The sequence below is a fragment of the Artibeus jamaicensis genome, unplaced genomic scaffold (genome assembly GCF_021234435.1).
Source record: "Artibeus jamaicensis isolate MK-2021 breed Jamaican fruit bat unplaced genomic scaffold, CSHL_Jam_final contig_1132, whole genome shotgun sequence".
Classification (NCBI taxonomy): Eukaryota; Metazoa; Chordata; class Mammalia; order Chiroptera; family Phyllostomidae; genus Artibeus; species Artibeus jamaicensis.
The window spans coordinates 6,453,073-6,741,430 of record NW_026521221.1 but is presented as its reverse complement, the minus strand read 5'-3'; the positions used below and the strand labels follow the sequence as shown (position 1 = coordinate 6,741,430).

Genomic DNA, 288,358 nt, shown 5'->3' with positions numbered 1-288,358 from the left:
AGGGTGTGCGACAGGATGACCAAGAAATAAGAGGGAAAGTTTGCCGGGAGGGTTTTGGTAAAGTTTTCTTGTGCTGCTCCGAGTCGCTGAGCTGGGACCTGTGGGAGCCCTTCTGCGTTGCCCGGGAGACCAGCCGGAGGACAAAGCCAGCGGCCGAGGACGGCAGAGCAGAAAGCTGGGACTGCGGCATCCTGTGAGACGACAGACCTTCTCGCCCCTCACAGTATTTTTAATTATTTCGTGATTACTTTTGCAGGTGAAAACTACCTAATACAAACCAGCTCCAATCCCTGCCATACAATGATGGCTTCCAGGACACCCCAACCCAGGGTGGCCCTCACGTCCGCCCAGTGTCCTTCGGTCCGCCAAAACACACTTTGGCTTCTGGTCACAGCTTACTTTGAGATGTTCCTTGACTGATTGCCCTGTATGTTGTCTTGGGTTTTAACCCATAACATCCTGTTTCTTGAGCTAAGTTATAAACTCCCTGAAGGGAGCCAGCATGCCTTATGTCTCTCTATCCTACTGGAGCCCCCATAGAACTCGGTATTTGTGAGCTAATCTTCTTTAACACATTTCAAGAGATTATTTCCTGTCCTGGGGAGGGTAAAAGAACACGTTTAAAGTAAAACAGGAGGCCCTGGCTGGTGCGGCTCAATGGAGTGAGTGCCAGCCTGAGAACCAAAGGGCTGCTGGTTAGATTTTCCCGCTCAGGGCACATGCCTGGGTGGCAGGCCAGGTCCCCAGTGAAAGGCATGTTGAGAGGCAATCACGCATTGATGTTTCTCTCTCTCCCTTCCCCTCTGTCCAGAAATAAATCATCTTAAAAACAAGGAAAATAAAAATAAAGTAAAACAGGAGGCTGCAGGTTGCAACCAGAGGCCTTGAGTGAACGCGGTGGACAAGCCCGCTCCACCGGTCTCTCTTGTGCCCGTCTGAGCCGGCTGCTGCAGAGACAGGCCTCTACCGCTTACTACGAGCCAAGAAAGGTTCACGCTTGGCAACCACACCGTGTTTTTAGTCCTCAGAATGCCCTGTGGGGTAGGAACTGTCAGCACTAGTTTCCATATTGGCAGACGACCTGCCCTGATCAAGCAGCTGGTAAGGAGCAGACACGGGGTATGAGCCCGGTTTTCCAGTTTTTAAATCAAGTTCTTAGGGCTTCCTGTGCTTCCCCTTCCCTTTTTCCTATTAAGCAGTGGTTACCTTCTATCTGTTGGCTCAGGACAGGGATGTAGCAAAGCATAAAACAGAACTAGCTCCAAAAGCCTCTACAAAGAAGTCTCAGGAAGACACAAAATGTCTAGGATTTAAATGGGTTGAGTAGGCCCTGCTCCCCAAGGCAGAAACATCTCTGGTAAGGGAGAGGGAGAGGAAGAGAAAGGAGAGAGGAGTGAGATGCGAGTGTAGGTGGCAGAGCAGGGACGTGCCCCTTGCTTCCCACTGATGTGAGAAGACCCGGCCTGACCCGTCACAGCGCACGGGACCGGGACTGGGCCCGTCCTTTAGATGTCTGTGCTCTGACCACGCATGCCAGCTGCGGCTGGAAGCCAGAGGACGCCCTTTGCGTTTAAATGACCTTGAGACTTTGTCTTCTCTAAGTACAAATACTTTGTTGCCTGAAGGTCACTCCCAACAGAAACACGTGTTCTGCCTCACCCTTTAGGTTACAGAACACCACACTTCTTTCCCTCACCTTCATTGTGTTACGGACTTAGCTCTACTCTGTATTGCAAATTAGTCCAAGTCTGACACTCCAGTCGAGTAGCTGGCATCCCAATGTACTTGAGAAGTTTCCAGAGAAATTTAGACATTCAAATGACATTTAGAACTAAATCAGTACAAGCGTCTACAAGTGTCTGTACTAAAAGCTTTAGTTCTCAGTACTCTGCAAAGTAGGCACCCAGAGTGTCCTCATTTTGTAGAGGAAGGCTCTGGCTTAGAGCAACGTGTTCAGTGCCACACAGCCAGGAGTCAAGGCCAGGCATTCTGGTTCCTAGAGAGGGCATTTCTAATGACCATGCTAGTGTCTGCTGTGGTGCCACAGGCAGGGAGCCTGCTCAGTACTGAGGAGGTTCTTGGCCTGTGAGGCTGATGCCCTGTAGTATGAGCACTGCATGCAAATTATATCTAGGGTATAAGAGACACAGATCTTGTCCCAAAGAAGAGTTCACCTGAGTTAAGGTAAGGCATGTACATGTGCACCTGTCCTAGGCAACTAACAATGTAGCAGGGGACCGGTGCAGGCAGGAGCGCTGGGCTGCCCCAGTGGTCTGTCCGTATAGCACAGAATCTTGACCGCTGGTCCGCAAGGCTGCATCCTGGACGTGCCTGACTGGGTGAGTCCTGGGCAAAAGGCTTCTCTGTCCATCTAACGACGGGGTCCAGCTGACCAGTGAAGTCCCTCCCAGCAACAATGGTTAACTTCTGTCCGCTCTGCCCACCCGACCCGCTGGGTTCTCACGGAATCCCTGACTTACTGTCTGTCACACACACGCACCCTCCACTGTCCCATTTCCTAAATGGTCCAACTTCACTAACGCTTCACGTGGCATCATTTTCATTATTTTATTACTTTATTCTAGTGTTACTACATTTCTTTTTCAATTTTGTTTATAAAATGCAAAATCAAGCAAGTAAATGGATACTCATACTTTTGTGCACGGATTTTAATGGGTATTTGTTTTTATGAAATTCCATCCTCACTTTGCTAATTGCAGGACTGAAATAATTAAATAAAATGCATCACATGACCAGGCCAGTAAGATTAAACTACTTTGAAATTGTAGCACACACTGATTCACATAACTGTTTCAGATGAATGTGAGGCTGAATTAAACACATGTGGGAAATCAAGTGCACATTCTGATGGAATAAACAAACCTGTAAAAATAACATTTAATGTTGAAAAGAATAAACAGAATAATGAAGTGTAGCACGACACAAGGTCAGCAGCCAGTTCCAACATAAGGCTAAAGAACCACGCACGGAGCGACTCAGGGGATGGGAGTGGGATTTCGGCGCCGGGCACGCGCAGCACAGCACGCGGACAGGTTCTTTCCCCTCACCACGGCCCTCATGTGATGCGGGTTTTAGAACTGATTGCTGCTCTTTTCCAACATTTTAATTCCTGTATTTTCAAGAACTATGTGCTAATTTCTGGGAGTATATAAATAAACAGACACATAGTCCTTTGCCCATATAAGGCTTGAAAAGTAGCAGTTTGATTGGGCAACCACTGTTCCCCACGGAGAGAGATCTGAACTTATGGGACATTAACCCTCAGCAGCGGAAAGTCTGCCCCCGGAGCCTCCAACAGAGCAAGAGTGTCAGAGCACTTGCTCCGGTGGGAGAAAGTGGGTGTTTATAGAGGTTTAGCCTAAGTTCGTTACCGTTTGTTCCTTTCTCAATCGTACAATGTCGGTTTGTGGAAACTCAAGTTTTCAATATGAAAGCTGTAAAATATATTTATTTTGAACAAGTTGAGTTTTATATAATTCAGTCCCTGTTCACAGACATAGGAAGTTGCAAGAGGAGGAAGATGGTAATTTTAGAAAGCATATCTTGAATAGAAACATTACAAAACATTTGAACACATGAATTTTTAGCATACTAAAAACAGAAGTTTAGATATATTATCCTCAAAGATTTAAAATTATTTTCAGGCTCACATTTTAATTCCAAATTAACCTACATTTCGCATTAGAAAAATAACTAACATGTATTAAGCCTTTATTTTTTTAAATGTAGATAAGGGAGGAGATGACGAACCATGGCCCGTAATTTCTTAGCCTAGGTTACCCTGGGGACATAAGGAAGGACACACCTGCACACGTGCAGGAACGTACGGACCGAAAAGTAAAAGCCTTCATTCTTCCCTCTCTCCACCATTACACCCTCCCCCACAGGCAATCACTTTTTCCTCTTTAACATAAGCTGAATTGAGGAACAAGTATGAAAGACACAGGGATGAGGACCGGGGCGGGGGGGGGGAATGGGAGAAATAGACAAAAAAATGTACTTGAAAAATAACTAAATAAAAATTAAAAATGAATAAATAGATAAATACAAATTTAAACAACAATTAAAAATATATATATAAGCTGAAAATGTGGGGAACTCGTCTTTCAAAGCCTAACTCAGGTTCTGCCATCTCGACGGCTCCTGCCGAATTGGGAGACCGGCCCTCAGCAGCAGCGCCAAGGCGTCCCTGCCCACAGCAGCGGTCTGCTGCCACCTCTGCTCAGTGCCAGGCCCCTGCTTTCCCAGGGGCTGACCGTCCTTTGGGACATAATGAGCCTTGGAAGCAGGGAGAACGATTATAAACAGTGCTTTATCTCTGACCACCAGTATCAATATTTCTTTAAGGTAAATATTAGGAGACTTGATCAATGGAAAGAAATGAATATTTAAATTTAATAAAAATCGCCAAATCACCTAATAATGCACTAAAGTTGCATTCCAGCCAATAATGAGTGCTTGCCTCCCCTTATCCTCTAACACAACTTTCAACTACCACGTGAATAATGAAAATTTCAGGTTTATGTTGCATTTTTACAGGAAACAAAGCAAATCCTTGCCCTTAGGAGCTTAAATTGTGGTAGTAGGACACACACACACACACACTTTCAAATGAATGTGAGGCTGAATTAAACACATGTGGGAAATAAAGTACACATTTTGATTAAATAAACTTGGAAAAAATTTAATTTTGAAAAGTGAACAGGACAATGCTCTCTCTCTCTCTCTCTCTCACACACACACACACACACACACACACACACACACGTGAGGGGGTTAATAGGTGCTACAGAGAAAATGAGCAGGGTAAAGAGGAGAGAAAGTAACAGCAGTGTGTGGGCAATGCTGTTTTGTACACAGTGGCCAGGGAAGGCCTCTCTGATAAGACGGGTATTTGAGAAGACACCTGAAGTCAGAGAAGTAAGGGAGTAATTAATCCACGTGGAACCCAGGAAAGGGCATTCCAGGCAGGAGAAATGGCGGAGCAAACAGGCTGTAGGGAGAGAAACTAGTTGGCATGTTTGAGGGGCAGCAAGGAGGTGGGCAGATGAGAGAGCCAGAGCAGGGCGAGCAAGTAAAAGAGGAGTCAGAAAGGAGGTCAGGAAACAGTGGGGCGGGGCTGGCAGGGTCTTCGACTCTGTGCTGTGTGAGACGGGAGCTGCTGGAGGTGGGAGAGGGACAGGGAAGCAGAGACGGTTCCGAAAACTTGAGGGAATCCAAGTGAAAGATGATGCAAATATGAGGGGGACCCTCCCCAGACTGGAATCGTCTTCTGGAGGGCGGGCCTCTTGCGGTACAGGCTTCCCCCACTGGATGACTGTTCTAGAAACCCATAAGCATTAAAACAGGCAGAGACCACTGCATGTGGCTACGACTCTTGTTCATCGCGCAAGAGCACCAGGCTGAGTGGGGCGGAAACCCAGCCAAGCCGCAGAGCGGCACCAAGCACAGCGAGGAAGGGCCGCTCTCCAGCACATGTGAATGTGCAGTACAGACCAGTGGTGCCACTGGCGGTAGAGATCAAACTCTAACTCACCATCTCCATGGCAGTGGTTGAATAATCCATCTTTCCCCACATGAACTTGAAATGCCACCTTTAGCATATTCTATTCATGGCTTCATGGGTCTTTGGTGGAACCATGAACCTCATTAAGGTTGAAGTTTGTCATATTAAAAAAATTTTTCTTTAATGTACCTTCCTTACAAAGGGAACTTTTACTTTTAGGAGCCAGATTGGAAGCACATTTTAACATATTAGAAAGAGTTGGTGCAGTTGGACAAATAATTTCTCATTTTCTGATGCAACAGACAAGAGTCACTTCTTTGCTGTCTTTGCTTAAACACTTTACCCTAAACGCAGCAGGATTCCTCTCAGAGTCCTGGCTACGCCTCTGAAAGGCTTCCTCATCTACCCTGAGGTAACGGCTCCACTCACAGTCTGAAGCCCTGCTGTTACAGGAAAACTGGACAGGAAGGCTCGGCACAGTTAGAGCGCTCCTCCCCTGGGGAGCTTCTCGCACGGCCGCCTCGGGAGGGTGAAGCTTTAGAGCCACAGCACATCGGGGAGGCACGTTTTGTGGGTGTGAGGCACTCTATGCTCCACGATGTCTTTCAAACAGAAGTGAAAATGCTGCCTTTTCAGCTCTGTTTCCCCTCCCTTCTAGGTCCATCATCATGCTACTCTGCCTCAGAGAGAAAAGAATTAAAACTCATTTGAAACCTCTGTAAAAAATCAGAGGCTTCTTTCTCCCAAGACAAATAAGCATAAGATATAAGAGAAATACAAACGTGCCAGCGTTGTGGTTTTATGCTTAGGCAAAGAGGAGACTCAGACATCACAGGTCCTGACTGGTCAGGCACTGCTCCGCCCCTGACAAAGGCCTGGAGTGGGAGGGGAGGGGAGATGCGGGGAGAGTCAGCACCACAGCCGCAAGTTCTCCAATAAGTAGCTTCCTCAGCTTCTGCTCCCTTTCCTCAGAGCGGACCCTCAGAAATTAATCTTTCCCCATGCCCACTGGTTTGTCAGCCTTGCCGTCAAGACTGCTGAAGAATTCACTAGATGGTAGCTAAACTTATGTAAGAAAGAATCTAAATGCATTGTCCAGCCTCAGAGTCATGCCTTTGTGTTAAAGCGATAGATGGAAAAATGAGGAGAGCAGAGGGATTGAAGGGCTCGATTACTGGAAGATACAAATACATAACTTCACATCTTCAGTTATATGAGAAGCAAACATGAAAATGTTTGAGGAGTCATATTTTAGTTAAGAGCAGGAATTTCTAACTTGGTGCTTCAATTATATATGCATAAATATTTTTAGTTGAGATATATTTAGGATTTTCTGCTTTCCAGAGATCTTAGAAGTAACAGTGACAACTAGAGCTTAAAAAAATCAGGCACTGGAATAGAGATATAGATGATAAATTTTTAAAAATTACTTACTTATTTTGAGAGAGAGGGAGTAAAACATCAATGTGTGGTTGCCTCTTGAGCACCCCCTACTGGGGACCCAGCCAGCAGCCCAGGCACGTGCCTTGACTGGGAATGGAACCAGTGACCCTACGGTTCACAGATCTGTGCTCAATCCACTGAGCCACAACAGCCAGGGCCATATATGATAATTCTGATATTTAGATACGAAGTAGATAATTTCAGTGCCCTTTTATAGCAATTTCCTTCCCTATCCCCAAGGCCAGGTGTAGTTCATGCTCCCATGTCGGGGCCCAGACACTTCATCTAGACCTACTCTTTCAAGTTATTCCACACTTCAAAGTTGCGTCTTTATTCTGACCTTCCGCGTCTCCAAATAACAAAACCCCTTTCTATTCCTTCACACCCCCACCGGGTCATTCTGTGTATTTCTAAATACACATGGAGGTCATCAGTCTATTTCTAAAGGGCTGCTAAACCCCATTCAAACCTTTTCGTTTCCTTTCTAACAGACACTGACATAATCAGAGACTCAGCAGCAGCAGAACCACTACATTACAGAAACAGACCAAGGAACTTGGTGGATAAAAAATAAAAAACATTAAAATACATTGAGAACATAAACAACCTTGCCACTTGAAATTTAAGAAAATTTGGCCTTGTGTAAATCATTTTATCTACTTCTCAACCTAGACCACTTAGCTGAAAGTCAGGAACACCTGAAGGAATGATTAGCTGTCCCGTCTTGTCACGACCCCATCTAGTTCCAAATCTAGAATGTGTATACTTGCATGGGACATTAGTTCCTGTCTACAAAAGTCAGGCTATTTATCATCTTAGTTGGCAAAAAGTAGATGAGATGGTAGAAGCATAAATTTAACAAATGCTATTTTATTACTTACTTAAATATATAGTGATTACAAATTATAAAAAGGAAAAGTACGGGGAAAAGTAGAGACAAATGCATTAAACAACGAGGTACCCACTCACGTGGAGAGCATTTGGAATCAAACAGTTCTTTGTTAGAGTTGGACGAGAACAAGAGCAGGTACATTGCTGTGTAAGAAAATGCCAGTTATCTAGAAGCATACCACTACCGAAAAGTAGGAAAGCGTTGGCGGTGCATCTAAACGTGCCCTAACGTAGATCACAGCACACAGGTCAGTGTTCTACAACAGAACCAGTGGTTTCAGGCAGGGATCTGCGAGAGACGTGGCTGCCTGTCTTGCTGGAAGAGCAAAGCCCCAGGACCAATCAGCTTCCCTACCTTCCATAAAGCTTTGTTCAGGTGACTTTGGAATGTGGTGTCAAACACCTCATTCATTTCTGCTGCAAGTTCCCTCAGAACAGACACTGTGGACTCATCACTGGCATTCAGAATCCGCACAAAGAATTTATTCCACAATTCACCATCTTTTAGCCTAAAAACATATAAAACCATTTCCATCAAGATGAGGCATATAAAAGTTAAAATTCTTTCTGTGTTTAACTCAAGAAGTACATTCATGCATCAAGATGATTTAAGGGAATGCCCAGAACTCTAGGGTTAGAGATCACTCAAGTAGTCCTTTGAAAGTCCAAGGTGAGACTTAAAAAAAAAAAAAAAAAAAAAAAGACTGACCATGTGGGAAAAGCCACAACACAATGCACAGAAAGGGGGAAACTCTCTCGTCTGCATCTACACATCTCCTTTGTCCTAAGATGCAGCACTTCTCTTCCACAAACAGAAGGAAAATGAGCGCTGTCTCCTCTGCTCTGATTTCCTTAAAGTCCAGGTCACTAGAGAGACCACAGCACCTCGCTACCTGCCTGGTGGTTTGTTATCTCCACAATCCTCTGAGAACGCAAAGCTTGACTGAAGGAACTACCACTGAAGTCTATGATGTTCGTACTTTTTTAAAAATCAAAAATGCTTCACTTGTTGTATAAAGCAGAGCGATCTGGACACCCCAGATGACCCCACCGGCTTCTGTCTGTGTCAGACCCACCGAGGGTCGGAAATGACTGGAGACACCGGACCCTGGCCTATGTGTCTTACATTATATTTCAAACCTACTTTTAAAGTACGTGTTAGAGACAAACAAGACTGACCAAATTCTGAATCAAATAAAGAAAAAAAGTGCTACTCAGTTGTTGGGAGGGGGAAATGGAGGAGGAGGGTTGTTAAATCTTCAACACTGAATTTTATTTTAACTTTTACTTATTTATTTTTAGAGAGATAGAGGAAGGGAGGGAGAAAGGGAGAGAAACATCAATGTGTGGTTGCCTCTCACGTGGCCCCCACTGGGGGACTTGGCCTGCAACCCAGGCATGTGCCCTGACTGGGAATCGAACTGGCAACCCTTTGGTTTGCAGCCTGTGCTCAACCCACTGAGCAACACCAGCCAGGGCTGAATTTTTTTTAAAACCAAAGAACAGCCCTGGCTCAGTGGACTGAGTGCTGGCCTGAAAACCAAAGGGTCACTGGTTCAATTCCCAGTTAGGGCACATGCTTGGATTTCAGGCCAGGTCCCTAATGGGGGGCACACGAGAGGCAACCACACATTGATGTTTCTCTCCCTCTCTTTCTCTCTCCATAAAATAAATAAATAACATCTTAAAAAAACAAACACTCAAATATCAGCCCTGCTTGGTGTGGCTCAGTAGATTAAGAACTGGCCTGTGAACCAAAAGGTTGTGGGTTTGATTCCCAGTCAGGGCACATATCTGGGTTGCAGGCCAGGTCCCTACTTGGGGGTGTGCAAAAGGCAACCAATTAGTGTTTCTCTCACACTTCGATGTTTTCCTCCCTCTTTTTCTCCCTCCCTTTCCACTTCTAGAAAATAAATAAATCTTAGCTCTGGCTGGTGCGGTTCAGTGGATTGAGTGCTGGCCTGTGAACCAAAGGGTCACTGGTTCAAATCCCAGTCTAGGGCACATGCCTGGGTTGCAGCCAGGTCAGGTGGGTCCCTGGTAGGGCACGTGAGAGGCAACTACACATTGGTGTTTCTTGCCCTTTCTCCTTCCCTTTTCCTCTGTCTAAAAATAAATAAATAAAATCTCTAAAAAATTTTTTAAATAAAGAAAATAAATAAATCTTAAAAGAAACATCAATAAGTGTTAGATTGGTAGATTTGTTGTGAGAAGTTATTAGCTCTGATAAACGAATGAAGAATATGGGATATTTAATAAGTTCAATGAGCAGGCTTAAGGGAGCACTAAAGTTCTGAGACCAAGCAGCTCTTATTAAGAGACCATTTACTTCTTCACCAAGAAGATTCAGTTCTCTGTTTTGGTTCTACCCATTCATTAAATAAGTAATAGCCTACAATTAGTATATAATTTAGAAATTTAACTCTCCTCAAGAGATGCTTAGCCTTTGGTAACAACACCTATGAAAAAGGGGATAAGACTTAAGACCAGCCTTGGCAGTCCAGATAATAAAATCTGAAAAAACAACAAAAAAAGGCTGTGACCAATTGGTTAGAAAATTATTCTCATGAACTGTTTCTACTAACACTCCTAAGTGGAGAGGCTTTAATACTACACCTGCAGTCTGTATGATAAACCTAGGTCCAGAATGATGTCCTGAAGTCTGAACTGTTTCTTATTTTTAATCACCAACTCCTCTGTCCTGCACTAGGTGCTCCGCTAACACTAAGAAACACTGGTTGAAATGAATGGAATCGTGACATTGGGACTAAGAGAACCAAGGCAGCCAAAGCAGAGAGAGCACCCGAGAGAAACACAAGATTATCTGAGCAGGCAGACACCCTGAAATCACTAATACTTACTCAGAAATATTTTGGCTAAGTTTCCAGAGGGACCCATCCCAGAAGACCTGTAGGTGCTCCTTGAACAACAGTAAATGTGCTAAATCTGCTATACCAATCAGATCTACCTGAAATCACAAAAAGCACCATCAGCTAAGGTAATTCTCTGCTACTGTCATGGCAATTTATTTATGTAGGAAGTTGAGAGATACCACAGTGATTAACTTTATGTTATGACATATTATTTTAGTAGACCATTCCTTACCCTTACAGTAAAGGAAAAGCTCCTTAAGAAGTGATCAGTGGAGCCAACTCTAGGAATCATCCTCAAGTACAAAAGGTAACAAAAAGATCTGGACTGTTGAATTCAAATTTGTGGACCTACTGCATTTGCGTGGACTCCAGTTGTGATCTAAATGTGTCCAACATGATTAATTCAGGTTCATGCTACACATTCAGTCAGCAAATGCCGCATGCCCAGAACTGAGTCAGAAAGCATTTGTGCATGTAACATATAAAACACTCTATATTTGTCCTGATGCTATTTTCATATTACATTATTTGATTTAATAGTCAACAATTCTGATGTATATAGAGCAGACTGTTATCCTTATTTTACAGAGGAGATCACAGAAAATGCCTTAAAAGGACTGCCTGGATAAGTGGTGGGACTGGCCCCGACACCCAGGCTACTGAGTTAGTCGTGGGTCTGCACGTGTGTGTCTATTCTTTAGTGTTGAGACAAAAAAATGGTACATTTTGCTTGAGTTGATGATATTTGAAAACTAGGTCATCTATTCCAGGAGAGAAAATATCAGTAAACAGTAGCTCCCTTAGCTCATCTAGAAAAGAAAGAGATCAGGAAACCCCCGCACATGCTCAGGCTTGCTCACACTCACCTGGCAAGGAGAAGAGCAGCTGGCCAGGATCTTTTGTCCTTCCAGGGTCTGCACGGTCCGAAAGCCGCTGAGGGTGAAAACGCCCAGCTGTGCTCTCAGGTCAACGCTGTATGAAAAGTCCACTATGCTCAAAGCTTGATTGTTCTTTTCACAATCATAGAGATCATAGATTCTAAACCAAGATTAAAGAGAAAGAGATAATAAAAATAGGCCATGAAAGAAGCTGCATAGATGGTCTTAAAAAAAAAATGAAGAAAAAAGAGGTTCTGTAGGTGTCTTAGCTATGACAACAGCTCCCTCCAGTGGTTAGTTTTTAAAATGCACCTGTAAGAGCAGTGGCAATGTCCATCCATCCAAGAAAGGAATGTCAACATTATGGTTTAGTGACACAAAGTACTTACTGGATACCTAAACCACAGTCTATGGTCACCACAGAACATTTATCAAGTTTCCATATTATATAAAGTAAGTACTGGAAGTAGAGTGCATGTCCCTGCCTTGCACTGTACATATAAAAGCAATGACCGTACACACTGGTAAGAATCATGATAGAGGAAATTAGGCTTTCGTAGGTGTCATAGTCATTCTTGTTTACTGTTATAAATTAGACTCTCCAGGCTTCCATTTCCATTCAGATTCCTCCCTCCCAGAGTTTAACTGAAAACAACATAAAGCTGTTTTTTGTTAAAGTGCTACCTACGTTGAAATGTAAACTATACTGTTTCTATTAAACTAATACAAAATTCTACCTTGCTCTTATTTCAACTTATTTCCTAAAAACAAAAACAAAACAAACAAACAAACAAAAACACAACTATGCAACACTAATTCACTATTTATTGATTTTATTTTCCTTGGGCTTACTCCATGCAATAAAGCTCTTATACTCACAGAGACACAGGAACTGTTTATGCGAGAGAAAACAACGGGCTAGTTTTGTGTTTCTTTGTCCCTGCTTTTCCCAGTTACTCCCCTCAGAGGCCCGACCAAGACTGCTTGGCAGGCCGTCTATTCCTAAACACAGGCTTTGACTAAGCCCATCATACATGGCACCGAGTGATCTATTTCACTTTAAAATTTATATTTGCTCCCATTTTTCCTTGGTACAAGATGCAACCGCTCTTTTGGCCATCAAAAAACTGTAATTCTCAGATATTTTTAAACTTGAAAGAGGCAGGAAAATGTTTCTTAGGTTAATGAAAAGAAGCAGGTAGTATCTTCGCTGTTGCCATGGGCAAGGCATTCCACTTTTTTAAAATCTTATTTTCCTCACAAAAAGTATATAGAAACTGCATTAAATGACTTTGAAAAATTCTTTTAATTCCTTTTGAATCTATATGAAATTTCCTACTAAATTTGCTATGCGGGGACAAAAAGGCAATACCTTCTTAATACAATGTGCTTTTCTGGAGTCACTGGGGACTGAGAGAAGGGATATTTAAAGACACAGCACACAAATGCTCAGCCCTTAAAAAGGCTGAGAACATCCCTTTGCTTAAAATTTCCGTCAACCTCAGAACTCGAGCACCATCCTCTAAACTTTCAGTGGTGTGAAACAGTGAAAACAAAAACGATACCCAGGTTCTCACATTTGGAAACACATGGGAGGATTTCTGGTGGTCACAATGGCGGGGGAATCCCTTTAACTGGGAGCAACAGCGATACAAACCATCCCGAAACGCTTGGAACAGACCTGCACAAAGAACTGTCTCATCTACAACACCTCTGGTGCCCGGATGAGAAGTGCTGCTACCTAATGCCTGGGGAAGGCGGAAGGATCCTGCTTTCTCAGGAAAGAACGTGGGATGCTCCAGGTCTTTTGGTTATAATTGCAGAAATACATTGAGGGTTCCTTCGATTTCCACACCAACTATAACTCAGCCTTCTCTCACAGATTAAGTAATCAGGGGAAACAAAGAATGACAGAAGCTTTTCGTATACATCAGCGACCTCAGAGAGAGCTGACTGGTCACCCGAAGCTGCGGCAGACACGGGGCTGGGGCAGACAGACTCTACAGCGGACTGCTGTACTCGAACACCACGAGACCAGCAGTCACTACAAGGGCGTGCTGGTCCTCTACTCCCTTTCATGAAACAAAAACTGTGGGCTATGCCTTCTTCATCCATGCTTTAATTTGTTCTTTTTTAAAATAATTTATTTTACTGGTTCTTATTAAATTTATTGGGGTGACACTGATTCACAAATCCATCCAGGTCTCAAGTGTACAAGTCAATAAAGCACCACACCGCACTGTGCATCCATCACCCCAAGCAAAGTCTCTTTCCACCCCCGTTTTCCCCACTTTGCTCAGCTTCACCCACCCCATTCCTCAACCCCCTTTCCCTCTGGCTATCACCACACTCTTGTCTTTTGTCTGTGTGTTATATATATGTTGGGTTTTTTCCCCTTAACCCCTTCACCTTCTTTCATCCAGCCCCTCCACCCCCTCCTCTCTGATACTGTCAGTCTATTCCATGTGTCCATGCCTCTGCTTCTATTTTGTTCATCAGTTTATTTTGTTCATTAGATTCCACATGTGAGTGAGATCATATGGTATTTGTTCTAATTGGCTTCTTTGACCTAGCATAATAATCTCTAGGTCTATCCATGCTGTTGCAAAAGGTAAAATTTCCTTCTTTTTTGGAGCTGAGTAGTATTCCATTGTGTAAATGTACATGCCTTAATGTGTTCTATATTTTCTCAGTTCTTAAGTATTTGGGCTTTCTCATTTCCTGCTCTGTGCTTACCCCTTGAACCTGATGGCTAAGCTGGGTTTAATTTGAACACTAAGCCCCTTTTCTTGGCATAGTTTGCATTTGCACTTTGGTTTTACCCATTCCTCCCACAACTACCTCAATCTGACCTGACTTAAGCTTTGGCCGGCGAACCTAAGCAGTGCCTCCGAGTCGTCAGAGCTGTGCCGGCCTGCTCAGAGACAGACCAGACTGTCTGCCTTTCCCCGACGGTCTGACTTCACATTGCTTCTTGATGGGAGTCATCGCAACACTGAGTAGGTGATTCTTTTTTCTGAATTAATAATATATTTCCAAAATGTTTTTTCTTTGAATTCTTTTAAACTATTCCCAGTGATTATTGCCTTTTAGGTAGCAAATATTCTCTTAACACACTAGTTGGTCAATGTGGCATTTGTCAAAAGGCAGAAGAAAACGGCAACTACCCGTGTTTTAAGAGAAAGCTAAGAAACATTAAAAGAATGAAAAGGACCAACCTGTTTCGAAAAATCAGACTCCTTGGACTCAAGTCACCATGGACTATCTCTGCTTTGTGTAGTTTCTCCACTATTGTCAAAAGGTTATAAACAATCAGCACTGTTATTTCACGGGTAATAAATTCACTGTGTTGAAAAAGATCCTACAGATAGAAGGACAAACAAACTCACTATTTCTTAAGTTAGAGTGACTGTACTTATCTCAGTACCTTGCTTACTGCTGCTTATACTCTTCCTTGTTGTTCTCTAGTACAATGTAGGCTCCTTTGTAGGCTGGGCCTTCGTCCTAGGTTTAACAACACTGCTCTTCTATAAGATTCTTTTATTTAAAAAAAGATTTTACTTATTTATCTTTAGAGGGGAAGGGAAGGAGAGAGGGAGAGAAATATCAGTGTATGGTTGCCTCTCATGACTCCCCTGCTGGGAACTGGTCTGCAACCCAGGCATGTGCCCTGACTGGGAATCGAACCGCGATACTCTGGTTCACAGGCCCACACTCAATCCACTGAGCTACGCCAGCCAGGGCTGTTCTGTAAGATTCTGTGTGAGGATTTCATGAAATAATGGATGATGAGCACCAAGGATGGACCTGGCCCATAAAAGGTGCTCTATAAATGGTAGTTTTTAAATACCTTCATTCCAACCATTTTACAGAATTCATACTACAATCAAAATATTCAGCAAAACCTTCTTAAGGACATTCCAAATAATAAAATGTTGTATCGTGTTTGGGTTCTAAAACTAATCCAGTAGGGGATAGTATAGCTAAAACAAGAGTGGCAGAAATAGACCTTTTAACCTCTGGTTCCCATTCCTTACAGAATAAGTTTGGAAGCTGCCATCCTGTCTTATCAAGTAAAAAACTTAGTAACTCTTCTAGGACCTGGAAGCATAGATACACACTTTTGTGATTTTTTTTTTAACCTTTAAGAGCTATATACCAGGTTCTCACAGTAAATATTGGAAAAAAATTCCTCTCATGCTTCTGGTAGGAGGGGGAGAAAAGAAACCATTTTGAAATAATCTAGGGTGCTCAGTTCTTTTCTTTCTTTTTTTGGAAAGATTTCATTTGTTTGTTTGTTTATTTACTAGAGAGAGGGGAAGAGAGTGAAAGAGAGGGAGAGAAACATCAATGTGTGTTTGCCTCTCATGCGCCCCCTACTGGGAACCTGGCCCACAACCCAGGCATGTGCCCTGACTGGGAATCAAACCGGCTACCCTTTGGTTTGAAGGCTGGCACTCAGCCCACTGAGCCACACCAGCCAGGGCCTGTGCGCTGTTCTTCACAGGGTCCACCTTCAGGGTAAACTAGTTCAACATGGCCTACCTAACCTGGGAAAAGAAACCCCCAACTCCAGCTGGTTATAGCTACCCTGTTCCACCTGAGGGGGGCTGGAGGAGTGGCCTGAGAAACACTTAGGAAGTTCACAGTCCAGAGGCATAGGTTCACTAAAAAAGAACATAAATGACAGGACTATATAATGCTTCCTCTCCCCTCACACCTTATCACTACATTACTAAGGGTCTATGTATAGCAGTTCCTTTTACTAAGTACATCAAGTCCAGCTACCAAGAAAAAAATTATAAGGAATACTAAAAGGCAAAAACAAAATTTGAAGAGCTAGACCAAGCATCAAAACCAGACATGGCAGGGAAGTTGGGATTTTAAAACCAGAGGGACCATGAGCTGATGACGATCACAGACGGCCAGGTCACTGTGCTGTTATCGATTTTGTGTGTGTCTGAACACAGACATCATAAAAGTTAAGAGATTCTTGGTAAAAATTACTTGGGAAAAGAAAATGATCAGTGCTTTTCATTTATAATGAATTGGTCTACTTATAGAAGATTAACAAGAATTTTGTTCTAAATCCTTTTGCTAAATGAAGCACAAATCTCTCTACCTGAGGACTAGAAATTATGTTTTTAGATTATTGCAAACCTGAAGGGTGAAGCAGTCTGTATACTGGTGCCAAACAATACAGCCGTCTTGGTACTGATAATAGCTGCACAAATGATCGCACTCTTCATTCAAACGTTCTTTTAACTTAAGGTTGATGTAAAAGTCCCATGGGACAGTTTGAGAAGATACCTATAAGAAATTATGTTTTAAAAATAAGAGCAGTTAGAATCTATGGTTATGGTTGGCAGATTAAAAACATTCTGCAAGCCTTTCCAATACCCTGACAGAAATCATAGTAAAGCGATATTTTTAAAAGCATAAGTGTATAATAAAGGACACAGCAGTAACAAACTCTGGAAGCTAAAAAGAGAACAATAAGAGATAACAATCCACTTGGCAGACCCAAGGAAAGCTGATTCTAGCAACAGAGCAAGCTGAGAGCAACCAAATTTATGCTAAAAGACAGCCTCCCTATGGTGTAAAACTGGTGGCAACATTAGCTACGGCAGGCAGGGTGAAGGCAGAGCGGCACCAGGAGAGGCTGAACTGTTAAAGAGGAAGTTAGATCCCAGGTTCTCCCTCCTCCTCTTGTAACCTAAACTAGCAACTGCTTCTCCCCCACAACAGCAGAAGTTCATTTCTAGAGAGGACAAAACAAAAGGCATCTGGATTAGAGGATACCAGGCACTGGAGGGTGGGAATACCACATGGAAAAGAGAAATAAGTTTATATATCAAACATTAAGATTACTTCCGTCTCTTCTACTCTCCAGACTGATTTGCCCATTCAGCTTTCCAGAAATTAACAGCCAGGATTATATGCTCCAGGCAGGAAATCAGAGAAGTTTTCTCTGAGAGATCTGATCAGATCAATAGAAAAGATCTATAGATACTGAAAATAAAATTGACAAAACATTCCAGAAAGTAAAAAAGACAGAGATAAAAAAAATAGGAGAAAAAAGATAAGATTTTTAAAGCTCTGTCCAGATCTCATATCCTAATAAATAGAGTTCTGAAATGAGAGAACAGAGAAGACTGAGAGGAAGAAAAATTTTATTCTTTGAAAAAAATTTCTCAGAACGAAGGAGTGCAGCTTGAAATGGCTATCGGGTGTCTAGCATATGGGTAAAAAAAGACTTGTACCAATGCTTGTAATTGTGAGATTCTGAAAGACTAGGGACAAAAGGTCCTACAAGAACTCAGAGAGGGGAAAAGCAATCTCTCACAAAGAACGGCAAGACTTTAAGAGCAAGATTAGAAGTCAAAAGATAACAGCACTCATCTTCAAAAGTCTAAGGAAAAAGCATTTTAAACCTCGAATTCTAACATTCTATCCTACTACTAATCAAGTAAAAATGTAGAATAAAAAATTTTCTGAATGAAAAGATGTAAAAAAATGACATTTCCTGCATCCCTTCTTACGAAGTTACTAAAACATGAGGGCTTAAACCAAGAAAGAAGAAAAAAAAAAGGAATCCAATATAACTAGGCATCCAATATATGAAAGAGGTAACGTGAATCTCTAGGATGGGGGTGAATGAAATTTTCCAAATAATACTCTTGTGTGTATGTGTGTGTGTGCAATTAAAGGCTAGAACGTAACTGGTCCATACTGGTGCAAGCCAGAAAATTTCAGATTTCCTCAAAAAGGTAAAATTATAGGAATAGTTAGTATGTATTGACACATTAAGAGACCTATACAATAGCTTCTTATTTCTGATATCTGATCCTGGCACATAATGATGAGTGATTTCTTGAAGCATCAGTGACTTTCCATAAGAAGCTTATAGACTATTGAAGGACTTCCTGGTACAGTGGAGCCAGTTATCGCTTCAACCCACATTACTGGCAAGGTCATTGTAATGACAAGGAATCAGTCCCACCTTTATTAAGGTTAATTCTGCAGAGTTTCTTGGTGTCACCCAGAATAATTTGTAATCTTCACATATTAGGTATTCTTGTTTAACGCAATAATCTTCATTACCTGTTGGGAAGGTTTGATTGCATTTATAAACCACTGGAATAGGTATAGGCCCCTTGCTTTCCTGGTTTAAGGGCTAATAGCACTATATATCTGCCAGTTAATAGCAGCTAGAATACTTTTCAAAACCACTTGTGAAATACTGAAAGAACACATAATTCCTATTGTTACTGGAACTAGAACTTATCAATGTGTCAACTTCTATGACTCTGTTTCTCACAATCTAGAAATATTTATTGGCCAAAAGCATTAAGCTTAAGTACAAATAATCACTTTGTACCCTGTCATTCACAAAAAGACATACATTTAATGGTACTTACCTAACTCAATCTCCTTCTCTATTTCCAACTCAGGCATTGATCTGTCTTCTACAAAAAACTCTGCAGACGCACTCAGCTCTGGCTGGGATTTTAGCAGTTGTCCACGATACTGTGAACACCAGGGTGATTGAATGGGGTTTTCTGGAGGGGGAGGGGCAGTTGTAAAAAAAACCAAACAGACAAAACATCATCCAGAAAACCTAAAATAAGTATTATAACAGGGGCTAAAAACAAGATTACATGATTAATACCAATAACCTAACAACAGTTATCTATCTCAGGCCTCTATGATATCATGCTCAGTTAGTACTAATACATTTTAGAAATTTCACAGTTTATGGGAACTTTTCTAGAAAAGAAAAACATAGTTCGGTTTGCTGAGATATATAAGTGTTCACTAGACATGGATGTGGATGTTTGCTTACAAGTCAGTGGTATATATGCACTTACCTGTAGCCTCAGTAGTAAGCTCCAGTTTCTCGGGAATCTGAAGACACTTGATGGAGGAGGTGCTTATAACTGAGGCAGAAGATCCAGACAACCCAGAGGAGTGTGTGGCCTCACCGCTGTCTTCAATAATTGGGCTAGAAGAGTAACAAATGAGTCAGTCCTGTCAATTTACTTGTTGTAGTTTTATTTGATATTTAATAGTCTCATTTTCAAAGGCCATTATTTTCCTGTAACAGAAATAGATCCATAATCAGAATCTAGGTAACTTTATTTACCCTGGTTGACAAGCAATACCTAAATTAAATTTCTCAACTTATGACTTATTTACCTAATCTATAGTAAATGCCTATTCTACATCTATTCTGAACTATTAAGAAGGCTGACTAAGACACTAACCTTCTTCCTGTTTATCCCTTCTCTGAACTTCTTACTGTACAGTAAGGAAGGGTGTCAAGAAAGAAAGGGGGACACCAACATCACGCAAACTGAGTGCATGCTAACAAATGTGATAAAAAGTTTGTTGAAAAAAGTTTGAAACTGCATTTTAAAAGCACAAATTGACAAACTTAAGAATATTCCTCAAGTTGTAATAAGTTTGTTTCAATTAGCTGACTTTTAAATATGGCTTGATCATAAGATTTAGTCTCTGGGTCTCTATGCAATTCCTTCATACCTATTTTTTGTTCGTTTCCAACTCTTTATCAAAAAATACTTAAAAAAATACATCTCTAGTTGCCTAATTGAAAATAGTATTATTTTACCATTATTTAGAATTTATATTAAAGGAAAAATGCCTTCTCTCTCCCAATCAGGTATACACCATAATCCTCCTGGGCCTCTTAATCTCATAACCATTAAAACATACTTTTTTAACCCTCATATTCAAATCAATTACTAAATTCCATTGACATGTTATATGGGGCAGCCCTACAGTCACATAAAGTACTTAGCACAGTACCTGGCAGGTAGTAAGAGCTTCATAATTAATTGCTACAACTCAGAAGCACACAGAGTAACAGCATTTAAACAATGCGGTCTGTGCAACCATCATGGCCACTCACCTCAGCTTCTTGGTGCTGAGAGCCGGGCTGTAGACAGTGCCACAGGCACTCGGCTGGTCCTCAGCGGTCTTCTCGTCGAGATCCTCTTCCTGCAACAGTCTCCCTGGATCAGAAGGATCCTTCAAGGGTATTATCTCATGAAAAGGAGTTGATACAAAACGAGCAGCTCGAGCAAAGTCACAAGTGTCTTCTGGGTTAGGACAAATAGTTACATTCCTGAAATCTGTGATAATAGCATCCTCACTCAAGGGTTCAATTTCTGTAAATTCATCCTGAAATTAAAACCATGTAAAGTTTAGCTGAAATATTTCAATAAGCATATGGATGCCCTATCTTTTTTACTTAGAGACATATGTTAGCTAAGTGACTTTTAAAACAGGGTACAGAAGAAGCATATCAGAATCTCTAAGGAGACACAATTTTTAAAAGCATATCATAATATTTGAGGAACGTTTTGTATCATGAGAGCAGCAAACTACATTTCATCAAAATTACATTGCGATGATTCTCTACACAAAGGAAAAATACCAAACAATGTCTTTTTCACAACAATTTCACTTAAGATCTAGAGGACTAATATCATTTTTTGTCTTATTTTGGCCTAGAAAATGTTCTGATAATCTGCTATCCTCCTACCTTTTAAGTCATCTTCTAGACCAAATATTTAATTTTTATTTCCTTTTTTAAAAAGATTTTATTTATTTATTTTTAGAGAAAAGGTAGGAGAAAGAGAGGGAGAAACATTAATGTGTGGTTTCCTCTCATGCACCCCCAGCTGGGGACCTGGTTTGCAACCAGGCATGTGCCCTGACTGGGAATCGAACTGGCAACCCTTTGGTTCCCAGGCCAGCACTCAATCCACTGAGCCGTACCAGTCTGGGCTTTATTTCATTTTCATTTCTTAAAGGTAATTCACAATCATGGTAGAAAATATGTAAAACAAAATATGAAGTATAAAAAAAACTTAAAATATGCCCTTGTCTTAAAAAGTAATACATACAGCCCTGACCAGGTAGCTCACTTGGTTAGAGCATCGTCCTGATACACCACTGTTGCAGGGTTGACCCCGGTCAGAGCACATGTGAGGGTCAGCCGACGAGTGTGTGAGTAAGTGCATGGAAACAACAAATCCATGTTTTTTCTCTCTCCCTCCCTTCTTCCCTCTTTAAAATCGATGAATGAAAATTAAAAAAATAAATAAAAGTTTTAAAACAAGTGAAATATATGCTAGTACAGTTGACCTTTGAACAACTCGGGGTTTAGGGAGCCAACTCCCTCACCCTGCACAGTTGAAAATCCTTGGATAAGTTTTGACTCCCCCCAAAACTTAACTTACAAGTTGTCCTTTAGTATTGTGTGGGATTTGATCCAGGAGTCCCCTGCCGGAAGCACAAGTCCCTTATGTAAAATGGCACAGAACAATGCACACTTGGCCCTCCCAATCCACAGATTCCCAACCATAGATGAAAATTACTGTTTGGTTGGTTGAATGATGGATGTGCAACTTGGGGAAGTGGAGGAGCCACAGTGCACTGAAAAGAAGTCCAAGTCTAAGTGAACCCATGCAGTTCACACCCATGCTGTTCTAGGGTCAACTGTGTATTTTTACGTGCTATTAAAAATTATTTAAAAACAATATGGTCACACTGTGGATCTATCAGAAGTCAACTAACTTTTTTAGGTCATTTCATTTTTTATTTTAAATATCCTTGTACATTTACATCTTTGGGAATATTTTAGGAATCCTGAGGAATTAAGGAGATTAAGAAATTAAGGAAACTATCCCTTCATTTCTTAAGAATAATTCCTAAAAGTAAAATTATCAGGTAAAAAGGTTATGAATGCTGCCCTGGATGGTGTGGCTAAGTGGTTGAATGCCAGCCTGCAAATAAAGGGTCACTGGTTCCATTCCCAGTCAGGACACATGCCTGGGTTATGAGCCAGGTCACCAGTAGGGGGCGTGCAAGAGGCAACCACACAATTGATGGTTCTCTCCCTCTCTCCCTCCCTACCCTTCTCTAAAAAATGAATAAAATCTTAAAAAAAAAAAAAGTTGTGAATGCTAAGGTTCTTTATATATACTGCCTGGTTGCCCTCAGGGACATTGTACCTCTTTAAACATTTACCTGTTGTATACAAAAGTGCTTATTTCATTTAACTCTTGTGCATACTAGACATTAATTTTCTAATAATTAATTTGACATATACTTTAAATCTGACACCATTAGTAAGTAGAGGTAAGAGGTAAAGCTAGAAGAAATAATAAGTGTGGCTAAAAATGATAAAATTAAAGTAAAATAGGTATTTATAGTCTAGGAATACATTTTATGCTAATACTGCTTATGGCACTTTAGCTATTTGAAATATAATTTTTAGGGGGAAAATTCTGTTAAGTACCTATTAACAAAATTTAAGTAAAAGGTTTAAAACCAAAAAACTAAATTAAGATAGACTCCTTTGATAATTCGGCCCATTTTTGAACACCTGAACATAGAACTACTACCTCAAAATCTAGATTATCATTATGTTCTCTGGGAATATTCTTGGGAACACAGTATATAATTAATTACCCTTCAGCGTTGTTATCTTCTCAAAGCAGTCAGTGGGCTATCAGAATTATCCGGTAATGTATGTAAAACAACAGTACATGCTTGTATTGTCACCCCAATAAATTCAATAAAAATTATTTTTAAAAAATAAATGCTTGGATATCAGCCCTGGAAATTACAATATAATATAGCTAGAATGTGGCCTGAACACCTATAGTTGGCTCCCTAGGTTCTTCTGGGTTGCTGGAAATTTTCTAATCTTGATCTAGGTGGAGATTGCATGGATATTCACACATGTAAAATCTCATGTAGTTGGACAATTAAATTTGTAGTTTACTAGATGTAAAATACAAGGTGTCTGGAAAAAGTCCCGCTATTGTTAATATGAGAATGGTATGTGCAACATTGATGTAACCTAGCAGCCAAGGAGAATGGACTGGAATGTGCATATCTGAACAATGACAACTTCACTGTACTGGTCTGTGGGGGAGGTAGACACCATTGAGTGAGCATGTGTACTGTGTGGCCAACACATTCAAAATGACTAAGCAAGTGTAATGAATCTGCATCAAATTTTGCACTAAGTTTGAACATTCCTCCAAGGAAACTATTCTGATGATTCAGAAGGCCACAGCTATAGGCAATTGGTGATTAGCAGCTTTATCAAAATAACATGCCCACTTATACATCATGTCTCCTTCAGAGCTTTTTGGTCAAACATCAAATTACCAACATGACACAATGCCACTACAGCCCAGATTTGGTGCCCTGAGACTTCTGACTTTTCCCCAGATTAAAATCACCGGTGAAAGGGAAGTTATTTCAGACCATTGATGAAATTCAGGAAAATATGACAGGGCAGGTGATGGCAATTGGGAGAACTGTGTGAGGTCCCAAGGTGCCTACTCTGAAGGGGACAGAGGTGTCATTGTCCTATGTACAATGTTTCTTGTATCTTCTTTAATAAATGTCTCTATTTTTTATATTACATGACTGGATACCCTCCGGACAGACCTTGTATTCCATGTTCTTCAACCTCACAACAAATTTCCAGATGCTTGAAGAGAATAATGACTTCTTCCTTAAAACTTCAAGACTTGAATTTTTATGTGAGGCTTTTTTACCCTAAGTATTATCATGTCATTTGTCCAGAGTGGTTAAAATAGAAGATTGCCCTGGCTAGTGTGGCTCAATGGATTGACGAGTGGACTTAGAACCAAAGGGTTGCTGGTTTGATTCCCAGTCATGGCACATGCCTGGGTTGTGGGCCAGGTCCCTGGTTGGGCACCTGCAAGAGGCAACTGATTGATGTTTCTCTCACATATTAGTGTTTCTCTCCCTCTTTCTCCCTCCCTTCCCCTTTCTTTAAAAATAAATAAGTAAAATCTTAAAAAAAAAAATTTAAAACAACTTCCAGCCAAGATGGAGGCATAGGTGGAAACACTGTACCGCCTTGCACAACCAAGTTTAAAGACAACAAAGTTTTAGTAATGAAAACGCAGCCCAAACACAGAAAATTGAACTATACAGAAGTCCGACAACAATGAAACATTCAGCCAGACCGGTAAGAGGGGCGGGGTCAGTGGTGGAGCAGGAAAGATCGGTGAACCCATCCGGGAGCGCAAGCGGCGGCTGGCGGATCCCAGGTGTGGGGTGGCAGTGGGTGGACCCAGTGAGGGCGCAAGGCAGCGGCTGGCTGACCCCAGTCACACATTCGCACGCAGATAAACCAAACAAAGGAGTGAGCAGTGAGACACACTGCTCAGGCTAGAGCCCCAGCGACGGGAATTAGAGCCTGGAAGCACCAATTGGAAAGACTTTTGGGGTCGAGGTGCCAGGAGAAGCTCCCAGGCTCACAGAGAGTTCATTGGAAAGACTCACAGGATCCTGGAGGGTATACAGGCCCACATACCCAGGAACCAGCACCAGAAGTGCCCAATTTGCTTGTGGGAAGCTATAGAGAGGACATAAATCTGAGAGAGAGCAGAACAAACACCATTGCCCCTCTCTGACCCCACCCCCGCATACAGCATCACAACCCAACAACTGGGTCGCCCAGCACTGGTGAACACCTAAGGCTCTGCCCCTCATATCTAACAGGTGCGAACAGGCCAAAACATTATGGCTCAAGAACAGCTCAAAGCCCCAGAGCCAATAAAAGCAACCAAGAGATAGCCAAACTTTCAGATGCACAGTTCAGAACACTGATGATCAGGATGCTCACAGAATTGGTTGATTTTAGTCACATATTAGAGGAACAAATGAAGGTTAACTAAGTGAAATGAAGGAAAATTCACAGAGAACCAATAGTGATGAAAAGGAAACTGGGACTCAGATCAAGGGAATGGACCAGAAGGAAGAAAAAAACGACCAAACAGAAAAGAATGAAGAAACAAGAATTCAGAAAAATGAGGAGAGGCTTAGGAACTTTTAGGACATCTTTAAACGTTCCAACATCCAAATTATAGGGGTACCAGAAGGGGAAGAGGAACAGCCACAAGCGGAAAACTTATTTGAACAAATAATGAAGGAGAACTTCCCCAATCTGGCAAAGGAAATAAACTTCTAGGAAATCTAGGAAGCTCAGAGAGTCCCAAAGAAATTGGACCTAAGAAGGAACACACCAAGGCACATCATCATTACATTAGCCAAGATTAAAATGAAGGAGAGAATCCTTGAAGCAGCAAGAGATAAGGGGACAGTCATCTACAAAGGACTTCCCATCAGACTGTCAGCTGATTTCTCAAAAGAGACCTTACAGGCAAGAAGGGGCTGGAAAGAAGTATTCCAAGCCATGAAATCCAAAGACCTACATCCAAGATTGCTCTATCCAGCAAAGCTTTCATTTAAAATGGAAGGACAGTTAAAGTGCTTCTCAGATAAGATCAAATTCAAGGAGTTCATCATCACCAAGCCCTGGGTTGCTCCATTATATGAAATGTTAAAGGGACTTATCTAAGAAAAAGGAGTTAAAAAATACGAACAGTAAAAGGACAGCAAAGTCAGTTACTAACAACCACACCTAAAACAAAAGCAAATAAGAGGACAGCTAGATCAGGAGCAGAACCATAGAAATGAAGATCACATGGAGGGTTAGCAACAGGGGAGTGGGAGGAGGAGAAGGGGGGAGAAGGTACAGAGAATAAGTAGCATTGATGGTAGGTAGAAAATAGACAGGGGGGAGGGCAAGAATAGTATGGGAAATATAGAATCTAAAGAACTTGTGACACATGGACATAAACTAAAGGGGGCAATGGTGGGAAAAGGGGTGTGCAGGGTGGAGGGGAATGAAGGGGGAATAGGACAACTGTAGTGGCATAATCAATAAAATACATTAAAAAAATTTAAAACAGAACATTACTAAAGTCACATGGTTGGTCCACGTAACTCTTCCATTGCCACAAAAAGCATTTTATATATAAAAAAAAAAACAAAGATTCTTTGCTATGTTAGTTTAAAAAGAGAAAGTGCTAAAGGCTTTTAAGATGATTTTTTTCCCCACTTAAAAAAACTGATAGCACTGGCTGGTGGTGCTCAGTGGATTGAGTGCTGGCCTGCAAACCAAAGGGTCACCAGTTGGATTCCCAAGTCAGGGCACAGGCCTGGGTTTTGGGCCAGGTTCCTGGTTGGGGGTTCGCAGGAGGCAACCCATTGATGTATCTCTCACATATTGGTGTTTCTCCCTCCCTTCCCCTCACTCTGAAAAGAAATAAAACCTTTTTAAAAAATTAGATATAATTATATAATTCAATTTTTAAAAAAAATTCACCTTCTGAAAGTGAACATTTCAGTGGTTTTTAGCACACTCACAAGGTTGTACAATCATCACCACTATCTAACTCCAGAACATAGCCACTACCCGCCCCCCCAAATCCATACCCATTAGCAGTTAGTCTCTCACTCCTATAATCTCTAACCCCCTAAAAATCCCTAATCTATCTTCCATTTCTATGGATTTGCCCTTTCTGGACATTTCATGAAAATGGAACCATATAATATGTGGTCTTTGGTGGTTAGCTTCATTCGCTTAGCAAAGTGTTTTCAAGGTTCATCCATGTTGTAAGGTGTATCAGTACCTCTTTCAATTTTATGCCTGAATAATATTTTACTGTATGGATATATAACATTTTACTTAACCGTGTACCAGTTGATGGAGATTGGGTTCTTCCCACTCTTCGATTATTACAAATAATGCTAAGAATATTCATGTACAAGTTTTTTTGTGTGAATGTATGTTTTGCTTTGTTTTTTAAGATTTTATTCATCCATCTTTACAGGGGAAGGGAAGGAGAGAAGGAAAGAAATGTCAATGTATGGTTGACTCTTGTGTGTCCCCCGCTGGGAACTTGCCTGCAACCCAGGCATGTGCCCTGACTGGGAATCGACCCCCGATACTCTGGTTCACAGGCCCGAGCTCAACCACTGAGCTACACCAGCCAGGTGTTTTTAATTCTCTTGGATATAAACCTAGGAGGGATTTTCTGGTTATGTGGTTACTCTATGTTTAACATTTTGAAAAACTGCCAAACTGTTCTCCAAAGTGGCTGCACCATTTTATATTCCTACCAGCAGTACATAAGGGTACTAATTTCTCAACATCCTCACCAACCCTTGTTATTTTCTGTCTTTTTGATTACAGCCCTTCCAGTGTCTATGAAGTAGTATCTCACTGTAGTTTTGCTTTGCATTAGTCTGATGACTAATGGTGTTGAGCATCTTTTCATGTGCTTATTTCAAGTCAATAATGTTCATTTGAACCCTAAACTATTCTGAGAATTGAATGAAACAACCCACTAGTCCATTGTATTAACTTAGGAATACTGCTCCTCCTTACGCAAACATCTGGAGATACATCCTCACTCGAGGTGATGCTGTCTGAAGTTTTGAGAACTGCAAGGGGTCTTCGCTGGACTAAAACCCGTGAGGGATCTGCAGGAGGACTGGAAAAAGACACATTCCATTTAGCGATTTTTTTCTATTGACATAGATAACAGTAATCTCTCATTTACAAAAATAGAAAACTTTCAAGTTCAAAACAAAACAAAAAATTCAAACCTGATATTCTTTTTTTCTGTAAGAAACTCATCAAAAATGGAGAAAGGTATATTGGAACCTATAAGAAAAAAACACTGGATTTATACTCTTGAGAGTAAATGCTCTATTCTTTAAGAAAACTAGGTCAATTAATATTTTTCATTGTTTGAAAGCAGAAAGGCAATCTGTTTGCTTTTTATAATGATTAATTACAAATATATAAAGGTAAAGATCATTTAAGAATAATTATCTAAACACCTTGCTCATCTTTATTCCCCATCACCTCTACCCTCCAAACCCAGCACAGCTCCAGATTATTTTGATGCAAATCCAAGACATTACAATTTCATCTATAAATACTTCAGTATGTACTGTTAAAGAGAGGTTCTTTTAAAAAACATAATCTCAAAATGTGATCATACCTATAGGATTAACAATTTCTGAATATCAAATATCCAGACAGCCAAGTTTCCCAGTTTTTTCCCAAGTTTACCACAATTTTTTAGAAAGTTTGAACTGGGAATGGAGAGTAAAATTCATGTACTGTGACTGGTAAAAATGCCTCTGAAATAGCTTTTATTCCACTGAATTCTTTTAAAGTAATTTTTTGTTGAAGAAACTGAGTTGTTTGCCCCATAATGCTGAAATTTTTTTGCCAATCACACCCCTCTGTGCTGTTTAACCTGTTCCTCCATGATTTTGTTCCCTACAATTTGGTGGTTGGAATTAGAGTTTTACTCAGATTCAATTTAATGTGTGTTTTTTTTTAAACTACTTATGGTGAATATTCATATGTTTATCACTTTAACATATTACTAAATGGAAAAGAAAACAAATTCAAATATAAAATAACCTTAGTTTTAAGCATTTTTTCTTTGTTCCAAAAACCACTTTCTAGTATTGGCTGTTGGATACTATAGATATGCTTAGCTTAGTGTACACTAACTGAAGTGGGAGATTATTTGGTAGTCAGTATAAATTTAAATTTACATTTAAACCAAATATTTCAAAACCCCCGAGGAATCTTACAAAAAGTCTTTCAAATGCCTATCTTATCTTGAATCACATGCTTATAACTGAATTCCATAATTCAAAGATACAGTAATAACCTTAGTCCCCTCACTGCCTTCTTTCAACTCCCTTCACAGTAATCAAGACATGTGTTCACCACTTGTCACATAATGCATGGGTTATCGGCAAGCTCTTCATGACAGTGTAAAATACAACTCACCTTTAGCACGAGGTTGTTCTTGCCAAACATTTTCTGCAAGTGAAGTTTCCCTGTAAAGAGACTTGTTTTAAAATATATGCTTAATATCCACAAAATTATTTAATTCTTAAAAGTCCAAGAGGCTTTTTATTAAATACAATCTTCACTCTAAGATAAAGAAAATATTCTAGTATTATAAATCCAAATTCTTTAATAAGATGGAACCTTTAGTCATTAAAATTGCTGTAGAAGTATGTTAGATAACAGATGTTAAATTACATTAACAGTGTAAGTAGATTAAAGTAGATTACAAACTGGTAAACTCTCATTTTTATATAACAAAACAAAAAAAGAACACATAAGGAGAGATATACCTTGTTAACAGCACTCATCTCTTGGTGGTAGACATAAATGGTTTTGCCTTTTTAAATTTATTTAACTTATTTTTTTAAAGATTTTATTTATTTATTTTTAGAGAGAGGGGGAGGGAGGGAGAAAGAGAGGGAGAGAAACACCAGTGTGTGGTTGCCTCTCATGTGACCATCACTGGGGACCTGGCCTGCAATCCAGGCATGCGCCCTAACTGGGAATCGAACCAGTGACCCTTTAGTTCACAGCCCACACTCAATCTACTGAGCCACACCAGCCAGGGCATAACTTATTTTATTTATTTACTTTTAGAGAGGGGAAGAGAGACAGAAAGAAAGGAGAGAAACATCAACATGTGGTTGCCTCTCGCACATCCCCTACTGGTGACCTGACCCACGACCCAGGCATGTGCCCTGACTGGGAATCCAACAGGCAGCCTTGGTTCCCAGGCTGGCACTCAATCCACTGAGCCACACCACCCAGAGCTTGGTTTTGCCTTTAAAAAATATATTATTTATTTATTTATTTATTTTTGGAGAGGAGGGAGGGAGGGAGAAACAGAGGGAGAGAAACACTGATATGTGAGAGAAACACTGATCGGTTGTCTCTTGCATGTGCCCAACAAGGAAGCTGGCCTGCAACCCAGGCATGAACTATGACTGGGAATTGAACCTGTGACCCCTTGGCTTGCAGGAAGACACCAACCCACTGAACCACCCCATCCAGGGCTGGTTTTGCCTTTTAAAGAATTATTTATTTGTGATTGCTTCTGTTTTTTAATGGAAGAAAGTCAGTACTTTAGCCTGCCTCATCAACATCAAAGTTTATGTTGTGACAGAGACATTGCAAAAATCATGTCTCTAATACTATAGAAGTTAAGAAGACTTCAAGCCACTAGCGAGTCAAAGGTTGGTTCTAAACGCTCTCCCATAAGCATCATTCTTTCCAATCATGTGGTCCTACCTGGCACAAGAATTTACTGGACAAACAGAATTGGACAGAGTCATTCCTGGTATTTCCCGAGACTCAGAAGCAATCCGCAGGTCGGCTGTCTCCTTTATAGGCATCTTTTCTTCTTGCTATGTGCAATAAATAAACAAAATCGATTTATCCCCATCTAGAAAATGTTACCTATTTTCAATCTTTACTTCCAAAATTAGCTTTCTCATACTTTCTCCCGGATACCTACTAACAAGATGAAATGTCTGTTCCCCACAAGTTCTTTCCAACAATTTACGTCCTTCGTATAAACTGGAACTGTTGTAATCAACTGAGCAGTGCCAACCACACACTGAATTTCCTCGGTTAACCCCAGTGTAATGGGAATGACTAAAGAGCCAAAGTTAGAGGTAACAAAACTATGGCTTAGAATATAACTAAGAACTCAATAAATTATATCACATACCATAAAGTCCATTTGAAGTCACCTGCTAAATTACTTTCTTGCTCAATTTTGCTGCTATTAATAGATAAGAAACTACAGAAAACTCAAAATGGTGGATGAGAAGACTTTTTCTATGCCTTTACATTTCTTAAATTTGTTTCAGTAGGCTTTAGTTTTATGTATTAAAAAAAAGAGGAATAACCTGATCACCCGTTCTTTCTTGCTGAGTAGTTTGAATTTGTTTTAGTTTCCTCTCCATCTCTTCAATTTGCTTCTGCATTTCTGCTCTCTTCTCTGCACTGGTCAGCAGCTCAGCTAGAAACAATAAAGTTGGCTGAGGCATTTACTTCTGATAGCAATTTATTCTGCCAAAAACCATCTTTGGGGCTCCCGTCTTCAGCATATATTACATATTAGGATGATATAAGTGATACAGAATCCTCAAACTGAGGTCTCTTATTTATTCAGTCAATAAAAAACAGAGTATGTACCACATGCCGAGGACGACTCTGAGCATTTAAGTTTCAGTGGTGCATAACACAAAGCCCTTGGTCATGTGATGTTAACATTCAATTTGGGGGGGGGACATACACACATATACATTAACAAGAAAAATCAATGTTAAAAATAAAGTAAAATAGGTGATATGAGAATGTATGACTGGGTTGGGAGATGGGGGTCAGGGGCTATTTAAGGCCAGTGGTAAGAGAAGATCATTCTAAGAAAGAGACTTTATAACGCTAGAACCTGAATGACTAGAGGCCAGTCCCATACGGATCCAGGGAAAGATAATTGGTCAAGGGATGAACTGACACACAGGCCCTAATTCAGGAACAAGATCACTGTGTTCAAGGATCACACTGTGTTCCAATAAAGGCCTGCATGGTGCAATGAAGCATAGTAAGAGGAAAGTAAGAGATGAGTTTGGAAAAGTAGGCAGAGGCCAAGTCATGTGGGAGTAAAGAGATTATATTACAATTCTAAGACAATGAAAAATATTGGAGAATTTTAAGTAAAGAAGTAACGTGATCTGACTTTTTAAAAAGATTATTTACTGTGAGCAAAACAGATTGTGGTAAGAAAGAGTGTTGAAAGTCCAGATGCAGTTATCTAGATAAAAGATTGTGCTTTGATTAAGGTAATAATGGGAATGGGATAAATGAAAGATTTGGAGAATCTGGGGGTGGTAAAGTTGATGGGCTTATTCACTAGTTGTGGGAGATAGTAAGAAAATAGTGATATAAAATCTGGATCCCTGAATTTTTTGGTTTAAATAACCCGGGTGCACAGTGATACCTCTTACTGAAACGGAGGACTGCTGGTACGTGTGTGTGCTGGGGTGTGGTTTGTGACAGAAATCAGTAATTCAGTCTTGGCTACGCTGAGTTTAAAATTTTTATTAGTATCAACAAAGATACGAGTCTGGAGTTCAGTTGAAATGACAGGGGTGGGTAGATAAATTTGGGAGTCTATAGCTTATACCAGTATTTAGTTTGTTACCTAGAGATAGCTGTAGAAAGAAAAGATAATTGGAATATTCCAGAACTTTATCCTGGGCCTCAGGAAGAGGTCCTGTATGAGAACAGCAATAAAGGAAAAGGAGAAGTAATATACATCAACAAAGAAGCCAAGAGAAGGATTTCATAAAGAAGTTTTCATCAACTGCCTAATGAAGCCAAGATCAGGACAGAAAAAGCCAGCGGATTTGGCTGAAAGGAGTTTTCTGGCAGCCATGATCAGACTACTTCACTGGAACAGAGGGGGGCTTGAGGAAGCAATAGGCAGTGAAGATGATTACAATTCCCAAGAAATTTTGCTGTGAAGGGAGAAAAATGGGTAGTAGTAGCTGGAGAAGCTATGAGGATACTTGAGGAAATTAAAAAATAAAAAGAACTGGAGATATTAAAAATATTTTGTTTTAATGATAAGAATGATTTAGAAAAAAAATGCCAGAAGGGGAGGAAAAAAGAGCTACTCCTTTGATAGGAACAGAAGAATGTTAATTTTAACAGAAAGAATGTTAAGATGCATAGGTATGAATTATAGGATATGGTAGCTGTGGTAGAAGAAAACAGAGCTACCATTACATTCCTTTCACTTTCTCAGTGAAGTATGACGTGAGATCATAGCTAAGGAGGATCAGCGGTACAGAAGATTTGAAAAGATGAAAAATATTAAATTAGTTGTTAGCAGAAATTCACCTACCAGGAAACTGCAGTAAGACTGCTAAGCACTGGTGAATACCAATTTGAGACCTGTGGTCATGAATTTAAAGTGAGACCTGTACACATAGTTGCATTTTTCTCCAGATATTTTTAAACTAGTTGGATGCAGACAGAAACCATGAGCAGATATGTTAATTTAACCAGGGTTGAGGTTTTGCCAGGCGAATACAATATAGAGATAGAAGATTGAACAGGTAAAGAGTATTTACAAGGGAGTGATCATAATGATGAATCACTGACTCTGAGCTGGGAGGAAAGGAAATCAGGACATAAGGATGATAATAAACAAACAGTAAAAAATACAATTGGTAGGGATGGATTAATGATCTCAATAAGGATAAAGAATTCCAGAAGCAGAGTCCTAAAACAAGTAAGCTAGAGGAGAAGGTAGTAGTCAAAGAAAAGAAACTTCAGAAGAGTTCCTGAGTGATAAGGTCAACAGTAAGACCAGGGAGGAGGCAGTGAGCAGAGCTGAGGAGGAGATCACAGGAGAGATGGTGGCCACAAAATTGAGAAGCCACAGCACCGGGAGGAGTAGGGGCAGAGGGAAGATACAGAGCTAGGTGCTTGGTCAATTAATGAATAATGGGGAGTGACCAAAAAGGCTGAGGTGAGAACACTAAGAAGGCTCAGGAGGTAGGTAAAAAAAAAAGGACACATGCGAAAGAAACCAGAGGTTTTGAAGGAGAAAAAGATGATTTGGAAGTAGCAATGGAAAGAAAGAACAACAGTCTTGTTTCTCTCCAGGCCCCGCCCATGGCTCCCTCACTTCTAGTATTCTTACCTGACAGTGAGCAATCAGCAATAGTCTTCGATGCCAGTTTTTAACAGTGACCAGAAACCACTTTATTATTGGCATGAGGATTTGTAAGAATGCAAACTATACACAGCAGGGAAATTACATGTTCATGAACTAGATGCAGAGACCAGCTTAGGAAGTAGAATTAAAAGTTTGAAAGAGGCTTTATCTATTCAAATCCCATCCCCACTAGATCTTTCCCTTAAGAAAACAGAAGTTTTCTTTTTTTAAATGCTGTTTTATTTATTTAAAATTTTGAAGTATAACTGCCACACAATGTTAGTTTCAGGAGTACAACATAATTATTCTATATTTGTATATATTGCAAAATGATCACCACAATAAGTCTAGGTACTTATTTGTCTAGGTATCTGTCACCATATACAGTTGCAAAAAATTTGATAAGAACTTTTAAGATTTATTCTTTCAGCAACTTTCAAATATGCAACACAGCATTAACTATAGTTGCCGTGCTGTTCGTTACATCCCCATGACTTATTGTAGAAATGGAAGTGTGTACCTTCTGACTCCTTTCAACTCATTCTGCCCACCTTCTTTCATCCCCCACTTCTGACAACCAAACTGTTCTCTGTATCTAAGTTTGCTTGTCTTAAGATTCCACATGTGAGATCATACAGAATTTGTCTTTCTCTGTCTTATTTCACTTAGCATAATGCTCTCAAGGTCCATTCATGTTATTGCAAATGGCATGATTTCATTCTTTTTTGTTCCTTTTCTTTATCCATTCATCTATCGATAGACAGGTTGAAGGAAACACTAGTTCTTCATCTAAGCACCTAGTTCCTTTCCCAGCTCCTATTTGCCTACCCTCCCAGCCTACTTCTTTGTTATGGTGGTTCCCATTTTTAGTTGTTTTTTTTTAATTTATTGAATTTAGAGAAAGAAAGACAAAGGGATGGGAGGGAGAGGGAAGGAGAGAGACAGATAGAAAGAAAGAGAAAGACATTGACATGCTGTTCCCACTTATTTATGTGTTCATTGGCTGATTCTTATATGGGCCTTGACTAGGGGTTGAACCTGCAACCTTGGCACAGGGGGATGACACTTGAACCTACTGAGCAACCTGGCCAGGGCCTTGGGTAGTTCCTAGTTTTTAAAAGCCTTGCTGAACTATTTCCTTGCTTCCTAACCATTATTCCTCTCCTACCTAGATACATAGGTTCCATTTTTCAATACATTATTTGAGCCTAGAGCACCTTTGTCAGTCTTGGAAGGCACTAGTTGATACAATGAATGAAGGCAATGCCAAACTTACTAATAACAGTCTGCTTTATAAAAGCTTGCTTCTAACCTATCACCTGGAATTCAGAAATGATTTTTCCTTAAGTAAATTGTAAGTAACGGTTAAGTTTCCTAGCTTGCCTTACATATGAGGTCTGTCAGGAAAAAGTCCAGCCATTGTTAATACAACTAGAGTTTGCATGACATCGATGTAACCTGGCAGCCGAGGAGAGTGGACTGGAATGCTCATGCATGAACAGTGACGACTTCACTGTACTAGTCAGTGGGGGTGGTAGATGCCGTTGAGTGAGCATGTATACTGTGTGGCTGTTACATTCAAAATGACTGAGCGAGTAGAGCAACAAACCTATGTCAAATTTTGTGTTAAACTTGAACTTTTCTTCTGAGCAAATTATTCATATGATTCAGAAGGCTGCAGCTATGGGCAACGGGTGATTGGCAGCTTCATCACAGCAATGCACCTGCTCCTGCATCATATCTTGTGCAGAGTTTTGTGGTGAAACATCAAATCACCCAGGTGACTCAGCCCCCTACAGCTCAGATCTGGTGCCCTGAGACTTCTGGCTTTTCCTAAAACTAAAATCACCTTTTAAAGGGAAGATATTTCAGACCATTGATGAGATTCAAGAAAATATGATAGGGCAGCTGATGGCAATTGGGAGAACTGTGTGAGGTCCCAAAGTGTCTACTTTGAAGGGGAAAGAGGTGTCATTGTCCTATATACAGTGTTTCTTGTATCTTCTTTAATAAATGTCTCTATTTTTCATATTACATAGCTGGGCATCTTCTGGACAGATTCTGTATGCCATATCCTGTTAAGTGAGCTGAGTTATGTTAGTAAGTTATTCTTGATATATGTGTAGAAATATTTCTTTCTTCTTTCTTGGTATAGATTATAGTAAAAATATCTAAATGGATTAAACTTATTTTTGGACTCTGCTCCACCTCCTTTCCTGTCCTGTCCTGTCCCTCATCTTCTAATGCCTTAAGCTCCAAAACTATACTTCAGTAGTTTTCGGCCCATTCTGTACTACCTCACCCCAAGTATGCCAGGCTCCAGAACAAAACTGCTTCTCATTTCCCCAAAATTCTAAATTTCTCAATTTACAGTGAAATTAGAAAGAAGATAATGTCTTTAAAAAACACAATACAATTAAGTATCATCTAAGTGACTGGAGTGTAAATGGGTATGTTAACCTAAATAAGCCCTGGGAGAAATTCCAGGTAGAGTATCAAAAGCTGAGTGAGGTATTTCAGGCAGTATGAGGAAAGTACTTAATGGGGAGGCATGGCACGTGCATGTATGCATGTCAGGGGTCACCGCTGTCTGCCGACTGCATCAGTGAATGTGAATTCTTCCTGTAGTTCAGAGCTTCTCCTTTTTGAACACAGGCTTAGTTGCTTAGTTTTTCCACCCTAGGGTCTCAATGAAAAGCAGCAATGGGAATTCAGCTTAAATAGAGAGAAAAAATAGTAGAAACCATAGAAGCATAACATAAACAAACAATGGGGCAATTTCCTCAGACTTTATATTAACTCAGCCTTCCTACAACTAAGTTATTTCAACAAATTTGAACTAGATCATACCTTCCCTTTTCTCTTTCAATTTCTTCCGGAAAACTTCAGCCCGGATCTCTTCAAAGGAGAACTCGCCCACTCCTGCATAAATCTTCTCCTTGCAGTACATCATCTTCTCTTTCTTCTCCTCAGATACTTGCTGATGGCTTTGGACTCTTTGCAGGAGATCACCCTCCTCCTTTCCAGGCTTCCTTGTGCTTAGAATGTGGTTTATGCTGGGTTCGATTTTACATGGTGTCCTAAAAGAAGCAAAATAGTTATTATTCACCATACAGGCCAAATGAACTGTTTTTTACATGTTTTGATAACACACAGGGACAATGTTATCAGCAAGACGATACTGATTGATTAAAAAAACAAAAACAAATAAGGTTGAGAAAAGAAACTAAAAATAATTTACATGATTCATTGACAATTATGTTCTAAGTACTACTTTGTTATGATGAGGACGGAAATTAACCGTAAGTTAGGGTCATCAAATAACATATTCCTTACAGGAGAAAAATCAAACCCATATGCACTACAGCCCATTTCCCACATTGTAGCAATCAAAAGAATTAGCGTTAGGAATACAGCATTTAGGGAACTGATGGTGTGAAGTTCAATGTTCTCAGCTGAAGAAGAAAGAGAGAGATAATATAGGTTGAAAAGAATGAAGCATAAATAAAGTACCTCAATCAGGATAGGGCAGGTGTTAGCTGAATCCTGGCTATTCAGAATGACTTATATACCTTTTATTTTCTTATATACCTTCTTACAACTAAAGATACTCAGTCCTTACCCCAGGTCCACTAACTCAGAGCCTTCGATGGTAGGGTCCAAGCATCTACGTGCTTAAAAGGCTTACTCAACTTACTTAACCTGATAAAGAACATCTATGAAAACCTACATGAACATCATATTTAATGATAAAAGATGGAATGCTTCCCCAGTTAAGATCAGGAACAATATAAAAATGCCCATTCTTGCTACACATTGTACTGGAAGTTCTACCCAAGGCAATGAGGCAAGAAAAATAAATAAAAGGCAACCAGATGGGAAAGGAAAAAAGTAAAGTGATCTCTATTTGCAAATTATTTAATCTTATATATATAAAATCCTAAGAATCCACTTAAAAACTACTAGAATAAATAAGTTCATCAAATGAGTAATATGTAAAAATCAATAGTATTTCATATACCTTCAATGAACAATCTGAAAACAACATTAAGGAAATAATTTTATTTACTAATAGCATTAAAAAGAATAAAATACTTCAGAATAACTTTTTAAAAGGCAAAACTATAAAGACGACATAAAGATTAGTGGTTGCTAGGAATTCAGTAGAGGGATGGATAAATAAATAAGGTAAAGGGAATTTTTAGGTCAATGAAAATATTCTGTATGATACTGTAATAATGGATGCATGACATTCATTTGTCAAAACCCAGAGAAATGTAAAATACATTAGAGTGAACCCTGGTGTAAACTATGAACTTTAATAATTTATCAATAATGGATTGTTAATTCATAACAAATACACCACACTAATGCAAGATTTTAATAATAGGGACAATTGCCCTGGCTGGTGTGGTGGCTCAGTGGATTGAGTGCCAGCCTGTGAACCAAATGTTGTTGGATCAATTCCCAGTCAGAGTACATGCCAGGGCAGGCCAGGTCCCCAGATGGGGGCATGCAAGAGCAGCTGATTGATGTATCTCTCATACATCAATCTTCAAAATGCTCTACTGAATAGCAAAATAAAATAGCAAGTTAAAAAAAAATAGAGACAATTGAATGTGGGGTGGAGGGAGTATAAGGGAACTCTTTGTGCTTTCTGCACATTTTTTCTGTAAGCCTAAAACTGCTCTAAAAAATAAAGTCTACTGATTTATAAAAAGAGTGCATAACTTGTACCTTCAAATCTATAAAACATTGTTGGAAGAAATGAGAGAAGGTATAACTAGGCCCTAGACAGGTAGCTCAGTTGGTTAGAACATCATCCCCATTTACCAAGATTGTGGGTGGACTCTTGGTCAGGACACAAACAAGAATCAACCAATAAGCCCTGGCTGGAGTGACTCAGTGGACTGAGTGCTGGCCTGCGAACTGAAAGGTCACTGGTTCGATTTTCATTCCGGGCACATGCCTGGGTTGCGGGTCAGGTCCTCAGCTGGGGGAGTGTGAGAGGCAACCAACTGATGCTTCTCTCACACACTAATGTCTCTCTCCCTCTCTTCCCCTCTCTCTAAAAGTAAATAAATAAAACCTTAAAAAATAAAAAGAGGCAGCATAATGTCTAGCACACATTAAAAAAAAAAATCAACCAATGAATGCATAAATAAATAGAACAAAACTGATGTGTCTCTATCTCTCTTCCTCTCCCTTTAAAATCAATAACTTTTAAAATTTTAATTAAAACATAAAGAAGATATAACTAGATGGAAAGACAACTCATGTTCATGGATCAGAAGATCTGATACTGATAAGACAGCAATATTCATTAAATTGATCTACAGATTCAACATAATCTGTATCAAAATCCCAGCTGGCTATTTTGTAGATATTGACAAGCTAATGGTAAAATTCATATGGAATTTCAAGGGGACTACATGGTTAAAACAATCTTTAAAAAGAACAAAGTTGGACCCACCTTCTAGATTTCAAGTTATCATAAACCTACAGTAATCAAGACTGCTTGGTACTAGCATAAGGATAGACACATACATCAATGGAATAGAATTAAGTGTCCAGAAATAAATCCATATGTTACAGTCAACTGATTTTCAACAGGATACCAAGACTATTCAATGGGGAAAGAAGTTTTTCAACAAACAGTGTTGGGGCAACCAGTATCTACATGTGGAAGAATGAAGTTGGACTCCTTCCTTATATCATACACAAACACTAGCTAAAAATGTATCACAGACATGTAAGAGCTGAAACTATAATATTCTTGGAAGAAAACATAGGAGTAAATCTTCATGACTTTGGGTTAGGCAGAGCCTTCTTGAATACAATACCAAAGCACAAGAAACAAAAGGAGGGACTTTAAAATTTTTTTTATTTATTTAGTTGTTGTCCAAGTACAGTTTTCTGTCTAGAAGGGACTTTTATCCAAAATATATGAACTCAGTTTACGACCATAACCACCCTGAACGTACCCAATCTTATGAGAATATATGAACTCTTACAACTCAACAATAAGACAAATAATCCAACTGAAAAATAGACACAGGATTTGGCCCTGGCTGGTATGGCTCAGTTGGTCAGAGCAGTCATCCTGTAAACTGAAAGGATGCAGGTTTGATCCCCAGTCAGGACACATCCGACAGGCAACTGATTGATGTTTCTATCTCATGTTGACATTTCTCCCTCTCTCTTCCTCTCCCTTCTCCTCTCTCTAAAGTCAATAAACATATCCTCTGGTAAGGATAAAAAGAAAAAAAAAGTCACATTGTTAAAAGAAATAAAAAAGAAAAACAGACGTACAAATGGCCAATAAGCCCATGAAAAGATGCTCAGCATCACTAATGATTAGGAAAATGCAAATCAAAAACCCTAATGGCAATAACAAAACAAAACAAAAACACAATAACAAGTGTTGGCTAGAATGTGGAGAAATCAAAATCATCATTGAGGTATTGTAGAAATATAAAATGGAGCAGCCTCTTTGGAAAACAGTTTAACAGTTCCTCAAAATGTTAAACATGGAGTTACTATACAACTCTGCAACTCCCTTCTAGCTATACTCGTATACTCAAAAGAATCGAAAACATATGTCTACACAAAAATGTATACACACAGAAGCATTATCCATAATAGCCAAAATGTAGAAAGAAACAACCCAAATGTCCAAAGAGTGGCTACTCTTGCAAACAGTATAGTGTATGAAAACTGAAGATATTAGTGGAGGCAAAATCATAAATGGTTTTATAATTTATGTTAAGGAGTTTGGGTTTTATCCCACAGGTTATGGAGAACTAGCAAGGGACTCTGATCAGGAAAACACATGATCAGATTGGCATTGCAGCTGTGACAGCATGAAGAATGCACGGGCTGAGTAAAGTAGAGCTAGGGAGATTAGTTAGGCCGCAGCAATCCCAGCAAAAAATGGCAGAGACACAGAAGTCATAAAGAGGAATTTGATCCATGCTACTCTGGGGGTGGCAAGTGTGGGGGTGGCTGGCATATACCTTCTTCTACCTCCTGCCCTGGGATGAAAAGGCTGCAAGCACCAGCCTGGCCACATTGGGAAGGTGGGAGGAGAGGTAAAGCTGTCCACCTCCTACAAAAATAACAAACTCTTCATCATAGTGATGCATATTCGGGCCGTGCAACTGCTCCAGGATGGGAATGACCCTGACCCTTATGTGAAGATTTATCTACTTCCTGACTTTCAGAAAGCCACCAAGAAGAAAACCAAAGCAGCCCGGGAAACAATCCCACCTACAATGTAATGCATATGATGGGATCCTCAAGGGCGACCTGCAGCAGTGAGAGCTGCAGCTTAGTGTTGAGTGAGCAAGGTTGCAGGGAATATTCTCCTTGACTAGGTGCACATCTGCCTGTGACAGCTGGTACAAACTAGAATCTTGAAGTCGTGAGTCCTCCTGAGCCCAGCAGAGCCCGGGCCCAGGGCCCCAGTCTGATGGTGGAGCAGGAGGAGAAAATCCTGTTCTTGATTTGTCTTTTCCTTTTCCTTGTGAAGGGGCAGGGCCCTTGGCAGGCCCCCCTGCCTTCTGCTATCCCCTCCTCCGCAGACTGAGTTTGAGTTGGTTGTAATGAGCGGCCCCTTAGAGGCTGTAAGGTTGCAGCAAAGTTTTAAGTTTACCTTGTGTCAAAGGGCAATGCCTGGTTTGGGGTGTGTGGGATGGGCTGTATAAAGTAGTTTTGGGGGAGGGAGAGTGGGTATCTTTAAGAAATGAAATAATGTCTGAACTGGATAGGAAATCTTGTCAGAAGGCAAAATTAGACTATTTGGACTTTTTGTATGATTAAGGTTCTTATTCCTAGGTGTGTTTGTTTTTTATTTTTCTCTCCATAGGAATTATTTGGGGAGGGGCCCAGTGGATCCTCATTTGGTCCCCTTCTAAGGGTAGGTCGGGGAGGGGCAAGGAGAGCTGCAGGTGACAGACTGAGGCTGGTGCTGCCAGGCCTTTCTGATTTTGCCTCCAAAGGAGAGCAGTGTGATACCCATATGTGTAACCCCTTTCTTACAGGGGTCTTATAGTGTTCCTCTCATCTTCCCCTACTTTGCTAGGACTTGCCTTGAAAATGTCTTCTACCCCTCCACTCTCTCACCCTTCTGGGGGCCATCTGGTCCCTGTGAATACGCTGCATGCAGATGCTCCCTTACAGGTCTGCCCCTTCATTTTTCTCTGTGAGATACAATGCTGCTTCAGCCCTTGATTTTGTTCATCCAAGGGCATCTGAGCCCTGAAATATTATGCTTTACTTTTTTTAGAAAGTTAAAATTGCAACTGAAACACAAAAAAAGATTTGTGCAGTGTATGGAGAAGGTGCTGTGACTGATGGAACATGTCAAAATTGGTTTGCGAAGTTTCATAGTGGAGACTCACTGGACGATGCTCCACAGTCAGTTGGACCAGATGAAGTTGACAGCGATCAAATCGAGACACTGAGAACAATGAATGTTATACCATGCAGAAGATAGCTGACATACTCTAAGTATCCAAATCAATAAAGTTATTGGTGAACATGAAAATGTGCCTTTTGCCGTGGCTGGTGTAACTCAGTGGATTGAGCGCAGGCTGAGAACAAAGGGCTGCCAGTTTGATTCCCAGTCAGGGCACATGGCTGGGGTGCAGGCCAGGTCCTCAGTGGGGGCACATGAGAGGCAACCACAAATTGATGTTTCTCTCCCTCTCTTTCTCCCTCCCTTACTCTCTCTCTAAAAAAAGTAATACAATTTTTTTTTTTAAAGATTGTGGAAAAAATCACATGGACTTTTGGGCCAAACCAATATAATGGTTGCTGCTACATGATATCAAAAGATAGGGGGCAAACTAGGGAAAAATGTTTGCAACTCCTATTACAGATCTTAGCTGGTTTTCTTAATCTATGAAAAGTCCCTGGGATACGTTAGGAGAAACACAAACTAGTGAAAAATGTTACAGAGAGGTCAAATAAGACAGCTATAGAAAAGAGCAAAAACAAATATAAAGTTGAACATTTTCTATACCATACTTATTCTTACAAAATTGTGTCTACAAAGTGATTTGAAACATTAAGAAAATTAAACGTCCATAAGTGTGTACTATCAATTTCTTCAGGTAATCCTTTGTAAGGGCTCATATGATTTTCTTAAGATTAATCTCCCTTGTGTTTGGTTCTTATTAGACAGAAGTTCTGCTCTAAATCCTATCTATTTTCACATTGCCGTACCACCCAGCATACAGTGCGGGGTTACAGGTTAGTTATGAGGAAACTTGCACTGGGAGACAGAATCTGATCTAGTATCAGAATTCCACAATGCCATGTACCAGACTAAATCTCAGGCTGCCTGATTATCTAGTCATCACCTGTCATTCTCTCATAAACAGAAATGCTAAGGACTAGGAAGAAAAGGCAAAAGACATATGAAGGAGCAGGATCAGAGAAAAAGTTATCATAATTTCTAATTCCTGCCAATAACAAAGGTAGAACATCTCACTTAAATCACAGTGATTAACTTTGACTTACAATTAAACTTACTCTTCAATTAGAATATTACCAAATAGTTTTTGAGCCCTAACATACTCAAAGGAACACAGACCTAAAAAAATACAAAACTTGGTCTGATTACTTTCATACCTCCCTAAAGAAGAAAATGCCTTAGGGAACTAGGACAAGAGCCTCTACCCACACTTAATAATTCCCGCCTCAGAAAATGTGGGAACCAAACTCACATAACAGGCTGTTGTGCAGTCTCTTCCACATACGGAGTAAAACTGGGAAGCGCAGAGGGTACAGCTGTCACAGAAGCGGTACTGCCATGATGCTGGTGATGAAGAAGACAACTGAAATTACCATAGTTTTTCATTCTGACACGAAATATGCAGACCATGCCTACGTATTCAAGAGAATTTTTTTAAAGGTGCTAAAAATATTCCTCTTACCCTAAACCTGAGGTTTTGTTACATTGTCAAATACACGGGATCTGAGTCCTTACCCTGTGTTCCAAAGGCCTGCCTGTGTTCCAAGGGCCTGCCTGCAGCTCGTTTTCTTTGGCCCTGGGCACAGGCGGTGCTGTCCACGGCTGCGCTGTAGGCTTAGACAGCTCTGCAATAGAAGCCTCATCAGCATTTTCATCAAAAACACTAATTCTAGAATTACTTTGCACTGGTTGAGGAAATGGATTTTGAAGTCCTCTGTTCTGGTTTGGAGCTAGGAGAAAAACATTAAAACCATGTAAAATCTTTAATTATCCAACTTAGATGCCAGAGAAGGTTACTTCTACTACCATGGAATCATGGAGATTTTTTTAATCTCTTAAAAAAAGATTTTTTAAAATAATTAGTTAACTTTTTAGTCCATTGTATATTATTATTTATAGTCTCCCTTTCCTTCTACAATCCTCTATTCACAGATATAAAAAACCCAAATACTACATCTTCCTTCAGTCATCATTGTAACAATGTCTACTTTTATCAAGACTAACCTAAATCTTCATTTTTCAGTTCAAGTTTTTCTGTCACTGGAAATCAGTTGAGACATACTGAATCTACAGAAGACAAACTACAATTAGCCCATTTACTAGGGCTGTCCTTTGTCGTAGGGCTGCTTGTTACAATCAAGCTTCATCGTTCACTGAATGAAATGCTCTTTAGGACGATCACTCCCTCATACTCTAATTCTAGGATCTCCAAGAAACAGTCTAAATATTGGTGAGTTGATACCAAGGAAGAGATAAGAGATTTTTAAAAAATATTCTCATTTACATGCATAATGCTACAAATTTTGTTAATAAAAGCTTATTGTTCTCTTATTGTTCAATGTTGTTGTGAACCTAAAATTTCCCTAAAAAATAGTGAAATAAAAATAGCTTACTGTTCATCTTTAGCTGTATAAAGATAGACCAATTTCTAGCCCCAAAAGACTGAAGACTATGTTAATACATTCTCTGAGGTTTTGGTAGGTGTAAACTTTAATTATATAAACTTTGACAATACATCTTTTTTCAACTAACAACACTTAAATAGAAACCCTTCATGCTTCCTATATTAGGTTTTTCTTAATTAAGACACAAAATTGCTGGCACATTTTGTTTTTTGTGCACACTGTGATCTCAGCTCTTCTTCTTTTTGCTACCTAGTACTCAGAAAACTAGGACAATGTCTACATATACATTATCTCTTTACATAATCTGCCTACCACTTGAGACACGAGAGTCCCATAACGTGGAACAAACTTACCCTTCAGAGCACCTCCTATCCGGCTGATTGGAGCTCTTGCTGTCTTTTTCCCTTTGCTTTTAAGTTCCGCCAGTGTACTTCGTTGTGGTACAGAGGATTCAAAAACTTCCTCGTCTTCTTCTTTCTCAAGTGCCAACAGAGTTTGCCGGGTCACTCGAGCTTGGAATTGTCTAAAGGAAAAGAATGAGCAATTAACTTTTGGTGAGATAAACACTACTCACCAGATTCAAATTTCTAATTTGTTAAAACAAGAGAGAAGGGTGGGATGAGGGAAGAAATATATAGAAATAGCCCAAATAAAGTGTTTATTTTCTCAGGCATAAAGAAGCCACCCTGGGATAAGAGGTTTGAGCTAGAATGCTTAAGCTTCCCCCTTTAAATGTCTAAGTGTGACCAAAAATACTCTGAAGATCCCCATTAGGATGTTTGAGGGTAAGATCAAAGTGACTAAGATTACAGAATTTACTAATGTCAGAGTTTTATTATAAAATTTTTAGACTTATAATATAGTTGATAAAGGTAAATAATAAGCACCCAAATACCTTCTGTGTAGACTTATCATTTGCTAACTTCTTGTCACATTATTTCATCACTGTCCTTTATGTGTCTCCCTCTCCACAGAGTGCCCCCACAACTCACTCTTTCCGGAATCACGTGAAATAAAGTTGTATACAGCATAACATTTCACTTTAGCAAAACTGGCAGAAGTTTGAAGATTAAACTTGTGCTGCTGCCAAAGTTTTAAGGAATAATGAAAGGGTAAAGACAAACAAAAACAAAAAATAAACTTCAAGTGCTGGCCAACATGGAGTAAGCCCATGATAGCACCCCCTCACTGGTTAGAATTAAAATCTCTAGAGATAACACAAAAAAGCAACTCTGAAAAGTAAACAAAAGCAAGTGGACTGTGGAGACAGTCAAACTTGATGAAACAACCCACACAGAGTTGTTTCCTCTTTCTTCCCCCTTCTATTTTTTTCCCTTCTTCTATTTTTTTCTTGTGGTTTTTTGTGGGTTTTTTGTTTTTGTTTTTGATCCTCATCCGAGGACATTTTTTTCATTGGTTTTAGAAAGAGGAAGGGATAGAGAAGCATTGATTGGTTGTCTCCCAAACACACCAGGACTGGGGATCATCCTAGGTATGTGCTAAACCAGGAATTGAACCTGCAACCTTCTGGTTACTAGATGGATGCTCCAGCCAACCGAGCCATACCAGCCAGGGCTCTCTTGTGGTTTTGAATTGTTGCAGTGGTGGTGTGGAAAGCTAAGACCCCTAGAGAAATCTCATCTTTCTGGCCCAAGACCTGCGAAAGGGAGACTCTGAGAGCCAATGGGTATGGGACAAATATGGGAGAGGGTCAGCTGAAGAAGACCTCCTAATCCTGTGCCTGAACTGGCACAAACCCTGGACTCACTCACTCCTCAGCTATGCACACACAGGGCAGAACCAAGGCTGCACAAAAAAGGCTGTGAGAACTGAGCTATAATGTAAACCACTGCCCACGTCCCAGAATATCCCCTGAGCAACACACACAGCACAAACCCAAAGGTCATGAAAACTGAACTGACACAAAGCACTACCAAATAAAACGAGAAAGAACTTGTAACATATGAATGTTGGTTACCTGCTGAAACGAAATCATCAACATTCTCCACAGAACACCAACCAACAGGACCCAGAGTATAATAATATGTTATCAGTATAAATGGCCAGGATATAATCCAAAATTACTGACATACAAAGAACCAGGAGAATGTGACTAAATTCTCAAAGGAAAAGATAACCAAGAGATACCAACATCAAGATGGCCCAGGTATGAAAGTTTTCAGAGATTTTTAAAGCAACTATTATAATTATACTCCAGGAGATAAAAGTAGAAACATAAAATGAATAGAAAGATAAAAATTCTTAGCAGAGATACAGAATATATAAAAAGAATCAAATGGAAACTTTAGACCTGAAAAACACAATATCTAAAATAAAACATTTACTGGATGGACTCAGTATCGAAATGAAAAGGGCTGAGGAAAGAATAAACAAACCTGAAGACAAACAATAACAACCGGCTGTTCTGAAGAATAGAAAGAAGTTTAAAATTTTTTAAAACAGGAACTGAGGTTAAGGGACCTGTAAGACAATATCAAAAGATCTAATACATGTGTAACTGAAGTCCCAGAAGAAGAAAGAGATAGAGGTACAGGAGAATATTTTTAAATCAAGGCTGAAACTTTTCAAATTTTGTGAATGATATACATTTATAAATTCAAAAAGTCCATTAAACTCCAAATGTGTTAAACGCAAAGTTAATCACATCTAGACACATCACAATCAAACTGCTAAAAACCAATGTTAAAGAAAAAAATCCTAAATAAACCCAGAGAAAAATCAAGACATTATAGTCAAAGGAATTAGAAGAGATAAAAAGAACAAAGTTAGAGAAGTCATGTTGCCTGATTTCCAGACTTTCTATAAAGCTACAGTAATCTAGATAACATGGTATACACCAATGAATACACATATCAATAGAACAAAATAGAATAAAAGAAATACACCTACACAAAAACGATCGAACTGAAACTGATTTCTGATAAATGTACAAAGGCAATTTAATGGAGAAAGTCTTTTCAACAAGTGGCACAAGAACAAATAGAGGCTCATCTACAAAAAAGAACCTTGGCCCAAACCCTCTACAACAATTAACTCAAAATGGATGAAAGATCTAAATGTACAAAGTAAAACGATAAAACTTCAAGATGAGAACAGTGGAAAAAATCTTTGTGACCTTTGCTGAGACAAAATTCTCAGATATACCAAAATCATCCATAAGAAATATTTGATGTTAGACTTCTTCAGATTAAAAACTTTTATTCCATAAAAGATACTGTTTTTTGTTTTTTAAATATTTATTTATTTATCTTTAGAGGGGAAGGCGAGAGGGAGAGAAACATCAACGTATGGTTGCCTCTAGTGCGTCCCCTGCTGGGAACTGGCCTGCAGGAAATTGGCTTGCAACCCACGCATGTGCCCTGACTGGGAATTGAACCGCGATCCTCTGGTTCGCAGGCCTGTGCTCAATCCACTGAGCTACACCAGCCAGGGCCCATAAAAGATATTGTTAAAAAAATGAATAGCCCAGACTTAAGCTGAGAGAAGTTTACAAATCACTTATTTGACAAAAAACCTGTATCAGAATACATAAAGAACACTTAAACCTCAAATGCATGATGCTAAATGAAAAAAGCCAGACTCAAAAGGCTACACATTGTATCACTCCACTTACAGCATTATGGAAAGACAAAACCATGGGGCTAGAGAATATATCAGTTGATGCCAGAGGCTGGGAGTGAGAGTCGGTGTTGACCGCAAAGGGGACAGCATTCTGGAATTCCACGGAGTGATGGAACTAGTCTCCATCGTGATCACTGTAATTGTTATGTGTGTCCTCATTTGTGAAAACTTGTAAACTGTACACCATAGAATAAATTTTACTGTATGTTAAATTAAAAAGTTAAATATGCCTCTTAAAAAACTGAGTAGTAACTGAGTAAACCTGCCAATCCATAGAGAGCACTTTATTAGATGTAAAAACGACCATTTATAGCCACTAGTTTTAAAGTGTTTAAACAAGCTCCAGAGAAGCAGCTTACCGGTGCTGGGACTGCAGTCTTTCCAGTGGTTCAGCCTTCTGTTGAATCCCTTCCTGAAATATCATATCTGCTTTCTTAAAGTTTTCCCTGGCTTCATATTCTTCAGCCCATGAAATGTAGAACTGAGCAAGTGAAATGCCAATCCCTTGGTTGTGTAAATAACTGTACATATCCAAAGGCTCATTGCATAAACTCCCCTGTAACAAATTAAAAGCACTGACAGTTAACCAATTTCTATTTACTTACTGTCTATTGCATGTCAAACAATCACTGGTGACATACTATCCGTAGTTTCCATGTGGAAAAATACATGTATCTATTATAATACAATGTTGTAAGGACTACACTGAGAGGACCTAAGAAACGGACAAAAATAAGAGATTAATTTGTAAGAAAAAGGGATGGGGAAGAAAGACTTCCAGAAAGTGTGATACTTACGTGTGGCCCTGAAGGAGGAGTAGACTTATATGAGACAGAGAATGGGAAAGGAAGGGCAGGACAAAGAGAATAGTTTGCTGAGGTATAGGGAAGATAGGACTTTGAAAAAAAAGGTATGATGGGTCTGGAATGTTAAGGTAACACATTTTGAATTTACCTCATAGTCAATGTAAGTGTGATGAGGTGGGAGAGCTATAAGCAGCAACAACAGCAGCAAAAAAGACATAGTCAAATCTGTATTTTAGAAGGGACCTTGTAAGACCAGATACAATGTAGATGACTCTAGTAGCTAGAAAGGGTAGGGGGGGAATGCAGGTGGAAATCACTACAATCCCACACTATTAACAGTCTGATGTGCTTTCTTTCATCTTATACAGGATAAGATGATTTTTATAATTTTATAAAGTTTTAATGATAAAAATTATTCATATTCCACTAGTGTATTATTCAGTTTACCATGCTGCTGCTTACTCTTCACTATTATTTTTTTAAAGATTTTATTTATTTATCTTTATAGGGGAAGGGAAGGAGAGAGGGAGAGAAATATCAATGTATGGTTGCCTCTTGTGTGTCCCCTGCTGGGAACTGGCCTGCAACCCAGGCGTGTGCCCTGACTGGGCATCGAATAGCAATCCTCTGGTTCACAGCAGGCCCACCCTCAATCCACTGAGCTACACCAGCCAGTACGCTTCACTATTATTTTTAAATAGATCAATGTTCCATGTGTAGATCTTACATCAATTAAGAATATTTTTGGATATTCCCATTTTGCATTACTGCCTTAAGAAAAATTCCTTAATTCCTTAAAAAGTCCATAGGAGGGCTATGTTAGAAACTTAAAAATTGCTTTTTAAAAGTTATTTGAATTTAAAATGCTAGTAATAATTCCAAAATACTAATTCATAGAAAATACTTAATTTTAAAACTCCTTAATTTCATATAAAAATGGCATTTCAGTATTCTAATTAGTTATTTTACCACCGGGTAGGCTAACATTTTCTCCTACTTATTTATTAGATGTATTTTCTTGCATACCTACCTTTTCCTAATTGTCTAGCCTAAGATAAGTCCTCCTTGTATGTATACCCACACAAGTCAATACTTTCCCTCTTTCTTTCTTTTTACAATTAATTGCTTAACATCTGTCTTCCCCAATAAAGTAAGCTCTGCAAATGCAGAAAACATTGCAATTTACTATATCCCAGTCCCTAGCCAGGGTCTGGTAGAAAAGGGTTGAATAAATGAAATGCTCCATTTATATCTCTGACAAAGCAGTTAGTATTTTATACTTTAATTTTGCAGTAATTCAGTAAACGGTTGTTTTCTGCTTACCCACATTAGTGATGTTTTCCAATATATTAGAGTATGTCAAGAAAAGTTATAACTCTGTTGTCAGTATAAGACCCAGTCCTAACATTAATTGCACTTTAACAACTTTGTGAATCGCTCTAGTGCACAATGGAACAGCCAATAAAGGGTGGCTGTCCTATGGTTACTCCAGAGTGCTAAATGAGATCACTTCAGAAAACGTAAATAAAGGGACAACGTGGTCAGAGTAATAGATCCAAAAGTTAAACAAGTCTTTTTGGTAACGCCTAAAAAGCCAAACTAAAACAATATTACCCTTTTAACTAAAAATACTGGGTATTTCTAAGAACAAACATTTCCTTAGCTAGACAGTAATTATCCCTTACAAAAATAACTGACTGGAGACATCTTTGTGCACATGAAAACAGTGAGAAAGCCATCTGTTACTCCTCCTGACTATTTTATTTTTTTTAAATAGCAAAATAGTTTAATATGCACCTTGTTACCCATGTACAAAGTTAAGATTATGAGGCAGAGGACTTACAGCCAAGACAGAGGAGTAGGTAGACATGCTTTACTTCCTCACACAATCAAAAAGAAGGATAACAACCAATTTAAAAACATAAAACCAGAACTGCCAGAAAATCAAACCGTATGAAAGTCCGACAATCAAGGAACTAAAGAAACACTCATCCAGACTGGTAGGAGGGGTGGAGACGAGAAACCAGGGCAGAGAGGACTTGCAACAAGGCAGCAGTGGCTGGCTGACTGGAGCAGGAACGGTGGCAGCTAACGGAGTGGGCAGTCCCACATTCCTATGCGGATAAACCAGGAGGAACAACTGGGGAACAACCCAGGGTTACAGAGCAGGGAAATTAAAGCCTCAAAACCTATGGCTGCAAAATCTGTGGGGGTTGTGGTGGCAGGAGAAACTCCCAGTCTCACAGGAGAGTTGGTTAGAGAGACCCACAGATCCTAGAATGTACACAAGCTCACCCACCCAGGAATCAGCACCTGGAAGAGCACAATCTGCTTGTGGGAAGCGAGAGAAGTGATGTAAAGTGGGGTGAGCACCAAGCAAACAGCATTGTTCCCTCTCTGACCTCTCCCCTACATACAGCGCCACAACTTAATGAAGCAGGCTGCCCAGCCTTGGCAAATACCTGAGGCTACACTCCTTACAATATAACAGGTGAGCCAAGACTAAGAAATATGGCCCAAACAAAAGAACAGATAAAAACTCCAGAAAAAGAACTTAGTGATGAAGAGATAGCCAACATATCAGATGCAGAGTTCAAAACACTGGTAATCAAGATGCTCACAGAAATGACTGAGTAAGTTTGCAAAATAAAGAATGAAGTGAAGGCTATAAAAAGTAAAATAAAGAAAAATATACAGGGAACCAACAGTGAAGGGAAGGAAACCAGGACTTGAATCAATAATTTGGAACAAAAGGAAGAAAAAACATCCAAATGGAACAGAATGAAGAAATAAGAATTTGAAAAAAATGAGTAGAGGCTGAGGAACCTTTGGGACAACTTTAAACATTCCAACATCTGAATCGTGGGGGGTGGGGGGAAGGGGAGGGGAGAGAGAGGGGGAGGAGGAGGCGGAGGAAGAAGAAGAGCAACAGCAAGAAACTGAAAACTTATTTGAACAAACAATGAAGGAAAACTTCTTCAATCTGGCCAAGGAACTAGACATAGAAATCCAGGAAGCCCAGAGAGTCCCGAAGAAGTTGGATCCAAGAAGAAACACACGAAGAAATGTCATAATTAAATTACCTAAGATTAAAGGTAAGGAAAGAATCTTAAAAGCAGCAAGAGAAAAGGAGACAGTTACCTACGAAGGCGTTCCCATAAGACTATCAGCTGATTTTTTCAAAAGAAACCTTACAGACAAGAAGGGGCAGGAAAGAAATATTCAAAGTCTTGAAAGGCAAGGACCTTTATCCAAGATTACTTTTCCCAGCAAAGCTATCGTTTAGAATGGAAGGACAGATAAAGTGCCTCCCAGATAAGGAAAAGTTAAAGGGGTTCATCATCCCCAAGTCCTTATTATATGAAATGTTAAAGGGACTTATCTAACAAAAGAAGATAAAAAATATGAACAGTAAAATGACAACAAACTCAAACTATCAACAACTGAACCTAAAAAACAAACACTAAGCAAACAACTGGAACAGGAACAGAATTGATGGGGGACTTAGTTTAAACAATAGCTAATAAGCTTAGTAATCAATGCATATAAAAGCCACTGTTTTCAGGAACCAAAGGTATGACCCACCCTGACTCCAGGAGATGATAAGCTGTTCCACCTCTGTTCCTCAGGACTGCAAGCAACCCAGGGCAAGAATGCTGCAGTTTTTTAATCCAATTACCTTTTCCCTGAATTCTAACCCCCTTACCTACACTTTGTTCTCCTTACAAAAGGTCATTTCAAAATGAAATTTAAGATGGTCTATTAGAGTACAAACCACTGTCTTCTCAGATTGAAGACCATCTGAATAAAGCCCCTGCAAAGATTTAATCCCTGCCTCTGTTCACTGGATCTGGTAGGTAACTGGCAGTATGAACACCAGGTTTTCCTGTTTCAGAATCAGAGAAATGGAGATCACACAGAGGGTTATCAGTGGGGAGGAGAAAGAGGGAGAATAGGGGGAAAAGGTACACGGAATAAGAAGCATAATTGGTAGGCACAAAATAGACAGGGGGAGGTTAAGAACAGTATAGGAAATGGAGAAGCCAAAAAACTTAAATGTACAACCCACGGACATGAACCAAGGCGGGGTAATGCTGAAGGAAGGGGGTTAGGAACAGGGCGGAGGGGGATATGGAGGACAAAAAAATGGGACAACTGTATTAGCAGAATCAATACAATATACTTTAAGAAAAAAAAAAACAAAGTTAAGATTATTGCTGATCTTTTGAATTTGAGGATTGTCTAGATCAGTGCTTCTCAGATTACCTCAGGGGCCAGCTTTGGGGGGTGTGTGAGTTGTATTAAAATTTCCACTCCATTGTGGACAGATACTTTTAAAAATACAGTAGAAACAGCCCTGGCTGGTGCAGCTCAGTGGATTGAGCACATGACTGTGAACCAAGGATTGCCAGTTCGATTCCCAGTTTGGGTAACGCCTTGGTTGTGGGCCAGGTCCCCAGTAGTGGGCACTCAAGAAGCAACTACATATTGATGTTTCTCTCCCTCTCTTTCTCCCTCCCATTGCCTCTCTAAAAATAAATAAATAAAATCTTTAAAAAAAAATACGACACAATAAAAACGGAAGTTACTAGATAAATGATAATGCAGTTGGATGCTGTGCCAATGTTGAATGGTTAACAAGACTTCTAAGTCATTATTCTAAATTTTTATACTTATCTTGAACAGTCTGCAGACCATTCTTTCAGTAACACTAGACTAGATTGACTTTTTACTTTACAAAAATGTCATTGCTGTTCAGTAGCAATGCCAAGTTAACATAAATGAACAGAAAAATTATTCCAATTAACTGTTTCTCTTAATAGTGCCAACAAAATATAACCACAGAATCCTGGGATTAAGTCATTTTAGATGTTTGCCTAGTGTACCTTTTAATAAATCACATAGGTAAATATGGTATTCACTTCCTTCAACAACCACATGAAAATTACAACTACAGAACCACCATCAGAACCACCTGAAATCTGGCTGAATGGAAGTCTTACAAGTAGGGAATTAGAGAAGAAGCCACATGGAGACTGGTAGAAGGGCCAAAGACATGAATTGGCTGGTCCCACACTCATGTGTGGAAGACAAAAATTGGGAGGGATAGTGACATTAGAGGAAAGGCAGTGTGCAAGATCCTTTTGGTCTCTCCCCTTGAAATGTCCACAATTTGAACAGCTATAACTCAACAATGAGTTCCTGTTCAATGCACAAATATACCTGAAACTTCTCAAGGTGGGCTAGTGGAGCAAAAGAGAGAAAAGGAAGAGAAGCTGATAGGACCCACGGATTCAGCTTGGCATCTGAGAGCCCACAGTAGGGCTCTGCTTAGAGAAGGGAGGAAGCTGGTTGTAGTTGACATGCCCTTTAGCCAGGAGGGGCAAAAAGATTCAGTGGGCACTCCTACAGGAGTGTGCAGTAAGAACTGCAGCAGGGCTGACGGACCTGGGATAGGACACAGCACAGGAGCGTGGCTGTGGTTATTGGGTGGTTAGCAATTCGGACAGAGAAACAAAGCCACAGAGACTGGTAACCTCACCTTAACTTCCCAGGACTTGACGCCCTTTGCCCTTGGTGTTGGGTTGTAGAATACATTATCTGCAAACCTGAAAACTAGTACTACAGCATCACCTTTTCCCCTAAACAAAGCGTGTATGTGCTCTCTGACCAATCCCAGAGTCCGGTCATAGGGGGAACAAAACAGCAAAGAAGCTGGCAGGTTCTCCCAGCCCTCCCGAACTCTATACGCTGCAGCTACACTGACCCCAGCGTCTGGCTTTGATGGAGAACACTGGACTTCACAGAGCTAAAAACAAAAACAAAACAAACAAGAAACCCTTGTGATTCAGTACCACCTACTGAAAGAATGGAAAGACCTCTTCTTATTAACTTGCTAGAGATATGATACTCTCACACTGATGCCTAGACAGAAAAGGAATCTATCAAATATGAATAACCAAGGTAGACAAATATCATGAATAACCACGGTATAGAGGCAGGTTAGAAAGAAAATGAAAAATCTTCAGAAAAAAACCCTTAAAGACATGGAAATATGTGACATAAATGACAGACAGTTCAAGACTGTAGTTCTTGCCCTGGCTGGTGTGGCTCAGTAGATTGAGTGCCAGCCTGTGAACAGAAAGCCACCACTTAGATTCCCACTCAGGGCACATGCCTGGGGTACAAGTCAGGTCCTCACTTGGGGGCGTGAGAAAGGCAACCAATAATTGTATCTCTTGTACACTGATGTTTCTTTCTCTTTCTTCCTCTCTTTCCCTCTCTCTAAAGGTAAATTTAAAAAATCTTAGAAAAACAAAATACTACAGTTCTAGAAATACTCAACAAGATGTAAGAAAATACAGACAGGTAATTTAGCAAGCTCAAAAAATAACAAACAACACAAGTCCTTCAAAGAGATTGAAACTTTAACAAAGAACAAAACGGAAATTCTGGAGAACAACTCAACCAAAGAGACCAAGAATGAACTAGCAACACAGGAAATAGAGCAAACCAAATGGAGGAAGAGATCAGTGATTATAAAAAAAAAAAATCCAGAAATGACACGGAGGGAAAAAGAAAGAAACTTCAACACTAAAAAAAAGTCAAAGAACTCTACAAGAGCTATCTGACTCCATCAGAAAGAATAATATAAGAATAACAAGCATACCAGTACAAAGAGAGGGAGAATGGGAAAAAAGAGCATAGTCAAACAAATAGTTGACAAGAACTTTCCAAACTTACAGAAAGAGCTAGATCCTTCAATTCAAAAAGCAAACAGAACACCTACTTACCTCAATCTAAAGAGGCCTTTTCCAAGGCACATTGTATTAAAACTGTCAAAAAAGAATGACAAAGGAAGAATTCTCAAGGCAGCCAGGGAAAATAAGAAAGTAACCTATAAAGGAAAGCCCATTATCACCTTCTCAGGAGGAACTCTACATACCAGAAGACAGTGGAAACAAACACTCGAACTACTGCCCTGGCCAGGTGGCTCAGTAGGTTGGAGCGTCGACCTGTGCACCCAAAGGTTGCGGGTTCGATTCCCAGTCAGAGCACATACCTAGGTTGCAGGTTCTACCCCCAGTCAGGGCATGCACAGGAGGCACTGATGTTTCTCTCTCCTTCTTTCTCCCTCCCTCTCACTCTAAAATCAATTAAACAACAACATATCCTTGGGTGAACATACCCTCGGGTGAGAGTTAAAATGAAAAAAACAATTCAAACTACCGAAAGAAAGAAATGATCAGCCAAAAGTAAAATATCCAGCAGAATTACCCTCTAAAGATGCAGGAGAAATGAAGACTCTCCCAGACATAGAGAAGCTGAGGAAATTTATTAAGGGATTATTCTACCTAAAACAAAGAACAAAAGGTCACAAATCTACAAGTAAGATCACCAACAAACTTACAGCATAAACAGGGATAATTTGTGACAACAAAACATAAAAGGAGAGGGAGAAAAGGTCTAAAATTGCAAAGGAGAATGGAAGTCAGATGCATTCAAAAGGAAAAGAACTACTCTATATACGAAACTTTCTTTTTCATAAATCTAATGGTAACCACACACACACAAAACTGAGACACACAGACAGAAAAAGAGGAAACAAGTATGGAACAGCACCAAACAAAAACAATAGACAGAAACACAAAGGAAAAGAACCAATGGAAGTCTCCTGGTATGCACCTGACAGGGGACTGATGTTTCCCCCTCAGCCTCCCTTCCCCTCTTTCTAAAATCAGTAAAGCATGTCCTCTGGTGAAGATTAAAAAAAAAATCACTATACATTAAGGCTGAGGGAGAAAGAGAGTTTCTGGAGACACAGGTAGTTCCTCTTAAAGTACCCATGCACAGACTTACTCACCACCTCTAAGCTCCAGCACTGAAGCAGTAGCATGAAAGTCACTAGAAACATACAAGGAGGAATTGAATTGCATGGCATCAAGGCCAGAGCTGGGGGTGCAGCTTTCTCCCAGACAGAGATGCTGCCAGAGGCCATTATTCCTTTGATAAGCCCATCCCATACAGAACAGGCAGGCTGGCACCACATCTAAATCTCCATCAGCTTGGCTCACACTATTTGCTCTACCCTGGTGATTCCCTGAGATACTACCTCACCAAATTTTGGGCCCACCTAAGCTGTTTCCAGTGGCTTTTCCATAAGATTTGTCTGTGTTGGCTCATACCTCAGATTTTCCTAAAAGCTCTCAAACAAGCAGCATCTGGCCTCAACCTGCCCTGTACCTCTTGCTAAGTGGCCCCAGGCCCAGCACTAGCAGCAGGCCACCTAGGGTTGACAGTTTGGCCTCACCTGGGCACCCCTAAGCCCAGCATAAGTAGCATCATCTGCAGATGGTTTTGAAGCTACCATTGGCAACCCCAGGCAGAACACAGGTGGCAGCTGACCTTGGCCTGCACCTCCCAGAAGGACAGCTTCAGACCATGTCAAAGTACCACAACCCAATCACCTCCACAACCAATACACTCAAAGGAAGACTCAGTGAGCACCAGCTATGCTGGAGTAAGTCCTGCTCTGTGGGGTGGGTCCCTAGCTAATCTTCCATGTTGGTTAGAGGTCGACAAAGAGAATCCTAAAAGAAGCAAGAGAAAAGCAGTGCTTTATCTACCAGGGAGCTCCCATGAGACTGTCAGCTGATTTCTCAACAGAAACTTTGCAGGATAGAAGGGATTGGCATGAAATATTCAAGGTGATGAAAACCAAGGATCTACATCCAAGATTACGACACCCAGCAAAACTACTATTTAGAATTGAAGGACAGATAAAGAGCTTCCCAGACAAAGAAATGTTAATGGGACTTCTTTATGAAGAAGACCAAAGATAAAAAATATGAATACTATAATGGGTATAAATACATAGCTATCAATAACTATTTTAAATGCAAATGGATTCAATGCTCCAATCAAAAGCCATAACTGACAGGTGTGGCTTGGTTGGGTGTCTTTTCACAAAGTGAAAAGTCGCTGGTTCAATTCCCCGTCAGGACACTGCCTGGGTTGTGGGTTTGGTCCCTAGTCAGGGTACACGCAAGAGGCAATGGATCGATGGTTTTCTATCACATTGATGTTTCCCTCCTTCTCTCCCTCCCTTCCCTCCTCTCTAAAATAAATAAAATCTTAAAAAAACATAAAAAGGCATACAATGGGTGAAAGGATAAGAAAAGAAGACCCTTACCTATGCTGTCTACAAGAGACTTCATATTTAAAAACACACATAGACTGAAAGTAAATAGCTAGAAAATTCTATTTCACGTAAATGAAAATTTAAAAAACTGGAATAGCTATACTTATATCAGACAAAATAGACTTTAAAATAAAGACTATAAGCGATAACTGACATTACTTAATGATAAAGGGATCAAGATAACAAAAGGATATAACCCTTATAAACATTTACATCTTCTAGACATAAAATCAACAAGGAAACAATACTTAATATGACACGCCAGTTCAGATGAAATTTTCAGAATGTTTTACTCCAAAGCAGCAGAATATACATTCTTTTCAAGTGTACATGGACATTTTCTGAGATAGACCACATGTCAGGACACAAAACAAGTCTCATGCACTGGCTAATGTAGCTCAGTGGATTGAGTGCTGGCCTGCAAACCAAAGGGTTGGTGATTCAATTCCCAGGCAGGGCACGTGCCTGGGTTGTGTCCAGGTCCCCAGTAGAGGGTGTGTGAGAGGCAACCACACATTGATGTTTCTCTCCCTCTCTTTCTCCTTCTTTGCCCCTATCTCTAAAAATAAATAAATAAAATATTTTTTAAAAGAAAAGAAACTTGAAATCAACTATAAGAAAAAAACTTATACACACAAACACACAGAGGCTAAATAACATGTTACTAAATAACAAATGGTTAACAGTGAGATCAAGGATGAAATCAAAAGATACTTTGAGACTTCTATCAGGATGGAGGCACAGGTAGACACACTTCGCCTCTCACACAACCACAGAAAGAACTACAACTAGATTTCAAAACAAGTAACACCCAGAACCATCAGAAAACTGAGCTATACAGTAGTCTGACAACCAAGGATTTAAAGAAACCATATTCATCCAGATGGGTAGGAGGGGAAGAGTTGTAGAGACAAGTGGAGAAACGCCGAGACACTGTGTGGCACAGAGAGGTGGCAGAATGGTTGCTGCCATAGTCACGTGTGGTGGATAAAAATCAGGAGGGATACCTTGGGAGCCAGCAATTCCAGCTCCAGGCCAGACCATGTAGCCCAGGGTTCCAGCACCAAGGAGATAAATCCCCATAACTTCTGGCTGTAAAAACCAGTGGGAGTTGGGGCAGTGGAAAACTGCTGGATTTTCAAGAGACTCCATTTAAAGGGCCCAGATAGACTTAGAACATACAGAAATCTACCCACTCTGGGATTCAGCACCAGAGCAACAGCTGGAAGGGTGCCATTCACATATGGGAAGTGGGTGAAGTGACTGGCAATGGGGTGAGTGCCCGTAAACCTCCAGAAGCCAGGCAGTGGTACTGTCCGCTCCCTAACCTTTCCCTACACATGGAGTCACAAAGTAGTGAAACAGGTTGCCCTGCCCTGGCAATCACCTAAGGCTTTGCCCCACATAATTTACAGGTGCCTTTTCTACAACAGGTCATGCTGCTAAGACAGTGAGTCAAAGCAGCGCCACCTAACACACAGAAACAAACACAACTAGTCTGCCAAATTGAGGAGACAAAGAAATATGGCCCAAATGAAAGAACAGAATAACATGCCAGAAAAAGCACTAAACAAAATGGATATAATCAACCTATTAGATGCAGAGGTCAAAACACTGGTGATCAGGATGCTCAGAGAATTCATTGAGAATGGCAACAACATAAAGGAAGAAATGAGGGTTATACTAAGTGAAATAAAGAAAAATCTACAGGGAACCACCAGTGGAGAGGAGGAAGCCAGGATTTAAATCAACAATTTGGAACATAAAAAAAAAATAAGCATTCAACTAGAACAGCAAGAATTAAAAATGAATTCAAAAAAACAATCTCCAAACGTACCAACATCCAAATCATAGGAGTGCCAGAAGGAAAAGAGGAAGAGTAAGAAATTAAAAACTTATTTGGAAAAATAATGAAAGAAAACTTCCCTAATTTGGTGATGGAAATAGACATACAAATCCTGGAAGCACAGAGTCCCAAACAAGTTGGACCCAAAGAAGACCACACCAAGACACATCATAATTAAAATGCCAAAGGGACAACTATAATAACTTAATCAATAAAATATATTACAAAAAATAAGATACTTTGAGACAAATGAAAATGAAACCACAATAACACAAAATCTACAGCATACAGCAAAAGCAGTCCTAAGAGGGAAATTCACAGCATTAGAGGCATACCTCAAGAAATAAGTAAAATCTCAAATAAACAGTCTTTTTTCCCCCCAGGGAAGAGTGCGAATGCAGTCTACCTCTACCACAAACTATGCAGTTGAGTTTCCCACATTAGGGGAAATCACAGGGGCCAAGCACATCCAAAGTGCAGTGGATAAGCCTGGCCCTGGGAAAACCACCTTCATGATCATGGTATCTCCTCTGCCAGGTATCAAATAAACAATCTAAACTTACAACTAAAGGAACTAGAAAAAAAAGCATCAAAGCCCAAAGTAAGTAGAAGGAAGGAAATAATAAAGATGAGAGAGGTAATAAACAAAATAGAGCCTAAAAAGCAACACAAAATATCAAGAAACCTTCTTCACAGACTATTCCAAAAAATCCAAAATGATGGAAGACTCCCAAACTTTTTATGAAGCCAGCATCATCCTAATTCCAAAACCAGATAAAGATACAACAAAGAAAGAAAACTTCAGGCCAATATTGCTGATGAACATAGACGCTAAAATCCTCAACAAAATATTGGCAAACCGCATCCAACAATATATCAATAAGATCATACACCATGACCAAGTTGGATTCATCCCAGGGATGCAAAGATGGTTCAATATTCGCAATTCAGTAAATGTAATACATCATATAAACAAAAATCACATGATCATATCAATAGATGCAGGAAAAGCTTTTGATAATGTACAACACCCATTTATGATAAAAACACTCAGCAAAGTGGGAATAGAGGGAGCATTCCTCAATATAATAAAGGCCATATACGAGAGACCTACAGCCAACATCATACTCAATGGGCAAAAACTAAAATCTTTTCCACTAAGATCAGGAACAAGACAAGGTTGTCTACTTCCACCACTTTTATTCAATATAGTATTGGAAGTTTTAGTCACAGCGATCAGACAAGAAAAGAAAATAAAAGGCATCCAAATAGGAAAGGAGGAAACAAAACTATCATTGTTTGCAGATGACATGACAGTGTACATGGGAAATCCTATAGACTCTACCAAAAAACTGCTCGACCTAATAAATGAATTTGGCAAAACAGTGGGATACAAAGTCAATATCCAGAAATCAAAGGCTTTTTTTGTATACTAACAATGAAACAGCAGAAGCAGAAATCAAGAAAAAAATCCCATTCGATATAGCAAAAACAAAAACAAAATATCTGGGAATAAACCTAATCAAGGAGGTAAAAGACCTGCATACAGAAAACTACACAGCCCTGAAGAATGAAATCAAGGAAGACACAAACAAATGGAAACATATACTGTGTTCATGGACTGGAAGAATTAACATCATCAAAATGTCCATACTACCCAAAGCAATATACAGATTCAATGCAATACCTATTAAAGTACCAATGACATATTTCACAGACATAGAACAAACATTTCAAAAATTTATATTTTTGAACCATAAACAACCCCGAATAGCAGCTGCAATTTTGAGAAAGAAGAACAAAGTAGGAGGGATCACAATACCTGATACCAAACTGTATTACAAGGCCACTATAATCAAAACAGCCTGGTACTGGCATAAAAACAGGCACGAAGACGAATGGAACAGAACAGAGAGCCCAGAAATAAACCCAAGTCTCTATGGGCAATTAATATTCGATAAAGGGGACAGCAACATAAAATAGAGTAAAAATAGCCTCTTCCACAAATAGTGTTGGGAGAACTGGACAGCTACATGCAAAAAACTTGAGCACCAACTTACACCATACACCAAAATAAATTCAAGGTGGATAAAAGACTTAAATATAAGCCATGACACCATAAAAGTCCTAGAGGAGAACATAGGCAGGAAAATCTCAGATATTTCACAAAGCAACATTTTTACTGATATGTCCCCTAGATCAAGGGACATAAAGGAAAGAATAAACAAATGGGATCTCATCAAAATTAAAAGCTTCTGCATGGCTAAAGAAAACAGTATTAAAATAAAAAGAGAACCAATTAACCAATTGTATGGGAAAACACATTTGCCAATGATACCTTAGACAAGGGTTTCATCTCCAAAATATACAAAGAACTTACATGACTTCACTCTAAGAAGACAAGCAACCCAATTAAAAAGTAGGCAAAGGACTTGAACAGATACTTCTCCAAGGAGGACATACAGAGGATCCAGAGACACGTGAAAAGATGCTCAATATCACTAGCTATAAGAGAGATGCAAATTAAAACTACCATGAGATACCACTTTACACCGGTCAGAATGGCTATCATAAACAAAGCAACAAACAACAAATGTTGGAGAGGTTGTGGGGGAAAGGGGGATCCTGGTTCACTGTTGGTGGGATTGCAGACTGGTACAACCACTATGGAAAACAGTACAACCACTATGGAAAACAGTATGGAATTTTCTAAGAAAACTAAAAATGAATATGCCTTTTGACCCAGCAATTCCACTGCTAGGATTATACCCTAAGAACCCTGAAACACCGGTCCAAAAGAACCTATGCACCCCAATATTCATAACAGCACAATATACAATAGCCAAGAATTTGAAGCCACCTAGATGCCCATCAGTAAATGAATGGATCAAAAAACTATGGTACATTTATGCAATGGAATTCTATGCAGCAGAAAGAAAGAAGGAACTCCTACCCTTTGCAACAGCATGGATGGAACTAGAAAGCACCATGCTGAGTGAAATAAGCCAGGTGGTGAAAGACAAATACCATATGATCTCACCTTTAACAGGAATCTAAACAACAAAACAAACAAGCACGCAAAATATAACCAAAGACACTGAAATAGAGAACAGGCTGACAGGGACCAGAGGGAAGAAGGGGGAAGGATTAACAGGAACTAGTATAAAGGACACATGGACAAAAAATAACAGGAGTGGAAATGGGAGGGAGGTGGGGAGCACTAGGGGGGTGGGCTGGAATGGGAGTAAAAGACAGAAAACTGTACTTGAACAATAATTAAATTAAAAAAAAATTTTTTTTAAAGATTGAGAAACCAAGAGATGGTTCTTTGAGGACCAAAAGAAATAAAATCAGAGGTGAAAGAGAAGTATAACTGATGCCATAGAAATACAAAGGATAAGGAAACATTATGAAGAATTATATGTCAACAAATTGGACAATCTGAACGAAATGAATAAATTCCTAGAAACATACAATATTCCAAAACCAAAACCAAAAGAGACAGAAAACCTGAACAGACTGATTGTAACTAATGAAATCAAAGCAATAATCAAACTCCTAACATAAAAAAGTCCCGGACTGGATGGCTTCACAGGTGAATTTTACCAAACATTCAAGAAGTAACACCTATAGTCAAACCATTCCAAAAAAATTCAAGAGGAACAAAGACTCCCAAGCTCTTTCTATGAGGACAGCATGATCTTAATTCCAAAACCAGATAAAAAGACTACAAAGGAAGAAAAGCACAGGCCGATATTCATGATGAACATTGATGCAAAAATCCTCAACAAAATATTAGGAAACTGAATTCAGCGATACATTAATGTGATCATTAACCAGGATCAAGTGGGATTTGTTCTGGGATTAAAGGATGGTACAATATCTGCAAATAAGTAACATTATACACCACATAAACAAAATGAAGGATAAAAATCATATGCTCTTATCAATATGTACAGAAAAAGCACTTGAAAAAATCCAGCACCCATTTATGATAAAAACTCAGCTAAGTGAAAATAGAGGGAACATACCTAAATATAATAAAAGCTGTACATGACAAACCCACAGTAATCATCATTCTCAATGGGGAAAAACGAAGAGCATTTCCCTTAAGATCAGGAACAAGACAGGGATGTCCCGTTTCACCGCTGTTATTCAACACAGTACTAAAAGTCCTAGATACAGCAATGAGACAAGTGAAAGAAATAAAGGCATCCAAATTGGAAAGGAAGAAGTAAAACTCATTATGTGCAGATGACACACAACTAATACTGACATCTACATACAGACGATACTGTATGTAGAGAACTCTAAAAATTCCACAAAAAAACGACCAGAACTGATCAATGAATTCAGTAAAGTAGCAGAATTTTAAGTTCAGATGGCATTTGAGACTTACCAGTTTAAGCCAGAGACTAAGAAATCGAGGATCATTATAATATCTTTTTTCCCCTTGTAGTGCTTCTACGGCTCTTTCTAATAATGTTGACATATTACTCTCCTTCCCTCCCTGAGGATAGTTCTGCTCTGTCCAGTTAATATACCTGAACAGAAAGAAAAGGAAAAGAATATTTTAGAAATATGTTAAACTTTTGTTCTTGCTCTAAGACCCATTCTGGAATTTTTTAAAGCAGAAATATCTAATATATTGAAAGTATGTTTATCTAGAGGTCCTCAAAGACATGCTCCAATCCTGTACCCCTCAAATTTTCTAAGTATTTCTAATTAAGTACTTGTTGGAAATAATGGGAATGAGGACAGAAGGGTGAAACTCACAGCTACATGCCGCACCCTGAATACCTCAGGAGGAGACATTATGACTCTTCTCTCTCTGTGTCCCCCAAAAACCACTCTACATTCTGGCACACTGCTCTGTACACCCCAGTTTGAAAAGCATGACCTTAAGGACTCACATGTTAAGTTTCTACTGCCCCTGTTAAATAAAAAGACCCACCTGTCCCAAACATCCAGAGGGTCATTTCCAGTGTAAAATCGAATTTCAGATTCAAATGCCCTGAAATTTAAACAGAAAACATTAGCATAAGCAATAGTGAAAATAGCCAAATGACCAAGTATCACCTCCATTTTTACTCATTTATTGTTTAATGTCAATCTAGATAATTGCACTGGAGTTTGACAGTTTGTTAAACAAAAGGAATAAGAATAGAAATAATTAGGACTCTGCCTGGTAACAGAACAAGAGGGACAAAACATGTGCAAATTAGAGAAGCACATTCCAAAACAACATGTAGGAGAACAGCATCACACAGCAAGTTAAAGCCCTGGAGCAAGACTTGCTGTGTTCAAATGAGGCTCCAGTAGTCACTGGCTGAGTGACACTGGACAAGCTATTTACACTATTTTCAGTTTCCTTTTCTGAAAAATGGAGATAGTAATATTACCTGTCTTATTAGTTTGATTAGTCTTAAAGTGTTTAGACATAACAAATAGTCAATAAATGATAGTTATCACCTTATATGTGTGTAACAGTATTGAACAAATGAAACAGACACACACATATATCTTAAAGAAAAATTCTGTGGGCAACATTAGAGAAGAATAACACCATATAAAATTTGGGAAGTGCATTAAGAAAGTATAAAATATGGCTTTGTAAAGGCTTAGAAAAGACAGAGGGCTAAGACTAAGTTAAGATTGACCAGTTAGAATAGAGAAGTACTGGGTAATAAACTACAATTTAGATAAATCAACAAAAACATATAAAATGTTATGTTTGATGTAAAGAATAAAATACCCGGCTGGTGTGGCTCCATGGACTGAGTGCCTACCTCTGAACCAAAAGGTAGCCAGTTAGATTCCCAATGAGGGCACATGCTTTGGTTGCAGGCCAAGTCCCTAGTTCAGGGCACAAGAGGCAACCGCACATTGAGGTTTCTCTCTCTCTCTTTCTCTCTCCCTTTCCCTCTCTCGGAGGGGAGAGGAGGGGAGGGGAGGGGAGGGGAGGGGAGGGGAGGGGATGAGATGGAAGATAAGAAGGAAGGAAGGAAGGAGAAGGAAAGAGAGAGAGAGAGAGAGAGAGAGAGAGAGAGAGAGAGAGAGAGGAAGGAAGGGGAGGGATGAGATAAAATAAAATATAAAGTAAAATAAAATGGAAGGAAGGAAGAAAAAGAAAGAAAGAGAGAGAGAGAAAGAGAGAGAAAGAAAGAAAGAAAGAAAGAAAGAAAGAAAGAAAGAAAGAAAGAAAGAAAGAAAGAAAGAAAGAAAGAAAGAAAGAAAGAAAGAAAGAAGAGCCCTGGCTGGTATAGCTCAGTGAATTGAGCATGGGCCTGTGAAGCAAAGAGTCACTGGTTCAATTCCCAGTCAGGGCACATGCCTGGGTTGCAGGCCAGGGCCCCAGTAGGGGACACATGAGAGGTAACCACACATTGATGTTTCTCTCCCTCTTTCTTCTTCTTTTCCCCTCTCTCTAAAAATAAATAAATAAAATCTTTTAAAAAAGAAAAGGGCATGAGCTACTACTATTGGATCTTCAATTCTTCAGTTGGTTAGTATCTTGCATATGATACGATTTTTTAAAAGATTAACCAAGTAACATTATAAGAACAGGCCCATTCAAAAAGGGCCACAATTAGGAAGCTAATATGGTGATTTAAGTATGAGATAATGAGAAGATTATCTGTAGAATGGTGAAAAAATAAAATCCAAGACACTACTTGGAAAAATCAGCCATCCTCCAAATTAATCTATAGATTCAATGCAATTCAACCAAAATCCCAGCAGGCTCTTTTCTAGAAATTAACAAGATGTTTTTTAAAAATTTTTTGGAAATGCAAAGGACCAAAACTAAGCAAAAAAAATTTTAAAGAATAATGAAACTGGAAAACAAACTTTACCTGACCTTAAGATTTATCATATAAGACAATGTATAATTGATGAAAGAATAGGAAATTAGAGCAATTGAACAGAATGGAGTCCAGAAATAATTCACACAATCAAATTATGTTTTTTAATCCTCACCTAGGGACATGCTTAGTGATTTTAGAGAGCAGAAGGGAGGGAGAGAGAGAGGAAGAGAGTCATCGATGTGAGAAAGAAACATTGCTGGGTTGCCTCTTAAGTGCCCTGACCTGGGACAACCTGTAACCTAGGCATGTGCCCAGAACCGAAATGGAACTGAAATGAAACAGGACCCTTCAGTTTACAGAAGCATGCTCCAACCAACTGAGCCACACCAGCCAGGGTATTCACAAGAGCCCCTAGCCAATTCAATGGGGTAAGTAAAAAAAAAAAAAATCTCTCCAATGAATGGAGGCAGAACAGTTGGATATCCATATTGGGGCAGGTAGGAGAGGAAAAGGAGTACTTTTACTCCAACCTTACACTATACACAAGCATAAATTTTTTTTTAATTTTAGAGAGAGTAGAACGGAGGGAGAAAATGAGGGAGAGAAACATCAATGTGAAAAACATCCATTGGTTTCTCACGCCCAGACCCAGCCCCACCAGGAAATGAGCCACCTTTTGGTTTGTGGGACAAAGCTCAAACCACTGAGCCACACCAGTCAGGGCAAGGTTAAATTCAAGATGAATCATAGACCTAAACATAAAAGCTAAAACAATAAACCTACTGTAAGAAAACATAGGCTATCTTTGCAACTTTGGAGTAGTAACAATCTCTCAGAGAAAACACACAAAAAACTAACCATAAAAGAAAAACACTGATTTAAACTTCATGAAAATAAAAAACTTCTTGCTTATCAAAAAATGCCAGCAAGAACCCTGGCTGGTGTAGCTCAGTAGACTGAGTGCAGGCTGTGAACCAAGTGGTTGTTGGTTCAATTCCCAGTCAGGGCACATGCCTGGGTTGCAAGCCAGGTGTCCAGTAGAGGGCACGCGAGAGGCAACCACACATTGATGTTTCTTTCTCTTTCTCCTTCCCTTCCCCTCTCTCTAAAAAATAAATGAAATCTTAAAAAAAAATACCAGCAAGAAAACAGCCATGGACTGGGGGAAATATTTATAAGACATATATTTGATAAAGGACTTGTATACAGACTATAAAAAAAAAAACTCCTGCTACCTAATTTTAAAACTGGGCATAACATCTAACTACTACATGACAAAGGAATTATATTAAAGGCCATGTAAAAAGTGTTCATTATCATTATGCACCAGAGAAATGGGAAGTAAAACCACGAGACACTATTACACATCCACCAGGATGGCTAAAACAAAAAAGACTGACCCCCAAAACTGGATCTGGAACAAACAGACTCTGGTACATTAGTGGTAGAAGCAAAAACTTCACAACCTCTTTGGAAAACTGGCAGTTTCTTAAAAAGTTAAACATACATTTCTTCTATGACTCAGCAATTCCTTTCCAAGAGAAGTGAAAATCTATATCCAGAAAAAGCCTTGTATAAGAATGTCCATAGCAGCTTTATTCATAAGCACACAAAACTGGAAAAAATCTAAATGTCCACCAATTGATGAATGGATAAACAAATGGACTACTGCTCAGTAATAAAAAGGAACAATCTATTTAATACATTCGACATAAAAAAGCCTAAAAATGCTGAGTAAAAAACTGTATGATTCCATTTATACAAAGTTCTAGAATAAAGCAAAAATAACCTATGTTGCTAGGAATCTGGTCACTGGCTGCATTGATTGGGAAAGGGGCATGAGAGAACTTTTGAGGTAATGAAAATGTGTCTTGAAATGCATGTCAAAGCTGATTAAATGGTTCTAGCTCTGGCTGGGTATCCCAGTTGTTAGCATACAATCCAGTCAAGGTTGTGGGTTCAGTCTCTGGTTAGGGCACATACAAAAAGCTACCAATTAATGCATAAATGTGTGGAACAACAAAATTGATGTTTGTCTCTTTCCCTTTCTCTTTCTCAAATCAGTTTTTTTTAAATGCTGATAAAGCCCTGACTGGTGTAGCTCAGTGGATTGAGCATGGGCTGTGAACCAAAGGGTCTCTGGTTCAATTCCCACTCAGGGCACATGCCTGGGTTGTAGGCCAGGCCCCCAGTAGGGGACAAGCAGGAGGCAACCACACACTGATATTTCTCTCCCTCTTTTTATCCCTCCCTTCCCTCTCTCTGCAAGTAAATAAATAAAAAATTTTAAGAAGAGAAAATGGAAGGTTATTTATGAGAGAAAGATTTGTTATTTAACACAGTGAGACATTTATCTAATTATATATTTCAGGTACATGAAAAGACATTTAGAAGACAAGTAAGAGATGTACACAGTAGTTAAATAATCCTGGAAAACTTAAATATGGAAGAAGAGCAAAGGGCAAGGAACAGAGACTTAGGTAAAACAGCAGGAAATCAACAAGGACAAGGACTAAGTGGAGAAGTGGGAAAAAACTAGTACAATGTCACAGAAGCCAGGAAGAAGGGGTAAGAACAGAATACAGTACCAATATCTCTGAAACTAAACAATAAGACCAATGCTTTTAAAGATCCAATGAGATGTACAAGAATATTCATTATATTATAAACCAATATTATAATTTGCGAATGATGAACGAATTTTGTCAGAGATAGAGGGTAGAAGCTATACTTTTTTTGACAAAAGTATATTTATCAAAACATGTATTATTCAAAGGAAAGCAAGTTCCATAGGTTCATGTGAATAATGTAGTCATATTTTCCAGCTTTTGTTTATCCAGAGTTCATTACTGAGACACTTTCTAGTATAAATTCAGTTTCTTTGAGGTTTACGTTTTCTTCGGAGATCACTAGTTCTTTTTGGCACATTATCAGAATACTTTCCTAGAAAGTTAATAATTGAATACATATAAAAGATAGCAGATTCACTGTTCCTCAGTACTTAGAATTCTAGGAAGAAATGCCTCTAATTGATTATCAAAGAAAAGAGTTAACTCTGTTTAGGCTTTCAGAATGACATAATACTTTTGGGAAATACTGTAATGTGATACTTGCTTTACTTTGCTTCTCACTGTTCCCTGTATAAAATGCATTTCTATTAATTCGAGAGTTTGGTTGCTCCACAATGAAATGAAATCCTAGAGCTCCTGTTCATCATATCTGAGGAGATATTTAGATAGCCGTCATGTGATGAGAAAGCAGGCAAGCAACAGATTTTCGGACTATCAATTCTTGAAGAGCACTTCTTATACCATTGTGCATGGACCCACACAAATCATCTACCACAGTTCGGGGATGAGTCAGGACAGGTTGAGCCCCAGTGGTTCCACACACCGTTTCTGCTGCTGCAGAGTACTGTTACGGGCCAATTCTTGCTGCGCCAATACTTCCTGAAGTGTGGATATGCTCCGCCCTTGCCTTAAGGGTTGCACATTTTCTTTACTCAGCTCCCATTCATCTCCCTCCAGGGACATGGCTTCACTGTGAAGAGGGAAACAAAAGTAAGTTTTATACCAACCTGTAGTGAGTTATTATATCACTAGATTTTTGAAAATGTTCTCAGATAAGTGATTAGTCATGATTTCTGGATTGAATATCATGGGCACACACATTAGTAGCGTTATTACACTTCTAAGCTCCCTAGTATTTCTGTGACCTAGTTTCCAAGTTTACAGCTGTAGTATATGCCTAATGGAAGAGAGAGTGTAGCAGGATATTGTGAACAGTACTATAGGAATAAAGTTTAGCCTTGGCTGGGTAGCTCAGTTGGTTATAGCACCAGGCCTGTACACCAAGTTTGCAGATTCGATTGCTGGTCAGGCACATATAAGAATCAGCCAATGAATGCATAAATAAGTAGAATGGCAAATCAATGTTTGTCTCTCTCAAATAAATAAATTTTAAAATTAAGAATAAAGTTTAAGGAAAGAAGGGGAAACAGTATTATAATTTGGCAAGTAGACAAAAATCAGTTCTATGTCTACCACTGAACACACCATCTAGTTAATTTAAAATTAGCCAAGTGTTTGTCAGAATAACACCCCATGTTTCAGCTGATGACTTAAAACTAAAATTTAGCCCTGGCTGATGTAGCTGAGTGGACTGAGCGTGGGCCTGCGAACCACACAATCGAGGTTCGATTCCCAGTCAGGGCACATGCCTGGGTTGCAGGCCAGTTCCCAGCAGGGGACTCATGAGAGGTAACCATACATTGATATTTCTGTCCTTCTCTCCTTCTCTAAAGATAAATAAAATCTTAAAAAAACAAAAACAAAAATTTACATACATAGGTGGCCCAGAGCAGAAGCAGACAAAACTATACCACACTGGTCTCAATTGCTCCCCACCTCCCAATTGTACCAAGCCTTTGGGGGGAACCCCTACAAGTGTTCTGGAGGCAATCACCACACTGGGTATTCACTGCCAACCTCAGAGCTCTGCCAGAGTCAGACAGAAGCCTACTTTCTGGATGGCAGGTGTTACTTCTGGGTTTAAAACAGGCAGATTAGGCACTAATTTTCAAAACAGAATGAAAGCTACCTGTGACCTTTGTCTAGATGAGAGCAAAAACACTCGAAGAAAATGTTACTAATGTAGGTTGTAACTACTCACATTTGTTTAATATTGTGTGACTCCTGTAACAGCCATGTCATTTACTTTTGTATCCCCACGGTCCAGCAACAGGATCTGACACTAGTAAGCACTGAATAAATACTTGAGTTCATCTGAATTTCTTCTCTTCCTCTTAAACTAGCAATTAAATTATCTCAGTTAAATATCCTAAGTTGAGTTGGGACTGCTCCCTTGGCTTTGCCTTTCTCCTGCCTCCTCCCAGACCTGCTCCTCCCACAGTCTTCCCTCATCTTAATTTCATTTTTCCAGTTGCTCAAGTCAGAAGTCTCAGTGGCAACCTTGACACTCCTCTCATATCTCCCCAGTCACTCAGCAAATCCTGCTGGCTCTACCTTCAAAATATATCCAGACATCAACCTCTTCTCACCATCTCTACTGTTTCCAGCTTGGCTCTAGGGCCTGCTTCTCTTGCCTGGATTATTTCAGTAACCTCTTAACTGATCTCCTTGCTTCCAGGCCTTTACTTTACTGCCTTTACTCTTTTCAACCAAATTGACCCCGGTTTAAACCCATGTCAGATCATGACTTTTTCCTGCTGAAAACTCTCCAATGACTTTTGACTACAATAAGAGTAAAAGCCAAGTCTTTACAATGCCTGCAACCTCACCCTTTCTCCTTTGTTTCTTTTTACTTTTCCGGTTCATTCTGCTCCAGCTACTTGTCAGGTACAGGTCCTCCCCCAACCCTCACCCCCCAGCCTTTGTACTTTTCCTGTATATATGCATGACTAGCTCTTCAGCTTCAAGTTTTGACCCAGATGACACCTTCCCAGTGAGAACTCCTGTTCAAGCTATCTAAAATTGTACCAACCCCCTTCTCCCCACTGTTGTTTTTCTTAAATTAGCGACCACCACCTAACTTTTAGCTTATCTATCTTGTTTATTGTCTGTTGTCTCTACCCTCATCCCACCCCACAAACTACGCTTCAGGAGGGTAGAGATTTTTGTCTTTTATTTGCTGCACCTAGCACTTAGTAGGTCATCAATAAATATTTGTTGCATGGAATTAAACAGCTCATGATAGGACATATTCGTATTGTACCCCAAAATGAAAACACATAGAGAATGCCAACCTAGGAAAGCTGGTACACATTGACATATGGAAAAGCAGCAAGTATGCAGAGAAGGGCTTTTTAGATTTCTAACTGCCACTGGCATAATTATAGCACCTACAGGTTGTTGAGCAGTTATTTGGAGGCCCTTACTTTACAAATACTTCGAATTTTCCCAGAACGTGATAAGACTAATCAGTATTTTCCATATTAAGACAAGTCCAAGGTCAAAGACTTAGCAAATGGCTGAACTGAGATACAAACGCAGACCCCACTACAAATTTCAAGGTCTTCGTAACACTGGGGGCCCAAAGCGTTCCCTGTGTTGAAGCCGCATCGAGCGGGATTCTCAGTGCCTGTACCCCAATGAGGTCAGTGATTACCCCGAGTCTTCGCCTCCATCCCTTGCGTCCGACTCGAACAGGAAAAAGGCTGCGACCTGGCTTGCTTTTCTACTGACCGTCCGCTCCTCTCCCTGGCTGTTCTTAGTGTGGCCACTGACACCTGTTAAGACACTGTCGGGTCTTGCAAGCCCAGCTCTCAGCTCCCGTACCTACCTCAGGGCACCCCCTTCCTTCTTCTTCGCCTCCATTCTGCATTCCCAGCTCAGAACCTCGTCCTCCTGCGGGCCTTTCCTCCGAGACGCAGACCGTCTGAGTTTCCTCCTGCAACCTCCCCTTAGAGGTATCGAAGCGACCAGAGGGTGCTCAGGGACAAAAGAAGAGTATGCATCTAACTCCCTCACAAACCAGCCACCTCTACACCAGCCGCCAACTTTCAAATTTAACGGTCCCGCACCACGTAGCTACGTCCCTCCGCTCGCACTCGCGCCTTTTGCTTAAGTCATTCTGGGGCTTGTAGTTTATCCTTGGGTTTAGCCCGTGCAGTCGCGGTGCATAGTGGGAGTTGTAGTTTCCACCAGGGTATCTGCTCCGGTGCCGCAGGCCCTGGTGCGCAGGTGTTCTCCGCATGGAAGGCCAGTCTCTGAGCAGAGGCAGAGACACTTTCAGCACCAAAATTTCTTTGATGTCGTGAGTGTAGGGAGATATCTTTGACTGCTCGCATTTGGCTTGACTTTTTTCTCCATGGCTGGCCAGGCTGTATAATCACACCGTACTCTCTGACCCAAGTCTCACGTGTGTCCAGAGTTTTTGGGCTGCTTTGTCCCAGCTGTTTCCTGCCTGTCTCCAGAATTCAGAAAAGCTAGATTCCGCCCTGGTGGGTTAACTTAGCTGGTTAAAGCAGGGGTTCCCAACCCCAGGGCCACAGACCAGTACCCGTGGTCCATGGCCTGTTAGGAACCAGCTGCAAAGCAGGAGGAGAGCTTGAATGTAATGCGCTTGAATTATCATGAAACCATCCACCCAACCCCCGTCCGTGAAAAATTGTCTCCCACAGCACTGCTGCCTGGTGCCAAAAGGGCTGGGTTAGAGCATTGTCCCAATACACCAACATTGCAGGTTCCATTTCTGGTCAAGGCTCATTCAAGAAGCAAGCAATGAATGCATAAATAAGTAGAACAACATGTCTCTCACTCTCTCTCTCTCTCTTCCCTCACCCTCAATCAAATTAAATAATAAAAAAAAAAAGATCCCTGCTGGCGTTGTTCAGTTGGGTGGAGCATTGTCCCACAACGCCAAAGGTCACCAGTTTCATTAGTGGTCAGGGCACATGCCTGGGTTGCCAGCCTGGTCCCTGGTAGGAGCAGGTGCAAGAGGTAATCGATTGATGTTTCTTTCATACATCGATGTTTCTCTTCCTCTCTTTCTCCCCTCTCTCTAAAATTTAAAAAAAAAAAAGCTGAATTCTAGTTCTGTAATCATCATACCAAAGTTGCAACTTTAGGTAAGCTACATAATCTCAATGACCTTCAATTTTCTTCATCTGCAATGTTGTGATGATATTGCCCTGCCTTCTCTATTGCACAGTCCACAGGGAAAAACACAGCTATGCCACAGCTCCCCAGGTCTGGGCTCTTTTCCCCTTCAGGAGATTGCTTCCACCGACACTGGACACCGAGGCCCTATTTCAGTTTCTTGAGGAAGTGACTATAGTGGGCTGAGTCGTGACCAAGGGAGGAATCTTTTGAACAAGTCCAGGTACGTGGGCATCCTTCTCTATGATCGTGGGGATGTTGGGAGAGATGGCAGTTCCCAGAGTGGGGAGCTGGGAGTAGGTGTCCAGTATTCCTTGGGTCTTGGTTCCCACCTTTTTTGTCTTTATTTTTACTAAGTAAAGTTTTATTTTCTCTAGATTTTCGAGACTCTTTTGATTGCAATGGAATGGAAATGCAATTCAAATTAGCTTACTGAGAAAAGATAATTACTGATTGATATGTAAAAGGCTTAAACCTACACTCAAGGGGTGTCATCAGGACTGGGCCTCCCCATTATGTTGGTATACTGCCATTCTCCACTGAGTAAGTTTTAGGACTTTATCCTTCCAGGTTCAAATTCAGACTCAGTCGCTCTGAGTAGCTCCTTCCCCCCACACAATCACTGGGGTTAGTGGATTCAGGGCTGTAATTGTTCAGGCCCAAATTATGTGTTTCACCTGGTTCCCCATAGAAACTTTGGTTACCCTTTACTTCCAAGTCCTCTACACTGAGAAAGACTTCCTGGACTATGGGAGATGTTGTATGTGGGATTTTCTCTGCTCATTTTATCAATTACCTTACACCTGTATGGACCTAGCCCCTCATTTCCTTTCCCTGGAGTGTCCCATTCACATCTGCAATGCCTTAATTTCAACTGGTTTCTATAAACTATTTCGGAAGTGTAGCGTTTGCTCCTTTTATCTCAGTCTTTCTTGTAGCCTAGTTAGATACCCCATAAACTGTGGTACAATATAGAACATATTCAGGCTAAACCCTTTGCTGGTTGGACCAGAGCAAAAGAGAGAGAGGTAAAACAAAAAGTGCATGGCTGTGGTCTTATTTGAAACATGAGTTCTCGTTAGGCTGAATGGCCAGCACGGGGCCCAGACGTGATACAGGCTTCAACAGCACCCACCAATTGTGAGGAAAGACAGGGTTAAGCTCTTACACTTTATGGTCCAAAGAGGATGAGACAAAGGCTCAGGCTGAGGACTTTAATGTGCCAAGCATGATGGGACACAAAAGATGTGAACAGTGAACTCGACACAGTTTTGTCCTCTAGTAACTTCAGTCTAGTGGAGAGACAGGCAAAACAAAAAACAAAACAGAACAATAACAACAAAGAAAACCAAGCAATTTCAATACATTGCTGCCCCAGCTAGAGGTAAATAAACACAGGGGGCCATGGAAGCACAGAAGAAGAGCCTCCGGCCTAGGCCTGGGGAGAGAAGCAGGTCAGGAAATTTCCTAGAGAAGATGGTGAACCTGAAGGGCAAGCAGGATTTGGCATGAACTATTAAGCACAATGACATAAGCTCTATAGTTACTGAAGTCTCTCTGTAGCATGTGCCCACCTCCCCTCCATTCCCCACCCTCTCCACTGAATTCTCTCACACCCAAGCCTGCCTTCTTTAGACCTCCACGCTGGCCCATCAAAACTTACCTGTCTCCTGGCCTCTTCTCTCTCACCTACCTGACACATTGAAAACATATGAACCAAATTACACTAAGATGTGTATAACACTCAATGTTTGAGAGCAGTATTTTCCACATCATTGTCTAAGGTGCTGATTGATGGGACAGAGGAATAAGTTTTTGGTGTTCACAGAAGTTTCTGAAGCCTTTACTAAAATGCTGCCTAGAGCCCCTACTATGCCAGAGTGCACCATGAATCTCTGAAGGAGTGTATCAGTTTTCTATTGCTGCTGTAACAAGTATCATAAACTCAGTAGCTTAAAACCATACCAGTTCGTTATCTTACAGTTTGATACGTCAAAAGTCTGTTTTGATCTCATTGGGCTAAGTAAGGTGTTGGCAGGACTGCCTTTCTGGAGACCCTTTGGAAGAATTTGTTTCTTTTTTTCTAGTTTTTAGAGGCATTCACTGGTATTCCATGGCTGCGGCCCCTTCCTCCATCTTCAAAGCCAGAAACATGGCAGCTTTCTGGCTTCTGTCACCACATCCATTTCTCTGATCACAGTCAGGAAAATCTCCCTGCTTCTCAGGGCTCACACGATTAGATTGGGCCCATCCAGATGATCTAGATAACCTTTCTACCTCAAGGTCCCGAACCTTCATTAGATCTGCCAAGTCGCTTTCATTATATAACATGATGTGTGCACAGAATCCATGGATTAGGATATGGACATCTTTGGGGGCCATTATTCTACTTATCACTGAGGGTACTGAAATCTGTTGGCATCTCAAAACTTATTTAGTGCTAAAGAAACCTTCTCAAACATCTTTCAGAATGGAGTTTAGTTTCTTGGTATTTTAACAGTAGGCGCAGGAGAAGAAAATGCATAAAGAATTAAATCTTTATGGTAGAGGCCCCAGCTGGGTAGCTCAGTTGGTTAAAGCATTGTTCTGATACACCAAGGCTGTGGGTTTGATACTGATCAGGGCACATAGAAGAACCAACCAATGAATGCATAAATAAGCGGAACAACAAATCAATGTTTTCTCTCTTCCTCTCTCTCTCTCTCTAAAATCAATTTTTTAAAGTCTTAATGGTGGAATTTCAGGCACAGTGGCAACTGGTAGTAGTTGGGGACTAGCAAGCCCCTCATTTTTACCCACTTACTTTGCATGCAAAGCCATACCTCTCTGTATCAGTGGTTGTTACAGGGATTAAGTTGTTTAAAAAATCTATGATCTCTTCCTTGTGGAGATGTGTTTGTTCTTGATTGTTAATGGCTGATCTCCCCCAACTTTGCCTTCATGGATGACACAAAATCCAGCTTTAGTAGGCTAAACTGCAAAGATAAAAACCTCTGAGTCTCAAGGGAACCCTTGGATGGACTGCTTGTTTACTGTGCAACCACAGCAGGAGGGAGGGACTGTCTCAGGGGTGGAAGGAAGGTCAAGAGAGACAGAATGGGGGGGTGGTGTTCAGGGCCTGAAGGAGACCACATCTGGGAAAGCAGCATCACCATGCTGGCCTTTACCCCAGCAACAGATCAGCCAATCAGAGCAGCATCTGCATCTTGTATTTACCAGTGATGAGGTGTCTTGAGGTACAAGAACCAATGAGAAAGAGGCATAATAATCCAAACCATCTTGGGTTGCCAGGAGGAAGGGAGGTAGAGGGTAAAAAGATACATTAGCCCAGGGCTGGGGACTACTGGCTGCTGCCCAGTTGCATCTCACAGTTGCTCTTGCTGACAGGGTATAGGGTACCATCCAAGGAGCTGAGTTTCTCTCTTTAATTTCATGGGAACTCCTTTCTGGACTATGCTTTTATTTTCCTGCAGAACTACCTGACTTTTCATGGGTCTTCTCAAACCATCGGAAATTGCCTGACCCAGAATTTCCACACTGATACATGCAAAAATATACATGCTGAACAAAGAGATACCAGTTATCAACTTTTCTACATCTGACAAAAGAACCAAAAGGTCAGAATGGACAAATAAGCTGAGAACAGAAGCAGGGCTGTTAAGAAACAAAGTACTACATGGAGCTAAGTAACCTATTCAGCCAGTAGGAAGTGCAAAATTAGGCTATTTTGCCCTGGCATTAACCTGACCAGAGTTTTGTGCTCCAGGAAGGCTTGGAGAATCTAGGGATTCCCCAGATATTCATGATTGTGCTCAACTAACACATGAGTAAAGTGACTGTGAAACTTCCCATTGAGGAAGAGCAGAGTAGGATCTGAATGCCGCCAGCTTCCCACCCCAAGCCTAGTACTCAAGGTGCCACACACCTCAGTTCTAAATTAAGAAATTGAATCAGTTCTAATGTTTAATAAGCTTCAACTTCTGGATGTGGGAGAAGTGAATTCAGGGTCTTCCAGGATCATACGCAGAGGGAGCCTCCATTTGCTCCAACATAACAGATATTTCCCCAAAACTGATGGTGGGACCCCTGGCAGGCAATCTTGTTTGCTTTGAGGAAGAGGAATGGTGGAAGCAGGAGGGTTGCCCTTGGGCTTATGGGGAACAGGAATGGAGAGGGCCATGTAATATTCACTTGGACAGTGATCCCTCTCAGCCTGGCCATGGGGCTCCGGGCCTCATGAAGAAGGCTGTGGCAGGGGCTGCAGGAATCAGCTCTGTGTAAGGCCGGCCTCTAGCAATGCCGCCCTCACACCCGGGTGCAGAGGGCACACCCAGCTCCAACATATCGGATCCTGCCCGTCAGGAAAGCACTGCCAGGCCACACCTGGGCCTGGACATCAGCATCCTCAGAGCCAGCTCCAGCAGAGACAGCAGGAAAGGAAGAGCAGGGCAGATGCTGGGTGGGAACTACCTGGACTGGACTGGCTAGTAAGCATAAGCGCTCTGGAAAACACACTGATGACCTGGGCAGGGGGTCTTTGCAAAGGGGGCTGACTCAGGGCTGCGTGTGTATTGCAATCTCACAAATTAGGCTGTGCCTAAGAGCACTTGACCAGAGGCGCGCATGGGGACACTTTTTCCTGCTTTGCTCTCTCAGAGGAGGAGGCACCTTTCAAAGTGCATCTGTCCAGAGGGCCTCCTTTTTCTAATTCACACGAAGCCCTGTGTGTGCTAACTGTGGAGATCCTATGGAAGAGCCAGTGGAATTTTTCATTACTGTGTTCCTGTGGCTCCATAGTGGTGAAACCTGAGGGGATGAGTTACAGACTGGCCTGTCTTTTTTAAGGAGGTGGTGATCCCATGATAACTGAACAGGCAGTGTGGGAGAGCTGACGGGAGGGTGGAGCGGCTGAGGGGAGGGTGTATCTGGGCTCCTGCTGCTCCCTTGCTCAGACATTGCCTCCTAGGGCCTGGTGCAGACTGTAGAAAGTTTGCTTCTGACATTCTGAGCTGCCCAGCTGTGGGAGGTACTTCTGCAGATCTGGACTCTGCATTGCTTTTCCAAGGAAAAGCCAGAGGTCAGAGGCCCCCAGGCTGGGAGAGGGTGAGACAATTGGAAACAACGTAGTTTGGCTGAGTGTGGGAGCCAAGCATGGAGATGTTTGCATGGCACAGTGGGAAGCTAACCGTGGCTACAAGTGAGACGATTCAGAGAAAAATTAACTGAAGTGACAAGCTATTTGGTCTCATTCCCCACCTCTACCCTCTACCCTAAAGGCTGTTCTTTTTTTGACCTTGTCTGGAGGAATGGGTCTTCCCCAGGATTAACCAACATTCTTCTTGTGTTAAAGCAATTCTGAGACTGAGGACCTGGGGAAACCTGAATTTGGGAGCCTTCTAGAGCAATGCCAGAGGAACTCTTCACATTTCAGAAACCCAGGCTCGCTCCCGACTTTGAACAGGCCAGCGATGAGAACTCCAGTCTCTTGAACCAGGATAAAACCGCACAAGTTTCCCTTCTTCTTTGCGGAGGTCTTCAGGACATACCATCTCTGGGAAGATTCTATGCCCTTCTTCCAGAACAGGCTCCAAAACTGAAGCACGGAGAAGAGAACCCAGCGACAGGCGGAGTTAGAAAGCCAAAGACAGCAGGGAATCCTAGTAATGAGTTAGGGATGGCGGTGGGCATCCTAAGAAAAAAGGCAGAGAGGTTAGCCAGCTACGACCCCTGTGTTTTCCCAGGGAGGCTGGCTTCCGACGTGCGCTGGAAAGAGTACCTATGGCGCTGTCATGGGAAGACCCTGCCACACAGACAGGCTCAAGAGAGACTCATCCCTCACATCCATGGGCTGCAGTTTCCCCCCCAACTGCAAAGAAATTGGACCCGCAGGCCTCTCCCAGCAAAGGCTTTGTAAAATTCCACTGCTTCAGCTCGCATCCCTCACTGGAGCATAGAGCCCCGAGGCAGGGCGTGGCAGTTCGTACTCCTCCTGAATTCCAGGACCTGGCCCTAAGGCAAGTGCTCAGGCAACACTGGTTAACTAACTAACTGACAGAAGTGAACAATAGAGAATAGAAGTGAACTGTAGGAGAATAGCTAGCTAATGACCTTATCAGACCAAGCATTCGAGAAAGTCATTCATTCACTCAACAAACATTTATTAAATATTTTGTGTCAGGTGCTGTGCATGACACAAGGGGCATAAATATTTTTTTAAAAGCACAAGTCTGTTCCAGAGGGCTTCTGTATCTCCCCTGCTCTGCTTTATGCTGCCCCGACCCTGACACGGTCCCATTAGCCGGAGCGGGTCCTCCTTGGCCAGTACTCATCACTTGGCACCATCCCTCCCCTCTTCAGGATGGAGGGCACTGTGAAGTTTTAACTTCTGAATCTTTCCTTGCCTCCTGGATCCACCTGCAGACCGAGGCAGCCCTGCTGTCGGGCACACTGTTGAGTGTTGCAAGAACATTCCTGTCCAGAGGTTTGCACCCCAGGAGCTTCTGCTTCCCAACAGGTACCTGGAGGGGGAGGGTATTTCTGGTTGTCTTGGAGACCAGGGAACACTGTGGTGTTTAATGAGGATGGGTCGAGGGTCCTCTGCAAAGTGGGGACAACCCCACAGAACAACGGACTGTCCCACTGAAAGTGGTTGTAACCTCCCCCACTGAGAAACCCTGATCCGGGCCCACTTTATTCACAGAAGTGCAATTTGTGTCAATCTCTACATCAGGGCATCTCAGACTTTCCTGTGTACCTGAATCACCTGGGGAGCTTGTTAGAGTGCAGATCCGAACTCAGGAGGGCTGGGGTGGGGCTCCCAGGTATTGTTCAGGCCACTGGCTCAGGACCACACTTTGTGAAGCAAGGCTTTACAGCACAGATGTGCATATTTCTTTTAGGAGGGGGGTGTATTTGGGGGCATTTGTCAGTAGAATTTGTTGAACTAGACATCACCAAATATTTGCTCAGACTGGTGGTTTTTGACCAGGAGTGACTTTGCCCTTTCCCCAGGGGACATTTTTGACTCTCACAACTAGAAGGGCAGACGCAGGGGGCACTACTGGCATCTAGTGGGTGGAGGCCGGATATAGTGCTGAACACCCTAGAGGACGAGGCATCCTTCACAGCAGACTACTGTGCAGGGCAAATGTCAGTAGTGCCAAGGTTCAGAAACCCTGGGTTAGATAAAACCTTAAAACAATGCAAAATATATTCGTGGGCAGTCTGACTTCACTGCAAGTCGGCGACTGTAGCCACAATCACTGTGAACATGTGTCACCGACTGAGGCTTGGGCCCCTCTGAGGGGAAGCAAGTGAGTGAGTTAGAAATCAGAAGCACTGGGCTGTGGTTCGGGTACCATTCTCTGGGTAAGTGTTAGATTTTCACAGCCTCAGAGACTGAATATATATTTTAAAGATTTTATTTACTTATTTTTAGAGAGAAGGGAAGGGCGGAAGAAAGAGGAAAGAAACATTGATCGCCTGCCTCTCGCATACACCGCAGCCAGGGACCAGTCCACACCCGGGCATGTGCGCTGACTGGGAATTGAGCCAGCAATTTTTCACTTTGCAGAATGATGCTCAACCCACTGAGCCATGCCAGTCAGGTCTTGAAGATCAAATTTTTAAAAACTCTGTGGAGGAGAGGAGGTAGTGGGGTGGTGGGGAGAGGGGCAGGATGTAGGAGAAGCACATAGGTAGATGTGGGCATGGCTCGTGTTTTAGTTCTGGCAATGGGTTTTCATGTTTCATATATTCTTTTGAAATCAGCAGTTAAATATAAATAAACACAAAGGCAGGCCATGCCTGCATCAATGGAGAATGAGGGCTATCGGCCAAAGATTTGTGATTAAGCCAATGTACCTGGGGGTTAACAAACAGAGTTGCTCAGGGCGAGCGACAAATAAGAAAGCAATGGCATTACGCTTATGGCAAAATACATCTATGAGTGAAGAGAACGTGACAGGCTATAGGAAGAGACAAAAGTAGGCACTTCGGGAAGAATGCCACTTGCCTTGTATCTGACTCTTTCATAGCACGTGCAGAGTGGAGGGGGCGTCTGGAGGCACGGGGGCACCTTCCTTCCTGTGTTCCGTTTCGGCCACGCAGGGGCCCTGAGGACTGACCGATGGGTATCACAGTCCCGATGGCTACAGGTCATATCTTGTCAACCTGCTGCCCAGAGGGGCCTCCCATGTGGCCTCTGGCCAGCCCTCCTGGAGCAAGGCACCGGCCCTTGCCCGACCCCTGTCCCCTGCCCCTCTGGGATCAGCAGCCTGGTTCATCACACTTCGCTGCTCTGCTAGGCAATCATGGGCAATTAATTGATGGCATTTTCTCTGGCAACTTTCTGTGCCCCCCAGATTGCTCACTGTCCTTATGTCCCCCATTTTCCACTTACCCAGGCATATTGCCCCCTCTCCATTTCCTGCGAAATCTCAACTAGAACCAGAGTTACCTGGACAGCACACCTGGCTTCAGACCCTTTCCTACCCATATCCGAAGTTACTTTCCTCTGCCCCCTTCCACAAGACATTTCTCTCTGAGACCAGCTACTCAGAAACATCCGAGAATTTTCCTTACCGACGCTGATGGATTTTTTGTTATGCTAACCTCCCGTGTGTTGTGTGTGTGTGTTTTAACAGAGGATATTTGGATAGCTAATGTCTTAACTCAGAGAAATAACTCCAGAGGGGGGAGTTAAAAATCACCGAATGGCAGAATGAGAAGAGGTCTTGCAGGTTATCTAGTGCCACCCTCTCAAGTGACAGACACAGAACTGGGGTTCAGAGAAATCATCTGCCCGAGGTCACACAGCATAGCAGGGGTAAAGCTGGGAGAGAGCAGAACGCAGCGCCCACGCTGTTGTGCAGTCAGCCGTTCAGCCAGCAGTTCTCTCTGAGCATCTACTTCTGCGTGCCAGGTGCTGCTGGGCGACTCGGCACACATCTGTGAGAGTCCGTCCCGAGTCACTGACAACGAACCGCACGTTTAGTCACCGGGCAGCCTTTACTTGATTGGGCTGTCGGGAAGTTAGGTGTGCACGTTGCATGCAGTTACCATAATTACCCTTCCTGCACACTTTTCTGGAAAAAACTGTCATCCCATTTTAATATATGCCTTTTATTCATTTATTTTTATTTGCAGGATTCTATCATTTTTTTGGTCACTTATTATGAAGTTGTCTCAAATTATTTTTGGATATAAGGGGAGTGTGAACAATAAGTTTTAACACACTTAGCAAGGATTAGGTTTAGCTGTGGGTAATGGATACTCAAGATGGCCATGGCTTCAGCAAGACAGAGGCCGTTTCTCTTTAAGAGACTGTGTGGGGGTAGGTGGGCCATGTCCAGCATGGAGGCTGTGCTCCACAAGTCCTCAGGAGACAGCGGGCCTCAGGCTGCTTGGCTGCCAGCTGCAACTCAGCCCTCTCGTTAATTACCTGCCAAGGATAGTATAATTATCTGCCAGGAGCCAAATAAAGGACCGTTCAACTGAGCAGAGGCACCAGGCCCAGGCCTCACCCAGGACAAGTCCTCTTAGCTCCGGCTCCATCTTGCCTGTTGCAGGAAGGGCCCTCCCTGAGGCCCACAGGCCCTCAGGACACCTGGATCCCAGAACAGTTAGGGCTGGGGTGAAGTTTGCTTCCCTCCTTGGAGAGCAGAATGTGGTAGTGGAGAAAGGGAGGAGTTGAAGTGGGCCCTCAATCAGTTGCCAAGGGAGGAGGAAAATGTAGCTTCTTCAGAGGCAAAGGCCCAGACTCACGTCCCATGGGAAGGTAAATCCGGCACGTAATTCCTTAGAGTGTGACCTCCTTAAGGCCTGTAGCTGAACTGTACTAGATAGAGCCAGACCTTGGATGTAGGAGAACAGTCTGCAATGGTAGAACGATTGACGAATAGTGTAATTGTAGTTTTAATTGTAATTGATTACCTTGTCTTGGCATAGTGTCCTGGCTTCCCGGTGTCTGTTGCCTCCAGGCACCCCCCCCTTCCCAGGACTAACACCATGGTGCCGATATCCAGGATGTGCGTGCCCTGTCCCAAGCCTTGGTACTCTGGGGTGAGGGGCTCTGAGTCAGCTTTGGAACAAGCCTGGCTGGGGCTTGGTGAGGTCCAGGGCTGTCTCCCATCTTGGGGCAGCCTCAGAGTACTTCCTGCCCCCCTCTCTACCCTTCCAGAGCTGTCCCCAGGCCAGGCTGAGCCTCCCAGGCTCCCCAAAGAGTCCTGTGCCCAGACCCCTACTTCTTGCTGTGCTGGATCTTGGGGGTGCATCCAAAGCCGTCAGAGTAGAGCAGCAGCAGAGAAGGAAGACCCTGTGGGGCCAGGCAGGAGCTCAGCCACCCCACCCCTCAGCCTTTGCAGTCAGAGACTGGGAGCAATGCCGGAGTGACCATAGAAATAATTGTGTAAAACAATAGTAGTGATGGGTAGTGAAAGGGGGAACTTTTAATAGTTATTCTTAGGTGGCATGTATTATATGCTGGGACTGTCATAGGCTAACCTGGACACATGGCCTTCCCAACTCTAAGGGTGATAGGGACCCACTGGGCCCCATTCCCACTGGCCCTCCATCTCGCCGGGGGGTTACAATCCAGGTTAACTTGCACTGTCTTCAGCAGCCAAGCGGTGGGCCCTCCTCTGGTTCTACTTCTTGGAACTGAGTCACCCAGCATACAGCCCTGCCTTCTGCTTTCTGAGGATGGCCCCGGAGCTGATAAACCAGCCTTCCTCACCTCTGACCCTCCACCCCAGGCCGGGGACGTGCCTGTCTTCTCTTCATTTCTTGTGCCTTGCCGAGGGGCACAGGCAGGATCCTGTGAGGGCTGCGGAGCCACACTCCTTGTGGAGGATCTCAGCTCCAGGATGAGGGAGGCACGGTGGGCTGCTCCAGAGAGCACTGGGTGTGGCTTTGGGTTTGTTATTTTTTTAGCTTCAAGAGAAGATGTTGGGTCCAAATATGGAACTTCCAGCTCTAAATTCTCATGATTCTGTGATGGTTCCTGCCCCATGCAGGTCCTAAGTGACAAGCCTGACATTTATCAGCCTTAGCCCTTAGGGCTGGTGTTAGATTTAAGGTTGTACTAGCCCAGGCCTTCAGAGACAGGCCTGATTCGAAAGAAGCAAGCAGCACTCCCTGCTTAGAAATGACAAGAACTCAAAATAACCCACAGTAAGTTATACTTTTTTAAAAGATTTTACTTATTTATCTTTAGAGGGAAAGGGAGAGAAATATCAATGTATGGTTGCCTCTCATGCGTCCCCTGCTGGGAACTGGCCTGCAACCCAGGCATGTGCCCTGACTGGGAATCGAACTGTGGTCATTTGGTTTGCAGGCCCACACTCAATCCACTGAGCTATGCCAGCCAAGGCGTGAGTTATACTCTTTCTGGCTGCTTGGCCCTCTTTGCTTCATTCTCCCTTTACAAGAATGGTCCTTGTTTGGGTCCTCCTGTGCCTCCCTTCGATGCACTTCTTCCAGCTCATCTCTTGGAGGCTCCCCATAGCCAATGTGGGGCCTTCTTTGCCTACAAGAAAACATCTACACTGTGCAAGATGGGATGGCAGTCTCTTCCTTCCAGCAGTTTCCATCAGCATGGAGAGAGGAAAAGTGAGGACCGCGATAGCGCAGTCTTCCAGACCTAGGACTTCCAGGCGCTGGTTCCATGCACGCTTCTCTGAGTTTTTGTGTCTGCCCCCAACCCACCCCTGCCCCAGCAAATTCCTTTGCCAAATAGTCTTAGATATTAAATCTGTCAAGGGGTTTGAGGTTTGAAATCTACCAAAATCTTGCACTTTTTGATTGAAACCAATGAAATCCTCTCCATGCTGTGCTCTCTTAGGAGTCTCTGTTCCGGCACTTCTCACCCTTTCATGCTACAGTGTCTGGACTTAAAGCAAAGAAAAGGCAGACACTGTTTCTTTTTTTTATCTTTGAATCCTCTACAGCCTTGCTCATCGAAGTATGGTTCACATTATAATAAGACCCCCAGGTGATTTATTAAGGTTTGAGCAACACTGTCCTGGGCATTCTGCACAGGACACTTTCAATATTGGCTTGAGCCAGGAAGTGGGTGTACTATATGGATGGTTAAAGGCAAAGTGCTTTTGAAGTGACATGTTCTGTGGGTCTGTTTTACTGTTCCCGTTAAACCACAGCAAGGAAAACCCCCTCGGGAGGAGGTTTGGGCTGAATGTTACCACAGAGAAGCTGGAGCACCTCCTGCAGGGGCAGCTACAGCCCCTTCCTCCAAGGCTTTCTTCCAGCAACAGCTGCATCTTAACAGGGCCTTCTGGATATTCCAAAAGAGGGATTACAATTGTGGGTTCTGCAGGCCTCAGGGAAGGCTGTGGAAACCCAGAAGTTTGGGGACCCTTCTCACACCATTTCATATTGGCAGCTGTCATCTTGGTCTAAGTGTGGACAATCTCAGGAAGAAAGAAGGTAGCGGTAGCAACGCCAAGTGTGTGGCTCTGGCCTGAGGGTTATGCAGGATCTAGAGACCTTGTTTAAGGGCATGGTGGAGTTTGAAAGTGGAGTTTGGGGCCAGAGGTCAGGGCGAACAGACTTCCCTCTAACCAGGGGTGGCTCAGGCCCAGCTGTGGACGCTGCCCTGCATGCTGTCTTCTCCTACTTCCTCTAGGCACTGGCTGGTTTCTAAGGCAGAGTTCTGCGTGACAGCTCATTAGATGCAGAGAGCCAGTAGAAATTCAAACTTTAGAACAATCTGTCTGGCTTTGTCCTGGAGCCAGGCTGGTCAGCAATGACCAGAGAACAAAGGGTTCCACAGATATGGGAAGCAAACAGCATGAAACTTTAATAGTGTATTTTAAAGGCAGGTGTAATGGATCTGGGCCAAATTCCCCCATACTCCCAGGTCTCCTCCTCTGCCTGCCTTCCTGGACTTGTCCTTACAAGTCTCCACGCTGCCGGCATGCTCCGGTATGTCTGCCCCAATGCAGCTACTATGCGGTTTTGCTTGTGGGGTGGGCGCTGCCAAAGTGCGTGTGCCCTGCGAGCCCTGCGAGCCCCCGTGTCCCAGACTGGGGAGCTCTCTGCATTCTGAGGATGTTGCAGGGCTCAGGCATGCCCTAACTCACTGAGCCACAGCCTCCCCAGGATCTAGAGGGAGATGGGAAGACAGCCGGAGCTGGATCCGAAGTGGGGGAAAGAGGAAGTTGGGAGGGCAGAGAGATGGAGGGAGACACTTGCTCTCTGTGACACTGGGTTTCTGGCCCTCACTTCCAGGAGGCCCCAGAGCGGTAGCTGCTTCTGGGCTGCAGCACCGCCCTGCCCGGCCCTGTGATCATGCCATCTGCTTCCCACAGGCCGGCTTGGAATACGGGGGTTGATTGCAGCCACCACTGGGAATCCTAATTAATTCACTGTGCACATTTGTGTCTAACTGTACACAAATGTGTGCAAATAATCACAACGTTTTTGCTGTCCCAAGAGGCCTGGCACTATTTTTGCTCCGATTCCCAGGCTGGGATTGTGGGGTTCATGTGGGCACTCCAGAGGGCTGGGGTCATTTAAATGTTGGAATCACTTCCTTTTTAAAGAAAACAACTCATTTCTCCCCCTACTTTCTTTTCTTCTTTCTTTTAGAAACTCAGCCCTAGACTCTGAAAGAATGAAGAAATGTGACCCGGAACCCAAAAATGAGAGCCTGAAAGAAAGCCCCAAGCCCTCTTGGGAAGGGGTGCAGCCTTGCGAGGCACTGTCTCCCCGTGAAGAAACAGGGGCACAAGATTGTCTTCTAGGTTTTTTTTTATAATAATGATTTTAGAATTAAAAGAAACTTTATGTTCAGCTATTTGAGTTTTCAAGTTATGTACTGGGAATGTAGATTGGACCTGAAAGTGGATGAAATCACAAGTCTGCTATAGCTGTAGCTGGGGAATTATTAGAGGAATATTTCACATCTGTCTTACCCTGTTCCTAATTAGCAACAGCTCTGAAAGACACAGACACTGAGTGGCAGGGACACTGGTGGTTCGGACACAGGGGTCACAGAGAAGGCTTAGACAGCTGACCCATCATGCCCCTGCCACTCCTTCCCTTTTCTGGGAAAGGGAAGGGAAACTAACACTGCCTGAGCATCTATGTGGGTGGCACCATGCTGGGGGGGGGGTTATCTGTGTTGGCACCTGGTTTAATCTGCATTTTTTATAAACAGGTGAAGAAACTGGGACTCAGAGAAGTTTAGTAATTTATAGGGGACACAGCAGGATTTCTGTCCATGCCTGAGGATTCTAAGCCCCACCCTTCTTTCACTGCCAGCTACTTCCCTAAATCAGCCCAGAGCAGAGGGAGCGTCTGCTTCACTGGCTCACACAAGCAGAGCCTGGCGGCTGTTCTCCCTGATTGCAGGCCAAAATGCACTGCTCCTAAAGGCGTCGTTTTGCACAACTACTTATACAGAAGGGCATGGGTGCTCCTGGCTCCTGGCCTCATTTCACGTGTATTCTCTGCTAAGCTCCACACCAAGTTTTCTTTCTGTCTGAGAGCTCATCCTGGCCTTGGAAGGCCCCAAAGATACTTTAGGTTGGACAGGGTACAGCCAGAGTGCAAGTGGGGGACAGGCTGGGTCGATGCACGACTGGAACTGCTGAAGGGTCTTCCTTGTTTCATAGGTAAGTGAAGTATTTGGGTGGCACAAGACCCTCCTGTGTTGAGGGCAGATGTCTCCTTGTCCTCCAGAGGGAATGGAATGCTGGGTAATTGAACATGAATATCAGGCTCAAGTTTTCAGTGTCTGTTCCCTGGGGCGGCGGTCCATCTAAGGGGAGGGGACCGGAGGCATTGTTCCCTGATCCCCGCTCCACCTCGGGTTAGGAAAGAGGCTGTTTCTCCCATGTCTCTCTTCCCATAGGACGGTTTGGGAGAAGGGGCATAAGATGGAAAATGGGTATTTTAAGGCCTCTTTCATAGCCTGCGTGAATTTATTAATTTTAAAGTTTGAATCTTCTCTTCCTCTTGTAAATGCAAAGTTCTACCTAGAGATATAGTCCTAAACCCCAGATATACATTTGAATAACCTGGGGAGCTTTGAAAATTGTAAGGCTTAGATCCCATCCCCAGAGATTCTTATTGGGCTTGTGGGGAGCATGGGTATCGGGATTTTTTTTTAAAGATTTTATTTATTTATTTCTAGAGAGAGGGGAAGGGAGGGAGAGAGAGAAACACTGATGTGAGAGAGAAACATCATCAGTTGCCTCTCACATTCGCCCCAACCAGGAACCAAATCCACAACCTAGGAATGTGCTCTGATTGGGAATCGAACCAGCAACCTTTTATGTTGCAAGACAACATCCAACCAGCTGAGCCACGCTGATCAGGACCAGCATCAGGATTTTTTTAAGCTCCCCAGGTAATTCTACCGTGCATCAATGTTTGGAACCACGGCAGCTAAATCATCTGGCAGGCTTGTTAAAGCACAGATTACTGGGCCCCACCCTCTGAGATTCTGAGTCTGGCAAAGAGAGCAAGAATTTGCAGTTCTAGTAAGCTCTGGTGATGCTGATACTGCTGGACCAGGCGCTATGCTTCGAAACCAGTGTTCTGGAGTGACTCTGGAGCTGGAGGAAATGGTTGATTTTTACTACTTTATATGAGTACTTACTGTATGTCAGGCACTTTGGCGTCAAAGATTGTATATATTATGGTCTCCTTTATTCCTCTCACAACCTGTATAATTTGATCTTTTACATAAAATAGACGGTGTTTTTTATAATGCTACATTTATTTTGTAATGCTAGATTTGACTCCCTGACTACCACATGCACCTTCTGAAAATAGGGCCAGTGACTTTTCCACTCTTCTCCTGGGCTTTCTTTCCCTGCCCTGTGGTTGTCACACAGCACTGGACACACAGTAATAAGTGACTCGCTGAGCATCCGCTGTGTCAGAGCAGACTGCGAGCTGCTGTGGGTAGTTCATCACAACTTCTGCTCCCCAGCAGCCACAGCGGGAGGGTGCCGTAATTGCCTCCATCTGACAGGTGCTCTGACTAAGTTCAGAGAGGTTAATTTACTCTTCCCATTATCACCAGTAGGTGCCAATACTAGGATTTTAACCCTCATCTGTCTGACTCCAAAGCCTTGTTTTTACCGTTTTCTGGCCCCTTCACTGTGCCACGGCATTATCTCTCGCCATCTAACTGAATCCTCAGCGAGTCCTGTCCCCTTCTTCAATGGGCCCTGGGCATGGCAGAGTGGAAAAGGGGTGGGCAGGTCATCACCACTTTGGGGATGATGGCTCCCACCGGGCCCTTGGCCCCTGCAGCTTTTATCTTCCCAAACCACAATACTTGGCACATAGTTGATGCACAATAAATATTCACAGGCCGACTTGGAGATACTGTGGGCTTCGTCCCAGACCACCACAGTCAAGCGAAGTGTAATCTTTTTGTTGCTAGATGTTCTCGTCTTCAATTTGTAAAAAATACATCTATGAAGGTCAGTAAAGCAAAGCACAATAAAACGAGGTATGCCTGTATTTAATAGAGTAGAACCGATTGCACCTTATATTGTAGCTCTTGGTTATATACTGTTTTGTTTTGTATTAAATATCCTCTAATCCTTCTTTTGTGTAAATTGTATCTTCTCAAAAGATGAAGACAGCAAAAGACTGGCAAACTGATATCAGAAACACATAAAAAAAAAACCTTACAAAGTACCATTTGTCGCAAGATTGCAAGGCTGGTTTAATATATAAAATCAATTAATATATTCCCAATAGCAATAAAATAAAGGACAAAAATTGCATGATCATCTCAATAGACACAGAATAAACATGTGACAAAACCAAAAATGTGCCCTGGCTGGTGTAGCTCAGTGGATTGAGCGCAGGCTGAGAACCAAAGGGTCGCCAGTTCAATTCCCAGTCAGGGCACATGTCTGGGTTGCAGCCCAGGTCCCCAGTGGGGGCCGTGTAGGAGGCAACCACACATTGATGTTTCTCTAACTCTCCCTCTCTTTCCCTGTCTAAAAATAAATAAAATCTTTTAAAAAACCCAAAATGTTTTCAAGATAAAAACACTCAATAAACTAGGAATAGAAGGGACTTTTGTCAACCTGAGAAAGGGCATGTACCAAACCCCCACAGCCAGCATCACATTTAATAGTGAAAGACTGAAAGCTTTTCCCCAAAGATCAGAAACGAGACAAGGATGTTTACTCTTGTCGCTCTGTGCACCATTGCACCGGAGGCTCTAGCTGGGGAAGTCAGGCAAGAGACAGTGAGAAAAGGTGTGTGGAGGCCGGGCCACTCAGTTGGTGGGAGCACCGTCCCGCACACTAAAAGGCTGCGAGTTCCATCGCTGGTCAGGATGTGTAAGGAAGACAACAGATCGGTGTTTCTCTCTCACATCAGTTTTTTTTTTTCTTTCTCTCTCTCCCTCTGTCTCTTAAAAAAGAAGTCAATATACATATCTTCAGGTGAGGAGTCCAATATATATGCACAGTGAAAGGGAAGAGGTAAGACTCTGTATTCACAGATGACCTGCATTTATGCATAGAAAAGCCTTAGGAATCCTCAAAAAAGAAAAAAAAACCACAACTATTTGACTAGTAAATGAATTCAGCAAGATTGTAGAATAACAGGTCAATATACAAAAAATTCATTGTATTTTAATACAGTAGCAATAAGCAATCTGAAAATAAAATTAAGAAAACAATTCTATTTACAGTAGCATCAAAAAGAATAAAATGTTTAGGAATACACTTTTAAAAGATGTGCAAGATGTATACACTGAAAACTTTGAGACATTGTTGAGAGAAATTAAAGGAGATCTAAAGACATGCTCATAAATTAGAAGCTGGGTTGGTTTTTTTTTTTGCAAGCATGAAAAGCAAAGCAAATCCTAAAATGTACATGGAAATGCAAGGGACCGAGAATACCCAAATGATCTTGAGAAATAAAATCAAAGTCGGAAGACTCACACTTCCCTATTTCAAAAGTCATTATACAGCTACAGTAACCAAGACAGCTTGGCACTGGCAGGAAGGACAGACACATAGATAAAGTGCACAGGACTCAGTGTCCAGAAATAAAGCCTCACATATGTGGTAAACCGATTTTTAACAGGACTTCCAAGACCATTCAGTGGGGCAAAGAACAGTCTTTTTCACAAGTGGTACTCTGGCCACTAGATATCCACACACAAAATAATAAACTTGAACCCCTTTATACTATACACAAAAATTAGCTAAAAATGGCACATAGGCCTAAGTGTAAGAGCTAAAACTATAAAACTCTTAGAAGAAAATATATGAGTAAACCTTTGTGACCTTGGGTTGGATCATGGTTTCTTAGATAAGACACTAAAAGCATAAACAACGTAAGAAAGCATAGGCAAAATGAACTACATTAAAATTATAAACTTTCAGGCTGCAAATGACATCATCAAGACAACAGGTAAAAAGAAAACTAACAGAAAATAGTAGAAGATATTTGCAAATCATGTACCTGATAAGAAACCTGTATCCAAAATATATAATGAATTCTTACAACTCAACAATAAAAAGACACATATCATCCAATTTTTAAATGGGCAAAGGATTTTTAAAAATATATTTATTGATTTGAGAGAGAGAGAGGAAGGGAGCAGGAGAGAGGAACATCGATGTGAGAGAGAAACGTTGATTGGTTGCCCCCCAAGTAGTGTGCTCCAACCTGGGCCCCATCCCACAGCCTGGGTATGTGTCCTGACCGGAAATCGACCCCAACCTTTTGGTGGACTCGTGATGACCCTCCAAACAACTGAGCCACCCTGGCAAGGGCTGGGCAAAGGATTTTACTAGATGTCCTCCAAAGAAGATGTAAAAATAGCCAAAAAGCCCGTGAAAAGATCATTTACCAGCAGCAGTCATTAGGTAAATGCAAATCGAACCCACATGATTCTTCAAAAGATTAGACACAGAGTTACCATTTGAGCCGGCAATTCTGCTCCTAGGCATGTACACAAAAGAATAAAAAACAGGTGTTCTCATGGAAACCTGTACACAAATGTTCATAGGAGCACTATTCACAATAGCCAAGGGGTGAAAACAACTCAAATGTCCATCAACTGATGAGCAGATAAACAAAATGGGATGTGTTCATATAATGGGACATTATTCAGCCATAAAAAAGAATGAAGCACTGATACATGCTACCACATGGATGAATCTTGAAAACATTAAGTGAAAGAAGTCAGTTACAAAATACTACATAGTGCATGATTCCATTTACAGGACATGTCCAAAATAGGCAAATCTGCAGAGACGGAAAGTAGATTAATGGTTACTTGGGCTGGGAGGGGCTGGGGGAAATGAAGAATAACTGCTAAGAGATATGGGATTTCTGTTTGGGCTTTTCAGGGTGATGAAAATGTTCTAAAATTGTGATGGTTAGATCTGGAACTATTTTAAAACCATTAGATTATACACTTTAAATGGGTGAATTTTATGGTAGGTGAATTATATCTCAGTTATATCTCTCTTTTAAAAAATATTTTATTTATTTATTCTTAGAGAGAGGGGAAGGGTCAAGAAAGAGAGGGAGAGAAACATCAATGTGTGGTTGCCCGTAGCACGCCCCCTACTGGGGACCTGGCCTGCATCCCAGACATGCACCCCAATTGGGAATCGAACTGGCAACCCTTTGGTTCCTAGGCCGGCACTCAATCCACAGAGCCACACCATCTAGGGCTCAATTATATCTCAATAAAGACAATAGTGCAGGCAGTGGGAAGGCAGCCGGATCTGTCTTATAACTCATGGCCTCCTTAACATGCCTAATATGGTTTGGGGCATATAGTATATGTTCAATAAATACTCAGTTAAAGGAAATCATTTTGTGTTCAGAGAAGTAATAAAGTGCATAAGAGAAGTTAATCCTATGAGGAATATGTAGAAATAAGAATAGACACCCCCCCCCATTGCCAAAGAACTAAGAGACAAAGAACCAAAATGGAACAAGGTCCCCAATACATAACATTAAATCCTTTCTTAAAATAACATTGCAAAGACAATGACACAAACTTTGCTTTAGGTACCAAAGAAATGGAATTCAGAAGCTCTCTGCCTACAGGGTGTATTTGAGAAATAAACATTTAAGCAAAACTTCCTTCCTGCACACAAGGAAACTAGTAAACTGTGTAGTTATGCTTTCTGAAGAACTACATTCTAAACCAAAGCCACATCAAGATTTTTTTCCCCTCCCCTTTGAGCGTTTACCTAGTCCAAGGGCACAGTGAAGGTCATAGTCCATGATCTGTCTTGGGGCTAAACTAAGCTGGGGAAGTCGTTCCTCATTAAGGTCAATAAGAATTTATGCCAGGGCTTATATAGAGGTCAGTTTTGTCTATTTTACACTTTCATTGTGAGAGCAGTCAGGATTGAAGAAATGATTTCACTCCAAAGCATCCAGGAATTTTTTATAGTTTTCTCTGGTTGTGAAATCCAGGATTGATCCCAATATTTGGTTTCTTCATCATGAGTTCACACGGCCTCTGAGGATGCTTAGAGGGCCGTGAAACCTGGAATAGGCTCCTTAACCCGGTCTGATTTGGGGGAAGAGCTCAGAGTCCTCAGAGTCATCGGAGCTCCCCTTCAATCCTTAGAGGTGTGTTACATCTTGAACAGGTTTGATGACCCTGAAACGTTAGGAGACAGCCTGAAATCACCCAGCTACAGGTGCATTTTGACATTTTTTAAAACAAAGTAACAAGTATTGTTAAGTTAAAGCTGGGCCGGTCCTAAAAGAACTTGGTATTTGTTCAAAACACTGATTCAGGTGCCCTAACCTCCACCAAGGAGTAAGTTAGCTTAGCAATGCAAAGGAAGCTGGCAGAGAGAGACAAGAAGCCCAGGGTAGGCAGGAGAGGAGCTACAGGGGCAAGGATCTATCCTTGGTTTCAGAGGATTCCATGGTGATGTAGGAAGGGAAGAAAAGCCCAGTGCAGTGTGTCTGTCAATTCAATGGGCTCCAGACACTGCACCAGGTACCCTGGCTGTGCTGCAAGGCTTTTCAGCACCTTCCTCTTGCAGGCCCACCTGACAGCCGGACATGGCCCAGACACGTGGGTACTCATCCTTGAAGGCAGATGTGAAGTAATGGTGGCTGCTGGGGACTGGTCTCCTGTATCCAAGAGGACTTTTCCTCTGAGCCAGCATGATCTCTGGTCCTTGGCTGGGAAAGCCCCTTCAGGCTGGCCTCCCCTCCCCCACAAGGCAGTGTTCAGAAAAGGGGTAGGGGGTCCCCGTTGGCCCTGTACACGTCTCATCCAAGCAACAGACCACAGTCCTTGTCCAGTCATGCACACTAGCCTAACCCCACAGGGCCGGGGCAAGGTTAGAAGGTAAGGCAGTGTGCTCATCGCAGGCAAGGATAGAAGTAGGAACTGAAAACGTGCCCCAGAGCTGATGCTGGGCTGCTGGACCGCTTCCTGCGGGTGATGCAATCTCTTCTGCCACAGGTGGTGGTGGCTGTGGGAGTGTCTGCAACTGAGAGAGGCTGGAATTCACCTCGCTAGGCTGCCTCAGGCTTGGCCTTCCTGTTCTGGGGGCACAGGGGACATTGTGTTATTGATGGGGGAAGGGAAGTGAATTCCGTCTGTGGGGAGGGACTGGGTGTGCCTTGCAGGCAGTAGATGTAGGGGCTGTAGCACCAGCTTTAGTGCCAGACAGATGTGGCCTCCAGCCATAGTTCTGGGGCTGCCTGCCTGTCCAGAAATATGACGTTAGTTTCCTTGAGTGTAAAATGGCACTGATGGTGATGACTTCCTCTTGGGGTTGCTGAGGATTAAATGAGACACCTTTTGTCACAGGTCTAGCGTGCAGTGTGTGCTCAGCAGGTGGGAGTCATTTGGATTATAGCCCGAGGACCTCAGGCAGGATTGGGTAAGAGGCTGGTGTTGCCCCAAATCCTAACCCCCCACCGAGCCAGGCAGTTTACCCAAGTTCTGCCAAGCCTGGCTCTGTTGGGGCAGAGACAGAAATGTAAGTATGGGAAGGTCTCCTGCTGCTGGCACAGCTGGGGACTGAACCCAGATCTCCTGAACTTCTAGCCTAGGGTTCTTTCTACTCGATCTGATGACAGGTAGGCTTTGGGGGCAGAAAAGAATGAGGCATTGGGCATTTCCAGGAGAAAGGCAAGGTCATCCCGGGGAGGCCCAGCCCCCCCTCCCCCCCAGGAAGGCTGTTTACCCTTAGCTTGTCCAGTTGCAACTCGGCCATACCTTCCTTCCGTCCCCGTGTCTTCCTCGTGTGCACGAAGGTTCGTGTTGTGAAGAAAGGGTGTGGATATACTCCAGGACCCCGGGGGACTGCATCTGCACCTCTAGCCTTGGAGGGGCCTAGCATATGGCAGCTGCTTAGTTAATGTTTAATGAACTCATACCTAGGTGATCGATCACCTCCCTCACTGGCAGATAGAGACCCTCTTCTACTCCTGGAAAGTGGGGCTGAGGGGTTGGCTGGGAAACAGCTGATTCAACTTGTCTTCTCTGCTCAGATCCTCTTGAACCCCAGATTCAAAACTTGGGAGGCTCTAGGTCCAGAAGTGACCAGTCCCCAGCTTTTCTAGAGTGGCAGATTTCCTTGATCACAATTGATCATTCTCTGGCCTCAGCTGCAAATTTCTGATGTTTCCCTAACAATCCCAAAGAAAATACGTACTGATGTATTGATGTACCTTTGCCCAGGAAAGAGGCTGCATGCTGGGGGAAGTAGATTTAAAGGAAGAGTATTTAAATTGGGTTTCTTCATCTCTCATTAGGGTCAGGCCAACTTTTTCCCTGCAGGCTGGGCACGCTGAGTGGGGGGAAAGGGAGCTGAGGCTGGATGCTGAGGGCCGTGCTGGGGTTATTCTGTAAACTGGCCTCCGTAGACGTAGTTCCATTATGTGCCAAGCCTGGGGGAGGGTGGTCTGAGGCTACCAAAGCGCTGATGGCATCACCTTTGCCTTCTAGGGATTTGCTGGTGAGAAGAAACTCAGGTAAGACCAACTGTCCCAAGTGGCAAACACAATGTAAGATGGGGCGTTCATGGAAAATGCTTCACTGAAGGTTTTTTCAGTCCCTAATATTCATATTTTTAAATGTGAAAATATACATTCATCCATTTGCTCACTCAGGAAATAGTTATCGCATGTCCCTCCAAACAAAATTGAATCTGCGCTGAATGTCCTAACTCACGGGCTTCACCTCATCTCCTAGGTTCCTCCGGGCGGTGGCAGGGCCGCCTCCGTCTGCACGTTGCCCTCTACATGCAGGTTTCCGAATTCCCAAATGTTTTCTCTTTAGTACCTGTTTTTTCTATTTTAGTCCCACTGAACTAGTGATTGGCGTGCGGTCGGCCAACTGACTGGGAAATCAAGTCTCTCCACTTGTTTATCCAATCAGCAGAAGTCAATCTGTCTGTCTGCTGTCTGTTCTGCTATTGTCTCCCACTTCACTCCTCTCTCTCTCTCTCTCTCTCTCTCTCTCACACACACACACACACTGCAACTCAGAAGAGAGGAACTGATTCCTGTGCAGGCAGATGGAATCATGCACAGGGAGATAAATTCACTCTGTTAGAGCAAATCCAGAGAGGGAAGGGACACCAAGCCTTCCAGGTTCTTGGTCTTTCTTACATTCAGGATCCATCCTCAAGGGAGTTAAGAGGCAAGGGGGTCAAGCACTATGGGCTCCCCCCCCAAGACCCCCACCTTACCCATAAATCAGTTTCCAATCTAACCCCTCCCTGGGGGTTGAGTTACAAACCTCCGTAACCCCAGGGCGGCCTGCCTGGTAATTCCTATTATTCAGCTGTCAGCTGGTTTTTAAAAAACCTCCCTTCCCAGTGATCCAGTTACCGGAGTTTTAGAGCCCATTCCTTGTCTCGGGGAGAAATCCTATAGCCAGGTGAAACAATGGAGAGGGCTCCTGCCTGCTGTCTGCAGGGAGCTGGGTTTTCTCTTCTGTTGAAAGCGCTCCCCTTAACTCTTCGCATCCCTTCCAGATTGTGGGGGAAGGTCTGCCTCATTCTCAGGCCTGCACACTGATGCTGTTCAGAGCAACTTTGCCTTTCTCTGGGGACCCTCCTTCTACAGCCGGGATCAGTCGGCAGAGGAGAAAACAAATCAGGGCAAGGGGTGGGAAGAGAAAGAGAGAAAGGAAATTCTCTGAAATAAAGGCTGCTGTGGCTGCAATGTGCATTTGCTCTGAACCCCATCAAAAGCCTAGGGTTCCTCTGTTACTTGTGTGGGGCTCTTGGACCCTTGGACCGGAGCTCGGAGCCCAGATCTCTAGCTCAGCCATTCCTAACTCTGCAGAGTCTGCCCAGTCTGGCAGGGAAGAAAGGGTGGGGTGGGGGGCGGGGTCTGCTTTGAGGGGGATGAGAGGTGGGGAGTGAGGCTCCTGACCTCCCTGACCCCTTTATCCCTGAGTCTTTTCTGGTCCCTCTGGCTCAGAAGGCTCAGCCCCTGCTGCTTGACCTTAGAGGCTGAGAGCCCAGGAGGCCAAGCCACCAGGTGTCCTTTAGAACTAGCCTGAGGGAGCAGCCTGGGAAAGCCTGGGAGAGAGGACTTAGAAGAAATGTCACTACAGGGTGTGGCCCTCCCTTCATCTTGCAGACTGCCCAAACCCACTAAGATGATCCCCTCTGCTCCCCCAGAGTGGTGATTTTAAGTTTTTCATAGGGTCACAGACCCCTTGGGAAACTGTTATAAGCTATGGAGCCACCCGTCCAAAAATGTTTGTGTTAACCCACACAGAATTTAGCCAGATTCAGGGGCTCACAGTTGCTGAGGAGACCTTGTAAGTCTGGCAAATACATGGATCTCAGGTAAACATCCTGCTCTACCAGCTTCCTGGCCCTGTGGACCCAAAGCAGACAGACCCTTAGCAGCTTGGGTGGGTCAGTAGAATTAGGGCGACCTCTGTCCCCTGGGGCCTACGATGCCCTGGAGGACAGATTCAGAGCTGCTTTACCCTTTAGTTTCATCCTTTACCCTAAGTAATTCCTGTCGTCATCACTGGTCAGCCTGTAACACTGGCCCAGGAGGAAAGCCAATAAGAAGGATGGGAGGGAGGAGGGGAAGGAGATCTGTGTGTGGTGAACATGATGAGGGCTCCCGAGAACCCTGCATGGAGGTTGGGTTTGGTCTCCTCATCTCCCCACAGGTACACTCATGGGTTCTGATACCTCCTCTTGACCCAGCCTCCTGCTCAAATAATGTACCTTCTTTTGGCTCCAGCACCTCCTTTTGGATGTCCGTCAAGTCCTGGGGGGACTGGGCTACTGGCCAACCTTGACCCTCCCCCCTTTCCCTCCTCTCCATCCTTTTGGAACTGTTTTCTTGTTCCAGCAGCTACAGTGCTCAGTACCCCGGTTTGCTCTTTTTTTTTTTTTTTTTTTAACCTGACTTTGAGGGAGCTAGAGAAAGAAGGGGTAGGAAAAAAGGTATAAGATGACTTCAGGCTCTTCTGAGCTAATGGTCCCAACTCCCTTAAACTTAAATCTGTCTGAGTTTACAGCCCAGAGAGAGCAGCTTGGTAGTCAGAGGACTGCCAGTTGCCACCACCGCTGGAATCAGGCCCCATCACTGATCTACTTAGTCTATCGCAGAGACTGGCTGCCTCTCACTCATTTCTGGACTCTTCATTTATCTTTCCTAAAATTCACGCTTATTCAAGTCACTCTATCTTCTATAAAATCTTTGCTGGCTTCCGTTTGCCTCCAGAATAAAGTGCAGATTCCCCAACCTGGCAATCTAGGGATGCCAACGTACTCTGACTTGAATCTACCTGTCCATGCCCACCCTTCCTAAATCCCAGTGTGCACCCAATGGTCTCCTCCTCCAGCCTCCTCCCAGGCCAGATTCTCCAGTTCACTTTGTTCTGCTGCCCCTAGGCCTGGGCAGTTTTATATGGTTTCCGTATCGAAAAAATGTCCCCCTCCTTCAAGGCCCAACTTGAAAGCCATCTCTCTGAAGCCTCTGCCAGTCTGCTTTGTGTCTCCCAGGTGTCATTATTCTTGAAATTAACACATTTCATACTGTTTTCCATTATTTTCAGGTCTACCTCTCCCAGTAGGTTATAAGCTTCCTGACAGCAGAACCAGGTTTTTGGCACCCAGCTCAGTAGTACAATGTAGGTGCTCAATAAATGTTTTGGATTAGGCCACAGACTCCCTTACGGATAGTATACCATCTGCAGGGCACACTGCTCTCCTGGCAGCACTAGCACCACCTCTGGATGCCGCCATAAAGAGGATGTGTGTTAATTACCCAAGTAGTCCCTGCACTTTTTTTATTTCTCCTCTCCTCAGCCAGATGCTTATTTTGTAAGTGTCCACACTCAGTCATGAAGAGTACCTGAGAATCCCTTTGGATGCATTTCATCTGAAAGTCACCCGGTAACAGCACTAGACACATGTTCTCAGGATTCCTACGGATTCGGGGTTGGAGTTTTCCCCAGACTAGTTCGGTGAGTGGGGGGGTGCTTTGCCACCCGGCTGGGATCCACAGGGACCCGCACCAGAACCCACTGGACGCCGCCAGCCGCGCCGCGTCTAAATGCTCTCTGTCTCCCCGCCCCTCCCTGTCTGGATGCTGAGTCTATTCTGCCCATTCCCGAGGAAGAAGACAAAAGTCACTTTGGCGCCCTCTCGCTCGATCCTAATAGGGCTCGCGGACCTTCTACTGCTTCCTGAGGCTACATAAGGAACAGAATCTGCGGGGACGACCTCGCAATAATTGCGTTTCTGGCGTGGGTCAGAATTTTGCTCGGCCCCTTGCAATATTTCCAAGGGAAGGTTCGTACATTCTTGACTGTCCCTGGCAGCCGCCCAGCCCGGGACTTGAGGCTCCACTCACCATTGGCCAGCCGTCGGCGTGACGCGTTGGAGGCGGGGCCTCATCAGCTGTTTGCGGGATGCCCAGAGCGGGCGTATTTTGGAAACAATACCGCGAGGTGCCGAGTGGCCTCCTTCCGCGCCCGCCCGCCCGCTGCCGCTGCCGCCCCTGTTTGCGCCTCCCGCCTCCCGTTACAGCCCGGTGAGCGCCCGGGCGGCCGGGAGCCGGGCGGAGTTCGATCGTACCTCCTCGGGGAAATGGGGAGAGGAGTCGCGCTGCGCGTGGGGGCCCGGGAAGGGTTGGGCTGCGGGTGTCTGGGGTGACCACGAAGGACTGGGGCGCTGGGCTGCGGGCACGGGGTGCAGAGTCCACATCTAGGTGCGCTGCTTCACGAGGCGATTTGGGGTTTGCAGCACTTGAGAGACCAAGGAGTTGGGTCCAGGTGGGCAGGGGAACCTGCAGCGCACTGCTCAGTTGACCTGGTCGCCAGAGAACCGCCCGGTCCTTGGATCTTACTTTGGGGTAGGGCAGAGAGTTCTGGGGCGTCCTGCCTCCTTGCGGAGTCTGAAGGCCCCTCTCCTTAACAGCTGGGCTTTTCCCTCCTTCCCAATTGAGTCCGGGCGCCAAGCCCCTGAGTGCTCGTCACGCTGGACCCTGGCGCGGAGCCCTGGCATCACGACTCGGAGGCTGAGACTCTCTCCTGGAGTCACCCAGGTCTGCTGTGTGTTGTGTGAAAGTGAGTGTGAGTGTGTATGTGAGCGTTCCCAGATTTTAGTCCCTGTTGAGGTTCAGAGTGTCTGTCTGCCGCCTTCTCCTAGGAGGAGGAGTCTAAGTTCAGCATCTCTGTTAGAGCCCGTAGCGGCTGGGTTGGCAACAGCGGCTTTAGTTCCCCTTGCTAGGAATAAAGCCTTCCCTAGCAAAGCTCTTAGGAAGTGTTCCTCCTACCAGTTTGAACATCACCTCTTCAGGTCTGGGGAGGGGGAGAAGAGGGTCTCTCCACTGTATCCCACTTTACACTTGACCTTGCCCGATACCCCTCCGGAGGCTTCCACCTTAAGTTTCTGTAGAGTGGGAAGGGTCCCTCAGCTGGGAGAGCCACACCCTCTGGCTGTACCTCCCCCACAATCCAGGCCAAGCATGGGTTGAACTTTGGGGCTTTGCTGGGAGGGGGAGGGGAAGGTAATGGGCTTCAAAGGAAGAACCAAGACAATGAGTCCTGCTTGTGATTGGCTTTGGAGGGCCCCTTCTCTTAGGTTGGGATTGCCAGCTTGCCAAGTGAAGGTTGAAGGGGGCAGGAGGGGAGCCCTTGCCAGGTGACTAGCAGGACAGCCTTTGGTCTTTTCAGCAGGAAACTTTGTTTCCTAGTGCTGATAAGCTGAAGTTCTCCCACCCCCGCTTTGGGAAAAACTATTCAAAGAACATCAGGTGCCTGTTTTGCCCTCCAAGTGGGCATCTCCTCACTCTCCAGGGAGGAGGGCAGAGAGAATAGGACCATAGCTTCAGGACTAGATGGGATGGAGGGAGACTTGAAGCAAGCATCTCAGATAGCTTGCATTTGGGAAAGCCAGGATTTCTGAGTTTAATTGAGATTTCTTTAAGTACTTTATCAACCCACAGACCATTTGGCTTGTTCTTCAAAGCAGGAGACTGGGAGGCAGAATTCCCAGGGGATCTCTAATTGAATCTGGCAGTGACAAACATTGTTTCTCTGTATCCTTAACCATTCAGGTTGTTGCTTCTGGCTGCTCCAGGGACTCTGTGGGGTTCCTAGTGTGTATGTAGGGGGCTGCTTTGGGAACTCAAGATGCTAGGTGGCTCCAAGGTCAGACTTCCAAGAGTCATCAGGTGAAGCCAAAGGAACTTCTTTATTACCAAGAAACTCATATCAACAACCTGAGTAGTATAGGCAGTGAGTGAGGTCACAGAGAAAGGGCCAAATTTCACTTCCTCCTGTGAGGCAGGATGTACCAATCTCAGGTTCAGCACTGGCAGGAATGGTAAGCTGTGGGGAGAGATTTGAAGTCATGGAAACTAGTGAGTGGACTGAGCTGGGGGAGGCTGGCCACTTCTCCTAACCCTACCCTCCAGGCCAAGCTGTGGTGGGCACACTGCTCTCCCACCCAGCGCTAAGAGGGCAGCTGCAATGACTAATTTGGGTTTTTCTTCCCTCTCTCTCCCAGGACACACTCTTACCACACACCAGGGAGCCTGTTTGTTGTGTTGAGCAAGCTGGGGGTGGAGACTAGACTAGATGGGCAGCTGGGCGGGGCTTAGCAGGTTTGGAGGGAACCTGGCTTCTCTAAGATTGCTGACTGGCTTTTGTTTTTATTGCTGAGCCTGGAGCTCAGCTCAGACTCGGTGGTTGTTACTGCTCAGGGCAGTGAGTGTGAGACAGTGTTGTGAGCTCTGTGTGTACAGCCAGTTGCAGCACCCTTCTGCCCTCCCACAGCCACTCTCAGAGTCCTAGTCTTGTTGACATTTCCCCAGGTACTCAGAGCGCTTGTAGCAGCTGATCATACCCATGCTATTGCTCAGAGCCCATAGCAGTCAAAGTTCATGACTGTGACCTGCTAGGTCAGAAGAAGAGGTTGAGGGAAGGTTGGCTCTGGTTGGTCTCAGGAAAGAGGTGCAGAGAGTCCCTGAACAGTGAGGCAGTCCACATTTGGGGACAAGTGTCACCCTTGGCAGTACTATATCACCAGGGTTATCAGCCATCGGTACCTGTCCCCACTTCCCAAGATAGGAAGGAAGAAGAGGGAAGAAGGAAGGGAGGGGAGGGGAGGGCCCCCCTCCAGGGCCCCCACCTCAGGGTTGGCTTAGAAGGGATAGCATCCTGGATGCCTTATTACACCCTAACAGGGGAGATGGATCCACCTCAGTGTGTGGAGGAGCTGGAGGATGATGTGTTTCAGCCAGAGGATGAGCTGGGGACCCAGCCTGGGAGCTTGCCCTCTGCTGACCTGTTTGCCCAGAGCCAGCTGGACTGCCCCCTCAGCCGCCTGCAGCTCTTCCCCCTCACCCACTGCTGTGGCCCTGGGCTTCGACCCACCAGCCAGGAAGACAAGGCCACTCAGACCCTCAGTCCAGCCTCCCCGAGCCAGGGTGTCATGCTGCCTTGTGGGGTGACCGAGGAACCCCAGCGACTCTTTTATGGTGAGTGCTCATAGCCTCAGGGCTCCTCCCATAGAGGCTTGGGGAAAAGAGGGGACTTTCCCTCCCCTAACCTGCCCTTTGCTATTTCCTTCCCCAAAGTGAGCAGCAGGGGCTATTGATTTCCTCAGCTCTCACCTGCTGCCTTTCTGCTTGTCCTTGCTCCTTACCTGTGCTCCCTGGGCACCAAGAAGGGCAATTTGCCCTGCCATTACTTCTGTTCTTTTGTCCCTTTCTGGAGGGATCCTTGGGTCCATGGTGTCTTGTTGGGTTGGAGAGGGGGTACCTGAGCCTCAGTTTTTACATCCTGTGGCCCGGAGAGTGGTCCCACCTTTGTGTCCTGGTAGCAGTGATATACCTTCCATAAAGTAGCTGGTGTTGCTCTGGAGAAGGTTGGGGGTTCTGTGACTCGCTGTTGACAGCAAAGGGGAAAAACCCAGCTGGTTCTGGGGCAGAAGGTTTCTAAAGGCAGAAGGTGTCCTCCAGTTGTCACTTGGGACTTGCTGTGCTTGGCAGGGGAACTGGAAAAAGATGTTGGGACTGCCTAGGCTCCATGCCAGCAGAGGGGCTGTTTCCAAGGCTCAGTGGGACAAGACCCCTTCATTTGTGGACTTAAATGGTTTGTTTTGTGAGCAATATGCCCTCTTCTGGCAAAAGGGCAAGGTTAGACACTGTTTTCTTCTTTTAGCACAATAGCTTAGGGAGGGAGGGGAAAGGTTCAGAGGCTCTCTTGCTGGGTCTGATGGACAGCTTGGGCAGACGCTGCAGTTATTCCCGGAGGGAGCTCACCGGTAGGGTAACCGGCAGCAGTTCTGGCGGGATGAGGGAAAGGAGGGAGGAGGCTGGTGGGTGGGTGCCCCTAGTGGCAGCTCGATGACCAGCACTTGGTAAGTGTGGATCGCACATCTTCAGGTCTTGCCTGGGGCTGCCTCCAGAGAGGAACTTGGCTATTCTGGGGGTGTGAGGAGTTTTCTCTCCCTAGTTTTTGTACCATGGTCCAGAACTTTAAGACCTGAAGAGACCAGGTCTTTAAGAACTTTGAGACCAGCCTTCCTCTGCTACACTAAAAAGTGAAGACACATTTTGGTTTTCTGTTTCTGTGTTCCTTGCTTTGCTAAACCCAGGGTCTCTGGAGACCTGCCTCCAGTGCTTTTCCAGAGAAGAACTTGAACCTGCTGCTACCTGAATAATAAATTGTGGTCAAGAATAGCTTGGTAAAGAAGGACAGAAGGTTGGCATGCTCACCCACACTATTACCTTTGCTGTGGCACTGCCAGCTAATGGAGAACCGAAGGGGAGTCTGGAGCCATCCCCTTGTATTCTCTCAGCATCAACTTTTATACACTTAGGCAGCAAGCACGGCAGGTTGTCCAGATTTGGCAGGCTGCCCTGATAAGGCCTCTGCCCAGGCCTCTGCCAGGAGCGTTAGGCATGGGGAGGAAGGGGCAGTCACGGAGAATGCTGAGATGTGGGCCCTCTGTCTTTGCAGGCAATGCTGGCTACCGGCTCCCTCTCCCTGCCAGTTTCCCTGCAGGCTTGCCCCTCGGTGAGCAGCCCCCCGAAGGACAGTGGCAACATCGAGCAGAGATACAGATCGCCAGAAAGCTTCAGTGTATTGCAGACCAATTTCATCGGCTTCATATGCAGCAAGTAGGCGTGGGGCCGTGGGGTGGGGTAGGGTGGGGTGGGGTGGTGAGATTTCAGTCTGCTGGGGCTGGGGGGCTGGGACCTGCCTCTGCAGCTCTGTTTTGCCAGACCTCAAGGATATGGTCCCAGAGTTTTGGCCTTGACTGATGTGATTCCTGAGGACTGGGTAGGCCCTGTTGGATGAGCAGGCCGGCCCTGTCTCTCAGCTCCCAGTTTGTTATCTGCCCACTCTCGGCTCAGGTTCTGTAAGATTGGTTTGTGGGAAGATGCTACCATCCTTCCTTCCTGGCAAATGGGATGGCTTTTTGCAGCCTTGCTTGACAAACTGGCCTTCTTGAAGCCAGAGTGGGGAGATCATCCTTTACCTAAGGGGACGATTTTCAGGGTGCCGCAGTGAAAATGGACAGTTGGGGGTGCCTGGCTGAGGTGCAGTGGGAACTGAGTAACCAAGGCTGAGGGATGGGCCTGAGTGGGGGAAAGTGGTGGAACCGGTTGTAACCTGACACTTTCCAGCTGGGGAGGCTGCTCCTCATTGTCTCTGTCTGGGAACTGGGGCCTGGGACTCTGGAGAGTGTACCTCAGAGAGTCTCTCCAGACCCGAGGCCGGGCACTTGGCCGGGAGCTTGGCCGGCAGCCTGGCACCAGCCCCGCCAGGGCGGGGCGGTCCGTGTCAGTCGAGCATGTGGCAGAGTCCGTCAACAAAGGCGGCGGCTGGCAGGCTCGTGCTGGAGGAGCAGTCGTGCCACGGGCTGGAGGCTGCCCTGCTCTGCAGCCCCATCTGGGTGCCCCCCAGGCACTTAACCCTTCCTCTCTGGGCTGACTTTCTGGAGGGCTGCCCAGGCAGGGAGAGGAGCCCCAGGCTGATCTGTGCTGGTACAACCACCACTGAAGCTGAAGCAGAGGCTTGACACCTGGAAATGAACACATTCCTTGCCCCCTGGGACATTGTCTCTGGCCTGCAAGATTTTGTGTGCGTGCGTGCGTGCGTGTGTGTGTGTGTGTGTGTGTGTCTGTCTGTCTGTCTAGAAATCAGAAAAATAAATAACACCACGATTGGGCAAGACCCTGAGGTTCGATGGGTCACTTCAGGTTAGTGGGGGCGGGAGAGCCATTGGTAGTTGTAGGTTTGACTCAGGAACCAAACCATTGCCAGCACCAGGGGGAAGAGAAATTGACTTTGGGTCTCGTGAGAAGAGGCCATCAAGAGTTAGATATGGTTAGTGCCTTCTGCCAAGGGCTTCTGAAGGAAATGTGGGTCTAGAACTGGCCCCGGTGGGCTCTCCCAGCCCCTTCGTGATCAGGAAGGGAGGGTGGCCCTGTGCTTAGATAATAAGGCAGCTTGGCCTCCTCTTCTGGCCCCAAACCCCAGTCTCTAGTCTGTCCTTTGATTTTTCTGTGGAAACTTGGCTTAGAGTTTCCCTTTCAGTCCATGTGTGGACTCACTCTGATTCTTGATTTCTTTCCCTTGGCCTCCTTCCTGCCCATTCACTCAGCCCTGGTTGTCCAGGCCTGTGGCTGATCCAGCGTCCAGCTCCCAGTCCTGGTGCTGGAGCTGATGGAGGACGCGGTGCCTGTGGGTCTCCTGGACTTGTCTAGAGGACTGTCTGGAAGGCAGCTTTTAAAATTTCCAACAGACCTTGTCTCTCTCAACATGCATTTCCCAGAATATTCCCCCATCTACTAGTGAGCTCCCGTAGGCTTGGGGGCAGGCCGGAGGATAGGACTGGACCACAGCCCAGGGCCCTTTCTTCCCTACACAGTCCCGAACAGGAGGAGAGGCGACCTTTATCCCAAGGTCCGACCCTGCTCTTTGCTGCTTGGCATCATTCCCCCAGCCCAGTCCAGGTTGCCTCTTCGAGGTCATGGTTCAGCCCTGGGCAGGATGCTGTCCTCCCAGCCAGAGCTACCTCGGCCGGGTCGGAGGAGGAGTAGAGCAGGAGAACTAACTCTAAACGAGTCTTCCCTGCTTGCCCCTCGCCCCATATCTGGCTCATGAGTTCTCCGAGCTCCTCATCTACCTGCCAGCTACCTACTGCGATCTGCGGTCAGGGAAGCCTTTCTAGCCCAGAGCTGGTTTCCCCAGATTTTCCATTACAAAGAACTAGGCTTTTTGTCTGTGGCGGCCTCTTGCTTTACACCCCCTCCTCCCCGCTAACCCTGTTCACAAGACCTTCACCAGGAGCTTGCCCTGGGGGAAGGGCCAGGAATAATAGCACACCTAAGACCTGTTAGCAGCTAGTTTTAAGTGAGTCATTTTCTTTTTTTTTAAAGATTTTATTTATTTATTTTTAGAGAGAGGGGAGGGAGAGAGAAAGAGAGGGAGAGAAACATCAATGTATGGTTGCCTCTCCTGTGGCCCCCACTGAGGACTTGGCCTGAAACCCAGGCATGTGCCCGGACTGGGAATCAAACTGGTGATCCTTTGGTTTACAGACTGCGCTCAATCCACTGAGCCACACCAGCCGGGGCGTGAGTCATTTTCTGAACTTGGTTATTACATAAACTACAGTGTAATATTTCACATCTAAAAAGTACTATTGGGCCCTGGCTGGTGTAGCTCGGAGGATTGAGCGCGGGCCTGCGAACCACACGATCGCGGTTCGATTCCCAGTCAGGGCACATGCCTAGGTTGCAGGCCAGTTCCCAGCAGGGGACCCATGAGAGGCAACCACACATTGATATTTCTCTCCCTCTCTCCTTCCCTTTCCCTCTTAAAGATAAATAAGTAAAATATTTTTAAAAATTTATTTATAAATAAAATATTTAAAAAATATTTTATTTATTTATCTTTAGAGGTAATGTATCTTTAGATACATCTAAAGAGGTATCTTTAGATGATGCCAATATCAATGTGTGGTTGCCTCTCGTGTATCCCCTGCTGGGAACTGGCCTGCAACCTAGGCATGTGTCCTGACTGGGAATCGAACCGTGATCGTGTGGTTCGCAGGCCCGTGCTCAATCCACTGAGCTACACCAGCCAGGGCTAAATAAAATCTTTAAAAAAAAAGATACACACTCCTTGAGAAGATGTGCATCTTTACAATAAAAAGTGCCACCAGCACCCCTGCATTCTTACCCTTCACCTTCCTTCCCTGTGCACCTCTCTCATCATTACAGTAGGAAAACTGAGGCCCTAGGAAGGAAGTGGTTTGGGATTAAGTCTTCAGGCTGTAAGTATAAAGTCAGAAATCTTGGGTTTAAACACCACTTTTCATGTCTGCTAGCCATCATGAGGTCACTTGACCTCGCAAAGCCTATTTCCTCTTCTGTAAATTTGAGCTAATACCACAGAATTTTACGGCGAAGTTTAAGTGAGATGATACCTGTGAAAATTCCAGGCACACAGTAGGTATTCTTTAATGCTTGTTTCCTTTTGTCTCTTTATAATCCTGATCAGCCCTCACGTTCCCCACCCCACCCATCACTGCCATCCCTGAGGCCCCCTCTGCCTGCCCATGTCCACAGAAATCCATGTCCACGCTGTGCAGCTGTGGGCTCTGGCCTTGTGCATTCCCCTCAGAGAGCGATGGTCATTCCCCATCATTGTAGGCTGAGTTTGGGGAGCCATGAAAGACAACCCAAGAGGGAGTCGGAAGTTGAGGGGGCCTGTGCCTCTTCTTTCTCCTTTATCTGGGATGGTGTCCCAGAGCCAGACAGTGGCCATTGATCCCTGAGTCCTGTAGGCAGTGAGAGTTCTGCCTTTTGTCCCTGGTTTGAACCTCAGGTATTCCCATTCCGTATCACGGGAAACCTGCTGCCTAGGAAATTTGGAGCTGAGGGAGGGGTGTGATGACGGGTAGTATGTTACGGGATGTCACTGTGGCAAATTGAGTGTATCAGCATGGCCCCAGATTGAAAAGGTGTCCGTTTATGGTGGCCATAAACTCTCCCAGCATATTTCCCAAAGAGCATGCAGGTCTGGCCTGGGTACCCAAGTGGTTAGTTCCGGGTGGCTCCTCTGGACCAACCAGCAAGGGGATCAGAGGCCGATCAGTGTCAGCGAGGTGCTTGCTCTTGGCTCTTCGGGTCTCCAAAGCAACCAGATAGTTGGAGGCAGAGTGAGTAGAAGCAAAAGCCTTTCCAAACCTAGTCACACACTCCACCTTCCTTTGGCTGGGTCTGGAGTTGAAGGGTCCCCTCTTCTCTTTACTCCTCTGTGAGCAGGTGACCTCTGGTGGTGTGTCGACTGTGACCCACCTTGACTCAGGCTCTGTGAGGGCGCCCTCCGTCCAGCTCCTGCAGGGAAGAGGCGGTGCAGGTTTGCTTCCTCACTGAGCTCATGGCTCTCTGGTCCGAACAAGTGAGTCCCAGCTTTCTTCTGTTCCAGCATGGGCCTAAGAATGGGCAGTGGTTTGTGTCCCTTCCCCTGGAGAAAGTCTCCTGTCCCAATGGTACCATCTTTAAATTTGTAGGGGTATTTTTGGACAATGTTAAGAAGCCAAGAACCCTATAAAAAAAAAGTAGCTACTGTAGACTGTTGAGTAAAGCTAAGGGAGGGCTGGAATTTTCATGTTGGAAATGGCTTTTTTCACTTGGACAAGGAGAGGCTCCATTCAGAGCGGTCAGATTTGGAAATTCCTTGAGCAGTAATTAGACTTTCTGGAAAATTGAAATCTGAGAAAAATTGCAGCCACTCGGTTGAAACCATCTTTAGTTGCAATATTGCAGAAAGGGTCCTGGACTTAGAGGCAGATCCCGGTTCAGGTCCCATCCCTGTCACTTAGCGAGAACTGTGTTCAGAGGCAAATCATTTATCTTCTCTGAGCCTTGGTTTCTGATACTTACTTCACAGAATTGATGTGAAAGCCCTTCGGCAATTGTAAAACATATAACTAACTATTAAGGAATGGACAGTTTCACACTTTTTGAAATGTGCCAAAAGATGATTTACCTGGTTTGAGGAAAGCATCGAGGTGGTTTGGGAAAAGGGCTTTAAGGAGTGGCGTAACCGGCCGTTCCACCTCTAGACTTTGCCAGCCCACTGTTCTGCCCTAGACTCTGAACGGGAGGTGAACCACCAGTCAGGCTTCTGGCCTCCAATTAGTCAGTCCTGTGATCCCCTCTCAAGATAATCTGTTCCATTGCTGATTATTTGTCCTGATTAAAAAGTAGCGACTGCTGACAACCAAGAACCAGTTCCGTCCTGAATGGGCTTCTCCAACAACTGTAGCCGAGTGTTGCCGCCATCCCTAGCTTACTTGTGCGCCTAAGTATATAGACAAATGCTGACTGCTTACAGCTCTTCCATTCCCAGACTGGACATAAAGAGACCGGCATTACTTAAATTATTTCATGATGATTTGAAATACAATGAAGCATAAACTTATTCAGGCTGTGGGGGGAAAAAGATTTTAGGATTTCACTTGGACCTGCCTTTGTAGTTCTTGGGGAGCTCTTTGGGCAGGGTGCCCTTGGCATGGTTTAGTGACCAGCTGTTCCTCGGCCAGCAGCCTGGACGCTTTGTTCAGGGAGCCCCTGACTGCTTCCTGACCCTTTGAGATGCTCTCCTTGTTATCGAGTGGTTTTCTGGAGCTCAGACTGTGGCTAGTGAGGTTGTTCAGGCTTTAGATGGGACGGCCCTGGGCAGGAGCCCCAGAGATTTGCCTTAAAGTGAGAAGGGCCCCAATAAGCCAGCCTCCATCCCAGGAGTGGGAGGTCCACCTAGGACAGTGCCTGGAAGCGTGAGGCTGGGGGAGGGGCCGTGGAAAGCCGCTGTGCGTGAGAGCCAGTGCAAGGGCTCGGAGGCCCTGTGTTTGCTCTGCGGCTGGCTCTGTTTATATCGTTCACTATATTTAGCTTCTGAGTCATCAGCCCGGCTGACTAGAGGCTGAGTTCCCCACACGACTGCACCTGACTACTCTCTTCTAGGAGAAGGGTCTTGCAGTTAGGGACACTTTACTCCCTCCTCACCAAGGCAAACCGTGGGGGTGGGAATTGGCTTTGTTTTGTTGCTGTTGTTTTTCTTGGAGGTGGGGGGCGATGAGAGGAGGGGTTTGGGGAAGGCACTAAAAAAGAAGAACAAAAAAAGTGTACTTTGCCTTTTGATCCACATCTGGCAACCAAGAGGGCGTGTTCCAACACCAGAACGAGAACAGTCCTTGTGTGGTTGTGGAAAGCGGGGTCCAGCCATCCTCTGTGGTCCGCTTACTTTGCCCCATTCAAGAAATCAGTCCCAGGTGGGGACAAGAACAGCCAGCTGCAAAGGCCCCAAGTGGGCAGTCAGAGCCTTGGGGTTCCTCCCACACAGCCCGGTAGCCCCACAGCAGACCTACCCCCTTCTCAGTCCTCGTTCTTCCTTGCCTTGGACCAGAGCAGTCACACTGACTACAGTTCTTTTTGAGCTCTTAAGAGTTTGCCTGATAGTCTGCGGGAGCTGTTCTCAGACTGAGGGAAACAGAAACACAGAACCATACAGGGGAAGGTGGGGAAGGGAGTCAGTAGCTCCTGCCTCCAGGCCATGGAAGTGCAAAGCAAGGTCCTGGGGGCCTGTGCCTCATCCCCAGCCCCCAGTGGCTGACGGCAGTGGCCTCCAGTTGCGGTAGAGGAAATCCTCCTGTCTTTGACTGAAAAACCTGCTGGCCCCAGGCTGCCCTTCGCCATGGTAGTGGCCTGTGGCTTCAATGTCCTATTAGCACTGCTGGCCGAGCTAAGAAAGCTCTGGCAAGGAGTATTATTTTCATTTCCATTTTGCCATTCTGTTGCTCATTCCTTGGGTATCTGGGTCAGAAGTGTTCTGGAACAGTGGGCCCACTGGGCTCCAGGGGCTACCCTGTGGGGCACGGAATCTCTGGCTTAGTGTGGCAGCCTGGGATTCTGAGCCCAGTTGCCTCTGGCTGCTGAGGCCTATCTCAGTGACAAGTCAGGGAATTCCCCAGGTCTGGATGAGTCCGCTCCAAAGATAGTGCTCCTGGACTCTGTTCAACTCTGCGCGTTGAACAGAGTGCGTTGAGAGAAGAACTCAGCAAAGCCAAGTGGGCTCAGGTTTCCCTTGCGCTGGCCAGGAGAGGTGAGCTTGTTCAGTGTAGCCATCAGGCCTTCTGTGGCACATAGGTTTTGGTCACCTGATCACCATGTCACCTGGTACTCCCAGACCCCCAAGTTCCCGTCTGATAGGAAAGTGAGCTTCAGAGAGGTGAGATAACGTGCCCAGGTTACACTCTTAAGTGGCTGAACTGGAAGCTGAACCCATCTGACTGATCCCAAGGCCACAGTCATCCCTGACCCAACCCTGCTCCTCCACAAGCACGTGCCAGACAGTGAGAACTCGATGGTGCGCCCACCTCTTGGCCTGACCCTGCTCTGCGTCCTGTCACATGCGGTCTGTGTGCTGGCTTGTCTCCCCTTCAGACTGTAAAATAATTGAGGACAGAGTTGACGTTGCTCATCTTTGTATCCTTCATAACCCTTAGCTCAATTGGGTGCTTGACAAAAGCTTGCTGAGTTGAACAAAAGTATCTTCCCACCTTCTTTCAGGTAGAATTTTCCTGAAATCTCCCCTGTCTCCATTCCTGCTTCTCAACAGCCAGCCTCTTTCCTTCGGCCCTGCCAGGGTGGGGATGGGGTAGGATGGCGAAAAGGGAACAGGTAGGGAAATGTCACTCTGCAGAGTGTGTGTCTCCCCATTAACTGGAGCATGTGCAGTCCTGCATTTTAAAGAAACCAAGCATGGTTTCAGAACATGACCTGAAGTTATAATTTCAGACCAGTTTCAGCTTTATTTCTGTTTGATCTGCAGTCAGCTCTGGCCCTGAAAGGTTTATTTTTTCTGGTCCACAGCATCCTTACTAAACACTTAATGATCTGGAAACAATGTCTTTAAACATACTGGGGAAGGCAGTTCAGTTGTGATTCACTCTGAAAAGTTAATACTATTTCCATGATGTGAATAAACACACCGTAGTATTTTAGTGATAGAACACAGCTCTGCAATGAGAAGTCAGCGGTCTGAATAACCCCTCATCTCAACTGATTTGCTTGGGGTGACTTTTCTGAGCCTTTGCCTCCCTGTCAGGGACTGATAATTCCTGCCCTTCTGTGTCCCAGATCTTTGTGCGGAGCAAACAGTAAGATAAGTAAGTACTCTGTTCTAAGGATGAGAGATAATAAATTGCTATCTGTTTGGTAAATTTGCAGGGTTCTTTTAAAGCAGGACCACAGCATAGCCCTGCTCCTTTCTCTGGTTCTTTGGGGTGAATTAGCTCCTGCTGGAGCGTCTGGACACTGGTAACACACAAGCCCCCCCCAGCCCCCGGGTGTGAATTGGATCCGAAGGGGAGAGGCAGAGGGAGATTCTTATCTGGGGAGGGCAGGGAACAACCTTTGTGCTTAAGGGCAGAGGCCACGGGGGATGAAACAGAGTTTGATTTGTGTAATCCAACCATGTCAGACACCACAGCTAGCTTTAAAAAAAAAAAAAGACCTTTTACTAGTTGGGCCTCTCCCCAAGCGAGAGGCTGATACTATCACATCAAGTACATCCTTAGACCTGGCCAGACATCGGTCATTCCTGGCCTCAGACAAGGAGGTTATCTTGCAAGGCTAACTTTTCTGTATTCGGTCCAGCGTGTACTTATTGAGTACCTACTGCGTGTCCCTAAGAGTTCCCTGCTACTCAATATAAACCCCCATTCGGTCACAGTGCCTCGCACACAGTGGGGGTGACTGGAACGCTTATCGTCTGACTGCCTGCGTACCCTGACCGCAGCAAGAAAGTGGGACTGCGTCAGAGAAAAAACCTTAGGCCCCTAACGCCTGGTTGTGCTCTCTTAACTGAAGAAAAGATCCTTTACCCATCAGGTTTGAACTCCTTCCTTCCTTTGGGCCTTCATCTCTGTTCTTTACCTCTGCACCATGGTCCTATCCTCTAGATTCCGAATCTCAGGGCTTTTGGTGTAAGCTCAAATTCCCACAGCTTCCCAGGCCCTGGAGCCCAGCCCCCTAGTCCTGAGGGCACCCTGGCTGTGCGTGTGGGAACGCCCACTCTGCAGGTTCCCTGTTCCTTGCAGGACGCTCCAGCCGAGTCTGAGAGAGCTGGGCCTGGCTCCAGGGTCTGCACTCATTGATCTGAGATTGTGCGCCGGGTGCTGTGCCAAGTCCCGAGAGTCAGAGGCCAAGCACACTCCTTCCTGGTTCCCTCTCTCTCCTCCCCTTCTCCACGCCCTCTTCTGGAAGGATCCATGTTCTCTGGTGTTCTGGTGTCTTTGTGTGCTTCATCCTGTTGGGTGAATGTTCATTTCCTTCCTTCTTACTGTTTCTCACTGGCCTCTCTTCAAGTCCTTTTTCTTTCCTTTCTAGTCAGGGCCCTTTGTTTAATTTTTTTTAAAATATTTTTTGTTGCTCCTCAAAATCAGGGTATTCTTTGATTCTCTCGATATGAGGCAGCTTGGTTTCCCTTCAGAAAAGGGCCTTGTGGGGGCTGCCCTGTGCAGGAGAAGGCCAAGTGGAATATGTCTGGCATCTGCTCATGCCTAGAGGAAGGGCTGCTGGGGCTGTAGGCGGCTTCCCAGGCCTGCTCTTGCTGGTCTCAGCGCTGCTGCAGCCGCCAACTTAACTCTGTACGAGGGCGCCTGTTCTCCAGGCCCACCCAGACCCTCCACCCAGCTAACCGGGTTCAGTTGTTGGAGCTCTGAGTTGTGATCTTGAAGCTAATTGTGGATGACACACTCCGAATCGCCAAACCTTAGGGGTGGAAAGCACCTCCACAGTTTCCAAAAGCCTGTCTGTGGCCTGGCTGCTGTGGAAGCACCTGGGCCGCTTTACCTCTGACTTGGCCAAGGCGTTACTCTGGTGGGAAGAGGTTGAAAGAGAGTGAAGAAAACATCAAATCAAGGCGTGTTTTATTCTAGGTTGTAGGATCATGAGTGATTTTAATTTCTCCTCTGTAATTTCTTGTATTTTCCAATTTTCCTGCCGTTAACATGTTTACTCTTATGACTAAAATATACAATAAATGTTACTTCTGATTAAAAAAAAATATCACCCAGGAGCTTGTTCAATATACAAATTCCTGGGTCCCCTCCCTAGAGGTTCTGACCCAGTGGGTCTGGGTGAGACCTGGGGACTGTGTATTTACAGCAGCACCTCCATGGATTCTGTGACACAGTCAGGGAATCCTGCATTTCGCTTGCAAGGAGAGTGAGGATTCAGACAGGCTGGTGGGAGTCCCCAGCCTACAGCCAGGTCCTCTTATTCCTGGCCCAGAGCCTTCCCTGCCAATTCATGGTCCCTGAGGTCTGTCCCAGGCAGCTGCACAAACCCCAGACCCTTCCAGAGGGTGGCCCTGCCCCGGCCCCCAGGTGCCTAGCCCTGCCTGTGTTTCCCTGTGAGACATCATCCTTCCCGTCTGATGGCACCGTCTGGCTCACAGCTGTTTCTGGGTCCCCAGCACCCCCAGTGATGGGAGTGAGGGTGCTGCCTTACTTTATTCCCAGAGACCTAGGCTCAGGAAGTTACCCCAGGGAGCAGGGAGCCTCCGTTAGGGGAATTTGGGGAGAAACTGAGGCATACAGAGATGGGGTTTGGCCAGCCCCAAATCATAGAATTGTGATCTCCCTTCCCTGGAAGTTGTACTGTTTTGAGGTGAGTTAGAGAAGGGGACGAGGGTGCCAGAATGGGTGTAAAGAAAGGTGTGTGTGGTGGCACTCAGAGGCTTAGTTAAGGACATTGCTCAGGGGTCAAAGGTGGTTTGGATTTAGCCCTGTTCCTGGCACTTACCAAGCTGTGTGGCCAAGTTACCTCTTTCCCTGATCCCCTCTGTGAAATGAGCGTGATAAGATAATACCTCCCTCACAGGATTTTTGGGAGGGCCAAAGGAGTTTCATGTGCAGGGTATATAAAGCGGTGCTTCTAATACTGTAATGTGTCTCTGAGTCACCCGGAGATCTTGTTAGAGGTTCACATTCTGATTCAGTAGATCTGCATTTCAGATCTAATCAGCTCTCCCAGACAGTGCTGAAGCTGCTAGTCCGCAGACCACACTCAGAGAGGGAAAGATGGGAAACACTCAAAACAGCCCTACGCACCTAATGTTACTGTTATTGTTATGATCATGGCTGTTATTGTTCCTTGGCCTTTTCTAACCGGCACCTGAGGAGACCGGGAATTCCAGCCGACTGGCCTCTCCAGGGACCAGTCGTTTTCCTGGAATCTCCTCCTGTTCCACCACATGACCTTTGCACCTGTCCTGGGCAGCAGCTGGGGTGGGGAAGGGGAGGGTGCTCTGCCCAGCTGCTGCAGGCCCGAGTCTTCAGGTTTGCAGCCGATTCCATTTTCACGCTGCTTTACAGTAACCAGATTTTGTTAAGCCGGGTGTGTTTCCTCTTTTTACTCATCTGTGTTTACAAAACACAAGGAAGCCCTCAGTCTCCCCAGCCGAGTCCGCCAGGCCTCCTCTGTGGCATAGCCCCATTTCCCTGCCCCTCCCAGCAGTAGCTGTGCCTTCACCTTTCTGGGTTTTCCAGTCTCTCTTCCACAGGGGAGAGAAGAATACTATCACCACAGGCGTGGGGCATTCCCTTCTGGGTTGGCGGGCTCTGAGGTCAGCCTGAGCTGGCGCCTCCTCTCTTACCTCTCTGTGGCCTAAGGCAGAGTGAAAGGGGGCCCTACAACCTGCATGCTGGTCCGGTGCCAAGTACTTGCGAAGCTCTGGGTGTCGGGAGACCTGGACTCACTTTCCAGTTCTGTCCTCATCCTGTCTGACTGGGGGTCTCCTGGTAGTGGCCAGGGCAGTTGTTAAAGACAGTCCAAGACAGGGCTCCAGCCCCACGCCCTCCCCTGCCCCGCCCCTTGACACAAACACGCTTGCTGCCTGGACCCGTGCAGTACCCCTGTACTGGTTTCTCTCTGCACACTAAGTTTTTATCTCCCTGTCCACTGCGAACCCTGTGGAGAGGGCCCCAGCCCCAGTCTTCCTGCCCTGGTAGACAAAGAGAGAACAAAGACCGCTTCTTCCAGCACCCCTCAGTGCCCTCCTGGCCTCTTCTGGCCTGAGGGAAATGGTACCTGTGTGGGTGGGGCACCAGCCACAACCCTCTGAGTCGATGACCCCTGACCTTTGCCCCCAGCTTCCCGGCCTGACAGTAGGACCTGGGATAACCTCCAGAGAGTAGTGTGCATTCTTTGTTTTTGTTTTGTTTTCAAGTATGTTCTTGCTTAACGTTTAATTGGCTCCAGTCAGTAGGAAAGAGCTCCAAGAGGGGTTATTTATGGCTTACTGTCAAGAGCAGCTATAAAAAGGGCAGCGCTGAGCCGGAGATGCTGGGAAGGGAGAGAGGGCGGGCGCACAAGTGTGTGTGTGTGTATGTCTGTCTGTGTGCGTGTTTGCACTGGATGAAATCAGATTTTTGCTGCCTCAGCAGTGTGGTTTAAATTGAAGATTAACCCTTTGACCTTCACAGTGTCAAATCACTTGCAGATGGAGGCGCCCCCCTTCTCCCCCTTGTTCTCTGTGTTACTATGGAGTGGGGGGAGGGAGGAGGGCACTTCTCTTTCTTTCTGAAGAAAGTTTGTTGTTCGTGCAGCTGAGGTTTGAGGGGCTCAGAAGCCAATCTGATTAAAAGCAGCACTTGGCTAAACTCTGGAAAATCCTGCAAGCAGGGGAAAAAGTTTAATCCTCTTGTGCACGGTACATAAAGAGCTTGGGCTTGTCTTTTTAATGTTAAAGCTGCAATTGTTTTCAGAGAACTCAACTATCTATCTCCCCCTGGTCGCCACTTCTCTTGCCCCCCCCCCACCAAGTTTGTCGTACTGATAGGGTTAAAGTGCCCCCCCAGACCTGCTGGTCCACACCTTCTTCGTTGGAGATGATAAGGAGTCATCTGAGGCTGCGTTCAGGAGTCATGCTGATTTTTTTTCCCTTTCAGCACCAGCAGAACCGAAATCGCATGTGGTGGCAGATCCTCCTCTTCCTGCACAACCTGGCCTTGAATGGAGAGGAGAACAGGGACGGGGCGGGTCCCAGGTGAGGCTGGGCTGCCTCTTGGAATGGGGCACCACTGAAGGACATCGGCGAGGACTGACGCTATGTCTTGTGAAGTTGTTTTTATCTTTAAAAATTTATCTCTGTGTGTACATAGGACATACCCAAGTGGGGCCTTTTTCCCTGTTCAGGACCTTCACCAGGAGTAGGGGCCTTTGTCAAACACTGTTGAAGTGGAGGCTGATGGGGCTCCGATGGGGGTCCTCCCAAGAGCTCTGACCGCAGACCCTTCAGTCAGAAGCCGTTGAAGATGGCCGGGCAGCGACACGTTCTGATGACTGGACTGGGGTTCACCCATAGGAACGCAGTTAAGCAACAGGAGACCGGAATTTCACTCCTGGTTCCACCAAACCTGTCAGCCTTCCACCATGGACGGGGCTGAGATCTGAACAGTTGCATGGCATTAACCCGCCAGGGCCTAGGCCAGGGGCTTTCCAGCTGAGCATGGCGACCTCACTGGGCCAGTCCACCTGTATCTGGGTTCTCATGTGGCCCCGCCAGTGCCCGCCTCAAGGGATCAGGGATTCTTGCCCAGCCCCTGTCACCTCCAGCAGACCTCAGGGAGGGCTGGGTTTCTCCAAGGACCCCTCAGACACGCCGCAGAATGAACCAAACTTTTCCACAGGCCTCAAATCTGACTTGGTCCCACTTGGAAGCCCCAGGATTGGTCCTGAGGTACAGAACCACTGCCACCTCTGGCTTCCTGGAACTGGCTGGGCGTCAGCCATGGATGAGCCAAATAGCCAGTCAGCGTGCTGTCATCAGCAACTTGTGCCTTTGTCAGCTCTTCTTTCCAAAGATCCAGCAACAGCCTGCGTTCCACCCCCAGGATCAGCAGCCTAGGGCTGCAATGGGACTGGGAGATGTGGCCATCCCACCTGGAAGAGTTGGCCCTAGAGGAACCCAGAGCCCTTGGTTTCCTTGGAAACTACATACCTCCTCCTCCTTATCCCCATTCCTTTTTCACATCCAGTAAGACACAGGAAGAAGCCAGCACAGTGACTTTATCAGCCGAATTGTGTCTTTTAGAGCAACAGATAACGATGAGAGCGCAGACCCATCAAAGCTGGGTACCACGTTGCCTGTCTTCCCTCGGTTTCCAGCTAGGCCAGAAGGACCTGCTCTGGAACACAGCAGGATCACAGCTGCCTCTGAACTTGCCCTCTCTCCCTGCTGTGGTGCTAATGGAGAGAGTTTAGAGCAGCCAGCCTGACAGCTCTGACAGCAGCAGACACGGTATCTGAAAGAACAGGACCTGCTAATCAGACACCTAGAAATGAACTGAATTTTTGCATATGTAAGAAAAGATATCATTGGTGCTAAACAGGGAAGCAGGCCCAACGAAAAGGTGGTTTTCCTGGGCAGAGAAGACCCCGGCTACCCAAGGAAACAGGAGCAGTCCAGAGCAGACTCTCAGGTCTGCAGTGCTGTTGAAGGCAGAAGTGTTGATCTTCTGGATGTCAGGCAAGTTCACTGCACAAGGGCACCTGCAGAAGAAGATACTAGGGGCTAAAACCCAGCCTGTGCTCTGCTCACTAAGTTGTCTTCCCTTGTATAGGGCTATGTCTGCCCAGAAAAACCGGTACCTCTCCTAATTTGTATGAAGGTGCCATATGGGCTCTCAGTGGCCCTGAGGAGAAGGACCTCAGACTGCAAAGGCCTTTGCTTTATTCCACTTAGATGTTCTGGAGGTATTACCTCTTCTTGGCCAGAACTATATTCTCAGGGTGTGTACCATGGTTTGTCTGCTAAGACGAGTTCTTGCTGAGAAGGAGCCCAGAGAGCAGGCGTGTCTCCAGGCCATTTGGGATGTGCAGAGGACATGCGGTGTTTTCCCCTCTCCCGGACCGAGGCTGGGACAGGCAGGCTGCTGGTATATGCTTGACTGGAACACACAAGAAAGCCAGGATTGTTCTACCAACCATTTTTAACCCCTCTTGGCAGACTTCCCACCTGAGCTGAATGAGAGAGCAAATAAATGGCCGATACTTTGGTGCTGAGGCAACGCCACCCACTTCAGGGACCCCGCCAGGCCCAGGAGGGCCTGTGCTGAGAACTGAGCCCCGAGTTGGACAAGCCCATCTGAACGCTGAGCCTGGGGCCGGGTGGAGGATGGTCTGACTGCACCGTCTCCATCTTCTGTGAAGCCAAGTACTAACTCAACTATCCTAAGCAAGCCAGGGCGAATCTAAACCCTCCCCTCTTTCCCCTCCCCCAGAAAACCCAGGAGGTAACTCACAGAAGCAGAATAGCCCCAGGAGGAAGAGGTTCCTCCTGGCTGCTGAGTTTAATTGGTCCGGTGATCTAGACCCGGGGCCCCTTCCCCCTCTGCCTGGTGAGTTGGTCTGAACATTCCTCAAGTCCAGCCTCAGGAGACTTGCCCTTCCCCCTGGGCCCCCTCTTCCCACCCCCCACCCCCAGAGGCTTGGCTGTCTCCAGTGAGGGGGTGGAGAATCAGATTTAGAGGGAGGGAGAGTCTGACCTGGGTCCTGACCTGTAACCAGCTGAAGACTTGCGGAGTTTTTGTGGTTTGCTGACAGTTGGGGGTGGGAGAGAGACTGGAAACCAACCTCCCTCCTGGTTGTAGACGTGCCCTGGAGGAAGGGAAGCCTGCTATTCAGGGTTAAAACAGCCCTTCCAATTTAGAACCCCAGAGCAGGGGTTTCTGGAAGCCTGTGGACAGAACTGGGGAGGGAAGCCCCCAGGCCAGACGTTTTGTTCTTCCCCAGCCAGTTCGAGGCTTGGCCTGGCCTCCTGCTTTGCCTGCTTCAAAGTCTAGGCTGCTGGAGAGCTGTCCCCTTGGCCTTCTCTTGCTCAATCTGAGGCAGAAAAAGATCACCTCCCAGTGACCCCCGAACCCCCTAGGGGAGTAGGTCTGTTTCCAGAGCTTATGCGGCAGGCATGTGTGGGGTGTCTGAGGGGCCCAGCTGTCTTGTCTCACTGTCCCCATTGGCCAAGCCCTGTCCAAGGGTGGCTTCCGACTGGGCATGGCAGGGAGTGTGTTGATTGGGATGATGCATCTAGGGCCTCCATCTGGCTGAAGTCTTCTGGGAAGGAGGCTGGACCTAGTCAACAAGGAGTGCACTGGCCCAGGAACGCTTATCGTTGGGGGCGGACTTGATGATGAGGGGTGGGGAGAAGAGAGCAGCAGAAGCAGGAAGACTTAAATTGCCACTGCTCTCAGGGCTTCTGTGAGTCATCGCTGCAGCCCCAGCTGGAGGAAGCTGAGGGACCCTCTGTGTGCAGGGAGGGACCCTTGGTGGCAGGCCACCTAGGCCAGAATTGTCCCAGGCAAGGATTAACTTACCAGCCTGTGAACCTCCTGGGGACACTGGGCAGTGAGCAGGCAGGCCCCTCGGGGCTAGTGAGGACTCAGAGCGGTGAGGGGGACTGGCAGGGGACACCCAGCGCTTCCAGAGATGTGCAGCTGAAGGTGCTCGGAGCCTGTGCAGGCTCCCAGGTTCACACGGCCCCTCTCTCTGCACAGGTGGCCAGTGCCTCTCTCCCCACTCTGTGAGCACCGCCCAGTGGGGCCCCATCCCTGGGTCCGCAGGGCTGCCAGGGGAGACCCAGTGAGAATGTAGCATTTTGTCCAGCTGGACAGTTTGTCCAGTTTCCCTCGGTTCTAGGCACTCTGCCTGTGGGACAGCAACAGGGAAAGAGGGAGGGGAATATAGGGATCCATTGTTTTTTAACCTGTACAGAGTATTTGGCTTTTTGTTCTTCACATGCATGTGTGCATGTATGTGTGTGTGTCTTCCCTTCATCAATTGGTACAGTTTTTAATAAAACCATTTAAAGCAAAGCCGCTCTGTTTCAAGGTGTGGTAACAATGCAAGGGGACCCGTTAGGGGATTTGAGACTCCTGCCTTGTGTCTCAGCTGCAGTCCTGAGCTGCCCCTGGGGCTCCCGGCTTGTTGGGACTTCCCTTCTGCTGCTGGAGCGGAGAAGAGCCTTCTGACCACGCAGTGAGCAGCACAGCAGAGGCCCTGTGAGGTGGAAAGACATGGGCCTTGAATCGGACCAGATTCAGCCTCCACCAGCTGAATGATCTTAGGCAAGTTATGTAACCTCTGAGCTGTCACTTCTACCATATGTAAAACACAGCTGTACTGGCCTTGAGGGACCAGAGGGAATGTGTGCAAAGGACCTGCCCGTACCCCACTATCCTACCCCTGTCAAGCTGGGGCATTTTAGGAGGTAGGCTAGTTGTAGGGGAACTTCCTGGCTTGCATTTCTTTGTGGATTAACAATGTGTCTGACTCAAGAGGGTAATTTAAAGCTCTTGACAGAGTTCTCAAAATCCTTGGGGAAAACCACCCCTGGTCCTGTCAGCAGTAAGCTGAGAGCCAAAGGGCCAAGCCGCTGTGCCTGTGACTTGGGAAGCCGTTGGCTCTCTGAGGACCAGCTTTGGACTCCAGTGCCTGCCCTCATAGACAGTGGGGGCTTGAAGGGACACTGCACCGTCTTGCCTAACCTCTGTGTTGTATGAGGGGGTAAACTGAGGCCCAGAAAAGGGATGCAGTTTTCTATTGGGCATTTTAAATAGCTGAGTCAGTCTGGGGTGGGGGGGCTAGCCCATGCCTCTGGGTTTCCACTTGGAAATTTGCGGTGCCGTTGCCCAGATCGGCAGGGAAGCCAAAAACTTGTCTATTTTTAATGCCAAATAACTGCCTCTTCTCCTGTAAAACATGGCACTTCTAACCACTCTATATTTGGACAGAGAGGTTTATTTTTACTGGAGTGTGGTAGGAGTGCAGCCTGGTGCCACGTCCGGATGTTATTCTACATTTCACGTGCTGGATTGTAGTTGAGCCCATTAGCAGCTCCTATGAGGTACGCAGGGAATTAGTAGGTGATTGGTGATGTACTGTCTTTCTTTCAAGTCGAGTCATCTGCTCCTACTTTGGGCAAGGCTGTGTTCGGGCAGCCCAGACTGGAAACCTGAGAGCTCACCCTGTCCCACCCTGACCCTCCCTTTCTGTGATCCCTCCCCAGGGAGTCCGGTGAGAAGTTAAAGGCGCAGCTGCCCAGGTTTGAGCCCAGGCTCCGCTGCCTACCAGCCGAAGGGCACTGGGCAGGTCACATGCTTTTCTGTGCCTCAGTTTCCTCATCTGTAAAAAGAGATGACGGTAGTATGTATTTTAAGGATGTTGTGAGCATTAAATGTGTGAATATACGTAAGGCACTTAGAATAGTGCTTGGAACACATTAAGGTGTCCGTTTATGTAAACTGATACTACTTTTTCAAGTTATTTGTAGGCAGCTGATCAATAAGGTCTGACCATTCTTACTAGGAACTGTCTTGCAGCTACCTCTGTCTCTGTTGTGTTGTCCTAACGTGCCTTTTCTCTTTCCCTAGACAACTGTAGGGCCCCTGACTGGCCTCTTGGCCAGCCTTGCCCCTCTCACAGTGAGCTCTCTGCTGGAAAACTCGCCCTCCTGAGTCCAGTTCACATTCCTTAGCCTCCCTGTCCAGCTATCCCCTTGCGTTGGAATTCTGCATTCATATTCTGTATAACAAAATGTCCCAAAATTTAGCAGCTTAAAATCTCAAACATTTGTTATCTCGCGGTTTCTGTGGGTCAGGAATTCAAAGGAGCGTAGCGTGCTGAGAGACCGGTGTTAAGATGTAGGTTCCTGGAGCGCCCGCTTCATTTGCACGAGGTGGACTGTTCCAGCTCTGTTTGGGGCGTGGGGGGGTGTATGGTGATACAGTGGAGCAGGCGGTCCCCTGCCCTCTACTCAGTGGACATGGTGGTGCCTGCAGTGAGTGTGACGTGGGAACATGCATGACAGTGCTTTCCTGGCCTCATGTCACACCCGCGTCATGTCACACTCAGAGATACGTTCTTTTGGTCCAGGGTGGCCCTGAGCGCCAGCGGTTTTCTTTGCTGCTCAGCCGAGGCCGCAGAGCTCTCTTCCAAGCTGGAGGAAAAGCTGGCTGTCTGGGATTTCCGGAGAAGTGATGTGTCTGCTTGTTGTATTTCACGGGTGTCTGAAAGGATTTTTAAGGGCAATTTTCACGTCATGTGATTTTTGCCTTACAGGAGGTCTTGGAACCAGTTCCTGTGGAAAACGAGACTCCACTGGGCCACCAAACCCAGTCACTCTCCCCTTAATCCCCTGCTTTCCCTGGAGAAGTGTCTGTCCTCCTGAGGGGAAGGCTCAGAGTGGAATCAGAGTTGGAACTGACCTGAGGGGAGGGTAAGAGTCAGTGATGTCCTTTCTGGCTGGTGCTTTTGCTGCCATTCAGGGGTCCCCTGGCTCGCCGAGACCTTTCAGGTGCATCTGACACTTGCATTTGGATTAACGCCAAGCTCTGCCCAGGAGCAGAGACAAGGTCCACTGAGTGAGTCAGCAGCACTGGCCGAGCCAAGCCGAGCCTCTTCCCGTGAGCAAGACACCGCCCGTACCGGCGCACAGAGTTTAAAGAAAGAGGCCACGGGATCCCCGCCCTCAGATCTATTATGTCCCAAAAGAAATATGGCTGGTACGAAGCAGTGGAAACTCCTGCCCCCGCCCACCACCCCCCACACCACCCCAACTAGGGATCGAGACTGGGGTTTTAGGCTGTCTCTCTCACTAACTGGCTGAAGGACTTTGGGCAAAGAAGTGACTTCACCTCTCTGACCCTGGGTGTCCTCACCTGTCAAGTGGGGTAGGGCCAGGCTGCGTATCTGTGAAGAACAAGTAGTACAAAAACTTAGAAACCAAAACCACTTCTTCCCTCTTCCTGCTCCTGACTTGGCTCATACCCCAAGGAGTTACCTCTGACCCTAGACACTCCACCCTCTGCATACAGCACGGAGGAGGGCAGTGTGCTCTCAGGATGCACTCGTGTTTGTTAAACTGCATTCCAGATCCCAGGGAAGGACGCTCTCCTTCAGCACGCTTGCAGACCGAAGCCATGACAATGGTCTGGTCCTTTGGGAGAACACCCCATCACCACACAGATACACGTTTGTGGCCACAGTTCTCTCTGCAGCCCTGCTGCTTACCCAGCTTTCAGTGGGCGTTGAGCGTGGGTGCCATTCCTCAGGTGTCTCAGGGTTGGCACTGAAGGAGCTGATAGGAAGCTGACCCCAGAGCTGTCAAGGGCAAAAGCTTGGGCGCTCTGGCAGCTCTCATAAAAGGTTTTTGTTTTTCACCCGAGCGAGTCCTGGGTTCTGCCCAGTGACTCTGTCTTTGAAGTGGAGAGGGTTCAGTGCCTGGTGGCAACCTCATTTCTGACACATCATTTATATTGCCGAGTGCCCTTAAGTACCGGCGCCAATTTCATAGGCACTGCGCATGTGTACGCACATTCAGGTGGACTGGGTGCTGTTTCAAATAGCAACCGCGGGAAACTCCATCAGCCCCACGTCTGGCACTCAGTGAAGCTCCTGCCTAAGCACCGGACTCGGTGCTGCTACTGATCGTCGCGGCAGCAGTGACCCCTCCCGGGAGTGTGGAGAGGGGCTGGAGGCACTTCATCGACCAGGAAAACTGGGTCTGCCTGTAAGGCAGGGTTTCACTCCATCAGGGCAACCTCTCACCACTGGCGGTCACCATTTACTTACCCAGTACACATATCACCATTTAAAAAAGTTATTGATTGATTTTTGAGAGAGTGAGAGAAACATTAACTTGTTCCACTTATTTATGCATTCATTGATTTTTTTTTTTTTTTTAGTTCAACAGACATTGATTCTTTTCATTGAACATCTCCTATACATAAAACAGATGGTTTAAGATTTTTGAGTGGGCCCTGGCTGGTGTAGCTCAGTGGATTGAGCATGGACCTGGGAACCAAACAACCACGGTTTGATTCCCAGTCGGGGCACATGCCTGGGTTGCAGGCCAGTTCCCAGCAGGGGACACACGAGAGGCAACCATACACTGATGTTTCTCTCCCTCTCTCCTTCCCTTCCCCTCTAAAAATAAATAAATAAAATCTTTAAAAAAAGATTTTTGAGTGGGAAGGAATTTAGGTCTTAAGAGTTTTATGAATCTGCTACATGTTTTCTGGAAATCACTTAAGTCTTTTAATACCCTTGATGGCTGCAGCCAGATGGGTGATTCTTACATGTGTCCTAACCTCGGTGTGTTGGGACATGCTCTAACCAACTGGGCTGGCCAGTCAGGGCTTGTGGCCCCGAGTGCATCCGTGTGTTTGTGTGACTGGGTACGTGTCTGGGTAGACCAAAGTTCCTGCTGGCGGGAGCCGGTCTGTCCCATTCACTACTGTATCCCTACCGTCCAGCAAAGAACTCAACACTTGCACATGTTCAGAAATCTGTGGAAGGGAGGAGTGATGAGTAATGGTGGAGGAATGGGGGGAGTGCTGACGTGACGTTCAGCAAGGTGTGCCACCTGCTGCCACATTTATTTCTGAACTCCTCCTGAGGAGTCCCCGGGACCCAGGATTTCATTGAACTTTCTTTTCCTCCCTCTGCCGAAGTCCGAAAGTCAGATTCTGCAGACTTTTAGGAAACCTGACCTGCTCACTTCAAAAATATTCAGTGTTGCGCTATCTGGGCTGAGGTGGGATTAGGGAAAGGACACGTGGGCACTGGGGCAGGTGGGCTCTGAGCAGTATAGGACGGTGGGCCAGGCTGAGGCCCACCTGCCTCGCTCAGTGTCGACTGTGAGCAGAGCCCAAGCTTGCCAAGCGCCCATGGGTCCCCGGCACCTTGGTGAGTGATGCTGCCAGTGGCGGGCTGCTGGTGCCTGAGGGTGGAGCCGGGCGGGCTGGGCCAGCAGCCTGCCAGCTTCCCTCTAGCGGTGCTCTGCCAACCACCATGCCGAAGAGGGCCGGTGAGCAGGAGCTGTGGTCCAGCCTGCCCTGCTCTCTGGTTCATCCTAACCAACCAGCAGCAGAAGGGGGAGGAGCTGGGGGGAGCATCCACAGTGGATGGAACACCTGCAGTGTTTAGATGTTAGGCTCCAAGGAAGTTCTATTGGATTATCTATCAACCCTCAGCCCCTCCCCGACACCGCTTTTGCTTCCAGTCGCTTTAGCCTGCCTGGTCTGAACACTGGCCACAGGAGTACTAGGATTCCTTTGCAAGCCTAGGAAGCTCCATTTGTTTGGGGTTGTTTTTTTTGAAGTTCTTTGCTCTAGCACGAGCCAGAGAAGCTCCCCACGGAAGCCTCTGAGCCTGACACACAGAGTTAACCTCCCTGCAGTGGTGTCCTGTCAGACCCTCGAAACCCGTGTCAGCGCTCTTCCCCTCTCCCCCTGCGTTCAGCCTCAGGACTGCCGATCGCTGGCTCCCGGCACACAAAGGCTTCTCTGTTCCTGGCCAGGCTGGAGTCACATGCTTTCACTCTTAACCCCAGAACTTGAAAACTAAACACCCACCCTCTTTGGCCCCAGATGACCCTGTTTACGTCTGCTGAGCCAATTCCGAACAGCAACAGTAGTGAACACTTCTGTGGGGAGAGACTTCTGGACTGTTGGCGTAAGAGAACGAGGCTTCACTTCGTATATAACGTGAGGACTTCGAGAAGTTTTGGGAAACAACTTAAAGGGGAAAAACCCGAGGAAGCCAGCAGCCTGCCCCAATGTCTCTATTTTCTAAAGTGTCTCTTACCAGGGACCCCAGAGGTTCAGGATAAAGCTCTCAAGAAACAGAAAATGGTGAGCAGAGTGTTAACAGCTGAGAGGATTCTGATTTTCTTATTAAGATCCTACTTTGTTCAGCCCGTAAGAAAAGGAATATTTCCTTTCCTCTTCAAATTTATTACTATATATATATTTAAATGAAGGATATTCTCTTTGCTCCGCATCACTGAGGGCAGGAACAACACAGTCCCTTCTTTGGTTTAGGGGAGTGACCTCTGAAACCATAGAGGCTTCTGGAGAGCAGGTCTGGACTGTTCCATTCCAAAGTTCTGGGTCAGAAAGACTTGTGTTTCTGTTTTTTTCCCCTAAAGATTCCTTTTCTTGTGTTCGCCCGTGTTAGCTGTGAAGGAAGTCAAGTTTCCTCTGATTGTTCTTACCCTGATCAAAGTGGTAGAAGTTGAAGGGACAATACCAGAGCCCAGAAAATGCTGGTGACATTGGAGGCCCCAGATTCGGTATTTGTAAACAGCCCAGATAACAGAAATGGTCACGTGCCTGCTGGCCTCGTGTCCCTTCCTGAAGAAAGGAGAGGAGTCGAGTAAGCCAGTTCATGTCCTAGGGGTCAGTGGGACTCCTTAGGCAAAGAATAGCAAGTGTGTTTGATCTCTAGTGATGATCCTGAGAGACTGGCAGCCACCTTTGTCGGGGAAGGTCCTGAGGCTTGCTCTTGGACTAACAGAAAAGAGTGCTGTGACCAGTGAGCAATGGCCGAGGGGCAGGGGAGGAGGAAATGACAGCATGAATTTGTAGCCCTGGCCTCATACAATGTCAGAAAGTTCGATTGCCGTATGTAGGTTCAGATAAGTAGAAAACAGGCAGCTCCAGAGAGGAAATGGTAGACCGGACGGGAGAAGACCTAGTAATTATGGCAGAGACAGTGGTGTGCGCTAAACATTGTATTTAGTCCTGCATGTTAGGTGGGCCATGTAACGAGTTCTGAGCAATAACATACAAGCAGAAATGATGTGCGTCACTTCCAGGCTGGTACAGAAAATACCCACGCACCATTTCTGACTCTCGTTCCTTGTTGCAGTGATGAGGGTGGCCTGTTGTTCCAGACAGTGCAGCTACGACATGGCGTAACTTCTGTCACCCTGGGTCCCCAAGAACTGTGTGGAGCCAATCTGGAATGAATGCATAGCGCATGAGGGAAAAAGACCTTTTTGTGTCCACCGGAATTTCAGAGTTGCTTTATTCCTGCGGCATACCCTGGCCTATCCTGACCTAGTGACCAGAGGGGAACAATTTCCCCCTCCTTTTTTTTTTTTCACTTTCTGCTCATATTTGAGATCACTATTTCAGAAATATGAAATGATAGAACCTTGAAAATTGTTTCTGGTGTGTATGCAAGTTTTCAGTCCAAAAAATGCCATTTGCAGTGGTAATGACAATCTTGCAAAATAGTGAACATGTATCTGAAAGTATAAGCAATGTATAAATATAGCAGATTTTAAACATTCGTACTAGTACTTACTCTATCATCACTACCATCACCGCCTGGGGCCAGAGAGGATGGCGAGAAGGATCACTTAGGAAGGGAGGAAGAAAAGGCTTCAGATTTATGAAAACACTAATGTTAGGGTACTTGTGCTAGAAAAATCCAGATATAAAATGTAAAAGAGACCTTGACAATTTAATCATGTGTCAAAGGATTTCTTAGGGAACAAAATGCTGATTACTCCCTGATTGCAATTAACAAAGTATTTCCATGCCAGGATCTATTCACCAACCTCTTCCAAAATGTTTGTACAGATGGTTCAGCTTACACAAGTGTGAAACACAGGGCTCATTCAGTTTTCTTATTTTCTTCTCAACCTCTGTTCTTCCTTATTTGCCATCACAGCTATTAGTATTTGTACTACCGGGCAGTGGCCCAATCTACTTTCTCTCCCCACTTCCCATTCCCATATTTCAGAGCCCATTGCAGTGCTCACTGATTAAAACCATTTAAGGTTTTGCTCGTTGTTCTCAGGCTCTATAAATCTTTGCATCTTTGATTATTTTTTTAGGAAATATTCCTATATGTGCAATTTCTGGGTCAGAGATACAAGGAATGCTAGCTGCTCTATTACATAACCCCCCCCCCCAAACTTTAATGGTTTAAGACAAAAAAGTCTGTTGCTCATTCACACTGCTGTCTGCTGAGGGTGGGTGGCTTTCGATGTGGTGATTCGAGGACCCAGGCTCTCTCCGGCTCGTCACTCGGTCAGCCTCGCATGGACCTCCAAACGCCACTGCAGCCGGGGAAAGAGAAGGTGGAAAAGGCACACGTGCTGCTTTTTGTATTTTTTAGCTTCTTTGTTCATCCTTACCAGAGGATATGTTTCTGGATTTTAGAGAGAGAAGGGACAGACAGAGAAACATCAATTGGTTGCCTCCCATACATGCCCCAGACCAGGGGTTGAACTGTTACCCAGGTCTGTGCCCTGACCGGGGATCAAACCTGCAACCTTTTGGTGTACAGGATGATGATGCTCCAACCAACTGAGCCACCTGGCCAGGGTGGCACATCTCTTTCTTAGCCACATCAGCTCGCAAATGACACATGCCATCTCCATTCCTTTTCTGTTAGTGAGCACTGGTTACACAGTACCACAATTACTGCAAGAGAAACTGGGAAATGTAGTCCCTGGCTGGGCGGGCACTTCCCAGCATCAACTGGCTAGGAAGGGTGTCATTAATTGCCACACAGTTAACATCTCTGACCTCAAAGGGTATGCCTAGTCTGTTTGCATTACTTCTGCAGGGAAAGCCCCAGGCAATGCTGGGTCACAAGATGGACTAAGATGGCTGAAATTTCAACACTTGCTCCAATTCCCTTCCTTCTTTTACCACTAGACTCAGTGAATCACTTTGATTCCAATTGCGTGATTTTCCTGCTCTGTATACCTCTTTTTCTTCCACTTTTACCCAGTATCCTGGCAGTCTTGCTTAAGGGGGTAATTTTTCCCCCCTTACTCCTGTTCCCTTTTGGGGGGTAAAAAGGAATTTTTGCTGACTGCCCTCATGTGCTCCTCTGTCCTTCTCCCAGCCCAGGCCCCTCCCCCCCTTTCTCCAGACCCTAAACAGATACTCCTCTGCCAGCTGAATCTGCTCCGCCGGGGGTCTCTCTAAAAATCAGCCTCACCTGTTCTTTCGGGATTTAAATGTTCAGAGCCTGTTCTCGGGGCCTCTTGGTCTACTGTTCCCCTTGCCTTCTGGCCTGCTTACAAGTCCTACTTATTTAGTCCAGTCCTCAGGTCTGGGGAGATGTCCCCAGATCTGGCTGGCTTCAGGGCCGATCTCGAAAGGTAGACTTGAAGCCCAGGGCTTGTCCTTGGGCCTGGCGGGCTCTTCTGCAGTGAGCGGTTATGCCTGGCATGGGAAAGAGGAAAAGCAGTGACGTTAACTGTGTTGCCACACTTCCCTGAGCACTATGCTGGATTTTGCAGGGAGAGGGGTAGTCAGAATTGAGGGAGTAGAGTGCTGAGCAGCACTGATGCCTTGGGAGAACTAGAAAACTCCCGGTGTGAATCGGGAACGACTGCCGCACATTCTGGAAGCACAGGCCTCCTCTCAGACCCGTGGGATCCGAGGTTCTTTCCAGTGAGTAGCCTCAGCGCCTCCACTTCCTCACAGGAGGCCGCAGGCGGGGCAAACCCCCGTTTGTCACAGGCCGCCAGGAAGTGTGTCCAGGAGAAGCAAACCGTGGACAGTCCATCGCCTTCTTTCAGAATTGGTGTTGCAAGTGCTCTAGTGAAAGCTGCTACAGGTCTGCCAGCCCCAGGAGCTCCCTCTCCCTGCTTGCCCGCCCCAGTCCTCTGAGAGTCTAACTCCACAGGGGGGCCTTGGCAAAGTGACCCCAAAGCCAGGCAGTTGGCTGACTTCTGACCTGCCTTGTGCTTCAGATGCCACCCCTCCTCCACACATACACACACCTGCTTTCAGGAGAACTCGTGAATGGACCTTTTTGGGCGGGGGAGGGAGGAAGAAAGACACCAATTTCCTCGAGAGAGGTGGGACCGGGGAGCAGCCGAGAGAACACCCCTCCATCTGGAAAGGAGGCCAGAAAGGAAGACAGAGTCTCTTTGAACTTTTCCCACCGAGCTGACAGGGAAATTGCAAAAACACCCTCAGACTGGACCAGGATGCGAAGGGAACAACCAGGAAGGCCTGGCTCCTCTGAAGGCTTCCTGCTCTGCAGTGAACTAGGCTTCTGGAGGGGAACCCCAGCCACAGTGAGGAGCAAGCCAGGTGGTCGCCAGAGCCACACCGAGGGGGGATGTGAGAAGGAGATGCTGATAAGCTGGCGGGGGACAGAGGAGGATCAGGAGAGGAATGCAGAGGCCTGCAGAGAAGAAGGAGAGTTAAGAAAGGACAAGGGCATCCAGGGGTCCTGGAGAGACTGTGCTGTTAAGGACCAGCAATGGGCCACAGGGAGCAGGGCAGGAAGGTCAGTGCTGGACTCAGGCAGAGGGACCGGTAGGGTGCAAGCAGAATTCCCTAGGTAGTTTGTAGGACCCAGTGGGAAATGAAAGTGTGGGCCCCTTGTTTAAAAATAATGAGAATTTTTAACATGGCAACTGCAGAGTATTAAACCAAGTGCAGGCCCTCCTCAGCATAGGGCCCCTGTGGCCGCCCCGGGGGTGGGGGGGGAGGTCTCCCCTGTGAGACATCTATGAGCTCCTGTGTAAACCGATGCCAAAAGGATGATGAGTCCGGGCCGTAGAGGTGGAGGCCAGTGGCAAAAACAAAATTCAAACTCCCCGAGTCTTTTGGTTTTAAAAAATATTGGGGAAAAACAAAGACTCCATTAACAACACGTTTTGAACAGGCCTTCACATCTCTAAAACCGTATAACAAAGGTGACAATTTTATGAGCCAAGTTATGCATAGCACATTTTATGTTCCTAAACGACCTAAGTGTTTTTGTGGGTCCTTAAAGGACACTAAAAAAGTAAGTGTAGCCCTGACTGGTGTGGCTCAGTGGGTTGGGCGTCATCCTACAAACCAAAGGGTTGCTGGTTTGATTCTCTGTCAGGGCACATGCCGGGGTTGTGGGCCAGCTCTCTGGTTGGGTGCGTGCCAGAGGCAACTGATCAGTGTTTCTCTCCCTCTCTTTCTCCCTCTCTTCTCCTCTAGAAAGAAATAAAACCTTTAAAAAAAGTGTAGAAGGGAAAAAAAGAATTGTCTGTATTTTTATTTCTCCATCAAAAGCCCAGTTTTCTTTTCGAAAAATCATCCCTCCCGTCATTCCTCTCTTTAGTCCAAAATGTCTGGACATTTCTCATCCCTTGTCCAGACTAGCTTTGTTTCTTGTCGCTGTGTCCTCATTCAGTTTGGAGGCCACACCTTCTGAGTGCTGTTGGAGCTGATGTCATCTGGTGGGCCACACACTGTCCTCCCACCCCACGTCCCACTCGTTCTCAGCTGGTCGGTCACCACACCTATCAAACACCCTTTGAGAACGGAGCTCACGGAAACGTAAAAGACGTGGTCCCAGAGCTTGAGGGAGGGAAACCGAGGGCTCCAGGAGGAACAGGAAGGGGCAGGAGACCTAACTGCCTTGCCTCCACTCTGGCCGGGGTGGGCCATTTCAAATGTCTCTCCCACTCCCCCGTTCAGCTTCCCTCTCCAGGTAGTGGGGTGGGGTGGGATTATAGCCGCTTCCTGGGATGGGATACATCCCTACCTGCAGCTCGGAAGATGTGGGATGATCAGGCTCTAGCAGGACCTGGCCTCCCTGCTCTTCACCTTAGGGAGCAGGGACTGTCCCTGTGGGCACGGGCCAGGTGTCCTCTCTCCTCCGTGGGGCTTCTTGGACCTCTCAGGGGAGAGGTGTACTGACCACGCCTTCAGCTTTGGAGGCTCTTCCCAGTGGAATGATGTATGCCACTGATGTCAGGCCAAACCTGCAAAATCTTTGCTCAGCAAGACTGTGAGGCCGTAGATCTCCTCAGGCTAGGACAAGGAGCCAACCCGAGGTAGAGACACGTGCTGTAATGAAGCGTTATATATACTTCATTGCTCAGGGGCAGAGTGCTCAAGCAGAGTCTGGGAACTAGAAGTAAACTTTAAACAGCAAAGAATTTCCTTTCCACCCAGCCAAGCCCAGCTTGTAAATGGCAACATGAACAGCTTCTTAGCAGAGAAGTGCAGGGAACCAAATTTTTGCCACCTTGAAGGTGCCTTTTGAGATATTGGTTTTAAGCTGTTTATTAAGAAACAAGACTCAGGCCCTGGCCGGGTAGTACAGTGGTTAGAACGCTGTCCCATTCCATACTCCTAGGTGGTGGGTTGAACCCCAGTCAGGGCACATACAAGAATCAACTAATGAATGCACAGATAAGTAGGAAAAAAATAGATGTTTCTTTCTCCATCTCCCTCTAAAATCAATAAATTAAAATTTTAAAAAAGAAGAAGAAGCGAGACTCAGAAAGAACCGTTGACCCTCCCCCCTTTCCTTCCCAAGAGATTCAAGACAGAAAAATCTGCTTTCGGAAAGGAGCCGCGGCTTAATCACCTTCGGATCTTCACCCTAGCGTTAGTCAGGAAGGCGCGGAGCCTGTTAGCCAGATACCCACTGTGGCCCATTGTTTGCGTTGCCTAGCAAGACATTTCCTGGCGGCCGCTCGGATCTTCCTCAACTACCTGTAAATCGCCCGCCCATTCGCACTTCTGAAATTTTAATGCCTCTCTACCCTTTTCTCCTTTGTCAACAAATGTCCTATAAACCCAACATCGCCTCACTGTCTTTGGAATTTTCGTGCTCATTTGAATTCCCATGTACATGTATTAAAATTTGATTTTCTCCTATTAATCTCTGTTATTTTGATGATTAGCCCAGTCAGAAGAATTTAGAAGGTGGGAGGAAAAGTATTGATTTTTTTTTTACCCCCCACAGAAGCTTAGGAGAGCCCTTCGGGTCCGCTCCCTGGCCTTCTGACTCCCTCCTTCTGCAGGGTGGGGTTGCCAGGTGGACCAGGGCCAAGTGGCCCTGCAGGGTTTTTAAGGGACAGAAAAATAAAGGCCTCGTGGGGCCCCAATCTGGAGACGAATTCAGGCTCACTTCACCTGCTCTTCCTGCTGGCAGACAGCAGCCAAGCGCAGCAACCTCCGCAAGGTTCTCATTCCTTGCCACTGCCCCATCCCCCACCACCTTCCACCCCCCAGTCCATGGGGCCACAGAACAGCTTCCCAGGCAGCCTAGGACAGGAAGAGGCCGGATTGGGGGGGGGGGCAGTCCCCTGGGGAGGACCAAAGGTCAGGGCCGAAAGTCTGGGGGCTCACCAGGCGGCCCTTCCCCACCCGCCGCACCAGCAGCCCGCGGGAGCGCGGCCAGCGGGTGGCAGCGGGCGCCCGGGGCAGGCCAAATGCCCTCATGGCCAGGGTGACTGGATCTGCCAGCTGTGGGGCCCGCCCGTGCCAAGTCTGCCCTGGCTCCGTCTAGTCGTAATCGATGCTGGCGCCAGGCCAGGCCCCCTGCCAGCTCCGGTCACACTCGGCTAACGCGAGAGGCCCAGCCCATTAACTCCTCGCCAAGGCCCATTGTCTGGGTCCCTGCCCGGTGGTTTATTTACTCCGGGGCTGGACGGCTGGGGCTCGGAGGCGGCGGGGCGGGCGGGGCAGGGGAGGCGGCGGGAGATTGGGTCGCGGCTGCTGGTGGGGAGGGGCCGAGGGCCGGTTGAGCCCAGGGCCGGGCGGCTGGCTGGCGGCGGCGGGCAGAGCCCCAGGGCAGGGCACGCTGGGGAGGGATTTGTTTTGTTTTTCATGGTGTTTTTTTTTGTTTTTTTTTTTTTGCCACATCAAAGATTTCTCTGTATTAGGCAGAGCAGGGCAAATGGACTTCCAGAGGCCAACCCAGTACCTTAGAGGGGGCCGGGCGCTGTAGACCCGGGATCCTTAACTCCCAGAGTGTGGCTTTTAAGTCCTCTAAAAGATTATTTTTACATTACTTGCCCTCTTGTATTTTTTAAGTTGTCATTAAAATTGTCATCACAAGCTTAAATAGTAATAAAGAATACGCTTCCTAACATTTTTTTAAAAAGTTATTGATTTGAGAGAGAGAGAAGCATGGATTTGCTGTTCCACTTTTTTTATCCACTCATTGGTTGATTCTTGTATGTGCCCTGAGCCTGAGTCAAACCCGCCCCCTGGGTACCACCCGGGGTTCGGGCCCTGCCCTGACCAACTACCTGGCCAGGGACTTTTTAATATGTTATGAGCATGAAGTTTTTTCACTTCTGTGTGGTTTTATTTGAGTTATGTGTTACAGTCATTACAAAAATTCAAAGAAAAGTGAATATTGGCATTTTAAAGGAAAAATTTTAATATCTCTTTTAAATATCCAAGGGAATCTAAATAGCATAGTATTTTGACATCATTATTCAGTTAAAAAATTCAGCAACAAACCAATTTTTTAACAGCTGGTAATTTACACTGGTCCTTTCCTTTCTGGGGCTTGTATTTCCATTCCACCCCAATATAGATTTTATCATAATACGTTTTCACGATTGAAAATCTTGTATTCATAATAACCAATACAATTTCTTAGTTAAAACTTCCTTTGTTCATAAAGCTCTAAGTGGTAATAATTTTTGTTATGATTTTAGTTATAGTGCTTAACACTCTCAATTGATCAGAACAATATCAATAATTATAAAATTTGATGAACAACTATTAAACATAAATTTTCTTGGACCTGTATCTCTTAATGAAGTAGTAGGGGCAAGTTTTCTTCCCAATTAGTCCATTCCATGTTTATGTGGATGACTGTTACTTATTGCTAGGCTAAAAAGTCATCATCTATTTTATTGCCTTTCATTATTTTTATAGATTTAAACATTCAGAAACATTGTTCAAGTTGATACATATCTAGATAAATAGAAAAGTAAATGAAAAACAATGAATTTTGTTATGAAATATCATTCAATTCTTTTAACTTCTTCTAGATTATATGTCTAATTTATCAAATTGTTTAAAATGATCCACTGGTGCTTCGATTACTGTCTCCTTCAACTTTACTGAGAGCAATGAATTGGAAACCACCTGACTTGCAAAGACTTGTTTACCCTGCCTTAGAGTTACTCAGCGTTCCCACACTTGCTCCGAGCAAAGCAGTGCCCACAGCAGGGGTCAGAATAGATGGGAGGTGCCACTTTCTCTTGGAAAACCCTCTATTCCATTCAGTGTGAAAGGGGATGCCTTGCCCAAGGTGCCTTTTTAGAAAGATCACCTTGAAGAAAGAGCAAGAAAATCGAGAATCATAAAATGGATTTTCCTCAAACCCTCTTTTTAAAAATAAATTTATTTATTTTTAGAGAGAGGGGAAGGGTGGGAGAAAGAGAGGGAGAGAAACATCAATGTGTGGTTGCCTCTCATGCACCCCCTACTGGGTACTTGGCCCACAACACAGGCATGTGCCCTGACTGGGAATCAAACTAGTGACCCTTTGGTTCACAGGCCAGTGCTGAATCCACTGAGCCACACCAGCCAGGGCTTCTTCAAGCACTCTCAATTTATAAAACCTTTTGAGTGCTCCTGGGATAAAAGATGCCAATTTTATGACTAAGGCTGAAAATTTACTTGAGAGCCAGAACTTAAATTTTGACTCCTCTGCTAGGATTGAGTTCAAAAATGAATATGATTTAAGTATACAATCACCTGTGACACCCAACCAATCAGCAAAATTTGAAAGGCAACACCCCTGGTACTTATACATTTACAAGTTATATACATGTCAACTCGTGTGTTATGTGGATTAAACTTTATTTTAGATTTAAAAACCATAAAGTTAATTTCATTCCCTACCCCCTATGGATTGTATTGGGAACCTTCTTTATAATCCAGTGCTCTAGAGTTTTCACTCAACGTTGTTAGAGCCCAGGGGAGTGGATGGGGGAGGGGAGGGCATGGCCCTGGAAACTTTGGTCTCACCTCAAAAGCCTGGAGCTCCCCCATCTTTGTCAGTATTTACTAAGATTATGTGCCAGGCACTGTACTGGGTTCTGAGAATACAAAGTGACAGACCTCTTGTTGCACAACAGCGTGAAGATAAGTTAACACTACTGAAATGTACACTCAATAACAGTTAAGATGATAAATTTTGTGTTATGTGGGTTTCCCCCCACACACACACAAAGAAAGATAGTCTCTGCTCTTAAAGTGATTATAGAATTTAGTGAGGGAAACAGAGAATTTGCTCATTAGTTTATCTGGCAACTTTTAATTAATGGGGTGCCAGTCATGCCCAGGCCCTCTGAAGGTCCTGGGAGAAGCCTGCACGCAAAACCAGGCGCAGTTGGTCTCCGGAGAGCTGGCGGTCCACGGTCGGGCAGCAATGCACACCTGCACTGCCCGTAGCTACGAGCCTGCCCTGCGTGGCTGTTTAGCTAGAACTAAATACAATGTAAAATTCATACTCCAGGCCCACCAGCCACATTTCCAGTTCTCGGCAGTCACAGGTGCCTAGTGCTGCTGTACTGGACAGCGTTGATATAGGGCTTTTCCACCATCTCAGTCAGCTCTTAAGCACGAGTGAGGTCCCTGCGATGAATGGAGTGTGCCAGATCCTCAAGTAGGATCCCTGTCAACCTATCCATGGTGTTGGTGGCAATTTATAACAAGTTTTCCCTCTGGGCAGGTGCAGCTCCATGCCAGGGATAAGGCTCAGAGAGCAGAATGTGGTTCTGGGCCTAGGAGAAGTCAAAATCTCTCGAACAGGATGTATAAGTCATCATGTCGTAGCCAGGTCCCTGGAAGTAAAAGACTTGGGAACTCTGAGTGCTGGTCTAATCAATGTGGCAGGCGGCCTTGCTCATCTTCCCCATCTCTGCACCAACTAAATTCCCCTTGAGGCCCAAGTGAATCATCACCTCCCTTCTCCCCCAAAGCCTTTACTGAGTCTTTTATGAGGCTAATTAGCATTTGTTGAGCACATATTGTATTTGTGTTATGGGCAGGCATGGGCAGCGGAGTGTGATGTTGCAGCCAGAAGATGAGAACGGAGCCTTTCAGTGTGAATGGTTTTAAGTCCCCAAACCACATGGCCAGCTCTGTAGCTTCACCATCAACGGTGCACATGCACCAGGCAATGGAAAGCCCTAGAATCTTGCACATCTCCACTCTTAACTTGTGTCTTCTGGAAAGCAGTAACTGTGCCTGAAATACCTTTGTCCACACCTCCTGCCTCATGTCACACATAAAAGACACCAGGAAAGGATTCACTGAAGGAGTCTACCCTTCATGCCTCAATTATCCAACCTGAGAAATGGTGAGGTTAACAATTACCAGCTGACAATGACTTCAAGGTCTCCAGAGCTTCTCGAAAGAAGCTGGAATATCAATAGCCACTCACCCAGCATAGTTCTCTAGAGCACAGAGAAGTGAGTGGGTTTCACCCTTCCCGTGCATCTGAAGGCCCACCCCTGCTGCGTGAGTGTCCGGAAGGGTGGGTGTTGCTGTCTGGGTTCTGGAGTGTTGGGGACATGGCTCAGCAAAACACTTCCTGCCAGCCTCTGGCCAGCTGCCTCCTTGACCTTGCAGAACCTGCCCAGACTTGGACTGCGATTTCCTCTATGTCACAGATGCAGCTTCAGGCAGGGCAGCCTGAAGACTCATCCCTATGCTGAGGCCAGGGACGCTGTGTGGCCCAGTGAGAAGGGGATCAGCTTTGGAGAAGGGCCTGGGCTCATGTCCTGGTTGTGACACCTGGGCAAACAACCTCAGAGTTCATTTCCATATTTGTAAAATGGGCAGTAATATCTGCTTCACAGGTTGAGGGAACTAAATGACAATGCATCTCTAGTGTATGGTTTAGAGGTTAAGATCCTGACTCAGTTGCTTACTGGCTGTGGGATTTGTAGGCACATGACTTTGATATTCTGTACTGTGACACCTTATCCCTAAGTGGGAGCATGGGGGTGTCATAGTAGAAACTAATTTAGAGGATCTCTGTGGGGATGGCTTAATGCCAGGCACATGGTGAGCACTACGTGAATGCTGGCATTTATTATCTCACCTTTCAACAAGTGAGGTAAACAAGGTTCTTATTACTATCCTTGCCCAGCTAGTCAGGCAGGGTCACAGGCTTGCTGTTGGTGAAACTTGCATCCTAGACCAGAACTTTAAGCCCCCGGCCAAAACCTTGTTCTGGCTGGTTCCCTGGCCAGGCCCTGGGCTCACAGAGCTGCTGGATGGTGCCCATCCCTGAGCCGTGGCTGCTGGTTTTCTTCCTTTCCAGAAGGCCTGGGAGCCTCTCCGTGTCAGTCTGTGGCTTTGTCACTTGTCCCTGCTAGAGTATTTCCCACTGCCTGTGGGAAGATTCCTCTCCTTAGTCATGCCTGAGGCGCACTTCGATTTCTGCACCCTTGGCTGCTTGGGATCAGAGTGGCAGGGGACAGACAGTGCAAGGGGCATTTTGGAGCCAGCGAGGAGGATGAGGGCATGCCTTGGTTCTGCCTCCCAGCTACCCCGACAGCAAAAGTGTGGTTAAGAGATATGGGCCCCAGGAAGAAGCCTTGGCTAGGTGGTGGGGAGGCTGAGGAGAAAAGAGGTCATGGAAAAGAGGAGAGAGAGGCCAAGATTTACAGAGCAGGAAGGGACCTCCTCTCCTCTCCGTAAATAAGGAAAATGATGCCCATTTTGCCTGAAGTGACATAACTGTTTGCAGGAAAGGTTGGGATGATCATCCAGCCTCTTCAGCGCCCACTCAGCTTTCTTTCTGGTACCCAGGCTGTCCTCGCCTCCCACGCTACACAGCTGGTATCTGGCAACATCGCTGCCTCACTGCTACGTGCCACTGAGGCCCCGGGCTGAGGAGGGGGGCTAGGGCGAGACCTGTTACCTAACTGGCCCAGAAAGACCATCAGAATAATCCCATTACACCCTGCAGCCCTGCCAGGCCCAGTCGCCACCAGGCACCCGAGAAGACATTCACCATACATTTGGCCGCTCCCACTCACAGTGTCTCCTAGTGCCTGGTTCATGATCTTCTCTCCACTAGCACTCCTTCTTTATTCTTCAAGACCTTAACGGTCATTCTTTCACTCAACAAATACTTTTGGGCACTTACTTAGTGCCAGGTACTGTTCTTAGAATTGAAGATACAGGAATAAATCAAGGAGAAAATGCCCCAGTCCTCAAGGTGCTTACTTTCGTACAGGAGCAAGAGTGTTTAACAAATAAATAAGGATGACGTTAATATATTAGTTAGAGATGCTACAAAAGGAAAAAGGCAGGTGAAGGAGGGGTGTGGCAGGGGATGAAAGAACTGTCTTAGTGGGCGGGGGATCACCTACCGAGATGACCCTCTCCACACCTGCCCCTGTGGTCTTCGGCCTCCCACCTCCCGCCCACTCCCATGGCCGTAGCCTGTGACTTAGCACTTCTAACCCCACCCCGCTCTCTGACCACCGTTTCCTGTGTTTGGAACGTTTACTCTGTTTCCTTCACTCTATCCCGCGTCCCCTTTGGGACCTCCATGCCCCCGAACTCACCCTTTTCTCTGTCCATTAGTCCCTTTGTCTCCTTGTTAGCCTCCCTCTTTCGCTTGACTCTGTGTTCTGTGACAATGCGCACCCTTTTGCACAAGCCCTCCACTCTCTCGGCCCTTTCCCTGGGGTTGGACTCCCTCACCCTCGCACTATCACGAGGCCCTGCCTCGTCTGCACCTGCACTGAGTAGCTGAGCATCACCGGGGAAAATTCACGGTCCTGCTGACTAAGCCGCACTTTACATTTCTGACCACAAACCTCCAGTGGGCACTCAGCCTGCCCAGTACTCCTACTGTGTTTCTCTACTAAATTCACTGGCCCACTTTCTAGATGAGTGTTTCATATCTTCTCCTCTCTCCTCCAGCCCTCGACACCTCCTCTTTGGCCTCCACTGTTAGCAAAGCGCCCTGCTTCTTCTTTTCTGTGAGAAAACAGACGCAATCATCTGAAAAGTCCCTGTCTTCTCACCGCCGGGTCTCCATGGGTGTCTGTGTCTGTGGCTTGCTCTGGGCCTGCCTTTCTTACAACCCAGGGCTTCCCCTCCATTTCCAGGCGGCCCCTCCTCCACCCGTGCACCGGATTCCAGCCCTCTCACTCCCACAGGACTGCCCGGAGTCATCCTCCTCTTCCCTGTGCTACCCAGCAGCTCCCCTCTACCAGATCATTCCCTTCGGCATACAAATGGGCTGTAATCTCTCTCATCTGAAAAGCAAACTCTCCCTTGAATGTAGCCTCTTTAGCTCTGGCCCTGCTTCCTTCCTCCCACACGCTCAACCCCATTCCCGCTTAGCCCACTCTAGCCAAGCCTTTGTCTCTGTCACTCCATTGAAACTGCACTTGTGCGAGTCATCAATGGCCTCCTGTTGGCACATCCACAGGTCGGTTTCCTGTCATCTAATTCAGCCTCTCAGTAGTATTTGCACAATAGAGAAATCCTTCCTCCTTGAAACGCTGTTTCTACCTGGAGTCCAGGACTCCTTCGCTGGCTCTTCCTCTTCTTGATCTCTCCATGTGAGCCCGGGGAGGGGACTTGTTTCCTAGGTACAGACTCCTCCGGGTCAGATCCCCTCTAGATCTGTGCCTTTAAATGCTAGCCAGAGGGTGGAATCCTTTGGAATCCTTGAGGCGATGGGGGTGGGGGAGGACAGAGTGGGGAACAAAATAGCTCCAGCTCTGGAAGCTACCCCTGCCTGGACGTGAATCCCTTCTTCGCCCCTGGGGAGCTGTGACATTGTTGTGCAGTAATCCTCCAGACCGTGGTAAGACATCTAACGTGGGGTCTCCCGAAAGCAGAGTCAGCGACAAAGGCTTAAGAGTCAGTAGTCCCTGTGGGAACATGACCCAGGCAGCAGGAGTGCGGGAGAGGAAGAGTGAAACAGGGATAGAGGCTGTGTTAACGGGGTGGCCCCTGCTGCGCGAGACTGTTGCCGGTCCGGCAGGGGCTCTCTACGTGGGCCTGCTGGCCCTTAGCATTGGGGATCGTTTGCCTCTCCCCTGCCCAGTGCACGCGTCAGAGGCCCATCCTGTCCAGCACGGAGGCCGACTCCCTGTCCCTCCCCCAGTCCCGCTCTTCCTCCAGTCTGCTTCACTGAAGTTAGTGGCCTGGAGTCACCTCTCTCCCCGTCCCCCATAGCCGATCTGTTATCAGACTCAGAACATACCCCAGGCTGGCCTCCTCCTTAAATGCCACCATGAGGTGACCAGCCTCTGGCCAAGCCACCGTACCCCAGCCTGGCCTCCGCAGTCTCCAGCCTCTGCTCTTCCTCCCTCCAGTTTGCTCTCCCACAGAAGTCAGGTAACATTGTTACTCCCCTGATTAAAGCAGCCCTTCCACGGCTTTCTGTTATCATTTTTAAAAATATTTTATTTATTTATTTTTAGAGAGAGGAGAAGGAAGGGAGAAATAGAGAGAGATCAACTTCAATGTGGGATTGGTTGCCTCTCACACGCCCCCCACTGGGGGACCTGGCCAACCCAGGCAAGTGCCCTGTCGGTTCACAGGCTGGCGCTCAATCCACTGAGCCACACCAGCCAGGGCCGTTACCATTTTTTAATAACAATTCTATTGACCCATAATTCACCTCTTCATAGTGTACAGTTCAGTGATTGTTTAGTATATTCACAGGATTATGTGACCACAACCACAATCTATTTGGAATATTTTTATCACCCTCACTAATATTCCCTGCCCATTTCCTCCCAGCCCTCCTGTCTAATCTAGCTGAGAAATGAATCTACTTTCTGTCTCTGTGGATTTGCCTATTTTGGACATTTCACATAAATAGAATCATGCAATATCAGTCTCTGTGACCAGTTTCTCTTTCCTGTTTTTCTCTGTCATTTTTTAAATTGATTTGAGAGAGAGAGAGCAAGAGAACGAGAGAGAGAGAGAGAGAGAGAGAGAGAGAGAGAGACATCTATTTGTTGTTCCCCTTATTTATACATTCATTAGTTGCTTCCTCTATGTGCCCTGACTGGGGAATCGAACCTGCAACCTTGGCATATTGGGATCTACCTCTCCAAGGATAACCTGTCATTCTTAAAATAAGAACCAGACGCCTTGCCGAGGTCTGGAGACCACCGCAGCCTCCCCAGCTTGCTGCCGGCCTCTCCCGGTCTCCTCCTCGGGCCTCGCTGGCAGTGTTGGGAGCAGGGCCCATCCTCCGCCCTCAGGCGCCCTCGCCAGTCCGCTCTGCCTCAGATCTGTGTGTGACCCACTCCTTCTGTGTCTGCCCAGACGTCACCTCCTCGGAGAGGACTTTCCTTTTTTCCACAGCCCCTCCTCACTGCCAGTCCCTACCCCTTCCCTTTACTATCAGAAACATTTGTGTTTGTTTGCTTATTCGCTTACTGGCTCTCTCTCCCTTGAGCCTTCCACAGAGTGGCGATTTTGTCCTGTTCATACCTGTATTTCTGAGCACCTGGAACAGAGCTGGGCCCATGGTTGGTGTCTGGCATTTGCTGCATGAGGGTTTGGGCGATGCTTCTAGAAACCCCAGTGAACAGTTTCCACAATTTCTTCCACCTCCTGCAGCAGTTCGAGACCCCCCTGGAGTCACAAGCTCTTCCCCAGATCTAATGAAACCCCGCCGAGTTGCATTCATTTTTCTTTTCCTGTTGGGTATTGCGTCCTCATGCACATCTATCCCCCACCCCCCACAACCACCACACACCAGCTAAACTCTCTTCCCCTTGGCTTTCCTGGTAGATTTTCTCCCTGGAGTCCCTTTGCTCCCCCAGGGAAGAGTGCCCCACTAGTGACCGTGAGGGTTACTGCTCCGACCCAAATAAAAAACACCCAGGCCTGAAGACACCCAGGCCTCAGCTGTCTGTACCCATCGTTGGCCAGCTCTGGACTTGGCCTTCTCCCTACCTCGCTGCTTTGGCGCCCTGGTATTGCCTTTCTCTACAGATATTTCAGCCTGGTGGGAAAACTGGTCTTTAGATACACTGGTGATTGGAATGAAATCAGCACAATGTCTATGGAGGACTGCGTGGAATATCTCTCTAAATTATGAACACACAAACTCCTGGACCCTGGGCACCTGTTCACACTGAAGGACACGCCCGGGCGCCTGTCGAAGGGCCGGAGACCGGCCCTGTGGCGCGGTCAGCGGAGGCTGATTTGGAACAAGGAGCGCTGCGGCTGTGGGACGCACCGGAAGGCCCTCCGTGCGCAGACATAGAACAATGCCCAGGACGTATTGTCGAGAAAAACCGTGGTGACCGTAAAGTACCTCTTGAATAAGAGAAAAAACTAAGAAAATATATTTACATAATAAAATACTGGAGAGTTGGGATCTGTTAGGGAAAAGTTAGGAGGACACTTTACTGACATTTTATGACATTTTTGTATGTGACTGTATTACATATTTTAAGATAAAATAAATAAAAATATATTAAAAAAAATCACAGTCCTGTGGGGGGGGGTTGCTCATCTTCTAAGGACCCTAAGGTCCTTCTTTCAAGAACTTGAAAGTGCTCAGCAGTCACGGTTGGGTGCAGACAGTGACTCTGGTGACACCAGCGGTGACATTGGGGCGTGGCCTGTCAGCTCACAAGCCTGGGCCTGGTTTTACTCCTCAGTGTGTCCCCAACCCCAGCACAGTGGGTGGCCCACAGGAGGCACTCACTAAGTTTCCCTTGAATGAAAAACAAAATAAACGCACAGATAGAAAGATTCCTAACTCAGTCACAGCCCGATTCCGTCTCGGCAAAAAGTCCAGACCAATGTGTTGAATTATCCGATGGATGGATGTGAGCCAGGAGGCAGCGGCAACACCGTCTAAGTCAAGAATCAGAGGGAGGCGCTCCGGGTGTGCACTGTGGCTCTCCCAGCAACAGGTTTCCTGGAATTTTCTTTCTTTCTTTTTTTACAATATTTATTGACCTTTTAGAGAGAGGGAAAGAAACATCAGTGTGAGACGGTTGCCTCTTGCATGCGCTCCGATAGGGGCGCTGAACCCGCAACTCAAGCATGTGTCCTGACCAGGAATCGAACCAGCAAGTTTTCGTCTTGCGAGTTGCTCAACCGCCTGAGCCACGCCAGCCAGGGCTCCTGGAATTGTCTTGACACGTGGGGTCTGGACAACAATAATAAGTAAATGCTGAATGCAGTGTATTAATAGCAATAAACACAAAAACAGAAGCCCAGTGAAGGCCGGATCACCTGGGGCCATCTCATCCGGCCCCTTCTCTCAGGGGCTTAGTGTTCTTTCAAAGGACTTTGCCTCCACATACCTGAGGGCCAATCGCAACCTGTGGCCAACTCCCAGCCACACTCTGTGCTCACGGCCGCGTGGCGCTGCTGAGACGGAGCCAAGCACAAGTCTGGAGTACACGGGGACTGCTGGCACGGCCAGGGTTGTTGGCATCGGTCACACGCCTTTCGGAGTGTCAGGTTACACGGAAGCCAAAGCCTGCCCAGTGCTTGCCTAGCACGCACCCTCCCCTCCTCGCCACCTTGCAGCTGGCCCCTTCCAGACACAGGGGACTGAGGACCACATTGCAGCTTCTACTGAGCACTCTCTTCCTCCCCACATCTGACTCAGGGCTTTCTGCAGATGGGTAGCTCTGTTTCCTTTCAAGCCTCCTTTGCCAAGTCGCCCCCGCCCTCCCCATCCTGGTGGAGGAGTTGTCTCCGAGGGGGAACTGGGCTTTTTCACTGGAGACTGGAAGCCACCGAAGGCCTGAGCGGGAGGCCACAGGGCCTCACAGGGAAAGTGTTGAATTGAAACAATTTGCCTGGAGCTGGATGTGAGATTAGCCAGAGCTCTGGGCCCTGTCGTCACGGGTGCCTGTCAGAGTCCTGTCTTCTCATCCCTTCGTCGTTCGGGCCTCGGCCCTGGCCCCCAGTGATCACTCTTGGCTGTGACCCGGAGCAGAGCACTTCGTGTAGCATTAACCACATGTCCCCCTGGGGTTTCACCGCATGCCCCGTGGCCAAAGGTGGGGCAACGGGCAGGCTCTTGTCCAGAGTCTGAGCCTGGGGACCCTGCTTACTTGTTCTGGGGAAAGGTCCCAGCAGGGAAGCTTCTACACTTCTTCATTGCCTCATAGTGAGTAGCACTCAGAGGGGTCTCTTGAGCACATGTGTCTGGCCCAGAAGGCAAATGGGTGTCTGTCTGCCCAGGGTCTGAGACCACCTGCCCTGCTCCAGGCTAGACAGAGAACAGAGCCTGCCAGAGTCCTAGTGTGGTGGGTTCAAGGTCGCCTTGACCAACAGAGGCTGGGCCCCACCAAATCTCACTTCCTCCTGTTCCTTCCTGTCCCTCCACTCGCCTTACACACGGCTCACCCTCTCCTGCAGGAGCTCCGCTCCCCCCTCCCCAGGGGGGTGTCGAGCCCACACTAAAGAGGCCATCCGCTTCTTCCAGAAGCCAGTTGAAGTTGGAGCAAGGGAGGGCCTGAGGAGGCCCTATGGGGGGTGTGTGGCCGTCTCCCAAACGGGAATCTCCGCCCTCGGCGAGAAGCCCAGCAGACCTCTCCCAAGACTGGTCACTCAACCGGGGCCCTCCTTGGGGCAGGTCCAGGTCAGAGGGCATCAGGACCCTCCCGTGCCACCCCCAGCGGCTGGACCCAGGGGGAGGAGCCCCTCCCAAGCGCCTCAGGCCACGGGGCCTCTCAGGTTCCCTCGGAGGGAGGGGGCTGCTGCAGAGCCAGCTGCAGCTGTGGGAAACCACACACCGCAGCCTGCAGGTGCAAGGGGCCTGGGGGAAGGGGAGAGGATTAACTATTTCTTAGGAGCAAGTCTTCTCCATTTCTTTTATTCCCAAACCGTGGCCTTCCCAAGATGCTGGGTACCACTCTCGGGAGTGTGGGGTGGATCCGTGGCCCCTCAAAACTCAAAGAACTTGCGATCTGGGGATGTGAGAGACAAGCCCCTGCCTGAAAGGCCGTGCGGCCTTCAGAGAGGGACCAAAGCACCATCCCGGACTCGGGGCCAGCTTCAGAGGCCGCTGGGAAACCTTGGGGTATAGTGTCTTTGTTCGTGTCTGACTTCCCGTTCCCCTGAGTGATTCCGTGTCATGGGACCCTGCCTAGAGGGAGGTGGGGGGGGGCGTGGCGCTCACCCCCACCCTGGGTCTGTCCACTGAGGACCTTTCAGAAGGTTGCATTAGACCTGGCCTCGGAGGAGGGGCAGGTGGCTGAGCAGACCTGCTCCTACTCAGTCCAGGGCCTCCTTGGTAACTATTAGTGGCAAGAAAACCATGGTTTGGACACCGCTCTGAGGTTGTCAAAGGTGCTGGACGCCATTCAAGGGGAAAGCTTTCACACGGTTCCTGTTCCCCGTTCCCGAAGGGCTCCTTTCAGCTATGCCTGTCCCCAGGGTTTATTGTGGTGCTAATGCAGCCCATCTGCCTGCCAGTCTGCCAGGGATGGTCTGGCTTCTCTCCCTGGTCACCTGCTGGCTGGTGGAGGGCTACCCTGAGCAGTCTTCTGGCAGGAAGCCCAGGATCCTGCAAGAAAGGCCAGCCTTGCCCTTGGTTTAGCACCCCTTCCGCCGGTGTAAGGCATCCTCTACTCTCTTGATCGTCCCTAAATATGAGAAAGGCAACATTTTCTAGGAGAAACTGAGTTCATTCTGCACACGTGTCTGAGCACCGCCTACGCAGGCTGGGCTAAGGCTTGGGATGTAGAGACATGTCCTTGCCCTGGAAGATTGGTCTGCCAGGGTGGATATTCACACTCTATTCAAAGAGATACACATTCACACTCAGAGGGACAGGGCTCTGCTGAGGGAAGGCATCAAGTTCTTCAGGGACAGAAAAGAAGACAATGGGGATAATGGATGTCTGCAGAGAGCTCACAAATGTTATACAAAGCACACAGCACTGGTTGTTTGGAATGAAACAGAATGAGGAAAGGCAAGGTGTTTAGGGCCAAATTGGGAATATAAGAATAGGACAGCCCTGGCTGGTGTAGCTCAGTGGATTGAGCACGGGCCTGTGAAGCAAAGGATCGTGGTTCGATTACCAATTAGGGCACATGTCTGGGTTGGAGGCCAGTTCCCATCAGGGAATGTATGAGAGGCAACCATGCACTGATGTTTCTCTCCCTCTCTCCTTCCTTCCCCTCTGAAGACAAATAAATTTAAAAAATTAATTAATAAAAAGAATAGGACAATATAGGGCAGTGGTGGACTGACTGACCCAAAGGGTGTTTGGAATTCAGAGCGAGGGCACCTCTCACTGGGGTGATCGGGAAAGGCTTCTGGAAGGAAACGGTCTTCGAACTGGGGAAAGGTGGGGTGGCGAAGCCAGTAGGCTGAGTCGGGGGAAGGTGGCCCTGCGTCCTGAGGGCCTTGGTGCCAGAGCAGGGGCTGCGGGTGCCTCCTCTTTCTGGGTGAAACACCGATGCGGAAACGAAACATATAAAAAAGGTGAGAGACTTTACCAAGATACTGAAGTGAGGGAGTCGCCGCGACTGCTTTTCCTCTGCCTCCCCTTCCCTCGGGGGGAGCAGTGATTCCTTCTCCTCTTCCCCATCAGTTTCTGACCCTATGAACTTGTCCCATCCTCCCTTCCCATCCCCAGCTCCCCCTCCTCTGCCCCCACCATCATGAAGAGATGAATTCGGTCTCTGTGCCCCTTTCCTGGCACGGAGCTTCAAAACCCCTTGTTGTCTCCTCAGTTAACAGGGGTGTCTTTTGTTGTTCTCTTGCACAAGCCCCTTGCAGCGTGTCTGGGTGTGTGCCAGTCACATGACTCAGGCGGGCCCTTGGTGTCACCCTGGCCACCCTGGCAGACTATGGGAAGGTGTGATTAAAGGGCTGGAAATTTCATCCCCACCCCACTCCCAACCTCTGAGTGGGGGAGGGAGGCTGGAGACTGAGTTCAGTCACACGATCCATGATTTACTCAGCCTGTGCAGTGAAACCCCATACAGCACTGAAACTCCAAGGGCTTCCTGGCTTGTGAGCACGTGGAGGGGCTGGGAGGGGGACACACCTGATTCCTTAAGGGGAGGGTGTGGCAGCTTGGCATCCACCCCCCTCCCCAGGCCTTCCTTACCTGCCTCTTCCTCTTGGCTGTTCCAGAATTGTGTGTTACAATGACACCAATTGTAAACATAGCCCTTTTAGCGAGCCATTCTAGCAAATTATCAAACTGGAAGGAGGGTCGTGGGAGCCACCTCAGAGAGAAGTGCAGGTGGCCTGGGGCTCCATTTGCCTCTGGCGTCAGGAGTAAGGGCAGTCCTCTCGGCGGGCACTTTGCCCTTTACCTTGCGGGATCCGATGCTAACTCAGGGTGGTTAGCGTCAGAAGTGGCACTGCCAATTCAGTTGGTCTAACTCAGTTGGTGCCAGAGACGTGTGAGTGCCATCAGAGACGGTTCCCTCCACCCTCCCCTATAAATCACATGCCTGACCCCTTCTGCCTGAAATGCCTCCTCCGCTTCCATGCCCGCTGGCCCCCTAGTCTCAGTTTCTTCAAATCCTTCCTTTTCTTCAAAGTCCTCCTCCTTCACGAGTCAGTAACTAGAGGTGCTGCTTTGAAGCTCTTGCTTACATGCATAAATCTTCCCTTCCTGCCAGGTAGCATGTTTTATTTTTAAATTTTTTATTTATTGATTTTTTAGAGAGAGAAATGTTAATTTGTGGTTCCACTTACTGATGCACTCATTGGGTGATCTTGTTTGTGCCCTGACCTGGGATTGAACCCACAACCTTGGTGTATCAGGACGATGTCCTAACCAACTGAGCATGTTTTGAGGAAAGAAACGTGGTGCTTGGAGAATGCCCTGGGCCAAGGAGTTGCTTATTCAACGCTCCTCGACTAACAGCAGTGGAAGGCTGCATCGGAGTGAGGAAGGCTGCTGGCCGAGCCCTCCCTGGAGATGAAGCCTCTGCCGCAGGCCTCCTCACCTCTTCCTCTGTGCGCTGTGAGAGGCAGTGTCTGGGGTGGGCAAGGGTGGGAGGTGGCTCCGAATCTGCATCTCCCAGCACCATTGGCCTTGATGGTAATTACAGACTTTTGGCATCTCCACTATTGTGATTGCCAGTGCTCATTCAGGCCAACAAACACACTTCCTTGTGCATGTTCGCCTGTGTGTGTACACACACACACGCACACACACGCACACACACACGGGAGCATGCCAAGCCCGTGTCTGCATGCTCTAGGCTGCAGCTGAGAAGCAGCACACATAAGCTTGGTCTGGCCTGTTCTCGCTCTCCCTTAGCTTTTTGCCAGCATTGGTCTTGGCAGTGCGCAGCCCTGCAGACTGAAAGCCAATGGAGACCAGCATGTTCCCCCCTCCCACTCACTCCCACCCTCCCTTTCACTCTGTACACTTCACCCAGTACTGCAACTCCCTCCAAGAGCCTAGGGTTAGGGCTTCTTTTTAAACAGCTCAGGGTCTATTTCACCTAAACCACCTGGGTAATCTGGCGGGAGGCTCGGCCTCTCTCCTGCCCCACTGGAAGATGGGCAGGTCCTAGACCCACAGGAGCTAAACTGGGCTCCTCTTCTCAGGGGCTGCTGGGGCCTGGGAGGCAAATGTGGAAGGTTTCAGCAAGTGAACCAGAAGGCATTTAGGAAGCCCACAGCTTTCTGCCATATCACGGGCCACGGGGAACTGGTCTGAGCTGCCTGGCTCAGATCTGACCTCAGAAAAAGCCTGGCTCCTGTGATATTTGGAACTTCACCTTCCCTGACTCTTCCAGTTCCAACCGTCTCCAAACCTCTCCCTGGGTCCTAGAAAGACAGAATTTAAATGGTTGCATCAGCTTTAGCTGTAACTGCAGCATGAAAGGCTTGGTCCCAGCTGATGCAACTTTAGGGAGCACCTTCAGTGCGGAAGAGTGTTGGGAGGGCCAGGAGCTTTCCTGCCTGGCTCACCACACCCTGCTCTCTGCTCTCAGGCATTGCCTGTTCTCCCAATTCATTCCAAATTGGGAGGCGAGGCTGTGACCAGGAAGGACCTCAGACTCTAGAAGGAATCTAGCTCTTCACCAACTGTTGGGGAATCTTCTATCATAAAGTTATCTTGCGGTATTCTCATATCTCATTATCATGGGGATCTGAGGAAACAAAACCCATCTCAGGTCCTGCACTGAATCGAATTTCATTTGATCTAGACTTCAGTCAGTTGCTCATCCTCATTTTTCTCCCAGCTACCCCAGCTTCCCAGAGTTTACTTCAGCAACCCTTAAGCTACCTCAGAGCATTGGACTCTCACATTTTTAAAGTGGAAGACACACTTGAGTGAACCAATTCCAACTCCCCATGTTATAGAGGTGGAGACTGAATTCCACCAGTGGGCAATGACTTGTCCAAGGGCACACGGCTTAAAAAAAAAAGATATTATTTATTTATTTTTAGACAGAGGGAAGGGAGGGAGAAAGAAAGGGGGAGAAATATCAATGTGTGGTTGCCTCTCATGCACCCCCTACTGGGGACCTGGCCCACAACCCAGGCATGTGCCCTGACTGGGAATTGAACCAGTGACCCTTTGGTTCACAGGCCGGCACTCAGTCCACTGAGCCACACCAGCCAGGGCCACATAGCTTTTTAGTGATAGAATTAAGACTAGAACACAGGGCTTTGACTTCCAATTCAGAGCTATTTCTGCAAAGCCATACCACTTAGCATCCCCACACTGTTCGGAGTTTGGGACCTGGGGGTGAGGTCTTCGTTATTGATTGATTGGTTTTAGAGAGAGAGGACAGGATGCATCAGTTGATTTTTGTATGTGTCATGGGATTGAACCCATGACCTTGGTGTATTGGGATGTTACTGAAAACAACTGAGCTCCCGGCCAGGGCCCGGGGATGAGGTCTTCATGACGAATCAGTCCCTGCGGTGCTCCGCCCACCCCCCACGCACCCAAGGCTATGTTTTGCGCTTCATTGCCTCAGCAAACTGCAGCAGAGCTTGGGGTGGGAGGAGGCCGGGTGAGGGGAGCTGCTGAGCCTCCTCCTGGCTCTGATGGGCTCCCTGCCTGGGCTGATGGGGGTTTATCCAAACCGACCTGGGGAGCAGGTGTGGGTCCTTTGTCCCCAGAGCTTCTCGAAGAACAGTTTGTTCTGCAGGGGTTGCAGCAGGGGTAGAAGGAGAGTGACAGACACCGTCACAGCCCTGGAGCCTGCTGCAGCTGCTTCCTGTTGTCAGAGGGTTCCTCCACGGAGGGGCTGAGCTCCCTGGCACCCCCCTTCTAGCTTTGCACGTGGTCACCTGCCTCAGCAGGCCAGCGACTTCCCATGGACACGGAGGAAGACCATGTTAAGGAGCGAGAGTTGAGGAAGGCTAGGCACATTCCCAGCCTCACTGCTGTGCAGACAGGGTCCTGTCCCCTGAACGTGCATGTTCATTACCGCTTCGCCTCTTCTTCCCTGCCTGGGAGACCTTGCCCACTATCTCTGCAGAGCTGCCTTCTCCCCATTCGTGGGGCCCCTTCAGCCTGGTCCACAGGGACTTACCCCTCTCCACCCAATCCTGCACTTGGCCCTAGGATTGTCCGGCATGAGAGCGTGGGCCCCAGTCTCACACTGGCTTGTTTTGTGGTTTGACATTTCACCTGGGTTTGTTCTGTCTCCTCTTGAAGACTTAAAGACAGGAAAATTTGGGTTTCTAACCACTGCCTCCTACTTAAAAGACGATCCTCACCGAGCAGAGCTCGGAACTGACCCTGTTGTAAGGCATAATCCTCGGTGAACGTCCTTGGTGAACGTCCTCGGTGAACCTCCCAACGTCTCTGTCTTGGTTCCTGCCTGAATTTTGGTCCTGCCAGGCCAGGCGTGGTGGGAGGAAGGGGATGAAGCCTGGGGCTTCCCTCCTCAGCATTTTCTGCCTGGAGCTCAGCCTCATTACAGGAAGCTGACAAAGGCCTTACCCCTCTCCAAGCTTGCCCCCAGGTCATCTCCGACTAATAGAGAGAGTGCTGTGGGGCTAGTCTGAACGGACTACCTCTGGTCCTACAGAGGGTTCCGGGAGTGTGAGCACTTGTCGGTGGACGGCAAGAAAAAGGGAAGGAGGGTGGGCCCCTGAAAGTCTTCCCCATGTCCACTCCAGGCCACCACTCCCAGAGCACCCACAGTGGGGGCTCTCTAGCCTTTGTCTCCCTTGTACAGCCCAAATCTCAGGTAGGGCCTAGCTCATTCTCCCTAGGGGGTCTGAGAGGGGCTGGGATAGGGGTGGAGTGAGCAGTAACCCGAGACTCTGGGCCCAGCACTCTTCCCCCCATTGTGAAACGGCCTTGGATGAGGGCCAAGCAGGAAGCTGCCTCTTGTAGCCTCTCATGTGAGTCCTGGTGCCTAGGGGGTGAGGATGGACCCTAGGCTCTTTCCCTCCCCAGTGAGGCTAACTAGAGCCCACCTGCTAGAATACAACCCGGGCTGCCTTTGGCTAATCTCGAGGGGCATTTGTTTTACCTTCTGCCCTCTGTTTCAGTCCCATAGGGCTTCCAGAGAGGTGCAAGGGCAGTGGACATGCGTGGGCCTGGGGCTCAGGGCTCTTGGCCTCTGCTCTGCCATCACCAGGCTTTGTGATCTCAGGCAAGTGGCTTTGTCTCTGGGGTCTCACTCAGTTTGCTTACTTGTCAGTAACCAGATGGTAAAGGGTTGCTCTAGAAAGATCTTGGAGACCTCTCGCAGCTTGATATTGTGACTCACTGAAGTCAGTGATTTGTAGATGTTATTCCCAGGGCTGGGCTCCGATCTCACGGGGAATGTGCTCATTGTGTCTGTCTAGGTTCCCTACACTACTCTGCATCTGCTCTACACTACTCAGAGCAGTGAAGTGGGCTTTCTCGGACAATCGAGGAGGAATGGATGATGACAGAGGCCAAGAGCCGGGCAGCATCTGTTACTTTTGGGAGTTAGGACACCTGGGTAATTGGTGCAGAAACTCTGGCTGTATAATTTCCTGTCCTAGACTTCCCGGCAGGAAATTTCAAATTTTGGGACCTCCTATCCTGGTGAATCAAGTGGCCCCTCCTCCCACTCACCACCCATGGAGGCCCACGGAGGTGGGGGAAGGGAAGACAAGGCTCTTCATGCGCCAGACCTCCAGGCTGGCTTGGACTGTTTGAGCAATAACCACACCTGGATTTCTTGGTCTCAGTTTCCCCTCGTACAGTGTGAGGTGTGGTGACCCTCCTCTTCCCCAGGCTCGGCAAGGAAGGAAATCACCGCAGGGGCAAATCGTGACAGATAACACGTGTTTCGGGAGAGCCAATGTCCGATTGTGTACAGTTGACCTTCCAGGCACGCGAGGCCCGGGCCGTCCTGGGGGCGCAGTCTGTGGGACACCGGGCGCTCCTTTGAATCTCCCCAAAGCCCACCTTCAGGGTCTTCCCTCTATTTAATGTTGCCCGAGTTGCCTCCCACAATGGGGTGCGCGTGACACATGTAACCGTTTGTCGCGGACGGACGTGCGGTAGCTCCCAGATGGGCTGCCTCCGTGCAGCTCGCTGAGGTTAGAGAGAGACCGGGCTCTGGTGGGGGTTTTGGAGGTTGGAATATTAGTGCTCAGGGCACTGCTTGAGTAGGAAGGAAAATAGCAAGGACACCTGACCTTCCACCACGCTTTCTCACTCGCAACACCCCCAAAGCAGCGCGAGGAAGACGCTCCTGTTTTACAGCGGAGGAAATGGGGGCTCATGGGGATGAGGGAAGTGACTTCCCTTCAGAGAATCCCAGGACTGAGGACGCGGGAGGCAGGATTTTGCCTGGGTGGTGTAGACAGGGGCTTGGGACGTGCGTCTGCACCAGGGAGGGAGAGGAAGACGAAAGGTGGAGGGCGGACTCCCAGGTTCTTCTGCCCTCCGCGGGCCCGGCCTCTTTCCTGACTTCTCAGCATCCGCTGCCTGCTCCCCACCACCTCTGCGTGCAAGGCCCTGACCCTGGCCCGAGCCTCCCTCGGGCTGCGCTCACTTGCTGTTCTTCTCCAGCCCGGAGGCAGTGCGGCAGGGTGGGTGGGTCTGAAGTCAGCGGGCCCAGGTTCAAATCTCTGCTCCACTTCTTACTAATTTTGTAATTAATCTGAGGCATATTGTCATTTCAGCTCTGGTGCCTCAGAGTCTCTGGGCAGAAAATGCACAGAAAACACCCTCACCTCGCAGAACTAGTATGAGGGCTCAAGACAGACTATATTTGAAGCACTTACCAGTGAGCCTGGTGCTTAGTAAATTCTCAATAAATATAAGTGAGCGTTATTGGTATTTGAGAATAAATCAGTCACTTCTCTAGCGCAGATCCTAGTCAGCTTCTTGTAGCCCTGGCAGAACGCCTGGCACGGCGGGTGCTCGTTCAGTCCTCTTTCAATGATTGAGTGAATGGTGATATGTCCGTTACCCGGAAACTTTTAGCCGCAGCAGAAGTGGCTTTGAGAAACAGTGGTCACGATCTTGGATGCTGCTGTGGTTTAAGGTAATGGCACAAAAGACCTGGGAAGACGGGGTTGCCCCCGGCTGTGCTGGTTCGGTGAGATCAGGGCGTCCCCTGCCGGTCCCAAGGAGCGCTGCAGGCAGGGCTCTGTGCGGCGCTCCCGCCCCTGAGAAGCCCGCCTGGAGGGAAGGCAGGGTGGCACTGCCTACTTCCCCTAACTTGCCGTGAGGGGGGAGGGGGGCAGTGCGAACCACTGACCCTCGTGAGCTCCGGGAACGTCCCCAGGGCCCCCAGAAGGGCCCAGGAGCAGAGAAACAGTAGCTCTCAGAATTTTGGAAGTGGAATTAACCTTAGCAATCTAGTCTAAGTCTTCAGTATAATGGTGAAAAGGAAAAGAAATCCATCTATTTGGTGCTTATTGTGAGCCCTTTACATATATTATCTCATTGACACCTGAAAACAACACTTTGGGGTAGGTACTATGCAGAGGAAACTGGAGATAAGTACCTGGCTCAAGGTCCCTCACAAAGTAAGAGACCAGTGGCAAACTCAGGCCTCCGACGCCCTGATCAGTGCTCCCAGGCTGTCTCTCCAGGGCACTGGTGGGGGGGTGGGGGGACACCTAAACCCGGGAGTTCACCCCAGGGAGTCCGGGCAGGGGCAGAAGTTCCTGGAGCCCTGATTTTCCCAGGAAGACACAGAGTAAACACTTGTTGATTGGCTGACTGATGGAAAGAATAAAGGAATTTGTAGTTTGGAGTGTCAGAGTGGATTCTGTTTAAGGAGTTTGTTGCCATGGCTACAGGGAGGCTATTCTCTCACTGTGGGCACCCAGATGTCCAGGACAAACCCTCAATTCCCTCTAGCCACCTCTCTGGCCTTCTCTGTGAGGCTGCCACCAGAGCTTACCACTTCCCACTGACTCAGGATGTCTCCAGGCCTCAGACTTCACTCCTTCCAAACCTGCCAGTGCCATTGCCTGCTAGGTTTCAGTGACACCCTCCTTCCTTCATTTTGAGCTGACACTGAAAGTCTGCACCCTGGGGCTACAGCAAGGCCACTCAGAACCTGTGCTGCCCCTCAGAGTGAAACTGGAAGCCAGCACACTATCTGGGAAGGTGGGCACGTGCTTGTCATCATGGTGACCTGCTTCTGTAGACTGAATCCACCTTGACAAATAGAAAAGGGAACGGCCACCTGCAATCTAAGGGACCAGGGTATAATAAAGCATATCTTAGCTCACTTACCCTTCCATACAACACAGTGCGGTAAGCACTTGAATTATGTCCCTATTTTACAGATGAGGAAATCGAGAGACAGAAGGATTTACCATATTTTTGGACTATAAGACATACCCTCCCATTGGGAGGAATAATGGTTGTTAATGCTGCTGTTGAGTTCCATTTATATTTACATTGTAAAATTTAATGTGAGATATTATGTTATTTATGTTATTAAATAGTTTACTACATTTTTTGCTTCAAAAACTTTTCTCCTATTTTCCTCCTCTAAAACCTAGATGCATCTTATGGTCTGAAAAATATGGGTAAGTAAATGTGGAATAAAAAGTTAGCAGGTGTTTCCAATGAAAAACCGTGCAGTGTTTAGAGCATACCTTTCTGTGCCATCTGATTACAGCTTTTCGTTGCCTGGAGCTAGTTTGCAAGGATCTATGAATATGCGAATGAATTCTCTTCACCCTTCCTCTCTTATGGGAAATTCAATTTTGTTTCTATTTACAAATTCATTTTAATATCCCTGAACTATAAATGGTCTATTTTTTGGATTCGCCTTGAATGAATTGTAACATCTCCCTGGTTCCCTCATTAATAATAAGGTAAATAGATCTAAACTATGTATGAGTTATTTCACTTTTTAAAAAGTGACCTTTTGCCCTGGCTGGTGTGGCTCAGTGGTTGAGTGCCAGCCTGTGAACCAAAGGGTCGCAGGTTTGGTTTCCAGTCAGGGCACATGCCTGGGTTGCAGGCCAGGTCCCCAGCGGGGGGTCATGTGAGAAGCATTCACATATTGATGCTTCTCTCCTTCTCTTTCTCCCTCCCTTCCCCTCTCTAAAAAATAAGTAAATAAAATCTTTTTAAGAAGTGACCTTTTCATATAGGCCATTCAATTTCCCTCCTGTCACTTAGACAAGGAGAAGTGCCCCTTGGACTCAAATCCAGACAGCCAGGATGTAGCATCAGTGTTTGTTCTGCAGTCTGGGCCCTGCAAAGCTTAACTGCATGTGAGTAACCACAGTTGCAAATTAATCAGCCCACACCTAAATGAGACCTTTGAACCTAATTCAAACCCTAGTCCTAATTAAAACCTAATAAATTCAATCATGCTCCGAGGAAAGGACACGTGCGCCCACAGCATTCTGGAGAGATGATCTTAGGCGGTAGAAGCAGGGCACTTCTGCAGGCCCTTAGGCACCAGGCCACTGAGGAGCTGGGGCACGTGGGGTGCTCTCTCCCAGGTCTTCCTGCAGCAGCCCCGCGCTTGGGGAGGCAGCTAAAGCTGGTCAAGCAGACACATGTGTTCTGTGCTGAGGGGCTCTGCGTTGCTCTCCATGCTGCCTAGGCCTTTGCTGAAGGCCCCGGGAAGTGGGAGGGACTTGGGGAGAATTTGGGAGACATTTTCATTTCCCGGTTCTCTTAGGGTGAGTGAGGGATAAGGGAACACCCTCCTGCCTCACATACTCCTCTGATTTAAGGGTCAAAAGCCGCCAACCTAACTGCAAGGCGGGATTTGGGGAGCTTGACAACATTCAATTTTAAACATGTCTTATTTTAAAAAATGTTTCATTTATTTATTTATACAGAGAGGGGAAGGCAAGGAGAGAGGGAGAGAAACATCAAAGTGTGGTTGCCTCTTGAGGGCCCCCTACTGTGGGCACAACTTGGCCCACAACCCAGGCATGTGCCCTGACTGGGAATCAAACCGGCAACTCTTTGGTTCACAGGCCGGTGCTCTACCCACCGAGCTACACCAGCCAAGGCTAACCATGCCTTATGGACAAAGATTCTCAATCCCGTTGTTCACTGACTGACTTTATTCCTGACTGATCATTAACAATCCATTTTTCCTCAAAGGTGAATTTATTTTCAGATCTCTATTTTTATAGTTGATTGACTTCATTATTGCTTTATTCATTGTTTTTACTTTTTAAAATATGAAACATTTAAATTTAGCCACATTTTGTTTTTCACAGTACTTATTTTTATGACAAATGACACTGGTTTCTCTTTTATGATAATTATATTAAATAAACCTGTTTAAGTACAACATGAGTCAACTTTAATGCAGGTGGTATTAGGGTAGCAAAAATCAAGAAGGTGGCATCCAAATGACAGAAGGGGGCTGGTCCATAAGCCCTAACACTGTTATTACTGTCGCTGAGTATCGCCACGTGCCGGCACCAGTGCTGTGGTGTCCACAGCAGCACTGTCCAGCAGAGTCTGACGATGGAGTTACTCTGCCTCTGCACTTTCCAAGACATACGTGGTTTCTCAATCTTTGAAATGTGGTTAGTGGGGCTAAAGAATTGAATTTTTGCTTTTATTTAATTTTAATTAAACTTAAGTATCCATACTTACCATATTAGAGCAAGCTTAAGGGTCTCAATGATAGTATTTTATAAAATCTTTATGACATCTATGAAGTATTATTGTCATTTTGCTGATAAGGAGATTTAGACTTTCAGAGGTTGCCTAAGGTCACATAATTAATAAGCAGCAGAGGCAGGGTCTGAATGTAGAGAATCTGGTTCTATTACAAGAATGGCATATCCTGCCCTGGCTGGTGTAGCTCAGTGGATTGAGTGCAGGCCTGCGAATCAAAGGATTGTGGTTCGATTCCCAGTCAGGGCACATGCCTGGGTTGCAGGCCAGTTCCCATCAGGGGACACATGAGAGGCAACCATACATTGATACTTCTCTCCCTCTCTCCTTCCCTTCTCCTCTAAAAATAAATAAATAACATCTTAAAAAAAAAAAGAGTGGCACATCCTGTCACAGATGGCCTTGAGACATCATGCAAGGGGTCAGTATAGCTGTTAGTTCTTGAAGACAATTGAGGTATAACTGAGACCATGGCCAACACTGAGGTGTCTCCAACTGAGGGCTAATCCCGATGAAGCCCCCAGTGAATCATGGCCCCAGGCTCTGTTCTCTTCTCTGGCAGGCTGTTTCCTTTTCCCTGGTGCCCCTCGGACCAACCCCATGGCTCCAAAGAACAATGCTCAATGTTTAAGAAGTAATAGAAGCTCAGAGTGCAGTGGTCGTTGTTCAGGCCAACCCTTAGATTACACAAGCACTGCAACTGGTTCCACTTAAGTTCATGACCATGAATGTCAAGTGGGCTCTGACGTTCTCTGGCAGTCTGGTAATACAGCTCGAATATGTGTGCTTTCTGATGACTGCACACGCTCAGCACCCTCTGCCCACTCCTTTGCCTAGGCTGACGACCTTCTGTAGCAGACCTACTCTGGGCTTTTGTTCCCCAGGACCTGAACCTTTCTGCAACCCCTCACTGTGGTTCCTGGTGAAAGGCAAAGAAAATAAAAGGGTCAGAAGGGTCAGTCTCTCACCCGTCTGCAGGACTTAGACTCAAGAGTATGACCTAGGGTTGGCCAGTCTGGGACTCCCAACAAGGACTCTGGCTTCTTAACTAGAGATACCAAGGCCCAGGGCTCTTTAGAGGTTATTCATAGTGGTGGGCGTGGTAGGGGGTCTGGCAGCCCCAGAGGAGGGGTTTCACCACACTGCTGCAGTCTGTGCTAGTCCTATGGCATGTGAAGATGACTCTCCCATTTTTATTTATAATGTTTACCGAGCCAGTGAGCTCCAGACTTGTACATTCAGCTGTTTACTTGATAATTCCACTTAGATACATAACAGGTAACTCAGATATTAATGGACCAAACTAGAACTTCTCATCTTTTCACAAAACTTCTTACTTCCTGGCAGAGCCGAGGACAGGAGCCCAGAGTGTCTGAGCAGTGCCCCCAGCCTCCTCTCCTTACTGCCCTCACAGCCTACCTGCCCTGCTGCCTGCTTGTCCCCCAGAACACTTTCCACTGTGGCCACCTAGGCAAGTTCCCACTTGAGCAACGGCATCAAGTGAGTGTATGTGTTCCTGCCTGAGGGTGATGAAGTGCAAGCTATGTATATCTGAACTGATGGTACCGAACGAGGACTGCGATGTGAGACCAGGACCCTGGATGGTGAGCCCAACTGTACAGAAGTGTTGATCAAGTGGTATTTTGATGGCTTTAATACTTTACAGTATGAAGGCTCCAACAGGGACACATATCTTGTCCCTGCTGCCATGTTTTGGGACCCTTTCTGCTAGGACCTCAATAAGATGGTGTTCTGTGAAGACTTCAAGTACAACTGAAACCTGTAGAGACAACTGAAGGCATACCTGTAAATGGGTAATGGACATGGTTTGGGATGGAGCAAGAATATACTTTTATGGGCACAGATGGACACCCTTTTGGTTGGCCTTCCAATGGCTTCCCTGGGCACCAAGGTCCATACTACCATGGCCTGGGAGCAGACCGAGCCTATGGCAAGGATATGGTGGAGGCTCACTACTGGGGCTGCTTGTACTCCATCATCAAAACTGTGGGGAAAATGCCAAGTTCATGCCCACCCACTGGCAATTCCTGATAGGACCCTGTGAAGGAACTGATATGGGACATCATCTCTGGGTTGCATGTTTCATCTTGATCTTGCACTTGATCTTGCAAAGTGTGAACACTTTGGAGTGGTAGCAACCTTTGATCCCAAGCCTATTCCTGGGAACTGGAATGGTGCAGGCTGCCACACCATCTTCAGCACCAGGCCCTGTGAGAGACCGGTCTGCAGAGCACAGTCCGTCAAGAGGCTGAGCAAGCAGCACCAGCATCACGTCTGAGCCTATGATCTCCAGGGGGGCTGGGACAAATGCTCGGTGCCTAACTGGATTCAACGAAACCTCTGGCGGTATTCCTTCTGGCATGGCCAACTATAGCACTGGCATTGCATTCCCTGGGCTGTCAGCCAGGAGAGGAAGGGTTACTTTGAAGACTGGTACTCTTCTGCCAACTGTGACCCCTATGGGGTGACAGAAGCCCTCATCCACATGTGTCTTCTCAGTGACACTGGTGATGAGCCCTTCCAGTACAGAAACTAAGTAGACCCGGACTTGCAGCCATCAAACCCCTTCTAATAAGGCTTTATCCCCCTCCCACTCTCGCCTCCTCTCACTCGTCATAACAGCTGTAACTCTAAGAGTGGTATATCAAGGTCTTTTTTTATTCCTCATGAAAAGAGAAACCACCTTTTTACTTCCTAAATATTTCTTTTGTTTTAAAGATTTTATTTACTTACTTATTTTTAGACAGAGGGGAAGGGAGGGAAAAAGAGAGAGAGAGAAACATCAATGTGTGGCTGCCTTTCACACGCCTCATACTAGGGACCTGACCTGCAACCCAGGCATGTGCCCTGATTGGGAATTGAACCAGAGACCCTTTGGTTCACAGCCCGCACTCAGTCCACTGAGTTACACCAGCCAGGGCCCTAAATGTTTCTTATCTTAGTCAAGGACACCACCATCCACCTAGTTGCTTCAATCAAGACCTTAGGAGACATCTCTGATTTCTCTTTTCCTCTTAATTCTCACAACCAATGGGATGTGAGTCCTGTCGATTCTACCTTCAAAGAACAGTGTCTTCAGTTAATGTTGTCTACAGATTCTGTGACTTTAAGCAAAATGACCTATAATAAAAACAGTTTTAGCACAGGATAATTTATACAAACAAGAGTTAAGTTCCTAGGGCATGTCATCAACTTTATAATGAAATAATGTTGAACAAGGTCTGACTTCACGTGTACTGGCACCTAGACTTTTGCAGTAACTTCTGTGGTAGGCACCCCTCGTCCAAGATGTCTATGTCCTAATACCCAAAACTTGTGAATATGTTACCTTAACATGTTTAGGAGATTTTGAAAATGTGATTAAATAAAGGATCTTGAGATAAGGAGATTATTCTGGACTTTCCAGGTGGGCCCAGTGTAACCATCAGGTCCTTATAAGAGGTAGGCGGGACAATCAGAGTCAGGAGTAAACGTGATAATGGAACCAAGAGGTTGTAATGATGTGAGGAAGGGGCCACGAGTCAGGGAATACGGGTGACTTCTACAAGGGCAAGGAGACCGCTTTACTTCTGAGGTTCCAGCTGGAACAGCTCTACAGAAACACTGCCTTTAGATATCTGACCTCCAGATCTGTAAAAGAATAAATTTATGTGTTTTTTAATCCTCTCCTGAGGATATATTTACTGATTTGAGAGAGAGAGAGAGAGAGCAAGGGAGGGAGGGAGAGAGGGAGAGGCAGGGGAGGAAGAGAGAAGGAGAGAGAAACTTGCATGTGAGAGAGAAACATGGGTCGACTGCCCCCCATGTGCAGCGGGCCTGATGTAGTTGGGATGTTTCAATAAACACAGTCACCTGGCCAGGGCTCATGTTGTTTTAAGCCACTATGTTTGTGGTGAAGGAAGCTAATGTAGTCATCTAATGGTCTCCCAGTTTCCTGCCCTGTCTCTCTACAGGGCATTTTCTACACCAGAGACAGGCAGATCTTTTAAAAAAGATTGTCACTATCTGGTTTAAAGCTTAACAAGAATCCAGTCCAAACTTAGCACGTCCATAGGCCCTATGTGACTCCCTCTCCAAGCTTTCCATACTCCTTCACTCCTCCTTGCTGGTGCCCTTTCTACTCCTACCCCCAACCCCCAGCCTTGTGGAAACAGGACAACTTGTTTCCCTTTTGGGACCTTTGTTCTAGCCATTCCCTGCTGCCTGCATTCTGTTCCCATTCAGATCCAAGTTCTCTGACCCAACCTAAACTAGTTCCCTTGTTACTGTCATTTTTATCACCCTGTTTACTTGTCTTCACAGTACTCGTTATCTGAAGCTATATACTTCTTTCTTTGTTTAGTTTATTTCACTTCTCCTTTAATCCAAGTTCCAGGAAACCAGGAATTTAGCTTGCCTTGCATTCTGCTGTATATTATAACACAGACTAAGGCTCTCAGTAAAAGCCATTGCACGACTGAATGTTTGACTTTACAGAGGACCTAGGGATCAAGTTGGCTACTGGCATAGCAGGGCCTCAAACACCGATCTCTTCACTGAATCCAGAGGTTAACACTGAGATCGGGTTCCGGTCCCTCTTGCTAGAGGCCCTTCAGCCTGGTCAGAGAAGAGGGAGAATTCAGAGGCTATGAGAATTTATAATAACGATGATAAAAATAGTAACGGCTAAGGCCAGGACTTTCTATGTGCCAGGTACCCTTCAAGGTATTTATCGTTGCCTCATTGTATGCCTTTGAACCACAACCCAGGCTCGTGCCGAGAGGGAATCCAACTGGCGACCTTTTACTTCGCGGGAAGACGCCCAACCAAGTGAGCTACACCAGCCAAAGTTAGGTTGAGGCGATTTCTGTTGGGTGAAACCTCCGACCGCTAAAAGCCGTTAGGATCGGTCCATTCCCGGGACCTGACGGGACATCCCAGAGCGCAGGCGCAGGGCCGGAGGGGCGGGGAGGAGCACAGGCAAGTTTGGAGGAATAGAGTTGCAGCCTAAAAGCGGAAGTCCCACCTCCAGCCCTACAGAAACTTCCGGCTCCGGTAGCTAGGGTCGCGCGGTGACGGGGTGGGGTCGGCGGTCGGGATGGTTCTGCTGGAGAGTGAACAGGTATTGTCAGAGTTGGCACACGGAGGCAAGGGTGTAGTTGGGGGGCTTAGCTTGGGGCCTTTGTTTTCTTTGTTGGGTGGGATTGGGACTCGACGCGGCGGGGATTTGGGACTGCCTAACGGGGCTGGATTTGTTGTGTTCCAGTTCCTGACGGAGCTGACCAGGCTCTTCCAGAAGTGCCGGTTGTCGGGCAGTGTGTTCATCACCCTGAAGAAGTGTAAGCAGCCATCGACTCGGCAAGGCCGGAAGGAAGCTGGGAGGCCGAGCGATGTCCCCCAGCTTGGGTGCCCAGAGTCTGGGAACCAGGAGCTGAGTCTGCGGCGCCTCCCCGCCTTCCCTTACTTTCCTCCACCGTGTACTGGGCACAGCCAGGGCTGAGGGACTGAAGAATGTTAGAGTCTGGGGCGGGTGTGGCCTGTAGCGATTTTAACACGGTTCCGCTTACAGTGGGCCCCAGTGTGTCATGGCTCTAACCCTTGTCAAGGGTCCCAAACTTCTATTAGTGGGATTTAGTCTGCTTTGATATTACAGTATTCCTGTCGTGGAAGTAGCAGGTAGTTTCCCAAATTTTGGCGAACCTGTCGACAGTGGTGGATGAGATGCTTAACAGAACTAGAGCAGTGCAGGTGGATTGGGTGTCCTCTTTTTCCCCCTTCCCTAATGATTAACATTTTAACTACTCATTAACAACGTCCGTGGCTGTGTTCATCAGGATGTGTTTTTCGTACAGATGATGGCCGAACTAAACCCATTCCGAGGAAAGGTTCTGTGGAGGGCTTTGAGCCCTCAGACAACAAGTGTCTGTTAAGAGCTACTGATGGGAAAAAGAAGATCAGCACAGTGGTGAGTTGGATTCCTAACACTGTGGTTTTTGAGTTTAAACAAACACTAATTTAGCATGCGGTATATCTGGACTGTTTTTGGTTTTTATTTTAAATAAAGGCTACTTATGGTATAGCTCCCCTGCTGTTTTGGGATCAGGGCTTTTTAAAATTACCTTAGTAGTAGAAAACTCAAGAGTGAAATGAAGTCAAACACTTGTTCTGTTTAAGTTTTTTTGGAAATGAAATGAGCATATTGGTCCTTACTCGTAGTGGCGCTGTAAGGAACAGTTGGCATAAGTATATGATTACCTACACCCTTAGCCTGCTGTGCTGGGCCTTCCATGAACAATTTTTTGTCAGCAGATAATGCTTTTGAACTGATTATTCCTATTCTTTGTGGCCCATGTAGTAAACACCTGGCTATATGATGGCTTGGTAGTTGTGAGAATATAAATTTAGTCAAGAGCCCTAGTATTCCCTTTCAAAGTGCAGGTTGAATATGGCAAAGCAAGAGATTCCCTGGATTCCAAATGAATAGAGGCTTACCTCTTTTTATTGCACATTGCTTTGTCATGCTGCCAGGTGTTGAGTTTATTATAAACTGAAGGCAAGACTCCACCACGAAAAAGGTGGTAACTTGCTTGTGATACTTGCTTTACTGTGATGGTCTTGAGCCGAACTCACCACTGTTTCTGAGGTGTGGCTGTGCTACTTCATTCTGCTGGGCAGAGGTGGAATGCTCTCCAGCCACATCAGTAGAGGATGTTTGTGAGATAGTAAATCGTAATTAGTTGATGCCTCCCTTTACCAGTTATATGGAGAGGACATTTACAGTAAAGTTTAAGTGGTTTTTTAAAAATAAGGTTGGGTATCATGAAATATAGAAACCTAAGGAGTTTTTTTTTATTTAATTAATTTTTTAAAAGGTTTTTTTGTTTGTTTTTAATCTTTAGAGGGGAAGGGAAATAGAGAAGGAGCAAAGGAGAGAAATATCAATGTATGGTTGCCTCTCATGGGTTCCCTACTGGGAACTGGCCTGCAACCCAGGCATGTGCCCTGACTGGGAATCGATCCTCGATCCTTTGGTTTGCAGGCTCAATCCACTGAGCTACACCAGCCAGGGCTCTAAGGGGTTTTTAGAGGTAGAATTTCTTATTTATTTATTTATTTATTTATTTAATTGATTATGCTGTTACAGTTGTTCTATTCCCCCCTTCATTCCCCTCCACCCTACCCCCCCATCCCCACCATTACCCCCCTTTAGTTTATGACCATGTGTCTCAAGTCCTTTAGATTCCATATTTCCCATGCTATTCTTGCCCCCCCCATCTATTTTCTATCTACTGTCTATGCTACTTATTTTCTGTACCTTCTCCCCCCATCTCCTCCTCCCACTCCCCTGTTGCTAACCCTCCTTGAGATCTTCATTTCTATGTTTCCACTCCTGATCTAGCTGTCCTTTTAGTTTGCTTTTGTTTTAGGTGTGGTTGTTAATAACTGTGAGTTTGTTGTCCTTTCACTGTTCATGTTTCTTTAACTTCTTTTTCTTAGGTAAGTCCCTTTAACATTTCATATAATAAGGGCTTGGTGATGATGAACTCCTTGAATTTGATCTTATCTGAGAAGCACCTTATCTGTCCTTCCATTCTAAATGAAAGTTTTGCTGGATAGAGCAATCTTGGTTGTAGGTCTTTGGATTTCATGACTTGGAATACCTCTTTCCAGCCCCTTCTTGCCTGTAAGGTCTCTTTTGAGAAATCTGCTGACAGTCTGATGGGGACTCCTTTGTAGGTGACTGTCCCCTTAGCTCTTGCTGCTTCTAGGATTCTCTCCTTCATTTTAATTTTGGCTAATGTAATTATGATGTGCCTTGGTGTGTTCCTTCTTGGGTCCAACTTCTTTGGTATTCTCTGAGCTTCCTGGATTTCCTGGATATCTATTTCCTTTACCAGATTGGGGAAATTTTCCTTTATTATTTGTGCAAATAAGTTTTCCACTGGTGGCTGTGCCTTTCCCCTTTCTGGTACCCCTATAATTCGGATATTGGAGCGTTCAAAGATATCCTGGAGGTTCCTAAGACTCTCCTCATTTCTTTGAATTCTTGCTTCCTGACTCTTTTCTGTTTGGCCATTATTTGCTTTCTTCTGGTCCACTCCATTGGTTTGAGTCCCAGTTTCCTTTTCATCGCTATTGTTTTCCTGTGCAATTCCATTCATTTCAATTAGTTTCGCCTTCATATGTTTCTCTAATTTGTGGCTATAATCAACCAGTTCTGTGAGGATCCTGATGACCAGTGTTTTAAACTGTGCATCTGAGAGTTTTGCTATTCATCGCTTAGGTCTATGGGCTCAGGGACTGTGAGAATTTGCGACATTTTTGGTCTGTTCTGGCCCTTTAAGTGTGAGAAGCGGCGCCTTGGACTCCCAAGTCCCTGGGTTGTGACGCTGTATGTGTGGGCGTGGTCAGAGCGGGGAAATGGCGGCGCCCTCTACTGCCGCTTGCCGCGGGGACGCCGGGCCCGGTCCAACCGCCCACTCCCTCACCTGACCGCTCCCGCACAAATAGGCGACCACAGTCAACATGCAGCACCGCTTCCCCGCTCTCTCCTCCGCGGTCGCTCGCCTGGGCACTCGCTCGGTCGCTCACTAGGTCCAACCCTGCGCCTGGATTCCGAGTCTGGATTCCGCGCCTGGATTCCGCGCCTGAGCCCGTCTGACCGAGTCCTCCTGTGCAACCCCGCTCCAGCAGCCACTGGTTTCGCCCCTTACCGGTCAGGCTGAAGCATTTGTTGTTAACAGACTTCCGAAAAGTTCAATTTTCCGTGTTTTGGCTGTGATTTCTGTTGCTAATATTTAGTTGTCCCTAAACTTGGTTGTGTGAGAAGGCACGGCACACCCACCTATGCCTCCATCTTGGCGGAAGTCCCCTAGAGGTAGAATTTCTTGTGGTAGCTTGCATTTTGCTTAAATTGGCTTGAATTAATGGAAGGAAGCTTAGAATAAGATGTGGAGGGAATAGTTTAAATATATCTTGCATAAAAGATTAGTACTTGGTCCTTTGACACCTCTCAGAACCCAGGGAGAAGTCAGTGCCATGCGTGTATGAGATTTCATTGGAGGTGAGCAGCTTGCCCACTCCTGCCTCTTTCCCATCTTGGTACAACTTTCATGTGGGCAAGTCCAGAGTTACTCTGCTTGTTCCCCAGGCAGAGGAAAGTGAAGTAGGAAAACACCTTAGTGTATGATGATCCTGAAGTTGGGAAGAAATATTTTAACAATTAGGATATTGTCTTTGTGAAGCTATTGAGTTACTGTCTAAGGTGGGGCAGGGGATTCCTGTATGGACTCGGGGTGACCTTCTTTTCCCTCTCTTTCCAGGTGAGCTCCAAAGAAGTGAATAAGTTTCAGATGGTGAGTTTCTGCTCTTCCCCATGTTCCCTTTCCTAGGGCAAGTGTCAGCATAATGTTGACACTGGGTTAAAATCGATATCTAGGTTCACTGCTCTCTGTGATGTTTTAGCAGTAGTTTATGAATGCATAGCTGCCAGGCTATGAACTTCACTTTCAATACTGTCACTGCCATAGACAAAAAAAAATGTACTTGAAGAATAACTAAATAAAAATTAAAAAAAAAAAAGAAATTAGCAGAACCAGAATTGTATGTGATTAATTAGAATCAAATAGTCTGAATTGGCAGAGCTGAATAAAAGATTCACAAAATCTTAAAAAAAAATACTGTTACTGCCTTCCTTTTTAGTTTTTGTTTTTAAGATTTTATTTATTTTTAGACAGAGGGGAATGGAGGGAGAAAGACAGGAAGAGAAACATCAATGTGTGGTTCCTTCTCACACATTCCCCACTGGGGACCCGGCCCACAACCCAGGCATGTGCCCTGACTGGGACTTGAACAGGTTACCCTTTGGTCTGCGGGCCAGTGCTCAATTCATTGAGCCACATCAGCCAGGGCTGTTCCTTTTTAGTTTTTATAAGCTAGATTTTGCCATCTTAGGCTTCAGATATGCTCTACCTATAGTACAGTTGAATAAGAAGTTGCCTGCATTTACTCACTTGTGCTTAAAAAGAAACATGCAACTAACTAGCTGCAGGTGAATGTTGTAGACGCTGCTCTAATGTGAGAATGCCTCCTCATAAACCATTTTCCTTCAGGTACAAGAGTCCCATGATATTACCTGCTTTATCAGGTAGACTCTGATTTTTGGTAACACTAAATCCATTATGGAAACGGGGCAGCTGTTCTACCTCTTCCCACTAAGGTCGTGCTCTGTATCTTTTAGGCTTATTCAAACCTGTTGAGAGCTAACATGGATGGGCTGAAGAAGAGGGACAAAAAGAGCAAGAGTAAGAAGAGCAAAGCAGCACAGTGACAAGTACAATTCCCTGTTTTCATCAACTGACCACTGAATTGCTATTTTTCCTCTGGTTTTTACTTTTGGCCACAAAGCTAGGTTTCTGATTCCCTTGCATTAACTGTTTTCATGTGAGGTTAGGGTCATTTGGATAGAAAAAAAGCTGTGATGTTTACAGGGTGGCTATGAGAAGCCACTTTATTTTTGGCCTGGCTGACTGGCCTGTGTATACCCCTGGGTTATGGTTTAAAGTCTCTGCAGCCACCTGTATGAAGAGCAATGTATCATTAAACCTGCCTATTTGTCAGCATAGACTATCTTTTATTTATTCCTTTCCCCTCCCCATGGTAGTAGTTTCTGGCAATAATTACTGATTCTGGAATTATATGATTATGAGCAGGCTTTTACTCCAATCTTCTAGGTTATTGGAATTAAAACCGGAAAATTTCTTTAGAAGTTGTGTTAGTTCATGGGTATTCTTCCCAACTGGTTATATAGTTTTATCATCATAATACCTTTAGTAAATTTGTATGAGTTCTCATAGTCAAATGAGAATTTGCCTAAGCACCTTCGGATAAACATATTACAAAATTAAGAATAAAGATTGTAAATAAAAAAAGAAAAGAATAAAGATTGTAAGTTGATGATATTTGATTATGTCCTTCAGTTTGGACATTTTCATGTGCTTAGTAGGGCTAAGGTAAGAACAAGGCTTTTTTCTTCTCTCCTAGCTTTACAAAACCTTTAGTGTCAATACATTTATAATGAAAAAGCAGCAAATATAAAAGCATTTATTATACTCAAAAGGATAATTTTTTATATATATGTATAACACATGAAAAACAAAGCTCCACTTTGTGAGACATCTTTTAAGAATGTAAAGTTAATTTAAAATTACAGTGAATGCACAACATTTTATAGGGTAAGCTCCTGTCTGAATGACATGGTGACTGTCCTTCAGGATCAGAATAAGATTCTGTAGTAGTCGTCTCTGTAGCTGTACAGGAACAGCACAGACACCCTGCAAAAGAGGGGAAAGGCAGGGTCAGTCTAATGAGTGAAGAGCGAGGTTAATGAATTATTTTACGAGTAAAAGAGGCGGCAGGCTGGGCACTGAAGCATTATACAAGGTTCCCAAGAGCTGTGAACTGGCTAGGGTCTGCAGCAGAGGTCCTGGACGGGGCTGTGCAGGCGTCGTTCATTGCCTTTAGGGGAGATCACGGGAACCACTGGCCTCTGACATGAGGACAAAGCAAGACAGTCATGGCTGTTTTTGACTATTTAAACATATCTAAGAGTTACCTGGGTGATTAAAATAATAATGGGGATAGCTACCCCTGGGGCCTGTTTCATTACTAATAAGACTGTGGCTGTGACACGGTCCTGAGGAAGATTAAGTGGTTACCACTGCAGTTCTAACATAACAACTTATCAGCCATCAAATCTCAGTAAGACAATATGGGGGGAATGCAAAAAACATTTATAAAAAATTGTGTATTACATGTTTAAACTTCATTCACCTTCAAAGTACTCTCCATTTGATGGATACACGTATTGAGACTTTTCCACTGCTTGGTTTTACACATTAATTTGGATGCCCGTTAGTTCTGTGCTGTTTTTGTTTCACCTCTTCTACATTGGCAGAACATTTCCCCTTGACATTTTTCATCCAGGGAAATAAGAAGTCACTTGGGGCGAGACTGGGTGAATAGGGAGGGTGAGGCATGGGGATCAAACTGCTTTTGGTCAAAAACTGCTGAATACTGTGTGGTGTGGGCAGGTGAGCTTGTGAATCACCCATCATGAAATAGGCAAATGTGTTGACAGAGTCTTCAAAAAAAAATTTTACTGAAGCTGAGTGCAGCCTCTCACACCACCACCAGTCGGTGCAGTGATACAGATGGATTCCTAGAACACTCGCCCGGCTGGGGAAGCCTGTGCTACAAGGGGCCTGCCCTCCTATACTATGTCACTTCAAAACCCCTCGAGTTTTAACCCATTTTGAAATCTGTGATGGCTAAGTGATAACTTACTTTTTTTCTACTTTGATGTTATAAATTTCATCACAGACCAATTTCAGGTATCTTTGCTTCGGCAGGCGGGCCAGCAGCTGCTTCACAGTTGTGTTAAATGCCTGTTCATCAGCATCCCACTAGGAAAAAACAGATCAGGCTTCACAGCAGGTACTGGGGTTTATTAACTGTCTTGTTTTTGCCACTCCCCCCTTTAAGTAGAGTGAAGAAGACACTAGGACTGGTGGGGCAACCGCTGGGGTTCCTCCTTTGAAGCATCAGTTTTCTTTACCACAGACTACCTTATTAGATCCTGGTTAACAGTATTGCAGCCACACTGTGCTAATGTGACTTTAGACCAGTTATTTCTACCTCTTGTTTACTTTGTGTAAAATGGATATATCACCTCTGATGTGCATCCATTTGAATGGTTCATAAAGCAATACAGTGCCACTATGGTGGTATTTACAAGACAACACAGAAAATGCAGTATGAAATGTTATTTCTGAGACAAGGTTCATTTTTCATCTGATTTAATCTGACTAAACACTGTGGATAGACAAAGTATTCTTTGATATATGACATGTTGCAAAAATCACTTATAGCTATGATTAAGCTATTAAGCTTAGCTATTAAGCATTCTTTTTATATTATATTTTTAAAGATTTTATTTATTTATTTTTAGAGGGGAAGGGTGAGGGAGAGAAACATTAATGTGTGGTTGCCTCCCACACACCCCCTACTGGGGACCTGGCTGCAACCCAGGCATATACCCTGACTGGGAATCAAATAGTTAAGCATTCTTAATAGCAAAGGTTTAACTATTCAAATTTTTAAAAGTTTTTATTTGGTTATTTGATAATTAGGGTATGTACCTGTTAAAAAAAGCCCCCAAATATTACCTAACTAATTTAACTTAATTTTTACAAAAAAGTCTTCCAAATAGTTAGATAAATGAGCTTTCCTAGTTGGAATAAAGGTTTGCAACAGCAGAGCATGTATAGTTTTTTTTCCTTTTTTTTTGGGGGGGGGAGAGAGGCGTCAATGTGTGGTTGCCTCTCCCGAGCCCCCTACTGGGGACCTGGCCTGCAACCCAAGCATTTGCCCTGACTGGGAATCAAACTGGCAACCCTCTGGTTCACAGGCCAGTGCTCAATCCACTGAGCCAAACCAGCGGGGGCAGAGCATGTATAGTTTTTAGGAACATATATGCTACTGCGTTGCCTACATTCAAATCCTGGTTCTGCTACTTAGTAGTTGGTTGACCTTGAGTAAGATTTAACCTCTCTACTTCTGTCTTCTGTAAAATGGGGGTAACAAACACAGTACCTCTCTCTTAAGATTGTTTAGATTACATGAGTTTAATAATAAAAAGCTTAGGACAAGGCCTGCCTGAGCCTGACACTCAATAAAAGCACTAGGTATTTGTTAAATAATCTCTAAAATTTAAAAGACGGTTACTAGGAAAGTATGATTCCTTCAATCTTTTTCAGACTGTAAGACATACCAGACCATAAGACACCCCTAGGTTTTAGAGGAGGAAAATAGGAAAAAAATTTTTGAAGCAAAAAACGTGGTAAAATCTTTAATAACATAAATAACATAGGCTGCCCCCCCAAGCCAAGCCAGGTAAGCTACATTTGGACTAGAAGATACACCCCCTTTCCCTTCTAAATTTGGGGGGGAAAATAGTCCAAAAAATATGGTCTATGTCACATGAAGGAACAATGTTACCAAATTTCTGGAACTGCCATTAGAAATACCTAATATTGCTTAGAAAATAATGCCATTTTCAGTTTTCTTTTGGCAGAGCCTTGGGACTTTAAAAGCCACAATGCAGAAGAGTTCATTTTGCTTACCTCCAGTGATAAAAACTGTAAGATTGTTTCTTTGGGGAGATCCACCTGTTAGTACATAAAAATGCATGTCACCTGTCAGGGAACCCACAGTGGCACATGACTTGTGATGACATCACTTTGAGGGAGCAGCATGAACAGGGCTGGCAGAGTCTGGGAAGCTGCTGTATGAGCTATAAAGCAGACTCAGTGAACTGCCTGGATGAGGTCTCTGCCCGGGCGAACTGACTCTCCTCGTTCCCAAACATCGCACACGCTCCAAAGGCTCAACACGGCTGCCAATACTTGGTGTGGACTCCGTGAGGCAGAGGCCTCAAACGTTTAAAAAGTGATCTTCGTTTTCACTGCCCCCTCATCTTTCACAGGAAACCAGTAAGAGAAACAAACACAAAACCTTCAATGTTCTCCCAGGTTCTTTACAGAGTTAAATTCCACGTGGTTCCCATCAGTGATAATAGGCTTGCACCCCAGTACTGCTGACACCAAGTGAAAAAGTCCTGGCCTCTGAGGGAGCTACATGGACAATATGGGCGGAAGCCATCCTCGAAGTGTTAAAGAAAGGAACTTACAGCCAAAATTTCAATTTCACTGCTTTTCTGATGTAAGTTGGCAAGGGACGTCTGAAGTCGGGTTTGTACCTAATAAGAAGAAATGTCGGAATTCAGAATCTGTCAAATCAAGCCATTGTTCTTGTCATTTTATCTTCTATTCCAGGAAACAATCACAGGTGACGAACCAAAGCCTAGAATGGATCCCAAATATTATCCTAGGACTTGCTCTTAATCCACCTCAGAAAGATGTATGTGTATCCTATTAATGATCTCAGGGGAAATGAGATTTCATAGCCTACCCTTATGATTTGTTTAATAATCCACCTCGTTGCTTATTTCTTTATAATTTTGGGATGACACCCAGTAAAGGCTTGGAGCAGTGAGACTGCACCAGGAAGCAGGGAGAGTCCAGTACCAGGCTAAATTTGGAAAAGGGGAAGGCGACAGCAGTGAAAACATGGAACTGAAATATGGTAGAATGACGTGAAAAATGAGTTTCCACTGAAACCCGAGACACGGCAGAGCTTACAAAAATGAGGTGACCCAATATTTTATATCTCAAACTAATTACGTTCCTGAAACATGCTGCTCTCTAGCACTCCCCTCTTCCCGAGCGAGGCCGGTGTCCCACCCACTCACTAGCTGTGTCCCTCCCACCTGGCCTGCCCTAACCCTGCCTCCCTGCCTGTCTCAGGCCCTCAGGGACCCCCTCTGTGAAGCAGATGCTGATCTGTCTCTCCCGTGTGTCTGTAGTACACTAACACTCCTATCAAATTAATTCCAGTTTTCTTCTCCTTTGTGGCTCACATTAGAAAGCCTGGGAAACTCTGCCACGTACCTGAGTTTCGTACCGCCGCCGAGTGCTGGCTGACAGCTTCTCCGGGGCTACCACACTCACAATGGGAACAACTGTTGTGCCGTGGATTTCAAACAGACCTGAAACAGAGACAGCTTCAGAATTCTTGGCCTTCTCTGGTCCTGTGTTCCGTAACACACCACGGAGAGGACAGAGATGGTAACAGAACCCCCTCTGGGGTGACTCTAAGGGCTAGATTATGTCTGGGCCTCGTTTCCTCTCTGCAGCAGCCCACACTTGCCCAGGGGGAACCCAGGACCCCAGCACCCAGCAGTTTTGATGCTTCTGTCAAGACCAACAGCCTTCTCTGCTCAGGCGGGAGTGGGAGCTGGGAAAAGCATAAGGGAGGCAACGTGAGTCACTAAAACCCATGAACCTAAGGGAAAAAAATCAAACTATCTCTGAAACTCAAGTACTTCCTTTAAATCCTCAAAGTATTTGAAATCTGAAGGTGCCAGAAAGTCTATGCTAACAGAAGTGAACCAAAAAGACCCAATTCTGCTAACAGCCAAATATATCTTCTCATGGACATAATTAGGGCATTTCTTTTTCAGTAAGATCACCTGATAAAAGTGAAGGCATAACTAACACCACTGTTCCTGCTTGGCTTTCATGAAAATAAAATGTATATAGTGCCTTTCTTCAAGGCATTTCAAAATTCTTCAATCCTCTGTGTGGGGAAAATTTCCAGGAATATGACCCTCATTTAATAAATCTATACCATAAACTAAGTTGAAGTACTTATTGAATTTTGAACTGATTGAACTACTTATAAAAATAAGACAGTAAAACAAAGAAGACCAGGATCAGAAGTCAAATGCTCAATTGTCATTTTCTCATTTTCTAGGATGTGAGTTTCAAAACATACGGATAAATCCCATTTGGTACAGTTAACTATATATATATATATATATATATATATATATAATTTAAAAAATATATATTTCATGCAACAAGGAGTTAGCCACAGTCATAAGTGCTTACAGCAAAGACACATAAAAGTCTTGTTATGTTTAGATTATAATTAGTAATTATACCTGAAGCATTAGAAAATGACCCCTTCAGATTTTGTACTGCAAGGTTATCGGAAGCTTCTCTAAAAACAACCAAATAAAAACAATTAGAAAACGGTCAATAAGCCAAAAGCAACACAGATTACTTAGAGTAAACCATTTTTTCTATTAAATGTAAAAGTATTTTGTAACTATTGGTTATTAGTGAAGGAAAAACAACAACTTTGCATTTACTTATGCTTTAGTCAAGAGCAGGTAAAAACTGTAAGGATGTCATTTCAAATGAACAAATGCCTAAAGACAACATTCTGATTTATTCAGCTGGGTTGTAAATCCTGGCTAAACATAAGAAGCTAATTTCAACGAAATATAATGGGTGGTTCTTTCCGTTCTCACAATACGAGGAAACATCAGCAACAGCAGGCCCTGCCTCCATTACGGCAGCACCCTGGCGATCACCCACAGGAGACCATTTAGTAAACAAGGAGATTCTTTCAAAGCTGTGAATGAATGTTCTTTAAAGACTGAATTAATTTATAGCCTTTCAGAGACACAACAGCACTCTATGTTGGGAAAACAGGAAAATAATCATATAGGAGGAAAGATTTTAAACCTTTCTAAAATTAAATTCCATCTGGCCTATTAAGTGTCTTGATAATGTTCATGGACTCACTAATAATTAGTTGACCTTTTTGTCTTCTTGAAATCGCTGTCTTTGATTTGGATCTGCAACTCTAATTAATACCTGGTTACTTCAGAAACACACTACCCTGGAAAAAACCTGATGATGAATTTATGCAAGTGGGGTGCAGATTGGGGGGGGTGGAGCCAGAGAAGGTAAAGAAACAAAAATCATTTACATAAGCCAGGATTTCTCAGTCTTGGCATTATTGACATTTTGGGCCATACAATTCTTTGTTGGGGGGGGGCTGTCAGCCCTGTGCACTGTGGAATGTTCAGCAGCATCCTTAGTCCCTACTAGACACTAGCAGCACCCCCATTGTAACAACCAAAAATGCCCACAAACATGGCCAAATGTGCCTTGAACGGCACAACCCTCACCATCAGTGCTGGTTGAGAACACTGATGTAAGCCAAAAATCCATTCTTTTCTTTTTTTTTTTTTTTTAAGATTTTATTGGCCCTGGCTGGTGTAGCTCAGTGGACTGAGCACAGGCCTGCGAACCACATGATCGAGGTTCAATTCCCAGTCAGGGCACATGCTTGGGTTGCAGGTTGGTTCCCTGCAGGCCAGTTCCCAGCAGGGGACGCATGAAAGGCAACCATACACTGATGTTCCTCTCCCTCTCTCCTTCCCTTCCCCTCTAAAGATAAATAAATAAAATCTTTAAAAAATAAATAAAATAAAATAAAATATAGCAAGTGGATTATTGACCCGAGAAAGTCAATGCTTAACTATAGATAAAAAAAAAAGATTTTATTTATTTATCTTTAGAGGGAAAGGACAGAGGGAGAGAATATCAATGTATGGTTGCCTCTCGTGGGTCCCCTGCTGGGAACTGGCCTGCAACCCAGGCAGGTGCCCTGACTGGGAATAGAACCTCGATACTCTGGTTCACAGGCTCGCGCTCAGTCCACTGAGCTACACCAGCCAGGGCTCATTATTTTCTGATTATGAATATATATATATAAGAGTAACAAATATATAGAACAGCTTTAAGAAATTTAAGACCTTAATAAGAAAACAAAACAAAAGGAAAACTAAACAAAAAGAAAACTAGACCTCCTGTAATCCCAATAACCAGAAATAAGTACAAGTTAAAAATGTGGTACATCATCCCAGACATTTTTTTTTTATGTATGGGTTATGCATTCTGGTTGAAGTAAAAATAGGATCAGGCCCTGGCAAGGTAGCTCAGTTGGTCAGAGCACTGTCCTGATACACCAAGGTTGCAGGTTTGATCCCTGGTCAGGGCACATACAAGAAGAAACCAGTAAAAATAAATGGATGGAGTCACAGCTCAATCTCTCCTTTTCTCTCTCTCTGTCATCAATAAATAAAATTTAAAAAAAGGGTCATACCCTATATCCTATCTGTGGAAATCCTTCCATGGCAATAAACTTGGCTTTACTAGAACTAAAGGCTGCACAGCATTTTACAGTGTCATAATTCAAAGTCTTCTAGCAATTGAATACCATATTTACTATACATGAAAGATTCTCAAAGTATGGTCCAGGGACCCCTGGACACACGTGTGGAAAGTAAGATATGACCAGTCTTAGGCAGGGTGCCGCACGGTTAAATGGCTGAGCTGCTCAGAAGCAGTGCAGCGGCTCGCTGAAAGTAATGCAGGCTGATCTCTGTTTCCAGGAGGATCCAGTTGACTTGTAAAGTGAGTGCGCATATGTTCTATGCAGGAGGTCAAAGCTGATTTTCTGGGTTTTTGTCTATTAAAGTTACCTGAGGGTCCTTTCATCACTGACTTTAGTCCTCAGTTTCTGCACAACGTGGTCCACAAGATCAGACTCCAGCACGCGTTTCTCTGTTTGCCTTTCCTTCTCAAAAGACTTAACCTTAAAGAGAATGAAACAGCTCCATCATTTCAGAAGCCAACCGGCTAAATTAGAATACTACAGTCAGACGAGGCAACAGTTTAGGCTGGTGTCCTAACCACAGGCAATCTTGCTCCCCACAGGACATTTGGTCAAGTTCAGAGACACTTCTGGCTGTGACAGCTGTGGACTGTGGAGCATCCAGTGCGTAGAAACTAGGCATGCTGCTAGCAATCCTGTAATGCACAAGACAGCGGTCTCACAAAGAGTCATCTGGCCCAGGATGCCTCAGTGTGGCTATTGAGAAACGCCAAGTCTAGACCAGAACAGCTTATCGCAGGTGAAAGAATTAAAGAAAAGGCCAAGACAAATCAGCTCCTATTTTATTTCATTTTTTCACACATTTCTCTAAACATCCTCTGGTCCATTGCCAAGGTTCCTACAACTCCCGCTCCTTTGCAAACCCAGGTGCTATCATCCTGCTTTTAAGGTGCCTGCCCTTCCCCTCTCCACTCCCCGGGCCAGCACTCAGCCTCCGTGTGGGCTGGCCCGTATTCCTCCTGCTGCTATCCCTGTCTTTGGCTTTCCCTCACTCCATGTCACACTACAAATCCCTGTAGGTTAGTTTTCTCATACACAATTCTGATGGCCCCTTCTGTTAAAAACACTGGCTCCCCGCTGATTGCTAAATAAATTCCAAATTTCTTGACTGGACATTTCGGCTCCACGATCTAGCTAGAACCACTCTTTCTGGTGGAAGTCCCCTTCTTTACAGTCTTTCTGTTTCACCCCAAATGGACTAGTAAGGTTAATACCAGAATAGTGCTCTGGGGCCTGCCCATATCTTTCAGATGACCTAATGAAAGAACTACCATTACCTTTGCTATTCTTTCAGCTTAAGAGTACCTTTCAGCACATACTTATATCTTGCCTATCCATGATAATCCAGCATAAATCACACCACCACTCTGCAGACATGCCTGCCAGCTCTGAAATAATCTGCTAGGCTGTCAAATTCTCGGAGAACTTTCTCTGTAAGATTTTCATGGCATTTAGCATTTTCTACGTCATAATCATACACAAATGTCTTATGTTTCCTACCAGATTGCAGGATCCTTGACAGCAGAACCTGTGGCTTAAATGTCTCTGTATCCTTCATGGACCTACATTTAACCCCTCCTGCCCTGAATGCTTAAAATGTATTTGCTGCTGAATGGATGAATGAAGTGATTGATGCCTTATCCTTCAAATGTGAAGGTGATGCCATTACCCATCATTAACAGAGGCAAAAGCAAGACTAAAAAAAGTTGGGCAAGCTGGAATGATGTTGAAGTGAACAAGGTCACATTTAATGGAGATAAATACGAACTCCTGAAAGTAAAGCCTCTATTGTAGACCAGTCAGGCATGGTAATAACTGTGAAAAGCCTAATGGGGCCCTGGCTGCTGTGGCTCAGTGGACTGAGTGCCGGCCTGTGAACCAAAGGGTCACTGGTTTGATTCCCAGTCAGGCACACGCCTGGGTTGTGGACCAGGTCCCCAATAGGGGGTACATGAGAGGCAACCACACATTGATGTTTCTCTCCCTTTCTTACTCCCTCCTTCCCCCTCTCTAAAAATATAAAGAAAACCTTTCAAAAATTTTTTGAAAAGAGAAAAGCCTAATGGGTTTTAGTTGATGAATCAGTATGAGCCACAGGAACCATACAGTTGCTAAGAGTTTGCTCACAGGCTGTATTAGGAGAAATATGGTATCTGGATTGAGGGAGGTCAGAGGCCCTTCCCATTTAGTCAGAACGTGCTTAGAGCACTCTGCAGAACTTTAGCATCACATTTACAGACAGACACTAAGTTAAGTGTGTCTAGAGGAGGTTAAGAGGGTCAAAGATCTGGAAACCATGTTACGAGGAATGGCTTCAGTAACTGGAATGTTTACACCAGAAAAGAGGGGTTAAAGTGGCACGGCAGCTGTCTCCTAAAATTTATTCGAAAGTACTTGAGAGAAGGAGGAAAAATTCGATGTGTTACCTTGACTACTCCAGAGGGCAGAACCAGGACCCGTGAGTGTAAAGTTTGGGAAGCAGATTCTGATGTCAGTTTCTAAAAATGTGCCAGCCATTAGAGCACTGCGTTATGACACTGCAATGATCTAGCAGAGACTAGACAGTCATCTCTTGGTAATACTGCAGGAGCAATCACTGCTCTGGAAGAGGCCTGATCAGTGGAACTTAGGGTCATTCATGATTTGTGACTAACAAGCAGGCTAGTAGCAAGGACTTTCAAATCTGCCCATGAAGGATTAACCACTACAAGAACTGGCCTCTGGCCGTAAACTACAAAACCAGATAAAGCATAAACAGTGGTTTTTAGACCACTGGACAATAAGCAGTGGAGGACCATTATTTCCGAGAGAAGGGGAACAAAGTGAGCCTACAAGTGCCAGGTTATTGTGTGAGGCAATTTGCAGACTGTGGTGCCAGGAAGGGGCACCTAACCAGAGACCTGAATCTTGCTGGTCAGAGAGACAGACTGACGTCTAGGCAGGCCAAGGTGGCTAGAAATGGTGGGGCAGAAGGTCAAAGAAGAGAGAGCTAAACTCAGAGAAGGAAGGATTTCTGAAGGTCTGCAGAGGAGTCCACTCACATCTTTGGCAGAGACCTGAACTGGCATAGGTGAGAGGAAAACATCCAAGGCCAAGGAAGTAACTGCCAAAATTAGTGGGCATAATAATTTCTGGAACTGACAGGGCTGGGAATAGTTCTTGTTCTTACCAGCGTAGAGAGGTCTCATAATACATAGGTCATGAGGCAGAATCCTCCAATGGGTGCCTTTCTAGGGACTAAATTAGGCCAAGACTAAAGGTTGCCCTGAATGTGCCCTAACAAAACTTAAAATCAAGACTTCAAAGGGTCAAACAGTATCCAAGGATCCTAATTACATCCTAAAACAAAGCTCAGCAGTGTTTATGAGAACATAAGAAAACCCAGCACCCCAAAATGTAAAATTCATAATGTCCAACAACCAATCAAAAATGATTAGGAATGCAAAGTGGTAAAACAAAAGTGTGACTCATGCCCTAGCCAGTGTGGCTCAGCTGGTTGGGTGTTGTCCTGCAGGGCAAAGGCTGTCTGCCGTTCAGTCTCCGACTGGGGTGCCGACTGGGGTGCCTACGAGAGGCAGCTAATCGATGTTTCTCTCCCTCTACTTCTCCTTCCCTTCCCCCCTCCAGAAATAAATAAATAAAATCTTAAAAAAAAAAAGAAATACAGGTAAAATGAAGATTTTTCAGACCAATAACAGCTGAGAGCATTTATTACCAGCAGACTATACTAAGCAGAAACAGTAAAGGAAGTTCTTCAGACAGAAAGTTAAATTAAATCAGAATGTTACCTGGCTCAACACAAAGGAATAAACAGTTTCAGAAATGGTAAATATAAAGGACATTTCTCCCTTATTAAAAACCTCTTTATTATTATTATTTTTTAAGATTTTATTTATCTTTAGAGGGGAAGGGCGGGAGAGAGGGAGAGAAACATCAATGTATGGTTGCCTTTTGTGCGTCCCCTACTGGGAACTGGCCTGTAGGGAACTGGCCTGCAACCCAGGCATGTGCCCTGACTGGGAATTGAACCGCGATCCTTTGATTCGCAGGCCCGTGCTCAAACCACTGAGCTACACCAGCCAGGGCTTAAAAAAACCTCTTTAAAAGATAGCTAACTAAAACCAAAATATAAACAATGTGCTACGGGTTTTATAACATAAGTAGAAAAAATATTTGGGACCAACAGAATCAAAGATGACAGAAAGGGAAAATGGAAGTATTCTGTTCTAATATATGTGAGGGTGTATGATACTTTTTGAAGGTACAATGTAATAAATTAGAGATGTATCCTATAAACCCTAGAGAAGTCACTAAAAAGTCTCACCAAAGATAAAGAATTATAGTCAGTAAACTGATAGTAGAGATAAAAATGGAGTAGAATTTAAAAAGAGGGCAAGAAAACAGAAAAAATGGAAAAAGGACAGTAAAATGGTAGATTTAAATTCAACCATTTAAATAACTGTATCACATATAAATGGCCTAACCACTCTAGTTTTTAAAAGGCTGGATTAAAAAAGCAAAACTCACTTAGTGACAGCCTCTAAAGAACCCACTTTAAATAGACACAGCCAGGATGGAGAAAGGTAGGCCATGCAAACACTAACCAAAAGACTTTGGAGCCAGAAATATAACCAGGGATAAAAAAACATTTCATGATAAATAAGTCAACTCATCAATTAGATATAAAATCCTAAATGTGTACTCACCAAATAACAGTTTCTTTTCATTTTTAAAAAATATTTTGTTTATTTACTTTTAGCGGGGAGGGAGAAAGAGAGGGAGAGAAACATTTATGTGTGAGACGAACATCGATGGCTTGCCTCTCACACTCCTCCCAGCTGGGGACCTGGCCCACAACCTAGGCCTGTGCTCTGACTATGAATCGAAATGGCAACCTTTGGGCCAGCAGGTTGGCATTCAGCCAACTGAGCCATACCAGCCAGGGCCAAACAACAGTTAAAAAATACAGAAGCAGAAGTGATAGAACTAAAAGGAGAAACAGATAAATCTACAGTTATAGCTGGAGACTAATGCTCCTCAGTAACTGATAGAACATATAGACAAAATAAGTCAGTAAAGATACAGAAGATTTAAGTAATGGTGTAAACTAAGATGAACAAGTTGATTTTGTTCTTTTTCTTAAAGTATATTTTATTGATTATGCTATTATAGTTGTCCCAATTCTTTTATTCCCTTTATTTCCCTCCTCCCTGCAATGCACCCTCCCTTTAGCTCATGTCCATGGGTCATACATATAAGTTCTTTGGCTTCTCCATTTCCTACACTATTCTTAACCTCCCCTGTCTATTGTGTGCCTACCAATCATGCTTCTTATTTTCTGTAACTTTTCCCCCATTCTCCACCTACCTGTTCCCACTGATAATCCTCCATGTGATCTCCATTTCTGTGATCCTGTTCCTGTCCTAGCTATTTGCTTAGTTTTTGTTTTTTTTTTAGGTTTAGCTGTTGATAGTTGTGAGTTTGTTGTCATTTTACTGTTTGTAGTTTTTGATCTTCTGTTTCTTAGATAAGTCCCTTTAACATGTCATATAATAAGGGCTTGGTGATGAGGAACCCCTTTAACTTGGTCTTATCTGGGAAGCACTTTATCTGCCCTTCCATTGTAAATAATAGCTTTGCTGGATAGAGTAATCTGGCAAGGGCATTTAAGCCCTTGCCTTTCGTGACTTGGAATACTTCTTTCCAGTCACTTCTTTTGAGAAATCAGCTGACAGTCTTAGGGGAACTCCTTTGTAGGTGACTCTCTCCTTTTCTCTTGCTGCTTTTAATATTCTTTCCTTATCTTTCAAAGTACCTTAATTATGATGCGTCTTAGTGGGTTCCTTTTTGGGTCCAACTTCTTTGGGACTCTTTGAGCTTCCTGGACTTTCTGGAAATCTATTTTTTTTGCCAGATTGGGAAAGTTTTCCTTCATTATCTTTTCAAGTAAGTTTTCAATTTCTTGCTCTTCCTTTTCTCCTTCTGGTACCCCTATGATTCAGATGTTGGGGTATTTTAAGCCATCCCAGAGGTTCCTAAGCCTCTCCTCAAATTAAAAAAAAATTATCTATCTTTAGAGGGGAAGGGAAGGACAGAGGGAGAGAAATATCAAAGTACGGTTGCCTTTCGTGCATCCCCTGTTGGGAACTGTCCTGCAACCCAGGCATGTGTCCTGACTGGGAATCGAACCGTGGTTGTTTGGTTCATAGGCCTGCGCTCAATCCACTGAGCTATACCAGCCAGGGCTACAATTTTTTGAATTCTTGATTCTTCATTCTGTTCCAGTTGAATGTTTATTTCCTCCTTTTGTTTCAAATCATTGGTTTCAGTCCCAGTTTCCTTCCCTTCCCTGTTGGTTCCCTGTATATTTTCCTTTATTTCACTCTGGGTAGCCTTCATCTCTTCCTTCATTTTGTGACTGAGTTCAATCAGTTCTGTGAGCATCCTGATTACCAGTGTTTTGAACTCCGCATCTGATAGGTTGGCTATCTCCTTATCACTTATTTTTCTGGAGTTCTGATCTGTTTTTTCACTTGGGCCATATTTCTTTGTCTTGGTGCACCTGTTATGTAGTAAGGGGCAGAACCTTAGGCATTCGCCCAGGTGGAGCACCCTCTTTGCTGCATTACGGCTCTGTATGTGGGGGAGGGGTCTGAGTGGGAACAGTGCAGCTGGCTCAGCTCTGGCCCCACTTTCTGTCCCTTCCTTCACTTCCCACAAGCAGATTGTGCCCTTTCAGGTCCTGATTCCCATGTGGGTGGGTTTGTGCACATTCTAGGACCCTGTGGGCCTCTCCCATGCACTCTCCTGTGAGACTGGGGGTTTCTCCCACTGCCACAACCCCCACAGATTTTTACAGCCACAGGTTTTGAGTCTTTAGTTTACAGTGATGAAACCCTGGGTTCCACGGCCTGTCTCACTCCCCAATTGTTCTTCCTGGCTTATTGGAACACGAATGTGGGACCCACCTGTCTGCCAGCTGCTGCCTTGCCTTGGGTCCTCGCTGCCCTTGCTGTCTGTCTCCACCCCTCATACCAGTCTGGATGAATGTTTAACTCCTTCGTTGTCAAACTTCCATGCAGTTTGAATTTCTGGCAGGTCTAGTTGTTTTTTTAATTTTTAAACTGGTTGTTATCCTCCTTTTGGTTGTGAAGAGAAATGTTTCTACCTACACCTCCATCCTGGCCAGAACCCTCCCAAATTGATGTCTATTAAACACTCCTCCTAACAATGTAGAATACACATTCTTTTCAAGTGTACATGAAACGTTTACAGTAACAGACTATATTTTGGACTTTAAAACTTGTCTCAATAAAATTTAGAGTATTGAAATCACATAGAGAATGATCTCTGCTCATAAAGGAACCAAACTAGAAATCATTAAAGAAATATTCTAAAACTACCCAAATATTTGGAAAACAACACGCACACTTCTAAATAATCTATGGATAAAAAAGAAATCATCAAGAAAATTAGGAAATATTCTGAATGAGTGAAAATAAACTACTATGTAAAAAGTGTGTGGTATGCAACTAATACAGTACTTAGAGTGAAAATGATAGCATTAAATGCTTATTTTTAGAAGAGAAAAAGTCTATAATCTGTGATCTAAGCCAGGTAAGCTTTTTTTTTTTTTTTTTCTGTGAAGAACAAGACCATAAACTCTGTTTTGCAGGCCACACATTGTCTCTATCTCACACTTCTTCTTTAAACACAAAGAGCATAAAAAGGGCTTGCAGCTCACAGGCTGTAAAAAACAGGCTCTGGGCCAGATTTGGCTTGCAGGCTGTAGTTTGTTAAACCCTGATCTAAAGTTCTGTCTGAGAATAAACCAAATCCAAAATTAGCAGAATAAAAAATATAATAAAGAATGGAACCCTGGCTGGTGTGCCTCAGTGGATTAAGCTCTGGCCTGCGAACTGAAAGGTTATCAGTTTGATTCCCAGTCAGGACACGTGCCTGGGTTATGGGCCAGGTCCCCAGTTGGGGACGTGTAAGAGGCAACCGATCCATGTACCTCTCAAAAATGTTGATACATTGCTGCCTCTCTCCCTCTCTTTCTCCCTCCCTTCCCTTCTCTCTAAAAACAAATAAATAAAACCTTTAAAAAAAGAATGGAAATCAGTAAGTAGAAAACAAAAAAATAGGAAAAACGCAGACCAAAAGCTGGTTCGAGGAAGATAAAATTCATAAACTTCTAGTTAGGCTGATTAGAAAAAAAAAAGACGGAAGACACGAGTTACCAATTCAGGAATGAAAGAGGGATACAACTACAGATCCTACAGAAGTGAGAGAACAGGGAATATTTGAAAATCTAGATGCAGTGGAAATATTCTAGGAAAGATACTAACTACCAAAACTCACTCACGAAGCAAGAGGGAACCTGAAAAGCACTATATCTGAGCTCATGTGGCTTTACTGGTGAACTCTACCAAATATATGAGTTTGAAATAATACCAATTCTGAATAAAATTCTCCAGAAAACAGAAAAGCAGAGAACACTGTCCAATTCATTTTATGTAGCCAATATTACACTCATTAAAACTAGACAATGACATTATAAGAGAAAAACAAGGAGAAAAATGTTGATTTTGATTTTCTCCCTTTAAAAAACAGAAATAAAGGTTATGAGGTTGTATAGTTCTGAGCATTGTTAGTTAAACACAATAGTAAAACTGGTTAGTAAGCAGCCAGAGGATATGTCAGTCACCAGCATCAGCTCTAATTATTATTTTTATTTTCTTAGATGGAAAAAAACACGAGGAGAAAAAAGTAGGAAAAAACTACAATGGCAGTTTTTTCTTAAGTTCTAAGGAAATGTTCAGATTCTCTCCTCCTTATTGTATATTCTCTCCAATAACAAGCCCAGCAATTCAGAGGGAGAGCAAAGTAATGGACTTCCACCCCCACGCAAGTGGGAAGTCGGGTACTCCACAGTCAGCACGAAGTTTTGGAAATCTACTGAACTGTGAAAACTTTCCTTCGGTCTTTACCTTGACGTGGCTCCCTTCTTTATCCGAGACGAGGGCCACATAGGTGATTTCGTGATGTCTGCAGTACTCCTGCAATTCCTCTTGGGACTGAAATAAACAAATAGTGTATGAAATAAACACGGAGCACCTAGGGTAGCTTCAAGGAATTAAAAGGAATGAAAACACTGTGTTCAACTGTCTTCTCGAAGTGAACGTGCTGACCTCAGGGATTATGAATGTTAAGGAAGCATCGTACAGAATGCAAAGGAAGGGGAAGCCCTCTCTCACTATCTTACTTTCACTGCTGTTCTAAGGGGGCCGTGGGCTGTCAATGTGTAAGAGGTTTTCAGAAGCTTCGGATCTTCCCCCGCCTTTTCTTCTTATTGAATTCATTGGGGTGATACTGCTTAACAAAATGATACAGGTTTCAGTGCACGGTTGCACAACACATCATCTCTGCACTGTACTGCAAGTTCGCCAGCCCAAGTCAAGTCTCCTTCCATTACCACTTATCCCCCTATATCCTGCTCCTCGTCCCCCCTACCCTCCAGAAGCTTCAAATCTTGATGGGAGGTGCCAGAAATTATACAACACACACACACACACACACACACACACACACACACACACACACACACGGCTTTTGAGGAAAGCAAAGGCAAAAAATTATGGATGGTGAAGAGCAGAATTGAATGACAAAGCAAAGAACATTGGAGCAGAGAAGCCTGCAAGGGCATGTCACTGGGCAGGACCGAAGTCACTGTTACATTTTACTGGAAGACACAGACAGCATTTCTCTAACTATTTATGAAGCAAGTTGACATATGGAAGACAGTACTGCTCTAAAATGATTAAAAACTACTGTTCAGCTCACTTCTGACATGAATTTTTACATAACACAAAGGGACAGCGGCAGCTTCGGAAACGACTTGTCAGGTGATGTGAAAAGAGCCGCAGGGAGCGGGGGTCTGCCTCCCCAGGCATCTGTGTCTTCAGGCTCTGGGGCACCGAGTGTGGGTGAACACGGGCACAACGCGATGGCCACCCAGGGGTTCGGTCAGGTAAGGGAGGGCTGAAGACATAAAGCTAAAAACACAGTAAACACAGAATGCTTCTGGGGAGTGTGGCAGGCAGGAAAATGGATGGCAAAGGTGTCCACGTCCTCATCCCCAGAACCCAGGAATTTATTTTCTTATGTGGGAAAAGGGACTTTGTGGATGTGCTAAAGTTAAGGATCTGGATACAGGGCGATTATCCTGGGTTATCTGGGTGGGCCCAGTGCAATCCCAAGGGTCCTTGTAGGAAGAGACAGGAGGGTCGGAGTTAGAGGTATGTAAGGGCAGAAGCAAACGTCAGAGAGGAAGGATGATGCTACACTGCCAAGGTCAAAGACAGAGGGCGGGGGCAGGAGCCAAAGAATGGGGGAAGCCTTCAGGAGCTGGGAAAGGCAAGGAAATGGACTTCGCCCACAAGACCTTCAGAAAGGATAACCCTATCAACACCCTAAGTTGAGTCCAGTTACTACTGATTTCAGACTTCCGAATTCCAGAAATGTACTCAACTAATAAACCGTGTTGTTTTTAACTAAGTGTGTGGTGATTTGTTACTGCGGCGTGAGAAAGGAATACAGGGAGCAACTGTAACTGCAGAGAGAGCCTGAGAACCCACGGTGGCAGAGGATGATTTGCCATGGAAGCTGTGACCATCTGCACTCCACTCACTGGTGCCCTTTGTCTCATTACCTGTGACCAGTCGTACATGATTTCCGCCGTGACTCCTGCCGTCCAGAGTTTCTGGGTGATGTTGATGGCCCTGGGCATGGACATCTGGCCAACACTTACGACCAGGAGGTCACAGGAGCTCACTGTAACCTGGATCAGAAAGAGAGTGATGACATGCAGGACAGCCTGACTACAGGCACGTGGCGGCGCTGATACCAGGAGGGAGGCAGCGCTCATGCGAAGACGGGCATTTTGAAATCTGGTGCAGCAACACATGTGCAGAAGCCTTTGCTTCAAAATTATATAGTAAAAAAAAAAAAAAAAAGAAATAGCACAGTAAAAAAACTATAGTGGCGTTTCAAGATAGAAATTATTTCAATTACCCTAAGCCATCAATCAGAAAGATACTTTTCCTCCAAGAAAACTAATCTTGCCCGAAACACAATGGAAAAAGAACCATTTTTAGTTCTGTAGAATACAGGAGGATTTCTGAACAACGGGTTTTGGTATGAGTCCGTTAACAATTACAACACCTCCCACTTACATAGGTCATTGTGGATGAGGGGAGCGAGGCTGGAAAAGGAGTGGATTGTCTGAGGTCCCCCAGCTAGAGCCTAAGAACTGAAATGCAAGGATTCACACTGAGTTTTGGGTTTGTCTATCACGGCAAAGATGATCTCCCAAATCCTAGTCTACCACTTCCATGTACGTGACTGTAAAATAAAAGACATCTTGAGGCACACTGGAAAGAAAAGGCAGAACTTACAGGTTCTTCCATGTTGAGCACCGCAGCAGATATCTTGTCGATAGCGATGCTGACCCCAATGGCAGTGGGAACTGGCCCTAGAGCCTGTGGTCCTCTAAACTGGGGAATCTGCAGAGAAAGACACACAGCTCTGTCATGAAACAGAAACTAAATTGCAATTAAGGGCAAAGCAATGTTTAGAGGGCATGCACTCTCAGCAACTTATCATCAAAGGGTTCAACAAAAAGACACGTGTGTGTATGTGGCAAGAGAGAGAAGCAAGCACACGTGCACGTTTAGGCAAACATCACATCTGGAAATACACTGTTCACTACGGCAGCCGCCAGCCATGTGTGGCTTGTGCACTTGAGACGCGGCTAATGCTGTGTGTAAAATACACACTGGTTGCAAAGATTCAGAATAAAAAAGGGAATGTGAAATAGCTCATTAGTAATTAAAAAAATTTTGATTATATGTTGAAATAATATTTTGGATATATTGTATTAAATGAAACATAGTATTAGAATTAATTCTACCTGTTTCTCTCTACTATTTTATATTACTAGTTAATTTAAAATGTAACATATAGGTTCTGGACCAAAGATGGGTAAGTACACTTCTCTCTATTCCTCCTGCTAATTAAGTATGGCTAAAACTCCTGGACACTACAGATAAAACGAACATAGAAAGGCTCTGAAGTAGAAAGGGGGCCAGAAGCCACATGACACGTGGCTAGTTCCCTGGGTTTGGTCTTTGCCTCACATATGCTGGACTGGGTGCTGGAGAAACCTGCAACCCAGGCAGGCCGAAAAGAAACAACAAAAGAGCCCCGATGAAAGCCTACTTTTTCTGCCCAAAATGCTAGAAAAAAAAAAGGGGGGGGCAACCCAGCAGCACAGAAAACTTAGACAATACCTGCCCTGTTCCAGCCAAGAAACACATAACTAAACTTCTAACTAAAGACAAAGAAAAAAAAATCTCTTTAAAACCATCAGGTGAGAATCACCATGCCTACAGAGGAAAAATAATTCCAATAACAGTAGATTTCTCATCAGAAACCAGAAATGTGGGGGAAATACAATAGACTCTCTTCTGTTGAGTTTCTCCAAGTCTGACAGTCAAGGGAATAAGCATAACACTGTCTGGTGTGGCTCTCAATGTATGTAGCACAGCACATCACAGTGGGGTGGGGTAAGGGACACCACGGTTCCCACCCGTCACCGGTGGTTACAGGAATCTACAAGTGGGTCAAATGGCCCAGAGCTATACACCCGCAGTAAACCAATGGCCACTTCCTGGTGTGGATATTTTATTACGATTATGCCAGGTTTAACTATGGGAAGAAACGAGGTAAAGGTAAACAAACCTCTCTGTACTATCTTTGCAATTTCCTGTAAATCTATAATTATTTTAAAATAAAACTTCAAAATCATTACAAGTATGGTCCACAAGACATTTCCATTCCTCTTCCTAGATAAAAGATATACAGGTGTTTGATTATAATTGTACTACTGGTTCAATTTTTCCGCAGGTCTGAAAAATTTCAAAATAACAAGTTGAGAAAGAAGTGAAATTAAGCCAGAATAGATCAACAAATCCAGGACCAGCCCTCACCAGCAGGTCGTATCTGCCGCCAGCTGCAAGGATTTCAGACACAGCCCTTTGCCTCCGTCTGATGAACGCCACGAACTGGAAGATGATCCCGCTGTGCTGCTGCACCTTGTAAACCAGGCCCAAGTTGACCAGGACCTGCCGAGGGGAACGACACAGACGTGTCAAAGGCACTGTTTTCCATCAACAGCATCAGGACAACATATTAGCATAAAACAAATATTCTATAAGATCTGGCACAAAGTTTGTTTAGCTACAGCCTGCCAAGTAAGAGAAACTGCTTTTTTCAAGAATAACCACTTCTCTGATGCGGACATAATAAGAATTGCTGCACAACAGAAATTGTGATGCTTGCACAGAAATTCTGACTTAAGCCAAAATCATTACTAGATATCATGTTCCAAAATGTAGAAAGCAGAGCTCTTCTGGAAAAATAAAACATTATTAGCATTAATAAAATAAAGCCCATTTCCCTCTTGTGCTGTTATTAATGCTACACATCTGTACTGCCAGAATCACAGTTGCCAAACCTGTAACTTTATGCCAAGTTTCTTCAACAGTCCAACAACCTCCTCTAGATCTTTTAAGCCATACTTCACCAACTGGGCAACACCTGTTTTCTGTTTTATTAATGAATTTATTGCTGGTGTTAGATCTTGCAAATCTCCCTTCTGCTCAATAAATTTGTAGAGTCGACACAGCTGGAAAGCAAAGAGGCACAGTTAGCTTCCAGTCCACAGCAGGGAACACTTACTTTGCATTGCGTTTTCTACACTCAGGGGGACTCAGAAGAGCCTTTGCACCTCTCCAAGAGGAGGAGTTTATAGTTGGGTATTTTAGCCTTTACCACAATCCCAGATGAGGATTATCCTTTTCCAACAACTCTAAAGCACCTCGCAGAAGAGCTTCAGGCACCTCCTCACAGTTCATTTTTAGTCACTCACTTACTCATAGTTAATGCTGACCCCAGCAGAGCAGATCTTGGCTCTAGCAGAGCCTCCATTATATATTCTGAAGCCAGCATTGTTCCCCTTTCCATCCACATTCTCATATATCCCCATTACTACAAGCACACAAGTGCGGGGTGCGGGCAGGAAGGCAAAGTCTGGGTGGTTCTAATACCACACTGAGTCAGTCAGAAACTCCCTCTCCTCCCTTTGCTTGAATGATTCCTATTTGTAGCTGGGGGATGCAACTCAGGTGTTGTCCCCTGCAGGCAGCTTCCTGATCTTTCCTTCTCTCCAGCTCAGACCTTGATCCTAGCTTCCAGCTCTCACCAGCTGTACGCATCGTCCACCCCAGGAGAGATGGCAGGGACTAGTGATGACAGCTCTGTGGGCCAGGCACAGTCATGGCACAGAGCAAGAGAAGAGGAAATAACTGGGATTATAAAACCGGAGAGAAAACTAACAGGAACTTCAGTGGAAATTATTAAGAAACAAGATTATAGCTATATGAAGGCTGTAGGCAAGCAGAACCTGGTTCAACTCTACACTGGCAACTGGAAACAAAGAGCTGAATGAAGAGTCAGCTTAATATAGTTTAAAATAATAATCATAAATCATTTGTATTTTTTTAAAACTCAAAAATTGTTAAAATCTCCATACTAAAAATAAAATATTTTAAATTTAAAAAATATTTATTTATTTATTTTTAGAGAGAGGGGAAGGGAAGGAGAAAGAGTGGGAGAGAAACATCAATGTGTGGTTGCCTCTCATGCGCCTTCTACTGGGGACCTGGTCTGAAACCCAGGCATGTGCCCTGACTGGGAATCGAACCAGCAACCCTTTGCTTCGCAGGCCTGTGCTCAATCCACTGAGCTACACCAGCCAGGTAAATATTTTAATTTGTAAATAGTCTCATTTTAATTTTTCTTCTTAGTAAAATTATTTCTTCTCAATAAACCTTTTCATTAAATTCCCCCATTAATAAAATAACCAGAAGCATTCATGTAAGCACCCCCAGGTTTGGGTCCTCACCATGTAACCAACTAACTCCATGTCACTTTGGACAACTCACAATATCTCTTTGGGCCTCAGCACCTTCTTTGTAAAATAAGAAGACTGGCCCAGATATTTGAAACTGTTTCACATTTAAAAAAATATATTTTATTGATTATGCTATTACAGTTGTCCCATTTCCCCCCTTTATTCCCCTCCAGCCTGCACACCCTCTCCCACCCATATTTCCCCCACTTTAGTTTATGTTCAAGTGTCATAAGTTCTTTGTTTATTTATTTTTATTTAACATATGGAACGCTTCACGAATTTGCGTGTCATCCTTGCACAGGGGCCATGCTAATCTTCTCTGTAAAATCGTTCCAATTTTAGTATATGTGCTGCTGAAGAGAGCACTCATAGTTCTTTAGCTTCCACATTTCCCACACTATTCTTACCCTCCCCATCTATTTTCTACCTACCATCTATGCTACTTATTCTCTGTACCTTTTCCCCTTCTCTCCTCCTGTTGCTAACCCTCCATGTGATCTCCATTTTTGTGATTCTGTTCCTCTTCTAGTTGTTTGCTTACTTTGTTTCTCTTTTTGTTTTAGTTGTGGTTAATAATTGGGAGTGTGCTGTCATTTTACTATATATATGTTTTTTATATTCTTTTTCTTAGATAAGTCCCTTTAACATTTCATAAAATAAGGGCTTGGTGATGATGAACTCCTTTAACTTGACCTTCTCTGAGAAGCACGTTATCTGTCCTTCCATTCTAAATGAAAGCTTTGCTGGATAGAGCAATCTTGGATGTAGGTCCTTGCCTTTTATGACTTGGAATACTTCTTTCTAGCCCCTTCTTGCCAGTAAGGTCTCTTGAGAAATCAGCTGACAATCTGATGGGAACTCCTTTGTAGGTGACTATCCCCTTATCTCTTGCTGCTTCTAGGATTCTCTCCTTCATTTTAATCTTGGCTAATGTAATGATGATGTGCCTTGGTGTGTTCCTCCTTGGGTCCAACTTCTTCGGGACTCTCTGAGCTTCCTGGACTTCCTGGAAGTCTATTTCCTTTGCCAGATTGAGAAAGTTCTCCTTTATTATTTGTTCAAATAACTTTTCCATTTGTTGCTCTTCCTCTTCCCCTTCTGGTACCCCTATAATTCAGATGTTGGAATGTTTAAAGATGTCCTAGAGGTTCCTAAGCCTCTCCTCATTTTTAGATGAAACAAGAATAAAAATTCTTGTTTCTTCATTCTTTTCTTATTGGATGTTTCTTTCTTCCTTCTGGTCCACTCCATGGATCTGAGAGTCCCAGTTTCCTTTCCATTGCTATTGGTTTCCTGTGCATTTTTCTTCATTTCACTTAGTGTGGCCTTCATTTTTTCATCTAATTTGCGACCAAATTCAACCAATTCTGTAAGCATCCTGATCACCAGTGCTTTGAACTGTGCATCCGATAAGTTAGCTGTCTCTTCATTGCTGAGTTGTATTTTTTCTGGAGCTTTGATCTGTTCTTCTGTTTGGGCCATTTTTTCTTTAGTGAGGGGCAGAGCCTTATGTATTCACCAGGGTGGGGCAACACAGTCGCTGGGTTATGACACTGTATACGGGTCAGGGGTCTGAGAGGGAACAATGGCACTTGTTCTGCTCAGTCACTTCTGCAGTTTCCCCCAAGCCAATTGGGCCCTTCTCATGCTGATTCCCAGGTGGGTGGGCTTGTGTACATTCTAGGACCCTGTGGGTCTCTCCAACAAACTCTCCTGTGAGGTTGGGAGTCTCTCCCGCTGCTGCCTTAACCCCCACAGGTGTTTCTAATAGGTGGTTTGAGGCTTTATTTCCCGGGGGTGGGACCCTGGGTTGCGCGGTCTGTCCCGCTCCCTAGTTTCGCCTGGTTTATGTGTGTGTGAATGTGGGACTGCCCCGTCAGCGGCCTTGTGTGGAGCCCTGCTCCGTAATCGCTGCCTCACTGGGTCTGCCTGCTGCCAACCTGTGCCTAGGGTCTGCCAGCCACCGTTTTTGCTGTGACCCCTCTCCGCCTAGTCTCCAACTCTGCCCCTCCTACCAGTCTCGATGAATCTATTTTAACTCCTTGGTTGTCAGACTTCCATACAGTTCAATTTTCTGTCAGTTCCGGTTGTTATTTTGTTTCTAAACTGTTGTTGTCCTTATTTTGGTTGTGTGAGGAGGCACAGTGTGTCTACCTACGCCTCCATCTTGGCCGGAAGTCTTATTTTGCAATATTTCTACTCCCTTTTCAATATCCTTAGAGTTCCATTTTTAAATAATAAGAGTACCAACTGCCTTTATTAGATACTAATTGCTCCATTTTGAACTGCCCAACCATAACTCTGAATTAACACTTATCATTATCATCAAATGACCTGCAAAAAGAAGCTGACAGTGTGGCAACCAATGCTGTTGTTTTCCTGTGAGAGAGGGAAATCTTCTTGAAATGTGACATTAGTTCAAAGAACCTTTTGGGGTTGAACCTTCGGGTAGGGAATGATGAATCAGGCAGTTTCTTGAGTAGATTCTTTGTGTTATTTATATACATGAACTTTTTGTGCACATACATATGCCTTGTGTACATGTCTGGGGTATTAAGTAAATACTGTTTTTTGTATTAGAACATTATGCCATTGGGTCTCTTTGCATATCATCAATATCTCCCCCAATATTGAGCACTGAAAATTGAGCCTGAATTTCTAGAACTCCCTGTGCTATGTGTCTGCTTTACTTTCCTTGCCTGCAAATGGTAGGGATGACTTTTTTTTTTAAAGATATGTAAAATTTATTTTTCAGAGGGAGGGGAAGAGAGGGAGAGAAATATCGATTGGCTGCCTCTCGCAGGTCCCCAACAGGGGAATTGGCCCTGCAACCCAGGCACATGCGCCCTGCCCTGACTGGGAAGTGAACTGGCTTAGTTCGCAGGCCAGCACTGAACACACTAAGCCACACCAGCCAGGACTGTGGGACATCCTAAATGGTGGTTTACGTGTGCCCTGTGAAAGCTGTTTTGAAGAGCTGAGGGTAGATACATGCTGCCCATATCCCGTCGTGGGTTTTTAAAGGCCGATACTAATTAAGAATTGAAAGCAGTCTGTGGACTGCTCAACCTGCTCGTTATATCCCTAGCACTCTGCCTGCCGCACTGTAAGTGTCCAAGAGATTGAGTGACTCTGCCTGACCTGTGGATATTTTAATCTATCCCATATGTGAATTCTGCTGATCACCACAGGATCATGTAACTGAGTGTCAGTCCAAGGGCTACAAAGGTTTTGGAAAGATTTTTTTTTAAATCTCTTATATAAATATTCAGGAAAATGTAAGAAATCCCTGTTGTCTTCTGATTTTCAGCAACTCAGTTAAGTGCTGTCTACTCTGCCAAAGATCTGGGCCCAATCTGATGACTGCGGAGAGAGTACAATGAACCTGGTCACCCCAGGAGATATTCCTCATGCCCAGCGGGATCAAATGCAAGGTTTTAGGAGCAGGAAATGTACCAGAAAAGCAAGAGCTTTAATTCAAGACCCAGCAGGGATCAGTGGGCTGTGGGATGGGCGAGTACCCAAATGAATCTGCAGAGCTCCGTGCCTTACTCTGGTCCCACAGACTCTGTTTCAGAAAGGACAGCTAGTACCAAACCTGCTCAGCAGGAGGCTCTACCAAGTACGGCCTCTATGTCGGGTGTGAAAGAGAGGCATCTGGTGATGGAGAAAGAACACGATGATTACAGCACGTTAAGCAGCAGCATGGAGAGGCATTCTTTGATCACAGCACTGGTTTCTCTAGTCCCTTAACCCCAGAGGTTGCCATGGTACCAATTAATACTCAAGAGAAAACTGTATCTGCAAGGCGGTGGCAGGAAGTGCGACTGCCTTACTGCGGCAAGAATCTGGAAATGTTTCCTGGTATCACAGATTCAGAGCGCGGGCTGTAACAATTCCATTAGGAGGTACTTACACTATTAGGAGACAATGACAGATTACAAAATTTAGCTTCCACTTCTCTCCTCGTCAGCTTCTCTGTCTAATGTAGAAGAAAAAGGTAACAGTGAGAGTGACCAAATGGCCCTGAACAAGATACAATTTTCAGGTTAATTCTGACAAGTACAGTTTTTATTTTGGATAAACTGCTCCTAATTATGAAGGATGAAATAATTCCGTGATTTACAAAAACATTTTTTTCCAATTCACATAAAACATTGTTTTAAAATGTGAAAGACCCTGACGTGAAAGAATTAAAAATCGGGAAGTTGCATCTGCTGAATGGTATGGCAGCTCAGAGCGGGACAGGCTTAACCAGGGCACTTCTGTCTGGGTGGGGAGGCCTCCACCGATCTGTGACCCCCGACGAGGACTTCGCACTAACAGGCCCAGCATTTCCTCCCTCACCGGCAGCCTGGCTGTGGCTGTGGCATAGGAACACGCTGACCTGGAGCCCCTGTGCAAGTTCCCTGGGGTTTCTGCCAGTCTTTGATTGACTTCATATCATATCCATCACTGCTAAAGAGCAGCAGCAGTTTTGGGGGAGGAAAGAACCACTGGAAACACACAGTAAGGTTAGGGTCCTCGAGACACACCTCAAGGAAAGCTAGTTAAGCCTTTCGGTGAATAAAGAACAATAAGCCATTATGGACTTCCACTATTTGTTCAGCCTTAATCATAGACTGTTTGGCTCTGTTAGTTACTGAGTCTTTTATTATTTACTTATTTTTAGAGAGAGAGGAAGGGAGGGAGAAAGAGAAGGAGAGAAACATCAATGTGTGGTTGCCTCTCACGTGACCCCCACTGGGGGACTTGGCCTGCAACACAGGCATATGCCCTGACTGGGGATCGAACCGGCGACCCTTTGGTTTGCGGCCCATGCTCAATCCACTGAGCTACACCAGCCAGTGCTGTTAGTTACTGAGTCTTTTAGATGCCTCTTATTATGAAAAGAATATTTAACTTGAAAAGAAGTTAGAAAAGATAAGCAAACAATTCACTTCCGTCCAAGCCTCATAATATCACACTATTTAAAATTTTCAAAGTTTCCCCTCCAGGCTCTGCACACACACTATAGAGTAATGAATATTAAGATATGGCTGATTAGGAGAAGTAACTGGAGACGCCACCGCCCCAGGCCCACGGGAAGGAGGTGCTAACTGAGGCTCCCACAGAGATTTGAACCACTCTGCTCCCATCCAGCCAATCCAAATCTCTGAGTGACTTTACTGATATGCACAGGTAGGTTGGAAGAATTGAGGGCAGAGCATAAATCTGTTCTCAATACTAACACTCCCTTCTCTGGGACTCTGTAAATTAAGCATAACCACACTTGTGAGGGTGGAGTGAGTTAGTTCACATGAAGAGATTAGAATAATGCTTGCCACATGGCTCAGGTGCTCAATAAAGGTCATTATCGGCAAGCATCAGCACTGACTTTTTGCCTTCAGAAGTAGGTTAGTGAAGAACTTTACTGTCTTACAAATGAAATAAGACTATTTGATCTTTTGAAATCAGAAGTCAGCCTTAAAAAAACACCTTGGAGGTCACTAGTAGTACAGGCTTAGTCGAGATAAAAGCTCAACCAATACTTGGTAACTGAATCAAAGAGAATTGGTTCTTTCACCAGGAGGGAAGGAGATAAAAGCCCCAATTCAATGTTGGTTACATCAGTAAGAAAATGCTCATGGACAATTTTTATCCTTCCTCATCAAGTCAAAGTAACTCAATGCTTACCACAGCATCATACAGAATAATGTACACTTGATTGAGTTTATCTTCTGGGATCCCACAGTGTAAGAGTACTGCTTTCAATAACATGGTGTGGTTCAAATAAATATTGTAATTTCTTTCCTAGGATACCCAAAAGAAAAAAAAATTATTTTCATTATAAAAGCAGTACACGTATGTGACCAAACCTAGAACCTTACCGCCAATTTATCATTCTAATACATGGGAGGACCAAACATAAAAAGATTATTTTCATTATAAAAGCAGTACACGTATGTGACCAAACCTAGAATCTTACCGCCAATTTATCATTCTAATACATGGGAGGACCAAACATAAAATGCATGCTTTATTGCTTTCTAGTTTATTTTTTCATATACATTCTTTTTACATTTGTTGTAGTCAAAGAGTATAATATAACTTAACACTTCATTACACATACCAAAGATACTGTGGTCTTCAGCTGTGTTGAAAAGCCTGAGCAAATTCACACAGACTTCAAGAGGGAAAGGATTTGGTTAGAAGCACAGGCTGGTGGAATAGCTATCCTTACTTTTGTCCGCACAAGCCAATTACTGAGCAAGCATTCAGTTGTGAGCTGTGTGCTCAGCCAGGTGCAGTGGGGAATGCAGAAAAGTAGACACACGAGTTCCGCCCGGGAACAGCACAAATTCTGGGTGAGCTCTCCGCCTTGAGAGCACACCTGAACCTTCCCCCTTCCCCTTCTCTCTCGCCTAAGCTCCAAAGGCCCTTCTGTCTCTGTAACTTGTTTCCTGAGCCTACACAGCCCAGCTGGCTCACTCCTACTACCTCTAACTTTCTAAGTAAACTTTTTCTTATAATTTGGAAAAAAAAAAGAGCACACACTCTGCCTGAACAACTAACAAGGAGCACAACTCAAGGAAGCAGGCACTGTCTCATCTCAAGTGCTGTGCCAGCTGAAGAGAAAAGGCGGCCAGCCCATCAGTGGGGGAGCAGAAAGTCTTCCTGGGGAGAGAGGGCCCAAACCATGGTGGGCCAGAGAAAAGTCTCACAACACAAAGGAACGCCCTGACTGGGAGTGAACAGGTCAGGCTGGTGAGACAGGGAGGGAGGGCCTGAGGAGAGCAAACCGCTGTGCTGGAAGCAGTCTCCACCGGCCAGCGAGCATGCATGCGTGATGAAAAGTGAAGCTGGGGAGTTGAGAGCTGGGGTGTAGGAGGGAGCCACCAAGGGTTCTGAAGAGGCTATGAAAGTACTAAAAAAGCACCCTAGGAATCTTAGCTTAATTTCTTGCATTTTGGAAGAATGGGCAGAGAAACAACATCCATCCCCCAAAACACAAGCGACAAAAAGCTGGTTCCTGTCCAACTCTCCTCAGCTACTCCAGTCAAGTGGGATTCACAGTCGGCACACAGTGAGGAGCAGTTCTGTGGCCGGTCACCCCTCCCTGCGCTTGATGAAGGACTCCAGTGGTCTGATGGCAACCTCAGAACGTTAGAATATGGACAGGAACCTGAAGGGCTGGAAACTCCTGGATGATTTCATAGATAGTATAGATGATTTCAGCAGTGGGCAGAGAGCTGTTGGTGCTCGAGGTGACAATATCAAATGCACATTCTAGAAGTTCTTTGGGATGAAATCGGTCTAACTTGCGAGGTCTGAACACTCGTTCTATGCAGTATCTGGAGAGAGAAACCCAGATTTCTAAGGTCATTGCTTCCTGAAATCAAAAACGCATAAGAAATTGTTGAGCAAGATAAAAGTAACAAAAATGAACAAAATTAATCAATGGTATGACCAAGAAAGCTTAAAGATAAGATTTGCCCAGAACAGTCTTGCCTTGTGATGTAGGTTCCAATTCCCAGTTTTCCCATAATTGAACTGAGGCTTAATTGTTTTTCATTAAGTATTTGAAATAGAGATGAAATTACACACAAAAATTTTACCTTAAGTGCTTGCTTTCTACACAGCAATACCCACACCTTAGCACTACGACTATTAATTGCTCACTTGCAGCTGAGAATAAAAGCAGGTAGAGTTCTGATTTCTTTTGAGGAAAAGTTCTTTAGGGCAGGACGCCTACTTGACAACAATAGTGCTGCAACTTACGGAGACCTCGGTGTCAGCCCCCTGCGCAAGTGAATGTACAGAAAACCTTCCCCAGGGCCAAGTGCCTGGGGCTCCTCAGTGCTCAGGGCTCCTGCTGGGTTCCCTCTGCTTCTCTGCACACAGCTTCTGTTCAGTTACCTGTGTAGGCAGTTTTCACACAGGGACCATTGGCCATTTGATTCTCCAATTAAATTTTAAAATGGGCCATCTGTGATCAAGAACAGCCAGATGTTTTTTTCCCCTAAGCAACCATTTGCGAAGGTAATTAATTATGTTGCTTGGGGATGTTTAGAAGTCATGGAATAGACTACAGGAGCCTCGGGGAGCTACCCGACCGCTACCTCCCTTGTAAAGAGGGGTCTGACTGTCCTGTCACTTTATAGACAGGGCTACTTACCTGGGCTTTCTGACCATATTCCAAGTTCAATACTTTAAACCCCAAGTTCTTTACTGTGTAAGGATCATAGGAGGTAAAACATTCTTCCTGGGTTTCTTTCCCACATCCACCAAATGAAATCCCCATTGTTCCTTACCGTTTTAAATTCAATATATTATTTCTTGCCACATATCTTGCAAAAGGAACCTGAAAAATAAAGTTTCAAAGGTCAATGTCAAGATGTGCCAATTAGCATACTTTTTTGTCTTTTAAATAACAGATTTATTGACATAGAAATCACATACCATAGAGCGCACCCTTCTAAAGTACAATTCAGTGGTTTTTTGTACATTCACAAAGCTGTGTGCTGCTTGTCACTCACGTTCCTTGACGTGTTCCTGAGTGTGTCAGTGAGCAACAGACCTCACTGCCGCACACTCTGCCCACCTGAGTCGTCGTGGCTTTTAAGTTTGAGAAAAATTCACTTTTAGTTAAATGTACTCTGCCGATTTTATTATGCCAAATTGAAATCAGTGCAAGTTATTTGGTTACCTGTGAATTTTTTAAAGTGTCATTTATGATAATGCAATCTAAATGGGTGCTCTCTTCTGGTGAATTTCTTGATTTTCCTATTGATCTTTTAGGAGAAATTCTTAATAACTACCTGCTAATAATCATTACAACTTATGAAACCATTTTCAGATTGTCCCAAGAGATCTGACAGTATCACTGCCTAATGGGTCAAATTCTAAAGGGTAATTACTTTTTATCTTTTGGAACTTCTGTGCGCTCACAGAAAGGGAGCTGATGTTCAAGAATCTACGCTTGTCTCCTCATGTCCTGAGAAGCAGCAGCCAGTGTAAGTATCACTATGTCAATGTCTGCACTTCTGCCCTTTCGTTAACAGAGCCCACATGTCTGATATGTTATGTATTCCCCTCTTACTCAGAATAACCCCAAATATCTTTACTTACTTACTGTAAGAGAAAAACAAGGCATGAATATAGAAGGATTTTGTACTTTAAACCATAAAGCAAAATCTGTTCTTGCAATATGCCGCACAATATAAATATGAAAAAGAAAAATACCCCAATTCAGTGCCCTCTCCGGAAAAATACAGTCAAAGGTTCAGTGTATTCTTTGACACTTCACAACTCTATGGTGACACAAACAAGCTGGTGTTCATGGTCACCCACAGGCCTGTGAGAGTATGTTTACCCCCGACACATGCCAGGCAATGCAAACATATAGTGCACCTTATGCATATACGTGGTTGGTTTTTTAAAACAAGTTTCTCTCCTATAATAAAAATGGATATTAGAGTTCCTTTGAAATATACATACTTTTTCCCCAGCTAACAATATACCGTGGGTATGTCTACAGATCAAATGTAGATATAAATATATTTAATATATATATATTTTGATTTTATACCTCTTTAATATTCCATAGTAAATTATGCAACCAATTTCCTTGGATAAACATGCAGTTTTCAGTTTTTGACCATCATAACAATAAACATCCTTTTAATATTCATACACTGATGTATTTTTATTTTCTTTAAATCAATTCCTCAAAGTGGAATTGCTGGTTTACAGGGCACAGTTGTACATAATTTTTAAAAATTTTATTTATTTATTTTTTAGAGAGAGGGGAAGGGAAAGAGAAAGAGGGGAAGGGAAAGAGAAAGAGTGGGAGAGAAACATCAATGTGTGGTTGCCTCTCATGTGTCCCCTACTGGGGACCTGGCCTGCAACCTAGGCATGTGCCCTGACTGGGAATCAAACCAGTGACCCTTCGCTTCACAGGCCCATGCTGAATCCACTGAGCTACACCAGCCAGGGCAAAAAAATTTTTATTAAAAACTTTCAGATTAGCCCTGGCTGGTGTAGCTCAGTGGATTGAGCACAGGCCTGCGAACCAAAGGATTGTGGTTTGATTCCCCGTCAGGGCACAGGCCTGGGTTGCAGGCCAGTTCCCAGCAGGGGATGCACCAGAAGCAACCATACATTGATATTTCTCTCCTTCCCTTCCCTTCTAAAGATAAATAAATTAAATTAAAAAACAAACAAAAAAAACCTTTCAGATTATTTTTTGAAAGATTTAGTGATTTACATTCCCATCAACATATATGAAAGTACCTATTTTCTATGTCCTTGTCATCTCTGGATATTAATTTAAATATTTCTGTCAGTCTGATGGGGGAAGTGGAGATACCTTTGCTTGGTATTTCCTCATTATTAGTGAGGTTGAACATCTTGGAAGTATATCAGCCCTGTGCGTTTTCTCTTTTGAGAATTGCCTGGTTATATCCTTTGCTTTCTCTACTTATAAGTGCTTTTGGGGACATGAGGAGTATGAAACTGTTGTCTGTCTTATGCATGTACAGTGCTACAGATGGGCTTCTCGGCAGTGAACACCAGGTGAATGAATGGCCTGTAAGAGTGTGCTGCTGCCAGAGGGAGCCCGCGGGAATCCAAAGACAGCGTGCGTGAGCAAAGTTCAGCGTATCTAATTAGCAGCGACACTTGCTGTTCTAAGAATTTAATTGTTGTAGACATTAACAAGTCAGAAAGTTACCAAAGGTCTTCCCAGGAAGTAGAGGAAAAAAATCCCCCTTATTTGTCTCAGTTGGCCTGGGTAACTTGCCCTGCAGGGGCCACTGGGCAGAGCTCCACGTCGAGACACAGACGTGGTACCTGCAATGCAGGGCTCTGGTTTCTAGGGCCAAAGGCACTTGTGTGATTAGCAACGAGGATAAACACAGGGTCAAATGATTACTAAATTTCAGGAATGCTCTCACCCTGATAACTTTCTTAAAAATATGTTCTCTAAGGGTGACGTGTAGAATCTACATTGTAGATCGTAAGTTCAGCCAAAAAAGCAAAACAGAAAGATCAGTGGGGGGTACTCCTTTAACAGTGGTGCCACCCCTGCGACCAGACATGGCATCCAAACTGTCAGCAGAGCGAGCCTCACCCGTAGATCAAAAGGAAGCATCACCAGCATCCCACTGTGGTCCATGAATAAGGCAGCTTCGTTGTGCTCGTATGTTTGTCTGTTTCGGGGAAGTAGCAGTGGGGTGCACAACTGGACAGCTCCTACACCAAATTAGAAAAAAATAATCAATCATCAGGTTCTCACCCTTCCTAGGAGGCAAGTTAAAAATGAACACAAACCTGACGGTGACATCCTCTGCTACAGGGACTGTGGAAATCATCACCATCTGTGGTCAATTCTCAATGGACAGCTCACCTAAGGTTAACTCTGTCAATTTAGTCCTATATTCTGACTCCAAAAACCAGCTGCACTTTAGCAGCAAGGTTGTAATATAAAAATCTGTTTATCCTGCCCTAGGCAGGTGGCTCAGCTGGTCGGAGCATCATCCCGTGCACCAAAGGCTGCAGGTTTGATTCCCAGTGAGGGCATGTCCCTAGGTCGTGGGTTTAATCCCTAGTCGGGGTGTGTATGGGAGGCAACCTATTGATGCATCTCTCCCACACTGATGTTTCTCTCCCTCTCTTTCTCCCTTCCCCTCTCTCTAAAAATAAATAAATAAGATTGTTTAAAATCAATGAGCATATTCTCTTGTGAGGATTAAAAATAAATAAAAAAAGTCTGTTTCTCCTCATCAAGCTGAGTTGTAAAAATAAGCTTAAATTTCACATGATGTCAGTTGCTTGTAACTGAACTTAAAAGTAAAATATACTTGCACCCAAATCTATTATTAACTGCTTTTTTAAACAGTCCTTTTTAATGCTGAAAAAAACATCTTTTGAGAAAACATATAATTTTTTAAAAGAACATACCATGTCTTTTAAAGATGCGGATGATGGTTTCACAGACGTGCTGCTGTATCTTGGCTGTACGGATTGAAAAGCTTCCCTAGAATATGACCAATTAAAATGTCACCAAAACCTAATCAGAGGGATCATCTAAAATATTAATCAGTGGCTTGCAGTCAGCATTACATGGCTTACTCTGAGGATCATAGAAGAAATTTCAACAACTCAGTCCCTTTTTTAACACATTCAAGAAAGAAGAAACCAGAAGTCTTACAATGAATGCATCCTCCTTGAGGAGGGCCAGCTGGGTTCAAAGTCCAAGTCCCTAACCCAGATATCTGCCCTTCAGAGAGGGAGAGCTGATCAAATCTGCCCTTTCTCCCTGAGGAACTGGGGACACCTCGGAGCAGTCACGCCCCTAACAGCTTCAGGTCCCCTCCCATACGCTAAGGTGACTCACTGTGGGCTCCTCAAAAGACAAATGGTATTTAGATGTTTTGTAAACAGTTGTCCTTTTCACTTGCTTCTTATCAGAAAAGTAGTACCATTTCACCAGAGAAAATTTAGAAATAACAGAGAAGCAAAAAGACAAAAGAGTCACCCATAATTTGGTATCTTTCTAATACTGCCAGCCAGAACACTGCTTGGCCCCTAAAATCTATACTGATCTTCCGCAAACCTCATCTCTACTTCCTCTACTACTGCTCTGAAGTTATATCATATTTTGAGCATGTAGAAACTTAGACGATATAACAGAAATCTGTTATTTATCATCCAACTTTATCAAATCTTAACATTTTGCTATACTGTTTCATATCGTGTTTTTTCATTGTTGTTTGTTTTTATAAAGAAAATGTTGATAGCTCTCAAACCTGGCTATGCTTCAGAAACCACCTGGGAGCTTTTACACCCCTGGAGTACCTGACCCCTGGAGATTCTGTCACTAGAATGGATGCAGGGCCTGGACATCTGTTCTGTCAAAGGGTCTCCCAGGTGTTCTGCTGTGCAGCCAGCACTTGGAGATGCTGACTGTTTGATCTGTATCTGAGCTGGCTGGGTGCTTTCGGCTCTGGGCAGCAGGGCCAAGGCTCAGTCTCTAAAAGCACTCCTTCTCGGGTGGGCAGAGAGGGGGTAGATCAGGAGTTCCTTTGAGTAAGTGGTTAAAAGTGTGGTTCTTCCCAGAATAATGCATATGCATATATTCTGCATACACAGACCTCAGACTAAGAACTTATGTTGGAGGCCTTAAAGGAATCCGTGAAAAATAAGAAACTAACTTGATCCTTCTGTGAACCAGGTTAAGTGCTCTACGGAAGCCCAGCTTAAGCCCACCTTCAGTATATCGCTGTCATAGGTGTAATCGATGGCAGGCGGGATCCGCTGGGAGAAGATCTGGGCCATCATAGTGCGATAGGCCTTCCCGTCCACGTTGGCCAGGGTGTGGTGCAGCACCTCGTGCAGCTCTGATTCTTCCATCTGCGGTGGGGGCAGCAGCTCACTCTTGAGCAGTTCTGTGGCTGTGGGCCGCTTCGCTGGGTCGTGGTTCAACAGCCAGGAGATGACAGATTTCTATAACAAAACCCAGGCATACTGGTGATGGGAAGCAACAGCTGAGCCTCAGGATTCTCCTGACAAGCCAGTAGTTGTTGCAGTCAAAGAAAAGACACTGCACTTCTTGCACTTAGTGGGTGCATTTTAATTTTTCAAGTTTCTGAATTTGCCATTTTCCCCCTGTACTTCAATATGGTCATGGTGTTGCACAACAGTGTCCTGTATTTTGCTGTGTATAACACGCTCCCGTGTATAATGCGTGCCCACGTTTTTGTGTGTGTTATACACAGGATTATTATATCCATAGTATGTAATCATTTTACCCATGTATAATGTACATCCTTATTTCTCCCTCAAAAATTTGGGCAAAAAGCGGGTATTATACACAGCAAAATAGGTTATATTAGTATTTCTTGAAAGACAGAGGCCCAGCCCTGGTTGGCGTGGCTCAGTGGATAGAATGCTGGCCTGCAAACCAAAGGGTGGATGGTTCAGTTCCCAGTCAGGGCACGTGCCTGGGTTGCAGACTAGTTCCCCATTAGGGTATGTGTGAGAGGCAACCACACACTGAAGTTTCTCTCCTTTTCTTTCTCCTTCCCTTCCCCTCTCTCTAAAAAATAAATAAATAAAACCTTAAAAAAAAAAAGAAAGAAATAAGACTTCCAGGAAGTCCAGGAAACTCAAGAGTCCCAAAGAAATGGGACTCAAGGAGGAACAACACCAAGACGCATCATAATTAAAATACCCAAGATTAATGATAAGGAGAGAATCTTAACAGCAGCAAGAGGAAAGGGGAGAGATACCCACAAAGGAGTGCCCATCATACTGTCAGCTGATTTCTCAAAAGAGACTTTGCAGGCAAGAAGGGGCAGGAAAGAAGTATTCCAAGGCATGAAAGGCAAGGACCTACATCCAAGATTGCTCCATCCAGCAAAGCTTTCATTTAGAGTGGAAGGGCAGATAAAGTGCTTCCCAGATAAGGTCAAGTTAAAGGGGTTCATCACCACCAAGCCCTTATTATATGAAATGTTAAAGGGACTTATCTAAGAAACAGAAGATCAAGAACTATGAACAGTAAAATGACAACAACCTCACGACTATCAACAACTGAACCTAAAAATAAAACCCCTAAAACCAAGCCAACAACTAGAGTAGGAACAGAATCACAGAAATGGAGATTACATGGAGGTTTGTCAACATAGAGAGAGAGGGGAAAGAATGGGGGAAAAGGTACAGGGAGTAAGAAGCATAAATGGTAGGTAAAGAATAGATGGGGAGGTTAGGAATAGTAGAGGAAATGGTGAAGCCAAAGAACTTACATGTATAACCCATGGACAAGAACTAAGGTGGGGGGCATGCTGGAAGGTGGGAGTGCAGGGTAGAGGGGGATAAAGGGGAGAAAAAAATCGGGACAACTGTAATATTATAATCAATAAAATATACTGAAAAAATGTGAGCATATGAAACAAATACCTTTATGTGTCTAATTTTAGTTCAAATTACAATGTGTAGGATCTGCTGGGATCCTTAAAACAGTGTAAAACACTTTGTTTTTATTTTTTCTTTACCATTTATGTTATCTATAGGGATACCATTCCCTTGAGTTCTCTTGATTATGTTACTCTATACCTTCACAGCTACTATCTCATTAAGTGGGGAACAACCTGAAGGTAATATAAACCTTTGAAAGTTCCTCAGCGATTCCTTAATTCTCTTTTTTTAAAGATTTTATTTATTTATCTTTAGAGGGAAAGAGAGGGAGAGAAACATCAATGTGTCGTTGCCTCTCATGCGTCCCCCGCTGGGAACTGGCCTGCAACCCAGGCATGTGCCCTGATTGGGAATCAAACCACGATTCTCTGGCTCGCAGGCCCACACTCAATCCACTGAGCTACACCAGCCAGGGCCGATTCCTTAACTCTCTTGTTTATAATAAGGATTTATAAAGAATTTGAGGAACATCTGAGGTCAGAAAAATCTCAATTTTTAGATTAATTCTATGAAGCATTTTCTAATTATATGTTTAACATACACTCCCCCCAAACTCCTACCCCAGTCTTAGCCTGAAATAAAAACACTGGTAATTGTCTTTCATGCAAAGAAAGGAACTGACATGATATAACGTTTATGAAAAGTCACATCAAATTACACTGGTAGAAACAACAGCCTCCTCAGCAAAACAGACCCTGTTATCTCGCTTAACTTCTGTGTGTGGTACATGTGTGCCACACGCATCTGCCAGCACTTTCTGTGCTGCCTCATTCCAGACAAAAGGCGGTGCCCGCGCTGTGGGAAGTGGCGGCGGCGCAGGTTGAGCCGTCAGCTTTACACAGTCCACGTGCAAATGCTCACGGGCACCTGGTCCACACCCATGATGGAGAGCAACCTCTGTCCTGGGGAACAGCTTGGATAGTTGCTCTCCTGTTTGTATTGTGACACAATTCCTGAGCCACCGGAGCTACCAATATGTGGAAGTTCTGAGTAAGACTGCCCTTGTTATAGGGAAAGGCTATGAAATGAACATTTTCTTATGATATCCAGAAACACAGAAAATGACTCAGTTCAAAAAATGATGACTAACAAAGGAAGTAGAAACACAACTCAATGTATTTTCTAATGGTTCTTTACTAATTCAATTGATGATGCAGAATTGGTCCCTTGAGCCATTCATGTTGTGTTAAGAATTACAGGATGTTAATGCTGATAATATAAATACAGGGTATTTAACCCCTTTATTTTTCAGGTGAGGAAAATGAAAGCCTGGAAAAGTGAATTGTCTACCCACATAATAAGCAAGAAATAGCAAATTAATACCATTTTCTAGCTAGGTTTCTGTTCTCAACATTAAGAGTCACTCACTCACTGCTTAAAGATGGGGATACGCTCTGGAAGTGAGTCCTTAGGCACTTTCGTCACTGTGAGAACATCACCGAGTGCACTTACACAGACCCTGGTGGGGCAGCCACTACCGTGACTGTACCGCTCTGCTTTCACACCACGGGCAGCGCAGCGGATTTGCTTCCATCAGCTCCGCCGCAAACATGTAACGCGTTGTGCTACAACACTGAGATGGTTATGATAATCTTAATGGGACCGCTGCTGTATACATAGTCCTTTGCTGACCCAAACAGTTATGTGACGCACGACTATTACTTAAAGAAGGAATTTTACCATGATTATAATTGTTAAAAAAGGTCAGTTTAAGGAATAAACATCCATGTTAAGATCCACTCGTGCAAGAGTGACCACGAATGCTTCACTGAGACAAACAACCAACTAAGAAGATATACATGCCAGAAGTATAATACATCAATTCTCTAATTATTCTTTCATATTGACTGGATGACAATATGAACCTATGACAATTCATATGCTCACACACTCAGATATTTATAGCATGGAGGAGGAATTATTTTGCTTTAAAAATCTGTAACTTCAGGGACTTCCGGCCAAGATGGAGGCAAAGGTGAAAACACTGTGCCTCCTCGCACAGCCAAGTTTAAAGACAACAAAGTTTTAGTAAAAAATAACACAACCAAAACACAGAAAATTGAACTAGATGAAAGTCCGACAACAACAAACTGTTTAGCCAGACTGGTAAGAGGGGTGGAGCCAGCCACTGGCAGAGTGGGGTTGCATAGGAAAACTCAGCCAGACCAACTGGGAAGAGCAGGTGGTGATTGGTGGATCCCAGGCATGGGGTTGCAATGGGCAGACCCAGTGAGGGTGCAAGGCGGCAGGCTGACCACGGTCATACATTCACGAGCAGATAGACCAAGCAAAGGAGGGAGCAGTGAGATGGACCGTGCAGGCCCCAGCAGCGGAAAGCAGCACAGGGGCCGCCACTGCCCCTCTCTGACCCCGCCCCCACATACAGCATCACAACCCAGCAAATGAGTTGCCCCACCCTGATGAACACCTAGGGCTCTGCCCCCCATACGTAACAGGTGCGAACAGATCAAAACATTATGGCTCAAGAAGAACTCAAAGCCCCAGAGCCAATAAATCTAAGCGACCAAGAAATAGGTGTTGAAAGACAAATGCCATATGATATCACCTTTAACAGGAAGCTAAACAACAAAACAAACAAGCAAACAAAATAAAAACTAAGACACTGAAATAGAGAACAAGGGGACAGTGACCAGAGTGGAGAGGGAAGGGAATTTCAGGGGAAAAAGGGGAAGGATTTACAGGAACTAGTATAAAGGACACATGGACAACCGGGGGGGTGGGGTGGGGGTGGAAATGGAAAGGAGGTAGAGAGTACTGGGCGGGTGGGCTGGGATGGGAGTAAAAAACAGAAAACTGTATTTGAACAATAACTAAATTAAAAAAAAAAGAAATAGCCAACTTATCAGATGCACAGTTTAAAACACTAGTGATCAGGATGCTCACAGAACTGGTTGATTTAAGTCACAAACTAGAGGAACAAATGAAGGCTAAACTAATTGAAATGAAGGGACATGCACAGGAAACCAATAGTGTTGGAAAGGAAACTGGGACTCAAATCAAGGGAGTGGACCAGAAGGAAGAAAGAAACATCCAATCAGAAAAGAATGAAGTAATGCGAATTCAAAGAAATAAGGAGAGGCTTAGGAACCTCCAGGACATCCTTAAACGTTCCAACATCTGAATTATAGGGGTACCAGAAAAGGAAGGGGAACAGCCACGAGCAGAAAACTTATTTGAACAAATAATAAAGGAGAACTTCCCCACTCTGGCAAAGAAAATAGACTTCCAGGAAATCCAGGAAGCTCAGAGAGTCCCAAAGAAGTTGGACCCAAGAAGAAACACACCAAGGCACATCGAAATTACCTTAGCCAAGAATAAAAATCAAGAAGAGAATCCTAGAAGCAGCAAGAGATAAGGGGACAGTCACCTACAAAGGAGCTCCCATCAGACTGTCAGTTGATTTCTCAAAAGAGACCTTACAGGCAAGAAGGGGCTGGAAAGAAGTATTTCAAGTCATGAAATCCAAAGACCTACATCCAAGATCGCTCTATCCAGCAAAGCTTTCATTTAGAATGGAAGTGCAGATTAAGTGCTTCTCAGATAAGATCAAATTCAAGGAGTTCATCATCACCAAGCTCTGTTACATGAAATGTTAAAGGGACTTATCTAAGAAAAAGAAGATAAAAAATACGAACAGTGAAAGGACAGCAACTCATAGTTATTAACAACCACGCCTAAAACAAAAGCAAACTAAGAGGACAGCTAGATCAGGAGCAGAACCATAGAAATGAAGATCACATGGAGGGTTAGCAACAGGGGAGTGGGGGGAGGAAGAGAAGTGGGGAGAAGGTACAGAGAATAAGTAGCATAGATGGTAGGTAGAAAATAGGAGGGAGGGCAAGAGTAATATGGGAAATATAGAATCTAAAGAACTTGAGACACGTGGACATAAACTAAAGGGGGGGACTGGTGGGGGAGGGGTGTGCAGGGTGGAGGGGAATGAAGAGGGGGATAGGACAACTGTAATGGCATAATCAATAAAATATATTAAAAAGTAAATCTCTTAATAAAGAAAAAGAAATCTGTAACTTCAGATTGCCCAGTCTGTCCCTTTACAATCTGAGCTACTTGAACCACAAAACAGAACAGATTTATGTTTTTTTTAAATTTAATTTATTTATCTTTAGAGGGGAAGGGAAGGAGAGAGGGAGAGAACTATCAATGTATGGTTGCCTCTCGTGTGTCCCCTGGTGGGAACTGGCCTGCAACCCAGGCATGTGCCCTGATTGGGAATTGAACCGTGATCCCTTGGTTTGCAGACCCACACTCAATCCACTGAGCTACACCAGCCAGGGCAGAATTATAGTTTTAAATTATTTTTCTTTTCTTAAAGTCCCAAGCTTTCTCTAAAATGATGAGCTGTATAAGCACTGTTTTTTTCAACAGCTATGGCAAGGTTCTAAAGAACACTTCAAAATCACAACAAACCAAACAAAAGAACCCTATAGTCTGTTAACTGTCTGTGCCAGTGCTTGGCATTTTTATAACGTATTTCAAGTTTAGTAACATTTTAAGTGCTCCATCTTTTGATTTTTTTCTCCCCACATTATTCCCAGCATACAAGAGAAAGAGTGGCAAAAGATTACTAATTAAACAAAAAAAAGAAAAAAGAAAAACAGTAATTAAAACCCAAGTGTGAAGACAGTATTTAAAGTATCAGAAAATTACCTGCTTTGTATGCTCTTCATCATCGAAGTCTTCTGGAAACTTAGGTGAAGTGGCCTAAAAAATATTACATTCAATCAACAAGTGCTTGGCAGACTGCCACAGTTGAAGCATTTATTCACTAGAGATAAGAAGAATCAAACACAGAAATGAAAATCTGCTAACTGGGGAAGACTGAGGTGTCCCTTTCTTGAAACCCAATGCCCATTCTTCTAAGTACATACATAATATTTTTTAATTTTTAAAAAAGATTTTATTTATTTATTTTTAGAGAGAGGAGAGGGAGGGAAAAAGAAAGGGAAAGAAACATCAATGTGTACTTGCCTGTCATGCATCCCCTAGGAGGACCTGGCCCGCAACCCAGGCATGTTCCCTGACTGGGAATTGAACCAGCGACCCTTTGGTTTGCAGGCCAGAGCTCAATCCACTGAGCCACACCAGCCAGGGCCATACATACCATTTTAATGCAAACTTTTCCTAAATGACAGCTTAGGTGAGAGAAAGCACCTTATCTGAGGACAAAGTATTTAAAAATCTAATGGTTTCAGAGAAGGGCAAAGTGGCTTTATTAAACATCAGATGAAAAAAGGCAAAAACACCCCACCACCAACACAGAGTCAGAGAAGAACATTAACTGAAACATCTACTTCCCCAGAAGTTCTCATCCTTCTGAAAAATAAGACCCTAAATATAACTTCAACTTGGCAGTTGAGATATTCTTGAAATGAGGGAAACATGAATTTTGACTAAAGAAAGGCACGCATCAAAGACTTAATCCTCTAAGGCCATTTCAAGTCAAGGGAAGGGCACAGTAATGACTTTATTTACTCCGCTACTCTATGAACACAGCTGTCCACACTATACTGGCAGTAAAATTCTTCCAGTTTTTCGAAACACTGTTTCGCTCTGCTCAGGAAGGAAGAGACAAACTCTCAATATCTCTTGCTCATGAATATGTAATCTAAATCACTCTCATCTGAATGTTACTCTCCACTTTCCTCTTGATGCTTTTTCGAATGAGAACCCTTGGCCTCACGCATTGTTAACATTAGTCCCTTTTTAGTTTGGGCAATAACAGAGGCAAGGATCAATCCCAAGAACACAAATGGGAATTTCACTGGGGAAAAGTTCAAGTGGCTGATACTTTCCCCAGAGCCCTTTTAATTTCTGGACATGGTGGTTTTCTTTAGGTACCAGGCAGAATCTTTAATTTCTAGAACTAAATATCCATTATCCTTATAACTGATCCTCACTAATGTAACTATATTGATTTTATTAAAAACTTGGATCCCTCCTTTGTTTTAAAATTAGAAATAGCCCTGGTTGGTGTGGCTCAGCGGCTGAGCGCCAGCCTGTGAAACAGGAGGCTGCTGGTTCGATTCTCAGTCAGGGCACATGCCTGGGTTGCGGGCCAGTCCCCAGTTGAGGGGGGTGTGATTAATATTTCTGTCACATATTGATGTTTCTCTTTCTTCCTTCCTTCTCCTCTCTAAAAGTAAATAAAATCTTAAAAAATATTAAATTAAAACATAAATCTCTCAAGAGTTTTCAAAAAACAAACTATAACCTAGCAATTCTCCAAGTAGGATTTCTAAAAATAAACAAAAATGAGGAGTTTCTCATATTATTGGAGGTGTGTAAGAGGTAGATTTCCATTTATTAGAAATTTAGAAAATCATAGCAGGATCACGTCTTCTGTGTTATAAATGCCAGGAAAACACTCCGCAGTGAACTCTGATGTCCATGCTAAGATTCAGGTTACTGGGAAGTGACGCACTAAAGCATCAGATACGTACATCTCTGAGCTGGTTGAGAACAAAGACCCTTTCTGAGGCTGTAACCATGGGGCGATAGGACATCTCAAAGAAGATGATTCCCAGGCTGAAGAGATCCACTTTCTGGGGAGGAAAAAGAACCGTATTTAGAGAGCCTTAATCTGAAGTGTTATTTCCTAGGGAATTACCTCACGAGCGCTGTTAATTGGAATTAAAGTGTGCATAAGTGAAAAACAAGCCAATTAGAAAACAATTAATTTCTTCTAAAGAAGCATAGGTGTAAAATACACATGAGATTAAATATTTGGCATGACTTCTCAACATTTTCCTTGGAAATTAATTGTAACAGACATAGGTAACCATTGTTCAACTGTGGAGAATAATTACTAAAGATCAAGGACAATCAAGATTTGTCGTAAGAATTTGCTTTGCATTTTTACTAGTCTCAAAAGGGAAACAGACCAAAAATCTGTGGCTAATGGCAAAGATCAACTATTCATTGCCAAGCCACACCAATGAGGCGGAGGAATGGCACAACAGAAAGACTGTGTGAGAAATCCTAACAAAATATCGAAGTGCAGGTAAAAAAGGAGAAAGGTCAAGTCAGTGCATTGTCAGACTGGGAGCTGCCAGCGGGCAGAAGCATGGCAACGGCACCCAGGCACAGAAGCCACTTTCCAGAAAAACTCCAGAATAAATCTGGATTCAAGGAGTGGCAGGAGAGCCTCTCTATAACCAGTGACCTTTGAAGTCTTAAAAAGAAAACACATTTATGGTGGCATTTCCTACACCTGTTCGCTGTAGAAAATGTGGTACAAAAAAAGCACCACAAATCAAACAGCAAGCACCTGCAATTGGAGTGCTCAAGCAGAGTCACTAGTGCTAAGACGCGCTCATTCTGTGCTCTTGAAAATGCCCACGTTCTGAGACTAGAACTGTGGTGCTCCGAGTAACTTCTATTCCCTTAATGCGGTGAGAATATTTTAAAATACTCTATCACTTTTCTAAAACAACCTTCTCAAATATGACTGTAATGTCAGACAGTATTCAATTATGTGGATGTCTCATAATTTATGTAGCCAGTGCCCTATTTTTAAGCACTTTCGTCATTTTTCAGTTATAAATAATACTATGGAGAGTGCCTTCTATAGCGATCTTTTTGAACCGTCCCCAGCTGTTTCCTTCGGGTACATTTCAAAAGGTGGAATTGCTGGGCCCAGGGGCGGAGGCCTTTTGAGGACGTCCTCATGCTGTTCCACACTGTACTCAGAAAGATGGCACTGAAGGCCCTTCCCATGCCCACTGGGTGCATGTGCGTCTCCACACACCCTCACTCCCCAGGCGTATCTGATGTTTGTGCCAACTTCCTGTCACTGCCCAGCGCTTCCTGTTGGAGCCAAGACCCAGGCTTGTGTTTCTACTACAAACCTAAAAATATACTTTGATGTCAACTGCCTGCCTAACATATTTTTAAAATTTAGCTCTGCACTGTTGCCCTCAGTGATCCCATCCAATCTCATGGTTTTACATCTCATCTGTGCGCTGATGACTCTCAGATTTTGTACCTGACTCTGACCTTTTTCAGTCTTGAGCTCTGAGTCCCTCACAACCTACTGGACATCTCCAGTTGATGTTCTCATGAGGCATTTCAAACTTACCAGAACACGTCTCAAATGAAAGTTCCCTACCATCGTTTCCTCCTTCTCCCCCATGTTTTTTCTCAGGTTTCTTCATCTCATCCACCTTCCCTTCCCTCAGCTGCCCAGAAACCCGGGCAGTGCCCTGTTTTCCTTCTCTTTCATCACCCAAATCCACTTCGTGAGGAAACCTGTCAATTCCCCCAAAATGCATCTCTTACCTGCATGCTTCTCCCCATCTTACTTGCTACCACGCTGCTTCCAAGTATCAGCTGCTCCACCTGGACTTCTCCAAAGCCTCCAGCAGCAGCCAGAGAGAACCCTTCCTTAAGGTCCTTCGGGGTCTCCCTGTGCACATTCCTCATCATTGTTAAGTTGGCCCTGCAAGATGGGACCCCTGCCTTCCTGTCCCGCTTCACTTCATGCCTCTCTCCCCATTGCTCACCACACTGTAGGCACACGGACCTTCTTTTGGCTGCCTTAAGTGTGCCAACCTTGCATCAGGTGTCCTCTCTTCATGCTTGCTCCTTCTGCCTCACTCCTTGTTCCTCTCAGGCATGTTCCAGACTCCAACTTTATATGGCGTTTCCCTACTCTTCTATCCTAAAAGTCATTGTCTTAGAAAAACTTTCTCTGGTCTAATCTAAAAATGACGTTCCTATTGTTCTCTGGTTACTGGACTCCTTTTCTTCTTAGCTCTCACTGGATAAGCTCCTTGAAGGCTGGAAGAAGATATTTGTCCTATTACTTGACTACCTTATCCTTTGCATTTCTGGGGCCCGGCTAGACCTGGGTTAATTCAAGTCTTCTTGGAATGGATGAAGGGACTGTAACTCTCTGCAGCACTGTGCCAATTTCAGTCACTGTCCTTGGGCACCACATGTCCTGTTCAGTGTGGTCACTCAATGTACATGTGAATACATACCAAGTGAATAAATGTTCATGACTATTTCAGCTGGGAACTAAACCCCAAATGCAGTGTCCTTAATGTTCTTACTACTATCCTGCTCTTGAGACCTTTTCTTCTCCCCGCAAAGCTTGCCCTTTACCTGGTTGTACGCAGATTTGGTGCTTCCTTGGACCTCTGGGCTCACATACAGAGCAGTGCCAACCATCCCAGTCAAATGACCTGCGTGGAAGAAGGCGAGGGAAGGCTTTCCAGTGACAGGACTCAGGTATAAGGCAAATTTTTATTAAAAAGAAAGAAAAGGTTTTTTAAGAATGAGGTGTGATCTGTTCATTGTTCGCACTATTTACAGGAAGCAGCAGTGTGCATTTCATAAAGTGATTAACACTAAGTCACATTCGGCCACGGCCTCTGCAGAGGAGAGGCGCTGCCAGACAGAAGAGGCGCCGGCCCAGGTCGCGAGGCGGCCGCACATGACCACCTGGGGTCGGACACAGGGCAACTGCCTACCCCAGCAGTTGGATTAAGAGCCAGTTAATCTAACTGAAGCTTTAATTTCCTGGCTTGCTGAAGAAAAACTGATGCAATGAAAAGGAAGAAATAATTAAAGCACTTTCATAATTTTGTGAATTTAATGAATTATAATTTGCTTTAGGATAAAATCTTCACAAATGAAAAACAGGTTTCAGATTAAGAAATTTTATACTGTATTGTATACTTAAAATTTTCCTAAGAGGGTAGAGATCTAATGTTAAGTGTTCTTATCACAAACTAAATAAAGAAATAAATATTTCTAAAATAATGCTAAATAAAAGGGCAGGTGAAAACTTTTGGAGGTGATGAATGTTTCTAACAGAGATGACGGTGATGGTTTCACAGGTGTGTATATATCTCTCCAAAGTCCTCAGGCTGCACACACTATATACGTACAACTTTTCAGATGTGAAAAAATAAGAGGAAAAAATTTGTGGTCTGTTTTTTAATACATAAATTAAATACATTGATTTACCTGAAGGGTCTGATTTAATTAAATGATCTCCTGATGCATCATCTTGTTTGCCATCAGCCTAAAAATAAAAGTAAGCCAAATATCATATTAAAATGTTATATTATTCCATAGAAATGGCTTATCCATTTCTTTTTTTTTTTTAAGATTTTATTTATTTATCTTTAGAGGGGAAGGGAAGGAGAGAGGGAGAAAATATCAATGTATGGTTGCCTCTTGTACATCCCCTGCTGGGAACTGGCCTGCAACCCAGGCATGTGCCCTGACTGGGAATCGAACCACGATCCTATTATTCACAGGCCCCCACTCAATCCACTGAGCTACACCAGCCAGGGCTCCATTTCTAAATGAAGACTAAATGAAGAATATCACACAGAAACTAGAATAATTATAAAGATACTTTTTTTTGAGCTTTAAATTTTTTTGGTTTAGTAGGCTCACTAATGCAGAGCTTACCAAAAAACCATTAGGATCAAGAAGGGCACTTCACTATAGAACTCTTTTTTTGTGGCAGAAACCCCTGGAAGCTTATAGAAGCAAATGCCAAAACAACCTGTTTACTAGGAAGAGTAAGAATATATTAACCACCACTGCCTCACTTTCTAACTTTCCAACTTTCCCATTTCCTTGGGTCAATTTTTATTTTTTTCCTAGAGGCTGGTCACCAAATATCCACTATCACTGCTAATACCTCTTAAGTAGCCTCAGCGTCTTCCACAGTATCCGCCCCAGTGCAGACTCACATACCACCCTAAATCACTATTTTGCTGACATCACTCCGTAGGTTGCTATTACAAGCACCATCACCAATACTAGTGGCTTTAACATTCTCAGTGCCAGGCACTATCCAGGTGCTGGACCTGTGTCCTTATTTTATCCTGCTGACAGCTGTCTGAGGTAGGTACTAGTATTAGGCACCTTTTACATGTGAGTTATTGAGAGGTTAACCAACTAGCCCAACATCACACTGCAGAGAAGTGGCAGAGGCAGGACTCTAGCCCAGGCCAGTGGGCCTCCAGTGCTGCGCTCTTATCGACCTCACTATGTAAGCTCCCCAGAAAGCAAGTTAAATTCTTTAGTTTGCGGATCAAGATCCCCATCACTCAGCCCTTCCTGGGTCTTCGCACTCTTCGGAATGCTGTGTTCTGGTCAGGTGCATGTTCTCACTGACCCCTTTCATATCCTCCCTCATTGCTCCTTGTAACCTATTCTGTTAATTTAGCTTCTATTCACCATTTATCCAAATGGATTATTTACCATTCATCCAAACCCTAAGAATTCATGGCATTTACCAGAGATTTTTGGCACTCAATAACTTGGGTTTCCGATGCCAAGTAAAACTCTTCTCTGGCTCTCCAGGTCTGCCACCTCCAAGACTCCCAACCTTCCAGCACCCTCTCTCACTGCCCTCCCACACCTCGTTTCAACCAACCAGACAACATGCTGGCCTTCAAACAATCATGTCTGCCTGGTCCAGGGCCTTTGCTTATGCTGTTTTTGCTGGAATCCCCCTTCCTGGCATCACCACGCCCTGCACTCAAGCTTGGCCTGCTGGACTCCCACCCATCCTTTCAGGCTGGGTGGAAAACACACACTTGAAATGCTGTTTTCTTTATACAGAATTGAGCCTTTATGGATTCTCATGGCCATGTGTAAATTTTCTCGTCTTTTACTCATATCACTATTTTGCTCATTTCACAATATTTTAGCTTTATATATTAAAGGGCTGCTCTACAGTGCTGTGAAGAAGAAACACCTGTGGATTATCTGTTGTCTAGGAGCGGTGTTTTGTTTTTTGACCCTTATTTTATTAAATGAACTAAGCCCCTCAAGTGCAAAGCATCTAGCCCAGTGCCTATGTGACAGACCAAAATAGAAATGATTTCATAAAGTATTATATGCCTTTCACCTAAACATCAACATGATTATGTCCTAAATTATGTCCCTCAAGTGGAATGCACTCACTGAAATGTGTTCTCAATTGCAAAGCGTAGAAGATCATGTGCAGCTCACCCTTTTGACTAGTCTCATCTCCTGGGGATATCACAGCAGAGTTCAGTGCACTCATTCTTGTCCTGCCTTCTAAGACTTTCATGAGGCTCATTTTCAGGCACAGTCTAATTAAAAAAATACTCACAGCAAAGGGTAGATGGTCTGTCGCCAAACCGAAATCACCTATTTTTACGTGGTCGTCGGAATCCAAAAAAATGTTGACAGGCTTCAAATCCCGATGAATCATTCCCTGACAGAAGAGAGCAAAGGAACCAAGTTTATAGTTATACCTGTTTCCTAATTTGAAAGGCCAGCCCAGTGACAAAATTGAATGTGTCTTCTCCCACAGACCACACTGGTCCGCACCATTCATCTTTGGCAGTGTCTCCACAGTCCTGTCAATGACCTTGCCACAACCTCCCAGTCTACCTGCAAGGCCCTCTCCACGAGGCTCACAATTTTCTTTCTCTGCTGCATCACAAAACCCCTGCTCTGGTCAGGGAGACAGATGCACACTCGTTTCATTCCTTCTTCTACTCCTTTCTTCACACTGTTTCCCCTGCCAGGAAGTTCTGGCTGTGCTTCACCCACTTGAATTGTACCAACATTTATTTACAAGTGCCAACTTGTTCATGAAGCCTTCCACAGTAACTTTAACATCCAGCTTCCCATCCCCAGCACACAAGGAAGGAACTCAATGATTATCTGTTACGTGAACATGCTTTCTCCCCTTCCTAATGGCATTCTCACAGTGATTATCGTTTCAGGTACTATAACGTAAGAGATGATTAAAACACATTGTGTGATCTCTTTTACCTTTACTCAAAGGTAAATTCTGGCTCCCTCAAAATAAGAGAAGTCCTTCTCAAGTGTGGGGCCTGTCATGCACCCATGCCTCTCCGTATTTCTGGGCGTAGCACAATATTAGATACCCAACAAATGACTGGCAGGCACTGAGCGAACTAGATCAGGCGAAGAGAGCCGCGGGCACAGCTGTGGGGCCCACGATGACATTACAGTAATAGAGTTCTAGTGGCCCTCATTAGAACTCATTTTTATTTCCAGTCTTGCAAATTCTGCTTCCATCAAATCATTTATCAAGTAAATATGTGTAAATTATAGTCATGGCTTTTTAGTAGGAAAATATGGCACTGTATAAATATTTTGAGGTTAAAGAAAATTGAGGCAAAGGGAAAAACCTATTTACACTGGCTAATATGCAACAGACAATTCCATTTTTTAACAAGTAAGCAGTGTTTCACCCTGAAGTTAGACCCATTAGCGTTTACATTGTAACGGCTATTTCTAGCTCTAAAATGACATTTTACACATGTGGCAAACCATCTTACTCAAAAAGTCTCATCTCTATCCACATAACCATATCCTTGCTCAAAAGTCTCATCTCTAGCCACATAACCATATCTTTGCTCAAAAGGTCTCATCTCTATCCCCACTAGGTGACTTTCTGGTTTCTCCATGTTCCCAGAAGGCTGGCACCTAGTCTGAGTCAAAGAACCCGGCATGTGTCAATCACATCCTCACGTCGTTCTGACTTGCTCTGGGAATTGCCCTCCCACTCCACACATGTTCACGGGTTTCCTGCTAACTCAGAGGCTGGCAAACTTTCCCCCTAAAGGGCTAGAAAGTAAATATTTTAGACTGTATGGGTCATAGAATCTCTGTCGCAACCCCTCAACTCCATGGTTGTGGCCCCAAAACAGCCAGGCAAGATGTAAATGAATGAGCACGGCCTGTTTTAATAACACTTACTGATGGACACTGAAATGTGAATTTCACAAAATTTTCATGTGTCATGGAATATTCTTCTTTTGATTTTTTTCTAACCACTTAAAAATGTAGAAGTAATTCCAGACCAGGCCAGGCTATACATAAGGTGGGTTGGATTTGACTTGTGGGCCACAGTTTGCTGATCCTCGTTTTAACCTTCAACATTTTCTTTTAACTTTTACACTTTGTACTATTTTCTTGTCTTTTGACACACTGTTCTAGTTCCTGTAAAAATAGATTATTTCAATATACCCGTAATTTTCCCTGTTTTTCTCCAATCTTACATTATTTTTTCGGTCCTAAATGTCTTTTCGTATTTTTAAAAGATTATTTTATTATTGTTCAATTACAGTAGTCATCAATCCTAAATTTTATATAAAGATAAGTTTAAAGAAATGTTGTAAAGTTTACTTTCTCATGGATATACGCCAATCCATCCAGAATCTCTCGAAAAAGCCTCCAGAGCCTGACGGTGTCCTGATGCAGGCCCTGGTCGATGGTGTCTCGCAAAGTGCTCTTCTCGCAGTACTCCATCTGCGGGCGGCAAAGTGGGCGGGGCTTCGTTACTCAGAGCTCACTGAAGGGGGACAACCGCACGAGTGTAATCCTTTATTCTCAATCACGTACCACAGGTTTCAAATTATTACGGGAAAGGCTTTTTTTTTTTTTTTTAATTGAAAAAAATAGCCCTGGCTGGTATAGCTCAGTGGACTGAGCGCGGGCCTGCGAACCAGACAATCGCGGTTCGATTCCCAGTCAGGGCACATACCGGGGTTGCAGGCTAGTTCCCTGCAGGACAGTTCCCAGCAGGGGACCCATGAAAGGCAACCATACATTGATGTTTCTCTCCCTCTCTCCTTCCTTTCCCCTCTAAAGATAAATAAATAAAATATTTTTAAAAAAGTTTTAAAAAAAATTAAAAAAAAATAAACGAAGAGTATTGAAAAATTGGGAAGTATGCATAACCTTAGCATCCTAACATAACCAATTTTTCAAATTACTGTTCATTTAAAAAATAACTTGTTTAAAAATCTCTGTCACGAATAATATAAAAATGAGAAGAATAATTTTATTTGTTGTACAAGATTGTTTCTAAACCCAAATTTTCAAGGACTAATTACTTCTGACCAGTGTGGCTCAGCGGGTTGGGCACTACCTGCAAACCGAAGGGTCACCAGTTTGGTTCCCAGTCAGGGCACGTGCCTGGGCCCCTGGTTGGGGATATGTGAGGAGCAACAGATCGCTGTTTAAAAAAAATAAATCTTTTTTTCAAAGAAGATTTTAATTTATTTTTAGAGAGAGGGGAATGGGGAATGGAGAAAAGGGGAGAGAGAAACATCTCTTGGTTGCCTCTCCCACGCCTCCAACCAGGGACCTGGCTCGCAACCCAGGCATGTGTCCTGACCAGGAATTGAACTGGAGACCTGTCAGTTCACAGGATGGCACCCAATCCACTGAGCCACACCACGCAGGGCAATAAATAAAATCTTAAAAGAAAAGAAAACAAAAAACCACAAGGGCTAATTAACCTAATGATGTCATTAGCCTTTCTCATTTGTATAGTAAATTAATGATGGTGACCTTTAAGTCCATAATAAAACAGAAATACGAAAATATTCCAGAAAGGGCTCTGTTTTATACCTTAAGTGTATGGATTTATCAGAAAACAATGCAGTATCATTTAAATCTTAAATCAACATGTAGCATTCGATTTCTGAAGGGAGACTATGCTTCAAAGCAGTGCCAGAGTTGAGATTTCTCATGAGGGAGAATTTTAATTTTTTTAAAGAAATTAACATATTAAAAAAATTAAAATATGTTTGCTGATTTCCAAGAGAGGAGAAGGGAAAGAGACTGGATGCTTCCCATGTGCACCCCACATGGGGATGGAACCAGCAACCGAGGTGTGTGGCCCGCCCAGGAACCAACCCCCAGCCTTCTGGTGTGTGGGATGACGCTCCAACCAACGGAACTACACCAGCCAGGGCAGAGGAACATCTCGTTTTAAATGAGAGGAATGTCCTCTCACGATCAGAATAACCATCTACAAATTCTGACTCATCCTCCAGGCCTCATGAGGGCCTCTGGCTCCAATGCCACAATCCTATCCCACCTCAGACGCACCTCTTCTACTTCTGTCTCCTAATTGTTTAGAGAGTAACCGCATACGACGTATACTGAATAGTTAGTGGTTTGGGAGACAAACACTATTTCATGTGTGTGAGCAGCATCTCAAAGATGTTTCTGTTAGGGAATCCCAAAAACCAGCCCTAATCCCAGGAAAGCATCCACCTAACTAGTCTCCTTTGAAACACTGTACTTGTCTGAAAACTATCGAACTTATCTTCCACACAGTACTGTATCTATCTCACATTAGAAGATCTGCCTACTTGCAGATGTGACTTAAAATACTAATAATGAGCCACATTCCTGCTTGCTGTGGTAGAGGCAAGTTTTCCTCTTTGGTGTGTGGCTGTCCCTCTGCTGGCAGAGCTAACCACTGTCCAGGATGCTGCCCCTCGGGCCTGGGGCAGGCCAAAGCCAACAGGCTTCCCTTTAGTCATGCTTCACTGCAACTGATCTGCCTGTGGCTCTTGTGCCCCAGAGGTTCCAGGACAAGCCAGTGTGCCTAAAGCCATGTTAGCTGCTCTGCACACAAGAATGTGTGTGGCTCATCCCTAATTTGTTCAGATCCAGCTTGTCAGGCAGGTGGATTTCTTACCTTCAGCCTAGTATTTATGGAACTTAGATACGGTTTAATTGCTTCACATACATGATTTCATTTAAGCACCACAAGTCACTCAAATAGTTATTATTTAATTTACAGATGGGGAACCTGAGGCGCAGAATGCTGAAGAGCCTTGCCTGAGCTCACACAGCTGTGGCTGGCAGATCCATGATGTGAACTCACGTGACAGCCTGAGTCTGGAGCCTGTGAGCACCGCCCTTTGCCGTCCCTGCTATGGTACAGGAAAGCAGGAGGGTGAGGATGAGGGAAAGGGCCTCCATGCTAAAATCTTCTCCAGCCAATTCATCTTTGGCAGTGCCACTGTGTCCTGTTTGGCCCCCTGTCCTGCTTTAGTCTCCTGACACGCGCCCACCTGCACCTGCTGGTCCCCCCACTACATGCCAGAACCCCACCTGGATGTAGAGGTAGTGCACAGCTTCGGTGGCGGCCGACGGCTCACTTTCATGGCAACTGCTCTTTCCATTGCAGTCTTCATCCTGAACCAAGAGGAGCACACAAGAACTCAACATGGGGCTAACACTAAACAAGGTCATTATCATCACAAGTCATTTGCACCTGCCCCCACCAAACACATGGCCATCCTGTTGCCTTAGAGGGGAGATCCACTGTCCTTGAGCTGTGTACAGCATTCAAAAGATACTTTTGCTATCATCTGAATCCACTGTGTGGTCACTGGGTCTGACACTCTACAGAACAACTGACAGGGAAAGCAGAGAACAGGTGGCATTAAAGGTGTGCAAGGTACAGAGAGACTCCATGTCAATTCCTTCGTACCATTAATATCTTTCTACTGAAAGCAGGATGTTCAGGCTAACACTGTAAGGCTTCAGTTTTACTGGAATGCCTTCCTCTGGAACAGAAGATTAGAAATTCATCTTGGGCTAAAACAATTTAAATGGATCACATGACCAAAGGATATTCTCATTCTGTGATCCAGGCTGAACTCCGGCAGACAAGCACTGCCACTGACAGCCCCTTCCCACATGGCCACTCTGTCCCCTACAACTAATTTTCTAACTCATGTCCCTTTTTTCAAAAAATCATTTTTTCTTCTCAGAGATGTATTTAGATATTGCCCCCCAACATTACTGAAAAAGCATTAAGCAGCATTTGACCATTTCTAGTGTACATTTTTGTGTACGTGTGTGGAAGCATTTTTCAATGATTTTTTCCCTTGTCAAAGGAAAACAACTCTGCTCTGGAAACAAGCACATCCTGCTTTTGAATCATTTATACTCTAGGGATTGTCTGCAGAGGACTGTTAGTCCCCGAGGCTTCTCCCCATTAATTAGAATGCCCCTGGGATAGTGCCTTTAGTGGAGCAAAACCAGGATGATCAATTTGGTGCCCTCGTGATAATTAAATGTATAACTGATGCTAAAGTCAAAGAAGGTCTGCTCTAGCATTTGAGTACTTACACGATTGTTTCTAGTTACATTTACAGTTTATACATTTAAATCAAGAGGGTGCTTTTTAAAAATTAGTATTTTTAAATTATTTATTTTCAATTACAGCTGACATACATTATTATGTTAGTTTCAGGTGTACACCCCACTGATTACACATTACATAACTTAAGTGATTATTCCAATAAATCTCATACCCATCTGATACCATACTTTAGTAGTATTTTTTAATTTCATACTTTATTCAAGTCCCAAATCATATTCCTCCCTCTGCTGAATTCTTTTATTACCTCTTTGTCTCTCATTTGATATCTAACATATACTATCTGGCTTGTTTTTAGTTTAATTTAATTTTTTAAGGGTGATTTTAATGGAAAGGAATGTAGTTATAAAAACATTGGCTAATGCATTAAAACCCTCAAATCAATTCAATTGCTTATCTAACAGAATCTACATGTAGGCCTTTTTTATCTACTATGAATGTCCTTTATAATTATTAATGGTTATATTTTTATTTCTGACAATAAACACTGCATTCAACCCCCAGATGCAGAATGCTTCCCTGCACCAACAACTGACAGCCCTACGGTTGCAAAGCTTCACCCTGGACTCCATCCACACGCCAGCCTCAAGGGGCCTTGCTGGCCTGGGCAGAGGGAAGAGCAGAACTGAGTGGAGGTCAAGGACTAGAGTAGTGTTTTTCAAACTTTTAGGACCATGACCCACATGAAGAGATAAATATATTTTATACCACACCAAGTACACATACTCATGAGAGAAAATTCCACAGAATTTATCTTTAGTGCAATAAATTTTAGTATTCTGTACTCCTCTCTAAAACATTAAGAATAAAATAAAGCTGGTTGTGAATCTCAAAACTCATTTCATAATCTGTTACAGGATCATGGCTCAGTGGTAAAACACTGTTCTAGGAGATGGATTATGAAAATAAGAAATCAAGACTAAACACAAGGTATATCTATTCACTTCACTTCTAAAAGCAGGCATGTTTTGCCCTGGCCAGTGTGGCTTTCGTTGGTTGGCTGTTGTTCTGCAAACTGAAAGGTTGCCAGTCCAGTTCTCTGTCAGGAAACATGCCTGGGTTGCAGGTTCTGTCCCCAGTTAGGGCATGTTCAAGAGGCAGCCAACTGATGTTTCTCTCTCACATCAACATTTTTCTCCCTCCCTTCCCCTCTCTCTAGAATCAATTAAAAAAAAAAAAAGCCCTGGCTGGGGTAGCACAGTGGATTGAGCGCAGGCTTGCAAACCAAAGGATTGTGGTTTGATTCCTAGTCAGGGCACACGCCTGGGTTGCAGGTCAGTTCCCAGCAGGGGATGCACGAGAGGCAACCATACACTGATATTTCTCTCCCTCTCTCCTTCTCTTCCCCTCTAAAGATAAATAAATAAATTAAAAAAAGAAAATAAGTGAAAAGCATTTTTTTTACTTTTAAAGATCTTATTAGTTTATTTTTAGAGAGAAGGGAAGGGAGGGAGGAGAGGGAGAGAAACATCAGTGTGAAAGAGAAACATCCATCGCTGCCTCCAGCACATGCCTCAGGGACCAAACTACAGCCCAGGCAGGTGCCCCAACTGGGAGTCACACCGGGGTTCCTCACTTTGAAGTACAATGCCCAACCAATTGAGCCACACTGGTCAGAGCAAGTAGGCATGCTTTATTATATGGATAAATTAAGTCTTATAATTAAATATGTGAATAGCACATATTTTAAATAATATTTTTAAATGGAAGCTTTCTATATTTGCATATCAGGTTAAGGCTTTTAATATTTTACCTGCGGTTTATAACATCAAACATTACTTTTCTTACCTACCACCCCATGATGAATAAAATGTGGTGTAATTTCTATTTATACATTTACCTGATTCTGGCTTTTACTGTTCTCATCTTCATTGTCAAAGATGATATCACTTTCCGAATCTGAAGCAGGTCTTAAATAAGAGAAGTAGAAAAATATGAAAGAAACCAAAACTCCTTTTATAATTTTGAAAAATCAACACTTGTTAATGACAAGAAAGCAAAGAAGCTTGAGACACGGTACCAGGACCCTGCAGGCATGACCCTGTTGACAATTCCATGCTGATTTGTGTTTCTTCAATACAGGAAATACAGAACTCTTCATTTAAATAAAAATTGGCCTGAATAAATTTTCTGAAAAAATTTAATGGCTACGAGTTATGATAAATTGTATCCAACTGGATACAATGAAATAAAGTCATGAAACTAAATGACTGGCGTGGAATCTGAGATGAGATAACTGTAGTTTAAGATTGTCACTACTGGTCTGGTAACCTTTCCTGGGGCTGCAGTTGGCTCAGTGATCAAGACTCCAGACTAGTTCTTCAGTATTCCAGAGCTGGAAGCACTTATCTAAAAAAATGACCTTTAAAAAATTCTATTAAATGTACTAAGATGAGTTATTGGAAGACATTTCTATTTTTCCTTTCTCTGGGGCTTGGATTTTGGAAACACAGAAATGGGGGGGGAACTCATTGGATTGCATTTGGTTACTCTATAAAATTGTGTTTCATGTTTTGTTTTTTAATGTGGTACACTGGACTGGATTTCTCCTGAATCCCCTCTTCCCTGGGGTGGGCTTGGGGTTGATTAATTTGGGGGTACACCCCAGACAGCACACTGTGAACGCTGTGCTCTTACAGGAACGACTGCGAGAAGACACCGCCATGCTCATCCTCCTCATCGTCATCATCGTCATCCTCCTCCTCGCTGCTAGAGCCCTGGCCTGTGGCGGGGTAGCGGGCGCTGGCTGAGCGCTCGCCTGATGTGCTCCACTCCACTGAGCTGGTGAGGATGGGCGGTGGCGCTGCGGCCTCCACACTGTTGAGGGCGTCCGTGTCGCTGTCGCCCACCTGCAACCGGGGCACAGCTCGGCCATCCCGGGCCTGGGCCCCTGTGTTGTTGGGCGAAGTGCCTGGGCCTGCTGGCCGCTCGTGTCTCTCAATCCAGGCGTTGTAGTACCGCACGATGTTCTCATGATGCAGGCGCGATAGCAGCGTCACCTCGCCCTTGATCCTGCGGAAGTGCTTGCTGGCGGGGTTGATGGGGATGCGCTTCACCGCGTAGCAGCAGCCATCCAGCTTGTTCTGCACCTGCAGTGTGGAAGGAGAGGGGCCCTCTACTGCCAGTCGCTCAGAACCTTCTGCAGACTGGCATCCACAGCGCCAACAAGGAGAACCTGGAGTTCTTGGTGAAAACCAACAGATGCAGTGTGGGATTCTTAAGCTGAAAAAACTCTTGACTGCCAAAAACTTAGAAAATATCTCAGCCCAAACTAGATGTATTTAACTTGCTAAGAGTCCCTGGGGAAAACAATCTCCATTTTAACCATTAACTTTGTTGACACGTCCCTGGGTTTCCAATATCACATCTGCTATCTAAATTTCTAAGTAAATTCTGTTGTTTTCTTAACCTTGTTTTAAAAATAATTATTTTCTGAAGTCAGTGTAAGGTTTCATTAGATTGTCGTTTCTCTATTTCTTTTTTTACATTTAAAGTCACTAAAACACAAAGTAAACTCCAAAAATTTCAACAGACCTAAATGAAAACTAATTCTCAACTTACAAAGCTGTGTGAACTTACACTAAATTTCCTTGAGACTTAATTTTCTCACCTATAAAATGCTGTCTGCACCGCTTTCCTTAATGTCAAAGGGGGACTACAAAGGTTAAACGAGATGAGGGCAATAAAGCACCTGCGTCAAGGCTGCCCAGGGACAGGTGCTCAGTAAGTGACAGCAGCTGCTGCCACATTAACATGTTTGTGTCAGCCCACTGACTGTTACAGACTGAGGAGATTTACCGCGGGTCTGTATTGAAACTAGAACAATATCATTAGGAACGCAGGTCAGTTGAGGTGATGAAAAGCAACAATTTGGCCATGGGCAGAGAGAGAAACTAGTTGATCACAAAAGACAAAAGAGCACATCATTCTTGTGTCTGGCTCCTAAGTTCCAATTAGATGACTGGAAAACTACTTGTAGGAATGAGAAAGAAATACTATAAAATTGAGTTGCAGATGACCTCTTTTTTTGGTGGCAACGGTTGCAAGAACATATGCTTTCAAGTAAAAGACATGCTTTCATTTTTTAATGAATATAAGTTATCTTGAGCAAATTACATAACTGATCTGAGCCTCAGTGCCCTAATCTGGAAAATGGAAATAATATCTATTCATAAGAACATCACGAGATTAAAAGATGTTTGTAGCTGCCTGGCACACAACCTGAAAGAAGGAAAGAGCTCCAGAAAACCACAGCCCTCTGTTCTCTCCCAGTCACAGTAACAGAGCAGCGGACACTGGGGAGTCTTGGCATTCAACCTCCTGTCTCGGTACACATCACATACTATGAGTCAATGACTGGGGTACAGGGCTTGCTGTAAGAAAACTCCTAGAAACTCACTTATTTGAATGGAAAGTGCATAAACAGTAATGGGTCTAAATGCCAACGAAATGCCAGACCACTGAGCGGACTGCCCTGCCCTAACCAGCAAACAGAAATGGGGTGTGAGTGCTATGGGGTTCTCATAGGGAGATACTACAGGAAAAAATTAAGGGCTTAAATTACTATGATGTTTTGTTATGTGAGCTTGCAAATAATTTTTAAGTATTCATGAGGAATAAAGTTTCATGTTTTGCACTCAAGAATCTAAAATATAAAGCAGTTAAAGGACTTCATCAAAATTACAATTTGAGCTAGAAGGATAACACATACTTTAATCATTCGCTTCTCTTGAAGATAACTGTGATGACCTGATCAGAGTATCTGTCTACAGTGTATTTAGTTAATCTCCTAAATGGAATGTCTACAAGTCCAAGAAGAAGGTTGAAAATTTCCTATACTATAACATCCTTTGGGAAAATTTGCTAAGGTGGTCTTTCTGTCCCTGGTTATCACAGAAAATCTAATTCAGTTCTTTTGTTGGTGTAAAAGGCCTTCCACAGTAATACTAGCAATGCTTCCTTGTAACCCTTGCAGAATCCTAAATACACATGAGCCCTGCTGATCGCTTATGTGTGAATAACATATATCTATACAGATTAATAATATGATATTAATCTGGGTCTCCTAAATTTGAGCAAAATACTTAAGTTATACAAAAAAAGCTGAAATTACTTTACCAGGGGGCAGACAATAAAAGTCACCCAAATAGACTGGCATGAGGAAGGAAAGATAGCATACCTTAACAATGTGTCGATAATTTCTCCCTCAATAAAAGCTGGAAAATAAAAACTACCAAGACTATGAGGGGCCATTTCCCAGCTGGAATTCCATCTTAGTTCTAACCTTGCATCCCTTTTATCTATAGCAACTTTGAGAGAAAATGGGGAAAAAAGAGAAAAATTTTCTTTCTGCACGGAAGCACACAAAAATGTTCTTTGTGTTAAGGCCTTGCTTCCACTTGGGCTGTCACAGTATGTGGTTTTTGCGTTGATGCACTGCATCAACCACGGGAAGAAGAACGATGTGTTCTTGATGTGCTTGGTAGAACTTTAAATAAAGCCTTTAATTCCATGAGGGTCAAGATGATCATAGTTTCAAATGGTCAAATTCACCTCCCTCCGGCTCGCAAAACAGAAGTCCATACATTTGCAGAAGTGAAATAGAGTAGGAGCTCTAAAAGGGACTGGGGACAACTCTGTATCACACCTTGATGACAGCTCCAAAAGCTCCTTTGCCAAGAAGCTGTAATTCTTCAAACTCAATGAAATAGCGGGAAAACTGTCTCTGTGTCTCACTGAAGAATGCGGCACTGGGCAGCTGGCTGCGAGGAATAACAGTCTCAGCGTAATCTTGTCCTGCAGAGTCTGAGATACAACAGAAGGCAAGAGGTTTCCGGTCAAGACACGATTGCCTCCTTGCACAACTACAGCGAAAATTACAACTAGACCACAAAACAACTATTACCCAGACTCATCAGAAAATCGAGCTGCACGGGCCCTGGCTGATGTGGCTCAGTGGGCTGAGTGCTGGCCTGCAAACCAAAGGGTCGTGGGTTTGATTTCCAGTCTAGTGTATATGCCTGGGTTGCAGGCAAGGTCCCCAGTAGGGGCATGTGAGAGGCAACCAACCACACATTGATGTCTCTTTTTCTTTCTCCCTCCCTGCCTCTCTCTAAAAATAAATAAAATCTTAAAAAAGAAAACAGAAAATCAAGCTGCATGGAAGTCAGACAACCAAGGACTTCAAGAAGCCACATTCATCCAGATGGGTAGGAGGGACTGAGACTAGGGGAGGCAGAGAAATGGGAGGTCTCACATTCATGTGTGGTAGATAAAAATTGGGAGGAATACCTCAGGAGCGAGAGATCCCAGCCCCTGACCAGACTACCCAACTCAGTATTCCAGTGCCAGGAAGATAAATCCCCATAACTTCTGGCTGTAAAAACCAGTGGGGGTTGGGGAGCAGAAGAAGCTGCAGGATTCACAGAGATTTCTCTTATAGGGCCTGCAAAAGTCTCAGGACTTAGACCCGTACCCTCTGGAATTTAGCATCAGGGCAACAGCTGGAAGGGCACAAGTGGCATTCGGGGAGAAAGTGAGGTGACTGGCAACAGGGTGAGTGCCAGAGACAGCTTCCTTCCTAGCACGTCTCCAGAGGCCAGGCAGCAATACTGTCCCTCTCTGAGCCCTCCCCCACACAGAGACACAAAGCAGTGAAGCTTTAGGAAATTGCCTGCCCTGGCAATTACCTAAGGCCGCACAATTTACAGGTGACTTTTCTACAATAGGTTGAGCTGCTAAGACAGGGAGTCACAACAGTTCTACCTAAAATACAGAAACAAACACAGGGAGAATGCCCAAATGAGGAGACAAAAGCCTATGGTCCAAATGAAAGAACAGAGCAAAACTCTAAAAAAGAATGAAACGAAATGGAGATAAGAAACATATCAGGTACAGAGTTCAAAACACTGGTTATCAGGATGCTCAAAGAACTCACTGAGTACGGCATGACAACAGCATAAAAAAGACCCACACAGAAATGAAGGTTGCATTAAATGAAATAAAGAAAAGTCTACAAGGAACCAACAATGGAGGGGATGAAGCCAAGAATCAAATCAACCACTTGAAACATAAGGAAGAAAGAAGCATTCAATCAGAACAGGAAGAAAACAAATTCTTTTTAAACGAGGATAGAATAAGGAGCCTCTGGGACATCTCCAAACATACTAACATCTGAATCATAAGGATGCCAGAAGAGGTGAAAGAGCAAGAAATCGAAAACTTATTTGAAAAAAAGTGTTTTTTTGGTGAGAGAAAATAATAAAGTAATGAAAAAAACTTCCCTAATTTGGTGAAGGAAACAGACATATAAGTCCAGGAACTGCAAACTAGTTGGATTCAAAGAGGACCATACCAAGTCACATCATAATTAAAATGCCAAAGGTTAAAGGTAAAGAGAGAATCTTAAAAGCAGCAAGAGAAAAGCAGAGTTACCATAAGGAGTTCCTATAAGACTAATGGCTGATTTCTAAAAAGAAAGTTTGCAGGCTAGAAGAGACTGGCAAGAAGTATTCAAAGGGTTGTTCGTTTCATTCCTAGTCAGAGCGCATGCCTGGGTTGCAGGTGGGGGTGTGCGAGAGGCAACCAGGCATTGATGTTTCTCTTCCTTTCTCCCGCGTTTCCCCTCTCTCTAAAAATAAATAAATAAAATCTTCGAGAAAAAAAAAAGTATGCAAAGTGTTGAAAGGCAAGGACGTACAACCTAGGTTACTCTGTCAGCAAAGCTATCATTTAGAATGGAAGAGCAGATAAAGTGCTTCCCAGATAAGGTAAAACTAAAGGAGTTCATCATCACCAAGCCCTTATTATATGAAATGTTAAAAGGAACTATATAAGAAAAAGAAGAACAAAGCTATGAACATTAAAATAGCAACGAATTCACAATTATCAACCAAGCTAAGCAAAAACAAACTAAGCAAACAAGCAGAACGGGAATAGAATCATAGATGTGGAGATCGTTTGGAGGGTTATCAGCTGGTAGGGGGCAGGGGGAAGAACGGGGGAAAAGGTACAGGGATTAAGAAGTACAAATTGGTAAGTACAAAACAGACAGGGCAATGTTAAGAACAGTATAGGAAACGGAGAAGCCAAAGAACTGATATGCACGACCCGTGGACATGAACCAAGGGGAGGGACTGCTGGAAGGAACTGGGCACCAGATTCCCAGGTTCCTCTCCTCCCAGGAAGGAACTGGGAGGGAGGCAAAGGGGGAAAAACTGGGACAACTGCAATAGCATAATCAATAAAAAATATATATATATTTAAAAGGCAAGAGGAAAAAGAGGCATTAAAATACAGGAAGAGCTGCAATATCTAACTATTCAATTGCTACAAGAAGCAGCCCCAACCAGTAGTTTGAAAAAGTAACTCTTACCTGCCAGACCTTTTAATACTTTTCTCACTTTGTCCTCTTTAACAAAGGTAGAAATATATAATTAGCCCAAGTTTACAGATACAGATAACTGAGACAGAGAGAAGAAAATGACCAGACAACAGAGACAGAACCCAAACCCAGGTCTCCTAGGCCATCCCAATCACTACTGACATCCTTTAATATGTTAGTGAAGTAGCAGCAGGGAAATCTGGCTACCTGGTAATAAAGGTGACAGGACAAGAAGAGTAACTGAACACTGAGAGAGGCTACACCAATCACCACTCCATCAGTAGAGGCTGGAAAAACCAGGATGGCAAAAACAGTTCCAGGCACGCAGGACACATTAAACAAATGGATTTATGTACAGCTCAGCATGAAACAGATAAAATCAACTGATTCATGTAGTCCCTTCCAGTTTCAAGTTCATGTGTACTTTTGAAATAATTTATCTCCAGCAGGGTATCATGAAAGAAAGGTAGAAGACTCACCTTCAGGACTTTGTTCCAGTAAAGGCATTTTTGGCTGAGGATTTATAAAGCTGTGTTTCAACAGCTGCTGAGGACTCCATCTTTCCTTGTCATCCAGGCAAACACACCTCAGTGAGAGGAAAGAAAGAATCTCAGCGGCACACAAAATAAATGCTAAGGTAGTTAATCCAAGGCATTTGACTATGGGTTTCTTTTTTTTAAATATGCATTAGAGAATTCATGTTACTTATGGACCAAATTGTACTCAGAAATAAATTTAAATGAATACTCTTTCCTGCAGGGCCCTGGCCAGGTAGCTCAGTTGGTCAGAGTGTCTCCTGATACGTCAAAGGTTGTGGCTTCAGCCCCTGGTCAGGGCACATGAAAGAATCAACCAATAAATGCATAAATAACTGGAACAACAACTGATGTTTCTCTCTTCCTCCCCCCCTCTTTAAATCAATCAACAAGAAAATTTTTCAAGTAAATAAACTTTCTTGTGGGATGTACATGTTGAGTGCCAGGCTGGGAGTAAGCGGGGAATTTTTTAAAAGGTATATAGTAGTCCCTCGTTACCCACGGTTTTACTTTCCACAATTTCAGTTACCCACGGTCAACTGTGGTCTGAGAACATTAAATCAAGAATTCCAGAAATACACAACTTTAAGTTTTGAACTGCACACCATTCTGAGCAATGTGATAAAATGTCTCAGCGTTCTGCTCTGTGGATCGGCCCTTTGACCAGCACACACACCACCTGCCCGTTAGTCACTTCGTATCCATCTCGGTTACCAGACCGTTGGTGCTTATGTTCAGGTAACACTTATTTTCCTTCCTCCTGGCCCCCCAAACACAAGAGAAGCCTACTGCTGTGTCACTAGGCCAACATCACCCACCTCGCTCATCTCATCACGTAGACACTGTAAATATCATGTCACATTATGACAAGAAGGGTAAGTATAGTACAATGAGGTATTTTGAGAGGGAGGAAGATCTCATTCACATAACTTTTATTACAGTATATTATTATAATTGTTCTATGTTATTCATAATTATTGTTGCTAATCTCTTACTGTTCCTAATTTATACATTAAACTACCATAAGTATGTATGTACAGGAAAAAAAGAGTACACACAGGGTTTGTTTGGTATTCTCCATGGTTTCAGGCCTCCTTGGGGGTCTTGGAATGTATGGCCCTTGGATAAGGAGGCCCTACTCTGGTCTCCAGAGGTAGAAAGACTTACCCCCATGGAATGAGTTTTAAACCACCCAAGACAGCACAAGTATGCTGTGAACTTTCATTCCCGTCAGTAGTTTCTGACTTGTTGTGCTACAACAAGCCTTCCCAGGGCCCAGTCACACGCTCTCCAAAGGAAAAGCAGACTGGACAGCGGAGGTCGGGCCCCAGCCTGACCACAGCTCAAGATGTAGTCAACTTCAGCTAAGGCCTGTGTTCACCAGCGTATGAAGCTGTTTAAGAACTACTTTGCAAAAGTCCAACTCTTTTTTCCTAACAGTATAAAATTTTTATATTTAGAATTAGCCAGCTGGACTCAGTTTAGATGATCCCAATTTTGTTGGCAACATCCAAAGCACCATAGTCTAGAGCCAGTCAAACATATGCCTTCTTCTCCCCACAGGCCTGGTCAGGGTGTTGACCTTGGCCACATCAATGTCATAGAGGTTCTTCATAGCCTGTTTGATCTGGTGCTTGTTGGCCTTGACCTCCACAATGAGCACAAGTGTGTTGTTGTCTTCTATCTTCTTCATGGCTGACTCAGTAGTCCGGGGGAACTTGATGATGGCCTAATGGTCAAGCTTGTTTCTCCTGGGGGCGCTCTTCCGAGGATATTTAGGCTGCCTTTGAGCCGAAGTGTCTTAGGCCTCCCGAAGGTGGGTGATGTGCAGGTCTTCTTCTTTTTGTGGCTGTGGATGCCTTTTAACATTGCTTTCTTTGCCTTCAAAGCCTTTGCCTTGGCTTCGGCTTTGGGAGTGGCAGGGGCTTCCTTCTTTGGGTGCCATCTTCGTGAAAAAGCTAAAAGTTTGACACTTTATCACACACTTTCTTTTAATTCTCATTCCTTGAACTTACTAACTTACTGTTCATTTCTGTCTTGATGAATGATAACTAGCCACACCTTGAACCCCGGGGTTCTCAAACTGGGGTCCCTGAATAGCAGCATCATCTGGGAATTTGTTAGAACTACAACTTCTACTCCAACACAGTCCTAGCAAATCAGTGGTCTGGGGAGTCTGGGGGGCAGTCTGTGCCTTAACGAGCTCCCCAGGTGGTTTCAATGCAGATGGAGCCTGACAACCACAGCTCTAACCAATCTAAGCCACCTGGCTTTCCTCACCAATGACCCAAGTAGCACCACTTGGTAGCACTTGACCCTAATTATAAATAATATATTTGAAAGAATCAACCATCATTCTGAATTCTGGACTTAAAATCTATGCCTATATAAAGTGGTGACAGCAACTATTATAAGTGGTAATACTTTATTTTTTATATTACAACACTAAAAACTAAAGCATTCCTAATTTAATATGCTGAAAGCGAAAGAAAAGATGGTGATAAAGCATTTGGATAAGATACTGTATTTTCCCCTAAATTTAAAATTAATTTTTAATTTTGTCAGCAAAACATGAACATCTTCTCCTTGCAAATACTATGAAAACATTACCGATAATGATAAAGTCTTTGATAACCTTCCAAACAAAATATAGTATTGTTTTGTGGATTTTGATTTTTTAAAATGACATCATCCTGTACATACAGTTCTTCAATTTGCTTTTATCTTATGACCACATGAAATATTCTGCACCCAGTTCCACTGTGGAGGTAGTCAGGGGGTTGTCCTCATGAACAAGTAATTCTCCAACAGCTGGGTGTCCTATATTCAAACTCAACTCTGACACTATTTACCTAGAGAGAACACCAGATCCCACAGGTTAAAGTGTTACCATAGACAGTTAACTAGTTATTAATAAGAAAGAGAGAGAAATTGCAGGGGTGAGGGGTGGGAGTGGAAGAGGGTGTAGGGAGGATAAATGGTGATGAAAATAATATTTTTAAAAGCCAAAAAATAAAAATAAGAGAGAGAGCAAAGGGAATTAGATATTGAGCTTCATAAACTGGGGAGCATAAGCTGGTTGCTTAGCCAGGAAGCTACAGCCATTGCAGACTCACTTGCACCCTGCAGGGCACTGCTTCCGAGGAGAGTAAGAGTTATCCCAGGGGCACTGGCCACCCTCTGGTACCGGACTGTTGGGGGGTAGAGGCGGGTGTGCTTGACCATAAGAGGCCTGTCAGTTAGAAGCCCTTGAAAACTTGGGAAGTTGATGAGCTATTTTGAAAAAGCTTCTGGTCTTTCCCAAGCCCGAGGTATATAATCCCAGGGGAACAAAGAAGTGTTCTCTGTCTCCAGGTGACCCGTACATGACCCATTCTTTCACTCAATCTCTCTCCCCCAGAGTACACACAACTGTGTGGGTCTAGCAGCCAAGGGGCCTGCAGCAGACCACGTGGGCTCCAAAGGAATATGAAGCAGACACTCTGGACACTGGCCTTTGTTTTGGCTTTGCTGAGGAACGGTTCGACTCTTTTCATGGCAGGACAGAGGGAGACGGGTCACAAGGGCAGCTTTCTGCCTGAATAAATCTTGCCACACCACAATCTCCCTGCTTGGGTCCGTGAAATGCTTTTCTCATGATCCCATGGAAGGAAGAGCCTGATTTTCACTGGCAATGAAGGGCTCAGTCTTACAAGACTGTGTCCCCAAAGTGTACTTTAGACATCAACTGCAAGCCCATGTTGTCACCTGAGCTTCTGACCTATCGGCTATAGATCAGAGGTTCCAATGACCTCCTAACTGGGTTTGCTAATTTGCTAAAGAGGCCTACAGAACTCAAACATTTTACTTACTAGACTACTGGTTTATTACGAGAAGACATAACTCAGGAACAGCCAAATGGAAGAGATGCACAAGGGAAGGTATGTCAGCAGGGGCGAGGAACTCCCACGCCCTCTGCAGACACCACACTCTCACTTTTCCAGCACCTCCATGTGCTCTCTGAACTCCAGTCCTCTGGGGTTTTGTGGAGGGCTCCTTACATAGGCCTGACTGATTAAATAACTGGCCACTGGTGATGGACTCAACCTCTAGCCCCGCACCCCTTCCCAGAGGACTGGGGGGTGGGTGGGGCTGAAAGTTCCAACCCTCCAATCATATGGTTGGTTCTACTAGCAACCAGCGCCTAGTCTTAGTAGGCGTTGCCAAAAGCTGTGCTATTAACATAACAAGAGACACCTTTGCTGCTGTCAACACTTAAATTCTAAGGGTTTTAGGGCTCTGTGCTAGAAACAGAAACAAAGACCCAATATTTGGTTCTCATTGTAAATCAAAACATCACACTATGTGTCTTAGAGATCTTTCTAAGCCAGTACTTAGAAAGCTTTTTGAATTTACCAGAATTTATTTACATATTCTCTCCTACTGTTGGACATTTATTTCCAATTTTTCATGGGGACAAAAATGCTGCAGTGAACAGCTCTATACACATGCCTTGCTGGGTTTCTGAAGTACCTTATCAATTCTAACTCAGCTATCATAGTAATGTGTTTGACATCACAATAGATCTGAATGAAGAAAATGATAAAGCCTACCTAGAACTGTATCTTTAAGAGATTTTTACAGACACTGAGATCTCAGCTAAAAAGATGGAATTCTCTGAGCCACTAATTTTGGCTTCATGGGAGCCATAAGTAGCAGAGGCAAATGCTTGGCCCAGCTTTGAACCAAAAGGGAGTAAATGCCTGGAAAGGTACATATTAGGTCCATAGTTCGCAAAACTGAGAATGGAGATGAAACCTGACTCAGCACCGCCCAGTCCTAGGTCCCTCTGGAAGCACTTTGCAGGTGTGAGCTTATTTATAATCTTCCGATTATCCTCATTTTACAGGGAGGAAGCTCAGGGTAGGGTAGGGCATTTAAGTCACTCAGACCACGAGGGGTACAGGTGGGATATGAACCCAGCCATGTGCTTCCACAGTCGGGGCTCTTTCCTACCACAGAGACTGATTTGACACAAAACTTTTCTCCCAAGGATGTTCACAAATAAGCAAAAATATACTACAAATGAAATGTTGCTATTCTTGAGTTGTTAGTGAATGATTTTTTCCTTTTGTTAACAGAGGGCTGGAGAGCAAATGTGGCAAAAAAAACCCTCCCAAAAACTGTGCTGTCCCTCTTAACTGAGCAGTCTATCAAACCACTCTAGGAAGAGAGAGGAATGTACAAAACATTCTAAAGGACAACCATGTTAACTGCATAAGACACAGTGCAGAGCTCAAGTTCAAAACTGACAGTGTGTAGAGCTATTCTCCAAGAAAAGAACTAGGAAAGTTAGTTCTGTCCTTTTGCCATTTAATGTGAAAAGTGTGTTCTACTTAGACTTCCCAGTGCTGTTTTTAGAAATACATGATGTTATTGCTAACCTTCACTAATTTATTCTTGACCAATGAGGAAAGACAGACAGCTAACGGTGCCGTTTTGAAGAATGAAATGAATCTTTCTCGTCAGTGACTCTTACCACATTCCTTTTGATGTAATTTTGGTCAACCGCATCATCAGGGTACATTTAAATAAACACTTTTGAAGTTTTAGTGCATTTAATAGAAACCATAAAAGATTTCTTTAGCAATCTTAACCTGTTTATATACTTTAAGGAGAAAATACAGCATAAGAATCAAAGCTGGCCCCTTTCCACAACTGTATGTATATCGCAACTACTTCTATTTTACACTATACAGAAACTATCTTATTTAAAGGTTAGTGCAGGTATTTTCACTTTGTAATGTATACAACAATGAGTGACAGGAAATAACAACATGGATTAGGTCAAATGGCTGTTGGGATAGATGGAAACAGGAAAAAGAAATGTGAAGAGTATAAAAGGAAAGAAATTTAGGGGGTAAATGAAATGAATTAAAATGAATGGTTGGGAAAAAGAAGTAAGGAGAGAAGACAGATTGTTAGAAAGGAACAAAACCAGTGCAGGTTAACTTGCTGGAAAGTTGGACTAGAAGAGCATTTAGAAAAACCCAACTTAAGGGATCTTATTTCCCATTCAATCCAGAAACAGAGAAGCTAGGTCTGACCTGGACTGAGAACAGAGGCACGGCCAACCTAGACAGCACTGAACGGAAGGGCCTGCACAAGGACTGCAAGTCAGAGGAAAACCTCTCAGTGAGGATTCTCTCAAAGTAGGTAAAACTTGGCTCTCTAGTCAAATGTGTACCTGTGATTCACAGGTATCGAAACCCCTCTGGCTAGAGCAAGGAAGTCATTGGTATTCTAGGGCTTGACTGAACAAGATAAGAACAGCGGGCAGAAGTACTTTCCTACATCTGCTTTCTAAACACGAGGCCTTGCCTTTGACCCATTAGGAACCATGAGGTAGACAGAGAGGCTCTTCCATTCGGAATACCCGGGGCATTTCCCACGTAGCCATCCCCATTCACTTCCTCCCAACAGCATACCAGACAGTCCCCAGAATGCAGTCTGAAAATCTGTTGTTAAGCCCAAGTGCATTTAGGAGAATGTGGGAGTTAAGGGAACAATAAACAGAAGCAAGAAAACAGAACATATATGTCTGGGAAGGGATTGGGAGAACAAAGAATTAATTCTAATCCTGTTCCTCACTTTTCAGCTTATACCTATTTAGCCCTTGCTGGTGTGGGTCAGTGGATTGAGCACTGGCCTGCAGACCAAAGGGTCGCTGGTTAGATTCCCAGTCTGGGCACACGCCTGGGTTGTGGGCCAAAGCCTCAGGATGGGGCACACAAGTAGCAACCATGCATTGATATTTCTTTCCCTCTCTTTCTCCTCCCCTTCCACCACTCTTTCAAAATAAATAAATAAAATATTTTAAAAAAGATGTTTAGCATTAAAGCACAATAAAAGTACAAAAGTAAAGTGCAATTAAGAGATTCTCAGTGATACTCACTTCTTTAGAAAATCTTGAAAGTCAGCAGGTAGGTCATTAGGGATGGTCACAGGGTACTCTCCACATTCTTGTCCTTGGCTGAGGGACAGCAGCAAAAGGCCAAGATGCCAAACATCCCCCTTCTTCCCTGTTTTATAAGGTAGGGCACTGTCACTAAAACGAACTCGGGTTTGCTCAAACACATCCTCCTTGCAAATGTCTGCTAGACGCTTAGAAATGCTGTAGTCCGTAATCTTGACGGTGCCCTCTGTGTCCACCAAGACAGTCGATGTACTCAGAACCTTGTGCACCACAGAATTGCTGTGCAAATAGTCGAGGCCCGACAAGAGCTGAGCGGCATACCTGCGAAGCTGATGCACAGGGATGGGGCCCGAGTGGCTCAGGTGTGCAGAGAGGGAGACCCCATTAAAGTGCTCCACCAAAATGTGCACCACAATGGAGTCGTCTTGCTCTTTGAGGTTCATTGCAAAGTAGCGTACTACATTGGGATGGCTCAGTTTTACCAATGAGTTAAATTCTGTTTCTGCACCTTGAATCTGATAAGGAAAACAATGATAATATTAGGTTGATCAGCATTAACTGGTGTTGCACTTCAAAAAGTGAAATATTTAATAGAAAATGTACTTTTAAAGGATAAGAGGAGGAAGATACCCTAAACTGACCCCTCCCCTAAACCATACAGTCAACCTCATAGTTCATACAGACAGGAAAAATTTGGTTAATTCTCAGCTTCTTTGAACTCAGAACCTCAAGTGAAAATACTATAAAAGTAGCCCTGGCTGGGCAGCTCAGTTGGTTAGAGTGTTGTCCTGACCCTCCAGTCGGGGCGCACACAAAAGTCAACCAGTGAGTGCAGGAGTAAGTGGAACAACCAACTGATGGCTCTCTCTTTCTCTCTCTCACAAATCAATAAATAAAAATAAAAATAAAATAAATCATATAATACTACAGTTATTAAACTACAGTATTAATACTATATTATAAAATACTTTTTAATAAATTGCAAAATACTATAGTTCTTAAACTATAGTTATTAATACTATAATTATTAAAATAAATAATAAATCACAAAATACTATAAAATTAGTAATAGCTCTTAACATTTATTTTGCAATAAGGCCACCAGAAAAAAAAGAAACATTAATTTTAAAACAACCCTTTCTTATTATAAAGATTCACTATCAAAATTTTGGTAAGTACTAATACAAAAGAAAAAACCCCACAAAAGAAAGAAACAACAAATTACCTACGTGGTCACCACCCAAAGACGAGTGTTATAATTCCAGTATATTTACTTCCAGTGTATCTTCTATCAGAAATAATGTACAATCTCAGCACATGGTTTTACCTACCATTTTACAACCTTTTTATTATGTATCACTGCTATAGGTACAATTAAATGTTCTCCTTAAACTCAGTATTAGAAATTAACTCTAAAATTCTCCATTCTGCTGGAATTCAGTTTTAAAGTAATATTTCAGAAGACTGCAAAGCCATGATTACGATGTACTATTTACTCCCAGTTGGAGAGATGGCTATTAATGCCACGACAGAGGCCGAGAAAGGAGGTTAAGAACGCAGCTGCAGAGGTCTGGACCACACTGTGCAAGTTCTGAAAGAGCAGCAAGAAGCTGAGGAAACTGGTGAGGAAGGTGCTGGTCCCGCACCATCCCTGTGGTTAAACAGACCTCACACCAGTCTGATCATCTTCACTAGCCAATCAATCAAATGCAGAGCTATTTTGTTTGTCATCTCCTCGAGCTTGGGAGAATTCTGCAAGCCCTCCTGGATGCCTACCTGCTTTTTGCACTTATCAATCTTCTCTTTTTCTTGACTGGTAAGGAAAGGACCGATTTTTTTCTGCCACTGAAGGACCCACTCATACAAGAAGACAAAGCTGCCAGTGGCTGTTTCCAAAGCATTGTAAACTAGTTTTCCAAGCTGTTTGTCACAGGCTGCACATTAAAAGAAAATGTAATTAACTCTCACTGGTACATTTTCTGTGGGGATTAAAGAAAGGGGGCACACACACACACACACACACACACACAATTCATTCACCAGTGGGTGCCATGTGCTACTTGTGAAAAATAGGACCTCATGTAATATACACTCTTTTGTAACTAAGTTTTAATATTTAACAATATACTCTAAGCCCCCAAATATTAATTACTATAAAGGGACAGTAATCGACAGTGAGATCTCAGTATCTGATGAATGCTTTGTACTAGCAGCTGGGATTCATGTGTTACTCTCCTAGCCAGTTCACCTCTGACAGTGGCCCTCCGGCGGCAGAGTGCCCTCGCACAGCTGAACTCCAGCTAGTGTGACAGGAGGAAAGTGGAAAGAGGACGTTCCACCCGGCTTACTCCATCAATGTACATGAGACTGCACAGTGTCAACAGGTTTTAGTAACCCAGAAATTTGAAAACAGCGATTTTCTAAACACAAAATCTGAATATACTCAGTAAATACAAAACTGGCTAACGGTTTCCAGGGAAGGAACCAGAAATGACAGTTTAACTTTGAATCGAGAAAGAGAGATACATTTATTTAGTAATAGGCATATAGCTTTCACTTGTATAATATCTAGAGAGCTAAATTTCTGTAACACCAAAGATTTTTCTTATAAAAATCTGTATTTAAAAAAATTGAAATTAAATGATAGTTGGCATACGATATTAGTTCTGGGTACACAGCATAGTGACTTACACATCTGTGTACCCCATGATGTGCCCACCGTGATGAGTCTAGTGAGCATGTGGCACTGTGCAGAGTTACTATGATATTACTCGCTGTATGCTCTGTGCTGTACATAAAAAGCTATGTTTTCATTAAAGACTATAATAGAAAATTACCAAAAAATTAGAAATGGAAAAAAACAAAACACCATCCTCAATATCCTCAGTTTGTCTTATTTCTAGTTCCCTCTACTCTTTTTTGCCTCCTTCTTTACCAAATCATAGCATATATAACAGGATTTCTCGTCTTTGACACAATTGACATTTGGACCAGATATTCCTTTTTTGAGGGAGGCTGTATTAAGCACCTAAGGTGTTTAGCAGCACCTCTGACCTCCACCCACGAGATGCCAACAGCACCCCCATCCTAGTCTTAACCATCAAAAATGTCTTCAGACATCACCCAACGTCCCCCAGAGGACAAGGTCAATCCCAGCGGAGAACCACTGATACAGTGTTCTGTCTTTTTCTCTTATTATATAAATAATAGTTTCCCATGATGCCGCGTGGTCTTCATAATGAAAAGATTATTTAAAGAAACAGTAACAGTTCTTTTCCACCAAAAAAATGAAAAGTAAAGTAACCTGTATGTGTAGGACATACTGGCCTCAGCAAAAATACTTTGGAGAAATGTGGCTGAACTAGCTCGCCTAGACTTTTTATCTGAGAAGCAGCTTTTACTTCATAGAAATGCTGACATTTTAATAAAATTTAATTGAAATGATCTGTTATGCTAGTCATAAACACTCTGATGTTCTTAGGCTAAGGGGAAAAAACCCTGATGTCTGAAAATTTGTCAACGAAAGGAGGCAACCTGAGCAATGCGGAATGTAAGCAGCACACACTGGAGACACAGATATCAAATGTTCGAGATGAAGTGTGATGTTACTTACGTAAAGCCTAACTACGTATGTGCATTATGCAGTACAATGTCTTGCAATATTTCTCTCCCCAACTGGGGCTAGGTGAGTGTTTCATTATTGCTGGGGTTTTTTTTCTATTATAATTTTATGATTGCCATCCTCTTCCTGTTGCTTTTGCATGATGGGGAGAATAAAAGAAACAAAAGAACACACTGCAATGAGGCCGAAGGAAAATATGTTACCGGAAGAACTCCGATTTGATGATATGCTAACAATGATCACCATTTACAGTCTCCATTGTTCTTTATTCTTAAGAAAGTTCTAACTGCTTTAAACTGAAAAACACATGTTAATTAGTTGATCTTTCATAAAGACATTTCACAGAAAATTAGGACATATTTTAAAATCTAGACCTGTTGTGAAAAAACAAAATAAATACAAGGGGGACCCCAAAAACCTCGGAATTTATTTATGGAATATTTTCATGTTTAAACTTCAGTTACCTTCAGAGTACTCTCCATGTGGTGCAATACACCTATTGAAACGTTTCTTCCACTGCTCAAAACAGATTTTGAACACATAGATTTTGATGCCTTTTAGTGCTTCCGCTGGTTTTTGTTTCACTTCTTCTACATAGGCAAAACATTTCCCTTTGACGGCTTTTTTTATCCACGGAAACAAAAGTAAGTCACTCGGGGCAAGATCAGGTGAATGGTGAAAAGGAAGGGTGGAGTGGGGGGGGTCATGCCGGTTTTTTTTTGGTCAAAAACTGCTGAACACTCAGCACAGTGTGGGCAGGTGCGCTCATAAATCCCCCATCAAGAAATGGGCAAAGGTGTTGAAAGAATCTTCAAAAAAAAAAAATTCACTGAAGTCAAATGTAGCCTCTTACAACAACACCAGCTGGTACACTGACAGATGGGTTCCTAGAACACTCACCTAGCGGCAGAAGCCTGTACTATAATGGGACTGCCCTCCAGAAGATAATTCCGGGTTTTTTTGTGCCCCCCTCCCCCCAGTAATTTATGTAGTTGTTTTATAAAAAATTTTCAGATTGCAAATGTGTCTCCTGATGAGGGTATTAACTAAGGTGGATCTGTCTAATGAGAATAGGAAACCAAGTTAAGGTAGTAGTGATCACCTTCCTGATGGCCCCAAATTATTAAAAGTAGTGAGTTTTATGTTGCCCCAAGTCAAGGACAGTCTCAAGACCAAAGCTAATCATCTCTACCAAGGTCTTGAACCTGCCCCAATGGCTGCTTTGTCTGAACAGAGCAGGCTCTGTGTATGTGCAGAATCCTGTACAGTCAGGCTGCATCCAGGCAGCCAAGGTTAAGTGTCTAGTTCATAGACTATTCAGATATTTGATTTCTTCTCCCTCTACCTGCTGCCCGCTTCCTGGCAGCTCCTCTGCTTATTTGTCTCTCCTTAAAGAGGAAGGGAAAAAGACAATGAAAAACAGCAAACTTGATTTAGATAATTTGGTTATCTGTTGGCTGTGATAAGAATATTCATGGAATTAAAAATTAAAGTTAGACGGCTCTCTCTCTGGGGAAGAACACCCAGGCCTTGCCCATCTCCGTCTTCTTCCCCCAGGCCCGTTATCTCTGCCTTTCTCTCTCCTAAGTTCCAAGGGCCCCTGGAGCTGTAACTTGATTACTGAGCCTATGCAGCCCAGCTAGCTCACTTCTGCTACCTTTGTAACTTTCTAAATAAACTTTTTCTTATAATTAAAAAAATACATAAATATTAAAATTATTTGTCAAATTAATTATGTATATGTATGTAATCCTTACACCACACCACTTAGTCGATATATCTGTATGGCTCATAAAGATGACGTATGTTTAGGGCAAAGGAGCAGACACTGAAAACATGATTTTATTAGAAACAATTTGAATCCCAAATTGCTGCTTCACTCCAAACAGTCATCAGTAGACCAAATTGCTGAGTAAGACGCTAGGAAATAAAGTGGTTTTCCTCGTCAGGTACAACACGCCTAGTGGGAAAATGCTAAGCAGATGGATATCAACTTAACATAGGACTTGGTCATTAAAGATCACAGGCATCAGTGAAACTAATATAATATTGTATGTCAAATCTAATTAAAAATAACTTTTTAAAAAGATCACAGGCATTAGAACTCGTTTTGTTACATGTGTTTCATCAGGAAAAACGCACATGATGCAAAAATTGTACTCATTCATAATATTTTAATCATTTTTAGTTTCAAAAAGCTGGACTAATTACAATGATGACAACCTTTAAGTTCATCTTTCTGCTAACAACATTTCCAAGCGCCTAGATTTTAATTCCCATCTTAGAGAAAGGGGAAGCCAGAGTAACTCCTCGCCCTGGAGGGAGCCAGAATGACCGACTACTGGCTTACAGGTCTCCTTGGAATGCACGGCCTAGATGCCGTGTTCCTTCATGATCAACTTAAGTCATTGGAAAACTGAAACGAATTTAGCCCATTTACTACTCACCAATACATTTTCCTTTGTGCACCATTAGCTGGTCAGGACTGCCCACAGAGAAATAGAGGACTTCACAAGAGCCAGGAGAATCTTCGCTACTACATACCGAATACTGACGCTCTCGCCTGAAAAGTCAATTTGAACAATGATTAGTTTTTCAACTTCTTGCCACCCTTTTCTTCTGTTTACTAGCCCTTTCACAGCTTAACATATGTCTCTATTTGGAATTGAGCTTAAGGTTCTAATGGGTAAGTTGTTCAACTGCCCCACTCTCCACTGAGGTTTTCTCCATGGTTAACTCTACAAACTCCAGAGTCCAGATCTGTGCTGTCTGATGTGGTAGCCATTAGTCACATGTGGCCACCTAAATTTAAATTAAAGTAAACAATTCAGTTCTTCAACCACAGCAGTCACATTTAGGTACTCAAGAGCCACAAGAGGCTAGCGGCTACCGTATTGGAGAGCATCAATATAGAACATTTCCATCATCACAGCAGGTCTGCAGTGATTCCGCTCAACCCACACTGACCCCACAATCTCTTCACTCCAGATGCACATGCACCTCTGGAGAAAGCTGGGAAACGGCGGTTTGGAGCACTGCAAGTTCCTGGTCTCCAACTGGGCTCCCAATCACTGAATGCTCATTCTTTCCCTTTGACAGATACTCTGCTGCTCCCTCCATTACTTCCCTAAAACACTCAAAGTCCAACTCCTCCTCCTCTCTTTCTCTTTTCTACTTTTCTTTTCCCTCTGAGTGGGAAGCAACAGCTGGGAAGCTAGATTATAAAGCAAAAGTAATGAATAAACTAGGGAAAAGGGTTGCAGAAAGAGGCCAGGGAGAGTGCCCTTGATGGTCAGAGCTGGACACCTGTAAGCAATGGTCTGATGAGGCAGATGGACAAATCTCCACAAAGCAGCCCTCTCATTCTAAGCACGATCTTGACTTCTACCCTCACAGACAACATGAGGCAATGAGAAATGAAGCCCATTCTTTCTCTTGTCCCACTTACAAGGTTACTTGGAATCTGTACCATTGTTGCTTTTTCCCAGACTCCAAGCAGGTCAGCTATGCTTGTCTCAGTTCCATTTCCTACAGTCTCCTCTGGGATCTCGGTCTACTGGCTGTCCCCCTCTCCTGTATGTCCAATCCGCCCTCCAGATTAGCTTCTTTCCCTCCCTCATCCATCCATCCACCTCTCTCATCTCTACACTCTCCTCCCTCAGTCCTGCACCTTACCCCTCTTGTTCTGTTTTCATACTTTCACACTTGCTGTCTCCACTTCTGCCCCTTCTATTTACTCCTCACTCTACTGAAATGTCAATAAAACTGTCACCTCCCTCCCAACCACTCTCAAGCTGACTTTTCCCCTTGGTTATTTTGGCTCATGGCATAGTCATCCATTCTGTCTCGAGTCAAAAATGTGAGTCTCCCTGGGCTCCTAGACCTCTTGCATCTAACTGATCCCCACACACCATCCTCTCCATTTCCCTACCCTATTCAGGTCATCTCCGGCTTCTTCCGGGGCACATGCAATACTCCATTACTAACTGGTCTCTCCACCCCCAACCCTACCCATCTTCCCTTTCGCCCCCTACTGCTGACAAGACCTACTTTGACATGAGTCTCACGTGTCCACATATTCTAAACACCAGAGAATGACTAAAACATTGTACTTCTAAAGTTAGTTGTGCTACTAGGGGTACAATGAAATTTATGGAGAAAAAATAAAAGCAAAGATTTAAATTAGACTTATAAACATAAATTATCCAGAAGTGCCTCTACCCTCTTCAATGAACAGTCATTTTAGTCTAGGGCATCTTTATGTTCTTTTGTTTACAGTGTATAAATGCCTGCTTTTAAGGTGTTTTAGAATACTAATCACCCCATCTGACTGTTAAGTGCAAACATAATGAGACTGTTGAGAGCACTAATAAGAAAAAATGCATTATTAGGATTAAAATAAAAGTAAAAGTGCCAAGAAAACAGCAAATGGTGTACATGCCACCTAGGACAGACTGGCAGCAGGAATAATCCTGAAGGATCAAAAGTAAATCACACTGAGTTCGAAAGGAGGAATAAAGAAATAAAACCCTACGTTCCTGATATCTCCTGTTTTCACCTGTAAAATGTGCACCTATTTGCTTTTTAGGAGAAGAAAAATAAAAGACACAAAATCAAGAGTATATCAGTAGGTACTGTGGTGTATTAAGGACATTTTATTCCTAACCAACAGAGCACATGAATTACACTTTAAGAAAGATTCATTCTTCACTAGGCCAATAGTCAACATAGTGGCAGAGACCCATGTAGGTACGTGCAATACTCTGGCAAACAACAGATGGAAACTACTTCACGTTCCTCCATGTTCGCTCATGGAGTGTTTTCCTATCTGAGACGTACAAGTATCACTCTGCAAGGTAACGTTACAAGTTGTTCTGCCTATGACAAGGGGAGAGGGAACTTCCCATTCCCCCTGAGTAAACCTAAAAATGATCTTTGATCTTAAAAGCAAGTCTAATCTTAGATGCATTATTTATAGTTAGCCACAAAAATGGAAATGTTTAAAGTTATAAAACTGTTTTTATTATCCAAAAAACCTTTTTCATAGCATTGATTTATTTCACCGATTTTAACAATGGAAAGTTGTTCAGCATTTCTTAGCAAAAGGCTCTGACAATATCAAATTATGTTGTGTACTGGAAGCCAAGTAGAAAAATTAATCTAAATAGGTGTAAGGAGTTATAATTTTAGAATTGTTACCAGAAACAGTATTCAAGAGAAAATCTGGTACACCTTAATAGTGGGTGGTTAAACATTAATGTCCAAATGATTTCTAGGCTCATTTTTTTCTTAAAGTTGGTAATTTGGGAAAGAACCCAAATGGTTCATTCTTATAAACAAACTAAAACCTGAAAGTTTATATAAGTCTTTAGTTTGGTACCTAAGATGTTTCTTTCAACAGAAGAAGTGTTGGTTTTAAAAGTGCTGATTAGATTCTCAAAAGTTCAAACACATAAGTGAATTGTAATACCTACACTACTTAATCACCCACCTACTCATAAATGGATTCTGTAGTAAAATTTCTTTCTGATGCACAGGGTGTCACAGGAGATACTTAGGGAAGTCTCAACTTTTTAGTGGAAAAGGATGTGGAGGAAGAAGTACACAGCATCTCTCATGGGACCTCTCTCGACAGGGAACAAACCAGGAGCCCATGGGCAAGGACAAGGAAGCCCGGGACCCCTGGTAACAAACCGGGCCGACCTTCTCGGGTCAGGAACCTTCTACACCACGCCCACTCTGGAGCATTCCCCACGTCTGTGGTGGGGCCCACGGATTTATGCACCGAAGACAGATATAGTGTGAAATCTGACTGGATGATGACTGATGGAAGAAACAATTTTAAATGACTTATTGAATAGTGAGATCATTAAAAGCCAGATCAAACTGTACTGGAGGCGAGACTGTGAAATGTGAGAGACTGTCATAAAAAGTGAATAAGCAATAAAACTGGTTTAATCTAAGATGCTTAGAAAATGTTAAAACCCATGAAAATTTTGTTTCATACTGCTAACAAATACAGCATGGGTCAAAAGTAGGTTTACAGTTGTGAGTATGTGAAACATAGCTTATTCTTATATTATTTATTAATTACTGTATTATTTTCCATATGAACAACTATATACACCTACTTTTGCCCCACCTTGTGTATTCAGATAGGCTTTGAAAAGGTGTTGAAACAGCTATCTAAAAATCCAAAAATTTCACTACAAGTTGTTTTATTCCTTCTACACCTTTCATCCCTCCAGGTCAGAAATCGCAAGCACTCACTTAGACCTCCCAGCGGAGCTGGTCCGGCGTTTGCCGTTTCCGACAAAGTCGGGAGAGCCCCCGCGGGGATGGGCGGCTGTTCTGGGTCCTCCTGGCTCCTTCCTGGGGGCGTGGTTTTGGTTTGAAAAACTAGCAATTTCCAAACGTTCCTAGAAGAAAGAAAAGTAAAACCTACTTTAGATGTATATCATAAATGGAAGACTGTTAAGGTACATAACTATGAGTTCAGCAGAGTGCACATTTTATTTAACTGAATGCTTTCGAGTGTTATAAAGTTGAAGCCAGCTTTTACAAATTTAATGTCTGAAAATGCACTGGGTCAGGAACTAGAGGTCAGATTAAGTTTCAACAGAATATGAACTAAAAATGGAAATGCTAGAGTCTTAGAATATGCATTAAAAAGTTAGAAAGAAGAGCAAGAGGAAATGAACAGAAGGCAGCTTTCAAAGAGCAGAGTGGCAGATGGGGAAGTAGATCAGACATAACACAGGAGAGCTAGCAGACACAGTAATATTGTCTTACACTTGGACATGGCTTTGTACTTTTAGAGGGTAGTATATTCATCTGTGGGAACAATTACATGAGACAGAAAGGGAGGCACTGTAAGTCCCATTTTAAGGGATGAGGAGACTAAGCCACAGAGACTGTCATCTAAAGGTCACAGAACTTGGCAGTAAACAAGCCGAAGCTTTAAGTCAGGTGCTGCTTACTCTACACCAGTGTGTCCTGCCCTACACCTCAGGTTCCTTTAAGTTAACTGCCATAATCCCAGAAAATAGAATGTGTCCTCCCTTACAGCTCACAGTTTCCTTTAAGTTAACTGCCATAATCCCAGAAAATAGAATGAGTACGGTTTCCTCTCGATTTCTCCAAACACGTATGACTGGCTTTTTGATGGAGCCGGACACAGGAAAAATATAGAAAAAAAGAACATTACCCCCTTTCCTATATTTTTCCACCTGCTTTTTAAACCTGCTCCGTTAAATCCTTCTTTTCCATCACTGAATGAAATCTCAAGCAGAGCCTTATGGTTTCCATTCACTCTTCAGTATGAACAAATTGCTTTATCTTCAAAATGTTAAGAATTCCATCTGGGTTAATTATCAAAGTTTCAATTTCTTCTGTCCCTTAACTCATTGGATAAAGTACTATAGTTACAGAAGCCTAAATCATCTACAAATAATATACAATTCTAAATTTTGCTTTCTGTTTGGGGATTCTTTTAGTGTTTCATTTTAAGCTTCATACTGATAGACCACGAAGGGAAAATATCATCAATGGCAATAAAAAGGATTTTATGTTTAGCAAAATGTCAGCGATTTTAGTATAGCAGACTTGATGAGAATACCTGCTTGGCCATTTCTTTCCTTTTTTTCTCTTCTTTGATCTCTTCTTTCCTTCTCTGAATCTCATGAAGGATTTCACGTTGCTGAAAGAAATCATACTGGTATCAAATGCCAGTCTTTGAAACCTTTACAACATATAAATTCTGAAATTATAAAAATTCTTGTGAATTTCAAACCAACCAACCAACCAACCAACCAACCAACCAACCAACCAATCAAGCTGTCCTTTCCTGAGAGACCCGAATACGAATCTATGGAAACTCAGGACAAACTGTAGCTCCATCAGTGTTCTCACAACTCTTATGCAGCAGGCATTCCTGTTTAAACAGGTGTGAAAAAGGGGGCCCTGTGGCTTCGCTGGTCCAAGCACCTGTCTAGTAAACAGGAGTGCAGACTGTGTGGGGTGGGACATTTGCCCCTCACTTCTCGTGTTTCCGCGTGGAGGGACTTTCACTACAGCAACACTGTGGGCCTCTCGCGTCCCCCACACTTGACTCGGCCCCTCCTGTTTGATGTCCGCCTGTCTCCGGAGAACATGCACTTGTGCCTGCTCTGTGCCCTGGGGTCCGGGGTCAACTTGGTGGAGCTGGGCCGAGCTGTCCTCCCTGCCTGGACCCAGGGTGGCACAGGTGCCACCACCACAGCCACAGATTATCAGGCTGAATTCTCTAACCAGCGCCCTCAGTATTAAAGTGATACTTTGGTCCCCATCCCATTGACTCGTGCATCTATTGCTCAGCTGGGTCTGTAATGTGTTTTTATGAGTCCCCTAAAATTCAAGGTTGTAATATTAAAACCATCAAAACACTCACAAAAACTGTAATGGCAATAATACAAAGTGCAAAAAAAACACCCCAAAACTGCTATAGGTAGCTATAGCAGTACACTAAAACAAGACTGTTAGCTAAATATTCACTATCTTCTAACAAAAATGTACCTTCCTAAAAAACTATAATGACAAGGAGCTTTAAATTCTAAATGGTAACAAGGCTATACAATGAAATAGGAGATAAGCAGTAACAAAATTAATGGGGTTCACCAAGAGAGTGTTTAAATATAAACACAGGCTAAACAAAATGAAGAAAAAAAAAAAAGAACCAGAAGGAAGACCAAAGACCTAAGAAAAGCAGGGAAAACAAAATCCTAGCAGTAACTGTAAGATGTATGGGAAGAAAACTGGAAAGCTTCACCAAGTTAAAAACTGAGAAGGAAATGTAGTTGTATATATTGACTCTGATCAAATTATTTTTTCAAAAGGATTTTATTTATTTTATTTTTAGAGAGAGGGGAAGGGACGAAGAAGGAGAAGGCGAGAAACATCAACCTGTGTTTGCCTCTCATGCACCCACTACTGGAGACCTGGCCCACAACCCAGGCATGTGCCCGGACTGGGAATAGAACCTGCGACCCTGTGGTTCACAGGCTGGCACTCAATCCACTGAGCCACAGCAGCCAGGGCTGACTAAAGGATTCTTAAGATAACAGAGGAGTGGCACTGGCCAGGTGGTTCAGTTGGTTGGAGCATCGTCCCATACACCAAAAGGCTGCGGGATTTATCCCTAATCAGGGCATGTAAGGCAGGTAACAGGTTGATGTTTCTCTTATGTTGATATTTCTCTCTCTCTCAAATCGATAAACATATCCTTGGGTAAGAATTTAAAAAATAAATAAATACATAAAATAAATAATAACACAGGTGTGTGTATCCTTATGCAAATATAAATTATAAATGGTTAGTGAACATAAAAAAGTGCTATATCTGCCTTTTACTACTCATTTGGGTATGAGATTCTTGTTTCACAGAAGAGAGAAGAAATAGCCTCTAAAACTTGGTGGACTAAGGGCTCTCTAGGGGCAACACTGATGTTTGTTGAGAGGGAACCGCTCACGGAATTTCTCAGTTACTCTTAGGACCAGTCCTTTTACACAAATCCATAGTTCTTCAGTCAAACATGAGCAAAACTGAAACAGAGAGAGATGTGTAGGTGCAGAGTCACCACCTACAGAAGCTGACAGTTTCTGGGCTGGCCGCCCGTGGTGACAAGGGTCTCACCTCCTGCTCTTCTTTCCGCCTGGCCTCTAACAGCCTCTGCTGCTCCTCCTGAGCCTGCCTTTCCAGCATTTCTTCATGGAACGACTTGGGAGGGGGCTTGTTATGCTCGCTGAGAAATGACTGCACGTGGTAAGCCAGTTCGAATATCATCACCTAAACAAGTAGACGAAAATAACCACAAATGGTAAAACAATGGGAAGACAGGGCACAAAGCAGAGACCACGGAAAAGCGAGCAGGCACCCAGCCACTCCAACGGTGAGGTTTGTTTTGGTGACACTCCTGAGTGAAGCGTGCGCTGCGGTCGCAGCAGGGAAAGGCGCTCACAGCCTCACAGCGTTGTGTTGCCACCAAGACAAATCACTAAAAGAAAAAGCTTCGCTTGTCTTTTGTAGTCCTATTCCACTGATTGGCATTTTCGGTACAATAACTCTGGTAAAGTATTTTTCTGTGCAATAATTTGATAAAATGTTTAAGACTGTATCAAAGTAAAAAGCTACCTTCCTAATGAGAAAACCTGTCTACCCAATGACAGCTGAGCAGAGAACAATCACTGCTAACATCAGGGCTTCCATCTGTCCGCACCGCATACCAAAAATAATTCTATTGGGGGTTTGGAAGCAGGTATTTAAAGCCCTTGTTATCTCCCTGCTAGTAACAGGCCAGGAGGAGGCTGATCAATACCTGGAAAGCACTTTATTTCCACTTAGGGAGGCATTCAGACAGTACCTGAGGGAACGAGACCCCCCTCTCAGTCGGTCTTTCTGTGGCCACGGGAAGCCACTTCCCCTGGTCCTGGGCGTCCTGAGTCATGCCAGGGCTGGGAAACCAGTGGAACGGGGTCTCTGGGACCCCCCAGTGACAACTGCCCCACCCCCGAAGAGGTTGGGAGAACCAAGCTCCTTCTGCACATGAGGAGCACCACACTGAGATTCCCTTTTTCTCAGTTATACAATAAAGCAACTTAAAAATTCTTACTTCCATTATGTGTTTAAAGCATTTTCTAAAGGGACATAACACAGTGGCGAATAGTAATAGAAGTCATGGTACACAGAATATAAAGTTAACGGACTTAGTATTTACCTTTTTCTCAGGGACCAAATGCAAAGAAACCACAGTTACTGTTGAGAGAAACGAATATGCTTTTTCGTATACCAGAAGCTGTGGCATTTGCTGGATATACGTCAATTTACAGTTGAGAAACACTAGTCTAGAATCTCGGAGGCGAGTCGTTTTAAGAAAAGCTCTTTTAAGAAAAGCTAGGAAAGTAGGTTGCTTCTATTATGTCAAAGAGAAACCACTTCAGTACCAGAAAGGAGCCAGGAGACAAGCAGTGGAGGGTCTTTCTTTTGCCAATCTGTTTAATTTACTAGCACTTTCTACATTAACAAATCTGATAAAATATGTAATACCAGGTAAAAGTAAGAACCACTTTCAAAACCGGCAATCGTCCCCCTCTCCCCCGCCATGTCTACTTGGTTCATTGCCTCACTTCCCTCCAGCTTCTGCTCAAATGTCACCTTATCAGAGGCTTCTCCTGACCTTAGTTACAGCGGCCGCTCTCGCTCTCGCAATACACACCGTACTGGTCAGAGCTCTCCAGAGGAACTCTCTGTGTGTGCTCGTGCCCACAGGGTGGGGTAGGGGGGTATTTGTGTACAGGGAGCGGGGAGGAGGGGACAGATTTTTAAAGATTTTATTCATTCATTTTTTAAAAACTTTTTTATTGATTATGCCATTACATTTGTTCTATTCCCCCCCTCCATTCCCCTCCACCCTGCATACCCCTCCCCCACCATTTCCCCCTTTAGTTCATATTCATTTATTTTTAGACAGAGGGGAAGGGAGGGAGAAAGAGAAGGAGAGAAACATTAATGTGTGGTTGCCTCTCACGTGCTCCATAGTGAGGACCTGGCCCTCCAATGCAGGCATGTGCCCTGACTGGGAATCAAACTGGTGACCCTTTGGTTTGCAGGCCTGTGCTCAATCCACTGAGCTACAGCAGCCAGGGTGAGAGAGAGATTTTTTAAGAAATTGGTTCATACGAATACAGAGTTATGGAGCCTGCCAAGCCCAAAATCTGCAAGGTAGGCAGGCTGGCAGTGAAGGATTAATAGTGCAGTTCCAGCCCAAAGACCATCCATCTCCAGACAATTCCCTCTTCTAGGGAGGCCAGTCTTTTTTTCTTCAAGCCCTCAATTGACTGGATGAGACCTGACCCATGTTTTGGAGGGTCATCAGCTTAACTCAAAGCCTACAGATTTCAATGTGTTAATCTCATCTAAAAAAAAAACCTACACAAAAATATATAGAATAATGTTTGGCCAAATATCTGGTTACTGTGGGCTAGCGAAGTTCACGCATAGTATTAAGCATCATGACATCTCTTCGAGCAGTTCGAATAAAAAAGTGACAACTTGAAATACTGACAAAGATGCGAAAAAACTGGACTGCTTACATATCACTGGTGGGACTGGACGGGGGTACTGTCAATCTGGAGAAGCTCGGCATTTTCATAAAAATCTGAACGTGCAACTACCACACACGCCCACGATTTCACACCTGGGCATTTGTTCCAAAAAATAAAAACCTACCTTCACATAAAAACGTGCTCATGAATATTTATAACAGTTTTATTTTTAAGAGCCCCAAACTGGATATCCAGATTTATTTTACCTGGTGGATGGTAAACGAATAGTGGTGCCATGAAATACCGCACCATAGGGTACCACTCAGGAATAAAAATAAAGAACTACTGATACATGCAAAATCTGTATGAATCTACAGAGAACTATGCTGAGTTAGAACAGAGCCGATCCCAAAGGTTATGTACTATGTGACTGTACTTACATAATTTCCTCGAAATGAGAAAACTACAGAACTTGAGAACGGACTAGCAGTTGTCAGCTGGCAATGAGAGGGTGTGGGTGGGTGTCAGGGGGCGGCTATGCAAGGGTGACAGGAGGGACCCTGTGGTGACAGGGCTATTCTGTGTCTGTCAGTGCCAGTATCCTGACTGTGACACTGTGCTACAGTTTTGAAAAGTGTTTCCACTGGGGCAAACTAAGGAAAGGGGACATGGGATCTCTCAGCATTATTTCTTACAACTGCACATGAATCTACAATGAACTCAAAATAAAAAGCATAATTTAAAATAAGTTTTTAAAAGGCAGCAAAAGCAAAAATAAACAAGCAGGACTATATTACATGAAAAAGCTTCTCCACAACAAAAGAAGCTGTCAATAAAATGAAAGGGCAACCTACAGACAGGAGAAAATATCTGCAAATCATGTATCTGATAGGGGTTAATATCCAAAATATATAAAAAACTCACAGGACCCAAAAGGGAAAACACAAATAATCTGATTTTTAAAAAATGGGCAGAGGAGCCCTGGCCAGGACGCTCAGTTAGTTAGAGCATTATCCTGATCCACCAAGACTGCAGGTTCAATCCCCAGTCAGGGCACACGCAAGAACCAACCAATGAGTGTCTCAATACATGGAACAGCAAATCAATATTTCTTCTTTCTCTCTCTTCCTCCCTCCCCCTAAAACCAAGAAAATAATGATAAGGGCAGAGGAACTCAACAGACATTTTGCAAAGATGACATACAAACTGCCAACAAGTGCATGAAAAAATGCTTGACATTGCTAATCATCAGGAAAATGCAAATCCAAACCTCAATGTATTTTCACCTCTTAGAATGGCTGTCATCAGAGACAACAAGTGCTGGCAAGGATGTGGGGTAAGGGAACCCTTGTGCCCATGGGTGGGCATGTAAACTGGTTCATCCACCATGGAAACCAGTGTGGAGATTTCTGAAAAAAAACAAGACTAGAACTACCATATCATGCAGTAACCTCACTTATCAGTATCTACCCAAAGGAAGTGAAGACAGAATCCTGAAGAGATATCTGCACGCCTATGTTACTGCAGCATTATTTACAAGAGCCGAAAGACATGGAAACAGCCTGGGTGGACATCAGCGCATGACTGAACGAGGGCTGGGAGACCTCGGGCAGACCCTGATGTGCGGAGGACTAGGGAAGAATGGGCCCTGAACTAGGTGTGAATGCGTGGGTAGAGAAGAGGCACTGAAGGATTAAAGCGTGTTGCTACTTATTGACAAGGGACGCAATTAGTTCTTCTGATATGGAAAGGAGAGAAGTGGCAAAGTTTGGTTAGAAATCACTTGTCTGTAAACATTTTTCAATAATATAAAGGTTCAAAACAAGATCATGTCATGGTGCCAGGTCCAAAGTGTGTAAAAATTATGGCCAGATTCATATACACTGTTTTTAGAAAGATTTTTTTTAAAGACTTGTTTTTTTTTTTTTTTTTTTGTTTTTTTTAGTGAAAGGTGAAGAGAGGGAGAAAAAGAAACATCAATGTGTGATTGCCTCTTGCATGCTCCTCACTGGGGATCTGGCCTGCAACCCAGGCATGTGACCGGACTGGGAATCGAACTGGTGACCCTTTGGTTCACAGGCCTGAGCTCAATCCACTGAGCCACACCAGCCAGGGCAGATTCTTAAGCATTAATAATACCGTGTATATACATTCTACAATTTGTAGTACATAAATACTGTAAATTAAAGAAATACAAATAGCAACGTTCTCTATTGCAGATATCAATACGAAACAAAACATTCTAGTCAAAATTGGATTTAAGGTACAATGGGAAAACCTTTAAGCCAAAGAAAAGGCAGGAGGGCAAACATTAGTGAACATGTTAAGATTTTTACGGTCCTCTTAGAAATCCAGACAAATCTTACTTCTCCACAATGCTTTTTGGCCACTTCATCCAGGCGGGATTTTAACAAATTAACACTTTCATTGGACAGACCTTTGGCATTCTTTAACTCTATTTCAGGCACTCTGGAAAAGAAAAGAAAACAAAACAAAACAAAACAAAAAGGAGTTACTCTAGAAAGTGTAGCCTATTCACATTAATATTTGCTAAGTTCCAAGGGATTTCATACAGGGCTCATTTGTAAACCTCGCTCCATAAGCCCAGCTACAATTCCCCCATCTCAAAAGGATTTCTACTACACTCAGATGACACAGGGCTCATCAAAGATTTACCTGCAGGCCATGGGGAGCGAGTGGGCTGGCCAGTTGTTGGTGTGTGGCCTGCCAGGTGCCTCGCTCACCAAGATGATCAGACTTATTGGGGTTTGATTCTCGTATGTCCCCAACTCCTCTGTCTCTGATTTCAGCTTTACGAACTGATTAAAAATTTTTTCATTGACTACTATTTTACTGCCTTTAAAAAAAAATCACTCTACTTCTGGTCAAGATGGAGGCATAGGTGGAAACACTGTGCCTCTTCTCATGACCAAGTTTAAAGACAACAGAGACTCAGTAACAAAAACACAACCAAAACAGACAGAAAATTGAACTGCACGGAAGTCTGACAACAACGAAATACTCATCCAGGCAGGTAAGGGGGTGGAGTCCGCGGCTGGCAGGGCAGGGTCATGCAGGAAAAAGTGGCCAGACCGACCCAGGCGTGCAGGCAGGGGTTGGCAGATCCCAGGTGTGGGTTGGCAACAGGCAGACCCAGTGGGGGTGCAAGGTGGCTGGCTGACCGCAGTCACACGTTTGCGCGCAGATAAACCAGGCAAAGGAGTGAGTGAGTGGTGAGACAGACCGCACAAACCAGGGCACCAGCCATGGGAATTAAAGCCTAAAAGCACCAATTGGAAAAACTTTCGGGGTCGAGGTGCTAGGAGAGGCTCTCAGGCTGAGAGTTCACTGGAGAGACCCACAGGGTTCTGGAGGGTGCACAAGCCCACACACCTGGGAACCAGTACCAGACGGGCCCAATTTGCTTGCGGGAAGCTGCAGAGGGGACCGAAATCCAGGAGGGTGCAGAAAAACGCCACTGCCCCTCTCTGACCTTGCCCCCACATACAGTGTCACAAACCAGTGACCCTGCCTCGGTGAACACCTAAGCCTCCGCCCCTCATACCTAACAGGCACGAACGGACCAAAACATTATGGCTCAAGAAGAACAGCTCAAATCCCCAGAGCCAATGCTTCTAAGTGACCAAGACATAGCCAACCTATCAGATGCACAGTTCAAAACACTGGTGATCAGGATGCTCACAGAACTGGTTGATTTTAGTCACAAATTAGAGGAACAAATGAAGGCTAAACTAATTGAAATGAAGGGAAATACACAGGAAACCAATAGTGATGGGAAGGAAACTGGGACTCAAATCAATGAAGTGGACCAGAAGGAAGAAACAAACATCCAATCAGAAAAAAAACGAAGAAACAAGAATTTAAAAAAATGAGGAGAGGCTTAGGAACCTCCAGGACATCTTTAAACGTTTCAACATCCGAACCACAGGGGTACCAGAAGGGGAAGAGGAAGAGCAACAAGTGGAAAAGTTATTTGAACAAATAATAAAGGAGAACTTCCCCAATCTGGCAAAGGAAATACACTTCCAGGAAGTTCAGGAAGCTTAGAGAGTCCCAAAGAAGGTGGACCCAAGGAGGAACACACCAAGGCACATCATAATTATATTAGCCAAGATTAAAATGAAGGAGAGAATTCTAGAAGCAGCAGAGATAAGGGGACAGTCACCTACAAAGGAGTGCCCATCAAACTGTCAGCTGATTTCTCAAAAAAGACCTTACAGGCAAGAAGGGGCTGGAAAGAAGTATTTCAGGTCATGAAATCCAAAGACCTACATCCAAGATTGATCTATCCAGCAAAGCTTTTACTTAGAATGGAAGGGCAGATAAAAGTACTTCTCAGATAAAGTCAAGTTAAAGGAGCTCATCATTACCAAGCCCTTATTATATGAAATGTTAAAGGGACTTATCTAAGAAAAAGAAGATAAAAAAGATGAACAGTGAAAGGACAGCAAACTCACAGTTATTAAGAATCACACCTAAAACAAAAGCAAATTAAGAGGACAGCTAGATCAGGAGCAGAACCATAGAAATGGAGATCACATGGAGGGTTAGCAACAGGGGAATGAGAGGAGGAGAAGGGGGGAGAAGGTACAGAGACTAAGTAGCATAGACAGTAGGTAGAAAATAGACAGGGGGGAGGGCAAGAATAGTATGGGAAATATAGAATCTAAAGAACTTATGACACATGGACATAAACTAGAGGGGGGAAATGGTGGGAGGGGGTGTGCAGAGTGGAGGGGAATGAAGGGGGGAAATGGGACAACTGTAATGGCATAATCAATAAAATATATTTTAAAAAATCACTCTAGCTCTGTGTGTGACTCCAGCCTAGTAGCGTAACCACGCACTCCCTTGCATGGTAATGCTCGACCCTGGCTTGCCCCGACACCAATGAACCCAGCTCTGACAGCTCACCCGCAAAAGGACAAGTGCTTGCTCTAGTCTGTGAGCTCTGATATAAAGCAGGATGAGAATAACAAGGCTGCATGGAGCCACAATGATCAAGCTCGTATTCCCACGACAGGCTGTGTCCAGTTACTCACTCTGACTGTAAATGAGGTGGAAAAGTGCTCACTCACTCACGTGTAAATCTAGTCCTGCACACTCTGCAAACTCTGCCTCTTCCAAAGATGGCTGCCTCATACTCCTCTTCATCCTTACAGAGCACAAGACTCAACACCATTTACTCACCGGAAGTACACGCCAGCCGTCAGGCTTCCTTTCAATCCCAACCAATAAACAACCAACACCAATTCACCGAGATTAAGTAGGCTTTATTTGATTTTACTGAACCAAAAATGACTCTCTGCCTCCTACCAAGCATTTTTGAGTAATTCTGAGTATTCCTTATCTGTGAGTTCTCTCAATGCTTCAGTTATAACAGGTTCTGCAATCATTATCCACTAGGGCAGATGGAAATCTGAGAGCAAGTACTTTATGTAAATGAGAAAAAGAATAACAACACCATGTAGCCTTGAGTCTCTGCGTGGTCTGTCTAACTCAGGGTTCTCGCACAGTGGCATGAACGACTCTTTTGCAGAAAAGGAAGGTTTCTGCACCATGTCATCTGAAAGGACAGGAGCGTTCCTCAAGTCAAGGCTTACATAATTATTATTATTTTCTAAACTAAGCAGTCATTATATAGCAGTATTAACAGAATGGTGAAAACTTCATCTACTACACTCATTCAATTTTTAAAAAACTCTCCAACATTCTCTTTCTGCTGCTGCCACATAATTCATAATTTTATGTAGCTGATATTATGATGTTTACTTTCTTACTTTTTATAAACATTCCCATGTTGTTATTTCAATCCTCACCCAAGGATATATCTATTGATTTCAGAGAGGGAGGGAGGGAGAGAGGGGGAGGACATCAATGTAAGAGAAACATCCATTGGTTGCCTCCTGACTAGGGACTGGACTTGCAGCCTAGGTCTGTGCCCTGACTGCGCAGAGAATTCACAGCCTTTTGGTGTACGGGACATTGCTCCAACCAAGTGAGCCCACATGGCCAGGATTCCATGTTGTTTTTTAAAAAGACCATCCCATAATATTTTTACCAAGTGGACACATCAAGATTTGCCTGAATAGTTCTCTAGTGCAGTGGTTCTCAATCAGCGTGACTATGTCCCCCAGGGGACACCTGTCAATGTAAGAGGGCAGAAAAGCTCTGTGCCCCTTCCACGTTCCTTGCCTATGCATCTCTTCCATGCGGCTGTTCCTAAGTTGCATCCTTTATAATAAACTGACAGTAGTAAGTAAACTGCCCTTCTGAGTTCTGTGAGCTTGTTCTAGCAAATCACTGAACCTGAGAAGGGGGTCTTGGGAGCCTGAAAATTTAGTCGGTTGATCAGAAATACTGGTACTTGCAACTGGCATTTGAAACCTTGTGGGATTAAAGCCTGAACCCATGGGGTCTGCAGTAACTACAAATAAACTGTATCGGAAGTGAAATGAATTGCTGGACACAAAGCTGGTGTCAGAAGACCCTACCTACTTGGTGTCAGGAAAAATAAAACCCAGAGAGGCACTGTCCTATTCTGCTTTCATAACTTTAACTGCCCTTTAATCAAGTCATTAATTAACTCTCAGCACACCTACTTCTCTACTGTGGGCACAGTGCTGGGGGCACAAGAGGGTTTTACTAACTTCAGGGAGTTCATTTTGACCTGTCTGTATTTTCATATCCTCCATCGCCTTTTAGGATAACAAATTCTGTAAGTTTACCACCCTCCAGGAAAGGCAGTGCTTCATTTTATTTGCCACTTTCCTTCACTGGTGCCCGGCATGATAACATCATCCAGGCCAGCCTGCCTTTCCATGGGGAATGTCTGGGGGAAAGATTACATGACATATACAAGATAACTCAGAAAAAGTACTGTGGAGTCCTAATTGCTAATGCTTTTGCTCTATCAGTGGTTCTCAACTAGAGATGTTATCACTTTCAGGAGCAGTTTGGAAATATGTGGGTTTTATGGTTCTCTCACTGGCTGGAGAGTACTCCTGGCATCAGTGGGGAGGGGCCAGCGATGCTTTGTGCCTTTCAGGGTGACCCTAAATCTTCATTTACTCCATGGAGTAAAGTGCCATTGGGCTCAGAAGGCTACTCCAATTCCTAATGCTGATCATACTTTACAACTAAGCACACAAGTTACCATGACTTCTTCTAGATTGTTCTTCTTCTCACTTTATGAGAATTAAACAAATGAAAGTTAATATAGCAGAAGAAGCAAACAATTAGTTATGGAACAAATATTAGTATCTGTACTGGCTATTGTACAATTAGAAGCAGACTTAACATGAGAAAGGCTTCATGAAAATGTCTACTGCTGAGAGAGTTTTAATGAAATACAAGTGATAGGAATGAAATTTTAAAGGACTGGTGGCAGGAAAGAGAAAATACCATTGGTTTCAACCTGTTTCCATGTGGTCAAAACAGAACTAAAATCACATCACAGCTATTTCTAATGTACTCACACATCTGGATAGGTCGGTGGGCATTTAACCCTCAATTCCACTTTTACATATACTTCTTCACCAGCCAGGCCCTGCGGGTACAGAACTAAATTGATTTCGGGGGGCTCTTTGACCTAAAAGAAAAAAAAGAAAAAAATTATTCTTTAAACCTAGAGAGCCAATCATTGACAATTAAGATAATGATCTAAGTTTAAAAGTTCTACTTTTAAAATATTACATGTAATTATGCCTGATACAGTGTTTGGTCATATTTGCCTGAGGCATAGTTTAAAAATAAAACCTATGCCAGAGAGAATGCATTTTTCTTTTTAAGGTTACCTAACGACTGAACCAAAATGCTCCACGTAGCTTCCACTCAGGCGTTACTGAGTGCAGCTACGTCTGGGTGCGGGCCTAGAGGCTGCGGGCACAGAGGTAACTTGAGACACACCAGGATTCAACTGCACGACACAGACTAGAACACGAATACTTTCCGACAGCGGTGAGTGCTGGGAAGAAAGTCTGGCAGGGTAACGGAACGCAGTGGTGGGGAGACGCTCATAGGGTGTCTCACTCACGAGGTGAACACTGAGAATAAGTGAAAACCCTGACACGTAAATCTGAGAGCTCATCTAAAATTCTTTCAACCCACTGCTTTTCACCAAATAATTAACTACTCTCTTGCTGTTCAGTGGAGTAAGTAAGTACCCTTTTTCCAGAAGAAGATTTGAGGTAGTTTACATTACCGCTAGAGCGAGTATGGGAAAAGGGAGGCTGAGGGACGAATATCCACTCCTGCAGCCCAGGCACTTACCGAGCCTGCGCCGTCTCCGTTTTACAGACGGGGCAGCTCAGGCTCGGGCGTTTCCGCTTCCTGCCTACAGATGCACAGTGACAAGGCTGGAATTCAAGTCCAGCTTGGACTCCCAAGCCTGGGTCCCTTTTCATCAGCCAGTCCTGACCTGCTGTGACTGAGTTGTGGTCATAACTTTGTCTTAGAATGTCCAGATGGCCAGGGCAAAAAGACATATTTGACATGTACATTTCACACACACACACACACACACACACACACAAAAGAGCATAAAAATTCTTTTAGGGGCAACAAAGTACTTCACAACACTACACTGTAGCAGAAATTTATAACACGAATCTTATAAGCGATGCCCTAAATTACATGATAAAGTTCTCATCGACTACGTGTACAAAATATGTAAGCTCAGTTTTTACATGGCTTTATAATAATCTTTGATAAAAGCTGTGGTACGACCCTGGGAAAGCACAGGTCTGCCAGAGTGGTTTTGGGGAGGGTGATCTGAGAGGCCTTTCACCTATCACACCTCATCACCCATTTACTGAGCGCTGACTCTGTCAGACACCGGTAACACACAGAGGTGAGAAAACAGATGTGCCTCTAGTTGTCATGGTGGGAAAAACCAAACAGTATAGATGTAAGTACAAGTTTAGAAAGCACTTATTAAAGAGATAGTGTGAAGCCCATTTCTACAAAGGGGAATCTCATGCAAACTGCACTTGACAAAGAAGCCTGCACTGACCCCCCTGTCTATGCTGAACTGCATGCCTGAACTGTGTGTGCCTCTACCATTTGAGCCAGAACTTATAAAGGAGTTTCTGGAATTCTATTTCACCAAAAAGGACTGACTGAGGCTTGCCCCATCCAATCCAGGCTCCTAGCCACTGTCTCAGCAACGTCTTCACTGACCTATCAGAGCAGCTCTATTCTGAGCAATCAGGAGAGTGTCTTTTGGATGAATCAAGTTGCAAGGACCCTAAGCCCTCATTTGCATGAGGACCGACCAATCAGGGACCAGGGGCAGGGACTTTTGTCTGTAAAAGTCAGTTCCCTGCTGGCTCTGGGAGAGCACTTCCCCTTTCCACAGAGGACTGTGGGCTGTGTTTTGCAAGGTGTCTCACCACAGCAGACCAGCCTGGCTGAAGAGGGCCCTGGTCCTGGGCTGCCTCACAGCAGTGCTGTATCACAACTGAGCTATTTTGCACTGAATAAAAGTTTCTTTCTTCACTATACCCCAAACTGTAGGTTCTTGATGGCAGTGTCTTGATGCCAATGACCATTGATCACTGGTTGATGTTTCTTATCAACAGAACTGATTTTTTAACTGGACAGGTTTATCAGACCTAAGTGTAGCATTCCATTAGGTTAATTTCTGGCCACTAAGATGAACTAACACATGCCACTTCTTAATTCCTGTTTCCTTCCAGGTGGCTGGAATACAGATGTGATGGTTGGAGTTCAGACAGCTCTTTTATACCGTAAAGGGCACATTAAGGATTGTAAAACAGCAATTTAGAAAAATGCCTAGACTCCAGACTTTTACATGCAAAAAAGCAAACTTTGTAGTTTTCTGCCATATGTTGCTAAACTTAATCCTAACCAATACAGGCTCCGTGGGGGAGGGAAACAGGGAAGAGTGATATTTGAGATAAACAGAATATCTGTTTTCCTGAAGCAAACAGAGAGGCTCCCCAATAGGTGAAGAAGCTTTTATGTAAAACATGTTTAGAACACCAAGCATTAGCTCATATTAGGGCATTCAAGGACTTCTAGAGTTGAATATAACTTGATTAAAAATGATTTAACAACCAAGATGTACTGGGGAGTCAGGTGAGGCAGGGCCTCCTCCATGGGTTTAGAAGATAACTAGTCATCAGACTTCCAGCCAAGATGGAGGCCACGATGGAGACACACTGTACCTCCTTCCACAACCAAAGGAAGGATAACAATTTAGAAACAAAAAACCACCAGAGCTGACAGAAAATTGAACTGTATAGAAGTCCGACAACCAATGAGTTAAAGTAGACACATTCATCCAGACAGGTAGGAGGGGTGGAGTTGGGCAACCAGGAGGACAGAGGTCGCTGCAAAAAAAAAAAAAAAAACCACAACAAAGTGAGCAAAACAGCCCTGGCTGGTATAGCTCAGTGGATTGAGTACAGGCCTTCGAACCACACGATCACGGTTCCATTCCCAGTCAGGGCACATGCCTGGGTTGCAGGCCAGTTCCCAGCAGGGGACTCACGAGAAGCAACCATACATTGATACTTCCCTCCTTCTCTCATTCCCTTCCTCTCTAAAGATAAATAAATAAAATCTTAAAAAAAAAGTGGTGGCTGGTGGACCCCGGCCATGCAAGGCAGCAGCTGGTGAACCCAGCAAGGTGGTGGATTGTGGAGCGGCGTGGCACATAAGGTGGCTGGCTGGCTGACCAGGCGGTCCCACATTCATGCACAGATAAACCAGGCCAAACTGGGAAGCGAGAAAGACCTAGCAACCCAGGGCCCCAGCTCGGGGAATTAAAGCCTCAGCACAACAATTGAAAACACCTGTGGGGGTTGAGGTGCAGGGAGAGACTCCAAGCCTCACAGGAGAGTTTGCTGGAGAGGCCCACAGGGTGTTGGAACGTACACAAACCCACCCACACGGGAATCAGCACCAGAAGGGCTCAGTTTGCTTAGGGGAAGGGGCAGAAGGGACTGAAATCCAACAGACAGTGGAGCATCACCATTGTTCCTTCTCAGACCCCGCCCCCACATACAGCATCACAACCTAGCAACTGGGTAGCCCCACCCTGGTGAACACCTAAGGCTTCGCCCCTCATATATAACAAGCATGACCAGACCAAAAAAAAATGGCCCAAATGAAAGAACAGATCAAAGCTCCAGAAAAAATACAACTAAGCAATGAAAAGATACCCAACCCATCAGATGTACAGTTCAAAACACTGGTAATCAGGATGCTCAAAGAATTGGTTGAATTTGGTCACAAATTAGATGAAAAAATGAAGGCTATGCTAAGTGAAATAAAGGAAAATGTACAAGGAACCAATAGTGATGGGAAGGAAACTGGGACTCAAATCAATGGAGTGGACCAGAAGGAAGAAAGACATTCAACCAGAACAGAATGAAGAAACAAGAATTCAAAAACATGAGGTGAGGCTTAGGAACCTCCAGGACATCTTTAATTAAACATTCCAACATCCGAATTACAGTGGTGCCAGAAGAGGAAGAGAAGGAGCAACAAGTGGAAAACTTATTTGAACAAATAATAAAGGAGAACTTCTCCACTCTGGCAAAGGAAACAGACTTCCAGGAAGCTCAGAGAGTCTCAAAGAAGTTGGACCCAAGGAGGAACACACCAAGGCTCATCATATTTACATTGCTCAAGATTAAAATGAAGGAGAGAATCCTAGAAGCAGCAAGAGATAAGGGGACAATCACCTACAAAGGAGTTCCCATCAGACTGTCAGCTGATTTCTCAAAAGAGACCTTGCAGGCAAGAAGAGGCTGGAAAGAAGTATTCCAAGTCATGAAAGGCAAGGACCTATATCCAAGATTGCTCTATCAAGCAAAGCTTTCTTTTAGAATGGAAGGGCAGATAAAGTGCTCCTCAGATAAGGTCAGGTTAAAGGAATTCATCATCACCAAGCCCCTATTACAAGAAATGTTAAAGGGACTTATCTAAGAAAAAGAAGATAAAAGACGTGTTCAGTAAAGTGACAGCAAACTCACAGTTAACCAGCACACCTAAAACAAAAACAAACTAAGCGAACAAGTAGAACAGGAACAGAACTACAGAAATGGAGATCACATGGATGGGTAGCAGCAGGGGAGTGGGAGGAGGAGAGAGGGGGAAATGGCATAAATAAGTATCATAGATGGTAGGTAGAAAATGGACAGGGGGAGGGTAAGAATAGTATGTGAAATGTAGAAGCTAAAGAACTTATAAGTATGACACATGGACATGAACTAAAAGGGGGGAATGTGGGTGGGGGAGGGTGTGCAGGGTGGAGGGGAGTGAAAGGGGAAAATGGGGCAACTGTAATAGCATAATTAATAAAATATATTAAAAAAAAGATAACTAGTCATCCAGAAGTCAGTACTGATAACATCTTTAACTTAACCTGTACAATAATTCCTGAAATATTTGCAAGCAAATAACCATAAAATAAGGAGCAATCAAAAAATTTTTGAGCACCTAAAGAGAAGAAAACACAGTGTAGATGTATCAACTCCAAAATATACAAAATCCTATATGACGAAAAAAGTTTTAAAGACTGAAAATGCAAGAGACAGGCAAGCCACATAAAAAGTAATAATGGAGAGAAGTCTGTATCATGCTACAGTGAGATAGAAGTTAAATTCACTTTTTAAAAAGATTTTATTCATTTTTAGAGAGAGGAGAAGGGAGAGAGAAAGAGAAGGAGAGAAATAATGTGTGGTTGCTTCTTGTATGCCCTGCACTGGGGATCTGGCCTGCAACCCAGGCATGTGCCCTGACTGGGAAAACCAAATTTGCGACCCTTTAGTTGGCAGGCTGGTGCTCAATCCACTGAGCCACATCAGCCAGGGCTAAATTCACTTCTTAATGGGATCTGGAAGCTGGTACTCTCCTGAACAATTATAAAATAGCCCAATAAATCCTCAAGCATATAAAAAGTGAGAGAGTAATGTAAACTCAGTCCTGAAATGTAAGAGAGGTAGTGCTCCTTTGGAACTCATTATTAACTCTTCAAGAAACAAACCCTACATCACGCCCAGCGGGCCAGAAACACTGGCACAGCTCAGCCCTCTGTGGGAGCGGTGCTGTTACGCACCCCTGCTGCTCAGTGTGGCTGTGCTTTCCTCCGGCACCTCATAACACTCTCACACAACAAAATCCACTGGTTTAAGGATGCGTCTATTTCTGTTCAAAGTACTGAAGTGAAGAATGTGACTACTAAAAACTGAGAATTTTATCAGCCATTCCACACAGCAGCAAACTTTTTGGTTCCAAAGCTGAAGTATAAGGGTTAATGACAGCCCATGATTAAACTTCGCCTGTTTACAAGATAAGCAGCAGAGTGAGGATGAGGTTTGGGAAATTAAAAATACCAACGCAATTTTTCCTTGCACACAATGTAAGTATAGTTAACACTCCTAAAATGCGCTCTTAAAAATGGTGAATGAAGGTGATAAATTTTATATGTTCTTTACCATGATTATATATTTTTTAAAAGTTAGACAATTCAAACCACTTTTAGATGGCTGGCCTATAACAGAATTGTTACTTAGGGTTCTGCTAATCATCTCTTCCTTACAGTTTGATGGCAAGATGGCCCACTATTTCTCAGCTGCTTCAGGTCTCACATTCTGTGCCTACTGCGGGGAAGAAACCAGTGTGTGCGAAACTATGACAAATGCAGAAATGAGCACGCTGGGTGACCTGGGCAAACCTTTGGTGTTAAGTTTGTGAAGATATCAGAAACAAAAGTGATAGACAGTAAAAGCTCAGAAAATGGAAATTAGCTAACACTCCCCTAGATTTTATGTTTTTGAAATTTAACTTATTTAACCTCATAGGTCACCCATCCCCCAACCACCGATCATTCAATCTATGAGCTTTGTTTCGGATTTTGCATATAAGAGAGATCATACAATATTTGTCTTTCTCTGATTTTTATGTTAAATGCCTTATTCACTAATTCCCCCCCACCCATCTCCTTTTCTGAAAATCCTCTCTGTAACTGAGCTTGTAAAAAATCATCAAGTCCATTTACCATCTGATTGTGAGCTGGTGAGAATTTTTAAACAATGACAGACTTGTTAAAAAAGTTTAATAACCTAAAACTCCATTTTAAGTAAACTTTAGAACACTCAGAATCTGGAAAAGGGGAAGGGATTAAGATGTATAAAATGTCTATAATAAAAATAGTCATGGGGATGTAAAATACATCATAGTGCCTTACAGTCAATAATACTGTAATAACTATGTATGGTGTCAGGTGGGCACTAGACTTATCAGGGTAATCACTTTGTAAACTATATAAATGTCTAATCATCTAAAACTAATATAATATTGTATATATTTTTTAAATTTTAAACAAGAGAAAAATATTCGGAATATAAATTCTCCCCAAATTAAAATACATAATGTCATTCCAATAAAAATGCTAAATAATTTTTGAACAATTTAGAAAATTGATGCAAGTTGATTCCAAAGCTTATATGGAAAAACTAAAGTAAAACTAGTCAGGAAAATTCTGTAAAGTAAAGGATGACCACACTAAATACTAAGGCTAATTATAAATTTACAACAATTAAAGCAAAGTGGTAGCAGTGCTTAAGTAGATTAATGGAATAGAAGAGAGAGTCAACAACAGACCCAAATACATTTGGGAATTATTTCATTCAATAAAGAATTTTGACCATTTTTTAGCAGGCACTGGGCATGCTGGTGTCAACAGCCACACGGATCCTACCATAGTCCCACATAACATGAAGGTGGCATGTCAGATTAGTCCAGCGATCCCCCCTTATCTGCGGTTACATTTTTCACAGTTTCAGTTACTTACAGTCAGCTGTGATCCCATTCACTGACCTCCTCATGGCTATGACCCAGCATCACCCAAGTGGATGATTCTCCTTTCGACATTTTACCAGAAGAGCAACAGTAGCCTAAAGCTCTGTCACAATGGCTGCATCACTGATCTCACTCATCTCGGCACACTTCATCCCGTCAGGTAGGCATTCTATCATCTCTCATCCTCACAAGGGTGAGTGCAGTACAGCCAGATATTTCCAGAGATAAAGACCACATTCACATAACTTTTACAATAGCACATTGTTATAACTGTTCTGTTGTATGATTAGTTAGTATTGTTAATCCCTGACTATGCCTAATTTATAAAATAAACTTTATTATAGGAATATATAAGGAAAAAACATAGTATGTATAGGGTTTGGTAGTACTGCACTTACAAGCATCTACTGGGACTCTTGAAATGTACTGCCCTTGGATAAGGGGAGGGCTACAATAAGGCGGAAAAAAACCCTCAACCCACTGGTGTTAGTCTAACTGGCTAGTTGGTGGTGGGAAGAGTTGGCCTAAATTCATACTTAGATGCAGCTAAGAACTTTAAAAATATTTTTTCTAACTTTTTAATTGATTGATTTTAGAGGGTAAGGGGGAGAGAGAGAGAAGCACCCCTTTGTTTTTCCCCTTATTTATGCATTCATTGGTTGTTTCTTGTATGTGCCCTAACCAGGAACAGGAACTGCAACTCTGGCATATTGCGATGACTGAGCTAGCTGGCCAGGGCCTAAGAACTTGTTCAAAAAAGCTATTTCTAGCCCTGGCTGGTGTAGCTCAGTGGATTGAGTGTGGGCCTGAGAAACAGAGAATCGTGGTTTGATTCCCAGTCAGGGCACATGCCTGGGTTACTGGCCAGGACCCCAGTAGGAGGTGCACAAGAGGCAACCACACATTGATGTTTCTCTCCCTCTTTCTCCTTCCCTTCTCCTCTCTCTAAAAATAAATAAGTAAAATATTTTTTAAAAACCTGAAATAACTCATTTTTTGGTAACAGTGGAGCAAGAAAATATTTTCTAGAAAAAAAGATCTACGGGTACCATAAAACAAAAATTGGTTGTGTTGACTATATAAAAGTCTTAAAAAATTGCATTGATTATATAAATATCAAAATGTACACAATCATGGAAAATATGTGCAACATATAAATAGCTGACACATGAGTAAGAAAATATACAACACAGTGGAAAAAGTGAACCAAAGAACATGAAAAAACAGTGCACAGAAAAAGAAAAATCCATTGCTTACAAACAAAGGTAGCCTACATAATGAATCACTGAGAAATAAAAATGTTTCATCTACTTACTGGCAAAGATGAAAAAGTCTGACATCTACAATGTTGCTGAAATTGTACAAAAACTGCTCTCGCACAGTACCCGTGGGCCGTAAGACAGAAGCAACCTTTTGGGAAGGGAAGTTTGTAACAGCTATCCAATTAAAAATGTGCAGACCCTTTGCCCACATGGAAAATTAGCCAAGACAGTTAAATTAATAATAAGTGTATAGCCCTGGCTGGTGTAGCTCAGTGGATTGAGCACGGGCCTGCGAACCAAACAACTGCGGTTGGATTCCCAGTCAGGGCACAGGCCTGGGTTGTAGGCCAGTTCCCAGCAGGGGCCAGTTCCCAGCAGGGGACCCGCGAGAAGCAACCATACATTGATATTTCTCTCCCTCTCTCCTTTCCTTCCCTTCTAAAGATAAATAAGTTTAAAAAATAGTAAGTGTATAACTCCACAGAAAATTATATTTTAAACTACTGGCATCCAAACTTTTTTAGCATGCAAAGTAATTTTTAGCATTCACTCGCAAAATATTGTTATTTATAAATAATATACATATGCTACTGCACTGCAATCTGCATTATAACACATTCCCCAAAAAGCTTTAAAAACTTCAGAAGTAAAAAAAAACAACTTAAGTTTATTCAGGTCAGTAAATTCTGACCTGAATTTATTGGCAGCAGATTTGGCCTGAACTGACCCGAGGCTTTTATTAAGTCTTTATTTACCCAGGTTACACATTTAGTTGTTTGATTCTGGATGCTGCCGAAACACACACCAAGGGAGGTGTTAGGTGAGGTATGGAGTGTGCACAAGTGAGCATGAATGCAAGTTTACTTCTGAATTGTGAAACCCATCAGGTCTCAAGAGTTTGGGATAAAGGATTGTGGCTGCATAACCTTTCCCTGACGACTGGAAATAGCAGGTGATAATAAGCACTTGCTGAATGACTACACTCTGATTCGTACTTATGACCATTAATTATCTGCCTGTTGGGCCTATAAAAATGTTGTGGCTATTTGCCCTGTGTACCATGGGCTACAGACAGTTATTCGATTTATTCTGCCTGACTTTTATAGCTTTTGTTTGGCTTTGTTTAGTCTTGTCTTGTCATGAAGTTCACAAGCTATAAACTTGGGGACTATTGGTCTATCTGCTTAAGGCAGCTCCTTTCTCCTTTCTGTTTTTCTGCAGTTTTAGGATTGGATAACTAACCGTGCATAAAAGTAAACAAACTAGCTCTGAAGGAAACCTTTAGGGCCTTTGAAGCGAGTCCAGGTGTGACACCTGTTCTGGCTGCTTACTGGGCCTACTTCCTGGTTCTCAAAGTTTAGGAACAGAAAAATTACCAGATTACCAGAAAATTATGTTACTATTTCATTATAAGCATGTATAAAGGGAATATTTACACTTCAGGTTTAAAGTCAGTCTTGAAATTAAGTACCTACAAAAGTAAGTTCCCTGAGGGCAGAGTTTTTTGTCTTTTGTCTGAGGTTGTATTCCTAATGCCTGGAACCAAGATGCTATTTATGGAGGAAATACTGGATGTGTAGATAAAGCTGCGTCCAAAGATACCGTGAAATGTCAGAACTAAAAGCACACAAAGGAAGACCTACCTTTTAAATAATATCCAGAGACCTAATAGTTTAACAGATAACTTCAGGATGGGGCGTGGGGAGGGGCTATTAGTATCAGCAGCTTATAGTGCCTTAACTTACCTCCAGACAAAAAGGAAAATAATGTTTTAAACCAAATATCATTTAAAAGGTCTAGACTCTGCACACAGCCTCTCCATTACAGCTAAGATGAATGTATTATATACTCTCTGCTAAGTGCCTTAGAGGAAGGTACAGGAAAATTCCTCCATACCAGAAAACACAGTGAGCATGCCTGTGAAGTAAACTGGCATGTATGTGCTTTACAACTGTGAACACACGGGAGGGTGAGACTTGAAGATAATTTTGATTGAGGGCATCAGTTAAGGTCTGTGCAAACGCCCAAAACGTGTTCCAAGAACAAAGTTGCAATGCATCCCTTTGAATGCGCTGTTGTATCAAACTCAAGGGCTTTCAGGGAAAAGGGGAAGAAGACTGGAAGGAAAGGGATGTTACAGGGTGTCAGTGGGAATGAGAAACAGTGCTAGGTAAGACAGAGGAGCCGACTTGCAGAAAAGGCTGTGGGAGAATTCGGGTCTCCAGGTGGGGGGATTCTGGAGACCCGCCGAGCGGCTGCAAGGACAAAAAGTGAGCGTGGGTGGAATTGGCAGGGCCGAAAGGACTGCAGAATCCTAAAGCCGGCGTGCGGCTGGGCTCCAGCAGGGCAGGGCCGGGCCAGGCCTGGCCCAGGAAGGTCCAGCGGATGGAGGCTGGGCCGCAGCAAGCTAGCCGAAACTCCACAAGCCACGTTCCTACCGGTCCGCACGCGTCCTGCCGTAGGTCCTGGAAGTCGGCGCCATAGATGGCCTCTAGGGCCTGCAGCTCGTGGTCCTGTCGCTGCAAATAGCTCTCCGGCGGCTCGTCCCGGCGGCGCCCGTGAGTCCCACGACCCCCAGCCATTGCAACCCGGAGGCCCAGTCAAGACGGCCCTATTTCGGCTGCGGTGGGCCGGGACCCCGCATCCACTGTCGGGACTGGCCCGAGGGCGGGACACGGCGCCGTGCGGTGGGAGGGTTGTGGACTGGGTTCCAAACCGGGGCGGTCAGTGGGCGGGGCTACTCTCAGTGCAGGTCCTGGGGCGGGCGCAGTGCCGGGGGCGGGGCGCTGTGCCGGGAGCTGGTTCTACCCGCTCCGGAAGCCAGAGAGCTAGGGAGCGAGGCAAAGGACCTCTTTGCCCAGCTAACGTGGGAGAAAGCAAATTGCAGAGACCTTGGAAATCAAATCAATCAGAATGGAATAACGCCAAATGGCATCGTTTTCACGAAATAAGTCTCTTCAACAGAAATGCCTGCTGGAATTCCTTCGCCTCGGCTTGGGTGATGATGATAGGAAAATCTTCAAGGGCAGACTTTGATGGGTTTTCAAGTCTCTTACTGGCTTACCTATAACTTTCCGACAATTCTACCAGAAGTAAAAGTCAGGGCTACTACTCCCTGTACCCCAATTTTGTACCCCCAAACTCATTCTCTTAACCGTGGATTGAACATCCTATGCATGTCCTCTGTCCCTACATTGCCACCTTTAACTGAAAGATGTCTTTTCAACTGAAAAGTTGTCTTTCAACCGAAAGATGTCTGTCTTTTCACTCAGGCATCTTCATGAGCTACAGTCCCTTGAAAAGAATTTTGTTCCATGGCCACTTTACTGAATGTGAGTTTAGGGATCTTTCTGTAATATTCTGCCTCCAATCATGTCTCTCTTGAGTTTATAAAATAACCTGTCTACCAGACGTTGTCATTGCACTTCAGCTCCAGTCACTTAATATAAGGCTACATACATGTTCATTTGGAACAGTGATTTTCAACTTTTTATGTCTCATGACACACATAAACTAATTACTAAAATTCTGAGGCACACTGAAAATTATTTTTTTCTGATCTGACAAAAATAGGTATAATTTTGACTCATTCACACTGCATGGCTATTGTTGTGTTGGCTGTTGTCATGTTTTTATCTGACAATCTGAGGGGAAAGAGGTCAGTGCCCTTGACTAAATAGCCAGGTATTGCATGTTTTAAAAATTCTTAAGGCACACCCATGTGCCTCTAGCAGCACACTGGTTGAAAAATTGCTGATGTAGAATAATCATATTACGTTAGGGTTAGGTTTAAGTGATATTTTCTGTCTACTTTGCTTACCCCTATACTATTTGCTAACTAATGATTATTTGGTTATCTTGCTGTCATTTATTCACTCAGTTATGGCCAGATAACACAAATGCGCTAGTTTGACTCAAGCCCTCCTCAAACTGTTTCCTTGTCTCCATGGACCTATTCTTTTTCCAGTGATCCCTGTCTAGATAAATGGCACCACTCACCCCAAATTGGCCCAAGTCAGGTAACTGTGATCCTGAATTCCCTTTCTCTCAACTCACACATCCAGATGGTCACCATTTCTTCAATACATACAACTCGCTGCATCCCACTGCCACTTAGTTCAGACCACCATCATCTCTTCCCTGAGACTTCAATGGCTGGAAAACCAGTCTTCATTCTTGTCCCAGTCTAAGCCATGCTTCCTACTGCAACCAGAGTAATGTTTCCAAATTACATGTATGATAATATCAGCCCACTTCTTTAAATCTTTCAATTTCCCCATTGGTCTATTTCTTTAAAAACTCTAATTATGGAGATTTTCCAACACACATAAAAATAGAAGAAATATTATAATAAACCCTGTATTCATCATTCAGCTTCAATAATTAGGTATCTTTCCAGTCTTATTTTATTTCTTGCCCTCTTTCCACTTCCTTGGTAGTGAATCTCAAAGAAAATCTTAAACACTGTATCCTTTTTTCTATAAATACTTAAGTATGTATCTCTAATAGGTAAAGACTTTTTACAAACATAACATAATACCACCCTTATAGCTTAAAATGTAACAATTACTGAGTATGATTTAATACCCAATCTATGCACAAAATTCCCCATTTGTCTAAAATTAGAATCTATACTGGATGCTGGGCCTATAAAAGACATAATAAAAACAATCAGCAACATTTGAGGGAAGGACAGATCTGTGGATTAAGTGGCAGGATTATATAATTTTAATTTCCTAGTGGAAATTAAATTTATGGTTGTGCTGTGCTCATATAGAAAATTGTCCTTATTAGACAATTTCCACTGTAGCCTTTGGTGTAATAGATATTACACATATAATTTGCTCCCAAATGATCTAGACAATAGAGATTATGGTAAGTCAAATGTATAATGTCAACCACTGGAGAATTCAGGTGAAGGATATATGAGAATTGTTTGAATGATTCTTGTAACTTTTATGAAGTTTGATACTATTTTGAAGTCAAAATTGCACAACAAAAGAAACTGACAAACTTTTCCAAAGTTTTTATATTCCTACTAGTTCATGAGAGTTCTAGTTGCTCTACATCCCTGCTGGTAATTGGTATTGTCAGTCTTTTAAATTTTATTTTTCTAAAGATTTTATTTATTTATCTTTTGGGAAAAGGAAGGCAAAAGAGTGGGAGAGAAACATCAATGTGTGGTTGCCTTGTTCACGTCCCCAACTGGGGACCTGGCCCTCAACCCAGGCATGTGCTCTGACTGGGAATCGAACCCAAGCCCTTTGGTTTGCAGGCAAGTACTCAATCCACTGAGCCACGCCAGCCAGGGGAGTCTTTTAAATTTTAAATGTTGTAATAGGTGTGTAGTAGTATCTTACTGTGTCTTAATTTACATTTCCTTAATAATTATTGATGTTGAGAATTTTTATGTGCTTATTTTCCATTCATATATCTTCTATTTAAATATTTTGCCATTTAAAAAATTAAGTTGTTTATTTTCTTATTGAGTTTTGAGAATTATTTACATATTCTGGCATTAAGTCCTTTTTCAGATGCTTGATTTGTAAAGATTTTCTTCCAGTTTGTAGCTTGCCTTTCCATACTCTTAACAGTATTTTACAAAAACATAGTTTTTACTTTTTTAAAAAAGATATTATTTATTTTTAGAGAGAGGGAAAGGGAGGAAGAAAGAGAGGGAAAGAAACATCAGTGTGTGGTGGCCACTGCGCTTGCCCCCAACTGTGGACCTGGCCTGAAACCAGAGCATGTGCCCTGGTAGGGAATCAGAGCCACCTCTCTGCCCCAGTCCAGTGAGCCACACCAGTCAGGACTAGTTTCACTTCTGAGGAAATTCGATTTACCATTTTTTTCTTTTATGAGTCATGTTTTTTGCTAGGTGGGAAATTTTTGCCTAACCCAAGGTCACAAAGATTTTTCCCTATGTTTACTTCTAGAAGTTCTATAGTTTTCAGTTTTTCATTTAGGTCTATCATGCAGTTTTAGTTTAAAAGTTAAACATTTATCTACTATATGACATAGCTATTTCATCCTTATATACTACTAAGAGAAATGAAAGCATATGTTCATACAAAGCCTTGTATATGAATGTTCATAGAACCTTAATTCCCAAACTGGAAAAAATCCAAATGCTCATCAACAGGTAATGGACAAGATTGAGGTAAAAATAAATTGATATATCAAAATAATGGGATACTATTCACCAATAAAGAGACATACACTATTTAATAATAACATAGGTGAATCTCAGAATAACTATGCTAAGTGAAATATGCCAAGCAAGGAGTACATATACTTCACTTATATAAAATTCTCAGAAATATGAGTTTAGTAACAGAAGACGTGTGATTGCCTGGGGTAGGAAGGACAGGGATGAGCTGGAGGGAGGGATTCCAGAGGGGACGAGAAACTCTTGAGGCTGATGGATGTATTCATTATCTTGATTGTGGTGATTATTTCAGATATATGCATGCATCAAAATTTATCAATCTCTTCAATATGAATATGTGCAATTTATTAATGTCAATTATAATGTAAGCTGTTAAAATGTTCTTGTTTTGTTTTGTTTTACAGTGCTTTATTGGAATCAGGATCCAAACAAGGTCCACAATTGCAGCAGGCTTGGGATATACAAACTGTACATTTCAAACAAAAGACTGGCTCTTAAATGGCCCTTGGGAGGTAAACTCTAAGCCCATGGAATATCTGGCCTGATTATAGTGTCATTGTAGAAGTGGGGTTCACAAACAATTTGTCAGGATGCCCCAAGATTTCCTTATTTTCCAAATCTACTCTAAACCCTTAGATCAGTTCTCCAAGTAAAGAGTCTTTATCTATCCATGCCTCCCATTCTTCCCCAAAGTGTTTCTCCTGGACTTGCTATTTACCCAGAACTTCCCAAGGGAAAACTCCCACATACTTTGGTTATAGAGCCCACAATTTTTAAAAATCCTCATCTGAGGATACGTTTATTGATTTTAGAGAGAGGGAGGCAGGGAGGGAGGGAAGGAGGGAGGGGAGGTGGGAGGGAAAGAGGAAGAAGGGGGGAGAGAGAAAGCATCTATTGGTTGCCTTCAATACATGTTCTGACTGGGGATTGAACCCCAAACCTAGGTATGTGCCCTGACTGGGAATCAAACCTGCCACCTTTTGGTGTATGGCATGAAGTGCCAACCAACTGAGTCACCCAGCCAGGGCTGGATCCCACATTTTAAAACCACAATCTCCTCCTTCATTCCTGAAGGATATTTTCATTGGATATAGAATTCTAGGTCAGCAGTTCTTTTCTTTCAGCACTTGAAAAATGTTGTGCTACTTCTTTCTTGCCTATGTGGTTTCAGTGAGCAATTTGCTATTATTCACATTATTTTTCCTCTATAGGAAATGTCGTCTTTCTCTTTGGCTACCTTCAAGATTTATTTCTTTGTCTTAGTGTTCAGAAGTTTGACTATGATGTGTCTTTCTTTAGGTTTATCCTATTCAGGATTTGCTCAGTTTCTTGAATCTATAGGTGTATGATTTTTGCCAAATATGGGAATTTTTCAGGCATCACTTCTTTGAATATTTTTTCTGCCCGCCCTTCTCTTCTCCTAGGAGGTAAAGGCATTCACTTGTTCTTGCAGCTTTCTGTGGCTGGCAGCCAGAAGCAGGAGTGGAAGTACAGTTCTACGTGCTCAAGAAAGTATGAAATAAAAATTACTTGGTGACTTTTGCATCATTTTGTAAATGTGAGCACTCACACATTTAAATATGCAAATGAACCTTGTCTTTTAGACTCTGGAATAAGTATATTGTTATTCTAAAGCTGTGCCATTACTTCCAAGTCAAACTATCAGTCACATTATTTTACAGTCATATCTCTGTCTTTTAGCAAAGAAGGTACTACTACCTAGATCACGTAATTCACAAGAATTGGTCCCTGGTAACTTTTGGCTCTTTCAAAAAAATCAAATTTATTCTTAAAGGCCATGTTTGTTAGGATCCAGGAAACAGGAAAGGATGTATCTGCTTCTGAAGTTTAAAAAGGAGTCCCCAAAATGTGTTGAGAACTCATGATATTCTTTAATTTGGTAAACGGCTTCCCAAAGTGACCCCTTTTAAGGTGATGTACTCATGGATATTTTAGTTTGGGCATATTTGCTATTTAAAAAACCCTAGTCACTATGTGTGTATGTGCATGTGTGTGCCTCTTTATGTGTGAGGCTATGTGGGTATTCGATCTTCCACCCCCCTGATATCTGGATGAATTTAACAGCAGTCTGTAGGTGTGAGCACTATTACAAATTGGGAAACTGCACTAGGAGATATACTCACGATTCATGTCAGTAGAAAACCATTTCACAGTCCACACATGGGGATAATTTGGACTAGAGGAAGGTCTGTATTAGTAGCTTTTAAACAAATAATTGCTCTGGTGATAATTTAACATACCAAAATTTTAAAACCCTGAAGTAAACATATTTAGCCTAATTATGTAAAGGCTAAATTTTGGACTTCTAAAGCTTGAAGCAAAATTTCCCAAAAGTCATTCTATCCTTTCCTGATTGCAGATTAATTTTTTTTTAATACAAGGCTTGTTACGATGTATTTTATTTAAATCTACAAAGAGAATTCTTTAAGATGTTGAGAGGTGATACTTTTCCCTCTTTGATATTTAAGTTGTAACAAATACAAATTATTATATTACCTTTTAGTGATTTTTTACAATATGCCAGAACTGTTAGAGGTTTTTATTAACTTGGTATTTTATTGTCCTTAAAATAGCCTTACAAAATAGTCATTGTAATTCCTATTTATTGGAGGAGGAAATTGAGCTTAGACAGGTCACGTAACTGCTCAGGGTAACAAATGGAAATGGTATATAGCAGGCATTCAAACCCGTGTCCAACTGACACCAACAATCTTGCTGCTTCCTTGCCCCTGCTATACTAGGCTTATCTTGACGGGGTTGGTGGGTTTGTCTATGTAAAAAGATAGTCTGGGCTTCCCGGAAAAAAAAGAGATGGGTTATCACCTATACTAAGCTTAAGTACTCTCCAAAAGAATCGTTTAAATGACAAACTTATCAGAGACCAATATGTTTTTGTACATAACAAAACCCAATAGCTCAATTCAAAGACCCCTACAGGCTCTATTGTCAGCTACCATTTTTATCTTACAAGGACCTAGGACACCCTTACTGCCGTTACCAACACAGAGCTTTTTTAGAAGTCCTGACTCAATAGATTTCATTCTTCCGAAATATGTCTGCACTCTCTTAAATATTCGGGCCCCAGTTTTCATAACTGTAACTGTATTTTTTCTGGAACTTTGATCTGTTCTTTCATTTGGGCCATGTTTTTGGTCTGCCCCTTGATTGGATGGGGCAAGCCTCAGTTACATATGAGGGGTGGAGCCTTAAGTGTTCACCAGGGTGGGGCAAGCCAGTTGCTGGGTTATGATGCTGTATGTGGGGGCAGGGTCTGAGAAGGAACAATGGCACTTGCTCAGCTCTCTGTCTGATTTCAGTCTCTTCTGCCCCCAACCAAACTGAGCCCTTTTGGTGCTGATTCCTGTGTGGGTGGGTTTGTGTACGTTCCAACACCCTGTGGGCCTCTCCAGCAAACTCTCCTGTGAGGCTGGGAGTCTCTCCCTGCACCTCAACCCCCTTAGGTGTTTTCAATTGGTGTTTTGAGGTTTTATTTTCCAGCCCTGGGGCCCTGGGTTGTGCGGTCTATCTCGCCCCCCAGTTTCACCTGGTTTACTTGCTCACAAATGTGGGATTGCCCAGGCCGCCAACCGCCTTGCTGGGTCCTCCTGCTGGTGCCTTGTGTGCCCAGGTTGGCCAGGCACTGTTTTTTGTTGTTGTTATTGTTTTGCCGCGACTCCTCTCCTCCCGACTACCCAACTCCACTCTTTCTACCTGTCTGGATGAATGTGTCTACTTTTTAACTCCTTGGTTGTCAGATTTCCATACAGTTCAATTTTCTGTCAGTACTGTTTTTTTTGTTTGTTTGTTTCTAAATTTTTGTTGTCCTTATTTTGGTTGTGGGAGGAGGCACACTGTGTGTACCTATGCCTTCATCTTGGCTGGAAGTTCCCTTTATCTTTTCAACCAGCCCCCAACCGCTTTCCCTCTGTCAACCATCAGTCTGTTCACTGTATCAATGAATGTTTCAATTTTATTTTGTTCTTTGGATTCCACATAAAAGTGAAATCGTATGGTAATCAAATCTGTCTGACTTATTTCATTTAGTGTAATAGCCTCTAGGTCCATCCATGCTGTCCACCCACAGATGTAAGATTTCGGTGTTTTATGGCCAAGTAACATTTCATTGCATATATGCACCACAGCTTTTTTATCCACTTGTCTATTGATGGGCACTTGGGTTGCTACCGTATGGGGAAGCTCAATCTTCTTTGGTTAGTCTATAGATTCAAATGTTAATCTCACCAAGATACACTTTTCAGACAAACACAGAACAACCTTTGGCCAACTATCTGGGCCACTCAAAGATCAGTAAAGTTGACACATAAAATTAGCCATTATACCTATTCTCCCATGATTATGAGAAGGAAAATTCCTAAGCAAATCTCAGTAGGTGCATGATTAAGGACCAGGTGATTGGAGAAAGCTATGAGAACCTAGTCTATTCCATATACTATATTCCTGCCTTCCCAGCACAAGAGCATTAACATTTGTTAAATGACTGAACTAATGGTTTGAGGAAGAGAAGTAACTCTCTAACTCTTTAAAAAGACTGAAGGAGGCAGACCTTCAGAGAGGCAGGTACAGACTGAGTAGGACCTCCTTGGGAGTCCATAATCCTCATGAGCCCCACTCCCTCTTTTTGCTCCCAGTTTTCCTGGGAAGCCTAGTACCATGTTTATTACTTCTATAGGGAAATGGATCCGGAGTGCTAAAGAACAAGCTTAAAACTTTGTGGTGTTTTAAATTGGGAATGCCTTCTTATACTGTTCATTACGGGAGAGGAATGTTACTTATATTACTATCTAAGAGCCAGAGGTTGCTTATATTTTTACCCCATTTCTCGTTATCTGCTTTTAGTATAGCTCCAGAAAGTTTGGCTAAAAATTAGCCAGAACATAAACAGGATGGCTGGTGGTCCCAGTCGCCTGCCATCAACCACGGCAGTGTGCCACACTGCTGCCTGGTATTACTATTGGCTGGCTCATATCCACAGAGCTCCTGTACATGACAAGTAATTGAAGTGGACTGTAATTCATTTTTGTATTTTTTTACCTCTTTAGGTTTAATTCCAAAAGAAATACACCTTTCAAAGGATTTCTTTGGACAAAAGGAAAGTATTATGGCAGATTATATTTTCCTTAAATAACTGCAACAATATCTCTCATTCCACATGCTCTTCTTATGAGATTATCATAAAAGTCAGTACAGCCACTGCCTTGCCCTCTTAGGAGTCTCTCTTGAAACACTCACTTTTGAATCATAGCTGCCAGGCAGTGAGAAAATAAGCAGCTACTTGAACAGGCCACATACAGGTATTCCAGTCAACAGTCCCAGCTAAGTTCCCAACAGCAGCCAGCATCAACTGCCAGACACGTGAGTGAACAGGCTTTCAGATTGCAGACCATGGCCTCAACTTTGAGCTGCTTCAGCTGATGTCATGTGGCACAAAGATAAGCTGTCCCACTGAGCCTTGCTCAAAATGCACATTTGTGAGCAAAATAAAGGATTGCTGCTTTTGAGGCCACTGAGTTTGTGATGACCTGATAAGTACAAATAACACTACTCTAGACACTTAACATATATTTAAATCATGTCCAATCTCTTAGGTCCATCTTATATTCTTTTGTAGCCAGTGAAAAATTCATGAAGGATACAGACAAAGGAACTATGTCCTTAGTCCTATATTTTCACAAAGCAATTCTTCTGCAAGTCCAAGAATCATGGTGACCTCAGCTGATCAGGTTATTTCTTGATTCAACTATACACCCTGTAACACCAATAGGGGCTGCAGAGCACAGGTGGCAAACATAAGGCCCTCAGGCCGAATCTGGCCTGGCACCTTGTTTCTACCTGGCAGCGGCACCAAGCTCCTTGCCCCTAGTTAAGGAGTAGTTACATTTACGCAGTCCTAAAATTACATTAGGCACTTTGAAGGCAACTCTGAGGCTGATGTGGCCCCTGGTGAAAATGAGTTTGATATCCCTGTTGTAGAGAATTTACTGGTATCTTTTCAGAATAAAAAGAATGAGGGGTTTCTTGATTTATTAAAATCTTTACACCTATAAAGTCGACTCCTACACCCTTATTCCAGTTCTTCCTGGAAATTTTGAACAGGGGGTTGACAGATGAAGGTGGGTAAGGGTTATTTTCACAACTGCTACCTGGACAATTCACACATTCTTTCCTAAGCCTTCCTAAAGGAGTGTGCTGGATGTTGGTGAATTGTTATCCTTTTTGTTTTGTAATGATTACAGTGTAAGGGGTTTCATCTTAGAAAATGTTTGGACTCTGAGAACAAATTTTAACTTAAAAAATACAACTAATCAGTAGTTTCTCCCTCTTCTTTGGCCTCCAAAATGTTTAAAACAACTGCTTACATGGAGGATTATTATGTGTAGTTATTGTGAGACTCCAAAGATGTACAGACATGGGCTTTTGATCTTTGAAGACGAGTTGTGTTACTAGTGAAAGTGAGGCAGCCATATTGTGGCAGAATCAGCCTTGAGGCAACCAAGAAAAAGCCCTATAGTTTTAATCAATTCTAAAGTTATTGTCCTGAAACCTAGCCCTATTAGTCAACATGTCAAAGCACTCAACCACATCCTTTTACTTACTAAAACCAGTTTCCATAGTCAAAACAAAATAATCTTTAATAGCCTTTTCCTGACTCGTTTCTCCTTTTCTTTTCCCCAGATCCTTTCTCTAGATTCCATACGCGCCTTTT

The 288,358-nt window shown here is 44.0% G+C and overlaps 4 protein-coding genes, 2 non-coding genes and 1 pseudogene across 8 annotated transcripts; 3 read left to right on the top strand and 4 right to left on the bottom strand.

The window, feature by feature from the left end:
* Nucleotides 1-7,820: 7,820 nt before the first annotated feature.
* On the bottom strand, nt 7,821-73,833 carry BUB1B (BUB1 mitotic checkpoint serine/threonine kinase B). Its single transcript, XM_037161808.2, has 23 exons — nt 73,601-73,833; nt 70,694-70,840; nt 65,449-65,508; nt 64,894-65,038; nt 49,000-49,196; nt 45,352-45,521; nt 44,109-44,323; nt 43,846-43,937; nt 36,965-37,194; nt 31,293-31,405; nt 30,670-30,785; nt 29,359-29,408; nt 28,149-28,206; nt 27,928-28,033; nt 20,545-20,816; nt 19,484-19,617; nt 19,034-19,174; nt 18,616-18,716; nt 16,773-16,922; nt 14,831-14,973; nt 11,601-11,772; nt 10,723-10,829; nt 7,821-8,370 (listed from the first exon to the last, which is right to left on the bottom strand). The coding sequence occupies exons 1-23, from the start codon at nt 73,633-73,635 to the stop codon at nt 8,139-8,141; spliced, it is 3,186 nt and encodes a 1,061-aa protein (XP_037017703.2). The 5' UTR covers nt 73,636-73,833; the 3' UTR covers nt 7,821-8,138.
* Nucleotides 60,875-61,039, bottom strand: LOC119061333 (U1 spliceosomal RNA). The gene has a single exon (XR_005084762.2). It is a non-coding gene; the product is annotated as a U1 spliceosomal RNA (small nuclear RNA).
* A 27,980-nt stretch (nt 73,834-101,813) lies between the features above and the next one.
* BMF (Bcl2 modifying factor) lies at nt 101,814-119,591 on the top strand. 3 transcript variants are annotated; one of them, XM_053665573.1, is made up of 5 exons: nt 101,814-101,946; nt 102,361-102,459; nt 104,605-104,898; nt 106,385-106,545; nt 119,403-119,591. In XM_053665573.1, the coding sequence occupies exons 3-5, from the start codon at nt 104,610-104,612 to the stop codon at nt 119,502-119,504; spliced, it is 552 nt and encodes a 183-aa protein (XP_053521548.1). In that variant the 5' UTR covers nt 101,814-101,946; nt 102,361-102,459; nt 104,605-104,609; the 3' UTR covers nt 119,505-119,591. The 3 variants fall into 3 exon arrangements, with proteins under 3 accessions (XP_053521548.1, XP_037017628.1, XP_053521544.1); XM_037161733.2 differs by having other exon boundaries at nt 102,333-102,459; XM_053665569.1 differs by lacking the exons at nt 101,814-101,946; nt 102,361-102,459 and having other exon boundaries at nt 104,583-104,898.
* A 42,182-nt stretch (nt 119,592-161,773) lies between these two features.
* Nucleotides 161,774-164,430, top strand: LOC119061235 (glutamine synthetase-like; annotated as a pseudogene).
* Nucleotides 164,431-166,061: 1,631 nt separating this feature from the next.
* SRP14 (signal recognition particle 14) lies at nt 166,062-171,673 on the top strand. The gene is made up of 5 exons (XM_037161687.2): nt 166,062-166,171; nt 166,316-166,388; nt 166,902-167,014; nt 170,373-170,405; nt 171,290-171,673. The coding sequence occupies exons 1-5, from the start codon at nt 166,148-166,150 to the stop codon at nt 171,377-171,379; spliced, it is 333 nt and encodes a 110-aa protein (XP_037017582.1). The 5' UTR covers nt 166,062-166,147; the 3' UTR covers nt 171,380-171,673.
* Nucleotides 171,674-171,757: 84 nt separating this feature from the next.
* Nucleotides 171,758-278,162, bottom strand: EIF2AK4 (eukaryotic translation initiation factor 2 alpha kinase 4). Its single transcript, XM_037161686.2, has 39 exons — nt 277,883-278,162; nt 266,826-266,938; nt 261,693-261,795; nt 256,919-257,071; nt 254,868-254,948; nt 253,520-253,668; nt 249,697-249,812; nt 245,404-245,561; nt 243,607-244,142; nt 236,616-236,722; nt 233,401-233,558; nt 230,391-230,842; nt 229,594-229,663; nt 226,697-226,780; nt 223,967-224,089; nt 221,913-222,017; nt 219,779-219,836; nt 218,912-218,991; nt 216,247-216,348; nt 214,454-214,507; nt 208,055-208,291; nt 206,747-206,822; nt 205,917-206,038; nt 203,095-203,144; nt 201,966-202,134; nt 200,477-200,593; nt 198,717-198,782; nt 193,343-193,513; nt 192,816-192,950; nt 191,223-191,330; nt 190,478-190,606; nt 188,757-188,843; nt 180,071-180,183; nt 177,674-177,732; nt 176,619-176,716; nt 175,799-175,867; nt 175,233-175,277; nt 173,395-173,513; nt 171,758-172,382 (listed from the first exon to the last, which is right to left on the bottom strand). The coding sequence occupies exons 1-39, from the start codon at nt 278,024-278,026 to the stop codon at nt 172,325-172,327; spliced, it is 4,974 nt and encodes a 1,657-aa protein (XP_037017581.2). The 5' UTR covers nt 278,027-278,162; the 3' UTR covers nt 171,758-172,324.
* On the bottom strand, nt 195,057-195,166 carry LOC119061323 (U6 spliceosomal RNA). The gene has a single exon (XR_005084754.1). It is a non-coding gene; the product is annotated as a U6 spliceosomal RNA (small nuclear RNA).
* Nucleotides 278,163-288,358: the final 10,196 nt, after the last annotated feature.

Bases quoted from the DNA above. Each gene is read 5' to 3' on its own strand.
- SRP14 (XM_037161687.2), top strand. From the start codon at position 166,148: ATGGTTCTGCTGGAGAGTGAACAG. The intron at 166,172-166,315 runs GTATTGTCAGAG...GTTGTGTTCCAG, and splicing joins TTCTGCTGGAGAGTGAACAG to TTCCTGACGGAGCTGACCAG. The intron at 166,389-166,901 runs GTAAGCAGCCAT...TTTTTCGTACAG, and splicing joins GTTCATCACCCTGAAGAAGT to ATGATGGCCGAACTAAACCC.
- BUB1B (XM_037161808.2), bottom strand. From the start codon at position 73,635: ATGGAGGCGAAGAAGAAGGAAGGGGGTGCCCTGAG. The intron at 70,841-73,600 runs GTAGGTACGGGA...CCCTCTTCACAG, and splicing joins AAGGAAGGGGGTGCCCTGAG to TGAAGCCATGTCCCTGGAGG. The intron at 65,509-70,693 runs GTGTGTGGAACC...TTTAAATTTCAG, and splicing joins ACTCTGCAGCAGCAGAAACG to GGCATTTGAATCTGAAATTC.
- EIF2AK4 (XM_037161686.2), bottom strand. From the start codon at position 278,026: ATGGCTGGGGGTCGTGGGACTCACGGGCGCCGCCGGGACGAGCCGCCG. The intron at 236,723-243,606 runs GTGAGTATCACT...CCTCTCACTGAG, and splicing joins TTTCAAGATTTTCTAAAGAA to GTGTGTTTGCCTGGATGACA. The intron at 175,868-176,618 runs GTACGTGGCAGA...TCTTCTTATTAG, and splicing joins GGCGGCGGTACGAAACTCAG to GTACAAACCCGACTTCAGAC.
- BMF (XM_053665569.1), top strand. From the start codon at position 104,583: ATGCCTTATTACACCCTAACAGGGGAGATGGATCCACCTCAGTGTGTG. The intron at 104,899-106,384 runs GTGAGTGCTCAT...CTGTCTTTGCAG, and splicing joins ACCCCAGCGACTCTTTTATG to GCAATGCTGGCTACCGGCTC. The intron at 106,546-119,402 runs GTAGGCGTGGGG...TTTCCCTTTCAG, and splicing joins ATCGGCTTCATATGCAGCAA to CACCAGCAGAACCGAAATCG.